The following is a 283,434-nucleotide window of genomic DNA, read 5'->3' as shown; positions in this document are numbered from 1 at the left end:
CCCTGAGAGCCACAGGCCACATGGAAGCTGGGAGAGTGGCCACTGTAGGACACCTGGGGAGCCTTCACTGTAAGCAGTGCTCTCCTGTAAGTGCGGGGCGGTTGGAGGAGGAGGAGGCGACATGGGTGTGACTCTCAAGGGCTTGCTAATCAGCACTCCAGAGGTATTCCTGGTCTGCTGCTCACCTCCCACCCTCTGCTCTCACATCACTAACTTTCCCAATACGAGCTCCACATTCTTATTCAGAGAACAAAGGGGCTGGCAATTTAGCTCAGCGGCATAAGTGCCTGCCTTGCAAGCCTGCGGTTGGGTTGTGAGTTTGATCCCTGGTATTGATTTAAAAAAAAAAAAAAAAAGCTTATTCAGAGGATAAATAAGAGGGTCCTTGTCCTTTCTGATCAGAAGTTCCTTTCAGCATTTATCCAGGGAATATGCCTATCACCACCTGGAAGCACTTTATGGGTCAGATCAGGTGATGTGGCTCAGGGGCATCCGATGGCCCAGGTCACACTCACACATCCCCTGCCGTGACTGCAACTCCCATCCGTGTCTTGAAAGAGAGAAACCAGTCAGGAACACCTCTCATAGACTTCCACCTTCAAAACTGCTCAAGAACATAAGAAAAAACTTCTGCCTCTGTGAATAATGTCACAGTGCAAAAACTTTGGGCAGGTCCAGCCCGTGCACCCAGTTAGGTCACCACGGAGAGCAGACACAGGTCACCGGTTTCTCCCAAAGCTCCTCCTGTAGGGCCCAGAAAGAGAGGGGTCAAGCCTGTCCTTAGCCCCCAAAGCCTGGTCTAGCACCACACACATGACTGCTATCTACTGATATCTACAGAAACAAACCGTTCCGATGCCCATATGCCCCGCAGTCATCCATTCTTAGGGTTACTGTATACATTGACACGGATGAGCTGGGCTCTTCTTCTAAAGGCCGGAAGCTGGGAACACTTTCAGGAAGCACCGAGCAGGCCAGGCTTGGGCCTGGTGTGTGGCAGCCCGGATCCAGCCTCCCCCAGTCGCCAGGCAGTGGCTCATCCACTTCCCTCCTGCTTCGTTCTCTTCACCTACAAGTGAGCCCGGCTGCAGCAGCTCTCCTTAGCTCAACCCTAAGACGGCACCCAGCCCACGACAAGTGAAATGCCAGCCATAGCTATTTGCAAAGAAAAACTCAAGCTGGTTGTCCTCAAAAAAATTTTCCAATTTTGAAAGAAAGCAAAATTCTGATTTTTAAAAATATGTCCCTTTAGCAGTCAGCACAAGTTCGGTGGGGCAGGCTGGTTGTCACGCCCTCCCCAAGCCTTGGAGACAGCTGGCTGTCTATAGCAGATGGAGGTGCAGAGACCAATTCTAAAGTCACAGAGCTCTCTGCTTCATAGTCTGTGAGACGCCCAGACGGTGTCGCTTTGGCTGGGGATAGCCGATAGCAGCTCCATGGTGGACAGGGTTTTCAGATGAGGCGGCAGCATCTGATGTCAGATGTGAAGGTTCGCAGGGGAAACCAGTCCTCACTCTGCTCTGGGCTCCTCTACAGAGGCCTCTGGCTTCCTCCTCGGGCCGGGAGAGCAGGTATGAGCAGGTGCTGCACAGCTGGTTCCCAAATGTCCCTGATGTTTCCTCCCTGGCTTCCCGCACCCTTACCGTGTCCCAGGAGAGAACAGAGAGCAGGAAGAGCCTCGTGGTTTGGGCACAGATGGTAACCTGGCAGCTCGCTTCTCTCTGGAAGCCATGTTTCTGAGTTACAAACATGTTTCTGAGCTACTTGCCTCCATCTCCCCCTGCTCTGTCTCTGTGACCTGAAGCTGCAAGCAGCAGTGAGGCTTCGGGATGAAGTCTGGCCACTTGGTTTCTGACCTCCCCTGCACTCTCCAAGGGAGAAGACTGAATGCGTACTGTCAGTGGTTCTCAGGGAGTGTCCCTGGCACCAGCCGGGTGAACGTCCAGGGTGGTGGCCAGTGCACGCTCCACAAGCCAACTCCAGCCCTGTGGAGCCTGGGACCCCTGGAGGAAGCTGGTCATCTGGGTCCATAAAGCCCCCCGGGTTCTGCTGCACACCCAAATTGGAGAACCCCCATGTAGCAGGGAAACAGACTGAAAAGGAGGGCAGAACGCATGCCAGGAGCTGTCTTGTGAACCCCATACTTGTGTTTACAGTTTCCTAGCATGTGAAAGATGGAAGAGAATTTATGAACTTCTACAACAAGCCTGACACTTGGGAGAAGCAAGGCCAGAGAGGGGACTCACCTTGTTTCCTGTCACCTGCGCCTCCGGCCCACAGCCCCAATCACAGACCCAGCTTCCTGCCAACATCCAGTACTCCTTGGACATCAGCAGTTGCCCAGCCTGGCCTAGAGACTGCAAACCGTCTGGGGTCCCCTAACCCTGAGCATAAGTGTGAGTGCACACCAATGTTACATCGCGCCGCCCTTAAAGCAACGTATCAAACATCTCACTGAAATTAGGTAATAAATTTGATTTCCCTTCCATCTCGTGGTCCGGCGAGAATCAAAGTTGTTCTATTTTTAGTTTCTGTGATGCATTTACATAATTTCTTCCGTGAAGAGCTCAGAAATTTGCTTCTTTATTTTGCTGGAAGATAATTATCTAAGATGAGTGTCTTAGTCATTTTTCTCTCTGCAGTGACAAAATAACTAATGCCTGCAACTAAAAGGAGGAGAGGGCGATTTGTTCTCCTGTTTCCAGCCTGGGTCCTGGCTCCAGGCAGGCTGCTCACGCAGGGCAGACAGGAAGTGGGGGGAGGGCAGAGCGAGGAGCAGGAAGGGCGTGGCCACGCCTCCGGTGACCACGCCTCCGGTGACCTGTCTTCTGCAACTAGGCTCTGCTGCCTAACACCAGTCAGCTCTAACCCCTGCAATCCCGAAAGCTCCACTTTCGATGGCCTGAGGCTCTTGGGGGCATCGAGACAGAAGCCAAGTCTGCCCCGGCCGGGCTGCCCTCAATCCTGTTTGCTTCTGCTGAACTTCGGGAAGCCAACTTCCCAAAACCTTCATCCTCAGAGCCAAATCTTCTTTTTCTCTTGAAGGCAGTGGACCTGGCAAGCACAAGGTTGTGAGTTCAATTCCCAGTACCAAAAGAGAAAAAAAAAAAAGTTCACATGCAAAATATTCATCAAAGTTAATGTTTCATGAAAATGACAAGCAATTAGCATGTGAGCTGATGGGGCCTTGCAGCCATTTTAATATTCCTGCCCACACGGTGGGAGTATTTTCCTAGTTGTTCTGGTTGTAGTGAAATCCTTACTCTCTGAATGTCCCAAGTTTTGAGATTCTCTCTCTGCAGAACAACCCTGGCTGTGTCCCACACTAAGGGTGCTGAGAGGGCGATCACAGGGAGGGGCGCCGCCTGCCCAGTGGTGGCCTGGCCTCGCTGCTCCAGCGCTGTCCTCACAGGGTCACAAGGTTCCTTTGACAGCCTACTTTAAGTGGTCTTCATTTCTGAATGCCAGGGAAGTACCTGCCGTGGTATTTTTAAGAGAGGATACTGGGAAATCTCAGAAAACACAGCATCAGGGAGCTCTGTGGTGAGAGTTCTCACCCAAAAACCCAAAGAGAGACTCTGATGCCAGTGGGATCCGGGATCCGGGAAATGAACAGGCACAGAAACAGCAACATTGGCCCTCGGGGCCCTGGTCCCTTGGGCTCCTGACAGTGACACAGCGCAAGTCCAGGGTGGGTCAAAGCAGAAACCCAAGGGGGGCAGCACAGGACACTCCGGGGTACAGCAAGCTTGGGCCCAGGAACACTGGACCCAAGATCAGGGCATGTGCCGTCCTAGAGCAGGAGGAAGAGGAGCGATTCCAGGACGCTCAGGAGAGGCCGTGGTTAAAAACCAACTCTGCTCCGTGTGCGGCAGCCTGTCCACCTGGTTCACCAAGGATCCCGAGGGAGCTTCAAAAAGCGCAAAATGCCGGGCCCCATCCTGGCCCTCTGAGACCAGGGCTAAGTACAAGAGGCCCTCACATGCACGCGGGTGCCCGTGCCCAAGCACCATGAGAAAGCTAGGGACGGTGACTGAGGTGCCAGTCACACACAGTAGCAGATCCCACTTCCCCTCTACATGGCGGCCGCCCTCGCTCTCCACCAGCTTCCCAGCCTCTCTCCCTCCCCACAGTGACTCAGGAGAAGGCCCTGGCAGAGCAGCCCTTGTGCCCACAGGGAGCAACTGTCCAAAGCTCACAGCCAAGACAGGAGGGGAGGTGCTGCCCACGCCAATGAAGGACAGATCAAACTCCAGGATGACAAGAGCCCTCACGAGGCCAGCAGCCTGCCCTGTGCACCACTGGGGACACTGTTCAGGGGCAGCAGCCCTGGGCCAGGCCTCACCAATCTCCCTCCAAAGTCCCTGGACATCAGAGAGCACGTGCATCCGAGGCCCAGGCTGCCAAGGGCTGGTCCTTCTGGCAGCTGGTCCTGACTTGTGGCCCACAGGCTGCGTGGTTAAGGGCTGGCATCTTGGGAAGCGAGTCACAGGCCCCAGATGTCCACACACACTTTCCCTGTGAGACGGGACACTCACTGTGAGCCATCCTCTAAGAGCAGGGCACTGGTCACTATTCATTTCTGTACCAATGACCAAAATCCCAGTCCTTTTTAGAAAGCACATGACTGTCTAGTCCAAAGCCAACCTCTGAGCCAGCACTGACTTAAGACTTCCGGTGTGGAACAGGTGCTGGAGAATCCATCTGCAGCAGGAGTGACAGGACACTGGACAGAGAGACACGTGCTTTGTTTCCTTAAGGAAGATGGCAGATGACAGGAAGAGGAGGCAAAAAACGAAATGAGCAGGCCAGGTCTCTAAGTTACAGGTCACATAAATTATTCATCACCATCAAAGAGTACTGATTAGAGAGCCTCAGATTGATTAGCACGGAATGGGGAAGGATTTTCTCATTTCTCACCCCCCCCCCCCAGTCTGGCCTGAGGTCATTAACCTTTTATGTCCCTTGTATTGGAAAAAACAAAAGGCGCTCTGGCAGCTCTTCTGTCTTGCTCAAACCCGAGAGACTTTCCTCACTTACCAAGCAGCCAGACTCACCCAGCTTTGTCTCTGGCTCAGTTTCCCTCTTGTGCCTCATGCACTCTAAGCTCCACCTTTCAAGACTACTCAGTCACCGTGGTCACTCTGCTGCTGTGCCTTCTTCGGCAGCCTGAAGATGCCAGGTTACACTGCTCTCCCTCCCTGCCTCCTACCTGACCCGTTCTTTCCCCACAGTGTGGGTTTCACCACGCTTTACATACCAGACACCCTGGCATTGGTGGCCAGGCCTGCCACCCCACCTGTGCCCGGGCATCTCCTGGTTCCAGCCACAGCAGCGCGTTTGATAGAAAAGCAGGGCAAGCAGGCGAGGAAGGGTGGCTGGGTGCTCGGGGGAGGAGTGGGGAGCCCGCGTGCGGTCCTTTAGCAGACACTAAGGGTCCCTTGTCACGACTTTCCTCCACCAGCGGGCTCACCTCACCCTCCGTGTCCACCGTCCATGCCCCTGCACTGACCCGATCGCAGCCGTAGCCCCAATCAGCAAACCCGAGGCGGCTGCCTGGCGCCGTCTACCTGAACGACTGTGGCGTCAGCCCCCGGTACTCTCTGCTTCAGAGCCTCCCACACTTCTCAGATGGACTCGCTCAGCCTCACTGTTCCTCCTGTGGCTCCGCTCTTGCCTCTCTGCTTCTTGCCCCCAGCCCATCCCTCTGCCCACCTGTCGAGCTCTGCCGACCCACAGCGTCCCGCTCCCCTTTCCCCATCCATGCGACGCCTGCTCTGGCTGACGGCCTCTCCGCCCCGGCTTCACATCTGCCCCGTCAGGTAATTCCCAGTCTATTCCTCCCTGACCTCTCCTGCCTTGAACTCGGTCCAGATCCTGGGGCCCGACATCTGTGGGGCCCCCTCTCAGCACCACCTGACATCAGACAGCCGCGGCTGGGCCCACGGGCTCCTCCACTGCACACCATCAGGCAGCCCCACCTGCTGCCACCCACGCCCCCCCACCCCCACGGCAGACTCTGGGCCTCCTCCTCCCCCACCTCACCACAGCCGCAGTGTGCAACGTGCAGCCACCCTGAGCAGCGTGTCGCACAGCAGCGTCCTGAGGGCCTCTCCACCATCCGTCCTCCTTTCATTCTGCTCATCTCCTAAACGCGTCCTCCTGCAATGCAGAGGAATTTGTTTCACACCCTACTTACAACAGCAAACACTGTGTTCAGGACAAGACCAGACTCCTTCGGCTCCTGCAGTTTCTCTCCTCTCTCCCTGTCTCTCCCTGTCTCTCCCCCATGCCCTGACCAATCACCATGGCCATTTGTGTAGATTGAGGTTGGAGAGTGGGCTGAGGGGCCCCTGATCCTTTAGCTCTTTTTATCACAGCCCAGTCAGGTCTGCATAGTGTCCTTCCTGAGCACATCTTATTTTGCTGGCGTTCCCTGACCACATACATGAGGAAGCTCACAAGAGACACTCACGTCCTCTAAGCGGAGGGCCTTGTGGGCCTCCTGTGATAACAGAGCACAGGAAACGAAGGCTGCAGCGTCACTGAGCAGCTCACCCATTGCTCCACACGGAGGAGAAGGTCCAACAGAATCTTCAGTGTAGCTCCCAAAGGCTCCTCCCCTCTGCAGCACGCTGTCCAGGGACTCCGCCTCCTCTCTCTGGCAATTTGTTCTTCAGGGACCTGACCTGCCATATCTGGTCCCCGCAGGGAGGAGGCTTTCATCCTGGAGCCCTTGTTCCCTACTGTGCCCCACAAGGCCCAGGCCAAGGACCTCTGGCAGCTGCAGCAGACTCCGCTCAGCTGACCCGCGGTGCCAGGGAGCAGGCAGAGCCCTTGGCACACAAAGTGCACAGCAGTGGGCTCTGGCTCTCTGGGTACCCCACCTGTGAGAGCTGCGTTAGGTTCCTGACCGTTTACCCCAGGATCAAGCTCACCCCTCACAGTAGCATGAGCAGCTGGTCTCACAGGAGAACACATTTCCTGGTCTGGAAGATTCCAAGCCCACCGATTCCTGGTTTTATCTCTCACCTGTGGTCTTGGAGCCCACTGTGCTCCACCCACCTCCTTTGCCCTTGAGCCGGAGCTGCACCCTTGATCCTCCTTGTTCCAACTTCCTGGGCCAAGCAGCCCCGGCCCTCTGGCTCTCCAGCAGCCTCCTGGACCCTCCTGTAAGCAAGCTGCTAAGTTATGCATACATTTCCAGTGATGCTGGTCCTCTAGAGGACTCTAACACAGGAGAAAAACATGTTCATTTATCCACCTCCGCCACAGGACCCTTCTAACCCCGCACCCTCCAGCCTCACTTCCTCTCCCCATCCCGCAAGTCCGTGGACCAGAAGCGCCCATGGTTCTCAGGCCGTGGTCTCCAATACCTCGGTGCCTTTGCACAGGTCCTTCACTTGCAGCTTGAAGAGTCTTCTCCGCACTTGTGCTGCCCTTCCATCACTATCTGTCACTCCTGCTCCCTGGCTGACTCACACAGCTGGGTCACAGGCCTAGAAGCCGCCTGGAACTCCGTCTTCCTCTTTGCCAGCCAATCCCCCTCCACACGCTCACCCTGACCAAACAGGTCTCTATTTCGGTGGCTGCAGAATGCTTCTCTATTGCAGCCAAAGGCGGCGGTGGCCTTGAGACACAGGACGCCTTGCATGTCACTGTAACCCTGGTGTTCAGCAGGGTGGTGACTTCAGAGGCTTGTCCTGTCCACGCTTTTTACAAGCTAGGCGGACAGACAGATGGACATAGAGAGACAGAGATGATAGACAGATAGAGAGAGATGGACGGTAGGGAAATAGGAGATAGATAGACATAGAGAGATAGTGAGATAAATGAGACAGGTTTACAGATAAGGGCTAAGCCTTCCACTAAGAAGAGCAGAACTTTTTCCCGGGAGGCAAGGCAGGCGTGGCATTAGCAAGCAGCTTCACTCACAGCAGACCATGGTCCTTCCAGGGACATCTGCCAGCATGACTCAGTGGAAAGTGGAAGCTAACACGGGGTAAATGGGCACAAGTGTGTGTGTGTGTGTGTGTGTGTGTGTGTGGTGTTGGATAGAACCGGCCAGGAGCTGGGGAAGTGGATCTAGAAGCAGAGTCTACTTCTAGGTGTGGGCTACGGGCCCCTGGCAGCATTTCCTCCTTACCCCAGGACACCCACCATCTCCCCATGGGAGACCCCCATCCAATGTTCCACCAGAAATGTGGGTTTTCTTTGAAGAAGAAAAAGAAGGGTGAAAAATGGAGCAGAGAGCTTTGAAGTTTTGCTTTCTGCTCATCTTCCCAGGACCCTGTCTAACCTCTTCAGGGATCCGGTCTCCAGGCCAGCTAATGCCTGGACTCATGAAGGACATGGTGAGAAACCCGAGCAGTAGGCTGGGCATGTGGAAGGGGTAGGAGGAAGTCTGTAGCACGCTAGGGTGGGGCTTCTGAGTGTGCTTGCACCAACAGACACCCACTTGCTCCCCAACAGAAGCCAGGCTCTGCAGTCTCCCAGGTGCCCAGAGCAGAGTGACTTCAGAAGAGACAGCACCACACGCTCACAGCTGCATCATCTGAGGATCCACTAAAACCGAATTTGTGTTCATGCAGTTTTGTGATCGCTGAAAGATTCACTCGTAATGTCTTTCGGTCAGGATTCCCTTCTTCAGCCAGAGGAAATGATATGGAATTTGTTTGATGTGGATGGAATGTGGGACCTCAGTTAAGTGAGACAAGTAGGCACAGAGAGACAGACTCCTGGGGCCTCGAGGGCTTGCGGAACTGAGTAAGTGAGTCACATCGAAGTGAGGGAATAACGGTCACTGGGCTGAGGAGGGCCGGTGCAGAGAGCAGGGGTAAGAGGCACAGATACACTGGGCTGGGAGGAATATGTTCCAGCGTTCTGCAGCGGAGCTGGGCAGCAGAGCCGCAGTGACCTACTCTACAGACTGTGAGCCACTATTTTGCGGAGCTCCTCAAGATAAACAAATGTTTCCGCTAAAATTTAACTTAATAAATGGGCAGTGTCTTGCGATGCGAGTAGTGCATGACACTGAGTCACGTGACCACACCTGGGCCGTGGTCTCTCTCTCTCCCTTCCTCCCTCCCTCTCTGCCCCCCCCCTTTCCTACGAGGAATTGTGAGTGGCCATCTCCAACAGCAGGAGGCTATGGGGAGATCTCTTCTGCAGAGGAGGAGAAGAAAAAGGAAGAGGAATCCCTCACTTCTAACAAGATTAGGGAAATGTGGGAAAACACAAAATTGTGCAGCAAAGCACCCCTGAGTAAGGCTGTGGCTGTGCAAGCAGTGAGCCTGCTTCACACCGATGACGCAGCGTCCCAATTCAGGGAAATCCTCAAAGGAGGCCAAAACAGGTGTTGTTGGTCAGATTCCCTCTAAAAGTTGCGCAACAACCAAAAGTTTCCGCTGAGCCAATAGAAGCAGCAATTCCATTAGCGACAGAGAAAGTCACGCTGCACAGCGACCCTCCTTTCTCCTGGACCCCTCACACCAGCCACGGAGCTTCTCAAAGGTGAACGCAGGCTAATGTATTTATTTTTCTTTACATTTTGTGCGTTCTTTATCATTTTATATGAAATTACAGGACAGTAATCTTTTTCACGTGAGTTTTTTTGGGTTGTAGAATGAATTATCTGAGTTTCCATTGTTTCCTATGGGGAAATTCGCTTTGATATGCAAGTGCTTCGGGTTGCAATCATGTTTCTGGAGTGAATTATGCTCCTAAACCAAGGCTGGACTGTACTCAGAATAACTCAAGGAGAAGAGTACACCCAAATGACTGCGTGAGGGACGGAAATGCTTATCACCCCTAATGAACATCACACATTGTACGGAGGCACTGAATTAGCATACTGCAGCCCATAAATAAGGACCGTATGTATAACATGTTAATAAAAATGCATAGCATAAATACATTCAAGTTATGTATTTTTGAGAATATACCTAAATCAAACAGATTTCAGGGATATGTGTGTACTTTTTAATAATTCTGACACCCTCCGAGTCCCCAGCCTGTCAGCTGTACTCTTGCTGCTGTTCATTGGTGCTGTCCATCTGTTCTGCAGTGCGGTCTCACCCTCCGAGCTGACCTCACCCCCCCTAATGCAAACCCCACTGGAGGATACAGGAGCCAGCTGCAGGTTCAGAGCCACAAGCGGTGCCAGAAGCCATGGACACCGTGGGGGACGAGGTCCTAGGCTCACTGCTCCCCCCGGGTGGGAACAGTCCCTGCAGCTGGGTGTCACTGCGGGAAGCCGTCACCCTAACAGGGTCCGAAGGCAGTGGCTTCTGGGGACCCACTCCTTCTGTGACTTAGAGCATTTTTCCCTGCAAGCAACATCTGAAAACATTTTACTTGTCAGCAGTGAACTATGTGCCCTGCCAGCCCTCTCCACGCCCCTTCCAGGACAAAGGCCTTAATGGAAAACACCCAGAGTAAGAGGACAGGCTTTCCGACTGCAGCCACCAAGTGCGGCCAGCGGAGGGTCAGACTGCAGCTCCGTAACCCCTGACTGTGGCCCACACTCGTGGTTCTGCACCTCCTCTGCTCTGAGGTCTCCAGCCCTGGGACTGGGCAGCTCCTGGGGCCCCGCTCTGCAGCCTGCAGGTGGGCCCCGGAACCATCCCACCTCTGATCCCATCTGCACATTCCGCTGTTCTGCCCTCTAGGGCCCCTGAGGGAAGCACGCTGCTTCGCACACACCTGCTCGGATCACTGAGTCAGAGCGCAGGCGAGGTTTCACTCACTTCCGGTTATCAGGTGCCTCCCCGCAGATGGCCCCTCAAGAGCCCTGGGCCAACATGCCTAGTTTAAGCAGCAGCAGCAGGGAGCTGGGGAAAGCCGGGGAGTCTTCCTCATGGAGACTATAGCTCACTATGCTGGACAGACGGTGCAGAAGGATCGGACACAAAGCCCTTTCCGAGCTGTAAGACCAGTTCTAAGGGGAGCTGCCAACGCAGAGAGGCCACAGCCTGTTTTCACCTACTAATGTGGGTCATCCTGTTTGGCTGCTACCTGCTTAACCCGTAATGAATCCTCCAGCCCCCCTATCCGGGAATGGGTGAGTGTTGGATCTGTGGGGCCTCGGCCTCCCCAACCTACCCTTCCCTGTGCAGACAGGGCCCAGAGAACACACAGCACACAACCTGGAGCTCAACATGTTGCCAGGGAGCCTGGCCTTCCGTAAGTTCTCCCATGGTGAGGGTTTAAAATGCACACGTTTCCCAAGACCCACTGTTTTTCTCTTGTCTCTATGTTACTCCAGAGATGGAGACAGAGATTGCCATGGGCTTTATAGCAACTGAGACCACATCGTGTCCTTCAGGACCCAGGCCTAAACAAACTGGGGCTACACTTGAGGCCAGTTAGTGGGAGATTCTTTGGTCTTTTCTAGACCACAATGTCATCCACAAATAAAGAAAATTTTGTCTCTTCTTTTGCAATCTTTGTGTATTTCTCTTTTCCTTGCCTTATGGTGACACCCAGAACCTCAAATAAAATCCTAGATAACATGGAGAGCACACACATGCTCGCTATCCCGGAGTGGAAGGAGGAAGCAGGGATTCCTTCTGTCCTTCTGTCCATCACTGGACAGGGCATCAACTGTTTCTAAGAGCTTCTCTGTGTAGGCTAAAGAAGCTCCCTCTATCCCTAGTTTTCTGTTTTGTTTCTTTTTTTTAATCATGGATTAAATTTAATTTCATCCAATTCTTGGTCTGTACAGACCTCCTGGGTGGCCAGCAGAGACTTTTGCAGGCGAGGTCCCAAGGTTAAAGAACACCTGTGTGCAAGACATCAGCAACAGCAGGCGGCATGGGGCAGAGCAGAGCAAGAGCCAGGCCACCTATGTCATTGTCTAATTTTTACACAGGTCATTAGCACACAGTTACATTCTTACATAGTGCTCTAACCTGTGCAGGTGTGTCCACCTGTGCGGAGTCATGGTCACATAACTGTATCCCGCTGTGCGCCTGTGCTAGACAAGTGGGGTCTCATGTCCTTAGGTGACCCTGGACATCTCTGAGCTTTGAAGCAGTCTGAGTGGTTCTCCACATCTGCATGGATTGAGAGGATACTCAGCTTTTCTCATTCAGTGTGCTGGGGTACTTTGGGGGTTGATGGATGAACTGACGGATTTTGGACCAGCCTGGCATGTGCAGATGTCTCACACTTACAGTGTGCAACCCTGTTTACCCAATGCTGGAACTGATTCGTTACCATTTTATTAAGGATCTTTGCATCTATACTCATCAGAAATATTGATCTCTTATTTTCTTTTCCTGCAGTGCTTCATTTGGCTTTGGTACCAAAGAAATAAGATCTCATGGGAAGTTACCAAATGTGTCATCTTCTATTCTCCGTAGGAATTCACCAGGTTTTAGTGTTTCTTCCTGACTGTTTGATGCAATTCACCCATGAGGTTCTTTCAGCCTACAATTTTCTTTGTAGGAAACATATAAACTATAAATTCAGTTTCATGATATATATAGGACTACTCAAGTTATGAATTTCTTCTTGAGAACAGTTTGGTAAAATTTCTGTATTTCACAAAATTTGTTCACCTCATCTAAGTTATTTATGGACATATAGCTATTCATAGAATCCCTTTCCTGGCCTGTGTCTGTGGACCCTACAGTGACTGATGCCTTCCCTTCTATTCCCGAGACTGGTTATTTCTTTTTTTTCCAGGCTAGAGGTTTATTCTTTTCATTTTTTTAACGTCTCACAAAATAAGCACTTGGTTCACTGATTTTTTCTATCATTTTCCACTTCTCATTTCATTAATTTGTCCCTATCATTCTGGTTACACTTTTTTCTAGTTTCTTAAGGTGAAAGCTTAGACCATTTCTGTGCACCTTTTTGCCTTCACAGAAGAGCAGCACAAATTTCTAACTTGTATCACATTAGCCAGGTCTCACATTTTTAATGTTGTTTTTCATTTTCATTAGGTTCAAAATACTTTCTGGGCCGGGGAGGCAGCTCAGCGGTACAGCACTTGCTGGCCAAGCAAGAGGCCCTGGATTTGATTCCTGGTACCAAAAAATAAAATAAAATTTCAAAATATTTTCTAATTTCCCTTATAACATCTTTCATTCATATTATTTAGACCTTTTCTGGTTTCTAAATAAATATAGATTTTTATTGATTTCTAGTTCAATTCCATTGAGGGCAAGAGAATATATTTTTAAAATTTCAATTCTTTTAAATTTCTTGAGACTTGTTTCATGATCAGATTACTAATTAGTATAATTTTTTCACAATTTATGAAAATAATGGATGTTGACAGTCCCAGGTGGATGAAATGGAATTTTTGTAAACATCGGTTGGGTCCAGTTGGTGGAAAAGAGTGTTCGGCACTCTGTTGTATTCCAATCGCCCGGCCAACACCGGCTGAGGAACGCGAGGGCTCCGGCACCATTCCAGGCGTGTCTGTTTGCCCCCACACACACGTATGGCGGTGCTGCCACTAGATGCACACAGATTTCAGGGTACTTTGCCTTCTTTGCGAGTCCCTGCAGGCAATGCAGCAGCTCTCACTGTTCCCAGTAATATTTCTTGTTCTGAAGGCTACTTGGTCTTAATGTAGCTGCTTTATTTTGCTTTGGTTTAGTGTGTGTAGAAATGCATCACTTACTTTTAATATTTCTATGTATATTTCAAGTGCATTTCTGATAAATAGCATAAAATTGTCTTATTTATCCGGTATGATTTTTAATAGTGGTATCAAGATAATTGGGTTTTTTTGGGTTTTTTTGTCTTTTTTGTTTTTATCAGTACCAGGGATCGAACTCACGACTGCCTGCTTGCAAGGCAGACGCTTATGCCGCTGAGCTAAATCCCCAGCCCCTGGTATCAAGATAATTGTACCATTAATGGGATTATTAACATTTTTGTTTTATCTATTTTTAGTTCTTTTCATTGTTCTGTCTAATTTTAGATTATTTTTTGCAATTTCATTTTCCACAATGATTGGCTTACTACTGGCTTCTCTTTATAAAACCTTTTAGTGGTTGCTTTAGGGAATACAGTGTGTAATGTTAGTGTCAGTCGGCATATTTTCAGATAATGATGCACTCATTTCTACTTACTGTAAGAAGTGTACAGCATCCTCCCAGTTGTTATGCTGGGGAGGCGGTGCTGCTGTGGGGAAAAGGCCGACAAGGTCTCACTGAGTTTTGTTAAAAGTTAATAGAGAGATTTACTGTGGGCTCCTAGCGGTGGTTGACTAGAAGCTGCTTCTACTATTGCAGATTAGATTTGCACAATCAGAAAGACCAAGACAAAGCAGCTAAGCTCTGGAAAGTCTCAGTAGACTTTCCAGACACAAAAACCTCACACTTCCCTTTATTTAATCCTTAAATCTACACTACTTGTCCATAACCACCTATCCATAACCACATCCTCCGCCTACGGACAGGGGAAACCAGAAGAAGCCCAAAGACAGGACCAAGCATCCAGGGAGCCAATCAGTTTCCAGGAGCCTGCACAGGACAAGGATCTCCAGAAAGGGAGCATCAGGTAAGAAGTCCAGCCCAGGGTGCAGGGAAGCTGGCTCACGCTGGCTCCCTCCCTCCCCCCTTCCCTCCCTCTCACTCCCTTCCCTACCTTCAAATAATCCATCTGCTTTTATGCTAAACTCTACTTCTTTAGTCGAAGTTGGATTTAGGATGGCCAGGAGCTGCATCTGCGTGGACAGCGCCATCTTTGTGAGGCGTGGCTCGGCATGGTGCACCCCTCCCAGACGTGACACGGTGGGAAGCTTTCATTTTCCTACTTATGGTTCCCACAGCAAGACGCCAGCACTTGGCTTTCAACAGCTCGACATGTTTTACAGTGATCAGAAATGAGAAGCAAAAAACACTTATCTTCATTTTTACTGTTATTTCTTTGTGCATTATATCTGTTTTCCTCTGGTATCACATTCCTTTTCCCTGATGAAGATTTCCTCCATGACCCTTTGCTCGCACAGGACTTCTGATGGTAAATTCCCTTGGCTTTGTTTGACTGTATGTCTCCAATATTCACTCTAAAAGGTATTTTCACAGAATATGGAACTCTGGGTTTAGTTTTGCCTTGCTATTTTTTGTTGTTGTTTTGTTTTGTTTTGTTTTGTTTCACTTTAGAATTTGAAAAATGCCCCTCCAATGTCTTTTGGCTTGCGTAGTTTCTGAGAAGTCTGCTCTAATTCTTTAGGGCTCCACTGAACCAATGTGTCTTTTTCTACAGTTGCTCTCATGGTTTTCTCTTATGTCTGTTTTCAACACTCTGGCTATACTATTACTGGATTTTTTCTTTGTTGGTTCAGTTTGTCCTGACCCTGTTCCCCGGCCTTCTTGGATCTTTTGGGTTCTATATTTCATTGTTTAGGGAAGCCTCCCCTTCCTCCACAGTGGTCCCCTTTTCTCCTTCCACTTCCACATTCCTCCCCAACCTCCTGCATCACAGCCATCCTCCAAACGAGCTGGGCAGAGTTAGCACAGGAATGCTCCCTGGACATCTGAGCCACCCCATGAAACCAAAGAGGAACAAAGAGAAATGGAGAAAATGTAAGCATCTTTGAAACAGCACCAAAAGGCCAATATTGAGTTTATTAGGAACTCAAGAGAGACCCGAAAATGCACCTCTGTGATCTTTGCTACCTCTGGTTGCTCAGAAGACCACTGCAGACTCTCCTGCCGCTGACCCGCTCAGCTACATAAGTGCCCTGGAATAATTTTACATGCATTTTCAATGGATTCTGCTCCTTGAAAGAGCTCTAATATGGACAGTATAACATTCATAGATTTACCCCGAGAATCTGGCTCAGTGTCTTGTTTACAGAGAGACATACATAAAATTACTAAATTCCATTAAAGTAAGTCAGGCTTTTAACTTTTGGGAGATTTCATTGTTGCTGCTGCTGCTGTTGTTTGCTTGCTTTGAGGGTTCTGAGACCCCCTCGCAGGCCTTGATTCACCGCAACCCTCCGGGCTCAGCTTCCCAGATAGGAGTATAGGCAGGCGTGTACCACCATGCCTGGCACCTTTAAGTAAAATCTCAGAGATGGAAATTCCACATCTGATCATGGCAGATTAGATTAGGGGAGGGAGAGAGAGAGAGAGAGAGAGAGAGAGAGAGAGAGAGAGAGCAATTTTAAATACTTAAAACATAGTCACATCATAGAGGCTACTATCTAGGAAAGAAGGAGGATTAAGTGGACAGTCGCCGCACTGAGGATCACTTTTACCCTGCGGGGTTTTCTAGTTATAGAAAGGAATTTGAGAAGCCTAGAAAAGTTTTCGTTACATCCTACGGGGAACAAACAGTAAGCGCTGTGTCCTGCCAGTGAAGAGGACCCTTGTGAGTTGAGAACTAGAGAGCCACATCTCAGGAAAATCAGTGGTGGATACTCGTGCAAAAAGGTTATTCACAAGGTTTCCTGGATCCTCACCAAGGAGGGAAGAGGAACGAGTGGTTCAGGCACAGGGAGAAGCTGGGCCATGATACAATAATCTCAACAGAGCCTGAGCCACTCTCAGAGGAGGATGTGGTGGTGGGTCATGCCAAGATGCTTTCCTTCAGCAGGGGACAATGCCAAGGGACGACTGAAGCCGGGCACTGACTACATGCATCGTTTCTGGCAACTTGGAAAGAAACTTCAGACCAGCAGCCCTGGGGAATGGGAGAGAATCAAGAAGCCAAACCACACTTCCTGTGAGCCAGCTAGTGTGCAGGCTGGGAGACAAGAACAGCAGTCACCACACTGCCATCCCCGTAAGCAACTGGCTGATTTGGAGGAACTCAGGCTGAGATGACGGCAACTGAAGTGTAAAAAAATTAAATAACTTAATGCTTGCATTGTTTGGCTGACTTTACAGGCCTAAAGCTGGGAGTCTGAGCATCTATTTGGAAGATAACAATACACATTATAGCAACTGTGGTTGTTCTTGAATCCCAATGTTTTATTCTATTTTATTGTTTTGTTTTATTCCTATATCTGATAACCTGCATAACTGTCTTGAAGATAACAATATGCAATATAACAACCATTGTTAAATTCCTATCATCTTGTTTTGAAAACCTATATCACTATTGTTTTTGTTGTTGCTGCTATTTCTTTGGTTTAACAGCTTCTTGACTTTTCTGGGGTTTTTTCTCTTTAAAATAAAAAGGGAAGACACTAGAGACCATCCTTAATCAAGCAGAATGCAGATTCAGACAGTGTTACCCAGGAACCATGCTGACAACAGAAGCCCAGCTAACAACGTTTCAGTCTTTTGTTAGATTAAGCCCTCTGCATGTCCCTAGAGTAGTGCCTATGGAAGTCAAATTGTGGGGAGTGACGAAGCTGGAGATCAGTCACACAGGAGGACCTAAAGCAAGGCCAGCCCTGAGAACACAGAGGACCAGAGACAAGCCATGCACACAGGCTGTCCCAGCTCCAAGACTCACCAGGCAAACAACCTGCCAGGCAGAGGGGCTGGAATTGATGTCTACCTCTCAAATGCATAAATAAACTCAGGCAGTGGTGGAGCAGCTCCTCTCCTCCCTTCCAGAGGGGGGCTCCACCGGACCCCAGCTTTCTGTGTCTCATCTGTATTTCTCCACCTTCTCACCCTTCACAGTCCTCATCCCAGGAAGTTTGAGAGCCATGTGGGTCACAGCTTCAAGTGCACATTTCTCTGTAGTAAAATAATGATATCAAGAAACTAAAGTTATCTATAATTTGCTTATATATAGTGATTCAAGAAATCAAAAATAACCAAGCACATTAGTAGACAAGTCCGTCTGACTGAAAACCAAGAGAAACAAAATATAAACAAGGATATAGATAAGTACAATATCCAACAGAGACTTTCAAATAACTATGCTTACTAATTATTGCTACTGTCCTACGAGCCTGTTTTGAAACTTATTATTTTTACTTTTTAAAAGGAGGGAAAATTTGTTCAAAAAATGAAGTTATGACAAAGAATCTCAGAATATACTTAGAACTAAAAAAAATGTTCAATAATAACTCCAAAATTGAAATATATTAACTGAAATTACGGGCTTAAATAGAGGTTTAGAAACAACTGAAGAAAGAATTAAAGGTCTACAAAACAAAACAAAATAGACTAAAGCATATTAGGAGACAAAAATATACAAAATATAAATAAATGAGAAAGAGCTATTTGGGATCCGGGGACAGGAGAATCTCAGAGAGTAGAGAATGCAGTAAAATAATATTTAGGGATAATGGTTGAGTATTATCCAAATCTTGTGAAAGAACACAAACCATAAATTCAATAAACAGGACAAACACTAGGAATGACGAAAACAAGGAAAATCACACCAGGCAGATCACAGCAAAATCACCAGTGAGGTGGGAGAAGACAGAGACAAAGCATAAAGGACGCCAGGGAAGGGATGTGGCTTCCACAGGAACCACGAGATTTACAGCTGACTTCTCAGCGGAAACTATGTAAGCCGAAAAAAACTATGCAAGCCATCTTCAAAAGGCAGAAAGAAAGTAAGTGTCAAGGCTGCTCTAAAAAGGAAGGTTAAAGAAATTACAGCTGGAGCTGTCGGAAGTGACCGGGTCATGAGGGCTCTTGGATCAATCATTGGACTATTATCCAAAATGCGGTGGTAGGGGCCAGCTGAAGGGAACAGGTACGGGGATGTGAACGTGGAAGCTATATCCTGTCCTCGGCCCCTTCTTCCCTGACTTTGCTTGCCTTCTGCTTCTGTGACAGGATTACTGAGACGGGAGTTAGGATTCTATTTGGCAGCAAGGACAGTGGCCCCAAAATGCTGTCCAGAAGCCCAAAATGGAGTTGGCTTTGGCGAGCCCCCAGGGATCTTACGAGAACATCTTCCAGGTGCCCTCAGCTTTCTGAGATGCTCCCCACCCCGGCCACAGCATGGTCAGGCCTGCCACAGACTCAAGGGTGCATGGGCTCTGCTGGGCGCTGCAAGAACACTGCAGGTCTGGGCCCTGAGTAGGACAGAGCCTGCTGTGGGGAGGGATCCTATCACTGACCACCACCCAGGCCCCCCCTAAGTCCCTCAGGACCCGCAGACAGGCAGCCCTGGTGGGGAACACACCCAGAGCTACTCCTGGCCAGCTTTGCTTCTGGGCCTCTGCCTTTCACGTTCTTGCCATCATAGCTTTTAAATAAAGCTGTTTGTCTCCTCTGCAGTTCCTTTCTTCATCACCAAGGGCACAACCCCGGCACTTTGGTGACGCTTGCCGACCGCCCGAGGTGAGAAGGGCTGCCCACCACACCCTTGTGCCGTCGTGTTTCTGCCACAGTCGGTGGCCTGACCCTGACCGGGCCACTGACTGCGCGCCGAAACCCTGGAGAACGAGCCGAAAGCAGTCTTCCCTCCTCGGGTTTATTGTTCTCAGGTATTTTGCTACAGGGATGATGAACTGAGCAACACACACACTGAAAAGTTCGTCACCAGTGGACTTTGCTAGAGGAAATATAAAAAGAATCCTTTAGAAAGAAGAGTAATATTTCTAGACAGAGTCAGAAGATCAGTCACATGCATAATAAAAGAAAGAAAATGATGTGTGAAGCTAAATAAATACTGCATTAGACAGTAATAATGAAGCTTATAAAGTTTTAAATATAATGAGAATTAAAAATATGTGAAAGCAATAGTTTATAAATATGGAAGAAAAAAAATGAAGCTAAAATCTTTTCTAGTCCTTGAATTGTCCAGGAACAAGTAAAAGTTAAGCCACACACTCAGCAGGACCTGCTGCCGCAGCTCTGGACTCACAGACACGCTGGGTCGCTTCCACCACCACAGCCGGTGACCCGCGCGCTGCTCACACCGTCTTCGGCCCCCACGGCCCTCTGAACATCAGACTCAGTTTATCACTGGGGTATGATGAAGCTTTGCCAAAAAGGTTTATTAAAGATGAAAAACTCAAAGAGAAAGATCCCAGCACCGCCAAGACCCCTTCAGGCTCTGCTGCACCCACAGCTCGCTTCTGTTTGAGCAACAACTCTCTTCGGCACTCATCTTTGCTGTAAACATTTTTATAACACAAAAATATACAAATGGACATCTTCTCAACCCCAGCTCTCATGCTGACCCTTTTCTCCCCAAGAGCCACCCTGCTCCTGGAGCCTGAAGGACTATCATTTGTCCCATGACTTTACCACCCATATCTTCTTCCCCATCATGCAAAAGCCCTTAAGAATGGTGCTGAGAACTGCTCCCTTTGCATGCAGCTAAAGACCTGCAGTCAAGACCCTGCCCCCACAGGGTTAGGGCTGGATTCTGATTACTTGAACATATACCAGCAAGCAGAGACAGCCTCTGTTAGGATGTGTGAGAACCCAGAATTCGCCACAGCGGATAAACAGCATTGGCAAGAACTCAGAGTTAGCCACAGCCGGCTAGTACCACCGCCACAGCACATGGAACGTCACCACGGGGCCAGCACCTGCGGAATAACCCACCTCCAACAGCATGGCATTGCAGGGACAGCATGCTCTGCAGATCCTAGCAAATTCTCCTTTCTACTTCCAATTAAGGAGCTGTTCTTTCTCAGTTTGCGATTATACATCAGAGAATATAGCTGATACTGCCAAAATTTTTCTTTTGTTATAGACTGAAAAATTAATTTATTAGATATAAAGTAATGTTACATGGAATAATTAAATCAAGCTAATGCCTATATCTATCATCCTGAATAGTTGTTTTGTGGTAGTGCATCCAATGCTTCAGTTTCTGCACATCACAGATCTGGCTGGAATCCCATCAGCCCACCAGTTCCCTGCTGCCCCAACACAGGACCCCATGGGACAGAGATTAGTGGGCACTGCTTGCCATCCCTGTCCAAGCTCCTGCCTAATTGATACAGATTGCTCTTGCTGTTCAAGGCTCACTCGCATTTTCCAGTGTTTTAGTGTTTAGAGCCAAGTAACATCTGCTCACAGCCAAGCCTTCATTATCACCAGATGTCCCGGTAGCAAAGCCAGGACTCCAGCCAGGGAAGGACGCGCGCCCTGCGGCAGTTTCTTTCCAACCCTTGTGCACTGTCTCACCTTCCCCAGCAGCCACCACAGGATGGGGGTGTGGAGACAGACTGGGGGTGCAGTTCACCAAGAGTTCTGTGCTGGGCCAGCGGGTGACAGGGCAATACCAAAGCTTAGGGCAACTCGGCAGGCTTTCATTCAGGTCAGAACAAGATCCCACTCGGTGAGCGTGCCTGGACCACCTGCAGTCCGGGGGAGCCTCGGAGTGAGCACCTTGGGCTCCACACTGTCACGGAGGGAGAGCCTGGATTCCAGGTGAATCTACAAGAGGATCTGTACTTGGAGGCATAAACTCCACTAGGGGACTGAATTCTCTCTCCACAGGCTGGTTTCTTTTCCACTTGTTAATTTCAATGTGTCTTATTGGGATGACAGCCCAATGATCTTTTCTAAACTGATTCTAGAAACCTAAACAAGATTATGGTTCTAGTTCAGGTTCTGTTGATGAAAGGATGCATAGATTTGTTAGGTTTCTGGGACTTAGATCAAAGCCAGCATCACACATTCTAGATCCAGCCACTTCCTTAAGGCTCCACCTATGACAACAAGAGGTTTTGGGGGGACATCGAGACACAGTTCCACATCTGAGAGAAGACTTCTGATGCTTGGTTTTCTGAGTCTGCCTTATTTTGCTTAATGTAATGATCTCCAGTTCCATCCATCCTCCTCAAATGGCAGGACTGTGTTCATTACGGGGAAATAGTACTTCCTGGTCTGTCCCCCATTCTCTTCACCACGCATTTGCCGACAGCAGCCAGGCTGGTCCCACAGTTGGCCTTACGGAACGTGCAGTGATAACATGGGGATGCAGGTGTCTCCATGGTACAGACTTTAATTCTTTCAGAATTGCATAGAAGACTGACCTAGCAGGGCTGTATGGTGGGTCCAGTTTTTGTTTTGTTTTGTTTTGTTTTGTTTTGTTTTGTTTTGTTGTCTTTTTCGTTTTTATCGGTACCAGGGGTGGGCCCAGTTTTATCCTGTGGAGAGGCCACCATGCTGATCTCCACCATGGCCTTAATGCCTTACACTCCTGTCAACAGTGTAGAAAGGCTTCTCTCCCCACATCCCTGTCAGCGTGCCTTGCTTTTGTGTCCCTGATGTCAGCCAAAGCAACTCTGAGCCCAGAGCAATGTAGAGGGATAATGATTTCAAAATACTCTACCAGGTGCCTGATTTCAAAATGTACTATAATGCCATAGAAACTGCAGCAGCCTGATACTGGGATAAATGCAGACCAGTGGAGTAGCACACAGGACCCAGAGGTGAACTCATGCAAATACACCAGGTAATCTGCTCTCTGAATGAAGGTGCCAAAGCCCTGCACTGAAGAAAGACAGCCTCTCTAACATCCGTGCTGGGGAAACTGGTGATTTACATGCGAAAGCTTGAAACGAGATCCCTGACTGCAACCCTGTAGAACAATCATCTCAGAATGTCTAAAGTTCTAAATTTGAAACTGAAGCTTCCAGAAGAAAATATAGAGAAAAAACTCCATTCTTTTGACATTGTACTAAAAAATTCTAAGAACCAACCTATAAAGGGAAACAAAACTTAACAAGGTGTCTCAATGTCATAGTTAGCTAGAGGCTGAACCCAAGACCCCCATGTCCAAACTTATTACAATTATTTATCACCAGCGACACTAAAGAACAGCCATTTTCGCTGCTGGCTTTACATGGTGGAAACATTTCAGTTCTCAAATTCAGGAATGTTTAATCATGTCAAGTAAGAATAATTTTATGGCCACAAATTAATAAGCAAACTTAAATATGTGCCATTTGAGTCAAAATTTAAAAATTAAAGATGTTACTAGTGGGGAAATAGCAGTAGAATTTTTGAAAGCTGTTGTGATTATAAACAGCACCTTGGATGTTTTGGAATGGTGATCACATCCCCAGGAAGAGGTCTACAGTGTGGACAGCTGTTGTGGCTGGTATCCAGATGCCCCCTCCACAACCTCACACAGTCATAGATGGGGTTTTCAGAAGTCCCTAGGGCCAGGGTGTGTGATAGTGGATGAAGGGTGTACGGTACTCAATTAGCCCACTGATTGGAATTAGCATGGTTCTGGGTGTGGCTGGATGGATTTACTGAAGACAGAACCCCGCCCTGGGTGTGGATGATGCCACCCCAAGAGGTTTGTAGCTTGGAGGAGATAAAAGTTGGAGGACTGGCTGCTGCTGCCTCTGTCTGCTCTGCCATGGACTGCTCTCTGCGGTGCCCTGCTGCCAGGCCACCCTGCCCTGAAGCCAGCTGACTGTGAACTTGAACCTCTACACACTTGGATCCCAGCCACAAAAAAGTAACTAAGACAGCAGCCGTGCCATTCCACCTTGGTCTGCACACACTTGTTGGACACACACAAGACTCAGTAAGCCAGGTTCTGATTTGTTTAACGTATCACCAGAAGAGGTCCACTGAATGCTTACCAGGATTGTCATCCTTTTCTGTGTCTCATTAGAAAGATTCTTTTACTTAAAAGAACCTCTTCCTCAAAGGAGAAATTCTCATGGAAAAGAAAGTAAGGTCTTTTCCCTGGCTTCCCCTGGGGAGTCTACAACCAGGATTAACCAATATAAATGGAGAACCACAAGTGATGAGAAACTTTGCTTTGGGAACAAAATATTTATGATGAAAAAATGTTTCAGATTTTTAAAAAAAAGATTGCTACTTTAATGAAAAACTTCTACCCACATAAAAACAACCTCCAGGGGCCTTGTTGAAAACTGTTAAGATAAAATATATTCCACATCTTACTCTTCACAAAAAGGCTTATTATGTTCTCTCCCATTAACTTGGTCCTCAGGGTATTTCTGATGTCTGCAAAACATATTCCAGCCATTTCCGGCTGGGTGGTTTTCAGTGCTGTCACCGAAATGACTAAGGCTGTGAAGCAGCGTTGGAAGACCCGGATGAGGTGCCGAGGGACTTCAGTGGTGAAGAAGACAAAGGTGGGCACCTCCAGGCTCCCACTCCAGGGCAGAGAGGGGCCAGGGTCTTCCTGGGAGGTCTCCAGGGAGCAGCGCCACCCTCCAGCCCAGTCTTCCCCTTGCAAAACACCACTGTGCCGCATCCTTTCTCCATCATCTGACAACACCCCTTTCCACAATGTCAAACATCCTGCTCTCTAAAAAGCAAGCTCCCCAGCCCCAGACAGCTCTGTCCCCTAAGTGGGGACTCAAGTGTCACTTGTTTCCTATGTGCCCATCACTTTCAGTGTGGCGGAGGGACTGTGGGTCTGTGCCCAGGGAGGAACAGAAGGGTGGAGAGTCCATAGCTGAGAAGAAAGACTGTGACTCGGGTCAGTCTCCTCCACAGACCTGTGAGCCCTGCCATAGGTTCTAAGGTCATTTCTGTGCTTCTAGTGCCTGAACCCAGAAATGGCACAAGACCCCCTGTAATTAGGAGCACACTCTGGGTCTTCCATGAATCCTGGTTTTATAGTCACCTCTTACAATTTATGAAACTGGGGCTGGGGATTTAGCTCAGTGGCTTAAGTGCCTGCCTTGCAAGTGGGTGGTCATGAGTTTGATCCCTGGTACCGATAAAATAAATAAAAATTTTAAAAAGTACTATGAAACATATAAAACCAGGAAGAAAAAAACAGTATTCACCATCTCACCACCTTGACACTTCAAGGGAAAATCCAGGACAAATTGGGAGCCTGGGCCTCACAGCCTGGCGTGATGCTTCACCGGGTTCCAGGTGCTGACCTGGGGCCACCACAGGGCAGACAGAGGGGCTGCTGGGTGGGTGCCTCTGCACTCAGGGCAAAGAACAGCCCCTCCAAGTGCAAGGTAAAGAAGGAAGCTGCTGGGGTCACTCATGCAGAGCTGAAGGACCCCGAAGTTGGGGCACAGGGCAAGCTAAGCTCACACCCAGGACTGAACTTGGGGGGCAGATGCCCCAGACTCCGAGGTTCCCAGAGCAGCCTGGGCAGAGGTAGGGCTGAGACAGATACCGGGTTCAAAGAGTCCACCATGGACAGCATCAGCGCTGTGGGGAAGGGGGGCAGCGAGCACCTCCTGGACAGCACATACGCAGTTAGGTGTTGCCACCGTTTGGTGGAATCCAGCCATTGGTCTTGAGATACATTTTAAATGGGAAGAGGAATAAGATGGTGGAATGGGCGAGGGAGAGGAGATGTACAATAAAGAGCTGAAAGGAAAACTGGGAAGGGGACCGAGAAACAGGAGGAGAGAGGAGCGGGAAGGGCAGGGGACAAACGGGAGCGAAGATGCGTTCTGTACGAGGACCCGCTCCCCAGGACGCCGTGATCATTACATACCGCAAACAACTAGTAGTGAAACAATTATTAAGAATTTCTTTGAAAAACTTCAGCATCAGGTGATCCCAGAATGCCTGGAAATCATGGCCAGCAAGGCCAGTGCTCCCCAGGTCCCCGCCAGCCACAAGGGCACCCCACTTCCCCACACCAAGACCCCTCAGTGAGGATCCAGAAGAGAGGTGAGGACAGGAAGCCGAATGCACCCCGGAGAGACATCCAGGCGGGGACAGCTGGGACCCACAGGGCCCCCGGGGCTGCCCTGGTGAGGGAGACAGTGCGGGTGGCAGGCAGGAGGACACCTCTCCAGCCCGCCTTCTGTTCAGGGAGCTTCAGAGATCTCCCTGGGGCATAAAGCTTTCTCCGGCTTCCTGCCTCAGCATAGATTCCCAGAGGAGTTAAGACAAGGTTTAAGTTTAACATTTTCAAGCGTCTCCATCTGCACTGGCCAACTACTTGCCCAAAGAAACGCAGCCGTTTGGACTCATCCAGCAAGGCTGCGAACCTGTGGCTCCTCTTTGCCCACTTTCTCAGAGGCCCTGTGTTAGTCCAGGAGAGCCACTGAGCGCCTGCTGGCTGTGCGCAGAGGCAGGGACAATGCTGCCTGTGTCACCTGTGTCCTGAGTCTGCAGGCCTCGGTCGGACTGTGGCCACAGCCCAGGTGCCCACCGCCAGGCACGCTGCCAGGCTCTGCCAGCTTCTTTCCCTCATATAAATGAGGCTAAATATACCGAGTTGGTGAGGACTAAATTGAGCAGGATCGGAGAGCACAGTTACTTAGCATTTGCAAACACACGATAAATGCTCGCTGTTCGGTTTGGTTTATAAACTCGTTGCCCCGTCCATCTTCACACCAGAGCACTGGTGAAAGGCCCAGTCCACGGCAATGTTTACCAAACCTCTGTGGAATAAAGGCTGCGGGAGCCCACACACACATTTCATGTTCAAGATGCCCTCGCCGGCAGGCAGGAAGTGCTTTCCTCCGAGCTAAACTGTGAATCCCTAAGGGACACAGCACCATGTCAGAGAAGGGACAGAGAGCAGCTCACTGGGGCGGCTGGTGGCCCTGAACCCTGGGGACAGAGGGCTGCCACAGCACACCAGAGGTAAAGCCCAGATACAGCCAAGGGCAGCACGTCAAGCACACGAGCCAGGGCTGCTGGCACGGCTGTAATCCCAGCAGTTTGGGAAGCCAAGGCAGGAAGACTGCAAGTCCAAGCTGGCATGTTAGCAATGTACTGATGTGCTGTCTCCAGATTTTAAAAAATTTCTAAGTCAGGGATGCAGCTTAGAGCAAAGGCCCTGGGTTCAATCCTCAGTGCTGGGGCTGGGGTGGGGGTGGACTTGAAGGACAAGAACATGAGAAATACTATTCACAAGCTGATGTGGACACAACACCACGTCTGTGCCACCAGCTGACCCGTAATGGACTCGTCCCTACAGTTCAGTCACTGTGTGTGGCCACGTGGTGCCTCGGCAAGCAGTGGCAGGTGCCTGAGAAGCCCTTCCTGGGGACCAGGATGTGCCCTGTGTCATCCATTGTCATCTTGAGCGAGGTGGGGACATCACTGTAGGGGAGCAGGGGCATCCATGGACCTCGCAGAAGGCAAAGTGGACCCAGTCTCCCCAGAGCATGGACCCAAGGCCAAGGCCACCATATCCCTCTTCCTCCTCCTCTTCCTCCTCCTCTTCCTTCTCCTCCTACTCCTTCTCCTCCTCTTCGTCGCCCGCCTCCTCTAGAGAGATTCATCCCTCAGCATCTCCACCTCCGTGTTGGTGGACCTGGATGGTCACCATCGAGCCATCAAAGCCACCAGGACAGATGGCTTCATGGCAGGTGGGGCAGGCAGTACCTCTACTTCTACCCCAGCATTGTTCTGGGCAGAGTGGTGTGCCCCGCAGGGAACCTCCCTGTGCGCCCATCCCTGGACACCTCAGTCTGACCCACCTGGTCAGCACAGTCTGCCCCGGAGGCTGCGGCCAGGTCACTCTCACAGGCCTGCTCGGCACAGGACTGCAGGGTGCTCTGATATTGCTGTACTGTTGTTACCAAGCTTTCAAGGTTCACATCCCAACTTCTCTTGGACATCCAGAAGACATCCTGAGCCAGGGTCCTGCAGCAGCCAGAGTCCAGCCAGTGGCCCCCGTGAACCAAGCTTAAGGTCCATATCCTGTAGCCCAAGACCTGGCACCCCTACTGCCTCAGGGACACCCACTGCTCTGCCCAGAGTGGGACCGATGAGGGCCTAGGATCCATCCCCCCCCCCCAAGGCTCAATAGAGCCTCTGTGCTGCTGGGCAGGGGTCAGGCTCTGCCCCCTGCGCTTTTCCTCATTGCCTGGGGAGCAACACAGGGTGGGGTCCCCCTACGGAGCAAGAAAAGAGCCGGATAAACTCAAGACTGAGCCACAGAGAGTTAACTGTACTTGAGTAGCAGTAGGAGCCACTGACAAGAGACAAGCAAAAGAAGCCACGTTGTATCTTCAGTGAGCAGGACACACCTGCAAAGGCCAGCAACACACCCTCTGGAGCAGTTAAGCCAACGGGACTGTGCCTGGAAACGCAAGCTAGGAGTTGGGCGTTGCCAAAGGTGGGGAACTAGTGTTCTCGGCAATGAGCTCTGTGCCCAGTCACTGTCCTCCCCATCCTCGCAGCTGGGCCCTCAGTGGTCCCGCCTTGGACGGAGCAGTGGGTGCTCCTGCGGCCAGTGTTCATGTTGAGCTGCGGTGAGGTCTAGGCATGCCGGCAGGCCCCCCTTCTCAGCAACGTTCGCCGAGGGGCTCCAGCAAGCCTGGGCAACGCTACAGAAGGCTCGAGTCTGCTGCCAGGGAAAAACCCAGGGTTCCCAACTGCAAGCAAGTGGATTTGCAAGAAGCGGTGACCTCAGTAGATGGTTTCACGCTGCTGTAAGTGCTCATGGGACCCCCTCCACCCAGGGGTCACCTGGTGGGCCTGCATTTCCACTCCCTGGAGAACAAATCTTCAACATTGCCTTATCTCCCTCTGACTTTGCTGGAATACATGACAGCACTGAACACAACCACCTGCCAGGTTCTCTGAGCTGCAAGGAACTTGGTGGCCCTGGGCAGGTGTAGTCACAGGATTCCCAGTGATGGCACCACCACAGACCTAGCACTGAGTTTGTCTCCTGAGGTTCCTGAAGAGACACCTCTCTAGTGCCACACTGGCTCCCACCCATTGCTGCCAGAGGGACACACTGTGACCTCCTCCCTGCTCTGGGTCCAGCCTGTCCCCATCTCTGCCATTATCGGGAGCCGGTGGGGTAGCCGGAGCTGACGTGGACATCGACAGGCAGCGCTTGCTTCCTGGTCCTTGCTCTCCGCTGCAGGTGGCACTGCCCCTTCCCAGGTCCTCTATTTTCCTGCGCAAACAGCATGGAATGACCTGGGTTTTGCTGCTCCCCACCCCGTGCGTCAGCGCCCCCATCACATCACAAGAAAGGAAGACCTTGCTCTCTGAAGGCAGCTGACAGGGCAGAAGCGTCTACCTGCTTTACTGATCTTAGTCAGCAGGTTTATGCTTTAAAGTGGAGGAAAGATAACTGAGCCCTAAATTCCTCGCACTGGGTTCAAAAGCCAGCTGTGACCTTGGGAATTGTGACCAGAAGCTCCAGCCACTCCACAGGGCTGAGTCAGCCCGCGTTAGCACAAAGCACCATGATCACAAACCCCAGGCTGGCTTCACGGAGAAACCATAAGGCCTGGGAATCATGGCTCCAGTGGGAAACCAAGAAACTGAGAGCCCTCAGTCGCTCCTCCTTCTAGGTCTCGCTGGTTAAGCTTAGAGACAAAAGCTTCAACAGGAAGGAGGAAAATACGGTATCTACCCCAGCCAGAGGTGGCACCCTGTGCCTATAATCCCAGTATTCTAGGAGGCTGAGGCAGGAGGAGAGCAAGCTTGAACCCAATCTGGGCAGCTTGATGACTCTGTGAGACCCTGTATCAAAACGTAAGATAAAAAGGGGGAGCCGTGCAGCTGAGTGTGAAGGCTGTGTTCAACCTCCAGGACCGCAGGAAGGCAGGGCCTCTACGTGAAAATCTACGAGAGCTGTGTGGAGGAGGTGAGTGGCCCCAAGGCCCCGTGCTAAAGGTCTGGTCCCCGGCTGGGGTGGTGTCAGGCGAGGAGGCATAAAGGGGGGACCCTGTCCATAGTTTCTGGGTCATGAGAGTCACCCCCTGGTGAGGATGTGAGAGCCCAGTCCTCTCCTCGCCCTTTGCTCTGTCCCCAGCTTGTGAGGAGAGTATAGATGCTGCCACCACAGACCCAGAGCAACAGGGCTGATCCCCCTAGCCGAAAACTCAGGCTACAAGCCAAGGCAAACCTTCCCTCTTTATAAGTTAACTAGCTTAGACATTTTGTGAGAGGGGCAGGAAGCTGACTAACATGAATCTTACCGCCAAAAGTCTCCCACACCAGTGATACACCAGCTCAGACACATGACACGCACTCGCCACCCAGCTCTGACCCCTGGCTTTTAGTCTTAGCTGGGCCACTCATTAGCTGTGTGACGCTGACCGAGTTCATCACCTACTCTGGCTTCAATTTTCTCACTTCTAAAATGCAGATAACAGCAACGTCTTCCTCAGAGTGTTACGGTAAGGGTGCAAGGAGTTCATGTGTATTAAACTTAACTAACTGCCCAGGCTCACCCAGTGACATTGTCATCATCACTCTGGCCAGCTGAAGTCATGGCTGTTTGACAGGAAAAAGAAGAAGAAGAAGAAAAGAAAGCCTTGTTTCTAAGGCTGGCGAAGTTCTACAAGCCGATCTCCCTCTACCTCTCATCATTAGCAGACAGCATATTTGACCCTGAACTTGCAGGAGTGAAACGCAGGCCCCAATCCCAGTTACAGAGGAAAGCAGGGCTCCTCCCCACCCCTGACCAGGTCAGCCCTGTCCTGAAAGCTCAAAGTGACACCAACTCCTATGTAACTTTTACAAGTCCAAAGTGCCCTGTGAATTTTTTCCTGGGCTCAAACCGGCCACACAAGAAGTTTCCTTTAAGCCACTTCTCTGTCTCTGTCCCTGCGTCTCCCCTGGCAGCCACGTGGCCACCCTGTGCACTGCCCTAACGCATCCAGTGGGCCTCTGAGAGCCCACTAAGCCCTGAAGGTGCCTTCTTGGGTGCCAACCTCTGAGTTTTGGAGACATCTGGGCAGGGGATGTCAGGGAGACCCAAGCAGGGAGGCCTCGAGGCCAGGCACCAAGCAAAGCTATAGTTCTCAGGAGCATGAGAAATAGCAGAGGCACTCACCAAGTGGGAAGGCTCCTTCCAGGATGAGGTGCAAAACACTTTGATTAGCGGTAGATTTATTTAAACACACACTTGGGTGCAGCTTACTTACACCTCAGTTACAAACATTACCTTAGGCTTAGAAAATAAATCTCTAACACTAAACACAGCAGAGGATGTGGGTTTCCCTTCTTAGATTGGCAAAAGGCCCACATTTTTTTTTTCTTAGTAGAAACTTCTCGATTTTACTTCAGACTTTCATACTTTGTTACCATAGCACTAACTTTGCTTTAACCCTCTCTACTTAGATTGGAAAATCCAGAAATCATTTACAGGTGAATATCACAATCCTAAGAATTATAAAATTACAGTAATCCACAGCCTCTTTGAAGGCATTGTTTTATAGACATATAAGGGGGCTCTGATAAGCTTCTTACCATCTCTTCATTCCCTCTACTAAAGGCATAACGCTCATGTTTTCTAGAATTTAATCAAGGGAGCAGTGCAGGGTCCAGGGGTCAGATGTCCTTCTGCCTTGCTGGACATTGTTATGTTGGGAGATGCATGGATTTATGGGTTTTAACACACAGAGGACTGGATATTGTCCTGTCCTGTAGATGTGAGGGAGTAAATCGGAAGCTGTGATGTATAGCGTGGAGGCAGTGTGCCCCCCTGTGAGGTATTTATAGTCTAGCAAGACCTAGCACGTATCGTGTGTGTATGTGTGTGTGTGTGTGTGTGTGTGTGTGTGTGTGTGTGCAAATAAACACACAGGATGTGTCTGTGCCTAGACCTGATCGTGCAACACCCCTGTTACAGGGGTGTAACACAGGCTAGTGCTCATGAAAGGGGACAGGCGAGCAGAGGGCAAGGCAGAGGTCTCACTGGTGGGCCCTGCAGTCGCTGGCTGCGGCTCTTCAGGGTGGCCCGGCTGCCTCATGCCAGCCCTGCAGGTCTGAACTGGCTTAGAGAGAGGGAGGTCGGGGACCCAGAGCTCGCTTTCACCATGTGACCTAGTTCTCAACATCACACACTATCAATTTCAGCTCATTTAAATGTGTCCTCTGTAATTTTGGGGATTTCCATTGTACACACACATGTTCACACCCATGCACAGACACATGTCTGCGTGTCTGCTATGACACAGAACACCCCACAGCAAGGGGAGTCTGCCTGCCTGTGGCACTGTGCAGCTCCAGCACCAGGGGCAGGAGGGGAGGTCCTCCTGCCACTTCTGAGAGAAGAAGAGTTCACCCAGTGAATCACTTGGAATTGGTTTTCGTCCTCACCACAGTGCTTGCAGCTAGCTGTGCACTTCATTTTAGAGAAAACAGGGAAACCTCTGTCAAAGAAAGCTTCTCAGTTAGCGCAGGCTCGCAGTGCAGTTTCCATCCCCAGGGCGCTGAGAGTGGACACAGCGCCCTCCATCCTCCATCCTCTTCCCCATGCCCCGCCCTCCCCCCTCCATCCTCCCCTCTGAGAAAGAGCTGCCTCCTGACCTCCATTCCCTTTTATTTTGCTCTTCATGTGTATTTCATCAAACAAAGCCTCACGCGCAGCTCCTTACATGAAAGTAGCGGGGACGGCCCTGCCCCGGGAGGCAGGGGTGGCAGCCAGGCCTCCTGGGCTTTGCTCTCCTCTCTACACACGGCCCTTGGGGCACTGCCTCCACTCCCCCAAACATCACAAAGTGGTTTGAGCTTGTAACTAACTTCAGCCCCAAGAGCAACCATGGCCCATGCTGTGCGGCCTCCACAGAGACCCTGCAAATGTTAATAATAATAATTAATACTGATGAGGTGCCATGTAGGGCTGGCTTCCAGTTTCTCTTCCAGCTGCCTAACAATGCACACACGGTGGAGTTGGGGCTCCGTGCCAGCAGGGTGCTCTGGAGAGTCGCATCCCAGGGGAAATTCCAAGCAACTCAATACCACCATGAGCATAGAAATGTACTCGATGTTTTCCTCATTAAAATATTAGTCTAAAATACGCCACTCAAATGTAATGAAGCAGAATTGAGATGAAGAAGTTCATTTAATTATAATCCCTATGATTATTATAACTTGAATTTACAACTGCTTAGAAACCAGAATAGAAGAGGAAAGTAGTTGTTGAACATAGACTGTTCCCCAACGGCCGTGGTGCTATTGGGAGGCAGTGGGACCCTTAAAAGAAGGGGCCCCGTGGGCGGAAGTGAGGTCATGGAACGTGGCTGGACGGGGCTGTATGAGCCAACCTTGTTCTTTCTGTTGTGCCAGCCTTGCTCCGCTGTGGCGTGTAAAACCACCAAAGGCCCAAAGGGATGGAGCCAGAGAACCGTGCCCTGAAACCTCAAAACTGTGACTAAGAGTTCCTCTTCGTAAGTCAGTATGTCTCAGATATTTGCGAGGGAAAACTGACTGTCAAAGAGCAGAAAGGGAGAGCTAGAGCGCGGTCCAGAGAAAGTCTGAAAGCAAAGCGTATTGTTCACAGAACAAGAAATGTGCAGAGAGCTCAACTTCCCAAAGGTAGGAAAGCGGGACCTGAAGATGCCACGCAAGTAAAAGCCAGTAAATCCACTCTGGTCCCCAGCTAATTATTACAGGATTCCTCACACTAGACTTTAGGTTTCAAATAATTTATCCTGGGGTAAGTCACTGAACTTTCATGGGAAAATGTGAATGAATAAAAATAATAACAATCCATTTAGGAAAAAGCAGACTAAAGATGATTAGAGAATACGCAAACTAAACAGCCAAAAAGTGTTATGGGCCCCAAATCACTGGTAATTAGAGAAAATTTTTAAAATAGTGTCACTTTCAGCCAAATAGACGACATGACCTGTAAATGCTAGACAGTTCCTGGAACTCCTCAGTAGCAAGGTTTTACAGGCAGGGTATCAGGAAGGATGAAATGGTCTTCACCTAAGACAAGGAGCACTGTGCAAGAAAGACTTCCTGAAAGGAAACTAGAATTCTCTCAGAGTTAGGACTGGCATGTGAACGTACAGGTGGTAATTAGGTGTCCAAGTGGGTGCTGTATACAAGCCTGGACTCAGAGGAAGTTAGGCTGCAGGCTAAATCCACAAGCTTGGGTGTCTTAGTTACTTGTCTCTCCCTGCTGAGTAAGCATACCTGATGTCCAGAGTTCAGAGGAGAAAGGTTTATCTAGCTCACAGTTTGTAGAGGCTTCAGTCCATAATTGGCTGCTCCAGGACCGGGTGACTTTGCAGAGAAGAGTTCTTGGTGGGTAGAGGATGGCCAAAGGAGCAAATGCAAAAGGATGAAGGAAGCCTCTTGCTGCCTTCTTTATCTTATCCAGACTGCTGGGTTTAGGATTATCCAGTCAGTGGGCAGATCCAGCAATCACCCAGCCTTCGTGCCAGCATTACACCACGAATCAATCACGCACTCCACACACAGCCAACTCTGAAGGAAAAACCCCATGACTGCATGAGGCTTTGGCAGGGGGCAATCTAGATACAAACCATAGCACTGGGTTAGAGCCACAGCCTGCATTAGACCACAAAGAGCATAAGGTCAAAGAGTGAGATGAGACCTGACCTTCTCCACCATCGGTAACAGAGCCCAAAGGAGAGTCCAGCAGTGCCAGGTGTCGCGGCCAGCGCGGGGAAGGAGTCAGGCGAGAGACTGAAGACGCAGGGAGACCAGTTGCTCAGGAGGCAAAAGGCGATTTATTAAAGGACTCCAGAGTTTTTATAGTGTTTCAAAACAAAGAGCAGTACAAGTCACTTCAGGACACTTTCTTGTGCATACAGCAAAGGTAAACATGTTCCTGGGCCCATGAGAAACTTCTTTGCTTATGTTATGAAGCTATTCCCAGGTTCATATTAGCGCGATGCTTTGTCTAGAAGGCTGAGGTTACTGCAGGATGAGGAACTGGTTGAGGTCCAGCTTCAGTGTGTGGTTTTCCACACCGGTTCACTGCCGGACCCCTGGTTCCTGCTCCCAACACAGCAGAGGGGAGAAAGGAGAAGTGTTCGGGGAGGGAAGAGAGAAGGGAGGAGGGGGTGCTGGGAACAAGAAGGGGTGAGCCACCATGGTTAAGGCTTCTGACATTCAAGCAACCTAAGGATTGAGCAGTGGTCATTGGAAATAGCCTGGAAGCTGATGTCAAAACACTGGAAGGGACATAGGTGGCGGAGAGTAAGAGGGGAGACATTGCGCTGGGCTGTGTTCCATTACTCCCTTCCCAGTGTCATGGAAACGTGTCACCTGTCCACAGATAAGTAGAATTCGGGTTTAAGTCCAGAGGTAACACTGAGTGGCAGAGAGGCAGAAGTGAAAGAAGAATCAGGGAAAGGATGCCAGTTTGCCACCCTGCATCACGGAACACTGGGAAATCAAACAGAGGCGAGTGACAGGAACCCTAAGTGAAAAGGTGCCAGGCCGCTGGCGAGTGCCCTCAGAAACAATACATGAGGAAGGCAGTTTTTAAAGTAGCATGGCCTTGTAGCTGTTACAGCTAATAGATAACAGACATCTACAGATCTGGGAAGCTAAGGGTATCTCGAAGCCGGAAAATAGAAGCAAATCCACGTCTAAGCATTTGGTAAGAAAGCTGAAACAGAGACAAAGAGAGGATCCTCAAGCAGCAAGAAAGAAAGGCAAACCGCCTAACAAGAATGCCAGGAAGAGCAGCCACAGACACCTAAGCTCAGTGGTACTCAGCTCCAAGTCCTCCAGACACTGAGACAAAATAATTGTCAACGTAAAAGTTCTTTTTAAAATGAAAAAGAACAAAAATGATGATACAGAATTGCAAAACAGCATAGTTTTATCTGTCCCTCACTATGTGGCTGAGGCTCACCCAGTTGCTGGGCACCACAGTGTGGAGGAGGAGCCCGTTACCTGAATTCCTGCTGCGGGGCCAGTTGGATGAGCGCTGGGTTCTTCCTGGGCTGACCAGCTCTGATGTGAACCAACTCTTTGCTTGTATTGTTACTGCTGCTTCAGACTTTCCGGGCCTCCAGTCCATGGTGTGCTCCCAAGCCAGGGCCCTGCTGTGTCTGTGGGAGTCTGGCAGGCCAACTCAGGTTTCTCTGGCTGGGGAAGGCCTCACCCACACTCTTCCCGGCCCACTGAGGTCCTCTGAGTGTGGAGAGTGATCACGGAGACTCTCCCCGCTTGGAAGAGGGGACCAATCTCACCCACACTAAAGCCAACCCATCAAGCTCCTCCCAGTAGGGGGAGGACTCACCTGTACTCTCTCCAGCCTGCCACGGTCCTCCAGGTGGGGGAGGACTCACCACAGCTCAGTGTAAACATTTTTAACCAGCAAAATTATGAACAAGAATGAAAGGAAGTTATGCACAAAAGAATGAACACTGAGAATGTCAACAAAACTCTTTTCTCCTCCCACTGCTACAGATCAAACCCAGGGCCTTCTCATTGAGCTGCATCCCCAGCCCTTTTTACTTCTTTCGAGACAGGATCTCGTGAAAGCACGGAGCTGGCCAGACTGCTCTTGAATTTGCAGTTCTCCAGCCTTAGTGTTACAGACAGGCACTTCCAAGCAGGAATTTCCATGGCGACTGTGCTAGGTTACACATCCACTAACAGTGTATAAGAGTTCCTTTTTTCCCACATCTTCACCAGCATCTTTTATTCATTTATTTTTTTCATGATAGCAGGGGCAAGGTCCAATTTGCTGTAATTTGCATTTCCCTGCTGGCCAGAAATATGGAGCAAATTTCGTATATTTATTGACCATTTGTATGTCTTTTCTGAAGAAGTGTCTCTTTTGGTCAGTTGGCCATTTTTAAAACTAGATCTCAACTTTTCTGTGTAAGGCCTTGAGTTGTTTGTCTGCCCTGAACTTTCATTCCCTAAGATTCTCCAGGCTCTCTTTGCTCCTCAGGGCTGGGCCCCACACTGGGTGCACCTGGCTCCTATGCACACTGAAGATACCCGTGTTGCCTCTGCTGACCTCCAAGCCTATCTGTGTGACCTCCACAGAGACAGGGAGGGGGAGTCTCCCAGCTGTGACTCTTCCTGTCCAACCCTGGGAAATGAATATTTGAGAGCAGCTAAAGAAACGCCCCCAAAACTGCCTTAGAACACTTCACTAAACCATCTAAGAAAAGATTGTCAGATACACAGCTTATGCTAAGATCGAAGAGAAAATCTTCTAAAATAGCCAAAGCACCGAGCTGTGAGGGTGATGATCATATGGTCATAATCATTCCTGCAAATCAAATGGGTGATTTTCAAACAAATGCAAAGCTAATAAAATAAAACCATAGAGCCAAGACTTTTAATTTAAGATGATAATCTAAGGCACAAAGCAAGAAAGGAAAAAATTAAATAGGCCATTTTAATTAAACACTCCAGAAAACCTGATTTTACAGCCTCATCCGTTCTATAAATATAGCTTCTCGTTAATAATTTAACCTTAACAGCTCCCAGCTGTGGGCTTAGAGAGGCCATTTAACAAGCCACTTTCACTGGCCGTGAATTCCTCAAGGAGGACATTCGCTGTGCAAGGGAAGGGCTCTGCACAACCCCATCAGTCCTGCAGACGACGCTCTATGCTCTGGACCTCTGAGGCTCCTCTCAGGACGGGGTTCTTCCCTGTGACTCTGGAAAGCCTGAGAGTCTCGTTGCAGTTTGGCCCTCTCAGTTCCAGACTCAGAAGCTGGGTTACTGGCCGCCTTCCCTGGCCTCAGTGATCACAGAGGGAGGGCGTCACCCGTGAAATGAGACTGGAGAGCTGCTGAAGACCCATAGAAAACACAACTTTCCTCCAGTCTGCTCCCCAAGACCATGGAGACGCCTTTAACCCACGCCACAGCCTGGTGACATTTGAGAGGCAGCAGAGAAACTGCCAGGGAGAGAAGGGGGGTTTGTTTTTGGTGGGCCTGGAGAAGAGTCAGGACAGTAAGGTCTCACACCAGCGCTGCGCAGTAGCAACACCTGCTCCTCCGACAGCTGAGTCAGACACAGCACCCGTTCAACCTGCAGGTGGAGACAGGCCCAGCTCCAGAGCAGGCCACCAAGCCGCCAAGATGCACAGGAGCGAGGCCACGCCCCGCCACTGGCTAGTGACAAGCTGAGTGGTCTCTACCTCCCAGCCTCCTGATGTGGGCTGAAGCTGAGCAGAGGCCTCGGGAAGACAACAGAATCTGCTGTCCCTTCCCCTCCCAGGCATCCTGGGAGGGGGATAGAGAGGGACACTGGGCTGCCCCCGACTAGGCCACCCTGTGACGGACGCGAAGGCTTCACAGCACCTTAGAAAGCTGGCTGTGAGTCAGCAGCCAGTGGTCCCGCTGAAGGCATCTGCTCGTGCGGCCCGGGTCGCATGTGAGGGCTGTTCATTTCACAGCTCTTAAAACCCTGCTAGCCTAACATACTGCTCACCACCTCGTAGCGTGACATCGGGGTGTCAGTCGTGTTTACTCATTAGAAGGGTTCTGTTGATGAAGTATTAGTTTGAATTTTATGAATTCTATTATATTAAACAATGAGTGCTTAACAGTAAACAAAATCACAAAACAAAATATTGCATTTTTAATATTCACTGAGTTTATAAAAAAGGATCAAAATTTTCAGCGTGGGCTGGTTTTTGGTGTAAAACAGAACAACAGAGTTACATTCCTACAAGAAATACAATGAAAATACCAACAGCACTCCACCAAAAAAATTTTACCTCAATTATTGTACCTAAATAAGGAAATAAGATGTAAATAAAATAAAATTCTAATGTGTAATGAGTGCTACAATGGACGTCAACATTTTCCAATCAGCTGTGTTCTTGCTTACAAAGCATAAGAGATAGCATTAGAAATAAAAGCCCAGCGAGCCGCAACGCAGACACAAAGGAAAGGCTGGCACAGAAATACCTTTGCTCTCGCTGTCACCTTCACACCTTCACATGTGTGGCAGGCTTCACACATGACAGCTGCATGTTTCACGCACAGGTCTCGCTACGCTGGCAGTGCGTGTGCTCAACTGTCCTTTCCCATGTGGCAATCTTGTCACGCTCTTCCTGTTTTGTCAGGAACTTTCCACTATGTTGTTTAGTGTACACTTAGCAGAAAAATAGGATAGCAATAAAATAAAACATCAAATATGTAATGACTGCTTAGATAGAAACCAACATTTTCACATTAGTTATGTATTTGCTAACAGATAACATCAGAAATAAAAGCCTAGGTTAACCGCAATGAAATTACCAACAACCTCTACAACAATAATAATCTTTACTTCAGTTGCCACACCCAAGGCAGACTTCACACATGAAAGGTGTTTCATACACAAGTATCACTTCAATGATAGTACACGCATTTTGGTTTTCTGTCCTTTCTCGTGGGGCACAGTTGACATATTTTTGGTTTTTTTCATAGTAGGTCTTAGGGATGCTGACCACCTGGCAGCTCAGCAGTGTGCTTCACAATATTTTGTGTAGTTTTTCTCTGCGGCAAATGATCTCTTATGAGTTCCACTCTGAAACCTCTAAGAAAATTTCTCTGTGGGACTTTGTACTTGTCATTTTCTCTGTAAACTGTCAAACTTTATATGCCACACATTTTTAGGATTGAGTAACACACAACCACTGAACCATGCTTTGTGTTTTGAGTGACATCACAGTTGCTGTATAACTCATCAACAACTTCTCCTGTGCGTTTGGTTTTGTTGTACAAAGTGTCCGTCTCAGGCTTCCATTTTGTCAAGGTTTCCCTATTAATATCTTCACCATGGTGAAATGCTGACATCAGTAGTACCAGTGTGATTTCCTTTGCCATAAACAATACCAATGTAAATTTTCCTGAAATACAAAAACAGTACTATACAATTCTCTGTTTTCAAATTGCAGCACTGCATTTGGAATTTCTGCTTTGTTCCTGCACACAGTTCCTGTGTTGGTCAACTTGTGCTCTGTTAGCAAATGTAACGTCAGCTGGAAACTGGGGAACCAATGATTGAAAGTCACAGCTGATGAGTTTGGGAGGTGGGAGCAGCAGGTCTGTCTACAGAACCACTTGGCTTACTACTATGTGAATAAGGACCCGGTGGCTGAGCTCCAGGATACATGTCCAAACTGAAAACACAGTAAGTCTTCACATCTACAAGGGCATAAATTTTTATGCCATATTGTGACTCATTGCTCTTTCATAAGTCTTTTGCATTCCTGCAGTTACCATGAGAAATCCCTGATGAATGTGGTAGGCCTATGAATGCTTTCAGTTCAGCTAGTGAGATGTCATAATAAATATACTTTTAAGTATGAATATTGGTGTACACAGAACATTTTGCTTGCTTTTCAGCCTTTGTGTATCTCACAACACCTTGTATCATTTTTTCTATTATAATTTCTACCATTGAACGGTATTGTGGCATTACCTTTTACCCTTGCCAGGATCCTCACTAAATTTTTGGACATAGTCCTAACATTTGATTGTTCCATTTGATTACATGACCATTTTGCAACATTTTGACTAATCCAATACATACCCACATTGCTATTTTCTTCGTCATCTGAGTCAAAGAAGTCTGCATTCCCTGTGTCTGTCAGTTGATTCTTGCTCCATTTCACTGTCACAGGAACTTTTGCTCACAATGTCAAAGTCATCATCATTGCCATCATCATCCACTCACACGACCATCTGTTATGAAAGCATGTATTTCATTATAATGGATCATCTTCATCATCCATGCATGAGTAATCTGATGATTCACATTTAACCTGCTCCAAAACATGCCAATCTGGTTTTTCATGTGCATTGTACTAACCTGGGCTTCTTCTACCAAAAAATCAAAAGAAAAAAATTTTAAAACAAATCCTAGCTTAGTGTGGGTGCATTATACCCTCTGGGATGCTCAGATAAACATACATAAAAATTGTTCCTCAGAACCTAACACATGTGTAAATCCTGACTTGACACTTTTGTGCACATGAGCACACATTGCCTTTCATTGTACCAAGTGGGCAAACACCTAGATTGCTTTCTGTGTCCCTCAGGGAAAGGTGCAGAGATGCACAGCTTGTTATGATTCTTCTACAGTAAAAATTTACAGTAGAAAAGCGAGAGGTGTGTGTGCCACACCCTCTGTTTGGCTCTAGTAAGGACCGTGTCTCACATCCATTCCTGGCCAGCTGGTCTCCATGATCACCTGCAGCTTCTGCACAGGAATTGAGCTGCAACTCCAGGTGTGGATTCCAGCACCTGAAAACCCTGGGCCCTTCAGTCAGTCCATGTAGCATCTGAGGGTACGAGAAAAGTGATTCCTGGCTGTGCTTTGTTGGTGACCTGTAGAAAATGCCTGTGTCAGAAACTAGAAAGAGCATCAGGAGCCCTGAGAAAAATCCAAGAGATGCAGCAAAGAGTATTTTCACACAGAGCTCTAGGAAAAATAGGGAGCAGGAGTGGGAACAGAAGACCTAAGAATCAGCACAGAGAATCAGACTCTCCTTGGGAGAATGCTTTATAGGCACATTAATAATTGATTTCACTTACATTTTCCTTTCTATGATATGAACACACACGTACACGAGATGTAACCTAGAAATACAATGAATATTTAATATTTTTTGGATTACAATAAAAGGCTCATTGCTATTGATCTCCCTCAAAATCCTACCCCTGACTTGGAACACTTTCCCCTCATCCTTGCTACCTTCTGAAGCAGCTCTGGAGTCCCTTTCTTGAATGTCTTTCTAGTTGCATGATTGTGGCTGCCTAAATGTCTGAGTCAGTTAAAATCATTTCCTTTTCATGGTCTTTTTTACTCTGGGAAAGAGCCAGAAGTTACCCAGTGCCAGCCCTGGTGAAGGAGTGGATGAGGACACACGGTCAAATTTTAGGAGCCGTCTTTTTCTTAGGATGGCACCCGTGCCACATTCATTGTGCTTATGCTGCTGAGCTAAATCCCCAGCCCTCACTGTACATTTGATCAAACCTCATAAAAATGCTCACAAAAGAAGACTGCAGACCTGCTTCGAAAGTGGCAGGGACAGCGGTATAAGTGTGTTTCAAGCAAGAGAGAGTATTCTGAGGAAGCTTCACGGCAATGTCTTTTTTTTTTTAATTAAATAAAAATTCTTGTATTTAAACATTCACCACACATTTCAATTATAAGTCACATGAACATATGTAAATAAGGTTCAGAGAATTATTTCCAAAGACTAAAAGTTCTTGCCTGATTTGGTCGTTGTACAATGCACACATGTGTCTAATTACCTTACTGCACCCTAAATATAAATTAATCCGGCAAAGCCACCAGCAAGGAGCAGCCAGACCCAAGCCTTCCCAGTGAGTCAGCAACCATTCACGGACTGCAGGGGGAGAGAACAAGGATTCCCCAAGAAGCAGGCCCTGCCTGCAAACCAGCGCCATGCACAGGCCACTGCCAGTGGGGGGGACAGCTGGAGCCCAGCCCCTTCTAGTGAGCAGGCTGGCAAACAAGAACAATACAAAATCAACAGCGGGGCACACAATTGTGCAGTGTGGTATTTTTAACCCTCTGGGGATTGAATTGAATCTCCAGTTTTAGACTTTTAAGGAATTTCCACAATATTTCCACAGTGGCTATACCAATCTCACTCTCCCAACAATGAAAAAGGGTTCCATTTCCCCAGAGTCCTGCTAGCATTTGTTACTGGTTGATTTGTTAATAATAGTCAACATTTCTGGAGTGAGATATAATCTCAATGTTATTTTAATTTGTATTTCTCAACTGATCAGTGATGTTGAACATTTTTTCATATATGTATTTGCTGTCCGTGTTCTTCATCTGAGAAGTATATATTCATCTCAGATCCCCACTTTTGGACTGGGTATTTAAATTGGGGGGGGGGGGTTATATGTACTAGATAAAACTATCTTGTCTGAGGAGCAATTGGGTACAATTTTTTTCCACTCTGTGGGTTGTCTTTTCATTCCATTGGTGATTTCTTTTGCTATGCAAAAGTTTTTTATAATCAGGTGAGATCCCAGTTGTTAATTCTTTGTAATATTTCCCATGCAGTTAGGGTTTTGTTCATGAACTCTTTGTCTATACCTGTGTCTTCAAGAGTCCTACCTAGTCTCTCTTCCAGCAGACTTTATGTTTCTGTTTTAACCCCAGGATCTTTGATTGTTTTTACTTTAATTGAGTTTGCGGTGAAGACATGGATCTAGTTTTGGCTTGTGGAAAGCCAGCTTTTCCAGCACCGTTTATTGAAGAGGCTGTCTTTCTTCAAGCTCCTCTGCCGATGAGAACAGCCAAGTTCACATCGGAAAAGAAGCTCGACAAGCTTCTCCAGGAGAACCTGTGGCAACAGAAGAACCACCCACACCACGGAGAGACAACCCTGCTTCTTCCTTTCCGGTTCTCCTTCTGCAGCCTGGCAACAATCCTCAGGCGGGTCTCACATTCAGCACCACACTGATTCAGTTCAGCTGGAGGCCACGAGTTGACCACCAGTTACCGCATCTTCTGTCTGGAGAAAGAGCCTTTACATCTGAGTCTATCCTGTGTGGCTTGAGGTTCCTGCACTATTTCAGTCTACTGTTTTTTAAACTTACAGTGTGGCGAGCCTGCTCCACCCAGGGTGGGCGATCCACCGGCGGCTCTGTGGCCCAGATGTCCATTTATTAAACCCTATGTTTGTAGCAGAAAATGCCCCTCTCCCCAGCCAGTATGCTTCAGTGTCTGTTAGTTCCAGGGTAGCCTTGTTTACTGCAGTTCCTGTTACAGTCCCTGTTACTTCTGTCTCTTAGAAATGACTGGTCACTGTGATGCTGGCCTCTGTGATACACAATGTAAGAACCAATCAATAACCACCAAACATTCTGCTGCTTGCTTGCAAACTCCATAAAAACCTCCCTGTGCCTTTGAGTCCTGGCATTTTTTATTAGGATTGATTCTTGTCAGTACCCACTGATGTTAAATAAATCTTCCTCCAGATCCTAGGTGACATCTGGGTGTTTCTGTCTGCCAGGGAAGGTCTGTGTTTGTTGGCTCTACAAGCCTCTTACTGCAGATTGATTTTGGCACCAGGGGTGTGCCCCCCCCCTTCTTCCAATTACCTGTGTTTTTAGTTGATTTTCTCTGAGTGACTTCAACATGACTCCTGTACTAAGCCATGTTGAATCCCGTCTGAATTTAAAGTTTAATCTCTTTTCTTCTGCACGGTGATTATTGAACCTCTGTTTTCAAACACTTAGTATTTTCTTCCAGTACCAGTTTTGGATCCAAGTGACAGATAAATTCTGAAGTTGAGAGGCATCCATTTTTGTGAACTTTTTCACCCTTTCTGCACTATCTAAAACACCCAGAAATCAGAAGCCAGTGTCTCCATTTAGCCTGATTTCTAAGACAGTGTTGTACACATTAGAGCAACACTCCCAAAATTTGTTCCCCAATGGTGTGAGGCAGTCTGTTAAAAATGATGTTGTGCCTGCCTGGCAAGCACGAGGTTGTGAGTTCTAGTCCCGGAAAACAAAAAAACAAAACAAAACAAAAAAGATGTGCTCAGATAAATTAGGGAAACACTGCATCTTATACAAGATCTTTAATAAGACAACTTAGGGGAAACTAGCATCTCATACAAAACCTCAACGAGGCCAGGCATAGTGGTGTACATCCGTAATTCCAGCACTCAGGAGGCTGAGGCAGGAGGCTTGCCATGAGTTCAGCCTCAAACTGGGCTACATGGTGAGTTCAAGGCCAATCTTAACTATATAGTGAGACCCTGTCTCAAAACAAAACAAAACAAAACATTTCTTGGCTACACTGGTTTGCATATATATTTTATATCTTAAGGGCTTGAGAGGTACTTGACTACTTAACTTTGTCAGAAGTTCCTGAAATTACTTGATTAATAAATCACTTTTAGCATTTCTCTTAATGCCAATTAACTTCCCACTGGAGTACAGCTCCTTGAAAGACATTTGGAAAACTATGACCCTAACTTTTTATCATTCCGGCCACACACTCCCAGACCACCAATGCCAAGCAGCCTTAACGACAAATCCATTGATGTTTGAGTGACTCACACCCTGACCCCGTGCCTCTGCACAGCCGTGCGAGGCTGTCCTGCTCCTGCCCTGCTGCCTTTGACGTCTGCCCTCACCTGACCTCTTCCCCGGCACTGGTCCAGCTCCTTGGCCCGGCCACCATCCTTGTCCCTGAGAGCCATGGAAGGGCCTGACCTGCCCAGACCCAGATCTTGAATTCGTTCTCTTTCTGCTCACGTTTCAACCTTTCTCCCTGCATCTCACTCCAGCTAAATGTTCCTGTCACTGCGGCAACTGCCTCGTGAACTGCCATTAATTTGTTAATAGATGGAGTCGGCTGGCCAGGAGGCCAGGAGAGCAGTCATTTGTGGCTGCCTGGCAGCTCTGATGAGCTGTTAACAAGGACAGGGTCTGAGGGGAACCATGTCCTCCACAGGAAGCTCCCCCAGGGCAAGTGGGGGAGCCTGGTTCGGGTGCCCTGGGAGACAGGACGTGCCTGGCTGTCCTTGTCCACTCAGCCTTGGGCAGTCGCCCTCAGGGGAAACACAGGGCAGGATTAGGCTCCAGCACTGACAGATGCCAACTGGACCTCTGGACACAGGCGAGGCCATGAGCAAGAGAGGGAGGAGCTACCATGCTGACCAAAACTCACTGTGACCAAGCAGCAGTGACCACCCCCCCTACTCTCTTGGGGTGTCAGACTGGGCACGTGGACAGGTGCCTCCAGGTTGCAGATCTCAACGTGGCTGCAAGGGCAGGACTCTGAGGTCCATCTCGTTTTGTTGCTGGTTCCATTTCCTCTCGTTTCTACAGTCACTGCTCGTCCTCAACCCCTTCTGGGTTTGAACCTCGCCGGCCTTCGGGGCTCCGAAGTCACACACTATGACAGTTTAGGGACCGCTGCTGTCTCTGCACTCTGAGAGATGCTCCAGGGTTGGCGCGAACAGCACAGGTCTGAAGCTAGATGGTGTCAGCTCTGGGTGCCATGACGCTCTGCTGGTCCCTGTGGGGCTCTGTCAGTGTTGTGTTGCTATAACAGGATATCAGGGACTGGGAATCTGTATTTATTTCTTGCCCCCTGAGCCCACAGCCAGGGCTGAGTGAGAGCGTGAGATGCAGAGAGTTTGCTTATAAATAAAGCCGCGCTTGTGGTGGTGGGCAGCTCCCACTGGTCCAATTGGGAAGGTGGCATCCATCTCGCAAAGCCACCACAGTGGCTCTAAGTCCATGGAAGCCTGGGAAGGGACTCAAACACTGTACCCCTGTTACACAGAGGTACACAAGAAGGTGCCAGCGGGATGGGTGACACCAGGGAAGAAAGCAGGAGCAGGCAAATCAAATGGTACAAACACTAGCATGGCAGGGCTCTGCAGGGGTAATCGGGAAGACAGAGCCTCCCAGCAGACCTGCAGATCACAGTGACGACTGACGAATAAGAGCCTCCAGACATGGACCAAGACAAAACGTGCTTCTCTCCCCACAAGCCAAGCCCTCTGACGCGAAGGTGGAAAAGAAGGAAGAGCAGCATCTCGTGAGCTTGTCTTTCGTGGGGTGCACTGGTGCCTGAACTGCAAACCCACCCACGGTCTGAACAGGCCAGCAGCATTTTTCACCCATGAAGAGCTGGCAGAGAAAGCTTCACTCACTTTCACTTTTACTTAAGGTCAGTGAAAAGTTCCACCACTCTGTCTCGTCCGTCACAGCTTGGGTTGAAACTTTGCCAGGAAGGATGATTCTTAAGGGCTGAAATTTCCATCACACTCCTCTCCTACTACCAAAGCTAATTGCTTAAAGATACATATTTAGTATTTGTTTAAATTTGTGAGGCTTCCAAGATCATTTCATGTCATTGACGCTGCCCGTCCTGCAGTCTTTTTCGCCTGCATTTAGGTTCCTTCATCCAAGACAAGAAAGGTACAGTGTAAATGGGAGAAAATTGAGGAAATTGAGATGCACTGGAAGCTACAACGTCATCCGACATGAGCTTAAGTGGAGGGAGAGGAAGCAGCCGTTTGGAGGACACTCAGAGGCCAGCTCCAGCCAGGAACACGGACTTGGCTTGTCAGCTCCCTAGAGTAGCCCCACGCAACCTTTTGACTTAGAGAAAATGTTGCAGTAATGTAAGTGGGGGGGCAGCAACTCCAGCTCCCTCTGCCCAGCAAGCTGTGTGTGTGTGGTTTTTTTCCTCCTCACCAGAGCAAACATATTTACTGATATTGATCTGCTGTCCAAAGGTGATTTCTGGACAAAATTAGTCTGCAAATCATCTGCCAGTAGCTGGATGCCTTGGCGCACAAACAGAGATGATGCATCTTTGCAAACTGAACGTAGCTAGGGAAAGCGTTGCATTGCTCCCCCCCCCCCCAATCCACCCTACCTGCCTTTGGATTCAGTTGCGCCTGAGCAGACTGGAGAGGAGAGTGCAGGCACAACACAGTCACTGCTGGAAGCACAACAGTGACTCCCTAGTGACAGTCAGCAAATTTTCCTGCTGTGTCAGGGCCAACCAGGATTGCAACCTGGGAAGCAATGCCAGTCCTGAGGCAAACAGGACTTCTAAGAGCAACTCAGAGGACTCAGAAAGAAGTTCAAGGCCCTCGGCAGCTGAAGCACATTGTCCAGCCCCATCATCTCCTCCCTGTGTCCCCTCCGGGCCACCAGGAAGCCTAGTCACTCTTCCCTGCAGTCAGCAGCATCAGCGCCATCATCGACCTCCCCTTCAGCTCCCACAGGGCTGCTCTGCATCCAGCCATCACCCCTGCAGCAGGAGCAGCATGAAGATGTGTGTGGCCTCGGAGGCCCCACTCTGGGTGTCCGAGATGGTGCATCCTTCTCACCTGCACAGGGTCAAAGAGCCCAGAGGAGGGTTCCGAGTAGGCCTGAGAGCAGAAGCAGCCAGAACTCCTCATCCAACAGAAAGCACCAAGATCATCCCTCACAGGAATATATGTTGAAACACTTGGATAACCACATGACTACAAAAACTTTACAGACTATAAATATACAGCATAAGCAAAACTTCATTACTGGGGACCCCTGCAGGGGTGCCAGACTTTTCCTGCAGGAAAGAAAGACCAAGAGGCAAAATGGCAGCAGTGGAGGTTGAGGTGACCAGTTGTCCAAGGCCACAAGCCCAGCAATGACTGACAGAGGCAGAGACCATGGGAAGGCTCAGAGGGTGATGGCGATTTTAAGCTAACGAGAACCCTGCCCTGGAGCATCTTTAGTCTTAGTAGTCGGAATCTTAGGCTGGGGCTTGGTTTTGGTTTTGGCTCTGGTTTTAGCTTTAGTCTTAGACTTAGTGGTTCTAGTCTCACTCTTACTATGTGGGAGGGGATAGCCCACTCCTAGTAAGATAATGGGAACTCAGACAGTGACACTAGTAATCATCCCTTAGCCATTGTGGATTTATGGTCCCCAACATTCCACTATCCTCTTCAATGAAAAAAGTCAAGTACTTAATCTGACAAATGAAGACACATCACCAGCTGCCTTAGGATATTCCGTGATGTCTATGCCATCATCGGACATGGGCTCCAGTCTTGCTAGCCCTGGTTTGCCCTCCTGATCCCACTGCACCAGTGCACAGGGCAGGAACATTCCAGCTGCTCTGGACCACAAGAATGAATCAAATCGTCTCATGGAGCCAAGTACAAATCCATGGTACAATCATTTTAGACAATCACCTTTTAGAATAATCTTTTCAAGCATTTACTAATTAATTTTGTCTATTAATATTTACAATCGGACTTCCGGGAGAACATGGCGGACAGATAGCAGCAGCTACAGAGGCTCTCTGAAAGACCCAGCTTAGAATCCAGGAATGGTGCGGAGTGAGGAATCCTAAGCAAGAGAGGAGATATGCCCTGCTGACGAAAGAACGAACTGGGCTGAGAGAAACCAACTGGGAATGCAATCCTGGTGCTATAACAGGAACAGATAAAGCCTCAGCAAGGAAGCTGGAGCCCGCGCCATTGGAAACCGAGATTTGGGTTTCCTGCCGCCGTGGCTACGTCTGAATCGGCTCGGCAGGGAGACAAACGTGCGAAAGCTCTGAGAAGGGAATCAGTGAATGGAGTTGAGAGCAGGACGGGTGGAGAGCCGTGCATCAACCTGCGGTGAGTCAGAGAAACTGGGACTCTTCCATGATCTAGGAGGCTCCAACAGAGGACATTCTGGGGCCGGGAAGACTTGCTGGAACAGGGCGCTGTGGTGACTTCAGTCACATATTGCCCTCTCAAGTGGGACTGGTGAGCAGTGCCTAGCCTACATGATGCTGCTGGCTGAGACCCAGTAAGCTAGCACAGCCCAGGTCCCAGCACCTAAAGGAGACCTGGAGGGGTGGGTCCCGCATAGGCTGCCTGGTCCGTAACTCCCTGGTGTGCTGCGGTGGGCGGGAACACCTAGCCGGCGCAATTCAATCAGACTGTGGCCAACAGGGAAGGAAGCTGGGCCTCCTATATATGCTTGCATATATAAGGAACAAAGAATATGGGAAGAGGGAGCAACAAGAAAGGCCCCTCAGCCCCCAATCCTGAGAAACAGGCAATAGCAGACACCGCACCAATAGACATAAAGCGCTATCTCCAGAGCCTCATAGACGAGTTTAGGAATGAAGTTATTAATGACCTGAAGCTAGAAATAAGCAGAATAGTTAGAGAAATGCTAAGCACCACCCAAGAAAAAACAGATGGTGGAATGGAAGAACAGAAAAAAAGGGGAGAATTGTTTGATGGAGAAAATAGAGAAAACATAGAATACGTGAAGCAGGTTCAAAGAGATTACCAGGAAACTAAAAACTCTATCGAAAACTGGCATAACAGCTTGAAAGAAACTAAGGATAGATTATCTGAACTGGAGGCCAGATTTGTAATATGGGAGCATGAAATGAAAAACTTCTTAAAAATAACAAAGCAACAAACAGCAAAAATACAAAGACTAGAAGATGATAAGAGGATCTATAACTTAAGAATTAAGAACATAAAAGAAGAAGTAGGGACACAAACAAATGAACTACAAAAGCTACTCACAGAAATAATCCAGGAGAATTTTCCTAATTTAGCAAAAGGTAAAGATACTCAGATGTATGAAGCATTTAGGACCCCAGCCACCTACAACCCAAACAGAGCTACACCCAGGCATATAATAATCAAAATACCAGAAATCCAATATAAGAACAGAATATTAAAAGCCATCAGAGACAAGAAACAGATCACTTACAAGGGAACACCCATCAGAATTACAGCAGACTTCTCAGCACAAACCATCAAATCACGAAGAGCGTGGGGGGAAATAATGCAAGCTTTGAAAGATAATAACCTCCCGCCAAGATTGAAATATCCTGCACAACTATCCCTGGAAATTGATGGAAAAACAAGGTGCTTCCAGGATAAAGAGGAACTAGGGGAATATGCAACCACCTATTCACTCTACAGAGAATACTGCAGGATATTCTAAAAAAGAAAAATACAAAGAATCCAGAAATAGTGGCAGAGAGGCCACAATGAATGGAGCAGAAAACAAAGTGAAGAAGACAAACTGACAACTAATGACAGAAAAAGAGCTCAACAGAAATGAGGCAGAAAAGACTGGATGATAGGAACACCTATTTTGGAGAAAATGACGTCATAATAGGTAATGCTGATTTAGTATCATCTTGTTTTGAAGTCTCATCAAGCTTTTGCTCTTCTGTCTCCATTGGTCTTAGCATGTTGTATCTTATTGGATTTTATTATATGTGATATTATAAACAAAAACTTTTATAGACAAGAAGATTATACAAAAACCATTGTTCATTTTCTGTTAGTTGATTCTAAATACCCTGTAATACTGTCATTCTCTTGAATGGTTTTACATTGTTTTGATATATTTGATGCTACAGTATACGAAGTTATACTCAAAGATTTCAAGGAAAGAGACAATATGGTATCTACTTTTATGTCGGGATTATCTTGTGATAAAACACTATTTTGCATAAATGGTTATTTTTTTTTCTGAGCTGTTTTGTTGTTATGCCCTCTTTTATCTCAATCTCCATTTTATTACTTTTTTATTTTTATCCTTTTAATTAAGGGAAAAATTAAAATAAATAGCAGGATATATTATAGTAACCCACTTTGATTTATCATTAACTTGATTTGAAGCCCTGTATTGCTCTCACCATCTTGTTTTGACTGATGTTCCTCTATTCTGTTTTGCTTGATAGTACCAGGTTTGAAAGTATAGGCAACAGCTGTGAAGATAGTGGGATTCATTATAACGCCCATTCTGGTTGACTATTATCTACTTTTGAAGACCTGTAATGTCTCCAATGTTTTGGTTTTGTTGGTTTCGTTCTTTACTGTTTTGTTCAATTTTATTATAACTGATGATATAGGCAATTCTATTAGAGATAACGGGAGGCATTATGGTAACCATTGTTGATCACCTTGTATTATGTTTTTACATTATCTATTATGTCCACCCTTTTGATTTGACCGACTCTGTTCTGTTATGTCACATTTGGTTTTACTCTCTTCCAAAAAAAGTAATAAGAACTGTAGGAGCAATAAAACCCAAAATGTGTAATAGTCATTGTACAAAAGAGAGGAAAAGAAAGTGCTCTAAATGATACAACTGCATGTATATTTAAGTGTATGAGATAGACAATGATATTACTGAGTTTTGTTGGATCATTGAACAGAACTGTTTGGTCTCACTGTTTGAATGTCCACTATATAAGCTTTAATTTTGTAACTTGAACAAATATTTCTAAGATGACAATATGTAATCCATTAACTAGTGATTTCCTACTGTTTATTATTTTTCTGAAATTCTGTATAACCTGTACCCTTTCTCTGCTTTCTTTTCTTTTTCCCCTTAAATAAAATTTTAAAAAAATATATTTACAATCACCTACTATGTTTACATTCTGTTAAATCAGGACACAACAAATGTCCCCAGGCCAAGCCCACGCTGCTGCCGGTCTCTGTTAGTGAAGCACCGCCGCACACACTCGTGTGTTTACTTGTCCACAGCCACGTCCGTACTAAAATACCACAGGACCCCCAGACTCCAAGCATCTCCTCTCGGCTCCTCCCAGGAAAGGCTGTCAGCGCCCCCCACGCATGCTGTGGTCCTGAGTTCTCCTCCGCTTGTCCCGGGCCTGCAGGCAGAGATCATCACTGGAGGAAATCACTGCTCATCCCTAGCAGCGATGACCCCTTTGACTCGGGCTTCGCCAGCCCTACAGAGGCATGAAACCAGAAATAATTAAAGAATTCACAATAGTTTAGAATGTCTGTATCTAAAAAAGAAAAATCAAAATCGTATCAGAAAGCAAGATGAAATCACACAGTATCGGGAGAGAGCACCTTAAAGGAACACTTTATAAAAGCATTGAAGAGCGGTGTGAAACAACCAAGAGGATGAAATAGGGGTCGAGAGAAAAACAACGGAAAACAAAGGTACGCAAGAGAAGCTGGACATCTATTTACTGATTCTCTGCAAGAGAAACTTTTAAGAGGGTGAAACCGCATCACCCTGCAGCCTTGAACTGCACGTCCTGGCAGTGAAAGACACTGAGCATTTCTCATGCATTTATTGGCTGTTAGTATTTCTTCCTTTGAGAAGTGTCTATTCAGGTCACTGGCTCATTTTTAACTGGATGGCTTGCTTCTTGGTGTTTAGTTTCATATGTATCTTATGTACCCAGTCACAATAGCTAGGATATGAAATCCACCAAGGTAACCATCAGCAGACAAATGGATAAATACGGTAAATATGTACAGCAGAGCATTACACAGCTATGAAAGGAAAGGAATCTCATCCTCTGCACAGAAATGGAGAGACCTGGAGGACAGTGCGCTACACAAAACAAGCCAGACCCTGGAGGACAAGCCCAATGTCTCCTTCCTGGAAGCTGCAGGACGCCAACCCGAGAGTTTAACAGTGACTATCGGGAACCAATAAAGGGGTGTTGGATATGACTGACACACACCGCTAAAGAAAGGTGCAGTCAATATATATTAATAAAAAAGTAAGTGGAACGTGCAGGTGCATGTCTTTAATCCCATACTCTAGGAGGCTGAAACAGGAGAATTTCACATTTGAGCTCAGCCTAGGCAGTTTAGCAAGACCCTGTCTCAAAATAAAAAGTAAGTAAAGCTGGAGGCACAGCTCATTACAGAGGCCACCCTGGGTTCAAACCCAATATCAAATAACTAAGTAAAGATTAAAGGAAAGAAACTAATACTTAAAAAAATCCAACAGCTATTTCCACAAATAAAAGACTTGAATCTAAAAACTAAAAGAGCCTCATAGACGCAAGGGAAGATTGGCCCGGAATCATTGCCCAGCAGATGTCCTCATTAGACCTCCCAGATCAAGGTGGGTGCCCTCAGGGACCTCCAGGCGCAAAGACAAACAGCTTACAAAGGCAAAAACTGAGATTGGCCTCAAACTTCTCAAAAGCAACTACAAAGCAAGATAGCAGCAGAACAGCGGATTTACAAAACTTAAAAAGCATAAATGAAGCATGAAACAGCCCTCACAGCCCACTCAGCTGTTTCTTTAGTCTCCAGGCCAGGGAAAACCCACTGCCAGGTCTGGGAGTGACCCCAGTGCCCTTCCACAGCTCTGGAAGGACAGATGTCACCCAGCCAGGAACAGACTGAGGCCTGCGGGACTCGCAGAGCCATCTCATGTGTTCAGCTTCAGAGGTCAGAGCCAGCCAGGAGCAGGTGACAGGCTGAGCCAGGACAAAGGAGGGATGCACATTCTGCCACAGTTGAAGAGCACAAGTGAGAAGCCAGGGTCATGAGTCAGCTTCCTGCCACTGTGACAAAATGCCTGAGACCGCCAACTTCGAAGGAGGAAAGGTTTATTGGGCTCCTGGTTTCAGGGGTTTCAGTCTAGGGTCACTGGACTCTGTTGCTTTGGGCCTGTGGAGGCAGCATGAGCCATGGCAAGAGACTGCAAAGGAGGAGCCTGGGAGGCAAAAGCGAGAGAGGAAGGGCCAGGGTTCCAATATCCCTTTCCAGGTCACACCAGTGACCTCACATCCTCCCACCAGGTCCCGCCTTTTAGAGGTCCCTGCCAATAGCCACTGACCAGCGGCCAAGGCTTGAAGACACAGCCTTTGAAACACTCACCTGTCACCCAAACCACAGCACAGCAGAGGACAGGACAGAAAGTCCAATGCAATGGCTATAAATGCTGCACGGGAGGTCAGAGGAGGCCAAAGGACACCATTCAGGCTTGACTGATATTAAAACCTAAGTCAGAATAAAGGTAACCAGGATCACGTAAAATGTGTTAATAAAACTGAAACTTTCCAGAACACCAAAATAAAATGTTCTAAAAATCAGAGATGTGCCGATGTGATGCCTCTAACCCCAGCGCTCGGGAGGCTGAGACAGGAGGATCTCCACAAGTTCAAGGCCAGCCTGGACTATAGAAGTGAGGTTTATGTCATTGCTACACAGGGAGACCCTGACTGAAAAGAAAACCAGAGAAGATGTAACAAATAGGAAGGAAAAAGCATGGTACATTTGAAGGCATTTACATAATAACCACAAAGGAATACAGCAGGCATAACTGAGAGTGAACATCAGTCACATCCATAAAAGGGAGTAGGCGGAAACTATCTGACAGTGGAAATTTGTAAAACTCGGTATATAAAGTAAATCCTAACTCTACAGCATCACACACACGCACCAAATACAATTCTAAAAGACTACAAGGATGATCAAAAATGAAACAGGATTTTTAAAAGCAGAGGTCACAATCCTGATGTCAAAGGAGACTTCAAGCCAAAGGAAGCATTTAACAAGGCAAAGAAGGGCATTTTCTAATGTAAAAGTCTCCTTCTGCGGGGAGGTTGGAGCCCCAACATCAGGTGCCCAGAACCCCACACCTGCCCACGTGGCACCGGAAAAACCACGCAGGGGAAATAAAGAGCAACGCGGACAGCAGGATGCTTCGCCTGACGCCCTGTGGACAAGGGTAACCGAGGGCATCTGAGCAGCACAAGGTGACCTTGTGGGCCCAGCATGAGGCCCCAGTCTCAGAGCCTGTGCCCTTCTCCGCTGAGCATGAGGCGAACACTGGTGTGCTCAGTGTCTGAGTCACACGGAACGAAGATTTCCATGCAACAGACACAGAAGCAGCATCACCACTTTACTCACGGTGCAAAACTAAAAGTAGAAAACACAGACAAAGGGGGAAGGCCCTCTCCTGTGAGGATTTAAAGGCCTCCTACTCCTGAGGAGAGGGAACCACCACAGAATTGCTGCGAAAGGTGACAATGAAGACACGTCCCAGACCACGGGGTGCCCCGCAGAAGCTGAGAGGAGCCGTAGCCCGCACACTGCATCAACACAAAATCAGTGCAAAAGCAAGGCTGAAAACAGTCAGCTATAAAAAGAAGAGGGAAGCAAAAGTGAAAATAAATGTATGAGCAGAGAAAGGAGAAAATACTTTTATGCCCCTAAAAGTGAGACTTTGAGTGAAACAAATAAATCCTCTGAAAAATCCAGCTTTCCTGGTTCCCCGAACAGTGTCCAGTCCCAGCAGGTTTCACTGGTGGATTCACCTAAACCTTTGCAAACGCATGGCGAGAGGAAGGGGAGAAAGCACCGGATCTGGACGTTTGGTTGAAAACCCTCCTGGTGGACGGCTTAGACACGGGACTCAGCTGGACCACGGCACCCACCCGGGGACACGGCAGTCCCGCCGCAGCCTGGCCAGAGCCACAGCAGCCCATGCCTGCAAACAGCGACAGAAGCCAGCAGGAAGCAGACAGAGGTGCCCAGCAGGACAGGGTCACCGCCCGCCTGAGACATGGTGTCCATGCCCCGCAGATGCCACGGCACAGGGGCAGATGTAGATTTTCCAGTGATGCTGGACATAGAAGAAAGAAAAGAGAATGGATATGTAGGGGGCCGGTCCTCACCTCCTGCTTGTGTTGTCCTTTTGCTCCCAGAGTCTTGTTCTCTAATTCTCTGAATATGCGTGTGGCCGTAGTCGTGTATCCTGTTGCTGGGGTGCCATCCCTGACACCCCGACTTGAAAGAGGAGCGGTTTCAGTCCAGGGTCGGCTGGTTCCACAGAGGAACCAGGAGGAGGAGAGCAGCTCACTGCAAGGCGGACAGGAAGCAGAGAGCAGAAGGCTGGAGGGGAGAAGCACCCTTCCAGGCTGCACCTGGTGACCCCTCCCAATAGCAAGCAGCTGTGAGCCCCATGACCCAGGTGCCTTCTGAAAGCCCTGCCTCAGTGTGCAGGAGGCCTTGGGGCACCCAGATCTGAAGGCCGACTCAGGTGCTTGGTACAGGCAGAGCACAAGGCTCTCCACAGAAGCAAGGACACTGACCAGCAGCAGTGAGCTGTTTTCCTTCCTGCATGTGGTAGCTGCGCCTTCCCTGGTGGCAGAGAAAAGGCCCAGGGGCTGGAGGGGCAGGTCCGTCGGTTCCACAGCCCCAGCTCCCCTCAGCCCCACAGCCAGCTGGCCCTGGAGTGACACACCAACCAGTGATGCTGCAGCTGCCACAGGCACAGCGTGGGGATGGCACTGACCGCCCTGGCCCTTGGCTTCAACATCCAGAGCCAGGTGCAGAGAGACACAGGGATCACCTCGCACTGAGAGCCTGGAACAGCAAAGCGGGGAGGATGTATGCTCCCACCCAGGCCTGCTGGCCACAGAGAGTGCAGGAAGAGAGGCGGGCTGTGGCAGAAGCATGGCCAGTGCTGTTTCTTCATTGTCTGGCTGGCTCACAGGTCATCCAGCCGCACTGGCGGCCCTGGGCAGGGTGGGTACCACAGGGGGCAGTGACAGAAGCCCCGTCCTCCTGGGAGGTCTGGCCCTTCGGTAGCAGAGACAGCAGCGTGCAACATGCAGCGGATGGATTAGCTCATGCACAGTGATGAGAAGTGGCACCTGTGTCCCCCGTCACTGAGCACTTGCAGTAGGGTAAACAGAGCAGGGGCTGGAGCCAAGCCACCTGTGCAGGCCACAGCACTCTGCTCTCCTCCTGACTGCTGCAAGCTGCAAGAGGAGGAGCTGGGCAGCACTGGCCAGCGGGCTTCCTAGCAGGCGCAGCTCAGCTTCTGGGCCTTTCAGAACCACTGCAGGGCTTTCAATCCCAGGCCTCCCTGGAGATTCTGGTGGGGGTGAGGGTGAGCAGGCGTGGGAATCTGCATGTGAGCAAGCTCCCTGCCATGCAGGTGCTGGTCCTGGGCTTCCAGGGGGCAGTGATCAGTTGGCTGTGCTCTTAGAGGCCCATCAGGGGGCAGGAATGGAGGCAGAGAGGCTTCCTAGGAAGCCAGCAGAGGCCCAGGTGGACTGCTACTGAGCAGTCCCACTCCCTACCTATGGAACCCCGCGGGGGCAGGTCTGTGAAGCAGGATTGCTGCTCCAGACCTCACGCCAGAGCACCACAGAGAAGGGACTCAGAGCTGCTTAACCCCATGCTCCAATCTCAATTAGATCCAGAGAATGGGGCTGGGAATTTAGCTCAGCAGCATGAAAGCCTGCCTGGCAAGCCTGAGGGCGTGAATTCCGTCCCCTCCTCCGTACCAAACAATTGTGAATTTAAAACCTGGACCAGCCTCACCTTGGTCAGTCCTGAGGAAAATGTCAGAAAAACACCTACTGCAGGACACAGTACAAGCTGTCCCCCAGGAAACCTCCCTCCCCGCAGACTCACAGTCGCCAAAAACAAAGGCCCTCTCAGCACGTGTCTCCGCCAAGAGGCATGGGGGAGGGTCAGCCTGTGGTGTCCCAGAGGGACCCTGATGGAAGATGCTGTTACAGCTGTGTTTAGGTGTGCCCCAAAGCCTCGTGAGCTCACGGTGGGGCTCTTCAGACGTGATGGGGTCGAGGGTGTGTGACACTGGGATCAGGGCTGGTGACTACTCAGTGCTGATTGATTGGCAGAGTCTGGGCATGGACAGTGGGAAGCCCCTCCCTGGGTGGCACTGCCCAAAGGTGGGTGCCTAGGCGGGATAAAAGGGAGAGGCTGCCACTGCTGTGCTATCTGCTGCCACCATGAACTGCTCCTCCTATGCCACACCACCTGCTCTGGAGCCAGCTGATTAGGGACTGAAACCTCTGCACACTTGAGCTAAATAACCCTTACCTCCTTCAACTTTAAGTGTTGGGTATCTTATTTCAGCAATGAGAAAAGAAATTAAGTCACTGACATTGGGTAATATTAAGGAAACCAGAATAAAGTGTTGTGCTTCAGTTAATGGCAGCGTCTGGACAATGGATCGGGAATCGCAGCATACATATATCAGGGTGACATTTAACAGTAAGGGAAATGGTGGAGAGTGGGTTAGAACTTTCTGTACCAAATTTGAATTTTTCTATAAATCTGAAAGTCTAAAGGAAGTATCTCTTTAAAATTAGCAGGCCATGGTGATGTACACCTATAATTTCAGGACTCAGGAGGCTGAGGCAGGAGGATTACTGCAAGCTCAAGGCCAGCCTGGGCTACATAACAGGTTCAAGTTCGGTCTGGAATAAATAGCAAGACACTGCCTCAAAAACAATGAAGTGCTGGAAAGATAAATTGTAAAAGAAATAAAGATGAGCAAAGAGTGAGCTGTAAATAAATATGCGCTACGCAGCAGATATAAAATCATCTTTCAAGCCAGGTAAGGTAGCATCCAGCTGTAATCCCATTTCTTCAGAGGCCGAGGCGTGAAGCTGCCTCAAGTTCAAGGCCAGCCTGAACTTCATAGTCCAGACCCTGTCTCAGAAAAACCAAAACCAAAATCATTTTCAATAAATACAAAAACAAGAATTATCAAGAAAAGTGGCAAAAATCATATGCTTCTTAAATTAAAAGTGTGAATATGGGTGAACAGGTAACAAACTGCTGGTTTGCTCATAACTCTTATCATTCTGAAACTGTAACTAAAACAGCTGAGAGAGAACGGCCCGTCTCAAGCCCTGAGCGCACACCGTGAAGAATCAGGCTCCCCGGGATGAGCGCTCTTGGCGGGGCACATAAGCATGCTTGGCGCCTCGAAGGGTGTCTGTCAGCTCCGGCTACCAAGGTGCTTCTGGCCATGATGATAATACATTATTTTTGTGTCTCACTTAAATAACAAGAATTAGAGAAGAATCATTCTTACAGAACCATATTGGCAGGAGGGTAAGATTTGTTAAGGGAATTTAATAAGTTTGGGATAGTCATGTCTGATCTTTATTCAAAAGAACAACATAATATACTATTTTATTTTCAAAATTTATTTTCAGTCTATCTACATTTAGATGATCTCTCAGTGAAAGAATGGATGTCAAATCAATGAATATCCTAGGTAAAGGAATTTTTCTTTTACTGAAAAATAAAACTCAGGAACTCTATCAAAATCCATAGGGTGTGCTGGTAACTTCCTGCATTTTTAGAATGTCTGGATCGTCACTTATTTGGTAATCACTGTTAAGTTGTGAAGTATGCCGTAAGAAGCTGTAGAAACTCTGCTGTTCAAGCTTCTGACTTTTTCTTCCACTTTGATCTTGTCTGCTATTGAAAATTGTGCTGTGCTCCTCTTCCTTGTGGAAATTAGAATCATTATAATATAGAAGATACCAAACAGATAAGCAGCCCCCATGATCCAAGATTCATCTCCCTCAAAGATAAGCCTTGGCGGCTTTCCCATCTTCCAGGAATTAAGTTTTTCGATGGAGCGAGCACTCGCAACTCTTCTTTTAGAATCATCTTGCTTTAGTATGCAGTGGGAGCCGCTTTAATTCATCTTCTTTATTGTCGCGCAGTAAAGAAAATAACACAGAGAGAAATCCACCACCTTTTCTTATTTGCAAATTTTATAACGTCACTCAGTGCATTGGCTTTTCAGACCAAGATATTCTCAAGAAAGGAAATGATCTGTAGGTTTTCCTTCTGACCCAGGGTCCTTGATTTGGATAACTACAAAATTTTCTTTTCACTGAAATTATGACATCAGATTATACTTCTGCATAAAACCTAAATTCTGAAACATTTGTTAATATTGCAACACTTCAGTGTTATAAGTGGAATCTAATAATATTAACAGTGGAACTGAAAAGTGAATTTTCCAGGCACTGTCTTGTTCAGACGCACACAGAAAGTAGAAGATTGCACATAAGTGACATCTGTGGCTACGGCGAGTTGCAGGGAAGATACTTCGCTAGATTTGTTTTTTCTCAGAGCTGGTTGTCACGCGTCAGCCAGTTCCTAAGTATGCCAGGTAATCTCGTCACTTAACGGTGGCCTGGATCTGTGTGTGGCCGCAGGTTCGTGGACATCCCCGGCAGCATCGCTAAGCCAGCTCCCTGTGGTCTACACTCACCCCATGAAGTTCTACTCTGTGCACCAAACATGGCACATCTCCCTCTCCCATCTTCTCAGTTCAGCAGACTTTCAGAGAATTATCCTGGATTTACTTATTGTCTTGTTTTGTGCATAAAAGTCTCCTGCATTTGGCAGCTTTCAGTAACTAATACCTTTCTGAAAATTGAATCCAACGCGTGTTAATAGATAAATGCATCGCGGCAACTGGCGTTTATCTTGGGAATGGAAGGTGGGGCTGACATTCTCAATGCACAATAAAACAAAATGAGAAAAATCAGGTTACCATCTCAACATCTGGAGAAAAGGCATGCGACTTCTACCATCATCCTATTCATTCCTGATTTTAAAAACAAAACTCTCAGCAAATTAAAAATACAGGAGGATGTAAATGATTTGATAAAAAGAACCTGCAAAGCAAATACATTTAATAATGATCATTTAATAATAATCAGACCTGAGTGTCCCCTGGACAGGCCGCACTGAGGCCCCCCAGCTCCCACGTTAAAACCCTAACACACGCAGCTCAGGATGTTACTGTGGAGATCGGGCATCAGGAGACGGTGACGTGGAGAGAGGGGCTGCTGTGCTTACAGGAAGAGGACGCAGGGGACACGCAGGGCAGAACCGTGTGGACAGACGGACACCAAGCAGTCTGGCGCAGAACTCAGGGAGACCAGCTCTGCCCAACTTAATCTCACGTTTCCGACCTCCTGAGCTATGAGAAGAGAAAAGTATCGTGCTCCACCGTGCAGGGAAGACAGGCGCACCTTTCCCAAGTCTTCTTTCTCTTCACGTACTTCTGGTCGCCGTGGTAAGTGGCAAGAAAAAGAAAGAAAAGTTGCTCAGAAGGAGAAACTAAAAATATCCTTATTTGCAGGTGATACCTTTTGCCAAGAAAATCTTATAGAACCAATGCAAAGGTGACGGAAATACTAAACAAGTTTGGCAAGGTTGCTATTTATGAAATCACCATTTAAAACTTAGTTTTATTTCTATATACAAGCAGCACAAATGGAAATTGAATTTTTAAGACACTATATTTTTAGTAGCTTCAGAAACTATTTAACACTAAGTCACCATGTGACAAAAGGTTCACAAAATCTATGCAACATTAATTGATTAGAGAAATTAATGAAGACCTAAAAAGTAGAGAGATATGTGATATTCAAGTCAGAGACTCAATATTTTTAAGATATCTTTCCTCCTGAAATCAGCCTGCACAGCCAGAGCAACCCAAAAACCAAAGACGAATCAAAATCTCAAAAGGCTTTTTTTTTAGAAATTGACAAGTTGATTACAAAATTGAAATAGAAAATAAAAGGACATAGAACAGCCAAAACAACTTGGCAAATGAATGATAACGCTGGAGGCATAACACGGTTTACTTTCAAATACATGGTAAAGTCACAGCAAAGTTGGCAGGCCGTGGCACCTGTGCAGCAGGGCCTCAAGCTCAGGACGGCTCTTTTTTAGTTTGTTTGTTTTATTTTGTTTTTTGCGGTACTGGGGATCGAACTCATGACCTTGTGCTTGCCAGGCAGGCACTTATGCCACTGAGCTAAATCCCCAGCCCCAGGATGGCTCTTACATTTGAACTGGTTCTTTAAAAAAAAAAAAAAAAAGTGCTACAGAGGACATATATGAATTCCCCAGAAAGGCTCACGTGTTTACTATATGGCCCTTTATGGAAAACATTTACCACCCCTCAAGGTGCTACAGCCAAAACAATGCAGCCCTGGCATGCAAGGAGACCAACAGACCACAGAAGCCAAAGAGAAAGCAGAGCCACACATGTGGACAACTGATATTCTTCACACAGATTCAGAAGCAGTTCAGAGGCCAAGTGCAGCCTTGTCTACCCAGGGTGCCCAAGAACAAACTTCAGTCTATGCCTGTATGTACCTCAGAACGAGTCCCACATGCAGAGTAAAACCTAAACTACACAACCGTGGAATACAGCATAAGACCTCTGTGACCTGAGCTCACCGATGATCTCTTAGCTGTAAACTAGCACAAGATCCAAAAGGGAAAAAATTGATAACTTGGACTTTATCTAAATGTGAAACTTCTGCCTTCCAAAGTCATTGTTGAGAGATTAAAAGACAAGGTGAAAAACTAGAAGGAAAATTTTCAAATCATGTATCTAATCAAAGATTTATACATAAAATATATAATGAACTCTCAAAATGCAGTAACACAAAAAACAACTTAGTAAGTTTTGGCGATTTGATTTTGTTTTCTTCTTCTCTCTCAAAGGAAATGAAGCTCAGTTGTCAGCAAAGCTGCAGCCATATGGGCTCCATGTCCAGAAAAGGACACCATGCCCGGCCCCCAGGCTCTAGACGAGACACTTCAGAGCCACTCTCAAGTAACAGAGTTTTAAAATGTTCCCTGAAAGAGGCAGCTTCAAGTGGAAAAAATTTTCAATACATAGTTCACTAAAAATGACAGAAATTTCAGTGTGTTAGCCAGTGTTCTCATTGTTGGCACAAATCTAAAAGGGGAAGGTTGATTGGCCCAAGATTCAGTCAATGGTCAGCTGCTCCACGGCAGAAGCATCATAGCGGAAGGGTGTAGTGGGGCAAAGCTGCCAGGAACCAGAGCAGGGGAAAAACACCAAAGAGAAACAGAAAGAGACCAGATACAGTACCCAAGGTTGTGCCATCATGACCCACACAGAAAAGGGTGCTTGCCTAATCCCCAGGTAGTTTCCTAAAGTTGAAAGCACAAGGGTCACAGATAAAGATAATAATACATGAAAAGATGTGGAAAGATGTTAAACAAGGTTAGTCATTAGGGAAATGCAAACTAAAACCTCAGGGAGACCATTTACCTGACAGGATGATGAACACTAAAAAGACTAACCATAACAAGTGTTGGCAAAGGTACGGGAAAATGGAACTCTCATCCTCTGTCAGCAGGAACATAAGACGGCAGAAATAGTTTGGTAGTTTCTCAAGACTAGAAACAAAAACTTAGCATATGACCAACCCCTTCCTCTCCTGAATAGTGCCAGAGGTATGGATCCACATGTCTATGCTAAGACTTATCCCTAAATGTTCACCGAAGCTCTATTTATAATAGTGGAACAATGGAAGCAAAGCAGATGTCTACTGTTAGGATAATGGATAAACAAACCATGATGTAGCCATACAGCAGAATCAGACTCGGCAGTGAGGAAGAATCAACTATGGAAAATATCAACACGGATAAATCTCAAAACATTTACATTATCTGAAAGAGGCTATATCAAGAAAGAGAGAGAGGGACAAAGAAAATAAAGAGAAAGAGAGAGGCAGGGAGAGAGAAAGGGAAAATACACACTGTAGGGGGCATTGATCTAAAATCTTAGGAAATGGAAACTGATCAGAGCTAGTGGGGTCAACATGGTGGAAACACATTGGTGTCTGCCTGCGCCCAGCATGGGAGAAGCAGGAGGAGGAGGTGGAGAAAGGGTGGGAGGTTGCTGCAGGCGGTGATGGAGACGCTCGCTATCCTGACCGTGATGAGGGGCTCCCACATAAGCAGTACGGCCAGGCTGGTCGCCTCATGTGCTTTAAATATGTGCATGCAAATGCTACCGCAATCAGGCTGTATTTAAATATAGGGCTCCAGGGGCTGGGGATTTAGCTCTGCGGCATAAGTGCCTGCCTTGCAGGCAGGCAGTCATGAATTCAATCCCCAGTACCAATAAAAAGGAAAAAGACAAAAAATAAAATAAAAAATAATAAAAAATAGGGCTCCTGGGTAGTGAAATATCACATCACTGCACACTGTAAACATGTGCAATTCTTTCTTATGTCAATTAAAATAAAATGGAGAACTGGTTGTTTTGCAATGTTTATTCTGCTTTCTAACTAAACTTTTTACAATTTAAAGAAAATTACCACCTAAGCCCTGAGTTCTGGAGAAAGTAAAACCCCACTGGGACACAAAGCGGAGAAGCATCCAAGCTGACACATTACAGGTGAGCAAATAGTGATAAGTAGAAACTCTGGGCCTCGTTTCCCAAGGAAGCTTTGCCTTCTACTGTCTTTAAAAAATCCCACAGTGCACGAAGTTCATACATTTCCCAGAACTGCATTGCTTCTTCTGAAAACCTCTATCTCCTGGGCCTCACACCTATTATCAAGTTTCATTCTCACAGCAGCCCCGTGGGGTAGGTAGGCCACTCAGCAACCACGGGGCCCACTTTATAGGCAAGGATGTGGCATTTGCGTCAGCTCACAGAACTGGAACCCAAGGTGTATGTCAGACCCAAGACCTAGCTGGATCCAGGACCTCAGATTCTATCCTGGGGGCCCACGTCCACCTCGGAGAAGGCAAGTTACTAACAGTTACTAAAACTGAAGCCTGGGAGTAGCCCCACTTTCCACAACTGATTCCTTCTCATGTCATCTGTGGTTGTGTAAAGAGCAGGAAGCCAAAAGGTCCCTCAGAGGGGAACAGCATTCCTCAGATCCATGGCCCGTGCTCCCGGCGGCCACTGGGCTCCTGTCACTCTACATCACAGCTAAGTGTTAGCACCTCTGTCTTCTCTGCTCATGAACTGCAGGCACTGCCTTGTGCTCCACTCGGTGATGCCTTTGATTTTTTTTTCTTTGGTATGGAGGATCGAACTCATTGACCTCACACTTGCCAGGTAGGTGCTTACACCACTGAGCTAAATTTCTGACCAGTAAATGCCTTTTAAGTCAAATTATCAGAAATAATTTTCTGACGGTCTGGCTCAATATGTTTCCCTCTCCCCCCCCCCCCCCACACACACTCACAGAGAAGCCTCTGCAGGGATGTGGAGCTGGTCTTTCATGCCTTTTGCCCTGCAGCCAGCCATGGAGAGAGGCACAATGGCCATGCTGAACTTCTCTAGGACACAGGACACAGGGCCTGGAGTGAGCAGATATGAGGGGGAACGGGCCAAGACCTCCAACCACAGCAGGGCAGGTTAAAAAGTCCAGGACAACACATTTGGCTCACAACCCTGGAAACCTCCAGAGATGCATCCGAACCACCAGGCCAGGGTCCACGGGTGTTCAGTGTAAGAAACCTGAGCTCCCAATCACCCTCGGGAGCCTGGCCCTGCCTCTCCCGGCACACTGAGCCCCGTCTTTCACCCTGACCCTGTCTTCTCGTAGTCCCCACATCTGCCTTCTCAGGCTGCAGACTCAGCTGTCCAAGGCCGTTTCTGACCTCCCAGAGCCAAACCACGTCCATTCTCACCTAGACAGTCACAGCAGCCCTTGCCCTCCTGGCTCTGTTTTCAGCACGAAGTCTGGAGCAATGCTCTCATGACAGCCACACAGTCGCCCCTGCAAAGCCCTCTGGTGACCACCATCCCCAGCCACGTCCCTTCTTCCCTCGCTGCTCTGCTCCTGTTCCCCGGCTCCCTGGCTCCCTGCAACTCCCAGGCACCTCCTCCCTGAGGACCTCAGTGCGGCTCTTCCCTTGGTCCCCCGGGTCTCCACACCTCTCACACTCTCCTGCCTTGCCAGCCCTCCTGCAGGTCTGTCCTGTTCTGACACCTTGCCTCGCGGCTCTGTCTGGATCGCAGCACCCATCGCCACCACGCAGCGTTCCTACTGCCCTTCCTCTGCACTTATCTCCACAGCACCCCTCAGTGCGTCCTACACTGGCTTCGCTTTGGGTCCTTCTCTCCCTCCGGGATGTACACCCCTTTCTGTGATGGCCCCAAGCAGCAGTGGGTGGCTGCACCCCTGCTCTTGTCTGCATGGAGCCACGTTGCAGGACCGACACCTCATAGATCTGCTGTCCGTGAAGGCCCTTCTTCCAGCTCTTCCTGGTGTTCCCGCCCCCAGCTGGGCTAGACCTCATCCTAAAGTAGGGCTGCAGGACAAGACACCATCACACCTCTTGGAGGGGAACCAAAGTAAGTCAGCTTCCTGTCCAGCTCAGCCAGGGTCCAGGGAGGACCATGACCCGAGACAAGGACAGCTGCCCAGCACCACCACCGCCGCCGCCGCCGCCCAGCAGCAGCAAAGCACTAAAAGGCGTTTGGTCTGGACAGCTTGCCTGGCAGGAAGCAGGCTCTGTTCCCCAGCACTGAGCAGAAGTGCTGTGTGCCACCTTTGGCCATGTCTCTGCAGGGACACAGCCTCCTGTCGGGCCAGTTCTCTGCCTGGGTCTCAGAGGTGTGGCTGTGTCCATGGAGGAGCCTGAACCTTCCCGACAGCCTTGACCATTTCCCGTGGGCTGACGGGAGGAGAGGTCTGTGCCACTTCAGTCACCAGACCGTGGAGTCTCCTGGCTGCAGCAGCTTGGCCAGTGTGACTCAGACACCGATGACACCTACATGGCTCTCCTGCCACTGCATATCTCAGGAGCAAACAAACGAGCTGGAGCTGGGGGCTCCGAGGTGGGGAGGGAAATCAAGGGCTCAGGGCTGCAGACTCAGTTCCACCACAGGCAGCTGGACCTCCCAACAGCATCAACCCTGGCACTGAATGGGCGCTGAAACGGAAGGACCCGAGGAAGCCCGCTGGCATGCAAGATTAGGAGCAGTGCTCCTGGAAGACCTCCGTGGAATCATTGCTCTGGAGCTGGGAGCTGGAGGCTGTGGGGACAGTGTCCTCTGAGCTTTTCTCCATGTGCAGCTGCCCCAAAACAGCAGTGCAGAACCCTCAAAGTTAACCTACCTGAATGAATTGTTTGGGAGGAGCAGAACCCTGCCATTTAATCCTTCACCTCATCGAAGGATTTTACCCTCTGAGTGGCAAAACCAAGCAGCTCGGAGGAGCAAAACGCGTTTTTCAAGCTCCTTGGAATTGACAGATGTGAAAGAAAATTCCCCCAGGACCTGCGCTACCACAGGTTTCAAACAGAATGCAAGATCGATTAGCGATGAGCGCTTTCCCCGGGGTGCTGTTTTGGTTTTTCCGGGAGGCAGGAACTAGCAGCAGCCCTAACACTGCAGCCCACACACATGCACATATCTGGGTGCGAAGGTCACCCCTCTAGGAGGGGTCCCCATGTCAGTCGGGGCGGGGGAGCTGTGCCGCAGCCCTCACAGCACTGCTCCGAGCTGCCTGCCAAGGTCAGGGTCTCATCTGGAAGCTGAAATTAAGCCATCACCCCTCCCACTGGTAGCACTCCCCCTGAAATAAAAGTTTTACTACCAGGGTTGGAGGAGGATCACTTAGCATCTGAAAACACTTCCCCTGCGACCTTGAGCTTTTATCGCTTGGGAACCAGAATAAAATCTCTGAGTCAAGATTTATGAATAAATAATTAACCTGGAAAATAAAAGCGGCACTAAGAGAGAAGTAGGTCCTTCCCCACTGTAGTCGAGTTCCTCTCTCTGTATCTCCTCCCCTCTCCTCTCCTGAAATCCCTTTCTCTTCTTTTTCCTCTTCTCTCTCTCTCTCTCTCCCTCTTCCTCTCCCTCACCCTCACATGCATACAGCATTTTCAAGGGAAAAAAGGGGGAAAAGAAACACAAACTGGGGTACAGACATGTTGCTGCCCCAGTGGTGGAGGAAGGACCCCGGAGGTGAGGTCCTGCCCTGCTGCCTTTCAGTAGCCCATGGCGACCTGCCTGGTCCTCCTCCAGGAGCCTCCTGCTCCGATCAGTGTCAGGAGTGACCTGAGGCAGTAGCCGCTGAGCTCCAGAACCCGTTAAGCCCAGTCACCAGCGGGGAGAACTGCGAGACGCGTGCACAGACCCATTCCCAGACGGGTTCCTCATTCTGCCCAGGCCTCCTCGCTTCTGCCAAGGCAGTCAGAAGGCTCTGATCCTGACTGCCCACGTCTGCTATGGGCCCTTCTTACGGGCAACAGCTTCCCCAGGACAGCGAGTGTCTCAGGAGGGGAAACTGTGCAGAAAGCTGCACCGAGGACATCAGACGGAGCCCCTGGGAGAGAGCTGGGCATAGGCTGGACTTACTTCCCTCAGTTTACCTGCCAGCAAGGAATCTCAGTGCATTCCTGCTCCCTGGGCGAAGAAATAGCAGATGGGGTATTCGGTGTGGTCAGGCTTAATGTGCCTTTCCCATTATCAGTCAGTCCCCAGCTCGAGAGACAGGCGGAAGTGCCGTCCACAGTGGCACAGCCCACTCCGTGGGGCACCCGGGACTGAGCAATTGGGCACTGCTGGGGGTAACCACGGACATTCCATGGCACCCTTGCCCCACAACACCGAGGCACATTGACTGCTTCCTCCTTCGTCAGTGTTATCTGGCCTGTTCTGCCTTAAGAAAGGGGAAAGTTTCCCTCCTCCTTTGTGTGTGGTGAGAAACCTACCCAGGGAAAGCAGAGGTGTTCAGGGTCAAGCACATAGCTGAGTGGCTCCCCTCAAAAAAACACAGTGCTTTAGATCCCGCGCAGTCACTCTACACATCCCCCAATTCTTCGGCAGTGAGTTCCCTCCTCCAAAATCTGGTAATGAACTCAGCAAAACTATTCCCAGCACAGTGCGGCGGTCAGAAAAAGTCCAGGTAGCCACGATGGGTTCCATGTTGACCTCCAAGCACAGCAATCTGAACACAGCACCGCACTCGGTGCCCGTTCCGGGACCAGTGCTGGGCAGCAGTGGCAGCAGATCCACCTGTGTCCCATGCACTCTTGGCCTGGTGCTCCTCACCACTGCCCTGGGGGCTTCTCGGCGAACACCACTGCATGGGGCAGTGTCCTACGCCTGTGATTTACCCACAGCGAGCATTTACAGTCGTCCCTGGTCAAATGACCAGATGGGCCCTGTGTCCATCAGAAGGGCTGGGCCTGATTCCGCCTGCTCTGGGGAGAGGCCACCTGGGAGGCTTCTGGGCTTATCATTTCAGCCCCAGTGGATTGGAAAAGCTTGCTCCACTGGGCTCCTCCATAGCTGCTGGCCACCCTGGACCCTGCTGCCGAGACCTGGGCTGGGCTGCGGTCACTCAAAAGTGCTGGAGAGGTGGCCACAGCTTGCATCCTCACCCTCACCATGGAGATGCTGGCAGCAGAAATGCTCCAGGGAAGGCCAAACCCTTTGTGTCCTTAAAGGCTTCACACGCTCCAGTAGGAAGACCCAGCCTGGTTCAAACACGTGTGAAGCCTAGATGCACTGTGGAAGGGAGAGCTGGTGGCGGCTGCTCCCCAAGTCGTGACCCACCCAGGTGCACATGCAGCCTCGAGAAGTCTTCCTGCAGCTGGAGACTTTTTGGCTTCCAGGTGATTGCCACCCATATCCTGTCTTCAGCCTAGGCTCTGTCTGTTCACCCTGGGCATGGTTCCTGTTATAGTGTAGTAGGCATAAGCCTCAGAACCTGCAGAACTCAAAGTGAGATCCCCCAAATCTCCTGAGTGAATATTACATAACCTGGAAAAATGCAGCTCCCGGCTCCGTGGCTGCTTTGATGGAACTGGAGGTGCAGTTGTGCCAAATCTTCACCATGGAGCGCCTCACGGTATTCATGGAGAAGGAGCCTGCTGGTTCCTAACTTTGCCTCTCCCCTCCCACGTTGCCAGTAACTGAGTGGCTACCTCTCTCTGAAACTCTTCTGGCCCAGGAATGTCATCCCAGAGCTGCCCACACTGTGGCTCTGGACAAATGCTCCTTACTTTAGCTGACACCTGGTTCCCTGGCTCACATACCCGTTGCTCTGTGTACTGCCGGCTTCTACATCTCAGCCCCCAGCCCTGTAAGACGTGACTTTATTCCCCACAACCATGGCTCTCCCAGTTCCCACGGAATGTGAGCGGCTCTCACAACAGATACTGCATCCCCGGTGTCCCTGATTCCATTGATACTGATAGTGAAATACCCAGTGTGGGTGTCAGCAGGCCATGTCTAGAGGGAAGGGGACCAGGGGTGAGTGACAGCCACAAGTCCCTCCAGCCTCCCCACATCTGCCTCCTGCTGCTTTGGCCACAGGAAGCAATGTGGATTCACTCTCTGCTGTGGATGCAGCCCCCGACAAGAGGACAGTGCCCCCAGGGTGGGCTCCCTCTTGGAGCCACAGGGGATGCCAGTCCTCATGTGGTACCAATCACACCACCATGTTCAAAAGGGCTCCTGTGGCTCCAGGTCTTCCTTCAAAACTCATTCATGGCGTCGGTGTATCTGTACTATAGAAACAAAGTCAGGCAAAAGGAAAGAAACAAGGACTTCCGGGAAAATGGCAGAGTGGTAAGTGGAAGAGTTTTTGGCATGACAAAAGAACAAGACATAACTGCCGGCGTGGCGCTCAGGGTGAGCATTGATGATGCACAAGGAGCTGACTGGGACCTTTTTTCCACGCCACTGGGAAAGGAAAAGGGAAGTTGTCATAGAGGAAAGAGGAAATGACCTCAAGGCAAACATCCCTTGGTTTCGCCTCCTGCTGCCATAATATCATGTACTTATTGTAGGGCAAAACTGTTTCAGTAAGCAGCCGAGAAAGACCCTGTCCAAGTTTTGGTGTCCAGACCCTGGAATACAACAACGTGAGGAAGAGAAGGAGGAGAGAGGCAGGTCCCACGGACACAGGAAGGATCCAAACCGAGACTTGAAGCCCATGGAGAGAGATGATTCAGGAATCCAGCAACAGTAAGAACCCCCGGGCGGCAGTCCTGCTGGCCAGGCAGAAGCAGCAAGGAAGCCACCCCCACACCTTGTCCTCCCCACCCCTATCATAAGCAGCTGGGGACACAGGCTGAAGTAGGGAAGTCACCTGGCACTTGTGTTGCTTGACTGGCAGTACAAGCCTGGGGCCAATAGTCTGATGGACTATTTAGAGGATAACAATATGCAATATAGTAATGATTGTGGACTTCCTGCTATCCTATCATAGTTTATTTCATTTTTCTGTTCTGCTTCAGTCCCTTTAAAACAGGCAGAGAGAGAGAAAGAGAGAATCATCCTTCTACACCCTGGACTCCTCATCCACTTGTGTGAACAGGGGTCAAAAAGTTTGAAAGCTTTCATGGTCTGGATGCGGACAGACTCTTTGCTCACTGTTATTCCCTGGACTGTGGTGCCTGACCCTTGGGCGCACCTGGGCTGCCCTGAATGAAGAGGAATTGTCCTGGGCCGCACACAAAGCACAGTGCATCATACACTCGTATGTCAAATGATGTCGTTAATATATAAGTAACAAAACACTTTTATGGTTTTTGTTATGATATTTTTAAAATTTAATTAAAAGGTTATTGGTACAATTTAGGTATATACAGTAGAGGGGATGATGCAGAGAACAGAAGCAGAAAAAACTTCAGGGATAGTTAGAAAGCAGAACCCAGAGTTTAGTGATGGGTTTTACATAGGAACCATGAGCAAGGAGTGATCTGAATGACCCCTAGATTTCCACCTAAGACCCATAATATCTGGGGTCCCACAGTTCACAGTTGTCTAAATACATGGTGGGGGGATGCTCACCCTAACACTGTTTAGGAGTCCTAAGCATTATCTTAATTGGTCTGAGCATTCCCTGATCGAGTAATTCTGCGTCCCCCAGCCCCTGTCTGTGCTTGGTTGAGGACCCTGTTCGCACCAGGTCACCTGGGTCCCCATGGTCACTGTCAGCAGACTGGCCAGCTTGTGCCAGCTTTAGCAGGTCCTCATGTGAACTGCCTCCCTCCAAGCCCAACATCAAAGTACAATTCTTTCACCAGTATGAAGAGCACATTTTTGAGGGATAAATTTACAGTTTCATTTCTTAAATTAGTTAGTAAATTATAGCTGTGAATTGTCATGATAAAAACTTCAGAGTGGAGGAGTAGTGTTTCCTTAATTGTCACAAGCTAATTAGAGAAGTCCAGAGGGAATCTGAAAATAAATAAATAAATAAAGGCTCCAGCCCAGAAAAGGACAAATAAGAGGTCACACCAGGCTGTGGAAATGAGAATTTATCTAGCAGTTTGAATAGAGAAAAATGGAGAAAGTTAACCAGCATATGCTGGATTCAGAAGAAACTGACTCAGTACAATAAGGGTCATTTTTGTTATATCTGCTGCTGTTAACTAAGTAAAACTAAGCCATTTAATCCCAGAAAAATATCTTATACTAAATGAATAAATAAAGACTATCATGCATAAGGATAGATGAACAGAACAACAGAACAGAAGCGAGAATCCAGAAATAACCCCTGGCATTCAGGGACAATAGATTTTCAGCAGAGGAGCCAAGATCATTCAATGAGAAGAGCTTTCTTTTAGCGAATAATACAGGAGCAAATGAATATTCATGGTCTGAATGCTGAAGTTGAGCTGCATGTGGTGGTGCATGTTTATCATCCCAGCAAACAGAAAGGCGAGGCCAGAGCTGTGAGTTCAAGGCCAGCCTAGGCCCTGTACCTAACTTTGAGATCATTCAGGACTACACAGCAAGATTCGGTCTCCAAAAAAAGTCACCAATGAAGTTAGGTCCCTTATTACCCCCGCCACACACACACACACACACACACACACACACACACACACAGCTGGGCCCCTGGGATTACACCTATGGGTCTTAGCTATGCAAGGCAGAAATTATTTCAAATCACTCTTTTTTCACAGTTTCTATATGAAAGTGATCACTAAACTCTCGGGACTCTACTTTCTAAGGATCATTCCATAGACTATGAATGCACCTAGTTTTATTCAGCCTCGGCTCCCCACCATGCATTCCCAGGAGATACGGGTAGAACTCACCACATTCATTGTGAAAATCTGAACCTTTTCCAACTTCCGGACTCTTTGATCTGCAAGTGCAGCAACCCGTGGTGCGGTGCGGAGTAGATGCCGGGTGGGTGCTGGCAGAGGTACGCGTGTGGACTCACAGTTAAAGTCCGTTGGCCTCAGTTCGCTTGCAGTGGATCCCTGCTGACCTCTGACGGTCAGCCCCGGCCTTTCTTGATGTTAGTGTCACCCATCTGCTCTCTCCAGTCCTTGTTTTGCAGCAATGAAGATGGAAACTGACAAACAGCAAACGGCAAGCAAGCGTGGGAAAGAGCCGCGTGTGGGCTTATTGAAAGAACTCTTTCACTTATCAGAACTAATAAAAGAGACTCTGCCAGTAGGAGAGGGGGTTCAGTAAGGAGGACACCGTGGACGTTTAGTCTTATAATCCACAAACGAGCCCCCAAACTCGAGTTCAAAAAATGAGGCAAAAACATATTTTAAAAAGCAGCGCTGATTTACTTTATCCTGGGCCCAGCCACACAGTGCAGTTGGAGATTGCAAAAGCTGTGTGTCTTGCTTCTCTATATTTTTTACCTTTAAGTACATATCACAATTTACAAAGTAAGGAGTTCGTGAATGTGGATCAGGAAATCTGTTAATGAGGAAGACCTTTGTTTTCCTCAGCAGAGAACAGAGGAGTCTGGCAGTAATTAACAACCTTTTGTTACCTTATTTTAGCAATAGTTAACATATCAATTAGGTCGCCCAGAGGGAGAATGGAGAAGAAAAACATATACAGAACAGTTAGGGTCACGTTACAGGTATTTTGGTATAGTACAAATATGGCGAAGCTCTTTTCTCTAGTGTACAACATTTAGGTCCTCTGGGTTTTACAGATTTGGGACTGCTATACAGGACAGAAGGCAGGGGTGGCCCTGCTGCAGCAGGCCTTGGCTGTCTGGAGGGCAGGCAGTACTCCAACTGCATCTCTCTTGCTCTCAGTTCCCCTAGTGGGTTAAGGACAACTTATTCTCTCGCATTTCACGAGGCCTTGATGGCCCACTTTATTATGCTAACTCACTCAGGCCCCTACTTTTAGTGTAATTTAAATTCCTGTTTAAGACCTGTGACCTCGCTGCCTAACTTCCCTGATCTGGCTTCATTAGCAGCAAGGGAAATGCACACACTGAAGTGTGAAGACCCACAGGATTTTTCTGTGCAACTGACCATCTGCAGCACTGCCAGGGGTTCTGGGGTGTCCTCGGTTCATCCAAAGTACTCACATAAAACGTGGTCCTGCACTACCAGGGCATGGATAGTGTGCTAGGACCAGCCTGCTCCAACAGCCCCACTTAGGTCGATTTGAGGTCCATCTAAAATAATAAAACATATTTGATCTCCCAGCTTTCATTTTGTAAGGTTTTTGGATTGTGGTTCTGATAACGCATGTGTTTAAAAGGGAGGAGTTAGAAGAATTAGCAGCTTCACAACCCACTCTCCTCTCGGGAGGGGAATCAGACGGGCCGTTTCACAAATCAGAGATCTGTCTGACACAGCAGAGCTACACTCTCGGCAGGCACTGGTCACACATTCAGGGCACCCCTAGGGTCTGCGTAGGAAAGGGCCCATTTTTCATGCTAGGAGTAGAGGGCCAGACAAAAAGAGAAGCTCCCATATTTCTTTCAAGCTGAAATCCCAGCAGGTGTTTTGTTGTCCACACAGGATTCATTAGCACTAAGTTCAGGGGCTCCATGTCCTCAGTCACCTGCTGTTGTCCCAGAGACTCATTTTCCAGGATTGTTCACTGCGTGGCTGTAGAGTTAACTCACTGCCACTGAGGCGCACAGCGCCTGCCTGGCAAGCGTGAGGTCCTGAGTTCAATCCCTGGTACAGAGACAAAGAAGGAAGGAAGAAAGAGAGACAGAGAAAGATGAAAGGTTACTCACTGCAAATATGACCCTGAGCCGCAGCCCAGGAAAACAGCAGTCAAGGCTTGCATTCCTGATAATCCAATGGCACTGTGCGAGGAAATTCCGGCCCTGAGGACCACCTCTCCCAACAACCACTGTCAGATTTGGCAAAAGATTTGGTGGTATGAACTACAAGGTAACACTGGACTTCAGATGCAGGAAGAGAATATAGGTTATTGGGTTTTTACCAACCTATCTAGCTCTTTCTGGAAAAGACTGAACTCATTATTCAGAAGAGATGAATAAATTATGTCTTAAAGTAAATTTAATACAAATGTACACTTTTTTTGAACCAATCCTTAGTCATTTCGATTCTCAATTTTTTCTGTTTCATTAAAGAGCTCTTCACTTCTTCCCTTGCCAAATGGCTTCAATAACCAGTCCCCTGGGTGGATTCTGAGATGGAAGAGTTTTCAGCCTATCTCTTCATATAAGAGAAAATATTTTTCCTTATAGATCCCCAGCTTCGTCAGACAAAATACGCAGTTCCCCATCCCTTCAATGCTGGGTTTGTTTCCTGTGTTTGGAGTGCATTAGTCAGTGTTCTACTAGAGAAACAGATGCAACACAAGACGTATGAATGTATAAGAAATTACAAGCTTGGCTTGTGATGGGGAGTCGCAGAGCTGGATGACAGAGTGTGCAGAGGGGGTCTCACACTGGAGACCGAAGGACCCAGTCCAAGGCCTGGAGCTCACTGGTGTCCCGTGCACATCTGTATCAGGAGACCAATGGGTCTGCAGTGGGAGGCTGGACGGTCCAAGGGGGAAGCCGAAGAGTCTGTGCTAGAAGCCAGGAGATGACGACCACAGGTGAGGACTGGAGCTCCCCCGAAGAACAGAAGCCAGTCTGTCCTTCCTCATCTCCCTTTTATACCATCCAGGGAATGAGCCACCCTAGGGCAGGTCCTCTACACCTGAGGGTGTAGAACTGCTAGGCTGATTTAGTTAAGTTTCTAAACTTCTCAAATTGTGGCAAAAACAGAAGATTGTGGGCCAGGGGATTTAACTCAGAGGCACAAGTTCCTGCCTGGCAAGTGCGAGGTCATGACTTCAATCCCCAGTACACCTCCACCCAAAATAAACCCCAGAAGATTGTGGTCTCAGAGGCCATCTTTATACTGGGGATTAAGCATTGAATTATATCTTTGCCTTGTTTCTTCTTGTCAATTACAAAAAGCATTCATGGGATGCCATTTTGGATCAACCAGTTCGTAGGGTGGAAGATAATATTGATGAGATAGCAATGCTACCTACAAATTCAGTGCAAAGGGGCCTGGGGATTTAGCTCAGCGGCATAAGCATCTGCCTGGCAAGCTCGAGGTTGTGAGTTCAATCCCCAGTACAAAAAAAAAAAAAAAAAAAACACAATTTCAGTGCAAAACTTCTGAAAATCCTGAGCACATTTGTTGAAGAAATGGAGAACCTTCTCTTCAAATTTGCATGGAATCTGAAAGAACACAAACAGCTAAAATAATCTTGCAAAAGCAAACAGAGCTGGAGGATTCATACTTCCTAGATTTGAAACTTGTTGTAAAACTATACTGCAGTAATCAAGCCGTGTGATACTAGCATACAGATAGACTGGAGTAACGGAAAAGAGAACTCAAAAACAGGTCCCTACATAGAGCTCAGATGACTTTGATAATGCACTGAATGTACTACTAAACCCCAGAGCCAGTAGCTAAGCTCCAACTCAGAAGCACAGAAAGAATCCAGATAGATGTTTCTGCAACAAAGATATAAAACTGACCAATGGGCACAGGAGTAGACAGGCAATGCATGAATCAAAACTGCACCGAGACACCGCTTCACACCCACCAGGTGGCCACGATCTTTAAAACCCAGCAGGCAGCATTGAGCATTGGGGAGGCACTGTAACTGGGGAGGGTAAAATGGTGGTCACTGTGAAAATCCCCGAAAAGATTAAAAATAGGATTACTACTTCCTTACGGCCCAGCTATGCCACGTCAGGGTACACACAGAAAGATTGAAAACAGAGTCTCGGAGAAATGCTTGCACACCAACATTTATAACAGCAACACTCACAATAACTAAAGTCCAGGTGCAACCCAAGTGTCCACTGACAGATGAGAGGACAAGCAAAACGGGTGCATATGTTCAATGCAAAATCATCCAGCTACAGGAGGAGGGAGCTCTGACACGCGCTGACATGCATCAGGGTGACCTGAGTGGGGATGTCCCGCGAGCTGAAACAATCAGCCAAGGAAAACACTGCCGGCTTCCATTTGTACAGGCACTCAGTGTAGTCAAAACCAGAGGCCACGGGTGAAGGGTGACCATGGGAGCTGGGCCCTGGGGCAGTGGGGGTTGAAGGGTACAGAACCTCGAGAACCTCGGTGGTGGGGGAGGAGCGCGCTGAGTGGGGGTTGGGGTTGGCTGCGCAGCGCTGAGTGGGGGTTGGGGTTGGCTGCGCAGCGCTGAGTGTGTTCACTGCCACAGAGCGCACACCGACCCGGCCACCCTGGAAATTCTACTTGGTGCACATTTCACCAGTGAAGCATTCTGCGAGTCTTCACTGAGCGCAGACCAGCGCCTACCAGAGGCCTCTCCATCGCGTGTGCCACTGAACGGGGTCTGAGGCGCTCCAAGCGGAGATGAACGTGGTCCCTCTCCAAAGTCAGTCCTTCCCTTTTCATTGTTGACTCAGAGTGACCCTTGCTATTACTGCTCTCAGTTTCATATTTTTACGGCCACCTCTTGACAACATGGTCATTTCAGATGTCCCAGGCCACAGCAGGTGAGCTGAAGGCAGTCAGAGCAAACAGCATTCTGTTTGGGGCCCTTTGGGAAACGGTCCTGTTACCAGAAATACCTTCCTAATTCATGGCACAAATGGCCACCCACCTTCCCTGGCCTCAGAGAAAAACACAAGTCCCTTTCTGCCCCCTTGTGCTCCCCTCCCTCCACCTCCTTCTTACTCTTTCTCTCCTTCTCCTCCTCAACTCCCTTCCCTTCTCCCTCCCTCTCTTACTCCTGGCCCCTGAGTGCACAGCCTAGGGAAGAAGCCAAACACACAACTGCATAAATAACCACATGATCACTGCTCTGAGAAAGGCTGCAGGGAGGCTCCAGGAAAATGACACCTATGGGCGACCATGAGGAGAGCTTTCCGCACCCTCTCTCCCAGGCACTGCGGAGCTTCCTGACGAAGGGCCATGCAGGTTCTAACAGGAAGCAGCGACCAGCAAGCAGAGAAGAAAGAGGACCAAGATGGTGAGAATAACAGCACTCCAAACAGAGGAGTCGGATTCGTGACGATCCAGGGCGGGACTCCATCAGGCGGACAGAGAGACAGACAGAGACTTAGAGAGAGACACAGACACAGACATAGACAGAGACAAGAGAATAAGGAGGCATCCCATAATGACCAAAGGGGAGGATGGCAGAAGGTGAGGCCAGGGGAGAAGCTATTTGTCCTATCAAACTGGTCTTTGTGTTCCTTAGCTTGCTGTAACCATAACACAGTACCGGAGATAAAGGGAGACCTCTGCTCTGCTCTGGCATGGCAGTTCCAAGCCATGGCTGCCTGACTGTACCCACGGCCTGTGACGAGGCAGTGAGGCCATGGGAACCCACTGTGGAGCAGGATGGTTCTGCTTACAACTGGAGGTAGAGAGAGGTGAGGGGCTGAGGGGCTCTCGGTCCGATCAAAGGCCCTCCCCAGGTGACCCACAGTCCCCACAGGACCCTGACTCCCACTAGCTCACTTCAGCATCTTTCGGGTCCCCTCTGGCTCCAAGGGCCATTGTCCTGATGCTGAGTATGGTGCTTAGAGAGCTGCACAGGGCAGGGGAGGTTTCATTCAGAAATTCTACTGCAAAATGCACAGGACAGAGAGAAAAATGGCAAGTCTCACTGTGTCTCACGCTCCCACGGGAGTCTTCGTCTGTACATAGGGGCTTTGGCCTAAAACTCCCAGAAGAGTCACAGATGAATGTACCCCAGCACAAAGGGGTCGTGTGGATATTTAGACAATAAAACAAAAGCCCATCTTTAAATCGGGTTAGAGGGACGTCTTAGATACATAGCTGCGAGTGTGCACTCAAATATTAGGTCTCAGACTGAACTCATTCCTAACTGTCCTCAGAGTTGATCTCAGAATGCAAAACTTACAGTGAAAGCATTCTCTCTGCTTCAAGAAATCCAAATGGAATACCTAAAAGGACAGTGTTAAAATCCCCAGCCAGTGGGAGCCAGAAGTAAAAGATGTTAGAAAAAAAGAAATATCCAGGCTGTGGGCGTAACCATGACTTTGGAACCCAAGTGACACTGGGGTCCTGTGAAGCTGGGGGGACAATGCCGAGGGTAATCCGCCCCCATGGGGCTTTCCATGAGGCCAAGTCCGCTGGCCACCCAGGCGTCTTGGTCATCAGCAGAACTTGCTTTTCCATATCAGGACCCTCGGATGTGGACGGGGCAGGGCAGCAGAGCTGTGTGCCCTTGGACAGACAGACAGACACATTCAGCCTATCCTCACTCCTCCAAACCAAGACATTGCCCTAAGGTGTTTGTGAGAGTGTGTGTGTGTGTGTGTGTGTGTGTGTGTGTGTGTGTGTGATGAAGACTAAGCAAAGTCCAGGCTGAGTGGCCAAATGTCACCCTCCATCTTTACTGTTTGCCAATGCACCTCACACAGCTGGGTAGATGGACAAGGCTTTCTTCTTCCCAAGTGGACATGGGATGGGGACAAGCCCATGGTTCCCTGACTCAGTCTTCCGCCGAGTGTCCTGTGATTGCTCACACTGGTGCCCTGTGGAAACGAGCAGGTCTTCAACAGTGAGGGCAAGGATATCTGACAGGCACCTCCATACAGCACGGTAAATGTGTCACTGGGTTGGCCCACATCTCAGGAGATACCCTGGCTGCATTGTGAGGCATCTGAATGAGCACCCCCGATAGAAGGCAGTGCCACCAGCCACAGAGGCCCTGGCTGAGGGTGCAGCTTCTCCAGGCAGAGCTCAGGGAGTGAGAAGCAGGGCTGCAGAGACCAGTACACCACCTCCATGGGCAAAGAGGAGGCAACTCCCATGCCCAGGTGCCAACGTGATGAGACCACAGTAAACAGGAAGAGGGTACTTCCTCTGATTTTCAGTATGGAAGATGTTATGGTTTAGATGCTGATGTCCCCTCAAAGCCTTGTGCACTCACACGCGGGGTTCGGGGAGGTAACTGGATGGGGTGCTGCACTCTCTGGTAGATGGATTCATTCCCTGATGAGTTCATTGCTAAATGTGCTGCCAAGGGGTGGAGCCTGGTGGGAAGTGGGGTCGCTGGGGTGCAACCTGAAGGGTTTATCTCTCTCCCCAGCTCCTCCTCTAGTTCTCTGCTTCCTGGCCACCATGAGGTGAGCAGTTTTCCTCCAACGCACCCCTCTGCCCTGCCGTGCTGCCGTCCTGCCGTCCTGCCATCCTGCCAAGCCAGCAGACAGTGAAATCACAAGGTAAAGTAAGTCCTCCTTTAAGTCGTGGGTGGCGAGTATCTTGTCCCAGTGACAAGAAAGTGACTAAGACAGAAGAGAATCACTACTAACTCAGAAGACAGAATAGGAATTATGATGTTTGATTTTCTAACATGCAAACAGCTTTCTTTCTTGTTTTAAAAATAATGGCTATTCACTGGAGCAGGGGTCTGTCACCTGTGGAGCGTGACACTAATTTTGTCATAAAGGGACAGAAACATGGGTCCATCAGGCTCACGTTTATTCTTTAAAATATTTCTATGGATGAATTTTTAATTTTAATTTTATGGGTTTTATTATATTAAAAAATGAGTAATTAGCAGGAAAATCACACAAATAATGTACTGCATTTTTAATATTTACTTTTTACCATAGATTGTTTTTGGTGTACAAAGTCTAAAAAAGAGCAACACAAACAAATTTATATGTGAACTACAATGAAAATACCAATATCACTTTACAAAAAAGTAACCAATTATCACAGTCCAGGCATTCTTCACACATGACAGCAGCACACTCTGTACACACTATCACTTACACTAACAGCACGTATGTTTTGCTTTTCAGGCCTTTCTGTGGGACATACTTGATATCTCAGTGGTCTTCTGTTTTGTCAAGAAGTTCTTAATATACTACAGTATATAAAATCAATAGGAATATAAAATATCAATAAAATAAAGTATTATATTCTTACTATGCACTGTGCATTTAGAATAGACACCAACATTTTCACATTAGCTGTGTACTTCCTTACAAAACCTAAAAGATAACCTCAGAAATAAATTCCTATATGAAATACAGTGAAAATACCAATAGAACTCTGCCATGAAAATAAGCTTTGCTTCAGTCATCACACCTAAGGTAGTCTTCACACAAGGCACCACAAGTTCCATGCTTATGTCTCGCTTACATGACCCACACATATGTTTTGCTTTGCTGTCCTTCCTTGTAAGGTGCAGTTGATATCTTTTTGTTTGTTTGTTTGTTTTCCTGTTGTCACAGTAGGTCTTTGTGATGCTGTGCCTGCCTGTTCACCTGTCAGCTCACCAGCGTGCTCCACAATTTTTTTGCATAGTTCCCCAGCTAGAAACATTTTGTTCTTCCTTTGCTGTCAATGATCTCTTATGAATTCCAGTCCCAATCCTTTAAGAAAATTTCTCCATGGTAATTTTCACCTGTCACTGTCTTTGTAAACTATCAAACTATTTATGCCACACATCTTTATGAACCAGTAAAACACAACCAATGCTTCATATTTCAAGTGACATCACACTTGCTGTATCAACAACTTCTCCTCTGCGTTTGGTTTTGTTGTACAAAGTGTCCGTCTCAGGCTTCCATTTTGTCAAGGTTTCCCTATTAATATCTTCATCATGGTGAAATGCTGACATTAGTAGTACCAGTGTGGTTTCCTTTGCCATATATAATGCCAATGTAAATCTTCCTGAAATCCAAAAACAGTACTATACAGTTCTCTGTTTTCAAATTGCAGCACTGCATTTGGAATTCCTGCTTTGTCCCTGCACACAGTTCCTGTGCTAGTCAACTTGTGCTCTGTTAGCAAATGTGACATCAGATGAAAACTGGGGAACCAATTGTTGAAAGTCACAGCTGATGAGTTTGGGAGGTGGGAGCAGCAGGTCTGTCTACAGAACCACTTGGTTTATTACTATGTGAATAAGGACCTGGTGGCTGAGCTCCAGGATACATGTCCAAACTGAAAACATAGTCTTCACATCTACAAGGGCATAAATTTTTATGCCATATTGTGACCCATTGCTCTTTCATAAGAGCTTTTGCATTCCTGCAGTTACCATGAGAAATCCCTGATGAATGTAGAAGGCCTACAAATGCTTTCAGTTCAGCTGGTGAGATGTCATAATAAATACATATTTAATATGAATATTGGTGCACACAGAATGTTTCACTTGCATTTCAGCCTTTATGTATGTTGGCATCTTGTAACATTTCATTTGCTACAATTTCCAACATTGAATGGCAGTGTTGACATCCTATTCAATATCTTTTACACCGGCCAAGATCACTGTATTTTTGGACCTAGTTCTAACATTAGATCATTCCATTTTTTGTGTGGTCATTTTGCCTAGTCAAGCATTTAAATGAATCAAATATGTACTCACATTGCTGTTTTCTTTGTCATAGGAATCAGAATATCTGTGTGTGGGTCAATCCTTGCTCCATTTCATCATCACAGGAACTATGCCTCACATGGCCAATGTCAAAGTCATCATCATCGTCGTCGTCGTCACTGTCTTCTAGCCACACCACTCATCTGCTATGAAAGTATGTATTTTACCATAATGGCTCATCTTTATCATCCATGCATGAGTAATCTGATGATTCACTTTTAACCTTCTCCAAAACTTGCAAATCTGGTTTTTCACATACCATTGTACTGAACTGGGCTACTCTATCTGAAAAATAGAAAGAAAAAATTTTTTAAGAAATCCTGGAGTAGTGTGGGTCTACTGGACCCTCTGTGATGCTCCATTAAACATACACAAAACCAGTTAGACAGCATAACAAAGGTAAACATCCCATTATATCACTTTTGTACACATGCACACACCTTGCCTTTCATCATACCAAGTGGGTAAATGTTGGAGACTGCTGTACAGGGTTAAATGCTGAATACAAGGACCTCTGGCTCTGTTGAAAAAGAGTGTGTTGTGTGTGGTGTCAAAATAACACCACAACTGACGCAGCCAAGGATATGGGCTGCTGACCCCCACTATTCCAGAGCAATAAAGCTGCTAACTTTAGAAATCAGTCCTCTTAACTGACAAAATTTATTTCTTGTAGAATTCTTTGAACTAACTTCCTGAAGTCTTGCTCAGTTCCCACCTTGCCCTGGTATTCCCTTCCTTTGTTTGAAAACCAAATAAATACGGCTGTCTGGTAGAGCTCTTTGTCTTTACTCCTGAGAGAGAGAGTTCTGACCTCCCGGGATGTTCCAAAAATCATACTACTGCTCCCTTTATTTAAGCTACTTACCATCCACTCATTTGGAGATTGGAGGTAAGCCAAGACTCTGATAGGTAAACACACAGATTGCCTCCTGTATCCTTCAGGGAAAGGTCCCAAGATGCACAGCCAGTTACTATTACACTAAAGCACAAACTTACAGTAGAAAAGTAAGGATGGGTCTATTAGATCCAGTGTTAGGTTCTGCGAGTCCAAAGTCTAAGGAAAAACTAAAATCACGCAGAGATCTACCACATAATGACAAGCATGTTCAGCGTGGTGGGGGATGTCTTTCCAGACCACTGGCCACATGAGTCTACACACACACCGGCATAAATATGCACACACCTTAAATAGGCTCATGTTCAATATGTGGTCTCACAAAGTATTTTCTCAGTACTGTAGATTTATAGAAATGTGTCAACCAGCACTTTAAGTAAATAAATAAAATGACATTTCTGTCTTTTGTTCTATTATCTTTACCTGTTATAACTTAGCCAGTCTCTGAACAGTGGTAGGACTAGTTTTGCTTTTATTTATAGTTTTAAATTTATCTGAACACTCCTGAGGAAAATCTTGGCAGGAGAGCTGTGGGACTGAAGGGTGGCTCACATCTAAACGTACTTGACTGAGCCATACATGGCCTGGCTCCAAGAGGCCCTGTCCCTGCACATCCCCCTGGCTGATGGAGCCCCTTGAGGGACCCTCCATAGCCTGGCTGGGTCCATCCTGACCCAGTCAGGGCAGATGTTTCCACCTGGCCCTGCTTGCTGTGCCAAAGACCTCACACAGGAGCACAGAGGCCCTGCCAGAGCCAGATGACACCTCCTTCCAAGCCAGGGACCTCACAGGGCTGTCACCAGGTCACCAAGCCCCACAGGAAGCATTGTAGTGAGAGGCTGGGGGCCATCCCCTAGTTCTACTGCAGATTAGCAGTTCTTGGCTGGAGAGGTCCTCCCTGGGGGTCATCTAGAACATCTGAGACATTTCAGGTCGTCCCAAGGTCTCATGTGTGGTCTCATCCAGATAGATGACTGTGCCAATGTACAACAATGCACAAAACAGCCACGGCCCCTTGTGTCATGGGGTTTGTGGTTAAGTGAGACAGATGACACTCATATTGCCTTGAGACAATCAACTTCCTGCCAACTAGGAAGACTGAGGCGCTCAGCACAGTAGATGCCACTAGGGCTCGAATTCTTGGTATTCACCACTTGGTGGGAAAAGCCCTGGTTCTGAATAACAGCCTAATCCCAGTCCTCAGGCTCGACTCTCAAGACCTCATCACCTCCCAAATGGGGATTAGGATTTCACTAAGGTCTGAGCCATGGCAGACCCATGGGCGTGCATCTGGCTATTCATTCCCCACCAAAGCTCCCTCTCCAGTTAGCAGCCGCCTGCCAACAGAAAGGGTTCTGGAGGCTCTCCTATGACTAAGGTCGATTGTACAGGAAGTCAGGGTGCCTTCCCTACTCTGACCGCCTCAATTGGGGTCTCCATTACTTAACTTACTCGATAAAATAATCTGCTCTCTTGGGTCAGATACACAATTTAAAACCGTAAGAAACCAAAAATAGAGATTATGGAGTACAAAAATTCTTTGTTAATATTTTTGCCAAATTTAGAAATGTTTTGCAAGTATATGGAAAATATTTTTCTCATTAAAATTATATATATATATATATATATATATATATTTATATTTGTATGTGTGTGTTTGTGAGACAGGGTCTCATTATGCTGTTCAGGATAGACTTGAGCTCACTTTGTAACCCAGGCTGGTCTCAAACTCTCAATGATCCTCCTGCCTCAGCCTCCCAAGTGCTGAGATTACAGGCATGTACCACCACATTCTGCTTAAAATGATGTATAATTTTGAATTAAAGTTAGTTGTGCTTTTCATGTAAAAGATAAGAAAGTTTAATTGTCTGTACACAATTTGAACATTTAACTACATTTCATTTATGACATTTATAATCATGTATTATCTGTATTAGCTAAATATAGGAGGTTATTCTCTCAGGCATTGATATGTTTATGAACATCATTGTTTTTTAATGTACACAAAGGTGTTTAAGAAGTATAAGGTAATTCAATTTATAATTGCAATTAGTTATTTAGAGGAAACTTTAATTTTATTGCATTATTAATGTATATGGAAAAGTAACTGCGTGTGTAAGTATTCAATGTCACCACTGCTACTTTGGGATTCTATATACATTATATGCATTAACATGCCTTGATTTCAAATTATTGAACAACAAAAATAAACTACAATTTAAACATTTTAAATCTATGTACCATGACCTGTGAAGGTATTAACTTTACAAATAATAGTTTCCCTGTCCTCCACTTTAGTAATGGATCCCAAGGGAATGACACCAATATGGTCCATGGTACGAATCTTATGTTTTCTGCAGCTCTCCCTCCTTCTATATATGTTAACTTCCTTGTCCAACGTTCTTTCTATTAAAAACAATCCTGTGATACACATTAGAGTCTAGTTACTATTTAAAATTATCTTGCTAAAATAAACTGTCATTAAAATGTGTATGAACAGGATACAACATAAACATAAAAGTTGGTGTTACAAAGAACAAAAAGGTGATCGGGGTTGCAAAGTGAGCATAAGTATAACTGACTTTTGGGGGGTGTTTGTTTGTTTTTGTTTTTTTGTCTTTTTGAGACAGGATCTCGCTGTGCAGTTCATCCTGGCCTTGGGCTCACTTTGTAGCCCAGGCTGATCTCAAACTTGCAGCAATCCTCCTGCCTCAGCCTCCAGAGTATTGGGATTACAGGTGTGCACCACCATGCCCAGCTCTATAACTGATTCTTTAAAAGGTTAATGAAGGAGCTGGGGATTTAGCTCAGTGGCATAAGCACCTGCCTTGCAAGTGCAGGGTCATGAGATCCCTGGTACCAGTAAAAAAAAAAGTTAACGATAAAAGATTTCAAAGAGATGTACTAAAATGACATCAAGGATTTCATTTAGTGACAAGGTAAGTCGATGCTTTTCTTCTCTAACTTTCAGTGCTCAGCTATTGCACTGTAGGTGGCATTATTCTTCCAATGGCGAGAATGAGGAAACCTGGCTCCTCAATGCGGGAAGCAGCCGTGAAGAAGGCACCCCTCCTCCCATCGGTTTGGCTCTGCCTGGTGCGCTGGTGCCCAGCACCGAGCCTCCTGCTGCTCTGACCTCCACAATTAGGATCCAGCTCCACCTCAGCCAGGGGCCGAGGTCACCAGACTCGGGTGCCACCACAGTCCCCACAGGAGGACCAGGTGCCATAGTGCGTCACCTCAAAGCACTTCAATGTCTGAACGGGCACAGGCCAGCCGCTCGCCATCGATGGCCCACGCTGGGCCTGCCAGGGTCACTCTAGGCTGCTAGTCACACCCGGCATGTGAAGCCACAAAGGGGGACAGCTCACAGCACGCCAACCTCAGAGCACCGAAGCTCCTCCTCAGCTTTGCCCCATCACGGATGGCAGTGTCTGCCCTCTTGGAGAGAGGCCTCTGCATGAAGCTCACACGCTCACAACCACGTCCGGCCTCGGGTGTGGGCTGGACATGCCTGAGTCATAACAAAAAGCATTTAAGTAAAGGAAATGTTGTTACTTGTGTACACTGGTTCTATCATGTATTTTACATGCAGCCCAAAACAACTGCTCTTCTCGCACACACCTATTATTTCCAGTACTCTGGAGGCTGAGGCAGGAGGGTCGCTGCGAGTCTGAGGCCATCCTGGGCTACAAAGTGAATCAAGGCCAGCCTGAACTGCATAACAAAACCCTGTTGAAAAAGACTAAACAAATATTTTTTAAACAGTTTTTAAAAAATGAGCTGGAGATGTAGCTCAGTTACAGGCCCTTAATTCAACTCCCAATACTGAAAAAAAGGTGTTGTAGTAATGTGTGAACACTGGGCTTTGGCTGCATTGCGGTAGCTGTGTCAGCTGGACATGCAGAGAAGCAGAGCCCCCAGTGGGAAACAGACCGACCTTTCAAGGAGCTGCAGGCCAAGGCAGGAGGACAGCAGAGATGCACGGAGTTTGGTGCCGCTGAAGAACAGAGTGTGGCGTCGAGAAACCTGCAGGCTGTGTGGTTGATTCCTGATCTCCCCCACAATTTCCCACGTTTTGTGCTCATAGATAAGGTTTTTGGAAGAAGACTGAACTATGGAGATGCTTTAGCCAACTAGCTGTTAGCAGGCAGAGCTGGTTCAGACCAGGTGGGTCAACCCCGGGGCTGTGAACCGGAAGTGCTTAATTTCCCTTCCGGGTCACCCGCTCCCTTCTTTAAATTGTGGATGGCAGGCATTTTGCCGCAGTGACAGGGAAAATGACTAAGACTGTATTCACAAGCACACACATAAATTGCAAATGTGTCACTAGGGTACTCTTGGTATCACCACAAAAAAGAAAGATTTAATCTCCTCTCAACAGTTCATACACTTCCTTGTCTTTTCAAAGAGGCAACCATGTTTACTCTACTTGTTCCCCATCTTTCTGAGCAAACAGTTGTGATTTTAAATACCTCGAATGATGAGGAACAAAAGAAAGAAAACCCTGAAATGTGAATGTTTATCATAGAAGTAGTGGAGGAAGCCTAATGTTCCAACTTCGTGGATTCAGTTATCTGTGACTGAGAAGAAACAGCTGTCTTTGGGCAGATGCATTGCCCAGAGCTGGGAAGCAGGATCTCTGTCTCTTTTTCTCAAGCAACCACTCAGCAGTGTGTGACCTGAGCAAGCTCGTTCCATCTCCACAAATCCAGCACACTGCCTGTCCAGTGCAGCCGTGCAGGGGGGCCTCCTGCTCCCTCAGTTTCTGTTACTCTAATGAAGCTGTCAGGGAGGAAGAGCCTGTTCATCAAGCTGTAAGGCACCCCCCAACTCCCTCTAGATCCAAGACTACATCTCTAGATGCCAGCTAGATGCATCTGCTTCAGGTACCTGAAATCAACATGCTTAAAACTGAATTCATCATCCTCCCACCAGACAAAAAACCAAATGTTCCTCATCCTGAGTTGTCTCTCTTATAGAGTAATCTCCATGAGCCCTGTCTTCCAAACTCCAGAACCGCTTTCCAGCCACTGCTTCTTCCCCCACTTTGACCTAGCTGGTTACGGCCTTCTGCGAACGCCACACTGTGGTGTTGTCTCCCTGGCTCACTGTCCCCCTCCACGCTCCACCCTGCCTGTCATCTGAAATCATAAGGTTTCTGTGGCCTCGCTGCCTCTGCTGTCCCCAGCTGCAGATCATCTCCATGGTGCTAGTGCAGTTAGCCATCAGGGCAACTAAAGAAAGGCTTGAGTCTACTGCCGTGATATAAATAGTGTTTGAGCCTTGCTAGTAGGACAGAGGCAACTTCCTTCACTTGGAACATGGACAGCTTACAGTGAGGACCCAGTGGTGTAGTCAAAGACCTAGTTCTTTCCATTCCCACCTTGCCATTCTCTGGGCCCCCTCGCCTCTCATTTCCCCTGTACCATACCTGAAAATCTAGACATGTGAATCTAACAACATCCAAGGGGCAGCAGGGACTCCATTAGATACAGTAGTCTGCTTAGAGATGGAGGGATTGGGGCTGGGGATTTAGCTCAGCGGCATAAGTACCTGCCTTGCAAACAGGTGGTTGTGAGTTCGATCCCTGGTACCGGTAAAAAAAAAAAAAAAAAAAAAAAAAAGAGAGAGAGAGAGAGATGGAGGGATCTATTCTCAGAAACCCACTGACAACCTTGTCTGTGTCCACTGGCCAGATCCCTCCTTGCCCATGAATAAACCAAACTCAGACAAGGGCTTAGACCTCTAGAAGCTTCTTTGGTACCAGGTTAAGGCCACTCCTTCAGAAAACCCTTGAGGTATCATTTTTCATGAATTTGGTCTTTTTCCACAGTTCCTGGCACAGAGCTCCTGATACCCTTAAAATTTCCTGATGGGTGGGTTCACAGCAGCTGGAGTAACTAAGACACTGGTGTAAATTCAGTGAAAGCATTTAGATTGAAGGTAAAATCTTCCAATACATCACTTCCCCGTGCTACCTCTGAAATAAAATTAACATGTAAAGAAGTTTCTATTAAAAATAACAGAATAATTCTCCAGAATAAGAAATGTGGAAAAGACCATAATACTGCACTTGCTAAATGTTTTTCCTGTGGTTTTGAACAATTTATGTTTACTTTCTCTTCCTAACTCTCGGTCCAGCGCATTAAAAACAGGCATCTTGCTTCACGGAGCCCCTCAGTGACGGAAATGCAGGGGCTCTGCCCTTTCACCCAGGCGCCACCGTGAGAGCTAGGAAGCTCTGCCCACAGTGGGCAAACCCTGTCCAGAGACTGACTATGGCAGAAGAAAGCTCCCTTCCTCTCTGAGTCCTCTGGGTTAGAGCCAAATGTCTCTGTGAATCACAGGCCTTCCGGCCACCTGGGAGGTATCACTCCTCAGTCAACTTTGCTGAAAGTCAGCACCAGGATGCAGGACAAATTTCCTCTCTTGCTGTGGGCAGAGGAAAGGAGGAGACAGCAGCTGGGCAGCTGAGAGGCCAGAGCCAGAGATTTCCAGTGCTAGGGGCAAACTGAGCTATGGTCTCAACTGCAGAGCACTGGAGAATGATGGAAAGTGTATTTTGCTGCTGGTGTTAGAAAGACCTATGCCACTCAAACCAGCCAAGACAGGACGGGAGCAGCCAGGCTCGCCTGCCTAAAATCCAAAAGAGGAACTTCAGAAGTACATGCCCTCTGAGAGACAAATGGGTAAAATTATTTCCCACTTGGCAAAATGCAGGGGAAAAGGCATTTCAGAGTCATCTGACCCAACTGCCTGTGAGAATGGCAGTCGCAGGTTCTTCTGCCTGGCTCGTCCTGCACTGCGCGGCTTCTGTGCCCATGAGCCCTCTGGAGCTCATTAAGCGCCTCACATACCTCAGAGTAGGCCAGCAGAGTCAAAGACAGCCGTCTTCCAGTTCTGGGAGCGCAGAACTGCAGAACTGCATCACTGGCCCTAAGGCGGGCGCCAGGTCACAGGTCCCCACACCTGTCTGGAGCTGAAGAGACCACGTGGGGCCTCTTGTCAAAATCTGCAGCTTTATCAGCAGGAAAAGCACCATGACAGTGTGAGGCTCTAGGGCAGGACCTGAGATGGAGGGAAACAGAGCCACCTAGATACAGCCCTGTCCCTGTGACCCTCTGCCATGTCTTTCTTGCACTACCTGGGACCTTGAAATATTTGGCTACAGATGTCTTTTTCATATCTCAAAATCTGCAAATGCCAAGAGAACAAGTTGACAGGTTTTCCAGCCAAGAAACTCCATATTTTAGCAGGTATAAAACCTTTGCAGAAAGCCTGAGATGCTTGTGAATGGCCATGAAGGCCGCCTCGTGCTGTGTGGAGTGGGGAGACCCTGCCTTTAACAAGAGCTGACACTTTAAACCCCAAGTTGAAAGGGGCCCTTGTCTGCTCCTGTCTGCCTTTCTGAACTTCAGCTTCTCCTGCCGTCCAGCGCCCCTGAACCCATGTGTCCCCTCCAGGTCTACAGTGCTACTACATGGGGCACAGGACAACAGCCAGGGTACATCCAGCCAGCAGCAGTGTCCCCTCACACGTGGCAGAGAATGCGACCCTCAACCCAAGCCCAGAGGCCCCGAGCTGCCTGCGCGTGACTCAAGGAGGCAGCTGCAGAGAAGCAGCCTGACCCAGGAAGGTGGCAGCCAGGGCGCAGCAAAGAGGCAGACTCCCAAGTGTCCACGCAAGGCTCTTAATGATGGTGGGCTTGATCGTTGCCACCACAATGCAGACGAGCTGCTTCCTTTCCATGGCACTGGCCATCGGTCCCTGTGTCCACTTCACCCTGCAGACTGCACTTCCCTAACCCCTTTTCCTCGGAGAGTTCCTGGATGAGAACCTTGTGCTGGATTTCACACAGGTTCTTGTCCTTGGGAGATGTAGAAAGGAGGAGAGGAGACCTTGGGTGTGATTTGACCTCCATCCCACACCCACCAAAGTGGCCCCTGCGCCACCCTGGGCTGGGCTAAGTATGTCCAAGCAATTCCCTGGAGCTTCCTCTGGTGGAGTCGGAGAATTTGGGGGTCATTTGTGCTGTCCAGAGGCCATTTCTCTGACATGTATGATCGGTTTGTATGATCCTCAGAAAGCTGGGCACAGATCCCCAGTAAATCCTTCACAGCTGTGAAACTCGGAGAAGCGAGACTCATTCACCTGGAGGCTTGTTTATTTCACAAGTATCCATGTGCCTGTGGTGGGCACCTGGCCTTGGGTGGACACAGCAGGCAAGAAGCCTGGGCTCGTGAGCATCTATTACATGCTAAAGACAAATAATGAGCAAGAAACATGCACGTGCTTTTTAGTGGCAGATCGTGATGTGCGCCTACAGGGGACTGAAGATGGAGTCACAGTCACCAGCTCACTGGTGCTGGCGTCACTGGAGGCACTGGACAGAAATGGTGTGGGCAGCGTTGCAGTGGATGCGAGAAAGTGTGAGGCAGCTGTGCTCTGTCTGCTTCAACAGGCCCTGCAAGGTGCAGGTGTACGGAAGCCACCAAACTCCAATTACAAAGGGTGACGAGGGCAGACTCATGTGTGACGGAGAACAGGGAGAGTGGGCGAGAGGATGAGGAGCGCCGTGCAGTCACATCTGCCACTTCCCGCACGGTGCTGGAGGGCTCCTCTCCTGAGCGCTTCCATTGTGCTATTGTTTGTACCTCCGTGCCCTAAATGTTTACCTTTTGTCTTAGTCACTTGACTTGTTGCTGTGACACAATACCTGACATCCACAGAGTGAAAGAGGAGAGGTTTACATTGACTCACGGTTTTTTAGAGGTTTCACTCCATAGTTGGCTGGCTCCAAGGCACTGCAGAGGAGCAACAGTCCTCGGCATGGTGGCGGGAAGCAGAGAACAAGGAGGAGGGAGGTGGAGGCTCCCTGGCCCTACCTCTGGGACCTCCTCTCCAGTCAGGCTCCACCTCCCACATCACGTTTAGCAATCGGGTCATCAGTGTGTTAATTCACTGAGCATCACACCCACAATCCAGTCACCTCCCAAAGCCCCACCTGTGAGCGCAGGAGGCTCTGGGGGACATCTAGATACAAACCATAACTCCTTTGACATCATTTTGACTTTGAGGAAAAGCCAGCAGGTACTTGTTGCCAGCTCTGCTGAATAAGGGGATAAGGACACATTACAACATTTTTGTTTCACGGAAGTGTCCATAACTGTTTAGAAGGGATTCAGGGCATAGGTCCCAATAAGAAAACACTCACAAAAGAGGACTTCCCAAAGGGCCTCAGAAAGTGATGAGGTGGGCATTAATCCTGTTTGCTGCTCCAATGCACAGCCATGTATCTTTTACTGTAATAATCTTTTTAGACTTTTATTTAAAGCTCACTGTATTTTTGATCGTGCTGTGTACGTGGCCTCAGACACAGGGAGGCCTAGAGATTTGCTGGCAGAATGATACAGGGTAAATTCTGTTCTTATCGTCACTATTTGCCCTGTGAAATAAAACACGGAGTCCTCAGCATGAAGTGAGAAAGCAGCGTGCCAAATTTGCAAAAGGAGGAAATAAGGAACAGAAAAATGAGGAAAGCACAGTGGCGAATCATGTGGTTATAAATCTGAAGAGAAACCCTGTGTTTCCCAGCAACATTCAGCTGCACAAGAGCTGAAGAACAGAGTGGGGAGAGCCTTGGGCTGCACCACAGTCTGTGCACCTCCGAGAAGCACAACACAGGGAACAGGGCCGGAACTGAGGGCTCTCAGACAGAACCTCAGAATGAAGTCAGTTTGGAAGGTGACCACAGGGAAGACTGCTGGATTCATAGAGCGGTAGTATCAAAGAATGCTCAGAATGGAAATTCCAAAGAAATCTCACCCGAAAAGATACCTGGTCACAGAAGATGCCAGTGACCAGCACTCCAGGGCCAGGGGACAGATGGTGAGTGGGTGGTCAGTGGTTGGGGCTCAGGTGGGATTCCCTCCACTGTTGAGGCAGAGGGAGTGAAGCAGGGCCCTGGAGGAAGGAAGGAGCCAGGCTCTGATCCTGTTTTGAAGAGCCAGGAAGACCACGCACCACCCCAAGCCTTGGGGTTAGGGTAGAGGAGACACCGTGGTGACTCAGTGAGAAGTGCACCCTCGGGGTACAGAGGTTGACAGCAGGCACAGAGGGACAGGGGTGAGGGACTCACCTGTTGGGGGGGGGGCCTCTTTCCTTGGTCAACTTAAAACAGCAGCTCCGAGCTCCTTCTGCCCAGGCCTGACCGAGGTTTCATGTCCATCTCTGCCGAGTCCAGACTCAGGAAGGTCCAGCAACGTCCCCTCTCTGTGCTTTTCCACCACCACCCTGACATCCAGGGCCCCATGGCCCTCAGTCCCTGAGTGCCCTTGTCACTCAGAGTGATGCGTGACCGTGCTCCAGCCCAGGTGGAGTCTTCCCCGCCATGGTAACCAAGACAAGACTCAGTTTCTCCTGGATGCCAGCCCTGCCATCCAGAAGGGGGACAGCACAGAGCTGGGTGTGTGACTCCTGGGGACAACAGGTGACCAGGTGATTTGGAAGTACACGACAGGGCCAGGGGTCAGTGGGGACTTGCTCCTGGAGGCCCCAGCTTTTGCCTGAGGTAAATGGGGGGAGCAGAGTGAGAAGGATGGGGTTGATGGATGAGACTGAGCACCACCCCAGGACCACTCATGGGGTGCTGTGGAGGTCTGGAGGCTTCCACAGAGGAAGCCATGGTGTGCGCTCCCCAGGAGCACAGGGTCAGTCACAGCTGTGGGGAGCTCTCTGGGGTGTAGGAACAGCTCTGCAGATGCAGACAGTGAGGTGAGGGGCCCCAGCGAGCAGGCTGTGGGGGCAGTACCCAGAGACCTGGAATGCCTTCACCCACTGGCCCAGCTGCATGTCACTTCTGTCCTGTGTGGGCCACTCCAAGGCCACCTCCACGCCTGTCTCCAGACACACCGAGACCTTGGTCTCCAGTTGCCCACACACACATCAGGCCTCGGGACATTCCTCCCCTGTGAAGAAAGATGATTTTCTTTCCTGTGGGTAACAGAGGGGAGACCACACTCCGGGACTCCCAAGGGGGCTCCAGGCGGCCTCCACCAGTGTGCAGCAGGGGCTATGTCCTCCCCGCCCACCTGCCCAGCACAGGGACCAGTACGTGGCATGTGATACAGTCACATAGCTGCTGCCTTTGTCCTCCAAGCATTTTTATAGGCCATTGGGAAAGGAAAACTATTTCCCCCAGTCTGTATTACTAAGATTCTAAGAGATTTCCACTCAAAAGCCCTTTCTACCACGACAAGGATTATTGTAGCAACAGTTCTAAGCTCTGTCTCTGCTGGCTCAAGTCATGACCTAGGTCTACAACGTCCCCCAGAAGCCACATGAGCACAAGCAGGGCTTTTGGAAGGTGCCTGGGCCGCGGTGCTGTGAAGGAGCATGGCGTGACTTGATCCTGGTAGTGGGGCCTGGTTAGAAGAGGCAGCCACCCTGGCATCTCCTCTCTGGCTCCTGCCTTCATTCTCCGCTTGCTGATCACCATGAGCTGATCGGTTTTCCTCCCCGACACCCTTCCACCATGTCCTCCTGCCTCGGGCTCGGCAATTATGTGCTGAATCCTCCAAAACCTGAGCAGACATAAACCTCTCCTCCTGTAAGGTGCAGGTGTCAAGTTTGTGTCTCAGGGGCAAGAAAAGTGACTGAGAGGTGCATTTCTGGGAGAACAGAGCTGAGCTCTGACTGATGGAATCTGACAGACCAGAGGCTGCGCTTTACTACAAAAAACAGTCCCTAGGCCCCAGTGCAGGAAACAGGCCAAAGGTCACTGTGGTGTTGTTGCTCATGCCCTGTGGTCAGGGACAATGTGTCCAACTGTCCCCCTAAGGTATGGCAGTCCTGTGAACAGCCCACCTCTCTCTGGGCCTTGCCCAGCAGCTTATCAGCTGGTCCATTAGCATCATTTTTATGACTGTAGAAATGACAGCAGGGGTTCCCACCACAGCCCCGCACTAACTCAGGCCTCCAGCACAACTTACCAGGAGCAGCACTCACAGGGCTATGGGCCACCTGCCTGGAGGGAGAAACCAGAGCTACAGGTCCCATTTAGCTGGTTGCTTTGATGATTTTTCTAGTCCTAAAACTCCTAGAAAATAGAAGTAAACAGCAACTCCATTCTGCCCCCAGGACCATGCTCTCCAGAGCACACCTTTCTCAATGTCCTTTCGCACAAGACTCCACAGGCTTTGAAGGCAGAGCCTCTGAGGGCTCTTCATCACCCCTCCAGTAGGCAAAGTGCCTCGCAGGTAGCTGATGCTCGGTGGGTGACTTGCTGATGACATCACTCACAAGTAGACACAAGCCCGCAGTCACCAGCCACACCCCTGTGATGCCAGCTCCCCAGGCCATGCCATCACACACGAGTGTCTTGGGGGCTGAGAGGAGATTTGAATTCCCAGTGTGTTCTGCTCCTCAGCTGCTGTCTGCGGAGCTCAGCGCTTTAGAACCAGATAGATCATATCTCTGGCCCATTTAATTGAACATAAAAAGCAAGGTCACTGCAGCTCTTTGGTCCCTGCGCCTTTAGAGGGAATATTTATCTCCTCTATCACCTACTGCCTCCCAATAAAACAAATGGCATTAGCAGGTCTTCGATCTTCTCATTGAGGCAGGCATATGGCCCGAGACCAGGCAGAGACACGGAGTTTCCAGCAAGACAGATGACCCAAGACCGCTGCAGACGCTGCTCTCCCTTCCCATACACAGAAAACTGTTCTTCAGGGAGAAAAGGAAAAAATAGATTCCGGTCCCATTTCACTTGATCTCCTCTGCTTGTCAGCAAGCCTGCACCTGGTCCCAGCCACAGCCATGCTGCCGGGCACTGAGGAGGTGTTTGCACAGGAGGAAGAAGCAGGACACCTTCACAAAAGGAAGCCAGCCGGCCAATGTCAGACACTCTGCTCGGCTGCCCCGGGGCCTTTGAGTTTGACCCTGGCTGCTGCGCATCTTCCCAAGCTCCCAGGATCTGACAGACTCTAGCCATCCCGGTCAAGATAAGCAGCCTCACTGACCGAGACTCAAGTAAGCCAAAAACACCCTGATGTGCTTTCCCTGTTCACACTTGCTGGGTTTCCCAGGAGGCTTGGTCCTGATGTAGCCAATGTCAGAGGTGGAGCCTAAGGAAAAGGCTGCACAATGAGGGCCTCTCCTCCCCCTGGGCTGAGCATGCATAGGTTCATAACTGAGGGGCTGTCGGGAGGAGGGCCAGCGACAGAAAGCAGGTCACCAGCAGTGTGCCTTCTCCTCTCCCCCTCTCCCTCCGCAGTTCCTCCCTCTTCCTCTTCCTGAGCCTCTGCCTCTCTTTCTGCTTCCTAGCCACCAAGAGGTAATCAACAGGGGGCTGGGGATTTAGCTCAGCGGCATAAGCACCTGCCTTGCAAGCAGGCAGTCGTGAGTTCGATCCCTGGTACCGGTAAAAACGAAAAAGACAAAAAAAAAAAAAAAAAAAAAAGAGGTAATCAACTTTCCTCCACCATGTCCTTCTGCCATGATGTTTCTGCCTTGGACCCAGCTGACCATGGACTGAACCCTCTGAAAACATGAGCCAAATAAATCTTTCCTTGTAGGCTGATCATATCAGAATTTCATACAGCAATGCCAACCCGACCTACACAGTACTGGAGAACACACACTGCTGTGGATAACATTATTGAGCAGTAATTTGTAGAATATGCTGGGATCTCACGCAGTTGCAGCTGGATAGACGTTGCTCTCAGTTCATCTGATGGCCAGGCCAGACAAGATCCTGAGGTGGCCTCTCTGCTCACATCTGATGCTCAGGGTGGCCCTATGTAGCTGGTGTCCCGCATGGTCCCTGGGCCCTACATGGCTACTCAGGGCCTCAAAGACCAAGGCAAATCCCCTTGAAGGCAAGACCAAAACTGACTTGATAGTACTTCAGAGCCATGGTCACAGCAATCAGGCCAACCCAGATCCCCAGATCTGCCTCTGGACGGGCGAGTGTAAAAGAATGTGTGGGCACCACTCACCTGCCAAACAGAAGGGAAGCAACTTACCCAGGGTCACCCAGCAAACAGGTGCCCAGCTGGGTCTCCACTCCATTCATCTGACTCCAAGCCCACTCACCAGCCTCTCTGCTCCCGATGGTGAGGGCAGCCCCAGAAGCTGCCAGCATGGAACAGAAGCAGCTGGGAGCTCACCCTGTACGTCTTCCCAGCTCCTCCTTGCTCTCTCATTCCCGTCCTCCACGAGCACCTCTCCTCTGCCTCGCCCCTCTGCCATACTGTCCTGCTTTGGAACCACTAGACTGCAGACTGAAACCTCTACAGACTGTGAGCCAAGATAAACCTCTCTTTAAACACGTGTGTAGCTGGGCATGGTGGTGCATGCCTATAATCCCAGCACTCGGGAGGCTGAGGTAGGATTGTTGAGAGTTCAAGGCCAGCCAGCCTAAGCAATACCATGAGTTGCTTAAGACACTAAGAGTCCAAAACTAGCCTGAGCTACACAGAAACCCTGTCTCAAAATAAAGCGGGGAGAGAGGGTCAGGTGCTTTTTCCCAGTGAGGAATAAAGAAACCAGGACACCAGGCCAGGTGCAGATGTCCCCTGGAGCTACCCTAAAACACACTGAGGGGAGGAGTGAGCAGAGCTCGGGTTGGGGTCCTTCACAGTGCCCCTGGGGACACTCAGAGGCTGGTAAGTTCCAGCGCTCACGCTGGCCATTGTCCTCTGGACGTCATCAGTAGCACTGGGGAAAGGGAGCCAGAGAGGTCAGCGCTAAAGGATTCTCTGGGGAGAGGAGGGCACGGGCCCAGAGTCAGCGTGTCCCAGGAGGAACGGTCAGTCTTAGGAGGACACCAGAGAGGGAACATTCTGAGTCAGGCTGTCCTTTTGCCTACTCGAGGACAGCTGTCCCTGGCCACTCTTCCCTGAAATGAGTCTACCTCTGGCAGCGCCAGCCGTCTTGGCATCTTGCCCACGCAGGGCGCACCTCTCCCTGCGTCCCCCACCCCCCACAGCTGTCCACGGCACTCCCTGCCTCTCCAGAGCCAGCACCCGGTGGCCCTGCCTTTCACTTGCCCTTCATCACTGCCATCAGCAGGCGCAGCACTGCCCTCTGTGTGAACCCCCTCCACCCACGGTGGTTGCTAGAAACATACAGATTATCTGTCACGTGCACTTCCGTTTGCTCAAACACTTGCTCCTGCATGAAGACAGCATCCCATCTGTCACTGAGGAGTCCTCTGCAGCATGTCCCCAGATGCTCCCGGGGCCCTAACCGGCTTTGCTGCAGCCGGGAGCCCAGCACAGGCTCTGCCAGTCCTTCCCTGACCTGAGGCCACCTCCTCTGGTTGAATCTCAGACAGTGTGGCCACACCCAGCCTATCTCTCCCTCCACCAAGCAGGTCCACATCAGGCGATCCCAACCTTAAGGCCGAGGACATGTGACCTGAGGGACGACTCCCAGGGCCCTGACTCTTTCCTCTTGGCTGGAGGCTTGCACTGCTCCCACAGCACAGGTCATGGACACTTACCCTGCCACAGAGTCCAGCTGACAGGGCCTCCTGCTAGGTCTGTGTCAGAGATCACCAGCTCCGAGTTTTCCTCCAAGCTCCATGGAGAAGGAGAGGGATGCACCCCTGGACCTGATGGGAGAGGAATAGTGAGAGCCGGGGCGGGGTGGGGGGTAGACTGCAGAGGAGGAGCCCCAAGACCTTAGCTAGGCGGGAGGGCACCCCTCACCCAGAGGAGATGGCCCAGCCCCCAGAGAGAGACTTCCCTTTGAGCAGCAGGAGAGGACAGAGGTCCGAGGGGGCGAGGGGAGCAGGAAACATCCGTGCCTCTCCCCACCTTCACGTCACTCCTGAGCTCATCCTGCAGGAACTCAGGTCCCAAGACCGCCGCCTGCTCCTCCCACCCCAGCATGGGAGCTATTTCTGCTCCGCTGGAGGAGCCATGCTGATGGCTTCCACCAAGGAACTTCCAAAGACTTTCAGACTTCCATCCGCTAAGGAGAAACCATGGGGGAGAAAGGAACACTGTTTGCTTACCCTGAATGACCCTATGGCCATCCATGCTGACGCAGTCCCTGGGTCGCTCCTCACCCGGAGGGTTCTGCAGGCCCTCAGCCTCAGAGGGGCAGAGAGCCGCTCCAGCCTCATCCAAGGTGTTTATGTTTATAATCCCAGGGAAGAGTCATTGGAATCCCAATGAGTAAGTTCCAGTCTACCACTTCCAGGGCAACCCACAGCAAGAATAAAGGGACATTGACATGTCTGCAGTTGTGGGGAGCCCAGGGGGCCTAAGTCCAATCTGAACAATGACTGACCCAACAAAGGCCTCAAATCAAGGTGAAGCTGGCTTATATTGCTTTATGAAGAGGGACTGGCCTGGAGGGAGGTCCTGAGTGCTATGAGCTGGGCTGGGAAGGAGGCACCATGGCACCTCTGCAGGATGCACAGAGCATGCAGGTCCCAGGTGGCCCCTGAGTGTGGAAGAATCTGCGCACAGTTTGAGGAAGCATCTTGTGCTTTTGGTCAGCGCCTCAGCCTTGATGTCTGGCACCTCTGCCCTGAGAAGTCAGGACTTCTTTCCCAGCCGACAGAAAGCTCAGCACCTGGTCCAGCTCTGGCTTAGGAGTAGGGAGCTATAGGCAGGGCGTCACTGACCTGTCCCCTAGCTTCAAAGGATACCCCTCAGCCAGTACCTGGCCCCACCCATTTGCACTGCGTAGGGTCCGTAGTGGAGACAGTACGATCCTAGCCAGCTCTGCAAGGGTCGGTGCGCACAGGTAGGACAAGGGGGATCCAACTCAACATGGCGACAAATGGTCTTCTTCGGGGAGCCGCCCCAGTGGACGCCACCAAGGGGAAGACAGGAAGGGTGAGACTGAGCCCCAAGGCCATCCCAAGCCAGGAGGAGGCACATGGGCCACATGATGGCCGAGAGGGGACCACAGGGCCTGAGTCAGCAAGCAGGGCTGTGCAGACGCACAGCCGTGGCTTTGGAAACTGAAAGACTGAAAGTTCCACCAGACTGTCACAAAGAAAGGAGTCTGAGTAAACTACTGAGGATGGCCTGAACCCCAAATTCCGAAAGAGCAAGTGCTCAGAAGGCGCACAGGTTGTTTGCAGGGCTAGGGTTGAAGTGAGTCCTGTGCCCTGAGTCAGATCGGCCTTTTCCTTGGGTATTCTCAGCAGCAAGAAGCACACAGCAGGCGTTTGCTCCCCCTGTGACAGAGCTGAGAGCCCCAAGTGCCCAAGAGCAGAGGAGCGTGCTCAGGAAAGCAGCCCCCAGGCGCCCCTTCCCGAGGGACAGTGTGGGCCCTGGCTGCCCAGCACCAGGACTGAGAAACAGTGGGAGGAGCCCACACAGGCAGGGGCCTGCTGGCAGAGGAGGCAGAGGAGACCCAGCGCCTGGAAAGCAGGAGACCCCTTGTGTCGGGGCAGAGGACGCAGCACTGTGGACGACAGAGTGCGTGGGGCAGGTTCAGGTTCTCATCAGTCCTCACCCAACGGAGCAGGGGGCTGGGTTCACTGCCTTCTGCTGAGGAACGTCAGGGCCAGCACAAGGAGAAACACGAACACAGAAAAATGAAATTTCAAGACACGTGAGGACTGCTGCACTGGGAGGCTCCCTCCCAAACAAAAGCAATTCCACATGCCCGGCTAATAGCCACCCCACATTTGATCCCTTCCCAGTTCCGCAGAGAGCATCTGAGCTTACCCAGATGATAACCAGCAAGGCAGGGAACAAAATGCAGCTCTGGGAATCCCTACATCCTGGGGCCGAAAAGGACATTCAGGAAATGCATGTCCTTGGTGTGTGGAGAAAGGCTGGTCCAGACCACTCGGCAACAGGTCCTGGTCCTGGGGACGGGGATGGTTCTCCCTGCAGACGGCAGCAAGCAGATGCTCAGCCTCCCCTGGCCCACAAGTGCCCACGGCTCTGTGCTTGGTGCTGCCAACTCTGGAAGGTTTGAGGTCTGTAGAAGCTGCTGATGCCCAGAAGGACACAGGGGCTTGGCACGCTGGCCAGCTACTGAGAATGGGGTCCTCGGCACGCCCGAACCCTCTGGGTGAGTCCCTGACTTACCCATGAAGAGAGGAGAGTAGCACAGAGCCTGGGTCTGCCACCTGGCTCTGCCCTCCACACAGGAGTTGGGTGGCCCTGAGAGAGGGGAGAAGGCCCTGAGGTTGTGGGGAGTGGGGAGGATGTCGCGCAAACACGTGTGTGACAAAACGGAGGAGCAGGAAAGGAGAGAGAGGAGGGAAGCTCATGACCCGATGGAGGGAGCCTCTCGGAGGAGCACAGCTGTTTTTCTCCTCTCCCAGCTGGGCGCAGCTCTGGGGCGGCACCGCAGCCAGCTTCCACTTGGCAGAAGAAGGCCTCTGAGCAGCACTGTTCTGGAAAGGAGAGGGAACTGGAATCTAATACAACCCAGAGCTCTTGGCCTCCAGCATACCCAATTACACAGACAGACTCAAGCATGACAGGAGCTGGGACGGCTCGCTTTGTCCTGTCTGCCCTCCCCTGCTGCCCACGGCTCAGCAGCCCCAAGGTCCTGCTGCAGTGCAGAGGCCAGGCCCGGGGCAGGGAGGTGAGAGCTCCTTGTGTTCACGGCAGGGCCCGTGCTGTTGCCCACCCTAAACCGTAGCCCCACATCCTCCGTGCCTTGGAGGGCCATGCATGCAGCTCACGTGAAGGAACTTTTCCCCCTGGCAGGGCATCGTGTGAATTGTTTGCCCTACCTGAATATTTTGTGGCACCTACGGTGCCAGTGGGCTCTAGCACACATTACAGTGCATAGATCACTTTTTCAGGTGGTCCTGCCCTTCTGCTGCATGTAGATAGACAGGGGAGTGACCGGACTCCTGGTTCCTAGGAACCCACAGGATACCGAGTATGGGACCCTGGTATCTCCCACTGGCCCCAAGAGGAGTCTGAAGACCTCACCCATCAGAATTCAGAGAGGAGCTCAAAGCCCTCTGGGGACCCGGCTGCAACTCCTGTGCATCAGGGCTCCCAGAGCAGCGTCTATGCCACCCTCTGGCTCTGCATCAAGCGCTCACCCCCACCGCTGAGAGCCACGGAGCTCCCCACCAAGCCTTGTGGGCCAGGGCCAGGATAGCCCCGTGACTATGAGCATAGATGAGGGCACTGACGGTGAGGTTCAAGGAGAAAACAGCTGACCAATGTCAGCTGGCATCAGAAAGGGAGGGGAACCGCAGTGGTACTATCCTCTAATGCCACCCAGGCAGCAACCTGCATGCCATGCTCACACTTGCACACCCAGGACAGCAAGGGATCTGGCTTGACAGGGGATGGCGAAGTCGTGAGCCCCCAGGGCTGTCCTTCCCTCGGGAGCCCCACGACGCATCCACAAGCATCCTGCTGCTCCGCAGCCTGCGATGCCACTGAGCCTGCTGAGGCCACACAGTCAGCCCAGGCACAAACGTCAGGCACCCCTCGGGAACAAATATGCAGCTCTCGTAGATGCTACGCACAGGGCATCAGTGAACCCCATAAATCACTGTCCTTGTTTTCATTAACAGCATTGGGAAGCACACATGTTCACAGAAAGAACCAATCTCTAGTTTGTAAAATCTGAGCCAGATTCCTGAACACCAAACCTGGCACAGAAAAGTCAAAGCACATTCAGGCCATGCAGAAAGTGCAGGGAGACAAGCATGATGGGGAGGCATCACAGGAAGCCACGGAATTTCTAGCAGAGACCACTTCTCACTCACGGTTATACTTGCTGTTTCTAAGGTTCTTTCAGATGCAGGATCAGATCTGATGTTCACAACACCCTGGCAACAGGCACAGACGTGGGGTCTCAGAGGACAGATGGCACAGCCAAGCCCAAGGTACCCCACACTGTCCTGGGATCGCAGGCCTGGTAACTGAGTGGCCACTGGGCTCCTGTCACATACACCCACGGCCACGAGGCTGAGTCAAGGCAAGTGATCAACTCGGAGGAAGTGCTCCCCTGTCCAGCCCCAGAAGTGACACCTCAGGGGCAGTCTGGCCACATGCAGGGTGCACAGGAGGAGGCTCCCCCTGCAGCATCACAGTCACCCGCCAGCACTTGGAGGCAGAGCTGCTGTATGAGGTGCTTGGCAGGCTTTTAAGCCTCAGCACGAACTAAGAAAACCTAGCTTTCCACAGCAAGCTCCATGTCAACAAGCCCATCCCTGGGTGCCCTCCAGACCCTGGGCCCTGGGGCAGTCAGCAGAACGCCCAGGGTTGCCTGGCACCGCCAGCTCAGGGCCCCCTCAGGCCCCGTCTCCACCTCCTGTGTCATCACTCGTTGTCACCTGATTTTACGTAACCCCCTTCCATAAACAGAAAGGATCCATTTTAAAGATTCTGCAGAACAATCAGCCAAGCCCCTGCACCAATCCTGGTGATTCCCGAGTCCATGTGCACCGCCTCCCACAGGAGGTTGCATGCATGTGCATGTGCATGTGTGTGTGTGTGTGTGTGTGTGTGTCTATTGTGTGTTTGCCTGGACGCACAACACCATCAGAACTTTCTCACTCACAGGAAGAGGACAGCCCCACCACACCCAGACAGGAAACGCTGACCTCCTGCTGACCATCACACCTGAAGGAGCACAGAGCATGAGCCTCTAGGTCTGGGCTTGTGGTGAGCAGCGTCCACCTGGAACAGAGAGGACCCTGAAGCCCCGGCCCATGGCAGTGTGTCCCCCACTCCATCCCGCTGTTGAGATCTGGTAGGAAACTTTCCTTTCTAGCACTCTGCTTCGCTTAAGGCCGAAGCCCAGCTCTGAGCCTGGGGCAGGGAACCCAACAACATGGCATGGGAGGCCATGGAGGTTTCAGATCACCCAGCAGAGCCTTGAGAGCCAAGCTGTGGACAGCCCAGGAGGAGCCCGAGGGTCTCTCTCTATGAAAATAGCACCAGGATCTGACCACACAGTCGTAGTCCTGCAGGACCTTCCTCCTGGGGAGGTCAAGGCCAGCTGAGCTGCCAGATGGACTCACCGCACTCAGCCTGCTCTAATGCAGCCTGCTGGCTCCTGGGCCGGCCTCTTGGCTCCAGCCTTCCTCTGGGGAGAGGCAGAGAGGGACAGAGGAGCTGGGAAGCATGGCTGCTCCTGAACGGGTCTTCTCAGCAGTGGCCTTTGGGGCCAGGAAGCCCCCACTGAGGGTCTGTGGCTTTGCTAGGGCTGCTGAGGAAGCCCACACACTCGGGCTGAGCACCTCAGAGCTCTGCTCTCTCTGGCTCAGATGGACGGAAGTCCAGAGCCCAGGTGTCACGGGGCTGGTTCAGCACAGAGGTCCCAAGGGAGGCCAGGCCAGGCCCTCTGCCAGCACAGGCGGCCCTGGGTACTGATGCACGGCCATCTCTGCTCCTTCTCCTCATGGTCCTCGCTAGTCCCCGGCCATCACACCATCAGTCATCTTCTGCTGAGGACATGGCCACCCTAGGTGGGGAACACACTTAGCATCTCAACTGATTCCACCAGCAGCAGCCTGATTTCCAAACGAGGTCAGTTGTGAGGCCCTGAGAGTGAGGAGTCAGCCAATCTCTAGCCCATCCTGAAGGACCATCTTGGGCAACATCAGTGACCTTGGCTTCTTCCTTGAGATGTCAGCACCTGCCCTGTCTCAACAAGAAAGATGTCCAGGTGTCCACCACACACACAGCTGGCCCTGGCTGAGAACCTGTGTCTCCAGACTTTGGGTCAGAAAGATGAGTTTAGTTCTAATCCCTGGGGCACGACCTAGGGAGTGTTCAGAACTCCAGATCTTCGTGTGGCTCACATCTGTGGATCTGTGGTGGTGATGAGGATGAAATGGGATAGTGTATGAAAAGCGCTGGTTGGACAGTAGAGCCTGTGTCTTGGCTGCTGGGACAAAAACACCGAACACCCAAAATGAAGGAAGGAAAGGTTTATTTAGCTTAGAGTTTGTGGAGGTTTCAGGCCGTACTCAGCTGACAGCAAGGCAGGGTGGCATGGTACTGGGGCAACACTTCAAGGCAGCAGCCAGAGCAAAAGCAGGAGGAAACGAGCCTCCTCTCCTCCCTTAGATTGTAGGCAAGCCACGCCCGCTCTCCAGGGCAGGCGCAGCATTCATACTATCTCTGGGCCCTCCTTTGCACAGGATGAGGATGTTTACAAAGTAAGGACCCTGGCTCCTGCTGAGGCTCTCGGTTAGACTTCTAACCTGCTCAAGTGGACACAGTGTATCAACCATAGGACCTATTGTCCCCTTCCGTCTGAGCAGAATGTCCCCACCCAGCCCAGCCCTGGAGACAGTGACACAGTGACATGGGAGTGTTCACAGTGGACTGTCCAGTGGTGGCCTTGTGCTGTGCAAAGTCAGCCATGTGATGCCTGGAAAATCCCCTGAGGCAGACAGGACTGGGGCACCCACGCTGGACACTGGTCACCATGTTGCCATGGAGACAGCTCCCCCTGCCCAGACAGGGTGGCCTGAGACTGCTCTCTTGGCATCTGTTATGAAACCTGTCACAGTACACCACAGTGACAGCCGGGCTTGTCCCCCCCACACACACCCAGAGCGAGGGGAAAAGCAACTCAGTCCTCTCCACCTCTACTAATTCTGCTCAGTGCACTACAGAAGCTTGGTGAAGGTGTGGGTTTCATGACTGTGCCACCTCTGTCCGCACTGTCACTGGTGATGACATCTTTGTGAGGCTCTAACATCCAGAACCCACCCTGTTTCCGGTGGACCCCAAGATGCCCTGTCCCTTTGTCATGGTTTATGTCTGTGTCCCCCAGGCATCATGAGTTTGCATTGTTCATTTGTGATGGTTCATTGTATAGTGCTTGGACTGATTGTGTCAGTGCTCCACCCACATAGGGGTGGAGCCAGGATGTGATGTAATGGCAGGAAGAAGGTGTGTCTTTCTCTTTGCAGGTTCCTGTTTGCAGCCACCATGAACAGCAGCCCAGCCATGCCCGCCTGTCTTGGAGCCAACTGAAACTTTGGACTGAAACCTCCAAAAACTGTAAGAAATAAACCTTTCCTTTCCCAACTTGGGCATCAGGTATTTTGTCTCAGCGACGAGCATAAAGTAACTAAGACACCCTTGGACCCCATTCTTCGCTTATTCCAGAGCATTCCTGAGCCATGCACCTCCTCTACACGCTCATCCTGGTGGACGGTGACCCTTACATCAGAAACCATCCAGGCCACTTCTCACCACCTTAGATTTGAGACTCACTCTGTATGAGTTCCCCTCAACTCCTCAGTGCACCGTGAAGAACACTCGACCAATCCCGTGCCAGGGACACAGAGAGACAGCGCAGGGCTCTCAAGGGCCACCATGGGACAAGTTCAAAGTCACCCCAGGGATGGATCCAAAGTCACCACAGTATGCGCTCAAGGTCACCACAGGATGGGTCCGAGGTCATCACAGATGGGCCCAAGGTCCTCTGGTCTCCACCCAACGCCATATTCCTACTTCTTCCCCATGGGTTCACCTGGTGGAAGGGGCTTCCTCCCTAAGGAACCTGCAGGCCCAGTGGCCCTTCCAGAGGATGACAGAGGGGGAAGGCCTCTCTCTGGTCCAGGGCTGACTGACAGGGCAAACGACCTCTCCTTAAGGAACACGAGGCGATTTGGTCCCCCACCCCGAAACAATCTCTTATTTATCAGTAATTCCCAAGTGGGGGCTCACTTTGCTGACATAAGACCAACAAGGGCCACCTCAACTGTGGCCTCAGCAAGGCCAGCCTTTCCCCAGACGAAGGCCAAGCAATGGGCCGGCCTCCCACTGCACTGGCCCAGCCATGGCCCTACACACTCCCAGAGGGCAGCAGTGGCCCGGTCAGGGAGCAGGATCAGAGGGACAGCAAGCACCGCTCAGCCCTGGGGAGGAACGGCCGCCCTGCACAACCTCCACAGAGCCACTCTGCTGGGGAACATCCAGGGAGCCAGCGGCAGCCCTGGGACTGCCCAAGGCACTGCCCTGGGGCACAGGCCCTGCCCAGCTCCCAGGGAAGGAATCCCCCAAGCGGTCACCAGCACTTCCACTGGCTTCAACGTGCTGAGTCCTGGAGAGAGTAAAAGAATTTCTGCACTTGGAAGCCTGGACAGGAGGACAGCCAGTTTCAGGACAGCCTGGCTACGGAGAGAGCCACTGTCTCACAAAGGAAGGAAGAAAGGACTGAAAGGAAGAAAGTCAGGGAGCAAGGGAGAGAGGAGAGAGGAGAGAAGGAGGGAGGAGTAAGCAGGGAGGAGGGAAGGAGGGAGGCCTGCCTCTGAACACTCAGATGGCTGATGTCAGGAGCACAGCGCAGCCGGTGACCAGGCCCGCGTAGGTTCACGGAGGTCACCTGCACAGCGGTGGACCTGTCTGACCCCGAAGTCACCAGCCCCATGTGAGTGACTGGCTTCACAGACCTGACAGAAAGCAGCAAACACAGGAGCAGAGCAGGAGGGGCCTGGGGAGGCCCTGCCCCACTCGCAGCCCGCCCTGCCCCTCGGGAACCCTGACAGCCAGCAATCTCAGTGGTGACCCTGCCGTGCACCCCTCAGCACCTGGGACCACCGTCGCCACCACAAGGGCTTGAGAGACAGCTCACCAGGGTGGTCCTCACTGTCCAAGTCCTGTGATAAAAATGCCCGCAGAATGAAAACACCAGGCCTGACAGCACCAGGGCTCCCTCAGGACACGCTGCCCACGGCCACCCCCTGGTGTCAGGAACATCATCAAAGCTGAAAGGCCTCGAAGGGTGCGATTTGCGTGGCAAATTTTAAATTTCAATATTCTAAAATAAACATGTTATTCTGTTAAGTACAGGCAACGGAAGTCAACTGACATGATTTGATGCCCACGGTGACCCACTTTTAAACACACAATAATTTCCACCATACAAAAATTATAACACTCCTTTTTCTCCTTGACTTTAATTTCTTTTTACTTCCTCAAGAGATTTCAGCCGAATGTTTTATTTGCACAAGTCTTCACTGTTACTTTATCATATCTCTTTGCAATGTGACACATGAAAAGAATATTAAAATTATTTTAAAGGTTTCATAACTCTTGGGCTTATTTTATTTAAAATTTTCTGCATTATCCTGACAATTATTAACATACAATTGATCAAAATAACATGACTCTATTAAAATTTTATGAAGTAAGCATTAAACATAAAGGCAGTTTTGAAAAAAGAAATCACATCTCAATGAGACCAAAAGAAATAGATTGTCTTTATTTATTTCAATCATTTCATCTATGTTTAGGGGGAAATTTTTCTTTTTCCTAGAAGAAGGTAGGCTTTGGGTCTGTTGAGAATACTGTGGAAGCCTTTCCTTAAGACCTGCGCAGGGCAGGAATGTCCACCCTCCCGTCCACGCAGCAGGGACCAGAGCTACCAGGAGGATCAGACACACAGAAAGAGAAGTCAAAAGGCATCAGAGTCCAAAGGAAGGTGGGAAGGCAGGCCTGTCTGCAGGTGACATGATCCCGTGTGTGGGGAATGCTAAGACCCTACACACATCAAGAAGAAAACTGCTAGGACTAGTGAATATATTCAGCGCAATTGATACAAAAATCAACACACAAAAATGAGTTTTACTTACATAAGTAATGCTTATCTGAAAAAATAACTAAGAAAATAATCTCATTAACAATAGCATCTACAAGAATAAAATACCCAGAATAAATTTAACCAAGGAAGCAAATTATTTTTATAATATAAATGACAAAAATTTGATTAGAGTTGAAGAAAACATAAGCAAAGTCTTCTCACATCTGTAGGCTTGAAAAATTAATATTATTAAAATATCTCTAGGATCCAGAGATATTATTCATTCAACATAAACCTTATCAAAATTATAAAAATCATTTTTACAGAAATAAAAAATAAAAGACTGCAAGTCACCAAAACAATCTTGAGAAACAAAAGCCAAGTTCAATCTGTAAATTACATTACAGAGCAATCGTAACCAAAACAGCATGGTATTTTCATAAACACAAACACAACAATCAGTAGAAGAATACCCAAAAATTATCACATATATCCCATATCATATCTTTTATCCATGCACCTGTCGACAGCACCTAGGCTGGTTCCATGATTCCACTACGTAAGTAGCATCACATCCATTTGTCATCTGCAGTGCTACCTCCCAAGCCTTCCCCAAAGCCTCCCTGATCCTGACACAGATAGGGGCCACCCCACCTGCCCCAGGCATTCCACACTGAGTCACTTACAGTCAAAATGACCCCGTGGAGCTCCTGCTGCTTAATGGCACCCAGACATTACGGCCACCCCACAGATGAATGGGTGCTGATGGACACCTTCCTAGTCTCCTTCTTGGCACTGAGACACCAGGCCTGACACCTGCCACTTAAAGCACAAGAGGTTCGTGTTGGCCATGATTGCAGCCCCTGGGCAGCCGGCACCAAGGCAGACCCTGCACATCAGGAAGGCCTGGGGCAGGAGAACTCAGCTCATGGAACCAGCAGCAGAGAGAGGAGGGGGAGGCGGGAGGGAGATACACCCCAGATCCACCCATGAGGTGGCACCCCGCCATCCAATCATCCTCTAAAAGCCGCCTCTGAGAGGCTTTGGGGGGGCATTAGACCAAAGCAGACCAGGTGCTCACTCACCGCACTGGCCACAGGCACAGAGGCCCCTGAGCCCCTGAGCCCACAGCAGCCTCCTGGGCAGAGTGACTGGGGAGACACTGGAGGCCACCATGGCCTCAGCCTGGTGCTGCAGCTCGGCTCACTGCCCTGAGATCGCACCCCTAACTGACGGCATTCATTTCCACCTGAGTGGAGTTAGAACGCTTTCTGCAGAGGCCACCCACCCTCCTCCACATCACCTGCCCTGCCTGGAGTGCAGCGCACACAGTAAGAGCTCAAAACACGCTTCGGCCAGAAGGAATGGAGGCCACCTCGTTAGACCAAGCCAGGGGGTAAGAGCAAGCACCCTGCTGTCACGATGCAGCCAGCCCACTGGCCACATGAACCAGAGTCACCCCGATTCTACGTTCCCGTACACACCGACACAGAGCAGGCTCACGTTCCACTGCACACATGACACATGGGAACATGGATCACACAGCAGCTCCCTGGGCACAGAGGGCAGAGAGGGCAACGTCTCTCCTAGACCCCAGCAGGAAGGCAGCCACCATGCTTTGCCACCATCACATCCACCTCCTCCTCCCCCCAGTGGAGTTTCGCTCTACACACGGGAACTTCCCTTCCGTCCCCCGTCCCAGCAGCACCTCAAACCTGTGTGGAACACAGCACCCCGAGACCAAGGTGCCCTCCAGAGTGAATGCCACTCAGCAGTTACACCCACGATTACCAGTGCAGGAACAGCGTGAGGAGAAGCGACGTGCCTCTGGATGGCGGAAGTGAACTGAGCCTTTCTGATCTGAACGCACGGAGGCTGTGTGTGGGGGACGTTCACTGACCCGAGGGTGCCCTGACCAGCACCCACCTGTGCCTCTGCCATCAAAGCCTTGGCATCCAGGGCATAGGACGTGCTAATGTGATATGACCAGGCTAAACCTCAAGCGGGCTTCACGCAGGGGGCTCCCACAAGCTGGCCAGGCCTCACAGGAGGACCAGGGACAGAGCTGCCTCTGGACAGCTAGTGAGTGATGTGCGGTAACAGGGGAGCTGTTTATGTCACCAAGAGTGGCTGCCCCAGTGCCCACCAGACCTCTTCACTCTGCTTCCACTGTTCCAACCAAGCCCGCATGACTGCTCATACACAGGGCTGCAGAGAGGACCTGTGCTAAGATCTTTTCACCCACACACATTTTTATTCTGTGTAATTCTCACAAATACAGCCCACCATCGTCCCTGCCTGGGCCCAGAGGAGAATCACAGGAACAAATAGGTGAAAACCATGCGTGTTTGGAATGCTCGTCCCTGAGGCCCTGATTTTCTCGCTTAGCTGTCTGCACCTTCTATTCGGCCCCATCCTGCTGCTGGGGCCGAACCAGAGCCTCGATGGGCAGAGGGCTGCTGCCATTACAGCCCAGCAGAGAGGGACAGGCAGGAACGCTGAGCTGGGGTCATCGCTGCTCAGCCCCAAGGAACAAGGCTCTCTGCACACTCTGTCTGCGGCCACGGCCAAGTGGCCCAGGATGCTGGGAGGCCAGTTGTCCCCCAGCCCCTCCTTGGTAAGGACCCAGGTGGCTCTAGGTCCTGGGCAGCGTGTGCAGGTGGCCATGGTGACTGTCACCTCCTCGCCTGCATCATCCTCCCCGGCTCAGGTTGCATCTGCAGCTCACTGTATCATGCAACAAGGATGCATTTGGGGGCACCATCCCCGCCCCACACAGGGCAAGGCAGAGGGGCGTGAGGGTAGCAGATGAAGTGACAGCTGAGGACACCCCCTTGTCAGCCCCTGGCTCTCCCCGCCCGTACGCGCTTGGTTTCCCAAGCTCCCTCCTGTGACACCGTGTCAGGTCCCACCGTCTGTGCCCTGGAGGGAAGGACGCATCCGAAGCACTGGCATGGTCACCGCTGCCACGTCCCACTATCTCGGGGCCTCTCCCTCTGGTCCGCAGCACTTAATTTCCTGGAAAGGGTTTTCACCCTGCCATAGTCAGCTGTCAGCCGCAGAGAGGTCCGCGGAGGCAGGCCCTCGGCCAAGCTGCAAGGCCCTCTACCAGCCTTTCCGGGACTGCCCCATCTTCTCCAGGCCCTTCCTCAAAGGCAGAGCCAGCAAACTGAAATTACCTTCCACCTCGCTGTGCCTCTTACAGGCACCAACATGCCCGTCAGCAGCAGAGTGGATAAACGATGGCATTTGGGCACTGGGGAGCTCGGCCATCAAGAAGGGAGGCTCAAGTCATTCGCAGGACAGGGGTGCCCCCCAACACTGTCATGTTCAGTGACATCAGACTAACAAGCTTCTCTCCCATAGAAACCCAGAGTATAAATAATTTTAAAGCAAAGCCAAAGAGAGACGACAGGAGGACGGAGGCAGACTTCCTGGAGATGGGACAGGAATTTAGGGATGGGGTAGCGGGGGACACCAAGAGGAGAAGAGGAGAGAAACTCACAAGACACGCTGCATGGACATAGCAGCTCCCAAAACGCATGTGGCTACCATGGCTACAAACACTCAGCCAAACACAGACACACAGAAGGCAGGCATGGCGCACACGTCTGTAACACCAGCTCTTGGGAGACCGAGGCAGGGGGTCACAGGTCATGAAGAATGCACAAATACTGAATAAAACCCCAAATGGGGTCTACATTATCCTTGACAGCTGGAGTTATACCAGTGGTCCGGATGTGAAAGCACTCCTAGATAGGAAAATAACAATTTTCAAAGAACTACGAGTTTACAAACTGCATTTTGTGTCAGGAACCGAACTGGGCCACTGCTGCTGCTCGGCCCAGGACAGGACCTTCTGCTGCTCGGTCTTTATCAGGGCTGCCTCGCGCTGAGTAGCCGTGGCTTTAACATAACCTGAATCCCCTCCGGCCCCTGAACCCCAAATCTCCTCTGAGAGTCCCCAAGTTGGCTCTTCCATAGCAGGCAGCCCCAGAGAGACCGAGAGACGCTCTCATCAGCTCCCAGCCTGGATTTCATGTGTGCATGTTGGCCCCATCGAAGCCTCTGAGCCCTGGCCTGGTGACACATCGTCTCCCAGGACGGTCCTCAGCCACCCTGGGAGACTTCGCCTGCACACAGGGCTTGGCCATGAAAGACCTGGGCATGACTGCCCAGCCCGGCCCTGTGCCTGCAGCCCCCCAGAAGCCGCTGCAGCCCCCCAGAAGCTGCTGCAGCCCAGGGCTCCCAGGAGCTCTGAACAATTAAAGATGTGAAACTCAGAGACACCCAGACCTCAACGCTGTGCCCAGCCCTGCCCGGCCCAGGTGACAGGAGTGACCTAGAAGGAGTGAGTGGCCTGGCTCGGGGCCACCTGAGGCTGCAGAAGGAGAGCAGATGGAGCCAAAGCTGCGAATGAATATTCACAAGAGGAAAATCAATTACTGGCCGTCTGTGCCACCTGCCCCCCTGACCAGCCTAGCCCGCAGCTGCCCGGTGAGGACAGGCACCTGCCCAAGCACCCGGGGCACCACAGGGCCCAGAGTCCCACTCCAAGCCCGGGACCGGGCACATATGACCTGAAAACAGAAAGCTCTGTACCCATGACCTTTGAGCCAGGAGCCAGCGCCACAGGGGGTGCCCGCCAGGCAGCCAAGAGGGACCCTTCTACTGACCCTCAGCTCTGGCTGCACCGGTGGTTGGTGGAGCACAGGAAGCTGGCTCCCCTTGCCTGTGCAGCGCCAGGGTGGGGGGAGGAGGGGGGGTGGTGTTGAACCCAAATGTGGGGGGTGGACTGTGCCTGACAGCTGACACAGCACATGCTGGGGGAACCAATCTCGGCCCACCCTTGAGGACCTTGGGACGGAGGCTGGATTTGCTGACAGCGTCCAAACTCCTCCAACCACATGCCTGGGAGGTTCAGGTCCCCACGCAGACCTTTCAGGGAGCTTCGATGCCCCTGAGCACCTGGCCTTCTCCTGGGGCTTCCTGAGTGTTTGGGCTCTGAGCGGATCCTCCCCTCCTTCATCCAGAGGCGGGACAGACAGGGCTGCTGGCGCTCAGATCTTTAGAGGACACCAAGTGTTTGAATCCTAGTGTGAGGGGGCTTCGCACAGCGCCAGGAGCGCAGAAGCAGAGCGGAGTCTGCTTCCAGGTCAAGGCGGGACTCAGGCTCCTGCAGGGAGGACCAACGCCTCCACGGTAGAGAGGCTGGTGTCCACGCGGCCACGGCATGGAGGCCGGAAGCCCTGCTGCTGTGCTCTCACTGGCTCCTCTGCTGGGTTTAAAAGGCGGAAGGAAGGACCGTGTGGCTGATCACAGCCTCAGACACACCCCGCAGCCCCCTGAGAAGGGCTTATCCAACGGAGGGCTGCAGACCTCACAGGCAGCTGGAGGTCCCGGGCACTCCTGCCCATGGGGTGACCCTGTGTCGATGTCCGCTCCCGGCCGGCAGGAAGGACACACGACAAAGTCTGGCAGTGGACAACCTTTTCTTTTATTTTCCTTCTCCGTACAGCCTGCCCTGGGATCGCTCCCAGCCGAAGCCTCCTCTGGTCCGCTCCCCGCGGCTCCTTCTGGGCTTCTACTTCTGGGCTTCTTCTTCCCCCCCAGGGGTGGCACCAGTATATATACGGATACAGTGTCCAATCATGTTAAAGTAAGCAAGGCAAGCTGATTGGCTAACATCATCAGTTGCCAGGCAGACTATATTGTTGAGCGGGTTGCTTACGCGGTAAGCAGGAAACTAACGTGCTCGATGGGAGGGGTAATCTACCTCAGGCTTTACTCTTTACTACAGGCCTCACGTCCGCCAAGTGAGGCGACCGGGCTCGGGGCTGCGGCTCCCAACATCTCCCCCTTTTTTATTTTTTATGAATGTGCGCATCGTAGCCCTTTCTGGACTGGGTGCAGAGGCTTATGCCCTATGCGTAGGCCCACCGTAGGTCCTTGGCTTAGACCCTGGTCGGCCGTCCCATGGTCTGCCAAGGCCCTGAGGCCCTCGTCCTTTTTCTAGGGCCAGGCACAAACTGGACGGAACCTGGATGCACACAAGCTTGCACTCATTTCCTCTCCGTAAAGAAATCCCCTCGGAGAGAAATTTAGACCTGGGCAGCATCTAACGGAACCTGGATGCACACAAGCTTGCACTCATTTCCTCTCCGTAAAGAAATCCCCTCGGAGAGAAATTTAGACCTGGGCAGCGGCTTACGTGCAGAATGGGGTAGGGCCTGGCTTAGGTTGAGTCGCACCGGGGGAGTACGCTCTTACCCGTCATTGACTCTCCTACCCAGCTATGTCATAATTTTTTATTTTTTTTAGAGGAGGAGTGTGGGAAGCTCACCACCCCTAGACTCGGTCGTAGGCTAGGCGAGCGAGCCATGTATATGCCTGAGGATCTTCTTGTCCATTTCGGGCTACCGCTATTTCTATTCATCTTGTTGGTTGGTCTGTGATGGATCTCCGGTAGGGCAGGTCTGATCTTCAGTCGAGGGCTTTGTCGCCCGTGTCAGTCTCTCCGGTACCCACAGTGGTTCTCGTCCCGATTCCTGTGGAAAAACACAAACCGCGCCTCGGTTCCAGCTGACCACTGGATCCGGGCCCATCTATTGTCCTGTCAGGACATCTTTCCACTTCACCCACCCTTTATGGTTGGGGGAAGGGTTGCAGTGCTCCACGGCTGGGGAGCAATTATCATTATTTAAATTTAAAAAATTGTGTGTGAATAGTGCCATGGATAATCGTGCCTTTGGGGCCAGGCCTTGGCCTACTCCCCCTTTTTGTTTTTGTAAAATTTCTTTGAGGCTTCTATGAGCCCTCTCAATGATTCCTTGACCTTGGGGATTGTATGGGATACCATGTTTTAATTGAACCTCCATCATTTTGCAGAACTCATTGAAGGCTTTGCCTATATAGGCTGGTCCATTATCAGTTTTTAATATTTTTGGTTTGCCCCATGCGGCCCAAGCCGCCAGGCAATGATTGATCACATTAGACACTTTTTCACCTGTTTCTGCTGTTGCGAATATGACGTGAGAACAGGTGTCTGTGGAAACATGAACATATTTAAGAGTCCCAAACTCCTGTATATGTGTGATGTCCATCTGCCAAACATCACCAGGGATCAAACCTCGAGGGTTTACTCCCATCGGTATGGCAGGTTTGTATGTGGCACAGGAGTCACATAGTCGCACGATATCTCGTGCATCTGCTCTGGAAACATGGAAATGGTTTGCTAGTGTCCTGGCATTGACATGAAACTTATCATGGAAGGCACGGGCTCGCTCGATTGGTGTTAGTAAGGTAAAAATCCATAACGGGCGAGTGGCAGTATCAGCAGCCGCATTCCCCTGTGCCATGGGCCCTGGCAGGGATGTATGTGCTCTTATGTGGGTGGTGAAGACCTTATGGTGTCTGTTCTGAAGCAATGTCTGGATAGACAGGAACAGCCCAGCCACTGTGGAAGTGGATCTAATTAAACCGGCAGTCTCAAGCACTTGCATAGCATTGACCACATACCTAGAATCGGAGACAATATTAATGGCTTCTGAGAACCGTTCAAGAATCATTTTAACGATCTGCAGTTCCACCACCTGAGGCTGATCAGGTTCAAATTGTATGGTAACCGGGGGCTTGCCTAGGATCACATAGGCGCCTATCCCCGTCTTAGAGCCATCTGTGTATATTGTAGTTGCTGGGACTAATGGCTCAGAGGCAGTAACCTTTGGAAAAATTATAGGGTGCTGAGTGACAAATGACAAGATAGGGTCTTTAGGGTATTGATTGTTTATATCCCCATGGAAAACACATCTCAGAATGGCCCATGTATCTATGCAGGCAGCCAGGGTCTTGATCTGGCTGGCGGTATAGGGTACTCGGATGGCTTGTGGTCCTGAGCCAAAATGTTGGACAGCTCTATCATGCGCTTCAAGAGCCAATGAAGCGACTGCCTCCGGGTAATGCTCTATGACTTTTGCAGGTGAGACCTTAGGGTGTATCCACAGTAATGGTCCTTTCTGCCAAATCACCGCTGTGGGCTGTAGACTAGTCTGTAGCAAACAGACATCAAAGGGTCGCCCTGGTTCAATTCTGTGTAAGGTAGCCCCACCTAAGGCTTTTTCCACTCTCTGTAAGGCAGCTCTTGCCTCAGGAGTGAGCCTCCTGTGGGAGGCTATATCTGGGTCTCCCTTCAGAAGGTCGAACAGGGGTTTGAGATCTGAATTTGGTATATGTAAATATGGCCTAATCCAATTAATGTCTCCCAATAGCTTTTGCATGTCATTTAGGGTCCTAACGCCATCCGTCCTAATGGTGACCTTCTGTATAAGTCTGGAGGCGACACTGAGGTCCACACCTGCTGACCCAGGGGTGGCCCTTGTTGAAGGCTGCCATCCTGAGCTGTCCTGTCTCTGGGGCGGGGGCCCGCCTGTGAAGGGGGCCCCCTCTGGCCGTTTTTTGGCTCTCTAGCATCTCGTCCACAAATACGGTTGCCCTGAGCATCAAAGACCGACCTACACTCCTCAGCTTTGTGTGATCCCCTCTTGCATCGCCCACAAACATATGGTTCTTCATTCCTAGGGCAAGGCCTAGCATCTGCATTGTTTGGGCAATGACGTTTAATGTGTCCTGGCTCCCCGCAGGCAAAACACCCTTTAGCCTTACATTCCCCTTCTAACCCGCGAGGTCCCCTCTGCTGTACAGCCGCGGCCAGGAGAGCAGCCACTCCCGAGTTGGAGAGCGGCCCCCCTATCTCTCTACATATCCTAATCCAGGCGTTGAGGTCCTTGTTCTTATGAGGAGCTATCGCTGCCTTGCACTCCTTTGTACATTGCTCAAAAATCAGCTGCCTTACCAGCGGTCGAGCCACTCCCGGATCAGAAAATATCTTATCGGCAGCATCTTGCATTCGGGCCACAAAGTCAACAAATGGCTCTGTGGTACCCTGAATTACTGGGAAAGAACCCTGCGACTCCTTATCGAGCGACTTAGGCTCCTGACAGCTGGTCTCTTTGGCCTCCTTGCCATTCAACTTTCCCTCGTCCTCGGAGTCAGACGACTCCGAGGCTAGAGCCCCGTCCTTCTCCTTAGCATCTTTGTTCCCCTTGACGGGCCCCTCTCGGGAGCTCCCTGACTGGGCCTGCTCAAATACCCTGCGTACTTTTGTAAGCTCTTGAGAGCTTTCTCCACAACCACCCTCGCTCTTAATGTTACTACCTAGCATGTTTCCCATTTTTTAATATGTTACTCACCGCGTGAGGCCCAAGGAATCCGCCACTTACGCGTGAGCCCGAGGGGAGTCTAAAAGCCCTGTAGGTGCGCGCCACCCAGAGCCCAGGCTTATCCCCAACTCACCTGTCTCGCAGCTCTGTACTGGAGCGTTGTCCGCTGTCACGTCTCGGGGGTGATCAGTCCCCGTGCGGGCCTCCAAATGTCGATGTCCGCTCCCGGCCGGCAGGAAGGACACACGACAAAGTCTGGCAGTGGACAACCTTTTCTTTTATTTTCCTTCTCCGTACAGCCTGCCCTGGGATCGCTCCCAGCCGAAGCCTCCTCTGGTCCGCTCCCCGCGGCTCCTTCTGGGCTTCTACTTCTGGGCTTCTTCTTCCCCCCCAGGGGTGGCACCAGTATATATACGGATACAGTGTCCAATCATGTTAAAGTAAGCAAGGCAAGCTGATTGGCTAACATCATCAGTTGCCAGGCAGACTATATTGTTGAGCGGGTTGCTTACGCGGTAAGCAGGAAACTAACGTGCTCGATGGGAGGGGTAATCTACCTCAGGCTTTACTCTTTACTACAGGCCTCACGTCCGCCAAGTGAGGCGACCGGGCTCGGGGCTGCGGCTCCCAACAACCCTGCTGTCACCAAATGCTCTGCCACCCAGGATTACAGCCTCGAGGCCCAGCTTTGCCCCCAGAGAGTAGCATGACTGCAGCCCTCTGCCCTGGCTCCCCAGACCCCAGGAACCCACACAGGGGAAGTGAGCAGAGGGGAGGCTACAGGTCCCCTCCGAGGCCTGTGCTGTCTACTTCAGGGCCTCAGCTGCAAAACCCCTAGCTGGGTGTCAAGGGGGGCGATGGGGAGGTTTTCACTAGGGCTGTACTAGGGTGAGGAACCCCAAAAGTAGGGAAGGGAGGAGCAGGAAATGTGGAGCTTCCTTCAAAAACCCTTCCACCTGAGCACCTGCCTGACCCAGCTGCTCCAGGGCCCTAAGCCCAGCCTCTCTCAGGCCACAGAGCTGGGGTGTGGACAGGGCCCCGCGCCTCCCTAACCTTCTGCATCACTGTCCACAGAAACCCCTACAGGGCCTGGGGGGCCAGGGAGAAAGCAAAGTCCTCCAGCACCTCCCACCCTGCCCGGGACCGTGAGGGAAGGATGGGCCCTGTGGGTGGGACAGAGGGCAGCACCCACCCCATAGCTTTAAGTCTATGGGGTGACAGCGCAGCGGAGTTCGACATCCCTCACTTTCTCTGATAGCAGCTCTGGGTGGATGGCAGCCCGGCCGGCAGGCCCCAGCGGTACTCAGACGCCTGCCCCATGACACAGGAGTCCTCCCTGTCACCGCCCAGCACGAAGCTGGCCCCCAGACCACAGGACTCCACTCAGCCACAGCTGCCCAAAGGCCCCCTGTGTCCTCCCCAGCACCCATGGCACCGTGAGACTGGCACTGGGCTTCAGAAGCCAGCCTGGGACCCTGTCACCCTCCCCGGCTGTCACTCAGGGAAGACACATGGGGCGTGGGTGAATTCTGCACCTAAACCCTAGCCCAGGGTCCTCACCCAAAGATCCCCAGCTTGGGCAGCACACATCACACCAAAGGTGGTGGCCCCTACACACTGCCCTGTCCTCCTGCCCCGCCCCACATCCTAGACCAGGGTCTCCCCCTACCCCACCAGCCTACACCCCGGAGCACAGGGCCACTCCCTGGGAATGCACCTGCCTTCTCCCTGGCCATGAAGCCTCATGACTGCCTCAGACCCCTCCGCCCACTCTGCTCTCTGTCCAACAAGAAACCCCGCACCCAGCTCAGCCTCACAGACCCAAGCCGGGTCCCACCACTGCTCCCTCAAAGGCCCCTGCACAGTGCCAGCCACCGTCCCTGTCCCTGCAGTCCTCCCTGGATGGCGTCCCTGGAGCAGTGAGCATCACTTCACCACCCCACTTCATCTGTCTCTGAGCCCAGGCAGCACAGGCCTGAGGTGACTGTGGTGACCATGCCTTGGCCACTCCCATGGTCTTCAACCGTCCTACAGGACTCGCATCTTTCTGCTGTCCAGAGCAGACAGGGGACACCGGAAGCACACTGTCACTGCACTGGCATTCTGTAAGATCTCCCACTTTAGATCCACATCATGCCATGTGGCTGGGTTTAGTGGCAGAGACCCCTCTGTGACCCCAGAGAGTAACCACAGGTGAGGAAGGCACAGTGGGGCTGCCAGGAGCCCCAGACTTGGACTTCTGCTTTGGTGATGTCCTGGGTGTCCTGCAGCTAAGGACCAGGGACCCAGCCCTGGGGCCAGCACCTTAAGCCCCTGAAAGGCCCAGGCAGAGTGTCCTGTCCCAGGGGGCTGAGGACAGGGCATCACCAGTCTTCCCCTGCAGGCCAGCTCTGCCTGAAGGAACAGGTACGTCCCGCAACCCCCAGGCCTTCGATGAAGGGGAAGGGACAACCTGAAGGAAGACTCGCTTACAGCAGGAGGACAGCACCAGAGGCCGGGACCTCTGTCCATCCAGCCCCATGTCCTGTTCTCCAGGCCCAAGGACAGCCAGCCCTGTGCCAGCGTCACCTCGGAATTTACGGGGTGTGGCTGCCTGTCAAGCCTCTCTTGGCAGAGGCAGCACCCCGCAAAGTGGCTGATCTCAACTGTGTCCACAGGGGAGAAAGAGCAGTGAGCCTGCACCCCAGGCACCTCATGTACCCACGTCCTTCCCACCCCTGTGGCTCCACATGGAGCGGTCACCAGGGAGGAAGGGGACGCATCTGAGCGCAGACTGAGGCTTGAAGCTCAGCACCTCCACTGCCAAGTGTGTGACCTTGAGCCAACGCCGGGGCCTCACCAATGGTGGATCCTTCATCCACAGAGAGGAAGCGAAGTGACAAGTGCTTGGAGCCAGCGAGAAGGGATGAAGACAGTGTCCGTGGAACGTCCTGCAGGATCCTGCAGGGGACAGGCTTTCCTGCCACTTCAGCCCAGGAGCCTGAGCACGCCTGCTCTGTGTGCAAGTTCCCGGAGAAAGTAAAACCAGTTCTCCTGTGCGGTGCTCCTGAGAGGCTGTGTCCTGACCCGAGCCTGAATCTCCAGCTTCTTCGCATGTACTGTGACCACAGAGGGGTTATCACGGACCTGGCTCGGCAGGGGTCCTCACTTCTCCCTTCAGAACTGATGCTTTAACAAAAGGATGAGAAGCAATTAAATGTCACAACACCTCACGAGATCCTTTATTTAGAAACCCATCACCAAAGAAGAGAACACAGAACCAACTCCCTTCCCAAAACTGCTGCACCGAAGGACCGTGCATCCTCGCCCCTGCTTCCTCCTGGACCTGACCGCCCAGCACCGCCCAGCCTCAAGGACGTGGCCACTCAGATCCCTGCTGAAGCCCCAGCACTTCCTTCTCTGGGAAGAACTCAAGCAAAGACGAAAACAGACCCACAAATGGTGAAGCATTTTTAGTTTCTTGTTTGAGTTTCATGCACCACCTGCAAATTGACCCTAAGCCGGGAACCCATTTACGGTGCACAATCACAGCTGTGAGGAAGTTCTAGGCCTTCCTAAGGTGCCCGGCCCTGAGAAGGGGCAGGTGCAGGCGCCAAAGCCCGCTGCAGAGCCAGGAATAAGAGCCAGGACAGTTGGACCAAGCACAAAGTCCAGGGATGGCTCCACGGCTGTCACTTCTGTTCATGGGTTCTGGGACCTGGCAGTTGTGAATCGAATCAGCACAGCTAGAGGGGCTTCGGTCTGCAGACAGAGGGAAAGCTCTTGGTGAGAACCTATTTCAATCCCAACCACAACTAGGGGCAGCCAGGGACACTAAAAACAGGAGCCCACACCCAGGGCCACCCAGCAGGCAGGGATCGCCAGGACCACACTTCCGCCCGAAGCTCTGCCCCAGTCCTGACAGCCACACGCTTTCTCCATGGCTAAGAGTCCAGGACGCTGCATCCCTCCCTGCAGAGGGCAGGTGACACTCCACCACCTCCACTGCACTCTCTGCACCCCAAGGCACACTTGGTCCCTCCAGGTCCTGGGTCCTCCCGCTCCCTGCAGCAGTGACCCCCACCCAACCATCACTGCAGAACGAAGAGCCCTTTGGAGGGTCCCAGAAGGGAACTGTCCCTCAGCCAGATGGTAACCTTAAGGCCCATACAGAGCCAAAACAGGCCCAACGGTACCTCCAGGTGAGGCTGGAGGGTCTGAGATGTGGGGCAGCTGACCCACCTGTCACTAGAGGTGGCCTGGGTGGCCAGTCATGGACTGTCCCTCATTAAACCTACTATCCCCTCAACATGGTGACCACGGCCAAGTGTTGTGCTACAAGCTGTGACCGAAAACCAACCTGGATCTTTAACTGTTAAATGTGTTACAGTAAAGGACACTGCCGCCGTGAACACTTACCCACCCCGTTCTGCAGCAGCTCAAGAGCCCTTTCCCAGTATCTGCAGTGGCATTCTCGATGTCCTGAATTGATTCAAAACACCTGCCTTTCGTGGTCTTTGGACTTCGGGGAAGAGCCAGAGGTCTCCCAGGGCCCATCCGGGAAGGAAGGTGAGCATGGACACAGCGTCCCATTTTCCTGAGCTGCCTTTCCATGGACGGTGCCGGTGGAAGCCTTTAGGGGCGTTCTTGATCATATCTCAGAAAGACCTCCCCGAAAGAGGGCTTCCAGAGCAGCAAGAACAATGGGGAAATTGTGTCCGAGTGAAAGGGGCACTAATGTTGGTCCCTTTCACTGTAGTAATTTCTAACCTAAATGGTCACTATTCTGACCAACCCTGGCCTATGTGTGTACACAACCCACATCCACACGCCCAGCACGATGCATGCAATGGCGCTATGTTAATTAACTCCTCCTTTTCTTTTCATTACAACCCCATCTCATGGGGGAGAAATCCTGTGTGATTTCTGTTAGGGTAGAGGCATGATGGTTTAGCTTCCCTGTCAGCCCAGCTAGCTCTGGGAGCCACCCAGGACTTGGTTGGCACACTCCTGGGTGTGCCTGGGGTGTCACAGAGGTGTGAACTTGGTACTCTATGTGGACCTGACCACTTTCTCCTAGACCCTGTTCCCTGCTCCACCTCCTGGCCACCATGAACTCACCTTCCCCACAGGATGTCCCTGCCTGGGAGCACTGACCATGGACTGAAGACCATGAGCTGAATTAAACCTCTTCTCTTCTATACTGTGGTGTCAGGTATTTTGGTTAAAGTGACAAAAATCCAACTAATCCAGTAGGCAAGAGTTTACTTCCTCCTTGTACAAAGCTCATCAAAACATGGGAAGGGGGCTCACCTGGCAGCAGCTGTATCCGAGCAGAAGATGTTCTTGGCAGACACCAGACCCTGGGAGGAGATGGGGCAGCCAGTGGGCACTTACCAGGGTCCATCTCAGCAGTGATTGCCGGTAAGTCACTGCTGGAAGCCAGGGACAGCCTGGGAGCTCAGCCACTGCAAAGCTCTTGGTGAGAACCTATTTCAATCCCAACCACAACTAGGGGCAGCCAGGGACACTAAAAACAGGAGCCCACACCCAGGCCCCGCCCCAGATCCTTCACCTGGAGGCTCCTGAGCATCCCAAGGGTCCTCAGGTACAGCCAGGCTTGTGCTGGAGGGGCCCTGAGATCTGTGCCAAGCCAGGAGTGTCTTCAGGACAGACTCAAGCTGCCTCCTCCTGGCCCTCAATGTAACATGCACGGGGATGCTGCAGGGTCTTCATTCCACTCTGACTCACAAACCTGGGCCACACAGGGCCCTCACCATTGCATGATGACAAATAGAAGACACGGAGAAGGAGACCTGGTCCTGCACCAGGGCATCCACAGGGCTCCTGTTATCCAGACCACTTTGGTTCTGTCTTCCTCCCACAAAGTATGTGAAGTCAGGATGAAACCCTCAGGAGAGCAGTGAGGTCAGACTGAGACTGGCCACTGTGCAGTCACAGGCTGGTCCCCAGGGTGCCATGGGGACCATGGGATGCTGCTGGGGACACCTAGTGCCCATAGGAGGGTCACGCTGAGGTCCCACTGCTCCTAAGGATGCTATATGCCTGTGGCACTCTCCGATCCTCTGCTAAAAGGACACTGGCGCTGCCCTCTCCCTCGGGACTCTGTCTTTGGTGCCAGGAAGAAGCAGAGCTGAGATGCACCTTGTGTGGGCAGCATGAGCTGCAGGATGACATGCGTGGTGAAGAGCCTGAAATGTAGTGCGGGCTCCGTGCCCCTGTGTTATCCGGCTGGTGGACGCAGATAGGAGCGTCTAAGGGTCCTGGCCCATGCTGGGGGTTAGTCTCCCAACAAGGTGGCCTGGAACTGAGCCCCGCTCCAGCGTCTGAGCTGCTGTGCGGGGGGGGGGGGGGGGGGGGCACTCTCCTCACCTGGACCCCTTCCTCCTGCTGTTCGTGCTCACCTCAGTCCCTTCCCTCTGTCCACACAGCTGCTGAGGACGCCTGGCCAAACCCACCAACCCAGAGCCCCATCACCTGCGACCTAGAGCCTTGCTGGTGTCCCCGGTGGACAGGGCCCCACCTGCTGGGCTCCAGAGCTCTTCTCTTCCGCTCCTTGTCCGTTATGGCTTCCACCTGGGAAGTCCCCCACGCCTCCTGTGTCCAGCCTTGGGGCTTGTGGATGGTGACTACGGCTATTAGGATGTGATCTACTCACAAGTCAAGGATGAAGGTGCTGTTGGGGGGCCCTGGGTGGAGACGGTCACTGGGCGTGACCTGGAAGGGCGCGTCTCCCTCCCAGCTCCTCCTTCCCTCTCCGCTTCCGGTCTACCATGCCATGAGCAGCCCTCCTCTGCCACACTCTTTCTGGCTCTGATCCAGCTGACCACGGACCGTAACCGTGAGCTGAGATAAACCCTCCTCCTTTAAACTGCGGAGTCCAGCCTACCCCGAGATGAGGAGGTACCCAAGAGTGCTCCTCTGGCATTTAGCACTTTCTAATCCAACTCCCAGCTCCAGGATCCCCGGGACAGGCCCAGCATCTGATTCATGTTTGTACTGAGCCAGTGTAACTGTCACACTGTGTGGGAAGTGGAGCCATAAGCGAGAAGGCAGGCAGAGAACTCGGATGCACCAAGGAGAAAGCACCGGGGCTCCCTGAGCCTGCTTCACAGCGGGAGAGGAGGCCAGGGACTCGGTCCCCTCTAACCACTGCAGGGCCGTGGTGGGCAAGGCGTCTTCCAAAGCATGTTTCCCACTGCAGCACCCACTAACTGAGAAGAGAAGGGCCTGGTGCCCACAGCAGCCCAAGCCTCCAGGCACAAGGCTGGGGAAGACACCAGGCCCCCGAGGACCCTGTACCCCATCTGCAGCCCGTGGCCCTCCCCAACCTCTGCTCTCCATAACCAAGCTACGGGTCCCCTGCACCTCAGGCTGCACCCTGGGGTCAGCTAGGAGATGCTCATCTCTGCCATCATGTGTGCAGAGGGCGATGAGAGCCTTTTGGTGTCCTCAGTGTCCCCCAGATGATGGAGATCCCCTGCCACCCTCGTGGCTCCCCCCAGAGCCTGCAACGGACATGGTAGGGAGGAGCAACCCAGAGATAGCTGGCATCAGAGGAAGCAGTGAGTCCATGGCAGGGAGCAAGGACTTGGCCAACTGTCAGCGTCCATGTGGAGCTTCCCCTTCATACCCCCCTGCCACCCTCTGTCCCTGGAGAGAGACCTGACCTGGTGCCAGGAGGCTGCCAGCCCAAACAGACTCACTCCCAAGGCCCAGCCCACTGGGGACCTTGCTGATGATCATTTGTTCAACTCACTATGCAGCCACGCTGGCCTTGAGCTCAAGGTGACCCTCAGCCTCCTGAGTGCTGGGGTGACAGGCATGTACCCCGCCCCAGCACCTCTGCTCACTGGTTAGCTGCAGGGCACTGGTTCCATGCTGTGTGGCACTCACACTTGTGGATTTCTTTACTCAGAGGCACAAATGTTCCTATCGATACAAACAATCTATGGCACTGGCTTGTTGGTTTTGTTTGTCTGTGACTCCTGGGTCCCCAGAACCTCATGCAGCACATACTCATGGTCCCCAAACGTAAGAGACAAAATCCTTTTCTATCACGCAGCAATGCTCCAGCCGCACCCGGCGCAATTCCCTGAGGGCCAGGGATGCGTGCTTCCTGGAGCTCGGTCACCCAGGACAGCAGTCCCCACAGAAAGGTGGCCGAGTGACTGTGCTGGCTGGAACAGAGACTCTGGCAGCACACTGGCATCACAGCCCCGAATCCCAGCACCAGGATAATGGCAGGTCACTGGGTGCCCTGGTCCCCTGATGCCCAGAGCCAGGGCCGTAGCCACCCAAGCCTGTCCCTTAGGTTCAAGCAAGAAAAGGAGCAGCCGGCCATGGTGGCTCTTGTTAAGGATCCAGTCCTCTCGCTGCCCCACCCCTCTGGACTGCTTGCTCTGGGCCATAGGTGCCAGGAGTGCCCCTTGTGCAGTGACCTTGCGCCACCTAGTGGCCATCACACAGCTACCACCAAGTCCCAGGACCACGGTGAGGACCAAAATGTCCCGTGCTGGGGAGAAATTCACGCGTGTCCTTTTCTACTCAAGTGATGGAACCTGCTGCAGTGCTGGGCTCGTCCTACATTAAAATAAACAAGCAAAGGCAAGGAGCGAGCATCTCCCTTGCCAAGGGCGCCCTTCCCAGTAGCTGTCACCTCCATGTGATGAGCTCCCACAAGAGAGAGGCTGGGCAGCCCTGCAACCCAGCACAGTAGAGAGGGACAGCCCTGACGCCTGGGCCATGACCCTGGGAGTGAGGCAGCCCTGGGTGAGGACCGGCAGTTTCTCTCCTGTCCCCACATGGCCTTGGCCCCAAGCCCCGGCTCCTCCCAGAAATCTCCCACAATCCCTTGCTGGTCCAACCCAACCCTGCTGCCCCAGAGGATGTCTGGTGCCCACCATGCCTCCTCCCACATCACAGAAATCGATGGACATTGCCACGTGTTCCTAGGGGATAGATGTCAGCCCCCATGAGAACCAGACACAGAAGAGTACACAGGGCCTTTTGCCCTGGGGTGGGAAGGAGGGGCAAGAGGAAGAAGAGAGAAGGAAGAGGAGGAGGAAGAGGAAGAAGCAAAAAGAGGAAAAAGACAAGGAGGAAGAGAAAGAGGAAGGGGAAGATGAAGGGGAAGAGGAGTTACGGTTTGTACACTGTCAATCTGAGAAGTCTAGAAGCTTGACTAAGTGATTCGGCAGCTCTGCATTCTAGGGGGTAGAGGACAAGCCCCTTACCTTCTAGGATGTTGTTCACTGTACAGATCTGAGAAGGTCAGGACTTTAAGTGACTCAGCAGGGGGCCAGGGTCCCTAGGCTGTAACATCCTCAGCCTGTGCAAGAGAAGGGCAGGCAGATGGTGTGGTGCTGCCCCCATCCAGGGGAGCAGCCTGCTTACAATAAAAGGCGCGCGGGGGGGCCCTGATGGCTGGTTCTTCTGAGGGCCTTCAACCTCGACATTGTCTCCGGGCTACTGCCACAGGCTGCTTGGCTTCGGCCTTCATAGTAGATTCCTCAGTGTTCCATCGCAGACCCATCGGCCTCCTGATAAGACTTGCACGGGACACTGCAGGGAGCTCCAGCCCTTGGGCTGGACCCCCAGCCTCCAGCCTGCAGACCCCCTCTGCACATTCCCATCCGACTCTGCGGCTGACCACTGTGAGCTAATCTTGTAATTTCTTATACATTTGTATATCTTGTGTTGTGTGAAGTCAGGACTTCTCTAGTAAGCCCTGACTGATACAAAGAGGAAAAAGAGGAGGAGAAACAGGACCAGAGGGTTTTTGGGTTCACTGGTGGTGGAGGTGATGGTGGTGGCACTGCGGGTTGAACCCAGGGCCTTCACACTGAACACATCCCAGCCACTTTTTATTTTTTATTTTGGTAAAGGGTCTAAATTGCTAGTTTTCCAGGCAGGGATTGAATTTGAGGTCTTCCTGCCTCAGCCGTCCAGAGTGCTGGGATTCCAGGCGTCCTTTGGAAGGATTTTCCTGACCGTGATTTTATCTCTGCATCTCCCCTTCCAGCCTTCGCCTTGTGAGCAAGTTACACACAATCCCGCTCCCCGTGATCCCAAACACAGCAGAGATTTGGGTTCCCATGACCTCAGGCTGCATGGCCTTCCTTGATCTCAGGTTCAGGGCCCTCTGGTCGCCAGCCACAGACTGGTCCGGGCTCTACCACCCCTGCCCAGAGCCTCAGGGATCAGAGTTGGCTGGCATGGCGCCCATAGGCGGCCCTGCTCTTTTATCAAACGTTTAAATGAGGAGCAGAAACGCAAGACAGGTGACATAGCTCAACGGCACAGCTGCCTGGCACACACAAGGCCTCGCTCTGTGGCCTCCAGCAGGATTTCTTTAAAGCCCCCGCTACTGTAAGGCAGCTGCGGTATCCCGGATGCGCTGCAGAAGCGCTCCAGAGAGGAAACGCTGAAATGCACAGAAAGGAAAACACAAACATGCTCACTGCGCAGGCGCACAATGCAGGAGCAGACTTCCGGAACTGGGGGGGCGGGGGGGGGGGCCCGGGAATGGAGTGGGCGGAGCGACTGTCCAGCGGCCAGGCCTGCAGTTGCATTGCGTGGCCTGCGAGGCGCTGTAGCAACACCCACATCCAGCGCTGTCCTGCATCTGTCCCTGTGAGAGGGGGAGGGGCGGGTGACACATCAAGGTTGATTCGAACTCGGGCCTTAAAGTGGTTCCTAGAACCGTCCAGATGGCCTGGGGTGCCTTGAGGTCGTCCTCCCATCAGGAGCAGCCTCGGGATGGCTCCACCCTGCCTTGCCACAGGGACATTTGTCCTGTCCCCAGCAGGGTCCGCACAGGGACCTCCTCCTCGCTGGGCTCCAGGTCAGTTCTCTACCTGGGCAGTGAGCACCCCGCTAAGGTGAAACTGAGATTCTAACATCACCTTGACTCTGAGGAGAGGAAGGGCCGGGGTTCCTTAGTGAGTTGGCATGGAGGGTGACCTGGGCACCAGTGCATTTCCTGGGCTGCTCTACCCCCATGGGGCCGGGCCATCTGCTGCTGGGAAGGCAGTGCGGGCAGTGCTCAGAGCCTCAGAGGGTAGCTGCCCTGTGCTAGACAGGTCCATAATGAAGGCAGGAGTCCAAGCTCTAACACCAAAAGCCTTCGTCCAAAGCCATTTCCAGTCCCTACAGTGCAGCCTCGGCCTGACAACCTAGCCCAGACCCACTTGGCAGTGGACAACGGAGGTCGTGAGGAGGTGAGGCTGTGTGAGGCTTCAGTGCCAGCCTTGGCAGCCGTAGCCAGTGCTCCCCATTCCTTCTCACCCCGCCACACGCTCCCCACTGGGTTCTCAACAGCGAGCTCCTCACTTTCTAAACTCGCCCACACCATTGCATGTGGCACAGCCGACATGGAGACCCCTCTGCCCGCACAAGAGGTCTGGCTAGCAGGACACTGGCTTAGGTGAGGTGAGGTTACCTCCAGAAGAAAGACAGAGTCTGTTTCCGAGTCCAAAGTGGTCTGTCCTGAGGATGTGCAGGGCTCTTTGTGCCTCTGTTCTCCTTGACTTCCTGGAACAGAGGTCCCCCCTTCACTGCTCCTTGTCCTTGCCACCTGGCCCAAAGCCAAGGTGCTCCATGGGGCCTCCGGGAGGCAGTGGACAGCCCATGGAGAGGGACATCAGTCCTAGCCCTGCTGATCTGTCCCCTGCTCCCCAGTCACTGTAGTCAGATCTCTTGACCTCAAGACCTTGCTTTCCTTAATTCAATGGAGGGTCTCTGGCAACACCCAGGCAGAAGGACAGAGAGTCCAAGAAGGGTGCAGACATCAGAGACGCCCCAGGATGCAGTTACAGTTTTGGGAGCTATAAGGGTACTGGAGGTCCCAAAGGAACCTGCACTGATTTCATTCAGGAGCTTCCACTTCGGGGGAGGACAGGAGCTACTCACAGGCCATCCCGTCCCCACAGCTCCTAGGAGCTAGAGAGCAGAGCCAATTCCAGCAGCTGCCCCACTGCCACCCCTCACCCAGGAGCCCAGCAGACGCCTGCCAGCTGCAGCAAACATCAGTTTATTATCTCAGGTTGAGGGCACCTATGCAACAGCACAGGGGCATCAGCAAGGCACCCAGGGGCACTCAGGCTGGGGCAGTGTGGGCTGTAATCCCACAGAAGCGCTCTCAGTGCTCACAGCCAGCTGGGGCCTTTATCCCTGCAGAGGACAGCAGGGCCCTTAGAGGGACATTCCAGGCTGCACGTCAGCCCCACCCAACTCCCCCCCAGCTTCCCAGGCTCCCAAGGCTGCAGCCAGCGGTGGTCGCCACGTGGTGGGCACTTCTCTTCCGTGTTGCTGCAGCCACCTTAACCAAAGAGTGAGGGTGACTCTTGTACACTGGCCACTGCAGTGCTGACCACCTCCTCCTGCTGCCATGGGCCCTGGGGCTCCCCCTCCTCTTCCCCTGGGCATCTGGGGGCCATGCTCTAGCTTTCTTCTTGGTACCAGGACCCCATGACACCTTGCTGCTCGCAGGAGGAGCCAGCATCTGGGAGGAAGCTCTCTGAGGCAGGGGCAGAGCTCGCCTGGGTGCCAAGGTCACACTGGAGGAGTTCCTAGCAGCCTTCTCTGCCGGCTCCAGGACGGTGGCTGGAGGCAAGCAGGTACTCAGTACTGCACCAAAATCCCAGGAGGGAGCGCCAGGAGAAGTGTCCCCCTCCCCGAGGCCTCCTAACTGCATGGGATCCTCTTTTTTTTAAACACAGAGTCTCAGCACGTTGTCCAGGCTGGACTCAAACTCCTGGAGGCAAATGATCCCCCTTCTGATCCTCCCAAGAACACAGGGTGGGCACCACCCGCCCAATATGCATGGGAGTTCTTTGATATAAACTCTTCGTGTTAATATACTTTAATTCCCTTCACTGGCCCTCATTAGACAGCTTCCTTTTTGACAGGGTCGCTCCAGAGAGACTTGTCTCTTAGATGTTTCCCTGGGACAACACCCCTGCTCTGTCAGTCCTTCCTGGCCACCCCCTGGGAAGAATTCCTCCCCTTAGAGTCTCTCTGGGCCTTCAGAGCTGAATCTACTTCTTCACAAGCTGCCTCTGCTCCCATACCCTACGGCTCAGAGACCTACATGCAGCATGACTGCACCCAGGGCTCAGCACAGCGCCTGCTGCAAAGCAAGCTCTAAGAACTGCTGCTCGGTGGGTGAGAACAGATAGCCAGACCCACCTGTGGCCACTGCTGTAGGCTTGAGCGGGCCTGACACGCAGAGCTGGACTCACTGGCCAGCGGCCTGAGCTGGACCCACTTGCTCTTGGTCCTCACCAGCGCTGGCTTGTACCTGCATTTGCCCGGCAGAGCTCACCTATGAATCCAGACAGAACAGCGGTGACAGAGGCCCCACAAATGCTGCAGCAAGCTGAGCTAGTCACAGGAACCCACGGGTGGGCAACAGCAGTGGGACTGTGATGAGGGCTGAGGGCCAGGGCACTTGGGAGACAGGTAGAAGGGGGTTGAACCTAGCCTGGCACAGGGAGAGCTGGGTTCAAATTATGGGGACCAGGCCCGGGAAACCTTCCCTCAGAAACTCATGGCACCGCCCTGCACTTCACAAGTGCCCTGCATCGTGCCCATCTCCACCCTGCACACACTGCTCTCTGGCCCCAGGCGGGGCTTCTGAAGTATGGGGACTGGGCACTGAGAGGTCGTTCAGGACATGGCATAGAGCTGGACCCTGCTGTCCCTCTGCCTTCCTCACCCTGCTCTGCTCTTGTCACTGTCACTCACCCAGGGAGCGGTCATCCCGTGTGTGCACAGAGCACCTGTGTGGGGCTGGGTACTGTCCCAAACTGTGGGAACACTCCATGAGGTCGGGGCCAGTGTCACCCCATTTCACAGGAGCAACCAAGGTACGTAAAGGCTGAGCTGCAGGCTCAGGGTCCAGATGCATTAGTGGCAAAGCTGATAGTCCAGCCAGGCTCCAGGGTCCCGGTCTCCCCATTGCAGCTCGTGCCTCTGTGGAAGATGAGGGAGGAGAAGGGGAAGGACGGGTGGGGGGGGGAACCCCTCAGAAGCGCAGCCAAGGTGTGCAGTGCCGCACAGGCTGAGTATCAGGTGGGGCTTCAGACACTGTGTTCCACAGCAGTGACAACCACATCAACCCCACAGGGGCCGTGAGCCTCTCCTGAGCCCCTCCCAGTGGCATGGTGGGTGCCGCTGTGACTAAGCCACCCTGGGGACTCTGCCAGCCTTCAGTCCAGCCCCAGAGCTGCACACAGCACCCTCCACGAGGTCAGCACACCGGATAAGGGTTCCTGCTGCAAAGTGGCCTCGGCCTCCTTTCCCTCTGCAGTCGGCAGTAAGGTCAGAACCATCCCACAGTGCTCACCAGCTGGCGCCACATGTGGTCACACACCACTGTCCCATCGGCAGCTTGAACCTCTGTGATGAAGTGGACAGTCACCAGCAGGACAGTCAAGCAGGTGCCACAGGGGTTCAAGCCACTCCGAAGAGACAAAGACGTATGAATCAAGGCCTGTCGTGAGCATGTTAAACCGTTCTGCAGCTTCTGAGTGGGCGGCTGGGCGGGAGGTGCACAGCTCTGCCCCCACCCCCCAGTGAGCCTGGGGGCCCCAGTTCCAGATCCTGGCTGTCGAGCAACCTAGTTCTAATCCTCCTCCTGCCCAGCAGCCAGACCCTGGCCATTGCCACCACAAGGATGTGTGTCTGTGGCACTTCCTGTCCCAGAGTGGGGACATGGGTTTATGTGGGGATCCATGCCTGAGGTGGAAGGGCTGGGAACAAGCTTGCAGAGGAGCCTCTGTGGGATGCCACCCCAGGAGGCTGCATTCAGGACATGGCACAGAACTGGACCCTGGTTGGCCAGGTTGGCACATAGGCCCAACACTGCCCTCTGCAGCTGGGATCCAGGCTGTGCTCTCAGCAGCACCCAGAGGTGGTTGGCTGGAGCCTGGGCCCACAAGCACTGTGGACAAGGCAAGCGGGCTGCAGTGATATCAGGTGGGAGTTCTGTGGTCTCTGCCCTCAGGCTTCCTCCCTGAACTTCCTTCCCTGGGGAGGTCACGTATCTCCTGTCGCACGTTCATGACAGGCCATGACTCGTACGTCTCTGTCTCTGCCGAGTGGCTTGAACCCCCATGGTACTTGCACAGCTGTCCTGCTGGTGACTGTCCACCTCACCACAGCAGTTCAAGCTGTCAATGGGACAGTGGTATGTGAACCACACGTGGTTCCAGCTGGTGGCAGTGTGTTCTAACCAGGAGCCGAGGGCTACACAGGCACCGTGGATGGTTCTGACCTCATTGCCGACTGCAGAGCCCTTCCTCCCATACTCATGGCTCCCAAGACACACGGAGCCACCCGCGTCAGCCCAAACTGCTTTTCACCTGGAGCCCAGCTGCCCTTCGCCCACTGTGGCATATCAGCCTGGGGGTCATGGCTGCTTCCACACCCGCAGTGGAGATCAGGGCCAGCAGAAACACACTTGAGGAGAAAATAATGCCGGTTCTCACCTGGAAGGGTCCATGAACTTGTAGACCAACCCATGAGGTGTGTAGGCACTTGGATGAGGGGGCCAGGAAGAAGAGCTCCCTGCGGAAAAGGACCACAGGCAGGGCTGAGACCGCCCATGGTCACCCACCGCAGGAGACAGCGAAGTCCATCTGCTATCGCTCTGCGCTCGGCACTCCCCCTCAGCCCTGCTCTCCGTTTGCCTGCTTCAGCCAGACCAGGGCTGACATTTCCCTCTGACCCTGCCCTTCCCTACTTCTCTTCTCTGTGCTGCACACCCCCAAAGTCGCCGGTCCCCCACTGCCTCCAGGACTGAGTGAGGACCAGCCTACTGCTGCCTGCTTAGACTCAGAGAGCCCCGGTCCACCACACTGGCCTTGTCACAGCCTCAGAGTCTGAATGACAGGGTATGGGCTCCCCAAAATGCCCCCTGGTACCACCCCCCGCCCCAATATTTACACTGAGTGAGGTTCCCATGCCCTCGATTTTGTGGAGAAAAGCGAGAGAGGAGTTGTGATGGGAAAAGCCCAGGTCACTGTGCAGCTTCCGACTGTGTCATCAGCGTTCTCTTCCCGGGATTCTGGACATCAAGGCCAGGCACAGAGCATGGGTGCTCAGCTCTGGGAGCACCTGGCCAAGCACCTGGCCTAGCTAAAGGTAAACTGTGGTTCTGTGTGCTGCCCGCTGTCCACACACTTCCTGGAAGGGGCCAGGGAGAGCACACACCCTTCTTTGCAGTCGTTTCTGATTGGAAACCTCAGGTCCAAGCAGTGCCTCCCTTATGGAAATGCAGTGTCCATAGAGGGCACATCCAGCAGGGCCTTGCATCGCCATGGGCTTCTGGTCTCCACGACAACTGCATCTCCTCCTGCCTACACTTCCCCTTCTGTGACCTTGTCTCTGTGGGTTACAGTCTGCCACACATCAGGCTTCTGTGGCCATCACCCAGCTCCCCTGGTGTTCCCAGTGGGTGGCTCCCACAGAACCCTCCACACCCTCTGCAGTCACTTCTGTGCACCAGGTATCACCAATCAGTGCCACATACCCAGAGGTGGGTAGGGCAGAGTATGGACTCATCAGAAAATCACTTGCTACTATGGTTTGTGTCTGGATGTCCCCAAAAGCCTCAGGCAGTCATGAAGGCAGCTGAGTCTAGTGTTTATGATTAGTTTGTTGTCCAGCACTGGGATTGGTGGTGTGAGTGCTGTACCTACCCAGGGCCAGAGCCAGCATACAATATAAGGGAGGGAAGGAGGCCTGCTTTCCCCTTTGTGACCTTTTCTCTCTTGTTGCTTGTGGCTACCATGAACAGTTGCCCCTTAGCTACCCCACCTTGCCTTGGAGCCAGCTGAGTATGGACCGAAACCTCCACAAACTGTAAGCTAAATAAACCCTAATTTGGGGCATCAGGTATGTCATCTCAGCAATGAGAGAAAAGTAACCAAAACACTTGCCTAAAGCCAGTGACTGATACATAAAACCATGAATAAGCTGAGAGTGAAGACACATGTAGTCTCAACACTGGAAGGCTGAGTCAGGAGGCTCACAAGTTCAAGGCCCAGCCAGGGCAACTTAGCAACTTAGGGAGATATTGTCTCAAAATTTAAAACTAAAAAGTACAGCTCAAAGTGGTCCAATTCCCAATATGGAAAAACTAAAATAAAATGAAGATACTCCTCTCAAAAATGACTGAGCAGGAAAAGACCTACCAGGAGCAGAAGACATGACTGTGTTCATACACCAGCACAAAGCCAGCCGCTGGGGGAATGACTCCTGCCAGCAGCCTCACTGCCTACTGGGCTGCCCTGGGGTAAGTGGCTCAGAGCCCCAGCCAGTCCCCAAGGACACTGGACCCATTTGTGAGTCACACTGACTAGTTTTCCAAAGCTGGCGATTCCTTTTGAGAGAAGCATGCAGGCACAGCCACCAGGCCAGCTTGGGGGGTTTCCAGGAGGAGCCAGCAACCTGGCGCCCTGCCTTGCGTCCACAGCCTGGGCTTCCACTGCCCCCTCCTGTTGGCCTGAGGTCTCAACACTCTTCTGCACGTTTGCATGTTCAGTCTGGAGTTCACCTAGGCTTGAACTTTCCAAAACACCCTCTGCATCTCAGGCTATCAGTTCATCAGCAGGTGGGAGGAGCAGCCTGGGCTTGCCTGAATCCCATAGGTCCCTGCGGGAGAGACCAGGGCTCTGGACACAGAGACACCTGGGGTGGGGTCTCTGCACCCTGAAGGTCCTGGGTCAGAGTGGACTCTAGAGGCCACTTTCTCACCTTCCCCGCCTCTGAGTGTGACCATGGCCACTGCCAAATACCAAAGGCATGTCAAACAAAATAGAATTGCAATTTGGAGATTTCATCCTTCAGAAGAACTTATGAGAAGTTGAAATTAAAACAGCCCTCTGGTTATAGAATTTTGGGGAAGTTATTAGAGCTGAGGGACCCCCTCCCCCCATCCTGCCACACACAAGCACTTGCCTGGCTTCGGGGCCCCCTTTCCAATGTCCAGTGCCACTGCCTAGCTGTCCACCCCACCCCACATCCTTGAGAAAGGGATTCTCCCTGGCTCACACACCTTGTGCCCCGTCTCCTGACCAGCCAGGGACAAGCTCTCACTGCCCACTTAGCCTGCCTGCTCTTGGCACTGCCCCCGCCCAGAGCCATGGCTAAGGATAGAAGCAGGCGGGAGCAGTGCATTCCCTACAGTCCAGGGCTGAAAGCCCAAAGGGCAACCTAGATCACCCCTCACCATCCAGCCACAACGCCAGCCTGGCACTGCCCGTGAAACAGGTGTCATGTCACACACACACCCTGGGGCTGCCACTGTCACCGAGGACCAAAGGAGGAGAAGGAAGGTGCTCATGGTGAGGCAACCACTGGACACTGACCATAGCACAGGCGCCAGCTGGCCGGTGCTAATCTGCGCCCCTGGAGCAGATGTCACGAGCCCTGGGGCTTTGTTACCCACCTCATCCTTAGCAAATGAGATGACAGACATGCTGTGGGTGCTGATCAGCCCCAGGAAGGCATGGGACACGGTGTCACCCACATATGTCCCACTTCCTCCATGTCTGGGTTTTTCTATCTTCCTGCAAAGCCTAAATCAACTAGATGAAAAATAAAACCTTGTATTTTAGGCATCCGTATTTATACCCACAGACTCTTACTGTGGGGAGAAACATAAAAGAAACCTGAGATCTGATGAGTGACAGTAAAGGACCTCGCCAATCACTACATCATCTTCAAGCTGAAGCCTGAAAACACCATGTCTCTCCTAGGCTGTGAGGAGCGGGCATGAGAGTCACACCCCACCCCAGTCAATCAAAATAGAACGGCAGCAGTTTAAGAGACATCGTGGATCAGGCAGTGAAGGAGGTACTCCCTGGGAGATGGGAAGCGAACCGGGGAGTCCTAAAACTGTTCCCAGCCAGGGAGGGAAGACACAGCCCTGACAGGGGCCCAGAGTCCAAGGAGATCGAGGCAGGAAATGTTCACAGGACAGAGGTCAGAGAGAGGAAGATGACACGGAGTGAACTCCGGAGAGCTGCCATGCCCACCTCAGGTACACACCATGTACCTGGCAGAGAACACAAGCAGAGGGTCGGGTCGGCGGGGAAGTCCCAGCTCACTCATTGGCTCAGGGCAGAGGCCGAGGCCCTGCAGGGTCCTCAGGAGGCCCTACCCCGAGAGTGCCAATAGCAAGGCTGGACAGGGTCGCGGTGTTCCCAGGTGATGCGCCTGTGTCTGGGAACACCAATATACCCAGCGCTCACAAGGTCACATGAAAAGCTCCTGGTAATCAAAAATGACTGGGAAAGTAAAGAAGGAAGCAAAGCCAATCGCTATAAATAATATTAGTCAAGCAACATGGTCACGCCTGAAACAGGCATTGAAGTTAGGAGACAAAAACATTTAAAAGTGATTTTGAGAGATCCCATATGATCAGAAAGCTAAGTAGACATATAGGAGATACTTTTTTTAAAAAGACCACCATGACATTTGGAAAGGTGAAAATACAATTGAGCATTGAAAACAAAAAGCCGCTGCATGGGATAAAAGGCTGGTGAGACAAGGCAGAAGAAAGACACATTTAACCAGGTAAAACTCAGACTCCACATACCAAAATTCATACGATGCTCCCCCAGTGGGAGGGTGAGGTTCGCAGCGCTAAGCACTCCCATCAAACAAGGGGAAAGATCTCAGCCTCCACCTCAAATATGACAGCGAGAACTAACTAAACCTAGCAAAAAAGAAAGAAAGGAAAGGGGTCTAAATCAATGAAACAGGAAACAGGAAAAGAAAAGTACCCATGAACTCAACAGCTGGTACTCAGAGACGATCGATCAAAACGATTGAGCAAGATGAGAGAGAACAGTATCTGGAGTAAGATAAAATAACAATGAGAGTTTCTCTAACTACTGAAAAGATAATAAAGTAATACTATGAGCAAATCAGTTTCTAAGTTTGGCAACTTAGGAGAGCTGAGCAAACTTGTTGAAAGACAGAGATTGCCAAGATCACCCAGAAAGACACAGACAAATGGGGCAGCTGTCAAGTAAATTGAATTTAGAGGTGAAACTCTTTCCTCAAAGGATACCTCAGGCTCGGCTGGTGTCCTCAGAAAGAAGAGCCACCGAAGGCGGGGAGAACGCAACTCTGTCCAAAGTCTCCTCGCTATTTGAGGAGGAGGAGCTGCGGCTCAGCTGGCTCTCAAGGCCCATGTTACCCAGGCACCAAATTCCAACAGAGATTACCAGAGAGGAAAACACCGGCCCATGGTCCTTTCACAAACACTGGTGCCCAATAATCCAACATCACCTTAGCAAAGCAGTCCCACAGTGTGTGAAAAGGTTGGTACCTCCTGACCAGAATGCAAGGTTTCTTTAAAATGATAAAGCTCTTAAATTCATCAAAGTGAAAAAAAGCGCATGATTTTCTAAAGAGATGCAAGGAAGCATTTGACGAAAGTCAATACAAACTCTCAGCAGACAGGATCAGAAGGCCTTTAAACCCCATGCAGACCACAGACAAAACACATGACTGACATCATATTTATGGGTAAGAAAAACAGATTGCTCCCCATCTATGCTCAGCACTCTATGAGATATTTACACTGAAGAAAAAGTTAAAAATAAGAATCATAAGAAAGGTCCTCTAATTTGGATGTTGTAGTTAGGGGTTGTGCAGAGAACAAGTAGAATCAGGACATAGAGTTTATAATATTATTTCTATAATGGTCACCGGAAGTTAACACAAGAAACTGCAGGAAATCTATCTGCAACACCAAAGACATAGATTAGTCAAGATCCTAAATCCCACAGCAATGTCCCACATGAGTCCAGAAAAAAACCCAGAGCTCATGACAACACCTCCCACGTGTCCAACTGGAGGTCCAAAGCCCACAAGAAGGACTCACATCAGTCTCTTTATGGATCCGTGCCGGGAAGGCCCAAAGGTCAGTGGTGAAAACCAGAAAGTCCATGCCAGCGGGGTGAAGGAGCTGTGCTGGTGGGATGAGGGTTCTACGCTGGAGCTGAGAAGTCACACTCACAACAAAGACCAGGGCTGTCCTGAAAGGTACCACAGCCTTCTTCAGCGACACAGAGGCCCCAAGCTCCTCCAACAACAAGCACAGTCAGGTACATGCCAGGAAGCCAGCGTGACAAGTTCATCCTGGAGACCAAGTGGTATACGTCTTCCCCTCCAGAGCCAGGAAGCAATGCTCGATGTGAGGACCAAAGCTTCTCCAGGAGAATCATCGGCTCAAACAGCAAAACGTAGGAGAATCCACAATGCTACAATGCCTTAACGCCTCAACCCTCCCTTCTTCTCCACCTATTTATTCTGGCAACTTTCCTCAGGTGGAGCATCTTTGCTCAATGCCATGCTGATATAGTCCAGCTGGCGTTAAGTTAACCACCAGTTCTTAATCCATAACATAGGGGAAAGAAAAAATATCTGTATTTACAGATAACATGGTATGGTTTTTTGGGTTTCGTTTTTTTTTGTACAAGGAATCGAACTCAGGACCTTGCACTTGCCAGACAGATGCTGTGCCACTGAGCTGTGTCTCCAGCCCATAAAATGGTCCTTTACCTAGAAAATCCAATCAATTTTCTCTTTCTAGTCTAAAAGCCAATAGAACTTGTAAGTAGCCCATCACAAGCTCCATAATGAAAGGAATTCTGCATACTATCGACTACCAATCAGAAACTGAAATTAAACAGCTATGGCGCTATGCATCACACACTATGAAACACTGGCACACGCAAGACCTCTACACTGAAAGCTAGGAGACACCAGCAGTTTTGGTCACGATATCCACAAACCAGAAATGGTCTGCCAGCCAGAGCTGAGCGCAGAGTGGTACATTTATTCAGCTGAATATTACAAGTCAATGAAAAAGACAAAACGAGGGTGTGTACAATGATGCTGATGGACCTGACAGATGCTGCTGACTGAGCGGGGCCAGGTGCAAAGAGAGCACATGGCACGTGATTCCATGTACACACAAAGTTGTAGGAGAAAAAGTAATCTGTGGTAAAAGCGGCTCCCTCCAGCTGCCACGTTGCACAGCCATGGGTGTGTGTGCACACCCATGTGTGTGTATACACACCTGTCTGTGTGTGCACACCCATGTGTTTGTGTATGTGTGTGGGGGTGTACACACATGCCTGTGCCTGGCCTTGCAGGAGCAGGTGGGTGTTCATGGTGAGAAGGACCCTTGGATGATGGAAATTTCCTGCTCTGAACTCGGCAGCTGGGAACACAAGTGTGGACCTCTGTAAACTACGTCCGACTCACTCCTGGAGACTGTTTTACCACAAGTAAATTAAACTTAATGCAAGTGTTGGGACAGAAAAGAAGGGGACATCGATGCTTCCTTACCTGCTCAGGAAGTCCCCGATGTAGAGGCCGTTGAGATTCAGGGACTGGCAGCTGCGGTAGACGTTGCCCCTGGTGACAGACTTCCCCACTGCATGGCTGTAGATTGGCAGGATGTCATCTGTCAGTGCCAAGGAAAGAGAAGAGCGTCTGCCAGAAATTGGGTGTTTCAGGGGGAGGGAGGGGTCTTTTAATGCTGGGCCCTGGGGAGGTGGTCGGCAACAGCGCTTGCTTTGCTCCAGACACGGCCAGGGTGGGCGCCACCCAAGCCCAAGTCCCCATCTCTGCAGCAGCAGCCTCAGGGTCGCAAAGCTGGGCTGGACCCCACGTCGGGCCCAGGATAAGGCCAGAGGACTGAGAGATAGGGCAAGGTGGGGCACATGGCACACAGCCCCTCGAGTCCCTGCGGCACCCACTCCACTCGGAAAGCAAATGGAAACCTGCAGCTGCTGATTTTGCTCTGCCAGCAGTTTTCAGAATAACTGGCTCAAAAGCCACAGGTGTGCGTAATTTAAAACAACAGGGGATGGCTCTCTGGTCAGCCCAGCTCAGCCCAGCCCAGCCCAGAGGCACTCGGCAGGTCTGCTGTAGAATGTAGGGATCTACTTTTAAAAATAAGCTTAGCCAGGCATGGTGATGCGCACCTGTCATGCCAGCACTCCAGAAGGCTGAGGCAGGAGGATGGCACGTTCAAGTCCAGTTTGGACACTTGAGCTTCTCAGGAAAACCCCGTCTCAAAATCTAAAAAGGGCTAGGGATGAAGCTTGGTGCAAACACCCTGGGTTTAACCCCAATACTGGGGGAGAAGAACCTTCACTGGCTTACTTTCTCTCCTAGAATGGGACACCATTACTGTTTCATAGGACAGAATAAGGGGCTGGTTTTAGGGAGGAGGCTGAAGAAGCAGGAAAGACACCGAGAAGCAGACCGAGCCTCTCAGTCACTCTCCTGGGAAGGGAAGGCGGGACAACGAGGCAAAGCAGCCAGGTGGTGTTGACAGCGGGCACCGTGGTGTTCATGGCTGTGGCCTACTCCAAGCACAGTCCCTGAGGCCAGCACCCAAGTGGCCAGGTGTCCCAGGGACCAGGATTCTGTGTGAACAGCCGGCCTGGATGCTCAGGGTTTACCCCTCACATCGACCTCCAGCGCCCACACCCCAGGCAGGAAATCCGCGCCACCCCACTCACCCAAAGAGGCATTGCGGAGAGTTTGCCAGGGTAGCACTGGAACCCCTCCCCTCGCCCTAGTTACCGCCTTTGATGATGAGGTCCACCTCTTCAATCCTGTCCTGGCCCATGTCCCCACAGAACAGCCGGCCACGGCCCTGCCGCGTGACCGGGTCCCCTCCGTCCACTGCACAGCGTCACATGTTTCGGACCCCATAGGCATAGATGGTGGCGGGGTGAGCCCTGGCTCAGGGAGGAAGGGGTTGTCCTCGGGGACCTGGTACCACTCACCCCCTGGCCTGTTCACATCGATCCTCAGCACCTTCACCAGCAGCGAGCTCCTGGAAGACAGAGGTCGCAGGGCCCAGGGTGAGTGAGGGGCAGGGGGAGCCCCACAGCTGGCCAGAGGCGCTATGGGTCACAAGGGAGGGGCTTGCTCCCCTTCTATCACCAGAGGCTCTGCTGTCCCCATCCAGAGCCTAAGGAGAGCGGCCACACACAGGTGTGACTTTGATGGGCCGCAGCTGTAGCTTTTTGTTGGGGGTGAGGACGCCCCTGTCTGGCCCGATCACAGGGTAGGACTGCTTTACACTGGTCTGCCTCGTGCAGGAAGGTGGTCGGCAGAAAGAAGCCCTGCAGAAGGCTTGCCTCGGCTTGCGGAGTGGAAAACGGGGTCCAGGGGCTAGGGGTTGGAATTGAGGGCCACACAAGCCATGCGTCTGCAGGGCGCAATGCAGGTCCTAATTATAGCAGGTGTTCACTGAAGGCCAGCCTGGTGCAGTCAGCAACCTTCACGTCTATGCTAAGGAACCCGAGCAGAGCCCTTGGAGGACCCATCCAGACAGCACGACCCCAGGTGGCCCTGACCTGGATCCTCAGAGCTGGACTCTGGATCCACCTCGTGTTGCTATGTGGCCCCTGGGTCCCCATCTGTAGAACAGGTACTGTCACGCCGACACTGCATGGATTCATTCTCCCCACCCGTGCTCAGGGTGCACCAGGCACGTGTGACACGGTTTAACATGAGCAGTGCCTGCTGCCCCCTCTGGAGGCTGTTGGAATTGCGTACCTGGACACTGGCTTGCAGAAAAGCCCAGGCCTGCAGTAGCACCAGTGCCCGGCCGCTCTTGCTACCCAGCCTCGGTCTCCAGGACCCAGTGCGGGGCCTGGGGCTGCACCCCTGAACTGAATGGATACAAAATGCCAACCACATCCAAGGTGCTAAATTCTTTCTACAGAGCCTCTGAAAGTTACCCTGGGCAGCAGAGGACGCTGTGTCCACTATTCACAGGACAGGAAGCAGTACACTCTTCTCATCAGCCTCACTGCAGAGGACACAGACTGACCCAGTCTCAGCCAAACCCCTGCAGCAGGGCTCCCCCAAGTCCAAGCTCCACCGTCCAGCTTACTTGTTCTGAGCGTTTCCAGACTTGCCCAAGAGGTTCCCCACCTGCCCACCATCCCTGGTGAATATGTACAGGTAGCCATCCAGGCTGAAGAGCAGCTGCCCGCCATTGTGATTGGAGGCAGGCTCATCTAACTCCAAGATGGCCCTGGGAGGGAAGAGGACCTGAGGCATTGACCTTCAGCCGAAGCCACCCCTGGGGACACCCACAGTGACCACCCAAGCACCGAGCTCTGCTGAAGCGGCTGGGCCCTCAGCACCCCCAGGAGAGCAGCATGGCGGCTTGGTGCTTGGGTCTTTGGCTCAGTGACAGGGCCCTTCCCGGACATCCTCCCTCGTGCACGACTTCAGGTGGGGAGACAGCCAGGGGAGAGACTCCTTCCCCTGCCCGTGCCAGCAGGGCTCCTCCCTCACTGTCCCTGTCCTGTCCACTGGAAGGAGGCTAGGCAAGAGGAGAAGGGCAAGGTTCCCCTCCCTAGGGTCCTCCCCTGGGGCCACAGCTCTAGAAGGGTGCGGATCCCTTCAAGCGAGTGAGGCCCAGGCTCTGGGTGGAGCAGCAGGGAGAGGCCGTTGGGACTCGCTACACTGACACCGTCTGATAGCTTCTCATGCCTCACACTGTCCCTCTTCCTCACCTTTGAGAGACAAGCAGGCCCTGAAGGGGATTGTGGGCATGACTGCACCCCAGAGGCCACCTGGGCGTGGGAGGCTAGAGGCCATGACAGTGACCTGGAGGCATGGAGTGTCTCCACGGAGTGATGGGAATTTTCTACAATCAACTGTGATAACGGTTCACAACTCCTACTATATTAAAAGCCCCCGAACTACAGAGAAAGGGAGGTCTCAGGTGGGCCGTGGGCGGCAGCAGCAGCATGACTCCTCCCTCCACACTGAGCTCCCTCTCAGCCTCCCCGCAGGCTGACTGAGCCTGACCCAGACTGACCGGGTCCCCCTTGGAACTTGGGGTGCAGCTGCAGGCTCTTGTGACCCAGCCTCACCTCTCGGACTTCGGTTCCGCTCTGTTGGGGTCAGCCCGAGAAGCCTTCATCTCGATGATACCAATCTCCACCTTTTTCTTGCCCCACATGAGTAATAAATATAGAATTTGTGGTTGCGGTGGAACCGGGGGTGAAAAGCATCCATCCCCAGAAAGCCCCACTCGTCCCCACCCCACAGTGTGGTCAGCACACTGCTCATAGGCCCAGGAAGGGCCGCTCCAGGCAGCTCCCGTCAGGCAGGTATACCCACACCACCCCACAGAAACTGCTCAGCCACAAAACAGGTGATGGGTGGTGTCCCCGGTGTGGACCATGGACACCGGGTTCCACAGCCCATTGGCCACCTCGGCCAGGCAGAGCTGCAGGCAGCCCCAGTGGCCCTCAGTCACTGCCCCTAGGCTGCAGGTGAGGCAATCGTTCCTCAGCACATTGGGGATGCAGTAGTCCTTGTCCGGGAGGTCAAGCAGGTGGCAGAAGTGGATGCCATCTGTGTCCCAGGGCCACTAGGGGCTGCCATGGCTGGTAAGCAGGGAGATGGCGGGGCAGCAGATGGGGGGTCACACAGAGCAGTAGTTGGAGCAGAGGCCTGGCAGGCTGCAGAGAAGGGACCGAGGGTCATCGGCGTCGTAGAGGTGGGCGGCATAGGGTGAGCACTCCTGGAGGAGAGGGACTGCTGGGGCAGGCCAGCAAGGAATGGGGACAGGGCTGGGAAAGCCGGAGTCCCAGGGTTCGCTGCCCGCTCCTGGAGGATCCCGACCCCTCCTCCCTCTCTGTGACCCAGATCCTCTACCTGGTTAATGCTGCTGCCAGAGGGCAGGGAAAACCGGAGCTCACACACGCACGTGTCCCTCTCCAGCACACCCTGCCCCCTCATGCTCGGAGTACATCTCAGGATGAAGATTGTTAAAAGAAGATGGGATCAAATTTCCAAATGTTTCCCTTCTATAATTTAATGTCTGCCTGATTTTATTTCTTTTTAGGAATCGAAGGCAGTGTGGCACAAGCATCACATTTGCTAAATTCAAATGTTAGATAGATGACATTAATTATTTTCCATGCTTTCACTTTTGAAATACTTTACAATTACATTTTAAATGATAAAATCAGATATTGCATGTATCACGCCCAGAGTTTAGGTGTCCAGTAATTTCCTCATGAATTTGCGAAGCATATGTGTGTTTAGCACATGGAAAACTACACAGGGAGCTGCAGTTATCTGAATTGGGGCTTTGCAGCAAAGCAGCTACCCTTCACACAGACACACAAGGACAGTAGATCCAAGGAGTCTCTGCTGGCTGGACGTCCCCAGACTGTGGCAGCCTGTGGGAAAAGACAATCGGCTCCCAGTAGCAATGAAGGAGAAACTGAGGTTTGGAAAGTCAGAAAGCCCAGTTCAAAGGGCAGAGTGTGGGGTGCTGGAGGGCTCCGAGCATTGTGCACCCTGTACAGGGCAGCAGCCTGGACCCCCACTGTGAGCTCCCGACAGCAGCTTCTCCTGGGCACTTGAGCTCCTGGCCGCAGTTTGCAGGGCAGCTCTGGGTCACCAGGTAGAGGCAGAGGAGCCCAGTGCCTCTCCTCAGGCTGCCCGGCCAGCTGAGATGAGTGAGCTGAGTGAGCTGAGTGAGCAAGTGACCTGCTCACTGACGCTGCCCACTCCTGGGGAGTGGGAATGGAGGAAAGGAGGAAATGCAGGGAGTGGAGGGCTGTGCACTGTGGTGAGCTGCCGTTCCTCCATTCAGTGCCTGAACAAAGGCACCAGGCCTCATGGGCAAGGAAGCCCAGGCCCAGCCGTCTCCACAGCACAGCGGCTCTGACTGAGCCTGTCACGGAAGGGCTGCTGTCTGCACAGGATCAACGGGGATTGAGGGGCTCAGCCCCTGCCAGATGCACCTGATGCTTCTGAAACTCAGAAAAACACTTGCCCTCATCTATCCTATTAATCCGGTTCAGTGCTTAGGTTCAGTTCAGACAGCATGGGCCATTTGATTGAGTTTTGTCCAGTTAGGTTTGCAACCAGAATGATGGAAAAAATTAAGCTCAAGAACCCAGGTACCATGATATATACTGGGGCGTCAAAGCCATGGCTCGTGTACTCTAGCCAGCTGTTTGTTACTATACTGAACTATCCTAAAGTGGACTTTGCTATACTACATACATAAGTACGCGTTTCTATACCGTGCTGTGCCATGCTATGCCGCAGTGCACACTACACTTCCTCCTGCTACGCGGTCCTGTACACTTTACCACACTACGCCGTCCCGTACTCTGTTCTACTGTACTGTGCTGTGCTCTGCTGTACTGCACCACGTCTGACACCACACAATGTGCTTTACTGTGCGACACCATTACTGCCCAATTCTGTACTTGCTGCACTGTGGCATGATCCGATTGATCAATTGGTCCGAGACCTGGAGTCTGAGCATCCAGGTTTGTGCATGGGGCCGTTGTGCATGGAGTCCTGGTCATGGGCTGGGGACCCGCAGCAGTGTGGGGAAGGAAAGGGGACCTTGTAGATTTGAATGAAAGACAAAAGACAGGTGGGCTGGACTGAATGATTCTTCTTCCCTAAAGGACTACTCCGTGTTGCCCAAGAGGGAAAGGTGAAGGGCAACGTTTCTGGAGAGGGACAAGCAGTCTCTGTGCTGCTGGTGAAGCCTGCCCCTCTCTGGTTGGTCCCCAGCTAAGCTGCAGGAAGCGGTGTGGGGCTGGTGCCGAGGGGACAGTGGCCCCTGGGCAGAGCTGCCCAGCTGGCTGGTCTGTGCCAGGCTCCGGGAGCTTGGTGGCCTCTGCAGGGAGTTGGGGTGGCCAGCCACTGTGGGACCACAGCAGAGGGAGGTATAGTGCAGGGCCAGGAGCTCAGGGATTGAGGGGCTGACCCTGCCCCTGACCTATGGACCCTGACCATAGGTGAGCGCCCTGACACCCCTTTCCTGCCCACCGAGTCTGCACCACATTTTCCACTGGGCTCAGCAGCAATGCCTCTCAGGGCTGCGGCTTTTGGGCCGTAGGAGCAGAAACTGTGAGTCACTGCCTCTGGGCAGCTCCTCAGCCATGCACTGCAGGGCTCAGCAGACAGGACCCTAGGAGGGACCCAGCCCCCGGTCTGCCCACCACACCAGAGATACCCAGGGCTGGACACAGGACCGCCCACACCTCCCTGCAGGGCTGTGAAAGCCACAGGTATGCGCTACACCGGTTCCCACCCAGGCTGCGCCCCACCTACCTGGCACAGAGTGTCTTTAATGCACCTGCTACACAGCACATGGTCCCACAGGTCCAAGTGCTTCACAATGTCCTGAAACCACGGCAAGGAGCAGGTCCCAACACTGGTCACAGCACCTGAAGGACTGGTAGTAGCAGCAGAACTCAAGGTGCAGAGGGCCAGAACGGGGGCCTGTAATCTAGGCACTGGGGATGTCCCTGCAGCAAGGCCCCCTGGCCCAACAAGACCACAAGGCAGAGATATGGGGTGCCAGGGAGGAGCCAGGGGCCCAGCAACTCCGGGCACCTCGCAGGCCAGGAGTGGCCATGCCATGCATCGCAGCCTCAGGAGGGCAGCTGTGTTTGCTTGGGTTGGCGTCTGCTCTGCACAGGGTCCCCCCCACTCCTCCCACCCCATATCATCCTCTGCCTTCTCTGCCCCCCCCCCAGTTGTGCTGAGGCAGTATCCCTCTGGCGGGTGGTGGCCAAGTGTCCCTTGGGAAGCTGGCGTGAGTCTCCAGCCAGTGCTGAGTCCTAGGGGCTTCTGCTGCTGGCCCAAAAGATGAGAGTAGCTGGGATTCCTGCCAGGCGGGGTGAGGCATTCACATGTTTTCCAGGCTCTTCAGGCTGAGGGTGGCCCCAAGTGGCCAGGGCACCAGTCCCGCAGCAGACTGCCGGAGCACCCACCAAGGGCCAGCAGGAAGCAGGGTACACTGTGTGGTGCAAGGCTGGGAGACCGAGGGGACAGTTCATGACCCTGGATCCACAGCAAGGGACAGGGTGAGGAGAGAAGCCAGTGAAGGAGACAAGACTGAGAAACTCCTCAGCCTAGACAATGCATAAATACATCTTTCCCTCTCGCTGCCCAGGAGAGAGTGCTGGCCAGGACCCAGGGCCAGCAGGCCAGGCACCTGGCAAGGCCCATTCCTTGTGAGTGGCACCTGGCAGCTGTGTCCTCACACAGTGGAAGAGAAAGAAGGAAACCAACCCATCCCTCCAGCCCTTTTATGGCCCTACTTCCCCCAAAAGCCCATCAGGGAAGGATCAGCAAAGTGCATGTGCGTGAAGGACCATGGCCTGCACCGCTATCTCCTCAGAAAGGCTGTGGAGAGAGAACCATCAACACACACAAAGCTGAGGGCCCTGGCTCTGGCCATGGCTGGAGCCACCCCTTCCAGACGCCTAGGCCTGGTGGCCCCAAGCCACTTTTGTCTGGACACAGTACTTAAGAAAATAGCAAACGGAGTAGTGTTGGTATTTTCTCTTTCGTGTGCCGAAGGTTCCAGCCCAGGAGATGCTTCCATCTTCGGTGCTGGCCTTTGCCTTGCTGCATGGTAACATACTACCAGGAGGATTTAGCTCAACGGCATAAGTGCCTGCCTGGCAAGCACAAGGTTGTGAGTGCAATCCCTGGTACCAAAAAGAAAAAAAAATTATCAGATGACGCTCAAGTCTGCTGTACTTTTATAATAAATCTATTTTGTTGGCATAAAATCATGATTCGATCTCTGTGGGCACAGGTCCTAACCCCAACCTTTGTAGCCACAAATATGTGGCTCCTTGCTGTGCAAGGCTCGGCCTCTTCTTGGGGGAGCTGGGATTGAAGCAGAGCGTCAGGCTGCTAAGTGAGAGCCCATCCCCTCTGTGGGCCTGCCTGCCAGCAGTTCTCGTTAGGGTCCATAGTGTCCCCCAAGGCCACCCGTTAAGCCCTGGACACCAATGCTACTGCGAGGGGTAGAGGAGACTTTAGGAGGAGCTTAGTGGGGAAAGCGAGGTCTCTGGGGCGTGGCCTTGAGCAAATGCTGGACCCTGGCATACCCGAGCGCTGATTCATCATTGGGTCCCCGGTCATAGGCCGAGGCTGGGTCCGCAACCTCACCTCAGCTTTTTCTCTTATTAAGCTGATTCCCTCTTGCGTGCTGAAAACACGCACACTTGCAGACATAGACCACATGCACAAAGGGAGACAAGGCGTGCACAGGCTGCATTAGGACGGCTGGACCCTTCACTCTCACCAAGTCTGACACCGGCCCAGGCACCCTCTTCACCTAGTCTGTGTCCCTGTGTACGGCTAGGAGCGTTTTGCTTTGTGCACGTCCCTTGCATGTAACAGGTCTCTGAGAAACATCCCCTTGAATGTGTGGACCAAGAGCAAAAGGTCTCAAACTCAGCCCCAGCCTCAGAGGCCAGAGCTGGGGACAGTGCCGGGCCTCCTTGACCTGAGCTCACGCTGCCCTCAGGGTCCACCAGGGTTCCACCACCCTGAAATTTCCTCACCAGCAAAGCTGCTCTTTGAAACGCAGATGAGAGCCTGGTTTCTTCTGTGAAGGGTACCCAATCGCTCTCTGCTGATCACTGGGACAGTCTGTGCCACATGTCACCAAGAGGGACACGAGTCTCAGCCCACCACGCCTGTGCCCCAAGGTCTGCTTTTAATTTTATGTGTGTATGTGTGTTTGCATGTCTGTTTGCAGTGCTGGGAGTCAAACCCAGCACTCACGGGTCAGGCAAGTGCCCTCTGTAAGCTTCACCCCAGCCCCTGCATGGCATCTGTGACTCTCAGCACTTCAGGTCCCACTGTATCGTCTCAGAGGGCACCAGAGAAACAGCGGGGCCAACTTCAGTGAAGTCTTCACAGCCCCAGGACTTCTCGGAATTGGAGGCACAGGGTGTCCCCAGGTGGGTAAGAATGAGTGTGTTCCCTTGGTCCACATAGGACCTGAGTGTGTTTTTTAATCTTTTATTGGCACTTATGTCTGTTTTACTTCAGCCATGAAAAATATGGAGACCTCACAGTTTGGGGACAAAAAGTCCTAGCAAGATTAGTAGGGGAACGATCAGCTGCCAGCGCTCATCGGTGACACGCGCTCCTGGTTCAATTGGCCACATTTCAGAGGGTTATGCAACACTTCAGGCACAGTTACATAGTGCATGATTACATAACACTTATGCAATCGTTTACAATAGATTCGAAGTGTCAAGTCAATAAATAAGCATTATGTGCGAGGTATTATGCTGGAAGAGAAATGTTTTCTAGAAAACTGATCCATAAACTTTGTCAGAGTTTATGCCCTAAGGGTAAAATCATGCCCAAATAACACAAGACTGCTTCTGTTAGTGGAACAGCAAGGGAGGCACAAACACCACTGGGGGTTCCAGGAAGGAGGCTGGGGACTCAGGAAATCTCAGTGAAGGCTTCAAGGTGCAGGGAAAAGAACAGAAATGAGCCCCCTGAGCCATGCCGTACTTGGGCGTGACGCTGGAGCCACGGGTTAGAATCAGCCTGCACCGCAATGGCTTTAGCTCCTATCTTGAAGCAAACATAATTGTTTTGTTTACTGTTGTAGTTTGCCAGGGCTGCCATGCTGAGTGGGCGGCCTAGACAACAGAAGGGCACCGTCTCACAGGTCTGGGGACCCGAGGTCTAGGGCAGAGTGTCGCAGGGCTGCATCCATGGGCCCTACGGGAAATGGGCTCCAGGCCTTCCCTGGCTGCGTGGGTTCTGGAACCTTCCACACCCCATGGCCTGCAGATACCATACCCCGTCCGCTCTTGAGCTTGGAGCTTTCTCCCCTGCCTGGTCCAATCTCCCTTCTTGCTAAGCAAGCACCCAGTCCTGCTGGATAGGGCCACTGTGATAACCTCACCACGACTCGCTCATCTCCACACACTCGCCAAGTAAGGGCACCTGCCCTTCCGCACTTCTTTCCTGGGGCCCTGTCCAATGACTCGATCACACCCACCACTCTGCAGCTCTCCCCTGCAAGACTTGATGGCAGGCCGAGGCTGGCCGGCATCTAGAACCAGGTCACGGAAGAGCAGCCAGGAGTGCAGCTCCAAGCTGGACCAGGGCTCCCAGAGCACCTGGCAGCCACCTGCTGCCTCTGCAGTGAACAGTGGGTCTGAGAGGAGGAAAGTGTGACTCCCTGCACCGCGCACCTGTGTCTTCTCCCACCTGGCCTATGGGATGTGCGCAGCACTGGGAACCAGCAAGGTGCTCGGCTGGCAGTGGAGCCGGGGCTGCAGCGCAGGTCTGCGGTGCTGTCTTCACTCGGGCTTCCCCGTCCTTTGGGGAACTGCAGACGCAGAAGGCGGAGCGAGCTTGGGACTGAAACGTGGCCACAGGGACGAGAGCACCTGTGCATCCCTGGTGCAGGCCGGGGGAGGGGCCGATGCTGAGCAGGGGGTGCCTCACAGGGCCTGTCAGGGTGCAGACAGACTGCCTCTGCGGCTGGGCCCTGTGGTTACCATGAGGGCGGTTCCGGCCCGGCCCGTATTCCCACAGGACAGCAGGTCCTCCCTTTTCAAAGCACAAATCAGGGACAGTATGAGGTGCCAGTTTGTTAAAAAAAAAAAAAAAAAAAAACTCGGATGTGAGTCATGGAACTTGTAGGACCAAGGCCTTGCTTGGTTCCTTTTCAGATCTTTGAGATAAGAATGTGCTCATCACCCCACAGAAGGAGCCCGCACACCACAAATACAGGCAATCAGCTGGGCCCAAAATGTGCTCTTCCTCCAGACAACACACAGAAAGTCTGGGCCCGAATTTCTTGTGGGACTGAGTGACAGTGGACCCTCCTTGACAGCTTTCCTGAGACGGAATTCACATATGACACAGTTCATCCAATAATGTGGTAATATCCAAAACACATGAGGATTTATGTAACTCAATACCAGAAACACATACAACCTGATTTTTAAACGTGGGCAAAAGGCCTAAGTACACACCTCCGGGAGAAACTCAAGTAACCAGCGGGCATATGCACGGGGTTAAACGGCTCCAAACTTCAGAGAAATGCAAATCAAGCCATAAGGATTGGTCATCTCGCATCTACTAGCTGTACCTGAAAGACAAAGGAAGTGTTGGTGTGGGTGTGGAAAAAGGACACCCCTGCACACTGCCAGGGAGCCAAGTGAGAAACTCTGTGAACACAGCGTGGGGCTCCTCCAATCATTAAAGGCAGAGCCAGCGGCTGTGGATCCAAGGGACTGGAAACTCGGATCAAAGCTGCCTGCTCCCCTGTGCTCACTGCAGCGCTGCCAAGTGCTGTCAGCTAAGTGGAGTGTGGGCATTTCTGTGCCACCCAGTCACAGAAAGGGGCTCTTTGGGGGGCTACAAGCAGACGCAGGTGAAGCACATTACAGTAACAAGTGAGATGTGAAAAACCACATGGCCTCTCCTGTGTGTGGGATCCAAGTGTCACACTGACAGAAGCTGGGAGAAGACTGGTGACCGCCAGGGGCTGCAGAGGGGCTAATGGCAAAATGGCACGATGCCGGCTGAATGGCACCTAGTCTCTGATGCAACACGGAAGCTCTCTGGAGAAATCACAATGGTCAGCATGACGGGGATATCGACTGTGCCACACATGTGCTCTGCCGAGAAGACAGATGTTAAGTCCTGCCATGTACACAGACGCACACACATGCACAGAATGGTAACTGCAGAGTGATGGATGCCTTTACTGACCTGACTAATCATTTCACAATGCACACACACAACAACGGTGTCTCCGCAGCTCTAGTGCACATGTCCAAGGTCTCCAGAGGAAGGCAGAGGACACGAAGTTTTTTTATCCAGCTTCTGCTACAGTAACCTAACGCGGCCATCATGCATGGCTTCTTCAGTTAACATTTATTGCTTATCATTATCCCAGTCCCATACTGCATCACAGCAACCCGAGACAAAGTCAACTGCCTCCATTCTACAGAAGAAACTAGGCTGCCCAAGACACCACCCAAGCACCCCAGGACACACTGTCTCCTCGGCCTGCGCGTGGCATGACCTCCCGCGGCAGGCACTCAGTCACTCCCATTGGCACGTGCTCAGCTGACTCCAGGGTGATTTAGCAAGCCATGGATCCTTCAGCTATTGGTTACCTGGTAGCTCAGGCCACAGGGCCCCACAGAAGAGTGGGGAGAGTAAAGACAGCATCTAACCTAGCTGTGGCCTCCGGGCTGAGGCCCCCTCAGTCTTTCCTGTCCTCGGCCCTCCACCTGCGGTGAAGCTGACTCCCTGGGGGGCCCGAACACCTGGGCCCAGGACCCTCAGAACCACACCGCCTGGGACAGTGTCTTGGGCCAGCACCAGCTCACTTGTGACCCTGCGAGTCACTTCGCCCCAGGACCCCCTTCCTGTGGGGAGACAGGAAGAAGCCACGGTGCCAAGTAAACCCAAGTGCTCAAGCAGCTCTGGCCCTGTTATTCACCCAGAACTGGTTTTCAGGGCACCCAGAACCCTTTCCACTGAAGTCAGAGGAACCCCAGGCATAATGAGCCCGAAAGCAAGCACTGGTGGACCCCAGAAGTGCACGGCCTCGGTCTGCCTCTCTTCCCTTCCTGTGCCCTCAGAGTGCCAAGTCCTGACCACAGCTTGGGCTGGAGCTGTAGGAGTGGAAGGGAGCGGCCTGAGAGCCTGTCCACCACTCCGGTATCACCAGTCACCACTCCCAGAGGCAGAGCTGGCCCCGCTGTGCTGTGGCACTGGTGTGGCCCCCTCAGGCTCAGGGAGCGTGGTCCTGTTCACACAAGTGGTGCAAGGCTCTTTGCACTTTTGTTGACGGACTTCACTTAAAGTGTAAATACTGAGATATGAATGATTAACAAAGCAGAATCTGTCCCCCAATTTTCTTGAAGACAATTTACAGTAAGAAATAAGCCAGAGACACTGCTTTACGTCCCAGCTTCCGAGAAGCAGGGACGGTACTCGAGTTCTCACGCACATGGCCCGCCCGCAGTGCCAGGCAGCCCCGGCCCAGAGCCAGAGCCAGTGCCGCCGAGGCTGCTGCCTTTCCCCGACACCCTTCTGCACCCAGAGGCCCTGTTCTGCCCAGCTCTCTTCTGCGCACCTCTCTCCAGAGCTCCTCCTTGGACTCACCGACACTTCCTTCAGGGGTCAATGGCCTCTAAAAAAGCAAACTCACTTCCGGCCAGCACCGACTACATGTTTATTACACAAGAGCATGAAGCCAGGTATCCGCAACAACAATGGCTGTACAGCTCTAATTCAACAAGTGTTCTTTCCATCTGGGGAATCATTCCTTTAAAAATAGTGCATTCAACATCACAAAACAGAGAAAATATGCATCCGTTTACAAAGAGCAAGGGCAGTGAGTTTTTCGTCAGCTATAACTGACAACAAAATGAAATACAAAAAGTATAAAAATAACGTTTATAGTTATATAAACTACTTTCTCAAAACATCAAATAAATACATTTAGTAAGTACTGAGCTGCCACTCTGGCTGTAACTGAGAAATGACTGGAATTTAATGTCATGCGGCTGGTTTCACAATGCTGTATTTTTTCACTGATTTCTTCATCCGCTTGATTTTCTTCCATAGGTCTTGATGATCTTGCTTTAAAATGTATCGAAAATACCTACAACCTAAAAACCAAACAAAAAGCATGCAAAAAGTTTTAATGCTTATCAAGTGTTTAGGACCTACTCCCATGTTTGTGAAGTGTCTCCCACTCTGGCATCCCAGTTAGCGACTGCGGGATGATTCACCCCTGTCTCTTACCCATGGCTTCAGCACACTCCAGAGCTGGACCAGGATGCAGCACCTCCTGGGCACGGAGACCTTCCGGTCCACCTCACAAAGGCCCATATGCGGTTTCTAGGCTACCCTCAACGCTTCTGGGTGGGCACAGGAAGGGTCACGTTTTTCGTTTCTGGACATATTTTGTGGCAGTTTCAATTCAACACTGGACACGCCTCAATATTTTAGTAGCACAAACCAGGTAAAATTTTTTTAACAAAATATTCCATTTTAGAAACACCAATTTTGTTCTGTTCTGTTTTTTTATCGTAAGGAGAGAAAATGTTCCCTCTTACAGGAATATGTGAGTAAACATAAAAGAGTATTAAAGAGCAAAGAGGTAACTAAAGAACGTAATAAAATAGTCCTGTAAACTTCCCATGCAGCAAGGACCAATGGTCACTGAGAGGACAGTCGTCACGGCGTAGCCAAGTCACAGCACAACAATGGGTCATAACCAGCAATGTGGAGTTGCTGCTTCCACCCACAGGGAGCCCTTACAAGCACCTCACCTGTCCCCACTGGACAGCTACATGGTTTAACTCAAAAATATTCCCCAAATACTCCTCCTCAGAGGCAGGGTTTTGGCAGGGTGACTGGATCAAGGGACACTACAGCTGACTGCAGGGGCCTTGGGAACCACAACATAGTTTATGTTAAGAATGTCCCCAAAGGCCTCATAGGCAGGCAGGCCCTTGAAGGAAAGCCTCTGGAACTGGTGGAGGGGAAGAGTCTGGAAAGGCCTTGAGAGCTAGAGAAGCCACAGAACGCTGTACGCCAAGCTTGATGGAAGATTCTGGTCAGAGTGCAGAGGACCAGAATGCTCAGAGAAATGCAAACAATAAAAGCCAGGTTTAGGACATTTCAGTTGGAAACAAGGTCTCCATTGCTTTGAGATTCAAAATCTTGTTATGTTAAGCTCTGGAAAAATAATCTGTCTACATCTTGTTCATGTCCTGAGACTGCTGGAGGACAGATTAAGGCCAATTCTGGCAGAAGCAATGTCAAGGCAGCCGATGGTGAGCTGAAGCTGTGGCACGGATACTGGAGGCAGCTGTTAGCCTTATCTGCCAGCAGAAGCAGGACCAACACCAGAGCTGAGTAATTTGAAAAATTCTGCTGGAGGCCGGACAGGAAGTACCTGTGACACAGGAACTATAAAGTTTTGGCCCAGGACAGGTTGGTTGCTGAAAAGGTAAGTATTAAAAAGAAGCCAAGAATGTTCCATCGGGAAAACAGGAAAGATACCTTGAGGGATCTCAGAAACCCTCAGACCCACCCATCGGGGACTCAAGGCTCAAAGCTGTGCAGCTTCCACCTGAGGAGACAGACCCAGAGCATCCTGCTTGAGAAGGGCTCCCCAGGCCCCCCAGAACTTCCTGCTCAAGGTTCAGCCATCCAGGCACTCAGAGGCCTCTGCAGCAATTCTCCAAGTGGTACAGATACTGTTCAAGCTGGCAACAGACCTCGCGTCATCTACGTGGTGCTGCTTTTATAGGGATTCAGATTGCACAAGTTGTGGACTCAGGAAAGCATCCATCCAGATTTCAGGAAAGGCCACGGCAGGCAGGCAGTGCGCCCCCTGGGAGGCCAGTGTGTGATGCTGCACATGAAGCTGACAGTGCAGTGGAGACCCCAGGAAGCTGGAGAACCAGGGAAGTGGGTCATCTGCTGAAGGCCAGCCAGTGACCAAAGTTAGCCCGAGACAGAGGTCACCATGGCCACACCTGATAGTGCTTCAAGAGCAGGATGGTCCAAAGCCTTGGGAGTTTTTATCTCACGGCCACGATTTGCTCGGGGCATTGGATGTGGAACTACAGGATTTTGTGGCGCCCTGCCGGTTTCAGTCTTGTCTGGTCCATTCCTCTTCCAGGAATGGGAATGTTTACCCTGGACCACTGCACATCCTCACTACCCTGATTTCTACAGGGCTCATAGCCATGCGTCTGCCTGGGGTCTCACTCAGAGGAGACTCTGGAATTGGCCTTTCCAGTGGGGCTGGAGCTGTCAGGACTTTGGCAACTCTTAAGAGCTGGACTAAATGCATTTTGTATGCATGTAAGTCTTCTGGGGGCTGGGGTGTGGTCTAGATCAAGAGTGACCCCCCAAGGGCAGCAGGTGCTAACAGGTGGAGCTTTTGGAAGGTCACTGAATCACGGGGCATGACAGCTGACCTGCTGTTAGGACATGGACCTGGTCAGAAGAGGCCCGCAACTGGGGCGCGACCTGCACTATCAAAGGGTAATGGATCTCCCCATGCCCCTGCTCCTCCTCTTCTGCTTCCTGACTCCCATGATGTGAGCAGCTCTCTCCTCCAGGCCCTTGTACTACACTCTTCTGCCTTGGAGCCAGTCAACCACGGACTGAGACATGAGCCAGAGTAAGTCTCCCCTCCTATAATTTGTGGGAACTGGATACTTTGTCCTCATGATGAGAAAATTACTAAGATAAGCTACATTCTCAAGTATTAGGCACCATATTAAAGCAAGCTCTGAGGTGAAAAAATGGTCACATTTTGAAATATGATCAACTGCTAAAGCTATACAAGAGGAAATGAACACAAAAACACAAACCTTTTCCTAACAGCATTCCAGCTACAAATGCTTTCTCGTAAGCCAAGTCTTTATCTTCCTTCCAATCACTTTTTGCCCAAAAGTAGCTGAAGTGGAAGGTTGGCCACCAGTTTCTCCTCGACTTCCACTCTTCCTGGACCCATCCAAGATGATTCCTGGAAAAAAATTTCAAAAAGGAAGCTCGGTGATAGGGAACAGATCCATCCTGTCACAATCTACATTTAGCTGGAGTTCACAGGAAGTTTCCCAGCTAAGCTGAGGGCAGTTTCCCTGGACAATAGATGAAGACAATAAAATGGACAATAAAATGAAGCAGAGCATAACCCTGCAATAGTCCTTTTTCTCATACACAAAATGAAAGTTAAAGCCACTGCTTTTACTCAAAATGTGGCTCTAGTGATGTTATGATCACAGGTACTTTTTTGTTATGCTTTGTTTTGTTTTTTTGAGAGGGCTTGCTGCATAGTTCACGCTGGCCTTGAACTCACTGTGTAACCCAGGCTTGCCTCAAAATCACAGTGACCCTCCTGCTTCAGCCTCCCCAGTGCTGGAATTACAGGTGTGCACCACCATGCCTGGCTGACACCCAGCTCACAACAGATTCATTATAAGGTGTAATACTTACTTTGATACAAATTATCTTGATAGAATTTTTAGGATAACCTTAGGCCTGTGTTTTCTAGCTTCTGATGTATCCAGAAGAAAACAGCTGATGATATAGCTCAGGAAATCCACAGACATGAGCAAACGAAGTTTTAAAAAAATCACAATTATCTAAAACATGGGCAAATGACTTAGTAATAAAAGCAGTGTCTCCTACTTACTGCATTAAAATCTGTCTCAGGTAGCTTGCCAGGTACTTCCAAGCAGTTATATTCTTAGTGCATCCAGCAAAATCCAGAAGTCCAAATAGCACTCCTAGCCCGAGCTTACGGTGCTCCTCTCTGTCTGCAATAGACGTAACAGCTCAGCTTTCTTTTTTTTTTTTTGGTCTTTTTTGTTTTTATCGGTACCCAGGATTGAACTCACGACTGCCTGTTTCCAAGGCAGGCGCTTTACGCCGCTGAGTTAAACCCTCAGCCCCTAGCTCAGCTTTCTAAAGGCACTGAGAAGTGCCCAAAGCTAAGAAGACACAGCTGACGAACAGTGCTATCTGTAAGCCTGCTGCTTCGGTGAAGAGTTTAAAACACTTCACTGCACACACAGCCCTGCGATGAAGCTACAGCACTCAGTAACAAGCTCTGAGCTCCAAGGTCAGGTGAAGAGTCTGATCCTCTGACCCAGAACAGCATGTAAAGGGTTCGCCCTGTCTGGGTAATTCACTTACTTTAGGAGGGGAACCAACACAGTCCTTGTACCAATGGGGCCCTGCGAGCTGACTGACTTCTAGGAAACGTGTCCCTCTCCTGAGCATCTGATGTCCAGGAGACTAAGTGAAGCGAATTATGTAAATGGAAGCCATCTGCCTTCCACCAACTGTCACCCAGTGCTCTTCAGCAGGGGTACAGACCCAGGGACATAGGTTCTGCCAGCCACGCGGTCCCTGTTACAGGCACAGCACCACCCTCCGGCACTGCGGCAGCCGTAGATGAGACCTCAGCCCCGGCCCCAGGCCAACACGGCCTCCAGAAATGGGCAGGGTAGTTGTGATGCCTGCTGATCCCTGGGCTACTGCTACCCGCACCGAGGGGAACAAAACGAGAGTGGTTTACCTGATCTTCTCAGTAACGTGTGGAATTCTAGCATCAGTTTATGAGACGGTACAATCTGATACAAAATCTGGAAGAAAGATTTGTAGTTTACACACTGTGAAGACATTTCTCCAATTTTACTTTACTTGCAAATACAGTTCTCATTAGCTAAAATGTCCTCATAAATGAAATCAAGGACTTTGCTCTTGTCTGGTTTTGAGGATAGAAAGCTGCTCTCTAAAGCTCTTTTAAAAACTCCTCCCAACATCATGATAGTCAGTATTTCAGGAGGAAACTGATACAGACTTTTCATTTGTGTCTTACACACATCCATCCACACTTAAAACTTTAAAATAATTTATTTTCAGAAGCTGGACTTAACCACACAGGAAAAAGATTCAGTGATCATGAGAGATAACAGAATAATATGTACATGAAACAAAAATTTAAAAAGCAGAGATAACAACTTTAGACCCTATGCCCTGGAATGCAGTACAATAGGGCATGGAGGGGCTGAGGGTTTAGCTCAGTGGTATAAGCACCTGCTTGGCAAACATGAGGTTGTGAGTTCGATTCTTTGATCCCCCAGCACTAAAAAAAAATAGGGCAAGGGAATAAATATTCCAATAATCCTTTTACACAACAGGGAAAGTTAAATCTGCAAACCCCAGCTAGAAGGCTAAGGCAGGAGGATCTCAAATCTAAGCCCAACCTGGGCAACTTAATAAGCCCCTGGTTCAAAAAATACAAATACAAATAAAGAATTGGGCATGCAGCTCAGTGCACAAGCCCTGCGTTCACTCCCCAGTGGAGTCCATATATGGTCAAATGATTTCCAACAAAGGTCCCAAGAGGAAAGGACAGTCTTCTCAAGAAACCAGGAGGGAAAAGTCAACCTTAACCCTTACTCCTTGTATTACACGTAAAAACACTATATATATGAAAAATAAAAAATTTACACAGGCTAAAAATCTAGAGACCATAACATAAAGCTATATAACACTTGTAGGAAAAACAAACAAGAGACTCTTTATTATCCTGAGGTAAGCCAAAGATTTATTAGGTTAAAAGCACTAATAACAGAAGAAAAATGAGTAATTTGAACTTCATCAAAATTAGAAATTTCTGCTAGGGATTTAGCTTGGCAGCGTAAGCACCTGCCTTGCAAGCGTGCGGTCATGAGTTCAATCTCTGGTACAAAAAAAAATTAGAAATTTCTGCTCTTTGAAGGACACTGGTAGTTTAAGAAACTGAAAGGGGCTGGAATTGTAGCTCGGCAGGTGGGTGCCTGCTTAGCACACCCACGATGCTGGGTTCGATTCTCAGCACCAAAAGGACAAGACAGAAAATAAAACAGAGACGCAACTGGAGAGACAAGGTTCACAATGCACACAGCAACAAAGGACTGCACCTGGATTAGACACGGCCTTCCAGATCAGGAAGGAGGTAAGTAACGCCCTATGAAAACACACAACACATGGGGAGATATCTGACAAAAATTAAAGGACCCTCCCTCCCCCGAGCCATTAAGAACCAAACAAAAGCCACAGGGAGACACGCACACAGCCACCAGAAGGACTGCGGCCCACAGTGCTGCCGACCCCACCACTGGGGAGCAGACAGCCAGTGGACACTGTCACTTCAGAGCGCAGCCCACAAGTTTCACTCAAGAAGAGGCACAGGAACTTTCCTCCACTCTCTGTAGGGCTCGAGAGAAAGGGAGCTACCCATGCCCTCCAAGATGTGATGTGAGTCTTCTGGGCAGGGTCATGCGTAAAAATAAGCCAAAGGCTGGCCCAGAGGTGTGCCGTGGAGCCCCGTTCCACAGCAGGAAGCCACCAACATGCCCACCGTGCTGAGCCTACGTCGCCCCCTTCGAAAACTAAAAGCTGTGAAGCTAAATTGATATGAAATTCCGGAAAAGGTACAGTTAACCTACGGTGACTGCCGGGGCGGGGACGAAAGGGAGAGGAAATGAGGCAGGGGAACAGGGTAGGTGCCAGAGGCTGCACACCCACTCTCCAGGAAGCGGCTGCCTCTGTTCAAATGACCCAAGCACTCAGGCGAGAGGCCAAGCGCGCCCCTCCAGGGAAGCTGAACTGCAGCAGGGTCGGTTCTCGAAGTTTCCAAGGAGAACTGGCCAACCAGAGGCGGCAGGGGGCCCAGGACCCTGCCACTCCCGCCTCGGGGTAGCCCACTGGCCACAGCAGCAGCAGCTGTGTCTGGGAAACAGCCCCAGCCCCATTCACCCCATACCTGCAGGGCTCTGAGCAGCTCGGCCCTCGGTGCCCGCACTCTCTTGAGGAAGCTGTAGAGGTAGATGTGGGCATTTGGGTTTGACGGGAACTTTTTGTCATACGCGTAATTGGTGAGGACCTTGCGGGCCCCGTCTCGGTCACCATGGAATTCCAGCATCTGTATAAAATGAACCACACTACAGTAGCCAGATTCTCTGAGACAGGTACAAAAAAAGAGCCACAACTTTACTGCTGGGTGCAAAAACCAAATCACAAAACTGACAAACTGCAGAGAGAACAGCAGTGAATGCTGCTGTCTGCATCCACTGGCTACGAACAGGGCCACTCACATGGTCACCGGGTCCCACCCTAGTGCCACACTGCTCTGTCACTGGGAAATGCAGTGACCTGGACCTAACAATGGTTCTACAAGAAACAAAAGTCCTCTGGGCATGGAAACTCGTGACTAAAACACCGAACCAATGACCTCAGCGCCCCTACTTCAGCCGCAACGGGTGTGTGGCCAGGCAAGCCAAGTATTCTAGGCTCATGTCTAATGGCCAGGTGAAGGCCCCTGGAGGAGGGACCCCTTGGGAGCTTGCAAAGCCATCACTCTGCACCCATCCCAAGACCTAGTGTCAGATTTCCACCTGCATCCTTTCTATGTCCCACAAACGACAGAAGATCCTTTTCCTTTTAATGCCCCAAGAATACACAACTGATGCTTAAAATTACACTGCCATTTATATTATAGGTAAGTGACCAGGACATGTTCCCAATGGTGGAGACAAAAGTAATACTGACAGTGCGTTAATAAACAGAAAGAACTGACCAAAAAAGGGATAAACCACATTTCTGTCTCTATTTTTAATTTTCGTTTCATTGTATAACTCTCTCTACTGACCTCCTGATGCTCAATAAAACCAGGCATGCAGATTTTCTGTTGGCCTAGGACTAAATCAAACTAAATTATTAGATAAGACACCAACTCACCTCTACGTAACTCTTCACAAAAGGGTCCCAAACGCCAGGAGTTTTAATCAGTGAACTAAAATTTACAGATGTCTTCCAGCTGTGGCGGAATGTATTTCGGGCTTCTGTGCTATAAGCATAATCATCCTTATCTGCCCAAAGGTAAGTAATTTTTAAAAATTATCCCATGTTAAGGATCTATTCAATTCATAATCAGAAGACCCACACGAAAGCTCAGGAGGCTGAGACAGGAGGACTGCCATAAATTTGAGACCAGCTTGCGCTACATAGTGAATTCAAGACTAGCTTGAACTACATAGTGAGACCTTGCCTCCAAAGAAATATGAAGGATGACCAAAAACGTAAGGCCAGTAAATGCCTGTCCTCTACACGGTCTGGATGAAGTCGCAGGGAGATGACTGGGTAACGCTGAAGATGGCTCTTTCAGTCTCTTAAGAACACAACTCCCTCAGATGCACTCACCACACTGTGACAACTCCATCTTCTTTTTAGACCAACTGTAGTATTCCAAAAGCCCTTTATAGGCCTGCACGAGGTTGATGAGGGTTTCCTGGGAGGACGACTTCTCCCCGTACCGCCACGTCTCCGCCTGACTGAGGTTCCTGTGGGCGTCCTCCAGCATCCCGTGGTGAATCAGGTAGAGCGCGTGCTGCAGGGAGATCTGCACCGTGACAAGGGAAAGCCCTTGTCACCAGGGTCACCGGACAGCTAAGACTGAACACTCAGGAGCCGCAGGGCCAGGCTGGCCAGGTCCTCGTGGGAACAAAAGCTGGGCTGCTGCCCCTGGCAGCACTACATGGACGAGGGCTCGGCAGTGCAGTCACAGCGGCCAAGGAGGAAAGCCGCCTGCAGCAGGAAGCGGGGCGCACCACAGTGCACCAGCGGGGTGCCACCCCGGGCCTCAGCCTCTCCCACCCGACACGTGTCGCACAGGCAGGGTCCCAGAGCCTGCACGCTCACCTTCAAATAATTCAGGACGCCAACGTTTTTCATCTGGTCCGCAAAGGCACTGAAAGTCTTCACGCTGCTTTTAGGGTGGTAAAAGAGAATTTCGCTTCCAAGCTTCCATATAATCTGTCAAAGCAGAAAGTACTGCCAAAATGTATAGACTTGGATTATTTTTCAGATTAGAACACTGAAAAACGACCTACAATTCTTTCTCCTAGAGACCACTACCAAGAGTACTTTACGACAGTTTACCACTAAAACTAGTATCACATACTATGTAACCAAACCTCCTCCCCAGTGGGTCAGTCTAGAACTACCAGGTAAAGCAGGGCTCCCTGCAAGGCCGGCACCTGGGAGGCAGAGGCAGGAAACTGCCACGAGTTCATCACCAGCTGGAGCTACACTGTGAGGGCAAGACAGCCTGAACAGATGTTTCTGGACCCTGTCTCAAAAACCAAAATAAGTAACATGTACAATAAAAACACTGGGCTGGAGATTTGGCTCAGTGGCATAAGTGCCTGCCTGGCAAGCACTAGGTCATGAGTTTGATCCTTGGAACAACAAAAAAAAATTTTTAAATAAAAAATAAAATGCTAGGTGAGTATAGTAGTACCACTAAATTAGCAATCTAAAAAAGGCAGGCAGTGAATGTACATATTAGATATAAAACTTGTGGGCATGGAGACACACGTACATAATTCTAGCACACTTGGGAGACTGAGGCAGGAGGATACCTGAGCGTCTGAGGCCAGCCTGGGCTACACAGTGAGAACAATAACTATAAATAGAATAATAACTAAATAGTAGTGATCCCACATTTAATAACAGTATAGCGTAGGATAACAATAAACGTAAAACTTTCAGTCGATGCAGGAAGAAGACTAAGTCAGGAAACTTGAGTTTCAGGGACTCTGGCTCCATCCCTGGTCTTAGCCCCATGTCCACTTCCATGAATGGGGACAACAGGCCCCAGGTTTCCTGCGGCCTCACCTGCAGACTACACCCCCCCTCCCCCGGTGTTCAGAGCCTCAGGGGCAGTGTCACACACCAGTAACCCTGCTCTCAGGGAGGCCGAGGCAGCAGGACCGCAAATCCAGCCCTGCCTGGGCAACTCAGTGGCTCAGCAACGGCGCCTCAAACCACAGTAACACAGGGCTGGGGAGGAAGCTTGGTGTGCAGGCCCTGGTCAGGCACCACCGAGAGGGGGAAGGGGGAGGAGAGGGGGAGGGAGAGGGAGAGAGAGAGAGCAGACAGAGACAGACAGAGGGATGGAGAGAGAGAGAGAGAGAGAGAGCAGAGACAAACAGAGGGATAGAGAGAGGGAGACAGAATTTTCATGTGTCTGGGTAAATTTTAATAAAAATATTTTCTCCTCGGACATCAAAACTTTGGTGACAAAACTTTGGAGGTCTTTTTCCAGTGGAGAAATGTCTATTTTTCTCACCTCTTTTTTTCCCTAAACCACTTCAGTAATATTAATTTTAAGGTAAATTAAAGCGAACTCTAAATCAGCTGCTTCTGTGAAATACATGTTAGTTCTTTGGTGTAACAACTACATCTTTTCCCATCAGAAAGAGAGGAGACTTCACTTCCCTAATCCCCAGACAGTGCCCTGCCAGGAAGGGCGTGGAGACCAGGCCTCAAGGGGCGCTGGCAGGGATCTAACTCGGGGTCACCATGGAGAGCGGTGTGGCAGCTCCTGAGAAGGAGGAAACAGCAGGGCTGCCTACGACCAGAGCTGCACTCCCGAGTCCACGCCCACAGAAATGAAGGCCACGTCCATGTAGACATGCCCAGGGGCGCACGCAGAAGCGCCCTTCATAAGACAAAAATGAGACACAGCCCAAGCGTCTACCAACAGACAAATGGGTTCAAAACGTGGTACAGTACACCATATAACGACAGTTACTCGGCAATACAAGGAATGAAGTCCTAATTACACAACAACTTGGGAAAGCCCCCAAACACTACACCAGGATGGCATAGCCGTCCACTGTGTCCACTATAGCACAGGCCACTCACAGGACAGGTCCAGCACAGGCAGCAACAGGTTAGTGGCTTCCAGGACCGCACGGACAGAGAAAGACACTCTGCAGGTAAGTACAGAGTTCCTTTTGGAGGAGGACAAAAATATGCTAAATTCAGATGGTGCTGTGGGTTGTACGTTTAGAAAATTAAATTGTGCACTTTCCATCGGTGAACTGCATGATTGGCTTGTTAATTATGTCCTGATAAAACTTAACAAAACAAGTGACCACTCTGGGTAAAGGAGGGGAACAATTCTTTCAAAGAGCTCTGCTGGAGGAGAAAGTAGGAAACAGGCACAAAGCGCGAAGAGAAGCAGGGATCGAAGATGATTTTAACACAGAACTTTACGAAGCACTGTGTCTGACGACGGGAAACACCCTGGGGATGGGGCAGAAAGTAGAGACGATTACTGGAGTGTACCACTGTCGGGGACTCGAGGACCCAGAGTTCAGACTCTGCAGTCCCTGTTAAGGAGAAGCAGGTAAAAGTCGTCCTGACCAAACCCTGCCTGCAGGACTGTGCTCCCTGGCTGTCAGCAGCCACTCACCTCGGGCGCCATCTGCTTCTTGTTGCTGTCCGAGTCCTCCAGGGTCTGCAGGTAGCTGTGCATGTACTCGGCGGCCTGCTGCCACCGCTGCTTCAGCAGCGCCTCCTGGATGAGGCTTAAGCAGGCACCCGTGGTCTGAGCGAAGTCTTTTTTCTTCTTCCCTCTGGTTGCTAGAAAGCGGGAAGATGAACCTGCTCAAAACACCTGGACAAGCGCAGGTGAGAGAGCTCCCTGCCCATCCCAGCCTCCAGGTCAGGGCCAGCTTTCCTGGGTGCGAGCCTGGCCACACCGTACCGTTTCTAAAGAGCAGAAATCTAAGCTGGCCCTGTTGAGCCACCTGGGCCACCACGGACTTCCAGCCTGACTCAGACTTTCACATTGCACTAAATGCTGGAGAAAAATTCTCAAACAAGTCCCCGAAAGCACAGGCCCTGGTCCTTGGAATGGGTGGAACTCGCCAGTCCAGCCTGGCAGGCAGAATCTCTGTTACCCAGCAACACAAGTGCGAAGGAGAGTGACACAGGTAGTGTTTCTCGCTAGACAGCTGGCAACCCCCGCATGAGGGGGGCCGGGCTCAGTTTCAGCACCACCACGTGAGTACCTAAGCTCATGGCTATGTGTCCCTCCTCACTCCCTTCCCTTCCTGCATACATGTCTGACCCTGCAGGCCTGTCCCTGTGCACCTCACAAAGACCAGGCTGGGGCGCTGTGAAAGCAACGAGCTGTCGGTTTAATGCTCCCTCATACTCACTTTCTTAGACTCACCCCGAGAGGGAGCGCTGTGCCTGAAGTTAGGTCTCCTCAACTGAAATCATTACACACCCGAAAGTGAAAATACTGCCTTAAAAGTGAATGATTCTAATAACTCTTTCTGCAAGTCAGATGATTTTCAATTTCAGCTTATCAAAACTATAAAATGCTTCAATAATGTAATAGATCATATCACAATTTTCACATGAACAATTCAGGAGTAAAAGACCTGACACACTGTTTGTTTAAACTCCATTCTCTGTGGTCTACTTCCCTATGTGATTAAAAACGTCTCAGTTACCTGGATACGAGACACCCCTGTGACCCCCGCAGTCAGCAGGCTGATGCCGGAGGATCAGCAGGCGTTCAAGGCCCTCCTGGACCACAGGAGGCGGCCACGTTTAGCCTAAACTACATACTGAGACCCTGTCTCAAAAACCAACAAATTTCTCGAGATTAAAACATACTGATGCAGAATGTTTTTTCATCCTACAAGAATAATCAGTTATTGGAGGCAACTGGGAAAAAGTAATAAGTTTATTTTAACATTAAATTTAGAAACATTAGAATTTACTTTTTAATACTCAAATTTTAACAAAACTTATTTTGAATAACTGCATACAACTACTAATTAGAAATTTTAATACTCAAAAACATTAAAAATAAGTAAAAGGGCAGATTCATATTAAAAGCTTTTTCAAATGGGTGATGCAAGGAATTATATTTTTATGCTATTTACAGTCCCTCAAATCTATTTTAAAATAATATAATTTCATTTGAAATGCTATTATAGGGTTGGGGATTTAGCTCAGTGGCACAAGTGCCTGTCTGGCAAGCTCAAGGTTGTGAGTTCAGTTCCCAGTACCAAATAAACAAATAATAAATAAAATGTTATTATGTACTAGAAATTATCACTTAAAATTATGCAAGGCAGCACACAATTTGAATAAGGACAAAGTAGGGCTTACATAAATAAAAAATACCAGATGACTGCTACAGACTAGGTACTTCTTAAACTGATACAGATAAAACATCTGCTACTCAGCATCATCCTGAAACCAGTGGCATTAGAACCTGCTTGAAGGACTGGGCATCTAGCTCAGGGGCACAACACCTGCCTGCCAAGCTCAACGTCATGAGTTCAGTTCCCAATACCAAACAAACAGAAACAGCTGGAAACGGAGAATGCAGCTCACCCGGCCAGCTGAATCAGAAGCTTTATTTAACAAGCTCTACACTCAGACAGCCCAGATTGGCAACAATCTCAGGTAACTCACCCTGAAAACTGACAAACACTTCTTCATAAACAATCTTTCATTCACCTGAAACAAGACTGCTCTGGAGCCAACACAGAGGTGAGAGGAACCTCTCTACCTCAGAGGCTGCCAGTATAACCTGAGATCAGACAGACCCGGATTGGCCTCCTGACACTGCTACTCAGGAGTGGATTTGGTCAACACGTGGCGGTACACAGTGGTGATCCCAGCACTCTGGGGGCAGAGGCAGAAGGGTCACTGCAAGTTTCAGGCTGTCCTCAGCTACACAGTGAGTGCGAGCCCTGCCTGAACTCCACAGCGAGACGCTGTCTGGAAAGGAAAAAGAAAAAAGCCTCACCCCACCCCCAAGAGTAGATCTGACTCCTGCTACCACTACTTCTTTACATTTCAGTTTCCTCACATTTAAAATGTACCTGTGCTGAGGATTAATTTACTGAGGTCATCAAATGGGATAGTACTTCAAAGCTTTTACAAGGGTATGATGGTGCACACCTGTAATTCCAGCACTTGAGAGCCTGAGGCTAGAGGACTGCTGCCAATTCAAAGCCAGCCTGGGCAACAAAGTGAGTTCAAGGCCAGCCTGAACTGCACATTGAGACCCTAGCTCAAAATTCATCAATTAATTAATTTAAGAGCTATGGGTAGGGCTGGAGATTTAGCTCAGCGGCCCTGCCTGGCAAGTGCAAGCAAGGTCGTGGGTTCGCTCTCCAGTACCAAAAAAAAGAGCCGTGGGTATAGATCGGTGTGAAGGCTCTGGCTTTAATTCTCAGTGTTACACACACACACAGACACACGAGTGAAATTTTTAGTAATGGAAATTAAAACTCCAAAAATCAAGGAATCTCTGCAAGGGGAGACAAGGCAGAGCTAAGGAAGACATTTCAGGGCAGTGAGAAAGTCCTGGATCACAGGTATTCCCAGACCTCCGCTGCCCAACGTGAACGCAGAGCTGCTTCTTTTATATATTCCTACAGGGATTTTAGTCCATAGAAAAACTTGCGTGTGTTTATGTTTGACAAAAATGGGGGGAAAATACTCCTCTTCACGTCTATTACATCATCATTCTATCAGGAATTATTTCAACAGAAACTTCCATACTTGTTAGGTATGCGCTTCTCGGTGGAAAGTGCCCCAAATTCATCTATGAGCCAATCTATTCAGCCAGGCTAGAGATGCTAAGCATTTAGCAAGACCACTTTGAAAAAGAGCAACTACTTCTTGTTTATTAACAACATAGGCTGTAGTTATTAACTGAAAAACAAAGGATTTTAAAAAAAACAGTAATCAATTATTTCTTTTTTGGTTGTAGCCCAAGCAGGGGGACTCATACAGTATTCCTATCTTGAAAACTGACCCAGCTTGGCAATCCCCTCCGTGTCTGTACCGCATTTCACCACCTCCACGCACTGAAGCTAACATGGCTCCATACCATTTACTTACCGACGGTATCTAGATGCTTCCAAAGCCACGGAAAGTGCATTCCTGTACCAGAGACCACAGATGTTTCCACTTGGCCATCTTCTGACCCAGGCCTTGCTAACTCTTCACTGAAATCACTCATATCTGTTCCAAACCAAAAACACAGTATCGGTTACCTTTGGTGCATCTTAACCCACAGGTTTCTAGTTATGAGAAAAAACTGCCATCAATTCAAGGGAATTGGCCTGCAAAATTCATTGTATCTCTCAACTCTTTCAAAGTACAAAATGAAATTTCGGCAATATCCAAAATGACCCATAAAATGAATTATTACTAAATGTCCAGAACACATAAAGACCTAAGACACTCCACCCTCTGATTGAAAAAACTGCTCAAATCTAGAGAACAGCGAAATACAGAACAAAACAAGGTCACGAGTACATTAACAGTAGTTACTTACAAAGTCCTTACTACCTCCCTGGCCTATAAATTATTCACTTAATCCTCACAACAACCCGAGGCAGTCCTACGACCGCTTTCCCTGTGAAGACTGAAAACAAACTGAGGGACTTAGTCTGACTGACCACGCTAGAGACAGTCAGACGCCCGGCTCGGTGCGCAATTAATCCGCAAGTGATCTGGAGACCCCTCGCTCGTTCCCCACGTCAAAGTGAACAGGCGAGCTTCTCCTACCAGCTCCCGGAGGGTCTCCAGCTTTCGGCCCTCTCTGCACCCCGACAGCAGTACATCAGCTCAGGACACCACACTGTGCCTTGATTTCGGCATAGACTTCCTCACTGGTACCCTCAGATCTCGCTTCCCTACAGAGCAGCCAGAGGGAATCTTTTAAAATCGAACCGTGTGGCTAAGTGAACAAGTCTGCACGACAAGTGGATTTGAATCCAACCCACTTTGTACTCTGAGGAGCCTGAACTCAAACGCTCCTTTCCGGGATCCCCAAAGACACACGCCGTTGTGCACGCAGTTGCCACGGTAACCGAAGCCTCTCCATCCCACCTCGCGTCTTCAGAAACTAAGGCTCCAGAGCAGAAAGAGAACATCCAGAATAAAGCATGGGTGTGTCCCAGCACACCCTTCCCGCTTCTGGGGATCTCTGGACAACATCTGCCTCACACACCCAGCCAAAGCGAGGTCCAGGACGCGGGCTGAAACGTACCGGAAGAGGAAGTTACGAGCGTTTCCTGAGAGCATGCGCAAAACCTGCCTCGGGCGCCTGGGCGGCAAACACAAGCAGCCGCCCTTTATTCTTCCTTTGCGCTGGCAAGGTGGCTGTCCGCTTCTCGACCCAGGAAGTGACTTCCGGAAATGACCCCGGAAGTGCTTTCGGGAGAGACTCCGGAAGTAAACACTGAGGGAGGCTTTCCAATACATTTGGCTCCCGATTTACATTTTATCTGTCCTCAACGGGAAAATAGAGGAGTTCTGCAGTTTATGAGGGTCGTGTTGCGGGAAGGTACCTGGGCGAGGACAAGCAGTGACCACTGTATTATCACATTTAATAACATGAACATGATTTTTTTTTGTCTTTTTCATTTTTTTCGTTTTTATCAGTACCAGGGGTCCAACTCACGACCGCCTGCTTGCAAGGCAGGTGTTTATGCCACTGAGCTAAATCCCCAGCCTCGAACATGATTTTTTTAAAGTAGCACAACAAAAATGAAAACCAAAGAGAGCATCTAAGCCTCAGTGTAGCAGAAAACCTATCCCATAGAAGAGAGAAATCACACGTGCTTTGCAATAAGGAGCAACTTAATGTAGTGAAGTTATATTTTTATATTTTTTTAAAAGACAAAAAAATATCATTTGGAAACGTGGATTACCATGAACCTTTTCTGTATAAAATTATTGAAGAACAAACTATACAAACAATTTAAGAGACACATTACAGACTTATGTCCTAGCTAATTGTATGAATAGGAAAGGAATGTGGCAAAAATGAAAGCATAGAAATATGTCACGTAGAAATGTAGATACAAACATCCAACTCTAAATTCCCTAAAATACATGGACTAAGAACCCATTCTAAGCTCAGACTTGAGGAAAGACTGTATCCTCAAAGGCAAAACATCAGTAATTTTTTAATCCCTCTTTAGTACCTTGACCTGTAAAGTACAAGCTGTCCTGCTAAAGAGAGTTTGTATGGAGAAAGAGCCCCTGGAGTAAGACCACAGGGACAGGAAGCCACATGGAGTCATTGGTCATCACCCTGGCTCCCGATATAGGAATGCCACCACAGACTTTGTATCCCAGAGCAGGCATCTGCTAAATGGAACTGCTTGATAAGGTAAAGGGAAAGTTAGCTGAGCCCCGCACAAGTTCCTGACTCACAAAATCATGAGCAGTAAAATAGTAGTTTTAAGCCACTCAATTTTGGGCTGGTTGGTTATATAATCATAGAAAACTAAAACACTAATATTGATAATTTGCATCTTCTACATTTCTTTCATGGTCAGTCTTGTTAGATACTACAAAGTTTACTTTGTGGTTAGAAAACAAACTAAAATTCAGTATTTGAAAGTTTTGTGAGCTGTATTCCCAGAACATAGCCTATGTTGTAAATGTTGCATGAGCGTTGGTAAAGCATGTGTATTCCCAAGTGGCTGAGCATTGTCAAAGTCCATTAGGTTAAAGTGGTTGCTAAATTTGTTCAGCTCTTCCTTATTACTGCTGATCTTTAGTAGTGTTACCACCAATGACTAAAATAATGAATGTTAACTCATTACAGTATGTGCATTTGTTTTTTCTTTAGCCTTTCATATTTTAAAATTTGGGGGACGCACAGTTATATGATACAAGGGAATCTTGGTTGTATTTATACAAGGGAATGAAACACCCAACTTACTATGTATGCAAGTTCGTGATCTCTAAACTGAAGAATAAATTTTAAGAACAACAGAAGTTAAAAGTAGAATATATTTATTGAGGAAAAGAAAGCTTCTGTCTGAAGAGAGACAGAAGGGGTCCCGAGAGGGTTGCCCAATATCTGTCTTTTCCACAGACTTTTATCCAATAAGATCAATAGGTTAGGTAAAATTGATTAAATTGGGGACAAGTGGGAAAGCAAATCACATAGAACAAGGGCATTCTTAGAGATCAGTGACTCCTCCTATAGGGGATTGGGATGGTGACTCTTGGCTCCTCAAGGTGATCCAGATTTAATCCCTAAGGATTATACTTAAGAGTGTGGTTGCATTTGTTTTGCCTTCTGTCTTGAGATTTGGCCAACAGCAAGAGGTGTGTGTCCCCTGCAAGATCATCAGACATCTGGTCTTCTATGCCAGCTTCCTTGAGGGCTATACCTGTCTGACTGCCTATACTATTTCTAACTAACTCAGCTGCCTGCAACAATCTCCCCTCTGAAGAAGTAACCCGAACTGCCATGAGGGGAAATGGGCAGAAGACTGATCTAGCTGCTTCAGGCTGAACAGGAATGCAGTGTTTGAACGGCAGTCAGAGGTACTTCCAAAGAGATCCTGTCTAGAGGTCCTTGATTGACACCAGGCATTTTCATCTTGGGTATGTGCACAGTTTTAAGTCTGGAGGAGACAAAGCCAAAGAAACAGTTAAGTATACATGGGCTAAAGAATCAAATCAACAAGACAATTATTAGTATAGTTAACAAAGATTTCTACCAAGAGGAACTAGAATTAATTCCTATAAGAATAATGTCCATCCATTCTTACAAGTTGAGGTAAAAAAAAAAAATAACGTCCAGGGAATTTTAGAAGCTGACATGTCATTGATTTGTTATTTAATATTTTGAATAGCTACTGAGATATTAGCAGAAGAATCATGAATTTATAGACAGCATTCAGGTTTTTTTGGTTTTTTTTTTTTTTACCTATTTCTAAACCCTTGGAGAACACAGCGCATGTTAATTGAGATGCTTGGTCCTTTGGACTTATTGCCTATCTTTTCTACCTTTACTTGCCCATGCTTAAGGATTTCTGCCTCCACAAGGGGAAGGCAGTGTGCCTGACGTGAGTGCATATATATCACAGTATTTAAACATGATAAAATATCTCTTCCTAAGAGAAGAATGGACTTTCAGGAATAATCAAAAATGAATGTGTAGGCTGGTCCGAAGGTAGTGAGTTATCTCAATTGATGGTTCACAGTCAGTACAGATTGAACTCCTTGTTCTACTCTTTCCCCCCTTCTCTCTACTGCACTTCACTAGTCTAAAAAATAAATAAATAAAATAAAAAATGAATGTGTAAAAAGCAAACCATCCCAGGTACAGCCTAAAGGTTGTGAAAAACAGCAAATTACCTCCTGGCCAGTGACTTCTTTCACTGAGGTGTGATCACTAGAATGAAGGCCAGGATTAAAAAGAAGGACCCAGAGGTTTGTGCCAGTATCCAGCAATAGGCTGGTGTCTTTTCTCTCTATTGTCATGATTACCCTGGCTCCTCTGTGGAGATGGCAGTCCAGCCAGAGGGAGAAGGCAGCCCCGGGGCCCTTCAGTGCTGCTGTACCAACTGATAGGATGGGTCGGAACCCTGGAGCCTTGACCTCAAAGGGCGGTCTGACCTCAGTGGTCACCTTTGCAGCTGGGATATGGCCCAGGGGGCTTCTGAGTGCAACCCCTCTTAAGGTGACCTGGCTTTTGGAAGCAATAGCAGGTAGATTTCATTGTCAATCTCTTTTTGGAGCCCTAAGAATCAGACTTAGAGTCTGTTTCTCTAAAGGCCACAGCAAAAAGCAACTGCTTTTTCTCGGTCTCTCTGTTTTCTCTCCTTGATCTCCCTCTCATCACAGTTATAAAATACTGAGGGGGCAACTTTTACTAAAGTATCACGTGAACTATCTGGAGCAAAAGCCATCTTTTGTAGCTTTTTATCTGAGTAAATATCTGTGTAATAAACTTATCTTTAAGCAAAGTCTGTCCCTCTGTTGAATCAGGATCTATGAGATATATTTTATTATTGCCTCTGATAAACAATCTAAGAAGTCAGAGGGGTTTTCACCTTTTCTCTGAGAAATAGCTGACAATGTAAAATAACTAGAAGGCTTGGTTTTTGTCCTTCTTAGGCCTTCAAGAATACACACTTGGAAATATCTCTTGTTTCAATCTCCTGAATTGTTGGCAGGCCACAGTTAGGATCTTGGTTAGGAACTGCTTGTGCTCCAGTGGGAATTGATGGTTCTCCTGGTTGTCTATCTTCTAAACTTACAAAAGCAATAATATGATATTCATCTTCAAAGGCAATATCAGCTTGTAATGCTGCCTTTCTCTTATTAGAAGTCAATTATTTGACTTAAGAGAAACATTACATCTCTCCAGCCTAGCTCATAGGTCTGAGTAAATCCTCTAAAGACATCAATGTACCTATCAGGGTCATCTGAAAAATTTCCTAGTTCTAGCTTAATTTGCATTAAGTCACTGAGAGAAAGAGACCTATGAATGGGAATGGTCTCATAAGGATCATAATTATACCTGAAGCATAGATAAGAATTCTTTTTTTTTTTAATTTTAAGGAGAAAAAAGAAAAAAACAGAAAAAGGGTACAAGATATACAGAATTTCAGAAAAAATAAACAGTAGGAAATCACTAGTTAGTTATATATTCTCATCTTAGAAATAGTTGTTGAAGTTACAAAATTAAAGCATATAAAGGGGACTTTCAAACAGTGAGACTGCAAACAGTTCTGTTCAGTGATCCAACAAAACTCAGTAATATGGTTATCTATCTTATACACTTAAATATATATGCAGTTATATCTTTTAGAGAACTTTCTTTTCCTTTCTTTTGTACAATGACAATTGCACATTTTGGGTTTTATTGCTCCCACAGTTCTCATTACTTTTTTTTTTTTTTTGAAGAAAGTAAAACCAAATGTGACATACCAGGACAGAGTCAGTCAAATCAAAAGGATGGACATAATACATAATGTAAAAACAAAATACAAGGTGATCAACAATGGTTACCATAATGCCTCTTGTTATCTTAAAAAGAATTGCCTATAACCATCAGTTATAATAAAATTGAACAATACAGTAAAGAATAAGACCAATAAAACCAAAACATTGGAGACATTAGAGGACTTCAAAAGAAGATAATAGTCAACCAGAATGGGCGTCACAATGAATCTTATTGTCTTCATAGTTGTTGCCTATACTTTCAAACTTGGTACTATCAAGCATAACAGAATAGAGGAAAATCAGTCAAAACAAGATGGTGAGAGAAATACAGAGTTTCAAATCAAGTTAATTGGAAATCAAAGTGGGTTACTATAATATATCCTGCTATTTTTTATTTATTTTTCCCTTACTTAAAAGGATAAAAATGAAAAAATAGATAATAAAAAGGAGATTGAGATAAAAAAGAGGGCATAACAACAAAACAGCGCAGGTCAAACATAGCCATTTAAGCAAAATAGTGTTTCACCACAAGATAATCTCGACATAATAGTAGTTACCATAGTGTCTCTTCCCTTAAAATCTTTGGCTATAACTTCATATACTATAGCATCAAACATATCAAGACAATGTAAAACCGTTCAAGAGAATGACAGTATTACAGGGTATTTAGAATCAACTAACAGAAAATGAACAATGGTTTCTGTATAATCTCCTTGTCTATAAAAGTTTTTATTTATATTATCACATATAATAAAATCCAATAAGATACAACATGTTATAACCGATGGAGACGGAACAAAAGCTTGATGGGACTTCAAAACAAGAGGATATTAAATCAGCGCTACCTATTATAATGTCTTGTTTTCTCCAAAATGGCTGTTCCTACCATCCAACCTTCTCTGCCTCATTTCTGTTGAGCTCTTTTTCTGTCATTAGTTGTCAGTTTGTCCTCTTCATTTCGCTTTCTGCTCCATTCATTGTGGCCACTCTGCCACTGTTTCTGGAATCTTTGTATTTTTCATTTTTAGAATATCCGGCAGTAATCTCTGTAGAGTTGAATTGGTGGTTGCAAATTCCCCTAGTTCCTCTTTATCCTGGAATCACCTTGTTTTTCCATCAATTTCTAGGGACAGTTGTGCAGGATATATCAATCTTGGATGGAGGTTATTATCTTTCAAAGCTTGAATTATTTCCCCCCACGCTCTTCGTGATTTGATGGTTTGTGCCGAGAAGTCTGCTGTAATTCTGATGGGTGTTCCCTTGTAAGTGATCTGTTTCTTGTCTTTGACAGCTATTAATATTCTGTTCTTACATTGGATTTCTGGAATTTTGATTATTATATGCCTGGGTGTAGCTCTGTTTGGGTTGTAGGTAGCTGGGGTCCTGTATGCCTTATACATCTGAGTATCTTTACCTTTTGCTAAATTAGGGAAATTCTCCTGGATTATTTCTGTGAATAGCTCTTATAGTTCATTTGTTTGAGTCCCTACTTCTTCTTTTATGTTCTTAATTCTTAAGTTATAGATCCTCTTATCATCTTCTAGTCTTTGTATTATTGCTATTTGTTTTCTTGTTATTTTTAAGAAGTTTTTCATTTCATGCTCCCACCTTACCAATCTGTCCTCCAGTTCTGATAATCTATCCTTAGTTTCTTTCAAGCTGTTATGCCAGCTTTCGATAGAGTTTTTAGTTTCCTGGTAATCTCTTTGAACCTGCTTCACGTATTCTATGTTTTCTCTATTTTCTCCATCAAACAATTCTCCCCTTTTTTTCTGTTCTTCCATTCCACCATCTGTTTTTTCTTGGGCAGTGCTTAGCATTTCTCTAACTATTCTACTTATTTCTTGCTTTATTTCATTAAATACTTCATTTTTGAACTCATCTATGAGGCTCCAGAGATACCGCTTTATGTCTATAGGTGCCATGTTTGATATTGCATGTTTTCTGTCTTCATTCTCTTTTGCATTTACCTTTCCTGGATCAGTGGTCTCAGGATTGGGGACTGAGGACCCTTTCTTTTTGCTCCCTTTTCCCATACTTTTTGTTCCTTCCATACAAGCGTATGTAGGAGGCCCAGTTTTTTTTTTTTTTTTTCTCTCTTTGTCTGTTACATTTGTTTGAATCCATCAGCTAGGTGTTCCCGCCCAGTGCAGGGTACTAGGGAGACACAGACCTGGGCAGCCTCTGCTGGGCCCGCCCTCCAGGAGGTCAACCTACTGAATGCTTCACTGCTAGGGTGCACCACCAGGCACAGGGACCTGATTTGGGCTAGCCTACTGGATCTTACTCCGTGACGTCACCAGGCCAAGCGCTCCCCACTACTCCTGCTTGAGAGGGGAATAGGCGACTAAAGTCACTGCAGGGCCCTGTTCCGGCTAGTCTGCTCATTCCCAGAATGTCCTCTGTTGGAGCCTCCTAGTCTATGAAAGGGTCCCCATTTCTCTCACTCACTGCAGGTCAATGCAGGGCTCCCTGCCAGTCCCATTCTCAACACCATTTTTCGATGTTAATGCGTTAAAACACCATTTTAACGCAAAGAAAATTTTAACATACTGCAGTTCTAACCATTTTTCCTCTTTCTTACAAAATGATTTTAGTTGTAAAATAACATCATAATTAATACTTCCCTCTGTATTCCACTTTGGCTCTAGGGGATAGATAGGCCATGCACTCCTGCAGAGAAATGCTAGTTGGCTCTTTTTCAACATGGAAGGTTGAACATCTTCCAGTGCTTAAGAATGCATTCTAAAGGAGGTAGAGGCTTTGGCATTGAGCTGCCCATGTCTATAGTATAAAAGCAGCATGTAAGACTATGAAACCTTTTGCAACAGGGATTGAACCCAGGAAGCCCCACTGAGCTCTTCTTATCCCTGTAGTGCTAAGACTTTGACACTGAGCTATCTGACTATGCCAAAAGGAGATAACTAAGGAATCCTTTGTTATTCCTATTTGATAATACCCTCAAAGAATCCCTTGGATTCACTTTGCTCCAGGGCAGGTGTATGCCATCTGGAGAGCATGGAAGATAAAATTTGGCCAGCCTATCCACCCTCATCCTGGTGTGCAATCCTATCTTCCCCGATAGCTCATGATCTTTGTTTCCATAAGGAATGCTTAAAGAAGGAAGCATAACTTTGTAATAACTTTGCTTATTGGAAGAGAGTATAGAATGCTTTTCAGGCTGTAAAGTAACTCTCCTCTAGAGATAGGCAGAACAGTTGACTGGAGGAGCCTCACCCCCATGCAGTGCACTGCACAAAGGAATCTCCAGGCATTTGTTTCCAAATGAATTACCTAGGTAACCTTTCATAGTAAGGATAAGGCTATACTTCATTTAAATTGCTATATCTGTGAAGTTCACAGGTTAAATTTACAAATCATTATCTAGCAATCATAGTTTACATTAGAAAAAGGCACATCAATTTTCAAGGCACACAGAAAAGAAAAGCCTATTTACTCTTTTTTTTTTTTTTTTTTTTTTTTTTTTTTTTTTTTTTGTCTTTTTCAATACCAGGGATTGAACTCATGAAACTGCCTGCTTGCAAGGCAGGCACTTATGCCACTGAGCTAAATCCCCAGCCCCAGCCTATTTACTCTTAATTAACATGTGTAAGGCACAAATGTAAATCCTTTTCTACTAGCTGTTATAAGATATAAACAACTGTTGAAAACTACCTCAGTCTTATCTCTGAAGGTTTGGGGGAAGTCTACGTGATCTGAAATTCTATGGAAAAGTGTAGAAATATAGATGATAGAAAAGTGGAGATTTTCAGTGGTCATGAGCAAATGTTCACTGAGGAACCTTTTTGGGTATCTACCAGAGAGTTGCCCTGGCCAGGAACCCTCAGTGCTCAGTTTCTATTGTTATACAGTAACAAAAAGAGCTTCGTTATGTTTGTGCTATATTTACCAATGCCCAAGTTATGACCAATTACCTGTAGCTATCATACTGTTCTATATGTGCCATCTTCCTGAGTGACCTAATTGATATGTTAATCATTGCTCCCCTCTGCAAAGGACTGTAAATTCCTGGGAATCTGACCTAACTGATATGTTAACCATTGCTCCCCTCTGCAAAGGACAGATGTTATCTAAAATTGAATGCTAAAATAAGTTGACAAAAGATTGTAAATTCCTGCAAGACTTCTCTGTCCTCTGCAAAGGGAAACAAAGGTCTTCCTCATTCCTTAGCAGTTCAAGGATTTTCTCATTTCCTGATCCATGCCCATAACCCCTTATTTAGTAAATCATGCTTTCTACAAAAAGTCTGGAAAGTTTTGAGCAAGAGACACAGCTTTTGCAAACTCCAACTGTACTGTGTCACTGGGCCCATAGATAAATAAATCATTGCTGCTTTTTTTTTTTTTTAAAACATCTCTTGCCCCATTTCTGGACACCAAGTTGGGGGCCTCTGAGGGCTCGTTTTGGGGATACAAGACTATCAGCAGAGATAACCAGCAGTCAGTCTCCAGAAAGGAATCCAGCTGTCTGGTCAACATTCCATTGACTCCATTGGCCACTGGCTTCAACGGGGATTCACCATACAGATGCTGGGGAACCTGTCCTCTGCTTTTGAGGGTGGCAGTTGCTATGAGAGCAGTTAATTAGCTGGCAGAGTAACCACTATGTGTCAAAATTCTATAAGGGATAGTTAAAAGCCTGAGCAAGATCATTACCTACTGCTCTATGAACTTACAATAAAGGTTTTAAGGTCCACAACTTGAGAGGTTGGAGAGCCTCCTTATTCTAATGTGTATAGGGCCCCTATGTGTGCTGCTTCTGGGGATAGCTTCTTTCATTGTCATAGGAAGCTGGTTCTCCCCACTGTGTCTCAGGTTTAATCTCCAAAGGAGATTTGCCCAGAACACTGAGCTGGGACACGGCTCTTATGTGTGTTCTCCTGGATGGGCACAATTATGATCAATGTCTCATCTGACCCAGAGATGGGGTGTGTGTTCTTTATCTAAAATGACTTCCTTGTCTTCAGCATTAGCAAACACTCATTTTCTATGGGCTTAACTAAGAAGGAAGAGATTGAAATAGTCTAGAGTTCATTCTGACTCTACATTCCTCTATAAGGAAAATGCAAAGTGGGTAATGAGTAGAGGTGAAGTCAAAGGTGGGAACCTGAAGCAGAAAAGGCCTGACATTTCCTCTAGAGGAGGATCAGAGCCAGTGTGTCTCGGTGAAACCTGTCCTCCAAGTCTTAAGGCCAGCCATCAGCCTAGTGCTGCTTAAATGGTGGAAAGAGTCCTGGGTTTTTTTATTGTAGGCATGTATATTTTCTAATTCTGAGCTAGATTTCCATTTAAGAGAACCATTTTATAGTAGTTTACATTAAAGCCTATCAGATATCTAATATTTTCTAATGCTATTGTCTAAACACAGTCAAGCAAAGAGTATTAGTAACTTTAGAAACAAATTTAACTTGTACAAGAACAAATAGTATACCATTAAAGAAATATAACTATAAATTTTGCATGTTCTAACTTAGACTCACTACATGAGACAAAGCAATTAAAAACAATGAGCAAATAGCAAGCAATTATCACAAACAGTTATAAACAACTGGCAAAGACAAAGCAAAATTTGAAGCATAAAAATTTGTTACCTAAACGAGTCCCAGTCCAGAGTCTATCAAACAAAAGTAAACTCTCAACTCCATCCAGTGATCTCAGTGGAACCTCCAAATGGTACAGGGGAACGAAATTCCCAACCTGCAAGTTCGTGTTCTCTAAAACCAAAGAATGAATTTTAAGAACAACAGAGGTGAAGAGTACAATATATTTATTGAGGGAAACAAAGCTTCTGTCTCAAGAGAGACAGAAGGGGGTCCCAAGCGGGTTGCCCAAGACTCTGTCTTTTCCAGGGACTTTTATAGAGTAAAACCATGGTTCATGATGGGACATAACTATAGTTAGCCAATAAGATCAATAGTTTAGGTAAAATTGATTAAATTGGGAACAAATGGGAAAGCAAATCACATAGGACGTGGGCATTCTCAGAGATCAGTGACTCCTCCTATAAGGGATTGGGATGGTGACTCCTGGCTTCTCAAGGTGATCCAGATCTAATCCCTAAGGATTATACTTAAGAGTGTGGTTGCATTTGTTTTGCCTTCTGTCTTGAGATCTGACTCACAGCAAGAGGTGTGTGTCCCCTCCAAGGTCATCAGACATCTGGTCCTCTGTGCCAGCTTCAGAGAGCTATCCCTGTCTGACTGCCTATAATATTTCTAACTAGCTCAGCTGCCTGCAACAATCCCTCTTCTGAAGGAGTAACCCAAACTGCCATGAGGAGAAATGGGCAGAAGAATGATCTAGCTGCTTCAGGCTGAACAGGAGCGCAGTGTTTGAACAGCAGTCAGAGGTACTTCCACAGAGATCCTGTCTAGAGGCCCTTGATTTCCTTATAGTCATCAAACAATGGGGCTTGTTATTTTAATCCAATCTGTTTAACTTGTATGCTTAGTCTATTTCTATTAATAGTAATACTGGTACTGTTGAGTTGTTTTGTCATTTTGCTATTCATTTTCAATTCATTCCATTCATTTTGTGTTCCTATGTTCATTGCTTCCTGCTCTTATGAATTAATGTTTTTAGTGTTACATTTTAATTGCTTCACTGTTTTAGCTATAACTCTGCATTGTTTGAGCAGTGTTTAGAAGTTACAGTATGCCACCTCGAGCCCTTTCTGCTGCTGTCACACACATTTACATGCATTGTTTTTGCTTAGTCTTATTTATGTCATAGATTTTCAAAAGAAAAATATATTGATTTTTATATCAACCTACATTTTAATATTTCCAGTACTCTTCTTCCCTCCTTTTCATGATGGATTATATTTAAAATGCTCAGCAGAAGTCCATCTCACTCCTGTGTGTTCATGTGGCCATCTTGCTGAGAGGTCAGCTCTGTTTCCCATCCTGAGAATCAAAGCTGGCCTTTTAGCTTGTGTGATGAATAGCATGTGGCAAAGTGGTGCCACACATGACTATGTTTTAGGGAGCCACTCACCTTTCGCTTTTACCTTCTAGAATCCAGTCAGAAAATGCATGAATATTATATTACTGGAGGACTTAAAACACTTGGAATGAAATAGGCCTGTACCAGCATTTCAGCTGCCACAGCTGAGCTACCAGACATGTCCCCAAGGCTATCCTGGAAGTCCGAGCTCATTCCACTCTCCACTAAAAGAGACCACCTGAGCACTGTGGGCAGGACCAGTGCCACCTGGCCAGGCCACAGAAGAGGAGAAATAGTAAACGACTGTTATTTGAAATCACTGGATTGCCAAGCAAGGTGGTGCTTCCCTGTAATCCCAACACTCAGGAGGCTGAAGCAAAACAATCACCACGAGTTTGAGGTCTGGCTAGGCTACATAGAGAGCTCAAATCCACCACATTACATAGTGAGACCCTGTCTCAACCCTTCTGCATAAAGTACCACTAAATTTACTTACACCGTAAAAGGTAACTCAAACCCTGAAGATTACTGTTTCTGCCTGGTGAATCGTCTTTCTTTCTGAGGAGTTTCTTCTCCCATTTCTCAGAGTGGAATCTGTTGGTGATGGATAAATATTTTCTGCTCTAAGTCTTTTTCCCCAGGTATTTGCTCCCAGCGATGGAAAAAGCTGACTGGTACAAAGGTTGTGTTAGCTTTTAACAGAAAAAAAACCCATCCAGTGGTCACCTAGACCACAGATGCCTTTGGGTATGAAAATGTCTTTACTTTACTTTACTTTACAAATGGATTTTATAATCCCTTCTTAACTGATGAGAGAAACTACAGAATACAAAATGTTTACAACCACATGTGCTTTGTTAGTGGATCAGATTTTACCAAAAGCCTCCAGCAATGGTCCCACTTGGGATGTGGTGCATCTACAAAGGCAGTCTGAGAATGAGGGCCATGATTTTTGTTGTTGTTGTTGTTGCTGTTTTGTTGCCAGGACTAAGGATGCTACTGACATCTCATAGTCATGGGCAGGGATATTTGTAGTGTGCAACTAGTGAGAGGATCTAACTCAAAATACTAACAGAGTCCGGTCAACAATCATTTACATAAACAAGTTGCTTGTTCTGTTCCCTTGCTTAACTGCAACTGGATTCCTACAGTTTTGTCTGAAAGAATTTCATGCAGTCAGATTGTTTTACTATACATTGGAATGTAAAGCTTCATTGTTTTGTCAAGAAATAACTGTATTTAAGATAGGGAAATCATAAAAACATGAAAAGTTAGGAGCTTGAAGATGACTTAAAACTTGCACTTTTTAATTAAAGATCTCAGATTGATCTGACACAGCAATGGAACCCTTAGCTAGCTCAGTGGAAATCTCAGTCTCTGACTGCAAACAAAAAGCCTGGGTTTTGGAGATAGTCCATTCTTCCTCTCTCCTGCATAAGCTGCAAGAGAGCTTGGTCTAAAATAGTTTAACTCTTACAACACCATGACCAACTTTGCTTTTCTTTAAAATAAGTGTATGTAAAATAATGTGCAAATACAGGAATGGCTCTGGTGTTCACTTTCAATCCCTGCTTTCCAGTGCTATGGTTATCTGTAAATGTGTCAGATCTACAAGGAGATGTGCTGTAAAATACACATCAGATTTCAAAGCAGTCTTGCATGGTGGCACCCACCTGTGATCACATACCTGTGATCTCCTCCTCAGGAGGCTGAGGCAGGAGGATGATCACCTCAACTTTGAAGCCAGCCTCGACTACATACTGAGTTTAAGGGGAGCCTAAACTGCAGACTCCTGTCTCAAAAAATAACAAACAAAAAACCCCAAATATTTCAGACTTTTTATGAACTAAAAAATGTAAAATATATTTTATATTGATTATGACTTGAAATAACATTTTAAATATATCATTCTAAATGTAAAATTAAACTCATATGGGGGCCACAGATATAGCTCAGCAGCACAAATGCCTGACTGGTGAAGTGCAAGGTCATGAGTCCAGTTCCGGGTACCAAGGAAAAAAGTTAAGTTCTCCTGTTTTATTGTCACTCTTGAAAGGTGACTTTTGGAAAATTAAGATTATACATATAGCTGATGACTGCATTTGGCTGGTCAGCATTTTCTAGGGACTCAGTGAGAAATAGGGCAAGGGTCAGGCAGTGCTCACCGCTTGGGGGTGGCATGGTGGTCATCCTTTGTGGGATCCCACCTCACGTTCCACACGGACGCCGGAATGAGCTTTCATGCCCGTTACAGAGAACGCTTCTTTCTCCTGTGGCGGTCGCTCAGTGTCCACGACTGAGGGCCATCTTCACAGTGGCCCCTCTGCTTCTAAATTCAGGCGCTGAGGAGCCAGAAGGTCAGCTGGTCTCTATGGATGTCTGTCGCCAGTCAGCTGTGATGGTGTGGTGTCCTAAGGAGAGGGGGCTCTGCCTCCTCCTCAGCCCTCCATGCTTCCTCCAGGAGACTCTGACCTTCCCAGTACAACTTGCTGTCTTCAGTGAGAAGAGGAGGGTTATGGGCAAGCACTGCTGTGAACTGCTGCCTTGTGATGAAGTCACTGGTGGCCAAGACTTTGGGCGTTTCTTTAGTCATCTATAGTGGCTGTCACTGCCAGATATGCTTCTGTCGAATTAAACAACATAAACGGGGAATTGTATGCCTTTTCTTATTTGCTTCTTTAAAAACCCTAAGTGGACCTCACCTTGGCCTCAGTGCTATGGGTTGCAGAATCTGAGACACAGAACACAGTTAGATTTCCAGTTCCCACATGACGTTCCCTGCCCCGCGGGCTTCCTGACACGGTAGTAGTTCACAGCTGAAGACTAGTGGACAAAGCCCAGCAGTCACACTGTGGAAACTGAGTTGTACAGACCGCACCCAAAACTTTGCTCTGCACTTATTTCAAAGCACCAAATATTTGACTTCTGCAAAAACAGTGCCAAGGTAAATGAGGCAGAACCGGAAGCAGGAACTCTATACACCTGTGCAGTAGCTGCAGGTTCAGCTGTTTGAGTTTCTTTATTTGTGAGATAGAACATGGCCAGCTTGTCTGGGTTGGACAAATAGTCCATGCTGGCAGGAGATGTGGCCCATGTGTGACTCACTCCCAGCAGCACAGAGGTGCTGAGAGGTGGCCCTTCCGGCCACTCCCTGCTTTTGGAGCAGGATACTCACTTGAACTTCAGTTACACAATCCTTTCCTTCAGGTCTGGTAGCTTTCCCTACTTTTATTCTAGGTTCTCATGCTTGGCTTCCCAAGGCATCCATAACGTGACCATCCTAGCCACCCAGCTTTTTGCTGCATTTCTTTACCATGATCCTTTGGAGAACGAGACTTCCTCACTGTCCTTTAAGCGTACCACTGTCTGCTGAGCCTTTTCCTGTGTTATTTTCTCACTTGCCCTTCCCTCTCTTCTTTTTAGATTCTAAGTCCTGTGTACTCACACAGGCCAAATCTCACCGCCCTGCATTTGCTGGACTGAAACACATTCTAGCCCTGAGCAGGTGGCAGGATAGAGTCCGTCCCCTCCCCCCCACAACCTCCTCAGTCCCACTGTGAAGATCACCATGAGAATTAGATCAACCTGTCATCCTCAGGCCAGAGCCAGGGGCTCCAGGCCCAGATGTGAAGATGTGCTGCCTCTAGACACTGGTACAGGAACCAGGCTCTGGGGAGAGGGTGAGAGACAGGAGACCCCCGGATACCCAGCAAGAAATGACACGGTGCAGGTCAGCCTGCCAGACCAATGTGTTTGCTGTCCTTCCCTGACTCATTGTGAGCAATCACAGCTTTGCTTTGCTTTTGAGACAGGGCCTCACCATGCAGTTCAGGCTGGCCTTGAGTTCACTGTGTAGCCCAGGCTGGTCTCGAACTCTCAGTGATCCTCCTGCCTCAGCCTCCTGAGTGCTGGGATTAGAGGCATGAGCCATCACGCCCAGCATTTTTTTTTTCTTTTTCTTTTTTTAAACTAAAATTGACTAGGATTTACCTGATTTACAACTTTTCAGTTACTTTTTTTTTTTTTTTCCGTACCGGGGAATCAAACTCACAACCTTGTGCTTGGTGGGCCAGGTGCTTATAGCGCTTAGCTAAATCCCCAGCCCTCTTTAGTTACCTTTAAAGGCAGTTGAATCTGATCTCTAAGATGTGAATTCTCCCCACGTGGTTCCACACATGTGCTTCTTGTCACTCAGCAGCAGATCTGAAGGAGGCCCCACATACGTTCAGCCGGAATATCTCCACCCTCCCCTCTCCGTCAACTTCTGACTCTGCTCTTTGAATTCTAGCTGTTGGCTTCCCCAGCTTTACAGCCTGTCTTTAACCCCAAGCGACTTCCTATTGAGAGTCCCTTCCCTGGCTGGGACCTGAAGGCTCTCAGGGAGTGAGCTGGGACAAGGATCACACTCGTCTCCTGGGCTCAGCTTCATCAGTGGACCCTGTCTTCATATCCAGGATCTGAACACTGTTGTTTTTATGTATTTTCTGCTTCTTTAGCCGTTTAATGTGAGAAGGTATCCCGAAACTCCCACAGTGGGCATCAGTCTCCAATCCAGCAATGTGGCACACAGATGACAAAGACTGAGAGAAAGTTCTGCAGTCCAGGAATTCTGGGATGACCAAACACTCCTGGTGGACCAAAGGCCAGGAATCCAAGAGCTCACAGCTTTTATGGGTGTCAGTCAGGGGGCCGTGGTGGTCTTGATGCAGTACCAGGGAAAAGGGACTGTGCACGCATGGCTGGAAGGGGAAACAGCTCTCCTGGACTGCACACAGAGGCTCTCCAATTAGCAGGGTAACAATGGTTGGTTTTATGTGTGCAAGGCTGGCACCTTTACCTGAGTTGAGGTTTTGTCTCATGTCTTAGCCCTGGAATCTCACAGCCTCCTGCTCGGGACTCTGTTCCAGTGAGGGGCATTTCTGACCCGCTTTGCTATGCTGAGACTTTGCTGTCCTGAGACAGGAGGATCACAGGCATCTCAATCACATCCAGTTAGGGACCACCTGCTTCAATAGAGCCAGTTCTGCGCATCTCACTGAACTGAGCCGAAGTAAAGGTCGGGAAAGATCGAGGAAGGGGCTTCCTTTCTCAGGAAGGCTCGGTGTCTCCCACAAAGGTAAATCTGTGCCCTGTGTCGGTCGGGAGTCAGGGTCCTCAATAACCCGTTTGCACTACTGTGTGGACAGTGAGCGTCCCCTTGCCGACGGCAAACAGGTTTTTCCTGGGTCCTTAGGGTGGGCCTCCTGCGGGCACTGAGGCATACCCTATGCTATTACTCTGTCTCCTACACCTTTCAGGTGAGTTCTCCCACCTCCTGTTATGGCTCAGACCTAGACTGTCCCCAGAGGCCTCTGTGCTGAGGTCACAGAGAAGTGGGGTCAGGCTGGAAGGGGTGAGTCCCCAGGGATGTGAAGGGCCACATCCCACACCAGTTCTTCCCTTCTCTCTGGTCCTTACCCCAAAGCCATGAGTGGTTTTCCTCCCCCGCCCCCACTGCAGTGCTGTTTCTGCCTTGGAGCTGGCCAGGCAAGCACTGGAACCATTAGCCAAACCAAACTTGTCCTTGACGTTGGGAGTGTTGGGTATCACGTGCTAAGACATCTTCCCTGGGGTCAGGAACCTTCCGTACCCTATATCTCTATGTCCCCTCCACCCTAAATAGATACATTTAACTGTGACCCAGACTTTATCCAGTGAAAAGTTCCCCAAGGTGTTAACACACAACACACTTAGGGTACAAGCTCAACCATCACACACCTGTAATCCCAGCACATCAAAGGCTGAGGCAGGAGGATCACTGAAAGTTTGAGGCCAGCTTGGCCTATGTAGTGCATTCAAGGCCAGCCTGAACTACATAACAACACCCTTCTCAAAAAAACAAAACACAAACAGAGTGCAGGTTAAGCATCGGTGCCACATGCTCAAATGAGAAAAGGGGAGCGATGACCATCCACTGGGCTAGGAAGAACCAAGACCATCATCTCATGCTCAGGGAGAAATGTCTCATCCACCAGATCATTTAACATCTTAAGGCAACAACTTTTTTAAAAGAAACGCACACTGATCAAAACCTTCCAGACTTTGCAAACTAAGCGGTCAGTTCTTTTTTTTGGGGGGGGTGGGCGGTGCTGGGGATTAAACTCACGATCTTGTGCTTGCCAGGCAAGTGCCTATACTGCTGAGCTACATCCCCAGCCCTAAGCAGTCAGTTCTTCAGCCCAAAGATGAAAGAACCTCTAATGCCAACTCAATATAAATATCAGTACGGTATTATTCATTCAGCTCATTTTGCTTTTTTCCACTAATCATCCTTAATTTTACTCTTAATAGAAGTAGGAAAAATTCAAATTAGAACTCATCTACTTTAATATTCTGATAGTGTAGGAAAGATAAAGCACAGTGAGATTTTACTCCTTCCCTACTCAACGGGGCTGCTCCTGGGGCTGGGGATGCCACCCCGGGGAGCCATTCCACACCCTCTCCACTGATATCAGATTCTGCTAAACGCAATCCAGCTACAATGACAGGGAGTCTGGAGGGCAGGGGTGTTACAGAGAAGCATGAAGACCCTTCTGGGACATGGATATGTGGACTGGGGCCAAGGTCTCAAGGCGTGACCTCGTATCAAAACTGTACACATCACAGGCGTAATGCGTTCCATTATACCTCAGCACGCCATGAGTCACAAAGCCACTGGACGTGGGGTGTGAGGGGGATGAGCTCAAGACTGGTCTAGATTCTGGTCGTGGATTCGGGGTGACAGGAATTGAACTTCCTTTCCTATTGCTGAGATTGGAAGACTGCAAGGTGCAGGGTTTTAGAGAGAAAATAAGTGCGGTTTTCAACACACGCAGTAGGTTAGAGACGCCTAATAGTAGGCATCTCTACGCGCAGCCTGTAAAGGCATCGATGTGCCCTAGGAAAGTGAAGAACCACAGAGTCTGCCCATTTCATCACAGTCCCGCCCGCCGCGTCTGGTGGCCCAGCACCTTCCCATCCTCCTCCGGGTTCAGCACTGTGGACCGCCGGGCGGACCTCCTGTTTTCTTTGGCTTTTACAGAACCCAATTAGGTCGGGAAACCAACTGATTGGGTCTGTGGTTGGACTGCAGGCCATAGACAAATGCCACCTGCCTCAGCAAAATAAAAAATAAATCGACACACAGACAATTCAGTTATATTATGGTTTAAGTCAGCTTTGCTCTCCTGGTTAGAAAAAACAAAACAAAACAAAACAGGATTTGTTTGTAGCTCACCGGAAGCTTTTGGGCGTTGGGGCCGAGGGATAGCACTTAGCATCCTGCCTGGCTGCTCTGGGGCGCCCCAAGACTCCCCCTCTAGAAGGACCTACTGTGGGAAGGCACAGTCCTTGGGGGAGCACAAAGCAAGCACCCTACAGCCGCGAGCCTCCGTGGCAGGCCCCTCTCCAGGCGTCTCCGGCGCCAGCGGTGTCCACTGAGTGCACTTCCCGGCCGGGCTGTGGTCCGGTGTCCGGCCCCCTCCTCCCCCAGCCCGGGTCCGCTCGGCCTGCACGCTCTCCGCCCCAGGTGTCGCACTCTGTGCTCTCCCGGAACCAGGCCCCGCCACTCAGTGGTGCACCCCGTCCCGGGCCCTCGCGGCGCCCGCGAGTGCGAGGAGGGCGACAGCGCCGGGGGGGGGGGGGGGGGCGGCCGCGCGGCTGCGGCGGGGGCGGGGCGCCAGGTCGCCATGGCAGCGAGGGCGGAGCGTCTCCACGCAGCTGACGTGTCGCCTGCCCCCAGCGGTGCGGGCGGGCCCGCAACATGGCTGCGGCGCGGACGCTGCTCCTGGCGCTGCTGCTGCTGCTGCCGCTGCCCGAGCCTCCCGGACGGGTTCGGGGACAGGAGTCCCCAGGCCGTGGCCGCCGCCTCTCGGAGTTCAAGCGCTGCGCCGACGCCGAGTGCAGCAGTGAGTGCGGGCGGGGCCGGGACACCGCTGGGGTCGCAGGGGGTCGCGAGGGATCGTGAGGGACCGCAGGGAATCGCGAGGGCTTGCTGGGATCGTGAGGGCCACGGGGGACCGCAGAGAATCACGGGGCATCGTGAGGGCCAAGGGGACCGCGGAGGACCGCGGGGGATCGCGGGGACCGTGGGGACCACGGAGGACCGTGAGGGCCACGGGGGACCGCAGGGGATCGTGAGGGACCGCGGGGGATCTCGGGGGCCATGAGGGGACACGGGATGGTGAGGGCCACAGCGGACCGCGGAGGTCATAGAGGATCGTAAGAGTCAGGAGGCATCGCGGGTGCCGGGGCTGCGGGGTACAGCGTATTGCCGGGGGACCTGGGGAACATCGAGGGCAGGGATCGCGGGAGGCCGGAGGATCGAGGATGTTCGGGCGATCACTACGTGCCTGGGGGTCCCAGGCGGGTGGGCCTGAATCTTTGATCTCCATCCCCATCCCGTTTCCAAGGCTGAGCCACTCCACTTGTTGCGGGCGTTTTTTCTCTGCCTGCTGAGGTGTGGTAGGGGCGCGAGTCCCCTTCCAACCCGCCTGCACTTGGTGGGTGACGCCCTGCTGAGGGCAATGGGCAGGGGTTGTGGGGTTACTTTCTTGAAGCTTGGGATTTGGGTTGTGCTGACCCCAGTTCAGAGTTTAGAATCAGAGCTAGTCTAGAATCTTGGCACACACTGGGTTCTGAGGGGCTGCATGGCTGTCCCTGGGTCCCAGTGTTGTGTTACAAGGATGCCTGGAGAAACCGGCCGGAGGGCAGCAGAGATCTTCCCAGAAGGGCAGTAGAGATCTTCTCACTTAGAGGAAGAGGGTCTTTACAGTCTGGTGGCTCGCTGTCCCCAGGTCTCCAGCCAAGTCAGCTGTGGCCCTGGGGCTGGCAGCGCTCACCTCTCCTCTGCCTTGGCGGGCCCAGGAGTCCGGTCTCCAGTAACCTTGTAACCCACCGACAGTGACCATGAATTCATACAGAACATCCCTGTGGAAAAGGGCAAGCAGCCCGCAGTTCAGCTTTTACATTCAAACTGATGTTACCAGAAATAAACTTCCTACTTTGAATGTTTGTATCCCCACAACACTGCCGTGGAGTGAGAAAGTCAGGGCAGTCGGGCTGAGCTGTGGATGCTGCCCCTGGAGAAAACTCCAGGGTGATACCCAGGAGCCTGCAGATGCCTGCGCTGCTGCGCTGTCCCTGCAGGTCTCTGGAGAAAGCCAGCCACTGTGTGGCAGAGTCTGCGCTGTCCCACCTGGCTCCTCGGAGGAAGTCACCTTGACAAGCACAGCCTGAGCCGCCTTGGCACTCAGACTGCTGCTGGGGAGCCGGGCTGTGATACTGGCAGAGGGGCTCTGTCGAGACAGACTGCAGGCTCCAGGAGCAGGGCCTGCCTGAGTCTTGAGCGGTGCCTGGCGAGGGTCCTGTGTGTGAGGCTGCTTGTGCACACGTGTGTACATGCACCACGTCCCATTTCCTTTTCTGAGCCTGCGGTGTCCACTGAGTGCACTTCTCCATCTGGTATGTTACTGTGAGTCCCCTGTGGCCCAGGGGACCGGAGGAACACTGCCATTTCCAATCCTGGTGGCACCCCAACCTCAAACTTTCAGTCTCTTCGGCCTGGCCTCTACTCATGTACCTGTGAGTTAGGGTGCTGACAAGTCACACAATGATCATACTTGAGCTTCTAAAAGCAAACGACCCCTCCATACCAGTGCATTTGTTCCTTGAGTACGTATTTTAATACTGAATAATACTGAATAAGTTATTTTTGTTAAGTAACTAAATGTTTACATATTTATTGTCGATTGGCTTTTAGAACGTGTTTTTTCCATCTCTGCCTTGTTTCTGCTAGCCACATGCATTTAAAGTCCATGTCATCTTACATCAGAAACTGTGTACTTTGTCAACAAAAAGAAAAACACTGCTTTTCCCTGCTTCTACATCGCATTGTAAGCAGGACAGTAACTTATTAACCTATTACAGTTTGGCATTGTCCCTGCCAAATGAGATGCCCACTTTTGATTTAGTTCATACTAAGGGCAGTTTTTGTTTTGAAGCCCTCCTAATCTAATATTGAGCACAATCAACATTATTTGCTTTGAGTAAACACTGCCTGCTGATGCAACGGAATTAGAAAGAAGAGGTGTTGTCCTCCAGATTTACTTACCCAGATCCTGCAGTGGAGATCATTAGGCTCCGGAGGCAGCTTCCCTGTCTGTTGCTTCTAGAGCTGGCACAGCGGGAAGGCGGGGCCTGGCTAATTGCCCCTTGTGGGCTGCAGATGCTCTTCTGGTTTGCTGTGGCTCTACCTGTGTGGGGCTCCTGCTCCTCCCCGCCACTCCTGCTCCACCTAGCCCTCTGCCTGCATATGCATATATTTGCAGAGGAAGCTTTCTGTGGTTGAGAGTACCACAGGATTTCACTTGGTCCTGCCCTGTTCATGCCTGTAGAGTCCCTCAAGAGTTCTTAGTATCAGCCAGAGGAAAAGACGGAGGAAAATACCCCTTCCCTTGTCTAATTGCAGGAATAAAGCGCTAAGGGTTTCACAGACTTCAGGGCTATGAATTGGAAGCAGTTGCAGAGTACGGGAATCAATAGCTGTCTATAGTGGGATTTTTATACTTCCTGATAAATCAGTGTGCCCTGTGAAAGTTAAATTCTGATCCTGTCTCTCTTTTTCTATCCTGATAACAGTGTTAATGGCCCGGGGTGAAGCTCTTGGAGATTTCACTGGCCCGGACTGTCGCTTTGTGAATTTTAAAAAAGGCGATCCTGTGTTCGTCTACTATAAACTGGCAGGGGTTTTGCCTGAAGTGTGGGCCGGAAGTGTAAGTAAGACTTTGCCTTGTTTTCCGCTCTTCCTTTGCTAGAGTTGTTGAGCACTGTAGACTTCAGGGGTTGTTTTCTTGGGGTCTCTGAGTTAATCCACCGAATCTGCTGGATTGAAGACAGTAATACACAGCCCTGTGTTCCAGGACTGGGCTCAGCAGAGGTTTCTGAAACTGAACAGAACCAATGCTGATGAATGGATGCCCTCCAGCATGGAGTTCCAGGCTGCTCCAGACAAAAGAAAGGTTGGAAAGGTAGAAAGTCTTAACTCCAAAGCTTCCTTCACATAAGAGGGATCCACAGATGTTAGGTTAGGTGCGAGTTGTCACCTATGGTGCAGAGCTGCTAGAGCCTGGGCGTCCAGGCTGACTTCAGGCTCTTCCTTTTTTCTTTTTTTTTTTTTTTTTTTTTTGTCTTTTTATCGGTACCAGGGATCGAACTCATGACTGACTGCTTGCAAGGCAGGCGCTTATGCCGCTGAGCTAAATCCCCAGCCCGGCTCTTCCTTTTTTCCATATCACTGCTGTCCATAGAGTGTCAGTCTGGGGCAGTCATCCATACTGTTAGTGCTTTGTAAGAAAGCAAACTGTGGTGTCACCATGTGCTTCCCTCTCCTTTTTTTAAAATTGCAATTTCTGGGTCACCTTTTGCTTGTCTCTTAACCACTTCATGCCTGTAGAGTCCCCCAGGGGTTCTGTCCCAGCCAATGTAATGAGGGTGCTGAGATCAAACACGGCAGTCACTGACTGCCTGGTGCTTTCATAGTTTAATGAGGGGATTTGCAATGAGTGACCTGATGAAGAATGTTTTTTTTCCAGGGGTGGGGGATAGGGTCTCATTATGCAGTTTAGGTTGGCCTTGAATTCATTTTGTAGCCCAGGCTGCCCTTACACTCACAGTGATCCTCCTGCCTCAGCCTCCCAAGTGTGAGAATTACAGGTATGCACCACTACACCCAGCAGGTGGAGAATCATAAGTCCTGGCCTTTCTTTTTTGGGGGTCAAAACTCATGGGTCAACTCATGACCTCATGCTTGTCAGGCAGGCCCTCATGCCACTGAGCTAAATCTCCAGCTCTTGTGCTTTCTATTTTACGAAGTGTTTCCTTTCAGTAGGAGCAGGGATGCTTGACGGGCCCGGGATTGTTCGTCCCAACTGTGAAAGCTCTTTCCCTTAGTAAAATACCACACACGCCCCAGAAAATAAGGCTTACAAAGCCCTCACTGAAAACAGGCTCCCTTTGTTACCGGTCAGCGTGCTGGGGAGAATCCCTCTGTGAAGTGTAGGGCACGGTGTCTCCTGGATGGTCCCGGATGGTCCTGGGCCATCTGTCCCGCTCACTCACACTGCACCTCCACCTGCAGTTCTGTCTTCCTCCCCTCACCGCCGAGCGCCCGCGCTGGACTCAGTGTTCCTCTCACCATGCTGAGGCCATGACCACACTCACCCCAGAGGCCTGCTGCTTTCTCTGCCGCCTGCATCCCCAGCGTTTCCTCCCCAGACACTGGTGCTGTGTCACGAAGGTTTGGGAGGGATGCCTGCGGAATCTGTTCCTTCCCAGCAGCACCAGCCTGAGGCAGATCGGCGGCACTTGGCAGGGGTGATGTACAGGAGCAAAATTAGACATAAAATCCTCCCAGTCTTGGGATTCCAGGATTCTGTATAATTTTTTTTTTTTTCTGGTACCAGGGATCGAACACATGACCTCGTGCTAGCCAGGCAGGTGCTTACACCACTGAGCTAAATCCCCGGCCCTGTGCCATTTTTTTTATCAGCTGTGAGACACGTGATACCACCCTGTGTATAATCATGGGGCTTTATATAACCTAAGGTCTCTGATGGCAAAGATTAAGCAAAGATAAATGATTTTCCTTTCTCAAATATCTCTGGCTCCCCATTCCACCTTAATAGAATTTTCCCCAGAAGGGATGGGGCCTTCCCCTCAGGCCCCTTTCACCTTGTGGTCCTTACACTTGGAAATTAAGTTTCCTAGGTTTTGAAAGTGATTCTCACTTTTGGTTCTTAGTTTTTATCCCCTTTTTTGGTTTCCTATAGTTTCAGACTCTACCTGCCAGCCACACAGCTTGTAACTGCCCGGCTTTACCTAATTTTCATGGCAGAATTCTGCTACTAGCATAGGCTTTTCAATGGATTCTGGATGGTGCGGTTTAACTGTCTTGTGAACAGGCTATGTCAGGGTTAGAGAGGAGCTGCCCCTGGCTTTGTGCTGGGCATCTGTGTGCCTGTCCGCCTCCTTCAGTGATGGGAGGGGCTGATGCGAGACACTGTGTCTCTCAGGGACCTGTGCACATGCCTGGTCCACAGCTCACCTGTCTATGCGCAAAATGAATGGGATTTTGTGCTATGGAATTTACTTTTGCATGAACCTGAAGCTTGATGTGTATTCACTGTACATTTATGTTTTCCCCATTCACCTGTAGTGCCTTAAAAAGCTAGGATTCTGCATATCAATATATGCCGTTTGCTGTAGTGGTCATACATTTCAAAAATTCTCTGTTCTTTTTACTAGTTAATTTTCATAGCTGTTGTGTGTTGGTTCACAAAAGACTTGCATGCACTGGTTTATTAGCAGTTCTGTGAGTGTGCAGGTCAGTCCTGCTAGAGGCTATTTGGGGTTGTGTTCCTAATGAGCTTTGATTTGTATAGTTTTAATCATGTAATATACAGTAATCACCTATGCAGATCTTTTATTCTAAAATCAAACCTTCTGTGCTGTGTTAGAATTAAGCTGAATATAGAAAAAGCTTCAATGATTTTCAAAATGTTTAATAGTGTTCTGCACTTAATTTTATTGGAATATAATCTCAGAACAAGAATATAGCATTGGTCTAACTCCATTGGTTCTGTCTCCCTACCTGTTTATTTTCTGTCATTTCTGAGAAGCATCGCACTTATATTCCTCACAGAATTGCCTTTTGTTTTCCATATAGGTTGGGCGTATTTTTGGATATTTCCCAAAGGATTTAATCAGGGTAGACTATGAATATAGCAAAGAGGAGCTGCAAGTTCCAGCAGATGTAAGTTGAGGGTTTCTATCTTCTTCTCAATTACAGATTGGCTTAGAAGTTTATCAGTTACACATTCAGTTAATTGTTTTTGCACATCTTTGTTTTAGTTGAGGAAAAAACAATCTAACATATCAGATTTTAATTTGGAGTCAGACTACCTATAAAATGAGCCAAGTCTGAAAAATATTTATGGAGATCATACATTGACTGAGCTGTGGAAGTTCTTACAATTAGAGCGGTTGCCATGCCCAAAATTTTGTGACAATTTCGGGGACCATAAGATCACAGCTCGGGCCTCGTCAGTAAGAGACAGCCTGGGCTCTAAGTGTGCGGCAGCAGCGTGTGGGCCACAAATACCTCACCTGAGTGGCCCCTGCCCTCACATTTCCCTTGATGCGGAGGGCGGGCCCTGAGCTCGCAGAAGGGGAGGTGGAGGAAGCCTGCTGTACTGCGACCGCCAGGTTCCCTGGGTACGCCAAGGCTTAGCCAGGAGATGAGATTCTCTGCACCAGGCCTTGAGCTTTCTACTCAGTGGATGCAGCTTGCTTCCTGGTGGGAAGAGGGGGACACAGACATGCAGCAGATGATCCCTCAGACAGCTTTCAGAGCCCCAACAGAGAGAGGTGCACATACTAGCCCAGTGGTGTGTTTGTTTTCCTGTGTGTGATAAAGGGGACCCCCTTAGAGTCATCCTTTGTCCCTGTAACCTCTTACTTCTCAAGAGCCTGATGCAGCTGGGCTCCTTTTCAACATTCAAGGAAAATACACGCCACACACAGTGGAGGCCCAACCTGACCTGAGGTGCTGTCGCCTGTCTCACTGCTCCTCCTGGGCGGCTGTCAGGTGGTCTGCTGTAGGAGCTGGGATCCCCATAAATGACACCCCCTTTCTTCCAACTGTGCTCAGAGCAGACCAAGCCACCAGGAGTCAGGCAGGCAGAGACCAAGATGTCACCATTTTTTAGTCATTATGCTTTTTAGAAAACATGGCCCATGCTTTCGTAAAAAGAGTTAAAATGTTGCTTCCTACACTGCAGTCTAGGAGGAGGGAGATTACTGAGCCCAAACTGAGCTGGCCCCAGGGAGGCTGGCCTGAGGGCACTGTCCCAGGGAAGCCAGTGGTGTGGATGTGTGGAAGGGTGGAAGCAGTTTCCCTGTGGGAGGCTCCAGACACAGCGCGGGGCCTGGGTCAGGTCTCAGCTGTGAGCCAGCCTCGCTCCTGAGGCAGGGAGAGGATGGAAAGGGAGGGTGCAACTGGCGCAGATGGTGGATTCCAGCCCCTGCTGCCCACCTCCCAGAGACAGCCGGGCCAAGGCTGCCCAGGCACCCCTAGAGCCAAGGCTGAGTGTCGGGCTCTGTGTGCCACAACACAGGTAAGAGTGGCTCAGGCATGTGGTCAGTGGCACATTAATGTCTCCTTTTCCCTTCCAGGAGACAGATTTTGTCTGTTTCGATGGGGGAAGAGATGAATTTGACAGCTATAATGTGGAAGAACTCTTGGGGTTTTTGGAACTGTATGACTCTTCAGTTGAAGATTCTGCAGAGAATTCAGTTGAGGAAGCCCCTCTGAGTGGAGAGGAGTCCCCTGGAGCAGCCACGGGACATGGACCTGTGCCTGGGCCTGCAGACAGCAATGCAGGGGGAGGTGCCTCACACTCAGTGCGCACACAGGACTTCGTGGAGCCCGCGCCGCCCTCGGAGCGCCAGCCCCCTGCAGACGCAGACACAGGCCCAGCCACTGTCACTGGGGCAGAGCTGCCTCCCTCAGAGGCCTTGGAAGAAACGCTGCAAGAGAAACCGAAAGTGCCAGAAATCGAGAACAGAACCAGCTCTCGATCTCAGGCCTCCAGTGAACAGAAGAAAATGGATGCTTACAAGCTCTTAAAGAAAGAAATGACCCTCGACTTGAAAACGAAATTTGGCTCCACAGCAGATGCCATGGTGTCCGACGACGAGACCACTACACTGGTGACCTCGCTGGAGGATGACTACAGTGAGGCGCTGGACTCTGTGTCCTACGTGATGGAGGAGGAGGAGGCGAATGAAAGTGACCTGGATGAGCTGCCGCTCCTGACCTTCACTGGCCCAGAAGAGCCGGGCCCTCCTGAAGGGCCTGAGCAGGAGAAACCCTCAGCAGAGCGGGCCCAGGACTTGAAGGAGGCGGGCAAATTGCCCCCCAGTGTCAGAGCTGGCAATAAAAACATACTGGGTGCCTGGGGGGGCACCCTCCTCTCCATTGTCACTGAGGGAGATGGCGGGACAGTCCCCTCACACTTGCCGGATTTGGAGGGTTCTGATTCAGAGGAAAAGGAAGACGACGGCAGCGCAGGCCCAGAGAGCACACAGAGGAAGCCACAGACACCAGCCAATTCTTTTGACCCTGAAACTACAAGTGATTTTTTTGTAGAAGTCTTTAAAACAAATGATGAGAACAACCCAGGAGCTGACACAGAACCTCCCAGTAAAGAAAAAGACAGGGGTCTGGAGGAGCCCAAAGCGGCCCTGGTGCAAGATGAGCCCCAGTCAGTAGCTACACAGGACTCTCCTCAGCTGGCAGCTGGAAAGGACAGAGACCCCCTTCCACCAGCCTTGGAGCATGAGGACAGTGACCCTCAGGAAGCAGGTGACCCTCAGGAAGCAGGTGACCCTCAGGAAGCAGGTGACCCTCAGGAAGCAGGTGACCCTCAGGAAGCAGGTGACCCTCAGGAAGCAGGTGACCCTCAGGAAGCAGGTGACCCACAGGAAGCAGGTAACCCTCAGGAAGCAGGTGACCCACAGGAAGCAGGTGACCCTCAGGAAGCAGGTGACCCTCAGGAAGCAGGTGACCCACAGGAAGCAGGTGACCCTCAGGAAGCAGGTGACCCTCAGGAAGCAGGCATCTCTATCACAAAACATGCACTCCCAGAAGGAGTTACCAAGGGCGCAAAGACTTGGGCCCACAGCTCAGAAAGCAGCTCAGGCCAGAAGGCTGCGGGCAGCTGGGTGCTGGAAGGGGTGCGAGAGCAGGATACTGCAGGTGCTGGGCCACCCTTGGAAGCCAATGCACACAACACATCCATACAGGGCGAGCAGGCAGCAGGGGTCTCAGCAGGGGAATCTGACCTGCACCTGGGTCCAGTGCAGCACCAATATGGGGAGCACAGCGAGGAACCAGGGAGTAAAGCACAAAACCCACCCCAATTCTCTTCTCCAGCTGGAGCGGGTTTGTGGGAAAAATCTGAAGAGGAGGTTCCCACTCCAGGAGGAAACCTTTTCTGGCTACAGCTGAGAGATGCGGCTACCACCCTTGGTCATCGATTGAGTAAGGAGACAGAGGCGGCTGCGGACTCCGCCCAGCCCCAGGCAGAGCAGGGGGCAGATGAGACAGAGGAGAGGGAGCAGCCGGATGGCACAGCTGCCCCAGGGTCCCATGCTGAAGAGGCCGAGGCAGATGAGGAGGAGGAGAAGGGGGAGGATGAGGAGGAGAGAAAGGAAGAGGAGGAGGCAGAGGACGAGGAGGAGGGGGAGGTGATCCCAGAGTTGCTACTGGAGGATGAAAACGCTGTGAGTGCAAAGCAGTCTCAAGAAATCTGCCAGGCCAGCGGGGACGGAAAGCCGGTTGTTAGCCCACAAGGCTCTGAGGAAGCACATTTAGGAACCAAAGAAAACCAACAAGAACCTAATGTGACTTTTGTGATTGAAAAGGAAAATGCCACGGCCATGAGAGAGGCAGGCAGGCCGGGCAGGGGGCCGGGCCACGAGGAGGTGGGGGAAGAGGACAGAAGTCCCCCAGCACAGCCCGAGGACAGGGCCCAGGCAGTGTCAGAGTCCAGTGGCCCCATGGGCCAGGACCGAACCCCCTGGCCAAGGGCAGGTGAAGCACTGGGGAAGAAGGACCCCGGGGGTGACAGCTCAGGGCCCTCAGGGGAGCTCCCTGAGGAGGCAGACAAGGCCAGGGGCATGGGGAGTCCTGAGCTTGCCCCTGGAGACCCCAGAGACCACCTGTCCCAGCAGAGCCCCCACTCGGGGCTCGAGGCCGGGCTGGGCGCTGGCCAGGAGGACTGGCCCATCATCCGCAGCTTCTTCAAGGAGCAGCAGTCCCTGGGGCGCTTGCTCAAGTACCTGGACGCTGGCGCACTGGAAGCAATGCTGCAGGATTTGTCCTTCAGGCTGAAGGCCGCGCGGCAGGAGAGCCCACCCTATGCTGAAGACAAGGTGCTGGACAGGGTCTTCCAGGCCTCCGAGTCCCAGATCCTGAGCATGGCAGAGGAGATGCTCGATGCCCGCGTAAAGGAAAACCGAGAAAAGGGGCTGCAGGAGAGCAACGTGCTGGAGGAGTACACGGTGCTGGATGACGTCCAGGACCTGATCTACTTCGTCAGGTACAAGCACCTGGCCGAGGAGGTCCAGCTGACCACGGTCCCCGCGCTAGAGGAAGGCTGGAGTGGCCCTGCCCAAGGTAGAGTCCTGCCTCGGCTCCTGGGGCGGGATGGGAAGGTTGGTCCAGAGTCCCAGACCTGCAGGACGCTGACACGGAGGAGGCCTAGTGTCCCTTCCTTCTTGTCTCCCAAGCAGGGAGATTTCTTACTCCATGTTCCCTCAGGACAGTTGAGACTACTTAGCATTTTCAGAAGGAAACATTACAGAAAGCTACAGGGAAAGATGAAAGATATAAAGAAAGAAAACAATGCATAAAGGCAGCCTCAGAGCTCATGTACAGTCATAGACAAGCTCTACAGGACATTGCACACAGCTTTTCCTTTAGCCTCTGGAGACTCTGTTAGTGCAGGCTGGCTTTCACTGAACTATGTAGCCTATATTGGCCTTGGACTTGTGGGAACCTTCCTGCCTCAGCCTCCCAAGTACTGGGATTACAGGCGTGCCCACCCTGTCTGGCTGAACTCAGCTTTGTAATTTTAAAACCACTAGTCTTTAACCCAGGAGTGATCAGCATGAGTTTCCCATCGTGCCTGGGCGGAGTTATTTCTCCCGCACATATTGTGGTGTCCCTGCCTCTAGAGGGCGGTCACTCATTCCCGTGGCTACACTGGACCCTGGGCTCTTCCCTCTGCCTTTAACAAGGAGGTGCCTGTCTGTGGTGCCTTGGCTCCCATCCCCAGCACCAGAAAGGAACACGGAGTCACATGGGGAGGTGCTTTCTGACCGGCACAGGGAAACCGACAGTCAGCGCTGGCTGACCTCTCCCGGGCCAGGACCTTGACATGGCTCTGAACCCCAGTGCTTGAGCCCAGAATGTGTAGTGAACCCCAGGACAGAGACCTGCAAGGAAATCTGTCTTCCCAGCAAGCTAAATTTTCCTGAGAACTAGCAGGGGAGAACATTTTTGCACTTCATCAAAATGGGTATATTTTGGGCTGGTGTGGTAGTGCACACCTGTAATTCCAGCACTAAGACGGCTGAAGCAGGAGGATTCCTGTGAAGTTGAGACCAGCCTGGGCTATATAGTGAAATCCTTCTCAAAAAAAACCAAACAAGAAAAAGTGAATACATTTTGGATAAGAGTGCAAAACCCAAATGAAATAGAAGGCTGAAAAGAGGCCACCTTCACGAGGGTCACACTTACTGAGCTCTGGGGTCTTGCAAGATAGGGTTTGCTCTCTGGCTCTTAGCATGGTGTGCAGTGTGGCTTCCAAGGTGAGGGCCGTGCCCAAGAGCCTGTGTCCCTGCCCAGTGGGACAGATGCTGCAGTCCGTGCCTTGTGTGGGCTGAGGGTTGTGGAGACTCTGCTTCCCACCAGTCGTGCTCCCCGTGGTAGAATGGGGCCCCCGGGGTGCAGGCAGCAGGGCAGGCCAGCTGTCGTCCAGGCCCTAAGCAGCTCCTCTCCCTACAGAGATGCAGCTGCCCCGAAGCGACGACTTCCCACAGGAGACCGAGGAAGGTCCGAGCTCCCAGCCCTCTGAGAAGCCGAGGAACCCCTGGAGCCAACCTGTGACCAGGCACGCAGGTGCCCCTGAAGTGGTGCAGAGCCCAGGAGCGCAGGAGGACGAAGCCCCAGGTAAAGCCTGCTGGTCACTCCACCTAGCAGGAGCCTCATGGGGATGCTGTCCAGAACTTGAGCTGCTGAGGCAGAGGGAGAGTACTGCAGAGGTGTAAAGCTGAGAGATGTGACACCAGGGCTGGCAGACAGCAGAGTGGGGAGGGTGGAGCATGACTAGGGAGCTGCACCTGCCCAGCCTAACCGTGGCCGCGGCCACACCAGGGCCACCATGGCCACTTGTGCAGTCATTTTCACATCTTCATCCAGTGCACCCTCGAAAGACCGTGTGCTTTAAGGGTCAGGGCCTCTGGGGCAGACAGCCAGCAGCCCTGATTGCTGTTCTGCAGCTCTTTTCCTTCTAACTGTCCTCGGGGATACCACACTTTTTTGTGTTGTTTTATTTTGAGACAAGGTGTCACTATACAGTTGAGGCTGGCCTTGAACTCACGGCGATCCTCCTGCTCAGCTTCCCGAGTAATGTGGTTACAGGCGTGCACCAGTACACAAGGCAGGAAGACCACATATTCCAGGAATAGTGATTGATAGTAGATACTCAGTGAATAAATGTAACAGCACAGTTCTCCCAGAACCTGAAATCGAGTGTCCATTCCCTGCTGCGGTTTAGGGGTGATTATGACAGAAGTCTCTGGAGCCGAGCCTGGGCGTGCGGAGAAGCAGCCAGCAGAGGTGAGCAGGGAGGAGCCCAGCTACCTGGAAAGTGTGGTCCTGATGCTGCATTGGTTCCTGCCTTGTGTCAGCAAGGTGGTAAGTGGACGAGACTGTCTAGCATTGTCCTTTCTAAGTGGATTTTGAGCCAAGATCTTTGGATGCGGCCCGGAAGTGAGTCCAGGCCCTTCACAGTAGCCCCTAAAAGGACCGGGGGGCTGGTCGTTGGAAGCCTGGCTGATGGGCCGATGGGCCCAGGGTTTGCTGCCCGCCAGGCCTGCGGCAGGGCACACACCAGGGGGATAGGGCTTTTCCCAGGCCAGCACCGTGGGACTGGTGGGGACAGAGGTGTAGCCGGGAGGGACGTGTCTGCCTGCTCGTGGAGCGTACATGCAGGGAAGTGGCTGCCCGAGGTCCAAGGATGGATGGAGGAGGGAGCTAGGAGCTGCTCAGGCAGTCAGGATGAAGGGGAGTTTGAGGAGCAGCTCCCTGCCGCTGTTGCGTAGATAGGCTGCCTCAGAGAAAGCATGTCCGGGGCAATGGAGCACATGGGAAAGTGCATTCGGGGTGCCCAGGGACATGTGAAGAGCTGGCACTGCCCAGTGTGTGTGGGGGGGTCCAGGGCACAGCATAAGGGAAGTTGTGTGCCAGTGTGGAGTGCCGCTACCGTGCGGGGTCCTTCCAGGGTGGGAAGCAGGCCAGGGTTCCGCAGTAGGTCTGTTTCTCAGTCCCTCAAAAGAGGAACAGGCAGACTGAGCTCCAGAGCACTGGTCCAGCCGGAAGCTCCCTAACCACAGGGCCACAGTGCCCTGATGGTGTCTGAACTGTGGGCTCCAGGCATCTCCTTGCCCTGGGGTTCCTGGTGGAAGACGCGTCCTTATCATTGCTTGTGTTTCTAGAATGTGCACGCACCCTCCTAAACCTGAGTGGGGCACGGAGGATGGTAGGGTGCTGGTGGAAGGGAAGAGCTTGTGTGATGTCCCAAGATGCCAACAGGAAAGAGGTTGTCTGACAAGCGTCTCAGCGGCCCAGTATGTTCCCAACATTCCTTGGGAAGGAGATTTCTGGGGGTGGACCGTGTGATGCTGACTTGTGGAAAGGCTGTGGAGATGGGAAAGTGGAGCGTTTGCCGAGTGCAGTGACCCCATGAACAGGGAGTGCCCAGAGCAGACTGGACCAGGAGGCCAGCACCAGAGGTCATGTTGCAGGGCCGTGGATGGCCGGTCCCCAGGAAACCCCAGGGTTAGAGGAGACCTCGGCCTGGCTGGCCTGGTCCCCACCGTGCAGCAGCTCCCTGTCTCAGCCCTGCATCGTAGCTCTGAGGCCTGTGACCCGAAGACCCCAGAGGGCACAGCCCACCTACAGCTGGGGACCCCATTACACCAATCCAAACCACCCTGTCTGCCGCCTCCTTGGGAAAAGCTAACGCCTCCTCTAAAGAGTAGTCCTTTAAATATTTGAAAGTGTACCATAATTTTTTTTTTTGTACAGGGAATCGAACTCATGACCTTGTGCTTGCCAGGCAGGCATTTATGCAGCTGAGCTCTATCCCTCGCATGTACTTTAATTTTTAAGCTATTTTTCAGTATTTTATCATGGAAAGCTTCAAATAAACAAAAACAGAGAATAAATAGTAGGTGGCTGTGGATAACACCAACAGTAATATAACAAATTTTAAATTCTGTAAGAAATTTTCTAAGCTTTATTATTCATAAATGACAAATATTTGAAGAGATAGGTTTAATCTGATTTAAACATTAAACAGTCTGTATCTGTAGTGAAACAGCGCGTCATTTACCCCTGAAATACGTAGTTTTAATGTCATGTACTAGTTAGAGATAAATTTAACTTTTGAAAACTTTCAGAAAATCAGAGAATAGTATAGTGAACTCAAAGGTCTGACCCCAAGCTTAACAATAATTTCTTAACATCCAATGTTTGGCACACCTCAGATCCCCTCCCCTGCTTTTACAAATGTTCAGATTAGGTCCTCGTTGAGGTACTCGTGTTGTCAAAGTATCATGTGTCCGATTTAATCAGCTGTCACTGCAGGCACCATGCTCGTCACAGGAACCCGGGATGTCGGGCATTCGGGCAGGTGCAAAACACCGCAGCTGGGTCAGCAGCATGCCATTCGTTCGCAGTTTCTGGCAGGAACCTTCCCAGTAGCAGTCTGTGTGGTCTGGGAAGTTTGTATTTGCAATTTCATGGAAATGTTATTGGAATCCTGGCAATTTACCACCTCCAACACAACCCACAGCAAGAATAAAAACACTAAGACACATTTACAGTTATGGCAGCCAAGGGGTCCTGAGTCCGGTCCAGATGAGGGTTTATGGAACAAAGGCCTCGATCCAGGCCTAACCCAGATTTTATTAATTCATGAAGAAGGGAGTGGCTCAGGGTGAGGACTGTAAGAATGGAGGGCGTTATGTGAGTGCCGTGAGCTGGGATAGCTAGGAGGCCTGAACGTGTGCAGGGAGAAGGGTATGCAGAGAGACTGACCTGCGTAACACAGCTGAGGAGGCCGTTGATGTTTGGGAGGCTGCTGTTCCAGGGTCTGATGTGTAAACTTTTCTGCCCCTGGAAGTCACAGTCTCTGATCTCCAGGCTCTGGAACTCAGCTGACAGCCCTGGAGTGGGCTTAGCATCCTGCCCACCTCAGTCATTTGGAAGGAGACACCCAGATAGGAAATAGGGAAACAGGGCTGTCACCTGGCTTCAGAGATCACCCAGATCATGCCAGCACCCCAGTCAGCCCTATTTATATAGCTTGGAGCCAACTGAAATGGCCTGGCTGGCTCTGTGCACATCAGTGCCTGGAGAAGGCCAGGGTTAGCTAAGGCGGAGGTGACTGCCGGGTATTGAGGAGATCCGGGCCTCGTGGCCCCGAGCCATCCTCGGAGGTGACCAGTAGCCCCTGACCTCTGCCAGCCACCTCTCACTGGCCCTGGGCCCTGGCACCTGAGACCTTTGGTACAGGGGTACTTCTCCCTGTGAACTTGTACATCTGATGGAGAATGACACAGGGTGTCTGCAGGCCCCTGTGGCCATCTCTTTTCTGTGTGCCCTGGCTGGCTGGAACACAGGGGTGCCCACCCAGAGCTGCCCCGGGAACCGGCCAGTGGCCAGACGCCCTGCTCTCTCTTTGCTCCTCTGCACCTCACTCCCTCTCTTGGGGTCTCACCCTGCACAGGCGCCGCCTTGAACTCAGCCCCTCCTGCAGAAGGTGCCCCGCAGGTCCCCCTGCCTGGTGCCAGAATCGGACTTGGGCGAGATGGTGGGCTTGGGGGTCACCAGTGAGGAGGAGTCCCGGCTTGTCCTCCTCCCACAGCTGGCTGCCGTGCGCTAGCCGAGCAGCCTTCCTGTGTGCTCTGTCCACTGCCTGTCCCTTCGCCCATGGGCAGGGCCACGTAGCACCTCAGTCACTGTGAGCTCCCTCCCCTGCTGCCGCCAGGTCTTCACGGAGGAAAACATTCATGAGGCTTCTGAGGCAAAGCGTGAGCGATAGTTCCTCTATAATTTAACCTGTTTCTCTCTTTTCAACTTCCGTGCTTTTCTCCTGGTTGAATTTCCTCCTTCTTCCTTTCTCTTCTCCTCCTCCCTGCCTCCTTCCCTGTCTTTCTTTCCTGCTGGGGAAAGAACTCGGGTCTTCGTAAGCATTAGTCCGCTGAGCCACACCCCAGCCCACCTTGGCCCTCGTAGTTGAAATCGTGGTCAGACGTGGCTCCATCTGGCTCAGTAGCAAACGCTGTGGATGTCCCCCAGAAGACGGCTGGATGTCCACACTGTGTGTCCCTCCTCTTTCTGATGTCATCGGTCCCTGGCAGCACTGATGAGGGCTGCTTGTGTCTTACAGGTAGCTCAGTGGTGAAGGTCAGCTGACAGTCAGCTTCTCTTTACATCTGGACTTTGTTTGTGCAGTGCAGTGGGATAAATCAGGATCCTCATTGAAACAGCCTCTGAAATGATGAGGCGGCTTCCTGTGATACCTGATGTCTTCCTTTAGGGTCACTGCAATGTCGTCAATTTAGAAGCAGCTGTGTCAGTCCAGTCAAGGGCCGCAGTCAGAGCCCGGGAATTTAGCTCAGTGGCATAAGCGCCTGCCTGGCAAGTGGGAGGTTCTGAGTTTGATCCCCAATACCAAAAAAAAAAAGAATAGTGTCAGGGCTGGGTGCACAGCTCCTGGCAGAGCTCATGCTTGGTATGCGCAAGTCCCTGGGCTCTGCCTCCTGCACTGAGGGAAAGGAAAAGGTGGTTATTAGCCTCCCTAATGTGGAATTTCTCCCAGTTTTTGCTCCTGGAAGTCTCTTCAGCTTGCATCCACTGAATGGTCAGGGCTGCCTGCTTTCTCTTTCTCTTCTCCATCTTCGTTTTTTGATTTATTGAGACAGGGTCTCACTATATAGTTCTGGCTGGCCTTGAATCTCTTATGGATCCCAGGCTGGCCTCAAATTCATAGAGATCCTCCTGCCTCAACCTTCCAAATATTGGGATTACAGGTGTGTACCGACATGCCCAGCAGGGCTACCTACTTTCCTCAGTTTCTCTGTTATGGTATATATGTCCAGCCCAGATCTCACAGGTACTTTTCTCTAAAGAGCCTGATTCTTCTTTTTTTTTTTTTTTTTTTTGTCTTTTTCACTTTTATCGGTACCGGGGATCGAACTCACAACTGCCTGCTTGCAAGGCAGGTGCTTATGCTGCTGAGCTAAACCCCCAGCCCCAAGCCTGATTCCTTTTAATGGAAAATGGAATTGATCAAGTAACTGATGGCAGAGTCTCATTGTGTATTTCAGGCTGGCCTTGAACTTGTTTATGTAGCTCTGAGTGGCCTTGAACTCAGAGCAATCCGCCTGCCTCAGCCTTGTAAATGCTAGGATGACAGGTGTGTGCCACTACACCTTGTGGGAAATGGTATCCAAGGATATATCCTGAATACTAAGATTATTGCCTGCTTTTTTTTTTTGTCTTTTTCATTTTTATCGGTACCTATTGCCTGCTTTTGATTTGGCCATTTTTATGGACCTTTTTAGAGAACAAAGCTCAGATACATATAGCTTTTGGGGGATACAGGGATCAAACTTACAACGTTGTGTTTGTGAAGCAGGTACTTATGCCACTGAGCTATATCCCCAGCCCGATACATGGCTTTTTAAACAGGAATATGCATCAGCATTCATACAGATATTTCCAATCAAACTTCATATGCTAGAGAAATTTTGCTCTACCTTAGATTTGCTCCCTCTGGCCTTGTGTCTTAGTTATTTCTCTCTTGTTGCTGAGACAAAATACCCAACACCTGCAAGTTAAGAGAGGGAAAGGTTATTTGGCTCAGTTTGTGAAGGTTTTAGTCCATAACTGACATCAAGACACGTGGTGGAAGACGCATAGTTCACAGCAGGCAGCAGGCAGCCGAGCAGCAAGAGCCGGCCCTTTCTGCCCCTTACATTTTACCCAGGCTGCTCAGGGCGGGCAGCACTTGCACCTGAACCATGGTGCCCCTGATCCTAGCACTGCACCATGAATCAGTCTAAGCACCACACACCCTAGTACAGCCACCTCTGAAAAGCCCCACCTGTAACCTCGTGAGGCTTTGGGGGGACATCCAGACATGAGCTACATAACGCCTTGTCAATCCCAGCCTTCACTGATGGCAACAGAATTATTTATAGGTTCACACCATTCAGTGACACTTTGGACACACACAGCGGTGGTGCTCTCCAGGATTACATGGACCTGAAAACCATCACTGTGCATTTCACCTGCATCTTGTCTGAGTAGGATGTTCGTGGCCGCCTGTGGTACACGGTGATCCCATGCTGTACCCACGCACGGCCTAGAAGCCGTGGCTCCAGCAGAGCTCTGTGCACCAGGGCCTCGCCCCCTGCACAGTTGTCCACGGTTCCCTTCTTATTAAGTGGCACATGACAATAACATGATGTGGGCAGACATCAGCATCAAAGATAGGACATCGACACTACCACCGTGGCATGCGCTTGGAAGGTTTTAAGGAGTTTCGTGGGTCTCTTGTCTTTTTCTTTTTTACCTTTTGGATGTTAATTATGTTCATAAACAGCGACGTGAGAACAAGGTGGTCTGAGGCTCACACGCTGTCTCTAGGTGAAAGGGTGGCACCACCCTGATGACATCAAGGCTAATGCAGCTTTTCCTGAAGCAGCCAGCGCTCTACATCCAGGGTGGCCATTTTCTGCAGAAATTCTGCCACTTTCTGTAGAAATACTGATTTACTGTCTGAAGTTCCCAGTGTTTCCTACAACTGATTCAAACAGGGAGAACATGGAGTGTTCTATTTATTTCCAGGTGAACTCTTCACATTTCCTGGCTTCTGAAAGTTCTCCTTTCACAGATCTTTTTAAACATAGCTATAAAAGTTTTCTATGAAACGCTACAAGTTAAATCCAACAGTATGTCGAAAGGAGGCACATTGTAACATTTGGGGTACCTCAAGAATTGGGTGTCCCTATCACAGTAGATGGGGTTATCTCAAGAATGCAAAGTTCAGGGCCAGGGATTTAGCTCAGCTGTGCAAGTCCCTGCCTAGCAAGTGTAAGGTCATGAGTTTGATCCCTGGTACAAAAAAAAAAGCAAAGTTCCTTTAAAATTTGAAAATCAATGGGTAACTCACCAAACTGATAAACTTTATATTTTTTGTTTTGTTTTGGAACTGGGAATTGAACTCACGACCTCATACTTCCCAGGCCTTGTGTCTGGGAAGGTGCAATGCTGCTGAGCTATCCCCAGCCCCTGGTAAACTTTAAAAACATAATCTATATGTTGAACTCAGGAGACACCAAAACAAAACAAACACATTTTTGTCAAGCATGGTGGTGCATGCCAGTAATGTTAGCTACCCAAGAAGCTGGGGAGGCTGAAGCAGAAGGATTGTAAATTCAAGGCCAACTTAGGCACTTTGTCTCCAAAAAAAAAAAAAAAGGCCTGGGGTTCCAGCTCACTGCGAAAGGGCTTGCCTAGCGTGTATAAAGCCCTGGGCTCAGTCTCCAGTACTACCACACAAAACGGTCAACAAACTAAGAATAGAAAGAAATATAAACCAGCCTCTGATACCATCTTACAGCTAACCTCACGATTAGTGGTGAATGATTGGGTGCTTTTCCCCAAGATCAGAAACCAAACAACATGTCCATTCTTATCACAGCAATTCACCACTGGTTAGGAGTGCACTGAGGAAAGAAAATTTATCCAGATTGGAAGATGTAAACTTAATCTGTATTTTCAGACAACCTGAGTATGTATGAATAAAATCAGGTAAGATGTAAGTGAAAGTTAGAAGTAGTAACTTTGTTTTTTATATACATAGCAGAATATACAATTATCTTCTTTATTCATAGCATTCTTATTCAATAGCTGTTTTATTAATAGACATTTTGTTTCCAGTCTTTTGTTGTTACAAATAATTGTGGAATTACAAAGTTTTGTGAATGTATCTTTCCAATATTTGTGTTTAGTATTCTGTCTTTGAAATACATTTTCAGAAGTGGGATTGTTGGGCGCAAGGTGTGTTGGTGGTAGAGAGCTTGCCTCACATGTGCAAGGCACTGGATTTTATTTCCAGCACACTGAGAAAGTGAGATTGGGTCCATAGGAAAATCTGGAGGCGGGTCCAGGCAAGGTTGGCAGCAGTCATTTAGGGCTTTTGTCATTCCTTACAGGGAGGCACCTTCGAAGAGTGCGCCCACCCCATCTCTCTCCAGGGCTGTTCAGGGCTTGGCCAGCCATCGCAGAGCCGCTTTGTGCAGTTAGGAGCCATGCAGCCATGTTCACGTGGCACAGCTACTTACACATCTTTTCTGAGCCTCACTAGCTTATTCTCCATGTGTTTTGTTTCTGTAGGCAGGGGCTGAACAAGCTTTGATTCTTTTCACTTCAATTAGATTTTATTGGTACATTTTGGACATACCTAATGATCATCATAGAGGATTTGTACCTATACATGGTACTGTTTTCTTTCCCATTCCCCTGCCCTCCCTTCCCCTGCTCCTCCCCTTACCCATTTACAAACTTTCCTTTCCACGTTTTTTTTTTGTTTTGTGTTAAGTAATTAGATTTACATTCTTTTCCCTTTTTGCTTCTTGATTTTTGAGACATAATCAGGAAAGACCTGTTGAGTACATAGCAAAAAATCACCCAACGATTTTTTGATATAGTCGTTTGTTTCTGCCATCAGTTGCTGATCCTTTTAATCCACACTGTGAATAACTAGGGGAGGCTCCGTCACCTACAATGCCAGCCACCTGCCACGCGGCCAGCCGTGGTGCCCTGGAGCTTGGCAGCCACCGCGGCCCCTGCTCTGAGGTGACCCGCGGTGCCAGGGTGTGCACCCTGAACTTTGACAAGTGGCCCCGCCCCACCCCACCCCACCCGGGAGAAGGTGCCAGCCAGGCCAGCAGCCAGGTAGCAGCGCACGCGAGGCCTGGCTTCCAGGTCCAGCAGTGGCGGCACCTGAGCTTGGTGCTCTAGCGCGGATGCTCCCCAGCCTTGCTCTGCGGCCACGGGACCCCGCCCCCGGCCGCGCTCATTGGGCGCTCCATCTGCTGGCCTCGTTCATTGGACGCTCCAGCCCCCAGCCTCGTTCATTGGACGCTCCAGCCCCATCCCCGCGCGGGGGCCCAGCTTTCACCCCGCCCCCTCCGCAAAGGCGCGCAGCGTCGTCGTCCTGGAGACCGTCTGTTACGTAGGTTTATAGTTCATAGCGCAGCACAAAGCGGAAGGTGTAGCTGTGCAGTCCCGCCCTCTGGTGCCTCTGGGAAGGACTCCTTGCCACTACCGGGTCCGGCCGGGTCGGCCAAGTCCTGCCCGGTCCGGCCGGGTCCGCAGGGAGCGGTCCTTCGCGATGGACGCGGTGTCAGCCACTGTGCCCGCCGTCGCCATGTCCGCGGGCAACTTCGAGCTGCTGCAGCCTCTGTCGATGCTGTACGCTGCCCTCGTAGCCCTGCTACTGGAGGTGAGGCCGGGGAGCCAGGGTCGGGCGAGGGGCGCGGTGGGATGGTCCCTTCGGAAGACCCATACCCGAAGGGCAGGAGCGCGGTGTGGACTGCAGAGGGCCCGGCTGTCCGGAGGGAGCGGCACGGGCTGAAGCCAGCCATCGCCTTGGGAGCCACGTTCATGCCCACCTGTTTTTTCCGCACAGATGGTTTCCTAAGGGTGCAGCGAATTGAGACACCGTCTCCTGGAGGAGTGATGTCTGATTGGTGGCGATCATTGTCATAGTGGTTTTGTTTGCAGACCCACAAACCGATGGCTTCTATCATGTATTTACAATGTGGTGTGTGTGTGTGTGTGTGTGTGTGTGCAGTAATAGAAAACAGCTCACCTAAGCATGATCTGGACACATTCTGGCCACCTGTGAGACATCGCGATGAAGAAGGGCCTGTTGGCCAACTGGGAAATAGGCTCAACTCACTCCCTAAGTTTAGAGACTGCACATACCAGACAAGAACGCGAGCCTGCCTGTATCGCCTTTCCGGAAGTGTTTTCAGGGCACCTGGAAGTTGGTTTAGACTATTGAGAGCAGATTGAGAGTATTTGCAATGATCCTTTCTGATTGCTCCGCCAGTTCTGTTAACGTTTCTGTTATTTGTGCCCTTCCTTTTCAGCTGGTTGCTACGTTGCCTGAGGATGCTCAGCCCGGGCCTGACTTTTATGGGCTCCCCTGGGAGCCTGTGTTGCTCACTGCCTGTTTGGGAATCGTTTCGTTTGCCATCTTCTTCTGGAGGAATGTTCTTGCAGTGAGTGAATTAACTTGTTCTTTGACTTCTGAATATATTGAGGATTCTGTTATCATTGGCCCTTTCAGTTATTAACATAAACAAATCAGTGGTTATAATTCAAGTTTTCTGAAATAATTTAATCTTGGTACTGGCAAAGACTGAAGAGCAAGCTAACCATATCCACTTGTTAGTAGAGTTGGTGACTCGTACAGCCATCCTGAAAAGCAGTTTAATAATTCTATATATCACAAGCCTTTAAAATGGGATACAAAACAGGATAAGAAATATAAATTGCTTATATATGGTATGATAACATCAGTAAACGATCTTAAAGAAATAAATTACATGTTAAGATATTATACAAAGGTATTAGATGAAATAGTATTTAATAACTTGGTGAAACCTAAATGATCTATATTAGGGAATACCATGTTTCATCTTACTTATATCCACAGACCAGAATATTAGGCTGCTGTATGTATTTCAAAGGCAGGGGCAAAGACGGTGTTCACAATTTAATGTGAAGTAGGAAAAGTGGAAACAGACCGTGAGGTGTTGATGAACTGTGCTGTAGAAACATACAGGGCAAGAAATACAGTAAGATGGTAGAAACATCCAGGCAAGATCAGGCAGTGGTGTGTGCATTCCTGCGGCCCTGGTGGAGAGGGAGGCTGAGGCAGGAGAAGGGCAAGTTTGAGCCCAGCCTGGGCAACTTGGTCACTTAGCAAGAGCCTGTCTCAAGAATAATGGGAAGGCTGAGAATGTAGTTCATTGTGAAGGCCCTGTCCCAGGTACCACCAAAAACAAGCCCAAAACAGCACCCTATGAAAGATTCCAGGGAGGACTTCTTGAATCTCGCTGAACAGCTTCTTGAATGAAAGAATGCCTGGAAGGGTAAGCGGAAGTGTGTGGGGGTGAAAAGGTGCTGTTTCGCCTGCTCCTCTCCTTCCGGTCCCCTGCAGCTGCTCCCCAGCAGGGCTCTCAGGCTCACCTGCAGCTTCACACCCTGCACCTGGGCTCACTTCCTCCCACTCACTGAGGTCACGTGGCTCTGAGGCGCCACTCCTGATCCTGGAGAGGACAGGTGCCCTCCCCTCCCCCCAGCTGGCACTGCGCTCTGCTGTCCTACACTGTTTATAGCACTCGGAAGGAGAAGACAGAGTCTGTGTTACAGAGAAGTGCAGTGATCGCTGCTGTGGTATTTAATTAGTTACAGTTTAGGATTTATGACCCCAGAAGGCACCGGGAGGAAGAACTAGGTCTGTGCTCTTCCTAGAAGCTGTCATTTCTGTGTTCTTCTGGTGTCTTCCCTTCCGCTTAGATTTATTACTGTTTTTGTGGTCTGGGGAAATCAGATGATGAGGTGTATTAGATTATTTCTTAATTGAGTCAATAGATGACTTGAAATAGGGTTTCTGAGGTATCTTCCAGTGAGTGAGAGAGGCGTATCTTAGTGCAAAGGTTATGCTGGTAATCTCGCTCGCCAGTTTTCCATGTGGTCACCCATTTGTAGACTGCATGCTTGCTTTTGGGATTGTCAAGTAATTTTGAGTAAGTAAATCAATAATGTGTGTATTATAAAAACAAGCATTTCACTGTTGAAGCCAAATGCTCATCTCATAAGCCTGGTGTTCACTTGGTCCTGGCACACAAGCCTGTGTGTAGCTGTGAGGTAAGACACGCTCCTTACTCTTCCTCTGTATCAGAGGCTATTTATAATTCATTTTTCATTGTATGGATTTATCCTGAACTAAAGTTACTAAATTTTCATTTGGTTATGAACCTGACTTGTGTTAGGAACTATGCATTCCTTTTAATCAAATGTTTGACATCAAATTTAATTCTCTCTTTCTCTTCTAGGTGAAGGAGAGAATATACCAAGGTAAATCTCTTCCCGTTGGTGTTTGGGAGGACTTTTAGGCAGGCTAGGAGCGACAGTGACTTTGGTGTCTGATTTGACTTACTAACTGCTCCACATTTAACTGTTGCTACTAACATGGTATAGTGGGCAGGGTGATGGTACTGGCTGAGGTAGGAGATGTGGAGGCAGGGGTGACTGCTTACTTGGAACAGACCGAGCGTGGCTGGACCACACAGGTGTGGCGAGAGGACAGTGTGTCTGTGCTAGGAACACCTCGGCCCCTATAGGTTTGTCGGCAGAGGAGCTCGAGAGACAGCAGTGTAGATCCGTAGCCTGAAGTTTCCGTTTCTCGTAGCAAATGACATTCATTTGAAGTGATCCCTTTTCAGAGAACAAGTGCCTTTTGTGAAAGGAGCCTCTCCAACTGTGTGACATTTTACTGTATCTCCTGCCTTTGCAGTAATTGGTATCTCCTCAGAACAAGTGTTACTATAGTTTTCTTAAAGTTTAACAGTGTCCTGTGCACTGTTGCTGTTAGCTGCGGGTCTCTCTGGACAGGCAGGTAGCTGTGCTAAGCCCTGTCTCTCACAGAGCCTCACAGGTGTCCTTGCTGCTGAGACACTGTGCAGCTCAGTTCCATTTAGTGCTCCTAGTAACCTGGCTTCTTCCTCTTTTTAGTCACTGAACAGCAGATTGCTGAGAAGGTGAAGACTACCACAAAGGACAATGCAGAACTTGCAGAAAAATTGTCAAGTTATGAACAGAAGGTAGAACCTGTCTCACCGGCCCTCCTCTAGCGTGTCTGTGGTGTAGCTCAGTTATTACGGTATTTTGAAGGCCTGTGTTCTCGCTTCATCATTTCCTCTGAGCCCTCCAGATCTTACACACCATCATGTGTAAAGCGAACGCTCTGTTCGCTTCTTTGGAACAAGGTTTTACTAGCACAGTTACTTCTGTTACTTAGTTCTGAATGTGTTTTTTACATAGATCAAGGAATCAAAGAGGCTTATTCAGGAGGCAAAGAAACAAAATATGATTCTCTCTGATGAAGCAATTAAATACAAGGTAAAAGTACTTCTCTTTTTGGGATTATAGTTTAAAAACAAAAGCAAGCATTAACACGTATTGTTACTTTTAATCTCTTTTCTTGTAGGATAAAATCAAGGTGCTTGAAGAAAGCAATGAATTGCTGGATGATACGGCAAAAACTCTTCGTGTTATGTTAGAATCTGAGAGGAAACGAAACATGGAAAATCAAGATTTGGTGAGTTCTGCTGCTATGTGTTACTACAGGTGTATTTTTAGCTGTTTTGTAAATCAGTTGAACTGTTCCCATGCTGTTAACTCCATAAGATTAGGAATAACAGAACTGAACATGCCTGGGATTTTGTGGGATTTTTGTGGGATTTTTTTAGTACTAACCCAGTAGGATGTTTTTATAGGCATGGGAAGCATTTTGATCCTGAATCTTGGATAATTTCATAGGTGTGTCCTCCAGAACACACAGAGTCACTAAGAAACTGGTCCAGTTGAGTGGTCTTTGTACACTGGTTTTATTTCACAGTAAACTCTGTACCTTTTGAATAGTCTGCAAATCCCCTAAGCGTAAATGTAGTGAGGAGAGTTCTCATGCTTCCCGCCTCCTGTGTGGCCTGGTCCTTTGCTCAGCACAGACCTGGTGAATTGCCCATTTTCAGTCCTTTTTGCACCATGCTCTTTGGCAGGAAGTTATTATACACAACCTGCAGTTAAAAGAATGGTGGGTTAGGGTCACCCCTTGAGCCAGTATTGTCATAAATATTGAGAAATTCTGCACATGAGATTTTTCTATTCCCCCAGAAATACTTTTTTTCTGTTGTTTTGTTTTGTTTTTGTCTTTTTGAGACTGGGTTTTGTTATGCAGTTCAGGCTGGCTGTGAACTCACTTTGTAGCCTAGGCTGGCCTTAAACTCTCCTCTCCTGCCTCAGCCTCTTGAGTGCTGGGATTACAGGTGTCCACCATACCCAGCATTCTTACCATTTTTAATTCAGACAAGAACATGTTTAAAGTCATCTTGGAGCTTTTTTTTTTTTTTTTTTTTGGTGCCAGGGGTTGAACTCATGACCCCGCGCTTGGCGGGCAGGCACTTATGCTGCTGAGCTAAATCTCCAGCCCTTTTGGGGTTGTTTTCCTGCCACCAGAAAAAGCTGTTCATCTTCCGTGGTTTGCTTGAACATTTCTTTATACTATGTTGCGTGGTCACCCCGAAGCTTGAGGGTGCCATAAAACTCTTGACTTCAGTTTTTTCTGTCAGCTCTTTAAGCTGATTTTTTTCCCCAGACCACGTTTAATCCCAATTTTACCTAAAACATAGTGGGTAGTTTGGGGTACATTGTAGTAATGTTTTTGTTCTTTAGCATATGTATCAGTGTTTCTCCCACAGTGCTAATGTGTTCTGTGTGTTCCTTGCTTCTGTGGCAGATACTGGAAAATCAGAAATCTTTGGAGAAGCTAAAGGAGGTTATTTCAATGAATGCCTCAGAATTTTCCGAGGTAAGGCTGCCCACACTCCCTGCCGGTGTCAGTATTGCGACTCAGCTGCATCGAGCAGTGGTGACCTGACGAGTGCTGAGAGCCGTGAAAGGCAGAGACCATGCATGATTAACGTGTAGGCTACGGGCCCCTCACTGGCACGGCTCATGAACTGTCGTGTTCTGTATTAGGTTCAGGTCGCCCTGAATGAAGCCAAGTTGCGTGAGGAGAAGGTGAAGTCTGAGTGCCACCAGGTTCAGGAAGAAAACACAAGGCTGAAGAAGAAGAAAATGCAGGTAACTGTCTGGTCAGAGTGGGTGCAAAACCAGTGACTTTAGCGCTGTCATCTTTTCTCATGAGGAGCTGCTTATGCAGGCCCCTGCAGCAAGTTGGGGTGCATTGAGTCTGTCCTCCCCAGCTTGTACATTATTGAGGGCACAGGTGCCTTTTGTGTCGCTCGTGGATTTTCGGTTCTGTACATTGATGGCAGTTCTTGGCGCTTGTCTTGTTAGACACCGGTCATTAGTTTGGCGTCAGCAAGGCCAGGGGTTGGCTTTTTCAACCTCAGATTTAAGGCTTTTCTAAGCCGCCTCTAACAATTACTGCCTCACATTGTCCATAGGAAGGTTAGATCAGGGATCTGTGATCAACACACACACAATGAGGCCAGAAATCCCACGGCTAGCTGCCGGCAGCTCCCATTTGAATGGGTTATGTTCCTGATAGACACACAGGATAGTCCCATTAGGTGGTATGGACAGTCCCGCATGCCCTGCAGCGGTTCATGCCATATTCATGCCAGAATATGTTAAGCCCTAGCAATACATGCTCATGTGTGCCATCTGGAAGTCAGGCATTTGAGTCAGCAGGCATTTTTCAGAAGGACTTGATGGATGGGGTCAGCTTCCTTGACAGCTCAGGGTGGAAGCCATGCTCTGCAGTCCTGAACCAAGTCTTAGCCTCTGCGATGGGACAAGGAGGGACACGACTCCGGCTTCCCCATCCCACTTGCATGGTCCTGTGCCTCTGTGGAATCCCCAGTCCACAGGGACCCTTGCATGTGACTTTCAGCTACAGCAGGAAGTTGAAGACCAGAAGAAGTTGCATGCTGAACTCAGCGAGCGAATCAGGACCTTGGAGAAGTCTCAGATGGATCTGGAAGCCACTCTTACTGATAAGGATGATAGCATCGGTGTAAGTTACCCCGGCCGACCTAGCCTGTTCGTGAACACTCGGGAAACAAACCCACTGTGAGGATGGAGAGGCTCTTAACTGCCGCTCGCTTCTCTGCTAGGCTCTGACCAACTGCATCATGCAGCTAAATCAGTTGGAGAGTGGAACAGAATCTGAGGGTCCAGGTCCAGGCAGATGTGAGCCAGGTGAATTAGCCAATGGAGAGGTGGGAGGTAAGACTGGCCCTAGCCCAAGGGCCCTTTTTTTTTTTAAACCAGGGATCAAACTCATGACTATGCACTCACCAGGCAGGTGCTTGTGCCACTGAGCTAAATCCCCAGCCCTTCAAGGGCCTTTTTTTGTGTTCTTCTCTTTATTGTTATTTTAGACAAGGTCTCTATGTAGTGGCTGGCCTTGAACTCACTGTGTAGCCCACACTGCCCTCAAACCCACAGCAAATCTTCTATCTCAGTCTCCTACGCATTTTTGTCTTTAATTCTATACATGGATGCTGCTTCTCAGCTGAGTTTCTTCTTGCCCCAACAGACCCATTCAGCTCTTTAGGTTCTTATTGTGAAGGACCACAAGAGGATGAGAAAATAGACAGACAAATCTGGGGTCAGGTGGAGCCCTTACCCTCCTGATGGGAAGAAAGGAACTGGCCCCTCACTGCAGGGGCGTTTATTTATACCTTTTAGCAACTTAATGTCACGTGACACCCTGTTGTCCTAGCAGCCCACTGTTCAGATTGTCTTGGGGCTTGGTGATCTCTGGGCTGAGGCAGCTTCTTCACATGGCAACCCCATGGACTCTTTGTTCTTGGGCCAGCCATGCCCTGGCCCTGCACGTGTGGTCGGTTTCCAGCTTTACCTGAATAATTCGTACTTATGTCTGGGTCACTGGGGTGCAGTAGAAGCAGGCAAGCGGGGAAAGCTGCTTTTCCACCCCTTGAGAACTAGATGTGTACGCTGGAGCCTTTGCCTTTGTGTCGGCCTCTGTGCCAGAGAAGAAACTTTCTCAGCTTCCTGGAGATGACACTCGGGTCCGCACTCACGGCCTCTGCTGTTCTGTGGTTCTCAGGCACTTGGCCAGGGTCACCTAGAGTGTGGGGATGGGGGAGCCAGAGCCCAGGCTGTGAGGGCAGAGGCTGGAGAGCAGCAGGGTCTGAGATGAGGAAAGTGGTCAGGGTGCCGCCCCAGCTGCAGAGGGTGCTCAGGGTGCGAGTCTGGACCCACGCCGGCCAGCTCCCCCTAGACCATGTGGCATGCTGTCTTGGCAGGAGCTCACAAAATCTAAGGGTGCAGTTGTCTTAAAAGTCAGTTTGTCAGTTCTGTTGGTGGATTGTTTTTCTTTACATTTTGATGAGCATTAGTTTGATGAGCATTAGTTTAGTTTTGTGGAAGTCAAGACAACAGTGTTAGAAACGGCACAGGAAGACACAGCCACACTTGTTCTCTTTGTAGGTGAGGAGAGTAAGCTGAAGGCTCGAATGCACCAGCTGATGGATGTCTCCCGGGTGAGTCCCTTCACAGAGCCCACCAGGGGCCCATGAGTCCTGACTGTGCCTCACTTTCAAGCCAGTGCCTCTCCCTCACAATTTTCAGACACGTACCGCAATATCCGTGCTTCAGAAGGATCTCAAACTGCTGCAAGTGAAACTGAGAGCCTCCCTGTCTGCCAAATGTGACCTGGAAGGTAAATCCCTGGCCACATGGTGGTCAGGCTGAGTGCCGGCATGAATGAGGCAGGGGTGCTGGGAGCCTGGTTCTGTGTCTTTGGCGGTGCCCTTGGTGACGTGTCTCACCTCCCAGACCAGATCAAGAAGCTGGATGAGGACTGTGGCACGTTGCAGGCAGCCAAGGCCGGGCTGGAGGAGGAGTGTAGGACGCTGCAGCAGAAGGTGGAGATCCTGAACGAGCTGTACCAGCAGAAGGAGATGGAGCTGCAGAAGTGAGTCCGAGAGATTTTGCCCAGTGTCTCATGCTGGCCATTCCTGTCACTTCTGATTGCCTAGCAGCTTCGATGTGCAGTGATCATAGAGGAAACTAGGGGCCCAGGGTGCTGCTGGTTTCCTGTGATGGCGACCTGAGGCTGCTCCTGCCTGTCCGCCGTCACCATCATCCAGCTAGCAGTTGGGCCCAGCGTCCCTGCCTCTGTAGCCTCAGCTCCACTGCTTGTTTCTTAAAGCCTAGGGATTTGTCGAGGGCTCAGTTCAGCATCTTTGGCATTGTCCTCAATGTGTGGGTTGAAGGAGGGCAGCACTGGCCTCTGGGGCCCACATTTCGCTTTCTGGCTGGGGCCAAGGCTCCCGTCCACCCATTCGGCCTTGCTTGTGTGCTTATCATGGCCTAGGTCTAGAGGAACAGCTCTTCCCAGACAGCATGGGGGAAGGGGGGGAGGACTCCGCCTATTGCTTTCCCAGCAGCTCTGCTGGACACTCCTGGCTTCCCTCGGGGTACACTCATCTCCCCCACAGGCAGCTAGAGCCTGGCGCGTGCTGTGCTCTTAGATTGTTCTGTTTGCTGATTAGACAATTACAAGGAGAGGTGAGAGAACATAAGAACACAAACAAATGGCCCAGAGCCTGGAGCTTGACTTCCCTCCTGAGACCCTGTGCCTGCTGCTGGGTGGGGAAGTGGCCTGTGGGCCGAGCTCGCCCCTGGCAGCTGCCATTCTCCTAGGAAGTTGAGCCAGGAGGAATTTGAACAGCAGCAGCGAGACCAGCGGCTGTCGGCTGCGGATGAGAAGGTGGTGCTGGCCACAGAGGAAGTGAAAGTCTACAAGTGAGTGTGGCGTCCGAGACAGAGGAACTGGGCTGAGTTGCTTCGTTACATAGAAGAGATGGGCACAGAAGCATGAGCAGTCCCAGAATGGAATGTGTTTAACTCACACGGGGAGGGGTTCTACATTAACAGACAGAAGCTTGTTAACTGCGAAGCTCCTTTGCAGATGTGTTATGTGCCCATTTTTAGGAAAGCGGCCTGCTTCTGTCACACGTCTACACCCACCAGAGTCTAGGTGCCCCGACAGACCAGGGGCAGCATTTTGGGTCATTTCTTGTGGCTATAACTTGAGGGGAAAAACTTTTTTTTTTATCGGTAACGGGGATCAAACTCATGACCGCCTGCTTGCAAGGCAGATGCTTATGCCACTGAGCTGAATCCCCAGCCCCTGAGGGGAAAACCTTTATGGGGAAGGTACCCTTAACCAGATTATTTTGAGAATGTTATTGCAAGGACAGTTAAGGAAATTTACAAGTTGTCAACTCATAATCTCTAGGCATTAATGAAAAATCAGGAAACTGAGGCTCACACTGCACTCATCAGGTTATGAAATGTTTCTGTATGATTAAGTCTTTAAAGGTCAGACATGGTTAGAGTGTTTCAGAATTTATTTGGTTCTAACTGCTAAGTATTATTTTTAGGCAGAGAATCCATGAAATGGAGGAAGAATTACAGAAAACAGAGCGCTCATTTAAAAACCAGGTAAGAAATAGAGTGCGCTGTGGTGACAGCATCTGTTAATCCCCCACACAGACCTCATGGAGGGCTGCGGCCCCGGTGACTTGTCCCTCAACCTGCGTCTTGCTCTGTTGTCTTGCAGCTTGCTACTCATGAGAAAAAAGCCCACGAGAACTGGGTAAGAGCCTCCTCCTCGCCTCACTCTCTTCAGCTTGACTCAGCCACTGTGCTGAGCTGGCCCCTCTGTCTCCACAGCTCAAAGCCCGCAATGCGGAGCGCCTGATTGCAGAGGAGAAGCGGCAGGCCGTCAACCTGCGGCAGAGGTTAGCAGCGCGGGGCGCGATGCGTGGCGCCCACGTTTCAGCCCGCTCAGGGTGGCTATGGTCACCCCCAACCCCACTCTGTCTGTTTGCAGGTTGGTGGAGATGACCCAGAAGCTGGCCATGTTTCAAGAGGAGCCTGTGATCATCAAGCCGATGCCCGACTGGCCTGGAGTACAGAACGCGCCCCACAGAGGTGGGCGCTCTGTCCTTCTGAGTGCGACTTGGGAAACTTAGCCACTGCAGAGAAGGGGTAACCAGCACGTGTGTTGTCGCCGCAGGTCCCCTGAGCCAGAACGGCTCCTTTGGCCAGTCCCCTGTGAGCGGTGGTGAGTGCTCCCCGCCCCCAGGCGCAGAGCCCCCTGGACGGCCGCCCTCTGCGAGCTTGAACTTTGCACGCCGTGACATTCCGAGAGCTGACTTCGGTGAGCCTGTCCGGGGCCTCGCAGCCTGGACTCAGGGACACCGTGCTGCCTTGCCTTGGGCACTGTTCCCTGAGCTCTGGTATAGATAGAGCCCAGGCTTAGGGCCGTGTGCGGACCCACCCCGATTGCAGTGTGGGAGCAGGGTCCTGGGAGCCGTGGCCCACCCCACCCCGTCACTCCCAACCCTCTCTGGCTGGGGCATGGCGGAGGCCGCGGTGTCGCCCTCTCCCTCTCTGCACAGTGTTCAGTGAGTGGGCGCACTTTCTTCACCTCTCAACTCCGGGCCACCAGGGCCTGCTCCCGAGCTAGGCAGGTCCGTGTGTTGCTGGTTCCGTGTGCTGCTCCCAAAGCGCGTGGCCTTCGAGTGCGGGCTCTGTCTTCCTCGTCCCTGTTTTCCTCCTCCACAGCCTGAGACCTAAAGCAGCCTCCGCCTCTGGCTGGGGCTGCCGCAGAGCAGCCTTCCCAGCTCCCCAGGTCCTCGAAGTGCTGACCAGGTGGAGCCCCACAGACTCAGAGGCCTCCTTTGACTCCCCCCCACACCCACACTTGACCCCCTCAGTGAGCCGGGCACCTCTGGCTCCCGCTCAAGGGCTCCCTGGCCTCCCTCCTCCCACGGGCCTCTGCTCCTTCCAGGGCCAGTCCTCAGGGCTCTGCCATGTCCCTGAGGGCACTTCCGAGGGCATGCTCATGGCCTCTTCCCATCGCTGTCCTTGTCCTCGTCCTGGAGAGTCCTCTGAGTGCCTTCTCTGCCCCCAGATCCCGGCCCTGGCCCTGTGGCCAACAGCAGCTCCCGCGGCTCCTCCCCGGCGAAGGACATGGACGATGGCAAGGTGAGCCTGAGGCCCATGCCTGTGCCCGCGCTGCTCCATACGCCCTTGGCTTCCCCTCTGTTCTCCAGCTGGCCTGGCTGTGGCGACCCCCGCTGTCTCGGTCACCATCTAACTCGGGCCTTTGCTAAGGCTTGGGCCACGTGCTGAGTGCTGGGGCAAAGCACACCTCACGCCCCTGCCTTGTGTCTTTTGTTTGGTACTTATTTTGAGTCAGGGTTTCCTTATGCAGCTCAAGCTGGCCTTGACCTCACAGTACTCAGAGCCGACCTGCAGTTCCCTAGCAGTCCTCCTGCCTCAGCCTCCCGAGTTCGGGATGACCAGTGTGCATTGCCACACTCGCGTGTTCTTGTTTTTTGGGAGCAGCTGTGAGGGTCCTCAGGGTGTGTGCTAGGCAGACCCCTTGCAATGATTGCAATGAGGTGGGTGTTGGCTCTGCCGGGAGTGGGAAGCTGGTTCCAGGGACCCGAGAATCCAGCCCCCTGGTGGCCCAGGCTGCTGTGCCTCCTGGTCCTGATGCTGCCACCTCGGCAGCCTTCGCACCGCATGGGGCCACCTGCGATAGTCAGAGCTCCCTGGCCTGCCTTCTGGTCAGCCCAGGCACAGGCATCTCCGCCAGCCCCTCCCTGTGCAGTGCAGTGTCACTGGCTGAGGCAGCTCCCTGTTCTTCCCAGGGACCCCCGGACCCCGGGAGCCCTTGTGTCACCCCTGTCGTGCCCAGGGCCACGCTCGTGCTGGCAGGAGTGCAGCAAGCTGGCGCAGTGCCCCGCTGGCACCTCCGGAGCTCATCTCTCCGCACGCGAGTGGGGACAGCGTGGTGGCCATGCTCGCTGCGTGGTGTGCTGCTCACCTGGGGGCCAGCAGGGTCCGGGGATCCCTTGACTCCTCTCGGGATGGGCACCCGGTGTCACTGCCGAGCTCGGAACTGGGCCTGCTTCTGTTTGCAGGTGAGCATGGCCGCGAAGGGGCCCCCAGCCTATCCAGGGCCCCCGTTCCTGGGAGGCCCCATGCCGCCCCTCGTGGGCTATGGGCCGCCGCCACCACCACCGCTCTGCAGGCCCTTTGGGCCTCGGCCGATGCCTCCTAGGCCACCGCCACCATTCGGTACGGTAGGACACTTGGGCTGGCACCACAGCCTACCCTGTCCTCTCCTCTCCTGTCCTGCTCGGCAGCTGCAGCCCTCCAGACGCCCAGCACTCTGAGCCCAGTGCAGCCTCCACAGCTGCTTGGACCAGAGGGCCCTTCCCGCAGAGCCGAAGTGCCAGTCCCACCGGGGTGGTCACCCGGGCCGCCATGGGCGTGTGGCATTGGGAGAAGGGAGGGTCAGGCTGTGGTTGAGCCATACTGAGCCTCAGTTTTCCTTATCTGTGAAGTCCAGTGCATCACTCGGCTTCCTGGCTCAGGGGAAGGGAAACGCTTTGAGCAGACCTGGGCTGCTCCTCAGGATGTGTCCGCATGTCCCTCTTGCTTTCCAGTCCCTTGCATGGGCCCACCACTGGGCTTAAGAGAGTACGCGCCTGGCATCCTGCCTGGACGCCGCGACCTGCCGCTGCACCCCCGCGAGTTCTTGCCAGGACCTGTGCCATTCAGGCCTCCAGGCCCGCTGGGCCCCCGAGAGTATTTCATTCCTGCTCCTCGAATGCCACCACCACCCTCTGGGCCCCAGGACTACCCACCACCGCCTGCCGGGCCCCAGGACTACACACCGCCGCCTGCCACAGAGGAGCCCCAGGTCTCAGGGCCCAGAGAGGCCCCAGCCTCGTCGACAAGCAGCCAGGAACCTGCCCAGGCTCTGAGGCAGAGCCCTTAATGGCCCCACTACTCAGAGGGCCAAGGTTTTTATTGGCTGTGGAGTTCATTTTAAAAGGTTTTTAGTACTAAGCTCCCTTGAGCAGTGCACATTTTTGAGCCAAACAATTCAGAAGACTCATCTTCCTCTCTAAAAATTGCCTCTTAAGCTCGAGTGACCTTCCAACTGAAATGTGCAATAACGATCCCTGTGTTTTAGTTAATATAGCATAGGTCAGTGTAAAATGATTCAGAATGTCATCAAAATGACTATTTCCTGTGGAAATGCTTTAAGAAATGTATTTCCATGACCGATGTTTAGTATACCAGCTGAATACAAAGTAGTGGTATTTATAAGCTTTACCCCTCCTGCCCCATCCTGGTTGAAAAGACTGTTACTTAAAGATAAAAGATGTTTATTCAAAGATCACCCCTTATCCCCTCCCGCTCTGCCGATGCCCTTTGTAGTAATAGCTAATAAAAACTTGTTTGTTAATACTCCCAGCCTCCACTGGCTCATTGCTTGCTGTGAGAGCTGTTGGAACTCTGGCTCCCTGGACTGGAGGTGCCGCGCTTGCAGGCTGCGTCACTCCGGGGGAAGCCCGTGACCCCTGACCCCACCGGTGACTGCTGGGCGCAAGAGTGAGAATTTACAGTAGAAACAACGATCGTTTGACCTCAGGCTCTATTATTTTCCTTTTACCTTGATTGCATTAAGGAGTACAACAAAGTTGTGTCATGATTGTAAAAGTAAATTTCTTTATAAAATGCGTGTCTTCTCTTTCTCATATCCTACAACTGACTTTCAAGGAACAGGAACCAAAACATGGGAAGAATATAATAACATAACCTGAGAAAAAGTGATTGAGGAGCGTGAGGCTTCTACCCTGCTTGCGGTCAGCTGCGCAGCTGTGGGCTGAGCTCCATTCTGTCCTGGCAGGTCCTGCCCCGAGGTTGTCAGCATCAACCCCTGACGTCTCCGAAGCTGCAGGTGAGCCTGCCACACCATTCGGGGACCTGTCACTACACTGCACAATTCTGAGGCTTCGCTCTGCAAACACTAAGCACAGTAGTTTTTAAAAGAGCTTTCTGAATCAATGCTACTGGTTTGTTTGCTGACCTAAGAGTAAGCCTAGAAAATAACTTACAACTAATCAGATAGTGAGCTGATTCCAAACTTAGGCCATAAGATGCTCAAAGCCTTGCTTCTGAGCTATAAAACAATATACTAAAGAGAAAAAGGAAAAAAAAAAACACTAAATACTGCTTTTACTTTTTGCTTCAGAGACTTATTTTCATGTCAAAAGGGAAGGGTTTACAATCTTTCCATCTGATCTCTAATAATAGGAGGCATTTTTTTTTTTTTTTTTGGTACCGGGGTACTCTCAACCTCCTGCTTGCCAGGCAGGAGCTTATACACTGAGCTAAATCCCCGGCCCAGGAGGCGCTTTTTGTAAACAAAAGAAATTTATGTTTGTTTGAAACTCACAGTGAACCCTCCACCTGCACAAGGTGTTATTGGTCTGTCTGGTTCCCCAGTGGCACTTGATGGGGATGCCGGGTGTGGGGAACCAAGGTCTCCAATGTTTCTCCTGCTGTTGGTTTTTCCGAGAGTTTAGAGATCTAAGCTGGATGTGGTGGCACACACCTGTAATCCCAGCTCAGGAAGCAGGCAGGAGTGAGTTCAAGGCCAGCCTGTGCTACCACACTGAGTCTACACCAGTATAAACTATATAATGACACACTATCTCAAAAAAAAAACATTTCTGATCCAAAACGCTTGTGGAGCACAGTAGTGTAAACCGTACATTTAATGTTAAGCTTAGGCTCCAGGGAAAGCTGGGATTATACAAGGCTCCTTGAGCTTTGGTTTACTGGGACACTCCTTTCCCTTGTTTCGGGATGACTTTGGGGAGCCCAGAGCCCACCTCACAGCTGTCTCTCTGTGATACAGACCTCTACCTCATGTACACACACACACACACACACATCCATTCACACTGCCTGAGATAGTACTTGGAAAGGTGAGGCCCCTGAAGTCAGGAAGACTCAGCTCAAAGGTGACGAAGGAATCCTTCAGGAAAAGAACGCCATCCACCAGCCTCCATCTCAATTGATGTCAAGAGAACACGGACGCCAGCAGCACCATTGGCCGTCTTCAACCCAAGCACAGTGGCACAGAATCACCAATGTGCCCTCTGAATGTGATCTGTCAACCTCTTCAGGACACAGAAGTCCACTTCCACTTCTAGATAGCCTGTACAGTGTGCGACCGGGAAGCAGGCCCGGAAATTTTTTTTCAAAACGTATCACTTGGGGTAAATCTACATTTTTATTCGGAATTACCCTCCTATGCAAAGCCCTATGGGTACTTCATACTGCCTCCCACTGGCAGCCAGCTCTGGAGGCTTCAGAAGGCTCAGCAGTCAGGGCCAGCCTGTTCTCATAGCCGCCTTCACCCACTGCGCCCCCATGTGGCCAAGGATGCCAGGGTAGGCAAAGCCCAGGGGGCCAAGCAACCCACCCTCAGCAGCGCCTCCTCAGGACCTGGGAATTCAGTTCCTGGCTGCTCCTGGGATTCCCTGCTACCATGCCTAGCTGAAGGTGCACCCTGGGCTGACTGCCCCTGCTGGAGTGCCAGTTCTGGTTCCCGGTGGTGCATGCTCACCATTGGCCATCTCGCCGTCTGCTGAGCACATGCTGCCCTCGCCCCACCCTGCATGTTCAACTGTGCAGGAACCAGCCCTGCCCTGCACTGTGCCTTGCAGCCCACAATGAAGGAGCATGAGACGGCCATTGGGCTACATTTTAATAGTGGGTTTCCAAGCTTATGTTTTTAGGTCTCAGCAACATCAAACCAAAGGAAGTGAGGACCCCACAGGGCAGAGACTGCACCATGCTCCTCAGAGGGCGTGTGGAGACAACAGGGATGACTCTGGCCCCACCCCGAGGAGCCCACAGCCTGTGGATCGGACACTTGAGAGTTTAAGAACTGAGTGAAAAAAATCAACTTAAGGCCAGTTGTTCATGCCCTGGAGGTACTGTGGACTGAATCACTGTGGTGGTTGCCTTTTATCCAGGCAAGATGAAAGTTACAGTTATTGACCAAGAAACCACTTTATCTTAATCTGGCCTTAATAAGTTGATTTGATAAAGTGGTTTCTTAATAAGTTTATCTGATAAACACTGTAAACCCATCTAAAAAGGTGTTTATTCTGAGATGCTTCCAATGTTAACTCTAAAAGGCTGAAGTGGGCTAAGAATTCTTTCATGCCCTTCCATTTGGTCAGCACCCACCCAGTGAGTGGAGGTAGCCACATGGACACCAGAATGGAGCAGAGCTCTGAGGCAGATGGGCCACGGTCACCTCAGTCGGAGGCAAACACGCTGAACGGTATGACCAGGGCCCCGACACCAGCATAAAACAGGCAGGAACCACAACTGCACCCTTACGCACCATGGGTTTAAAATAGTGAATATCAAAATTTCAATGTTGTGTGTCTAGTATTACCCTCATGTGTTCTATGCAAGTTTCATTTATGCCTCTTAAAAGTAATGTGAACTGTCAAAACTGAAAAACTGCTGACCTATGCATTTTCATATGGATAAATGCCAGTATATCTAAACAGGAGATCAATGGCAATCCTAGCTATTGATATTAAAAAAAATTAAAACGTCTGCTGATTATCCATACTCATCACTAAGAAAAGGTATGCAGGTTTGAAGTTTCACAATCACTTGTCAGATAAGCAGCATTTATTCCTGCAGTATTTCATTTCTACTAGACACAGTTATTTTCAGATGACATCACTTAAGACACTGTAAACCCATCTAAAAAGGTGTTTATTCTGAGATGCTTCCAATGTTAACTCTAAAATCATCAGAAAAAATAACTGTGATGTAAAACAGGTGATCAACACGATTAAAATATGTCATTTTCAGAAAAATAATCTGGTTCTCTGGGAAAAGAAATCACAGCCACCACTTGGGGACACTGATCTGGGCAAGGCACGCTATTCCATACAGGACGTCAGAGCCGGAAGTCCAGCAGCCCGTCCCACTGGGGGGGGGGGCACTCTACACAGCCCGGCCCCAGGGAGCAGGTGTGTAAACTCAAGCACATTCTTGTTGCTGTGTGGGGTCTGAAGATGAGCACGCCTCCCACAGCTGCACTGTTCTGGGAAGCCGGGTAGGATCCGAGGTGAATTATAAAACAGACTATGGATCACACAATCAATAGAGAAGAGCATGGTCCGGCACCTACAGTAAGCCTAGGTCCAAAGGAGACTTGCTCTGCACCACGCCAGACTCGGTTCCAAACTGCGGCCATGCCAGGTACTCACTGGCCTGCTGGGTGGGCACAGCCCACTTCCTGCCCAAGAGAGTGAAGATCCTACAGAGCTGTGGCGCTTGCTACTGGCTGGTAAGATTCACAGGAGTTCCAGGGTACTCAGGTGAGGATCAGTCCTTGTGCAAAGTTTGATGCAGGTGAAGATAAAGTGGTTTCTTGGTCAATAACTGTAATTTTTTTCTTTTAAAGTCGGTGGGTTTCTTGTAGCTGTAACCACAAAAGAGAGCATTGTTTAGAATACGTGGTGACTGATCTGCAAGATCATCCAACAGGGAAGCAGGGCTGGGAGGACACCTGAGAGCAGCGCTCAGCCATCCACATGCCACTTACAGTTCAATTACAATCGGCCCGGGTTTGATCTCATCCATCTCCATGAAGGCGAAGCACTTGGTGCTGGTGAACCTCTTCTTGGGCTTGTAGTGCTTGAATTCAAAGAAGACGGCTGCACCTGAGGGGTGAAACACACAAGCTGGTGAACCATGGCCCGCTTGTCCTCCTGGATCCAAGCATTCTCACTTACCACCGCAGGGAACAGAGGGACAGGCAGGATTTGACAAAGTGACCTGTATCCAGTGTGGTGTGGTGTTGCGACTCTAACCTAGTGTGGCAGCCCCAAACTGCTGGGTCCAAGTGCTGCTTCGACCGCACCACCTTGCTGTACAAGCACAGCACAGGTCTCTGAGCCAGGTTGACCCGAGGTCAGTTACTTGCGTAAGCACAGTCACTAAGGAGTACAGACATCAAATACAAGAAGAGGAACGTGAAGGTGTCACAGCTCAGCAGAGCCCAAAGCACTGTGTACTGCAAGCAACAGGCATTAGACAGTTTCTTACACTGAAGCATCTCTTTCTCCTCCAACAAAAATCTCCATATTCAGTATTTTTGAGGCTGGGATTCGAACTATTTATCCAGTTCTAATTTTTCCAAGTAAACATGAGGGTGGCCGGCAGCAGCACTGCACTCTAGTGAACACTGAACACGGAAACGTAATCTGGGCGCTTCAGAAACGTGTACTGTCTTCGCCCAGCTTCCCAACAATGACCTGCTAGGGCCAGCAGCCCCAGGACAGGCCAGTGAGGCCGTGGGGACCTGCAGAAGTGCCCTCTGCCCCGCTGTCAATGTGAAGAGACTTCCCACTTGCTGTAAAAGGCAATGAAATCTCATATCAAAGAGCATTTCCAGGGCGACTGTACAATTGGATCACATGATTCCTAGTTCCTACATTTTTACAAAGTACAGATTCAACTTTCTCAAGCCAGTGTCTCCTGACACCCAGGGGACACAGATGGGTCAGGCACGACCTGTGCCGCACCGCTCCACACTGTGCTCATACACCAGAGTGTGCTAGCTGATCAAAACCCCACATCCCACAGATACCTTTGGTCAGCTTCTCCACATGCTTCTGCAGCTCGATGTCCATGTTGAAATGGACATATGTGTCCTCCTTTCTTGAAGCTACAGGCGTGTCCTGCACAGGCGTCAAATCTATGCCATTCAGATCTAGAGAGAAACAGGTTTCTATGTTGGGACGCTTGCAGCCACACACTGAGGAGTGTCAAGAAACCACAGAGGCCTGCAGGGGCTCCTGGAGAACTTGCTGCTGGTGTGCAGGAAACTGCATGGGTCAGGGCAGGAGACTTCTGGAGTAGGGAGCACACCCTGGCTGGCCCGATGAGTGTAGAGCAGGAGGCAGACACAGCACGGTCTGCATGGTTAAGAGCTGATGCCCCTGCAGGACAGCCCCCCACTTCTGGTGCAACAAAAACCTGCAGTGCACATGATTTGTGAAAATGTAGCTCTGGCCCTAATTTCTAATATTGATCACGTGCATGACTTGGAAAGAGCTTTAAATTAACATTTTCAGAATTTCCTTGTTATATTTAAGTCAAGAACCAAAAATGGACATGAGACCTCCAGCAGAATCTTTCATCAATAAGTAAAATGTCATGGCCAGGCGTGGTGGCTCACGCCTGTAATCCCAGCACTCAGGAGGCTGAGGCAGGAGGATCGCTGTGAGTTCCAGACCAGTCTAGGCTACAAAGTGAGCTCAAGGCCAGCCTGAACTGCAAAGAGAGACCCTGTCTCAAAAAGACAAAAAAAAAAAAAAAAAAAAAGACAAAAAAAAAAGTCACGTACACCACCGAAGTTCTGGTTACAGTTACCATGTAACTGGTAGAAGAAGGACACTAACTCATCGTGTAGGTTGTAATGTCCAGGATCAGGAATCCCAGTTAATCAATATACGGTCTCCCTTCAAGACTGCTCGGTGTTCATATACCGTTCGGTGTTCATATACTGTTCGTTACAGAGGTGTCTCAGGGCACTTAAGTTAGCCCAATGGCCTATTTCCGCCCTTCCAGGCATGGCCCAGTTCAGCAGCTGGGCAAAAGCAGCTCAGCATGCACTGCATCACCATGAAGTGCTCCTGTGTACTATAGCACACATTTCCAACTGGGTTACAGGGCTCTGCCAACAGCCAGCAGAGAGCATGGAGCCGAGCACCTCCTGTAGTGTCGTCTTAGCCAAGAGGCAATGCCAGAAGTCAGCATCGCAGCACAGTGCAGTCACGTTTGCTCTATGGCTGAACACCTTTTTCTCCTATGGGTCTGCGCTTATTTCTAGGACTGAAAAAAGTTCTCTCCAGTTAACTTCAGCTGCGATGTTTCCTGATTTGCCTCCAAATACAGAATAAAGTAACACATTTGCATTGCGCAGTTATTTCTGGATAATGGAATGACTTGTTTTGTGTTTTTAAATTTTAGCTCAGGTTTCACTGTCTTTCCTAGGCCAGTCTCAAACCCCTGGGCTCAAGTAATCCTGCTGCTTTAGCTGCCTGAGCAGTTGGGATTACAGACCTGGCAACCAGTAACTATTTTTTAAAAAAACTTCAGTGATGTAGAAATATGTTCAGCAGCAACAAAAGAGTGTAAGCGCTGGCCTCTCTCTTCTGGGATGAGTGCACTGCTGCACCAGAGAGGGTGAGGGCAAGTACCAAGCAGATGCCCGTCACCTCCTCAGTACGGCAGTGGTGCCCAGGGCCCACGTGGCCTAGATGCTGCTGGGCTGCACCTGCTTAGCTGTCCTCACTAATGAAGGCCTGGTGCTCCCATGGGCCTGGGGTCAGAAGCCTCAGGAACAGGAGGCTGGGAAGACAGAGCACAGGGCTCAGCCAAGGAGGTAAGGGCTTGACAACCTTCACAGGGCAGAAGCCCTTGGCAGGGAGACTGTGTGGTTCTGGTCAGCACCCCAGAGTCAGAAGAACAGCAAGACAAGCTAGAGGCTGGGGCGGGGAGATGGGGGACAGGGAGAGAATGGAGCCTTGTCACACACAAACACAGACCAACTCCTGGCAAGGAAGGGAGCTGCCGCATACCGCAGACAGGGCTCATGAAAGCGTGCATGCCAAAGAAAAGGCTGTCACAGTAAATCTGAAGAGAACAAAAGACAGACAATCTCCAAAGCAAGGGTGCCAGTTACAAAAATGGAAAAGGAAACTCTTTTCAGTAAACGCGTCAGAATGGTTAGTGATGGAGCGATATTTCTTGCAGAAATTCTGCCTCATTGTGAAGTGAATTAAAATGAGTTGTCATAGATTCAACACATGCCTCAAAAAAGTGCGGTAAGTTAGGAGTAATGTGAGAGGGAAAACCCAACTCGTTACCCTTTACGCTGACTGTAATGTAAGGATCGATGCACTGCCCGGCGTCCTTCAGGCCAATCTTCTCGATTCTGATGGTGAGCAGTGTCATGCCCGGCTCTGAGGGCAGCCGTGGTAATAAAGTACCTGGCAACAAGGAAGCCCCAGTAAAAGCCAGCTCTGTCAACAGTTTCACAGTAAATACTGTCAGCAAACATGGAAATATTCTACCTGCTCTCAACCCGTAACCAGGCAAGCACAATGCAGTCTGGCCTGCAAGCCTCCTGCACGCTGCTCTTTACAGATGTATTTTGTACACAACAGTGACGTACATTTCCACATCTCATCACCCTAAAGTAGACATTAATTCAAGTTCAATCAAGGAAAAGTCAGGCTACCACTACCTACTTCCGGTAGGTCAAGGAAGCCAGTTATAAATAACCACAGAATAGCTATGGTGTCCTTGTACCTGTGGACATGCGACAGGCTTTACATCTCAGCATTTGGTAGGGTCAGGAAGATGCTTTTTAAATAGTTTGCTGTCCTGCAGTCTCAGAGATTCAGTCAGATCAACACATCCTTTAGTTGCTGTGATAAAGAGCGTCATTTGAAGTTTACCAGTTATATTTAGTTAGGCCTTTTCAGTCCATTTGTCTTCTCTTTGTCCTGTTCTGTCAGACGAAACTCACATTGCCACAGAGAATGTCACACGACATCACAAAGGCAGTTTGCGTGTTTGAGATCTTCGGATGGCTGGGCAAATTGGGATGCCAGCAACATTACAGACTGGATCAGAAAAATCTCCACAAACCAGGGACTACTTTCTAGAACATGTGGTTAGCTTAGCACATGTATCAAGGTAGTTCACATTAGCAGACGAGGAGAAAAATGTTTGTAATCTTGTCAACAGATGCAAAAAGAGTCTTCAATTAAGTCTTAAACATTATTAGCAAGTTTTGTTTCGTTTTGTTGTTTTTTGAGACAAGGTCTCACTGTGTAGTCCAGGCTGGCCTCAAACTCATGGTAATACAGGCAATAAAAAGTCATTATCCTAGATCCAAACTGCATAATAATGTGGGCACAGCTTAGTCATCACTGAAACCCTGAGTCCTCCCTCAGAGAAACAAACAAACTTTTCCTCTATATGATTAAGTTAAAGGTTACATGTTCTCTTGCTGTGCAATGTCATTTCTGTTTTTTTGTTTTGTTTCTTTTTTTGTCTTTTTCCTTTTTATCGGTACCAGGGATCGAACTCACGACTGCCTGCTTGCAAGGCAGGTGCCTATGCGGCTGAGCTAAACCTCCAGCCCCTTCTGTTCTGTTTTTCAGTGTTTACGAATATTTCAGTGCTGTACACAGTACACTGATCGTGGGAGCTGGCACACACCAAACAAGCTGATTCCTCTTCAGTCTTCCCTGCCTTCCCTCCTGATGTCACTTTCAATGACTAGAATTTTACAAGTTTTTTCCAGTAACTCTCACAGCCCAGGACAGCATGGTTCCGAACCAAGTACAGTCAATTAAACGACACATTCTCTTTCTTACTCTGAGAGGAGAAAAATGCACACTAAAAGGGTTCAGTGAGCTTCTTGTATCTCTAAAATGAAACAGCAAATACCATACCAGAGCACAAAAATCTCAACTGAACTTGCATTTAACTGTATACAGCCAGTGGATTTAATTCAACTCGGCAGCCCCAGCCACATACAGAGCACACCTCTGCGTCTCATGACTTAGCTCTGCTGTTCTAAGGGCTGCGTTTGCCATGGAGCTACGGCAAGGAAGCAAATGGCCAGGTAGGTGGGTGTTTATACAGCTGCAGCTGCACGTGCTGCGGTACAGTCTGCAAAGGCAGTAAAGACCGCTGAGTCAGGAAAGCATGCCAGTTATTTATTTCTGTGCCTTGGCAATCTTGAACTTTCCTAAAATAACGATGAACTAAAGAAAAATGCACTTCTCTTCATAGACCAAAGCAGACTGGAATAATGGCCTGTGGCAAGGAGACCTGACAGGCAGGAGCACGGCCACTGCCTGGGCCACGTGCCTCCTGTGGTCTGGGAGGTGGTCACTGTCATGCAGCACCCCCAGGGGTTTGTCATGCCACACCTTCTTCACCCATCCAGCCTCATGAATGAACACAGGTGAGCACCCTATCTGGACTGCTAGGGGCCAGACACCGAGCCACCTGTCTGTCCATGCCCGTGCCACTTACATCCAGGCACCTCTTCCCCAAGGAGTAGGGGAAATGCTGGACTGTTACCTGCAGGATCAAAATACCTGGATGACATGCACATCGCACGGAAACATGCAATACAGGTTGGTTCAAGTGCATCACAGATTTACAGCTGCATTTCCCAAAGGCAGCTGGTTGCTAGCAACAAAAACTGGGCACTACACAGAAACACAACACACTGAAGCTGTAACTGGGAGAGAGAAAACATTTACCCAGATGCCTGCCTGAGTCACTTACAGAGAGGGAAATGGTCACTGCGATCTTCCATAGGTAAGAGAGGTTTCTTCACTTGTCAGACAAGATGAGGGCAACAGCCCATAAGCACAAGGAGCTGCCTAGGAGACAGCGCTGCCCTCTCCAGAGGTGCCAGGTTTGGTCCGCCCCAGGGACTCCCGGTTTCCTCTGGACTCCAGCCCTGTGCCTTTCCTTTGCTGATTGCGTTCTTGTGAGCTCTTTCTGTAAGAGCTCTTAACATTCACTACAATTTACAACTTCTCCTCAGGCATCTCTGAGCATGCGGATTGCTTAGGCTCCCTTGACAAAGACAGAAAGGTACTTTCACACCACAGCTACGGCAAACTGTAACCCATGGAAAGCTACACAGGACCGGCATGGGCTCTGGTGGGGTTATTCCCCAGCAAGAATCCAAGGTAAATCCCAACCACCTTGCCCCTGGATTAAGTAGCGTATTCTTCACATGAGTACCCACCGGGGACTCTAGGGGGAAAGGAATCCTGAGACCCTGCTCCAGCGCCGCCCTCTTCCTCATCTTCTTCAAATTCTAAATTCTCTTCTTCACCAGGTGCTAAAATTTTTCTACAGGAAAAAGGATAGGAAAATTAGTGAGCAACCAGTTTAATGTACTCGTGAAGTGTCAGAGATTATCATTTCTCAAGGCACGATGGTGATTATTTTTTTAAAAAGCCAATATACTGATACCCATGTGGATATCAATGATATCATTGCTATCAGTGATACCAGTCACACCAATGACACCAACACTGGCACACAAAAACAAGTGTCTGAACACAGGCATAAACTAGCAAAACAAGGAGTAAAATATGGATGGTTTTTAAAATTTTTACCTTAATGGGACAGGCTGAACATCAAATGGAAATTCTTTATTATATGTAAGAATATTCTTTAGGACTAGAATAAAAAGATAAAGAAACATGAATTCTCCAGCAAATAAAATCCAAGATTTTTTTAATGTTAAATGGATCTAATCTTTAATCATCTTCACTATACACATATTTTTAAATTCCCCGCCTCATTATCAACCAGAATCATTGTGGATTTGTTCACAATGGTCTTAACAAAGATGGGGTAACAGACAGAATGAGCAGCTCTTCCCTACAGTACTCTAATTAATGAAAGGCTGGTATCAAAAATGACCAATTTGTGAAATACAGGGGCACATCTTACTCTGCACTGAACAGATTTCCTCTGAACACCATAAACTGGTAAGGTTTGTAGCTAAAAGGTTCCAATTCTCATAATCATACACGTATAAACATATATGTACACTCAAACACATAGAGTGAACTTTGCTCAAGAGAAGTCTCCAGACAATATGGCAGGACATCCTGCGCCCTGGCTATGGCTGCCTGACATCTCCGTGACTGCACACTGGAACGCCGGCTCAGAGAGACAGTCTTAAACCCTACCGATACCTGGACAAGCACTGCAAGTACGCAATGCAGTTTCTTTTCTGGTCTTACGGATTTCTCGCAACCATCTGCAGTTACATCAAAGTGAACTCACTGCGTTAACTAGGCAACCCCAACTCCCATGATTTTGTACTCAACTTAATCAGCCTTTAATTTGGGAGTCTTGCAGTTAGCACTAAGAGGTATAACAAGTGTTGGCATCCTTTTATTCCAACAGGAGTTCCATTTGCTTATCAAAATTATCTCCCTCTCTCTGTCTCTTCCTTCTAGCAGTACCAGGAAGGAGCCTAGGGCTTTTACACTGAGCACATCTCCAGTCCTTTTCTGTTATTCTTTATTTTGAGATAGGATCTTGCTAAGTTGCCCCAGGGTGGGGTCAATTTGTGATCCTCCTGCCTCACCTCCCAGAGTGCAGAGATTGCAAGTGTGAGCGTCACATCCAGCTTTATCAGGCTTTTCTATGTGCTCTACTAAACCATCCAGTGAAAGGAAGCTAGAAACTGGTGTCTAGAGTCTCAGTCTTCACTCTCGCCCTCTTCTGTCACAGCTCCTCCCTTAACAAATGCGGACTGAGCGCCAAAATGCCCCAGACATTGCGTTAGGTCTGAATGAAAACTAGAGTGATCGAGAACTCAAGTCCAAACATTAGACCCCGCTGAGGAAAAGCGGACAGTACATATACCCACAAACAAACAAAGCAGTGTAAGATGCGGAAGTGTTATGAAGGGTACAGGCCAGATCGGATGTCAATGCAGCAGTGCGAGTGCTGGGTAACGCAGCCAAGCAGGACATGGGAATCCTTCAAACCTAACTTGTTAGCAGATGAGAAGAATCACCCGAGCAGCCCCAGGTGAAGAAGAGAGCCACAGCTGGGCCCGCTGGAGGCCTGGCATGCACAGCGGGGCTGAGGTCTGACAAGCACGGAGGAGAGGCGGCAGACGGAGCAGATCGGCCCCTCTGCTGGTGCCTGAGACCAGAACATTCGCAGAGCCGCTCTGAGCCTCAGGCTCCCCAGTTCTGAAATGGGGATGCCACGCCTTCAGACTGCTAAGAGAATTCAAGTGAGATAACAGACACAAAACCACATGGACACATTTAAAACAGCGTGTGGACGCCTACACTGTTCCACAGTAAACTCATGCTCTCCATGGGTTCCCTGTCTAGCTGCCTTGAACCCCAGTATTCCGTATCTCACTAGCAAGTGTTATTTTTAGAGTATAAGAACATCCTTTCTAACCTTACTGCATGTCATTATTAGTAAGCTGTTAATTCAGCTCAGAAAATACCAAATAACCACTTCAGAGCACTGCACGATGCTAACAAGGGGAAGAAGGTGCCCAAAAAGACCAGGGTCATGGATATCAGAAACCAAACAGAAACAGTCAGGCCTTAATAATAATATGATGAATTATGTTTTAATAATAATACAATGCGAAAATATTCTTTAAAGTACATATAAAATAACATCAATTTTTTAAAAACTGGAAACTATATCACTTATATTGCATTTGCATAGTAATGGAATATTCTGTTAGGTGTCAATACTTTGAAAATTAAATGTTTGCTGCTTAGATATATCCAATATTTATAGCAATAGCTTTTGAAGGAAAAAAAAGACCCTTTCTTACTGCCTCTAACACTAGGAGAGGCTTCCATTTTCACGGGCTATGGAATAATGGACTCTGGTGTCCTTTTAAATCTGAGCTCTTCCTTAAATTTTCCAAAAGGTTTCCTCCCACCAATCCAGGACTGAGGTCTTAGGAAGAGGTGGAAAAGAGGAGGAGAGCACTGTTTGTGACTCCACAGCAAGCTCTTGTACCCACTCACGGCAGGGCCAAAGCGGTCCTCTGCTGGGGACAGGCGGGACGCTGCCGAGTGTGGCCTGCCACCACCCTGACACTCACACTCCAGGGATGACGCGCACACAAACATCAAGAAGTGTTCTGCGTTTGTGGCTGACGTGCTTCATTTTTGTGGTAGGCAAACTGGGCAATGCTTCCACTCTCAAAGGTTGTTTTTCAAATTATGGGAGAAGATTCCCTCAAGACATTCACATCTGCGCAACCCAGCATAAACCTGCCTAGTGCAGACTGCATGGGCTCTGCGGGAAAATACAAGAGTATTCCTGATTTCTTTGCGAAGGGAAACAAATACACATGAGAATCATACAGGGCAGAATCTGATCTGGATGTAAAAATGCTTCTCTAAGGGACACAACACATTAGGCTGGAGGAAGCAGGGGAGGGAAGGGTTTCTGTGCAGCCTTCAAGGATCAATTAGCAGAAGGGAATTTCACAGCATGGGGGTGGGAACAAGAACACTGACTAGTGCTTTCCCAGTCACTGTTTTAGTATAAATTTCAAACAGGAGTTTCAAGAGATTTGCAAAGTAAACCAGCTAAGTTTAACACATTGAAAGCTACATTCATTCATTTTCCTTAGAAAAGGCTTGACCATGGGCAAGCTGTACTAAGAACTCTTCATCTGAAACCTAATCAAGTATTAGCTTTAGAAGCAGTCTAATTCCTGATAAAGTAATTAACTGAAAAAGCACTCAGCTCTGATGAATTCAACACTCATGCACGCATGCGTGCACACACACATGCACACACTCTAGCACACATGCAAAACCGCCGCAGACTGTACTCTAATCTTCCACTAACACATGGGTTGATAACCTCTCTGGAGCTCCAGCAGAGAAGCACGGCGCCCAGGGCTACTCCTGCTCGGTGCACACCCTGCGCAGCCAGCCAGCTGCAGGGGGAGGACTTCTTATCTGGATGCTCTGAGCGGTTACTCTAAGAACAAACAGCACCCAGCAAAACATCTCCCTGAGCAAGCTTTTAAGGAAAGATAAGAATGGGCAAGCAGTTCAGTCTTCAGGGTCATCTTGTGCAATGCTAAGCTTCCCAAATATTCCTTGGAAACAAAAGCAAATGAAAAGTAGTAATTAAATTAAAAAGCCAAAATCCTACTGTAATTATTTTATCATTAAAAATAGAATGTAATGCTTTTCTTTATAGCCACGATACAACAGATACCCTAACTAGAGTTGTAATCTTTTACTTAATGCATCAATATGGCTTCTTTCCTCAAAATAATCTTAAACACAGCTAGTAACCAAAGACAATAAATTATACGATTCCACTTACATGAGATGCCAGAATAGATGAATTAAATTAAGGATGGCCCAGGGCTACGGACGGCAGGGATGGGATGGGGAGAAAGGAATGACTGCTGTAGACACAGGGTTTCTTTTATATGATGAAAATGTCTTAAAATTGATGGTGGTGGTGGGTGCACAAGTGTCAGGGCGCTGAGAAACACTGAAATGTACACTTTACATTGGTGAATTGTATGGTAAGTAAATTACACACTGATAAAGTGATCACAAAAATAATCTGAAGCAAAGTATCTGTTGATGATTTTTTTAAAAATACAAAAAATTTTGGACACAAGAAAATACGGTTAAAAATAAAAATTTGTGACAATTTTACATCATTGATTGCCATCACTATTACTTTAACATGGGTTAAAACCATTTCTGAATATAAAACTATGTTTCTTGTAATAAAAAAATTATGATCTATAGCCAGAGAAGTTCAGTGGTACAATATTTGCATAGCATGCTGCAGGCCATGGATATAATCCCCAGCACCACAACTAAAAACAAAAAAGAGAAAACAACAACAGAAAAAAACTCAGTACAATCTGGATTACATAAAGTAACCAAAACTATTAAAATGACATAGTTCATCATAATTCTTGCCATATTCAGGAGGACAGCATTCTGAAGAGATGAAACATGATCACCTAACAACTGTGGAAAAGTCACCAAAATCCCAGCAAATCTGCTACATGTTTTGTGTGTTACTTCTGTCCACCAACACAAGTAATGGAAAATCCTTCAGCACAGCCTCAGAGCCCCTCTCTTGCCCTGGACCTGCAATCACAATCACATTCCGGTTACCTCAGAATGGGTATCTTTATGAGACTTGCTAAAAAAACTGGCAGTTTGTGCAGTTTTTAAGAAAAGTCTCTTTAATTCTTAAAAAGGGTACTAGAGGAACTGGATCTTCACCTACCAAGTGACAGCATGAGACTCACACCTATGACTCCTTCTGACCTAAGACACCAAGAGTCTATGATTTCCTACTTAGGAAGCTGAGTTAAAATTGGGTAAGTAAAATCTCCCAGTGTAGGGAAAGTCTGACTCCTTTTACTCTGCCTTTATTCACCGCTGCCCACTGCGGGCCTCCCTAAGAGGACATTCACTTGAAACAGCAGGTAGACTTTACTTGGCAGGACCCTAGGCACCACAACATTTGAAGAAACTGTTTACTTCAAAAAGTTTTAAAGACGGAGAAAAAAGAAGATACCAGGAAGTATTTTACAGCCCGGCCCGACCGCAGCTCTGCAGCTTTCAATGTCGCCTAGCTGGACAGCGTCAGTGAGTCAGTCTCCCCTCTGGCCTTGACCATCAAAGTCCGCCCAAGTAATGACGGCCCCAGAAAAGCCGTCAGGACTTTCTGAGACTTGAATATATCTAAGTGAAGCACAACCTCGCACATTCTACAGTGAGGATAAAATCCATGCAACACCGTGGAACTTCTAAAGGGCAGAAAAAGTCACGCGGGATTCAGCATTACGGGCAGTAGTTCGGGGCAGCTTCTGTGCTATGTAGTCTGTAATCTGTGTCTGTAACAGGTAAAGTACTCTTAAAACGGAGCCGCTGATCAGTGTCAGAAAACTTACTTGGCTCTAGCTTCTTCAGGTCCTCCAGTTTAAATTCTTCTTGGGACTGTGTGGACTAAAATCAAAATCAGCATATTACATCTTTGATTACAAAGGTTTCAACATGTTTTTTATGTAGCAAGAATCAAGTAGTCAAAATGAATCTACTTCATACTTTTAAATAGCAAAATGAAAAGGCCAAACTGGTTTTTCTTTATTTTTACATTCTTGGAACATTCAGGTCAAAAATAATAGAAAATTTTAAGTCATATCTTTTATTCCTACAGTTCACAAAATATGAACTAAATCATTAACTCTGAGTTCAACTGATAAATTTCTATTGTTATAAACTACTGAGACAACATTGCTTTGAACATTAATGTCCACGGTCTTATCAGAATAATTTTTTGACCTTGTATTAGAAAGAAGGGAAAAATCTCTATTTACCTGTAAAGCTGCACTCCGCAATTCCAAGCATGTTGCAATTTTGCCGATGGTTTTCTGTAGGAAAAAAAAATACTATAAATAAACTAATACAATTGTCAGTTGTTAAAATCAATTAATATTTTACTGATGAGAGATCCGGCCAGCAGAGCAGTAGCACATTTTTGTGGTCCCAGCTACCTTGAAGGAGACAACAAGGGGATCACTTGAGCTCAGTTTGAGGCCAGCCTGGAAACTGGGGATCTCAAAACAAACAAACAAAAACCAAAACACAGTTCTGTTTCAGAGTGCTTGCCTAATAAGTGTGAGCCCCCAGCTTCAATCTCCAGCAACAAAAAGAGAAAAATAGAGGGAGAGATCTCTAATTCTCTTAGTAAGTTAAACTATCTTTCTTTCTAGCATCTTGCAGATTTAAGAAAAAGAGGAGGCACAGGATTCAGCTGAAGGAAAGTGAGTACATACTCTCTCCTACTGTAACAAGCCACGACTAACCCTAAATCCAGTCTGCCTTAGTGACTGACAGCTGTAGATATAATTTAAGGGGTGCTGCACACAGCTGTTATGAAAAACGATATGGAGTTTCTTCAAAGGATAGAAATACCAGAACTCCCCTTATTACCACACCCCATGTGGTACAGGCAATGGAATCGGTGAGTTCCAGGGACCTCTGTACCCGGTTCAGTGCAGCACGAACCATGACAGCCAAGACGTGGGACCAACCTAGGCAGCCAGCGACAGGTGGATGGGGAAAGAAACTGAGGTATGCATACACAAAGGAGCATCACTCAGCCACAGAAAGCAAGCAAGCTTGTCACCCGACACGACCTGGAAAGACTGGAGGTCACGTGAACTAAGCCAGACATAGAAGACACTGCACGATCTTGCCGTGCAGAACGCAAAAAGGCTGAACTCGTAAAGGCTGCGGGCTTAGTGGTGGCCGCTGAGGCAGGAGGGAGGCAGCTACGGACAATAATAATGCACTGCACCATGCACTGGACTCAGCCAATAGAAAGGGCTGTGAAGGTTTTTATCATACAGAAATGAGAACATTTGAGCAGGGGTGCACAACTCGATTTCAAGATGACATAAGGTGTGCATTGCCCAAACACCATGCCACCCCATTATTTCTATATGTCAGTTAGAAATTATTTTTAAAAATAGAGAAAATTCAAAGAAAGGAAATGAAAAGGGTTTCCTAGCAACCTTTCCCCATAAGCTTCATCTTCTCTTCTCTATAAAACCTGAAACCCCCTAAGACATAAAAGTAAAAATATCTGAAAGTCAGCATGATGGTACAACTTAATTCTGACTTATGATCAACCCTGATCTGCTGGAATATGTAGGTAATAATAGGTAGTGCTTATGGTGGAACACATGGCACAGCTCGCAGTCAGGTCTGTTCAGTGAGTGACCGTAACTGACAGGACGTGGTCACTGCTCTCGTGTCTCGAGTTCTATTGTATGAGACAACACGGAATCACTGAAATTCAGAGGCAGACACTCAGTTCTGTAAGGCTCACCATGAGCCATGGTGTAACCTAAAGAAGCAGAGCAAGATCTGCATTGAGAAACCTTAAGACCGAGTGGGTTCTAGAATGAGTTAGAAAATCATCGCAGCCCCACAATCCACGGTCCTGAGTGGGAAGCAAAGCAGCGCTTGGGGTGCATCTGAGGCACACTGAAAGGAATGGCCTCCAGCGCCTCAATGAGGAATCGGGGATTACTGCGGCATCCAGTGACATGGAAGGTCTCTTCTTCAGTTCAGGCCACACTGCAATCCCAACAAATGGGGAGGCTGAAGCAGGAGGATTCCAAGTTCAAACCTCACCTGTATAACTCAGCAACTTAAAAGGATCCTGTCTCAAAATAAAAAATAACAGACAGGCCAGAGATGGAACTCAGTGCAAACACCTTAGGTTCAATCCCTAGTATGCCTTTCTCCCAAAAAAGCATTCACAGGTTGAAATATAAAAGGAAAAAAAAAAGGCAAAATCAGATTATTTCAAGTGTTCACATGAGAGGGAAAAATGAAAAGGAGATTCACAAAAGAAATCCTCAGAGAAGACAGCTGAATTACATCCATCAAGACATCTAGGTCCTTCTCAAAAAGGTGTTTCTGAAGGCCCTACAGGGACGAGCTAGTGCATGCAATGTTTGCAAGGCCTGCATAGTGTAATATTCTGAAAAGGGAAGGTTTTTCTGAACGCACTGTTGACCTGACAACGCCCAGTAAGTGGGATCTGGTAGTTTCTCTGGCTTTCTTTGGAAGGTGACTGAGGAGCAAAGAGGAATGAGAAGTAGCACCTGCCTGAGGGCTCAGGTAAGTGAGCACTGGGCACCACCAGCAGGATGCCAGTCCCAAGAAGCCCACTGCTGAGCCGGCCCAAGCTCACCACCTCCGCAACCCTACAGTTCCCGTGTCAATGCTTACGCGGAACATCTCATTCGTCCTGAAAATTTACATTGGGAAATGACGTGTATACACAGTAACTGCAAAGGATCCATGTATTCACCCACTTTAGCTACAGCAGCAGCAGCCTTTGCTAGACATAACCCAGCACCTTCAGTCGTGGTGCTCAAGTCCACCCCAGTTCTGATCGTGCTAGCCAACAGCCTAAGCGTAAACACCACCAGTCAGAGTGACTACGAGTGCGTGCAGCACCACAGCTCTCCTAAGTGATTCGCAGACCTTCGCCCTTTGTCTTCCCTGGGGCCCCCACACAGACGGCACACTGCAGCACAGAGGGGAGCCACCTGCCCTGGCACCTGCCATGCGGCGCCAAGCACCTTACAGCACGGCCCCGAGCTGTCCCTGCTCTTGTTCTCTTAGTAAGAACCTCGTCTGCACCAAGACACATGAATGGGTTTGTCTTTAAAAATAATAAACTTCTTTCTCCTTCTTTACTACAAAACCCATTTGACTTCACCCTTTTAATGTCTAAGATAAAAATGCTGCAGATTAACCACTATTAGACCACTGAGAAACTAATTTAAACACTTCTCTAAATTAAGTAGAAGCAACAGCTTTTGACAGAAATGTACTGAACTATGGCAAGACACCAATAGGCATTATTCATAACTATTTTAAGGCACCATACCCGAGCCCAGTATTAAAAAAAGAGAAGCACTATCATGTCAGCTGCGGCAAAAGCTGTTAACAGATGTGGAACTGACTGACCCAAATCAAGTGCCTGGCTGAGACAGTTCTGCCCTGCATAGGATAGCTCAGAAAATGGTTAGGAAGCACAGCTGCATGTGGGAGAGCTGAGCACTGACAACTAATGTGCCCTAACACTAGGCACCAACAGTAAATGACAATTAACTTTAGAAAGAAAGGCTTCAGGAAAGCTCAAAGAAGGGCGGGAGGTTTAGCTCAGAGGCATCAGTGCCTGCCTGGCAAGTGCAGGGTCCCAATTCGATTCCTAGTACCAAAAAAAAAAAAAAAAAAAAAAAAAAAACAGAAAAGCAGCTTAAGGAAGAGATGGCTACACGTGGACAATTAAAAGACCAACTTCATTTTGCTAATAATAGAAGGAAAAACCAATTTAGAAACAACAAAGCAGCACAGCTTCACTCAGTCTGGGCTTGGTGCTCTGTGTTAAGCAGCAGTCATCCTGCCTCACTGGGGCCGGCGAGGAAGGGTGGGGGAGACCCCAGAAACATGAAAGACACACGCAGTGCTGGGGTTCTCAGGCCATCATATCTGACTCAAAACGGGAAAATTTTCTAAGCATCCTGAGACAAGAAGTTCTTTTCTGTCCAGAAACTTACATGAGAAAATCTACTACACCAAAGCAGGAATTCAGTGGAAGGAGAGCTTTGGCAGCTTTTCCTTGGCTACTAAACCCAGTTTTCATAATGACAAAGCTACTGAGAACTGAAACAAAAGCTAAGTGGGCTAACCATGAGGGAGGGTGAAATAAGAACCCAGTCTTATTTTAAACCAGGAACCTTTTGAGAAGAGGAAGAATAAACACACATCTGCAGTTTTTACACTGTCCAAGACCAGTTAATTGATGTAGAATAGCACTTATACCATATAGGTCTTTAGATTTAAAAACGATGTAAGTTATTCTTCTGAAAATTAGGATTTATCTTAACATAATCTTGAATAAATATCACTAATCTAAGATCCAACAAATCATTTATTCATCAAATATTTTTGAGACCTCAAAATGAGGTAGACAGAAAAATACTGCACAAAGAAATATGATTGGTTTTTTCTTTTTTAGAAGAAAGATCTAGCAAGGTCCCACAATTCATTAAATGGTTAGTGTAATTCGAAAACCTGTCGCTGCTACCAAAATATTGATAATAGTGAAACTATAAAGTACCTAATTTAAAATAGAAAAAAACAACAGTTTTGCTAAGAAAAGGAAGGAATATTCTTGATTTTCCTATTTTGAGAAAAATACAATTGAGTTTTTTCTCCAGCTCCTGTACCAGGCATAGCATGTAATCAATTTTACAGATCCAACAGTTTGTATCAAAATCTCCCATACCATGTTCTGTGGAATTCTACACACAGTGAGACATTATGCAAAGGGGAACATTCGAAAGCAAACCTCAAAATACTGCACAAACTCTTTAAATTTGCCGAGGATTTAGCTCAGCGGCATAAATGTCTGCGTGGCAAGTACAAGGTTTTGAGTCTGATCCCCAGTGCCAAAAACAAAAACAAAAGTCTTTAAAATTTCCACGTACACATTAGCATAGTGAAAGAAAGGGCAAGTCACAAACTGGTCAAATAACATCTATTGTTTGGAACCAACATTCCCCAGAATATTGGCCAGAATGTGTCTTGGAAGATCTTTATTCCCTAATTAGTTATTAACTTGGGGCCTCTTTTTCTGTCTCTCACATTCAGGTGAGGCCTATGAATCTGCAAGGGTTTTTGGTCAGCAGTGGGTGCTCCAATTGTATTTTTTTTTTAATGCAACTTCTAAATGCATTAAATCCAACTTGTCTTCTACTCATGGTGCAGTACAGAGCAGCCTGAAGGCCTCCTCTAAGACCAGGAGGCTCAGCCAGTCAGCCTGGTGGGCCTCAGGAATCTTACACAGCTGAGACAGAGACAGGAGGTGTAGACCACACCCCAGTAAAGGTCCTGAAAGGTCACTCTTGTAAAGGTCACTCTTGCGGTTCTCTAGCCCCAGTTTCACACACAAAACAATTCAGGCCCTAAGCCAGAGGCAGGGGCAGATTGCACTGACTCCGAATCTCAGCTTGCTCCTCTAGGTTGCACTGCTTCCTGGCTCGAGAATTTTTGTTTTTGTCTTTGTTTCTGAGTTCGGGGTCTTGCTATGTAGCTCAAGCAGGCCTTGAACTCATCCTGTATCCCAGGCTGGTCTTGAACTCTCGACCATCCTGTCTCTGCCTACCGATTGCTGGAATTATGGATGTGCACCACCACACCCTGCTGGTGTTGCTACCAATGAGAAGCTGAAAAAAAGACAAAGAACAACCAGGTGGCCACTGTGGGACAGCCACAGATTAAAGAACAAGCAGCTCTACCAAACATTTTCAGAACAACTAAGAAAAGGCTCAGTCTAATCACAATGCAAGGCTCACTTCTTGATGATATTTGTGTGTATACAATTTTATTATGTTTGGGGGGTCAAATCACTTTCTACTTGAGGCCTGGGCTCACAAGTCTTTACTCCTAAGCAAGAGATACCGGCAATAAAGCACAGAGGTAACTCGAGGCAAACAGGCAAATAAAATAGGGGGACATTATCTTTTGTTTAAATTCCTATTTTCAATTTCCATGTTCATAACACTCATCAGCGACTAATCTACTTTGATTCTGTTCATCAAAATTTAGGCACTTTAAGTCCCAAATCTGTGATGCTTGCTAATGGCAAACCAAGGCCCGTGTGCCACAGTGCTCAGAGGCCTCTGTGCTGACGCACAGCCAAGGGACTCGGCAGCCAAGCATTAGGAACTGTTGTTTTTCTAAACTAACACGCAATATTCAGGTTTCATTGCAATGTTGGCACTTTATGGTTTTTGTTGTTGTTGTTGTTTTTGGTCTTTTTGAAATAAAGTCTTGCACATAGTTTAGACTGGCCTCAACTCGTGGCAATCCTCCTGCCTCAGCCTCCCAAATGGAGGAATTACAGGTGTGTGCCACCATGCCCAGCAGTGTTGGCACTTTGAAATAAATAAGTGGGCACCTTAAGTTTGGGCACTCTGTCTCTAAAAGGTTCACTATCACTGGTACAGCCTGTTCCCTTCCTTAAGCAAATCAGCTACTTTCTCCATGATAATTATTTTTCCAGTGCTAAAATTCCAAGTCTCCTAAATCTGTTGTGGATAGTAGCAATTATTAAGGGAACAAGAAAAATACGGTGTTAAAATAGCAACACGATTTTTTTAGAAATACAAAATATATGTAAATTGAAATAGAGCCTAAATATTTTAAAATGTAAAGAGACTTAAGACTTTTTTTATTACTACCTACCAGATGAAAGCTTGCTTAACAGGAGCTGGCTCAAGCCCGGGGGAAAAGGTGGGAGCTATTTCCTCCCACTTCTCACTCTTTGGCTTCTTTGAAGGAGCCCATTTTCCACAGTCTCTTAACAGTTCAGGCACTGGACCTGACACACAAAAGGTCTAATTCAAAGAGAAAACACCACCTAGCCATTTTGCAACTTTGTGTTCTGATTTTGCTGACAGATTTGCATGCCAAATTCTTGAACTTTTTTTTCAGTGATTTTATTGGTTTGTTTGACAGTAAGTAGCTAAAGTCCCTGGTGTGGTTTATACATTGTATCAACTTGAACAGTTTACAAGTTTAACTCACAGTCTCAGCAGGGAGCTAGGGCTGTTCTTTCTAAATATCCTCATTTTGGGCAAGAGGAGGGCACAGAGAATTTGGAGGAGGGCACAGAGAATTTGAGAGTGCTACATCTGCCCTGGGGGGGAGGTGTTTTGACCTGTATACAATTTAAGGGAGGAAGAGGCTTGTTCTCCTTCCCTTTTTTGCTCTGGCTGCTGCCTTTAAGTGTTGCTCCTTTGCCTTGCCTTGGAGCCAGCTTATTATGGACTGAAACCTCTACAAACAGTGAGCTAAATAAACCTTTCCTTCCTTCACTTTGGGTGACTGGTGTTTTGTCCTAGCAACAACAAAAAAGTAAAAGTAACCAACTCAGAGTTGAGGAGGATGCAGTTATGCACAGTCCTGCTTTCCCAACCAACTTACAGGAGCCTATGCCCTGGGCTCCCTCCTCCACAGAGCAGATGGTCCCACCCAAGTCAGCAAAGCCTTGGGGGCTCAGCAAAGAAACTCATCAGGTGATGAGTTACAAGGTGTTTCCAGAACACCTGGTCACTATTGTTCAACTAAGCAGAAGTGCTTAGTTGGTTAGTTTTTGTATGTTCTGTTTTGATTTATTTGTAATTTTTTCTTTTTAGGTTTCCTTTTTATTTTTGCATAACAGATGAACCCTCTCCACTTGGAATTGGTATATGTAGAGATTATTTTGTGGTACCTTTTGTTCTTCTGTGAATTCAGAATTATTGTGTTGCGCTTGGGCCTCTTTTTGTAGATGTCTTGCTAATCTGTAAGGAGAAAACACTCTTTAGAAAGAAAGCAAACAAAAACTGCAACAAGGTAAAAAAAAATTAAATCTTTTAAAGACAGTGAAGCACAGGATTACTTTGGTCTGTTTTCAAAGTACTTATCTGTGTTATAGTTAGAATCAAATTCTTTATACAACCATGATGAAAATAAAATACAATGCCTTCCATACCATTTCACTGGGAAAGATTTTGGTTCTTGGTAGTAAAAACAGAACCCTCGCACTGGAAGGAATCTCAAAGGGCATCTATTCCAACTCCCTGCAGCACGCACCAGTTTCTTCTACAACCAGCCATTAAGTTGTCCAGATTCTGCTTAATGCTTCCAGTGAGCACCAGTAACAGTATCAACCACAAGAGTTTTACCCCCCTACTGTTAATTTTTTGATTAGTTCTAACCCAAATTACAGCCATGACAAAGCTATGATCTTCTTATCAAAATATACTTCTGAAAACTTTTCCCTGAGAATTAGAATATTCTTCACTAATCAGAAACATAAGTACATATTTTGTCTAGTTATCACACTTAAAAACAACAGGTAAGCCTTGGATGAATTTTTTACGTTTTTCTTTTCTTTTTTTTTTTTTTTTTTAAGACAGTCTCCCTTTGTAGTTCGTGCTGGTCTTAAACACACTATGTAGTTTTTAGGCTGGCCTCAAACTTACAGTAATCCTCCTGCCTCAAATACTAGAATTATAGGTGTATACCACCATGCCCAGCTAGGATGAGTTTTAAAGCATCGACCTGTTAGTCCATTGGTGAGGGTCCAAAGCTATGTCTGAGACAATAAAAATGAAAGGACTCTTACAAATAATTGATACAAAGACTCTTACAGGTGATCAACAGATAGCCAATTTTGGCAAAAATTTGAATAACTGTCTCCAAAAATGTATGAAAATATCCAATAAGCACATGAGAAGATACTCAATATCCTTAGTTGTGGTGGACTAAAAACTGGTGGTCAACTCATACCACTTGTACCTAGCTGAACTCAGTGAGCGTGGAGCTGGGTGTGGAGGCCCACCTGAGGACTTGGCTGGTAGCATAAAAGGAGAACTAGAGGGGAACTGGAGGAGGTGTGCTGTTGCTGTCACACTGACTGTCCTGAACTCAGCTGTTACCATTGGAGGAGCTGGGGACCTCACTGTTACTGAGGATGGCTCTCTCTCATGGGGCACACTGGTCCTTACTTTGAGCATTGACTCCTGGCAGGAAGGGAAGATGGTGTGCTACTGATTCTTCCAGAGAAGCCTATCACGTTGGCTTTCCTGATAGGAACTCGGCTGTTCTCATTGTGGGAGGGTCTGCTCCTCACTGTTGCAGAGGATGGCTGCCGTTCTCTTCTGGGGAGTTCTGGTCCTTACCTTGAACCTTGAGTGTCACTTCCTGGCTCCCATGCAGATTCCTCAGCCTGCTGGTACAGATCCTTCATTCCGCTGATTTAGACTTTCTAGCTTCCAGCACTGACCTTTGATCCTTCCTTCCCAGTGCAGATCCTTGATACAGACTTGCGTGAGACACTGTCATGGGCTCTGGGCCTCCACTGGAACTCAGGGAAGACATTGCCATGGGCTCTAGGTCTTCTGCTGGACTCAAGTAGGACATTGCCAAGCAATCCAGGCCCTCAGCTGGATTTCTGAGGTCTCTAATGTGAAGGATAAATCTTCCACACTCTTTTGCATTTGACTCTTTGGGTGAATATTATAAAATAATCTTATAAATTAGATGTCCTGTATTAAACTGTTTCCCTTGCAAACCCTGACTTCAATATTAGTTTTTTTGTTTTTGTGTTTTTTTGGTACCGGGGATTGAACTTACAACTACACGCTTGCAAGGCAGGTGCTTATGCCGCTGAGCTAAATCCCTGGTAACATTAATCACTTGAGAAATGCATATCAAAACTATGAGATACCACTTTGTACCCACATGATGCACATAATTTTAAAATCAATACAGAGAGAGGGAGAAAATAGATGTTGGTAAGAATGAAAAAAACTGGAACCTTTATACATTGCATGGAAATGTAAAATGCTTTGATTCCACCCAATATGGAATAAAAGTCTTAAGTATATAACTCAGAACTGAAAATACAAACTCATACAAAAAGATGTGTACACATATGCTTACAACAGCATTATCTGTAATAGCCAGAAAGTGGAAACGATTAAAATGCTCTCCACTTGATGAACGGTAAATAAAATGTGTTATACCCATTGAATGGAATATTAGAAATTCAGGCAACCTGCTACAAGAATAACTTCAAAGTTTGAACATTATGCCAAATGAAATAAGCCAGGGGAAAGGGATTACATATGACATCATCTTACATGAAGGGTCCCGAATACTTCGATCCTGACATAAAAGCACACTGTTGGTTCCCCACAAAGGTGGAATCTGGGGTGGCTGACATCAGGTATAGGGCTTCCTCTGGGGACGATGGGATGTTTGGGAGTCAGAAGTGGTGATGGTTGTGCACAGTGTGAATTTGCTAAAATGAACTGTACTGCCTATTTAAAACTGAGTGTTATGTTATATGATATTTCTTATTTCAAGTATATTGTGTTATCTGGGTGGGCAATAACAACAAAAATACGAAGGGGAGCAAGTGTGACCCTTTCTACCAGCGGTTTAAGAGGGCAGTTCCTGATGTTTCCAGAAAGCACATCCTCAAGGGTCAGGCATTACTCTTGATGACTTCTACCCAATTCATGGGATGTCTGCAGCCCATATCATAAAGCAAGAAACTACTACCAAAAAATCATCACATTCACCAGGCTCATATCATCAAGTTACACATCAAATTGCTTCCACCCACTAGCATCTTTTCTCCTAAAGCTGAAAGCCTCATATTTTTTCCTAAAATTTCATAGATTCCCTTTTCATAAATTGTATTTAAGGAACAAATGCAGCTGTCGTCCTTGTCCTGGACTCCCTCTGTAACTCTTGCGGGGCTCTACCTAGATGGATGCCCCCCTGGGACCCGGAGCCTGCATATTTAGCAACGTCTCTCTACATCCATGAACTCAAGGGAATTTGTAGTATGACAGTTTCTATGCATCATTTTTTCTATACGTAATGTGTTGATAGTGGTTATCAACCTACACAGAGTTAATGTTGGAAGAAAAAGTACAGCTCTAATGCAGCTCTATGCACAGCTCTACTCCTGTGCAAATGCTAATCAATAGAAAGCATGCTAAATTTGAACAGATCCTGTTTTCAAAAATTAGGTAGTGGACTGGGAGGTTGCAAAAATAAAGGATCTCAGACACATGATGAGCCCTTACAACTCAACAGGTGAAAGATAATCCAATTAAAACAGGCAAAAGATATGAAAAGACACTTCACAAACAAGAGTTTGAGTCCCCTCTACATATGAAACAACACTGTGTCATTAATCATTAGAGAAATGTAAATTGAAAGTACAGTGAGGCACATACTTAACTTACTTAGCATGCCCATAATCAAAAAGACACTAACATATGTCAGCCACGTGGAGAGACAGGGACCCTGACACACGGCTGGTAGAAATTCAGAACGGCATATCCAATTTGGACAACGGACAGTTTCTTTAAAAAAAAAAACTGAACATATGTATGACCCACGTAATACATGCTCCAGTAGTTCCACTTAACAAATGCCGACCACGAGGAATGAAAACATGTCCACATAAAGAACTGTATGTGGAAGTGCAGGGCAGTATCGCTGACATAATCAGAACTCCACAGGTCCAACCACATGAATGAACACACATGTGCTGTCTTCATAATAGTACTCAACATTGAAAAGGGAAAAAGCACCGGTACACACAAACCTTAAAAATATTACACTAACTGGAAAAAGCCAGATGTGAGAGATCACGTACTAGGGAACTCAAATTCTACAGAATGTCCAGAAGTCACAACTACAGGGATATAATGTAGATTAGTGGCTATCTGGGGCTACAGTGGGAACAGGGAGTGACCACAAATGGGCACAGCTGGCCTTTAAACAGAGTTGATGGAAATGTGCTGAAACTTGATTGTGCTGACGCTTGTACAGCTAGGTGAATTTTTTTAAAAAATCGTTTTGTACATGTAAAATGGATGAATGTTATTATATGAAATTATACCTTGACAGAATTGTCTAGAAAACATTACACCTAGGCAAAAAGAAAAAAATTTATAAATCCACAAAAGATGGTACCATTTCTTTCTTTCTTTTTTTTTTAATCAGTACCAGGGATCGAACTCACAACCATGCACTTGCAAGGCAGGCATTTATGCCACTGAGCTAAATCCCCAGCCCAAGACTGTACCATTTCAACACAGAGACCCAATTATGTTCACTGAAGGAAAATTTACCCATATCAGGTAAGTAAATAAAAGGTGAGACATCTGTCAAATATTCTTTTCTGGAGACCCTACAAAGATGCCTGCAAGCAAGGGGGACTGTGCTCAAGGGGGAGGATTTTTTTGGGGGGTGTTCTAAGACAAGGTCTTGCATGTAGTTTAGGCTGGCTTTTTATGTGGCCCAGGCTGACTGGAACTTGTTGGGGATTCTTCTGCCTCAGCCTCCTGAGTGCCAGGATTACAAAGGTGCGCAGTGCAAGGGAGCATTTTCAACACTTTAAGCACATCAGCAAGTCTCTGTTGGAAACCTACACAAACACCAAAGTTACCACTACTCAAACTCTGTAGTGAAGGACAAGTTTTCCTCCCAATCTGTTCCAGGATAACACAGTGAAGATACAGTTCAGAAAACAGGTGATGTCAAGTTGCCACAATGTTTCAAAATGTTTGGCTTGATGTCTTTCACACCAGCTCCAATCTAGGCCATACAGCTCAGCCACAGGGCCCAGGCTTCAGAGTCACGTATGTTTAATAGGTATTTATTGAGCATCCAGGTGCTACAGAAATATGTCAAGATTGATTCAGTGAAATGCTTCACTGGGAACAACAGTTCCCATTCCACTCTACCACATCCAGGAGCAGCACAAGTGGGGGAGCTGCAGGAGGTGGCCTGCCAGATGGAGATACTTTGCAATTGGTCATGTGAATTTTGACATGACGATTTAATTTGACATAATCTCTTTAAATGTTTCAAAAACATTCATGCTTCCACAGCACACCCCTGAATTCATTCATTAAAACTGAATATAGTAATTTCATAACACCTAAGGAAATAATCATGTACTGACAGCCTGGCACTGAACAGCAGAGAACAGAACAGAGCCTCCCCACACTGCCCTCCAAGAGCTACATTCCAGCAGAGGGGAGAGAGCTGCAGAGTGTGTCTCAGATAGCCAGACACTGGTAAACAAATGAGGCAGCATGGAGCAGGTGTGCTAGACTGAGCTAGAGGAAGCAGGGAGGAACAGGAGGGTTGGCAATTTTCAACAGTCTGGCCACAGAGGGCCTCGTTGAAAAAAAGACATTTGGACACAGGCCAGAAGGAGGTGACCAAATGATCCAAGCAGATAATGAAGGGAAGAATGTTTCAGGAAAAATACAAAAGCCCTAAGGCAGAAGAATGCTTCAGGAAATAGCAAGGAGCAGGGAACAATAACCTTCCAGCCTTCAGGTACCCAGTAGCTGCTAGTTGAAAATGTTCCATTATACTCAAGCACCTGGAGGGCAGAAATGAGGTTACCTTCTGTGCCCAGTCCTCACTTGCTCAGTGATGAAACTGTGTAAGCTACATTACCCTTACATTCTGGCACACAGATCCCAGCCTTCATGAGCATAAACACATCACTTAGGCCCCCTGGGTTAGAAATCTCCATCTTAAGAAGGTCCTCCCTGTTCACTCTCCACATCCAGTCCCTGCAGACACCCAAAAGCTTGTCAGTACTGCTCTAACTGCTCACATCATTACAGGGATCTCCAGCTGGTCTTGGCTGCAGCCTTTCCTCCAAATAACTCTTTCAATCAGAATGGCAATCAGCCTTCACTCTCAGAATACTAGAAAGTTTCATACTCAACTTCATTTTATGTGTTGCCTGTATGTTTACAAAAGTTAAACTAATCACCATGTGCTTCTATTGAAATTTAACACTTTTTTAACAATAATTGAGAAACTACTCTGAATCATGAAATTCAGAGGTTAGTACTGAGAGCTAACAATGGATTCATCTGGGTGCCTTTATTCTCATTCAGATGTTTCCAGAAATTCCAACTAAACAGCTTGCACACTCTACTTGCCTTTGTAATTTCAATTAGACATGGTATTCTTCACTTTCCACTAGGAGGTCTGCTGCCCAGTGCCGACAGCTGCTGGGTCCCACACCATGGCAAGAGGCAGGTTTGTATTTCAGGCGGTTTTCATTAACACACGCAATGAGGATACAGGGCTGTCTAGCTGTGTATGTAGGGTATGTTCTTCTGCAGTGAAGGAATCTTGAAATTTGTTGCTTTCTTTACAGAAGTATCCTATTGATACTTTGTCCAACAAAACATCTTCAACACTTATGTATTAGAGCAACAACAGGATTTGGAGGGAAAATAGATCCCAGATTTCAGTGGTATCATTTTGTGACCCTGAGTATCATGTTTAACATGGGTTTCAGTGTCCTCGTTTTGGAAAATAAGAATAATCATATTCTCAAATGAAATTATGTGTAAGTGCAAAATAATTGGCAGTAGCTGTTAGGCACATGACCCAGAGCACAGTTGTTCTCAAACTTTTTTTTAAAAAATACTGGCAATTCAAAGTCAGCACAATAGGGTAAAGAACACCCACACATCTAAATCAATGGTCAAATAGGTTTTTCTCATGCCTGTATCTTGTAATCTGCACTACTTTGAAGATAAGACTACACAATATATTAACCAGTGTTATTCTGTTTTGTTTTGAAATTCTGTATCACTGTTATTATTCTTTTTTTCTTTAGAAGTATCACTACTGTGAGGAGGTGATAGGAGTTTTGATTTTCCAAATACCAATTGTGTTCTTTTCAGAAGTCACGAAGTGGAAGGCAGACTTTACCCACACATGGTTTCAAACTGAGAGAGAAGCCTCAAACAGTATTTTGCTTTAAACCAAGAAGTAATTAATGGCAACAGTCTCCAAACAATAGCGTTTTCCCAGGCAGTTCACGAGAAATGTGCAAGAAACCAGCCAACTTTATATGCATATAAACCTTGTCTTTTAATTTTAAAAGCAATCCTAAAGTTTCTGAGGGGAAGCCTGAGAAAGAAATCAGACTTAGGTTGATAAAGGAAACTGGTACTCACACGCACCCTGAGGCTACACACAGTACACAGGAAAAGAAGACGGAACCCTGGGAGGGAGTGGCGGCTTCTGTGTGAGCTCTATTAATTCACAGTTTGCTCTCCTCAGTTCACATCCTGCGCGAACTCCACCCAGAGCAGCCGACCGAGGGGGTGGGTGGGACCAGCCTAGCAAATAACAGTCCCAGAAACCGAAACGAAATCGAGGAGGAATTGTGAAAACCAGAAAGGGTGGAGGAGGAGGACGAGAGGGTGGCCTTCTCTTGGCAGGCCACGCATGCCTGGCCTTCGCTGCCTCCGGGGAAGCCCCCTCCCCTGAACTGCACCCAGCTCCCCCCTCCTGTACACAGGGGAAGACGCAGCGTGAAGCCCCGGTCCCTGGGGCGTGGGTGGGGAACACACGAGTATTCCGCAGAGCCTGAGAACAAGGGGTGGCACCTCGGCAGAGGCGGAGGGCAGCAGAGAAGAGGGCTGACTGCGGAGCGGGCACTCCGAGCCTTCGCGCAGGCTCTGCAGAGGGGCCACCTGTTGAATGGACCTCCCCAGTCCTGCCCTGCCGCCCAGCATCCCCGGCCACCCCTACGAGACACCACGGAGCAAGGGAGGGCGGGCGGCCAGGATGTCACTCACATCTGATACTCGTCTATCGCCTCCACCAGCTGGCCCCAAGAGTCGAAGTCGGCGCCTCTCCTGAAGCTGGCGCCCCAGCGCTGCAGCAGACTGCGGGTCCCCTCCGACATGGCTGGCGCCCGCCCCGTGCCGCCCGCCCCAGCCCCAGCGAGCACGAGCTCTAGGGCGCCATCCTCCCTGGGCCGGGCCCCGACATTAATGGGGCCAGAAGCAACCGCCACGGATGCCGCCGCCGCCCGCCGAGGAGCCGCCCAAGCCCATTTGCCGCCACAGCCAAACTTTGAGGCTGCGGAGCAGCCGCCCCTAGGCCCCGCCCCGCCTAGGGCGAGGCCGCCTCGCCCCGCCCCGCCGCCATGCTACTGCGCGGCCTCCCTGTGAGCGGCGCTCGGGCACCCAGGCCTAGCCTCTTTGGGGACGCCACCGAAGCTCAGGTGGGAGGGTCGGGGAGCAGATGCGACAAAAGACAGCTGAACAGAGCACTCTGAGGGGCGCCGACCCTTCGGCGCTCACTGTCGCCTCGACAGCTAGCATGGCGGCAGTCACGTGAGCGAACCCCGGCGCCTGCTTGACGTTCTACCGCCTCGCTAGCTGTCATGGCGCCAAAGACGTGACACCCCGCCCTGCGCCTGCCTGGCTTCCCGTTGCCTCGGTAACTGTCATGGCCACCGGTCACGTGCTTTCCGGCTCGGCACTGGCTTCCGGTCAGCTAGTTGAGTATTCTCGGCTGGTCGACTCCTTTTTGTCCCTGGTGGACCGCGACTTTGCCCTTTTCCCACCAAGAGAAGTGCCACGCTGACTGTGAGGGGTTCGGTAAGTATATCAGAGGATGTGCCTTTCCCAGTGCGCTCCCTCCTATTGATCCCTAAGTCCTAAGCAGCAGCCTCTCCCCACCTTTTCAACTTCCATAGACCCCTGGATGCTGCTCTAAACAAGTCGGCTTCTGATGCCCTGAAGCAAACTGTGTTGGTGCCACAAGTCAATAATACTGATAGTTAGATTTGCCGAGCGCCCTTGTTCCCCTTTGTGCTAGCTGCCGCAGTTCCGATAACCTAAACTCAATGGGGCTGCGTTCGGCCGTCGTCTGCTCGCTCCTCCCCGGTCGATAGCATTGGCTTTCCCCTGCCTTGCTCGGCCGAGTGTTGGCGCGTGCGCAGACGGCGCACGACGTCTGCCCTGGAGGTACGCCGTAAACAGGAAGTGGGCGCTGGGCTCGCTGCCACCTCAGGTAGGTCCGGCGGGCCTCGCGGTGGGCTTGCAGGTAGCCCCACGAACTTCGCTCCAGCGCGAGGGGCCGGCGCCGTTCGCTGGCCGGACCGAGAGGTGGCGCCCGGCGGACGCAGGAGCGGAAAACTTGCTCCACGAAATGGAGCGGGACTGCGGGGCTGCCCTGGGACAACTCGGCGATGCCGTTTCGCCGAGGCTTTCCCGGAAAGCGGGTTTATTTGGAAGGTGTTCGGAGAGGGTCCTCGGAAGGACCTTGTAAGACTGAGTCGTAAACGCACCTCCCAGGTTCAATAGAGGACACGGTTGTTTTTCTGTTCACTACGTGTTGCTCCTCAAAACCAGTGAGTAGCAGTGCGCGAGCCCCGTTAGAAAGGTGCCCACCGTGCAGCCCTCGCTGCAGCGCACATCTTTCCGGGAAGGCCGCTGGCGGCCTTCTGCCTTCTGCAGCGGCTTCCTGTTGAGAAACCATGGCGGAATCCGTTCTGTGACTTCCGGGAGTCTGATTGCGGTATTTCGTCCGGCCTGACTTTCCTGGATGCTGCGTCCAGTACCCACTGAGTGGGCAGCGACCTGTGGGCAGGAGACACAGCCCTTTTGCTTCTTTTTTTAGTCAGCATTTCACTTAGTTTTTGAAATGTTTTAATATTTAGGGCAGAAGTTATTAATCAAGTGTACTTTTTGTAATACACTTGATTTTACCTGCTGTTTTATGGAAAGTACCTTTATTATAGAGTAGTGCTAGAACCAATCCATTGATGTCCACAGAATGGGGGAAATATAATTAACTGAAAGCCTATTTATTTGGGTAGCTTTAACAGTAAATGAGGGTAACCATTTCAGTCTCTTATGGGAATTTTTCGTTAGTGGCCCAGTGTCCCTCTCACTGGTAGCTGTCAGCCAAAGTCTTCCTTACTGAAAACCACGCCAGCATCTGAATTCCTCCCACACACAGTGAACTAGAACTTTCCTGTTAGCAAGATCGCCTCACTCTCAGGTGATTTTTGTGCACATATAGTAAATGTTGCTAGAGTAGCATTAAAATACACTTTAATACTGTATTTTAACATCAGAGCTACTCTGGACAGCTTTGCAAATGCCATTTTTTTCATCCTGATCTAGAATCCTGATACAGACTACCATAAAACCATAGACATCCCTTAAAACTGACTTGTGAAGGTAAAATATTTTATTAGCGTATTGTTTTATATATATAATAATTTACAAATAAAATCTATGCTGCAGGACAGTGGATTAGTACACACACTCAGCGCCAGCAGGCTTTATGGGGGAAGAAATGAGAGGTTGAACTGGGGGAGGGGGCGTTAGTCCCTGGAGACTAAAGCGGTAACAGTGAAAGAGTTGTCTTAGTGCAGCGTGGGAGACACCATCAAGTAGGAGATGGGTGTTACTGAGTTGAGAGCCGGCAGAGGTCCTTGTGACTTGGTTGAATGACTAAGCCACTGCTCACAGAACAGAGAGCAGCGGGGTTTTGTTGATTTGCAGGTGTGGGTTAAAACCCAGTCATACTCAGTGGTTCCTAAAGATTTTTGTTTTGGTGTTTAGTGGCAGACTTGGACCACCAGGTAGTCACACTGAGCTCATCCTTGACCTGCTTAAATGTTTGAATACCTGATGTCTTTTCCCCATATAAGATATCTTTTTTTTTTTTTTTTCTTTTTCATTTTTATCGGTACCAGGGATCGAACTCACGACTGCCTGCTTGCAGTCTGCTGAGCTAAATCCCCAGCCCCCACACAAGATATCTTGACCTGGCACTCGGCAGACTTGGCAGAAACTGCCAAGTTACTCAGTGGATGTCCTCATCCTGCATAAACATCCTGGCCTTAGGGAAGGGCTGCAAGACATTAGTGCTTGATCTTCTGAAAAGTACAAGTTAAAATAGAAGAAACGCACACAAGCATCAGTGGTACTAAATTAAGTCTGCATCACTGTCTCGGGCAAAATTTTTAAATGGTGAACCTGTCCACAGAAAGAGGTGAGCAGAGTCTGTTTCAAGGGTTAAGATAGTGGAAGGGACAGATGCAGTGTGAAGTCGGAAACACCAGTCTTTTATCCCACTGTAGTCACCGGGTCAGATTTCTGTAAGCCTTAAAGAATCCCTGTTCTCAGCAGAAGCAGACTCAGGTACCTGGGAAGTAACCCAGGCAACTGTTAACCACACCCCAAAAGTCAACGATCTTAAGTACAGCAAAGCTAGTGGGAACCTAATAATGGAGGCTCAGTTGTTTAACCTTTATAAATTGACTTAAAAGCCAGGGAACCAGAAGTGCTTATTTACCACACCCCTCCGTGGCCCTTAGTAGCAGTGTCTCAGTTCATGCCAACACTGTACTTCGGTGGTTTTCTCAGGATCTTATGATGGGTGTGCTGAAAAATGCCCTGTGGTGGAGGGTGATAGATTAGCTGTTCTCAGGGTTTGTTTCACCTTTCCACCCTTCTGTCCTACAACTGTCCCCACGATGGTCCATTTCATATTCTCTAGTAAACTCTTCACTGAAAAATTATTTTTGTTACTATTTTATACTGTTATGTTTATAATATGTCTAACTTGATATATTTCTTATGTGCAGAAGACATCCAGAGAAAATGACCCATTGGTTTCATAGGAACCCACTTAAGGCTACTGCTCCTGTCTCTTTTAACTACTATGGTGTGACCACTGGCCTTCCTGCTTCAAAAATTTGCAAGTAAGTTTTAGTTATTGTCAACAAGTATGAGGTGGTCACTCTTGGATACAAGATATCTTTTTAGGTTTCATGGGCAACGTAGGAATATGTAGCACATTGTCCCTAAGCTAAACTTGTTTCGCCATAGCATGAGAGATGCCAGAAACTAGGAGATGGACATTATTGATTGGCTGATGAGTAAGTTCACTGAGTTGAGAACAGAGCAAGGTCCCTGTGACTTGGAATAGCCATCAGAGAAGTCACATAGGAGAACCAGAGCTGCGTTTAAATTGCGTCTTTTGGTTCAGGAGTCGGTAAACTGTCCCACAGGTTCAGCTACTGTTTGTTTTTAGAAACAGTTTTATGGGAACACAGCCAGACCCGCATTTGTTTGCATTCTGCCGTGGCTGCCTCCTGACAGAGATCTTGTGACCCACGGAGCCTAAGTCGTTTATTCTGTGCCCCTGTGCAGAAAGTGTTTCAGGACAGTTCCCGATGAGGTGGAGGGGAAAGAAGGAGGTCACCGCCGTCGGCAGAACCGTGCGCTAGGGACGGGGGGCAGAGTGGATTGGCTGCAGCAAACAGGAGCTTTGACAGACACTTCCCAGGAGCCAGCTGAGTGGGTAACCCGACTGACCGGCAGGCTCTGGAAGATTGGAAAGCGTGCAGTCTCTGAGATGTAAAGTCTGGGTAGTTGAGACAATGGCTAGGCCAGGAAAGGAAAATCAGAGAAATCACCGGGTCTCTAGACCAATATCCTGCAATGTTTATTTTGAAAATCACTAAATAGTAAGTGCTTTATGTTTTGTGGGCCACATGCAATCACTTTCCTCTTTGTTCTGCAGCCTTTGTAAATGTAAGCGCCTTCTTAGTTTACGGACCGATGAAAACAACCTGTGGCCGGATGTGCAGTTTGCATCTAGCCTCCCGGACACTGGCCGCCACATAGCTGTTTATCTGTAGCAGTGGGCGAGTCTCCTAACTTTTTTAGACTTGATTCCTGGTGTGTTAGATATACGGCATAAATTACATATTTCTAAAGTTCATTTTTCTCAAATTCGATAATTTTAAGTTGAGTTTAGCTTTGTACAAGTTGGACTATAGGTGACAGTTGAGCACCTAACATGGAAATTTCTGGCACATAATGCATAAGCCTTTAGGCTTTAAAAATGTTTTTAAAAAATTCAAATTTCTTCCTAGTTTAGGAATCACCCTTTCAGCTTCTAGGTAGTACCTCAAGCAGTGACACATTCATAAACCTGCTCAGTTCTGGTCAGCAGTATGTAATTGATACATACTTTATTGAGCTAAGTAAGACTCCATGGAGTCAGTAACGATACATAAGCACTCTATCAGGATGAAGTCTGTCCTTTCCTCTAAACATGACAGCTACATTACAGTCCTTCTAAATCAAAAGAAAAGGTTTGAAATCTGATGTTCTCACACTTAAACATTTTGAGTGTGTGCTTTATCCTAGCCACCTCCTAAATCGCAAGTCTGCAGCCCTACTCTCTGGGTGCCTTACAGTTAGTCTTTCTCTGCTCATTTGCACACTTTTCAGGGGTCTGCAGCCTTATCTATGCAGTGTGATTTCTGGGAACCTTCAGTGAGCCTTTAGTTGCCTTCTGGATAACATATGAAAGTGAACAGAACAAGTTAGAGCTGACAGTTTAGATCCAGAAATGGATTTAGTGAAAGATGAGATCCCAGAAAGGAAAACCTGAAAGCCAAAGATGGAGATTTTTAGGTAGAGACAAGAAGATGTAGAGAAAGTAAGAAGGAACTTGCAGAGATGAGAGACGCACCTGGGAAACCTAGTATTATGGGAAAAAAGAAATTTAAAGTGGAAAAGGCAAATCTTTGTTGCAGAGAAGTAAAGAAGAGTGGAGATGAGAAAATAGTTCTACTAATAATTTCTCCGTGCGCCTGAGTTCTGGAATAAAAACTATGAACTCGCTGAAGTTGTGCATTCTTAATCCCTCCCCTCAATTTGAAATGCAGCATTTGTTTGATTTTCTAATTAAAACTTAGTTGCTATGTACATTTATTACATAATCGTATTCACGATTTGCCTCTTGTTTGGACTGGGTTGATTTTAGTACAGTTACCCTTTTCTAAGCAATTGTTACGATTTTTAAACAATTGATTTTGATTTGTTCTCATGTGCTTGGTAATACCTTCAAGGAAGTAGGGTAGGCATAGTGTGTGTTAAAGCTTTTTTTTTAGCCGCGTTTCCATGGAGTATTTTAACGCAGCCTCTGTCTCTTTACCTCCCCCGTGTCTTGTAAGTGACCTGAGATCGTCCAGGGCACGACTCCTCGAGCTGTTCACTGAGCTTAGCTGTAACCCAGAAATGATGAAGAATGCAGCAGATTTGTATTTCTCACTTTTGCAAGGTTGGTTGTTGGCGTTTACTTCTAAGTTTAAAAAAAACAACTCTGAAGAAGTTCACATTACTTCTTAGACTTCTTATTTGGATACATTAGTGTTATGGGTCATGATGTGCCTGGATTTCAGAAATGTAAGCTTGTAATGGCAGTATGTGTTCTAACACTTAAGAAATTAAATGTACGGGTACTTCATACTATGTAACCTCCAGAGACAGTGTGAGATGTAGTTGGAGAAAAGGGCCAGAAGTTTCATTCAGGCATCTGGAAAAGTAATTATCTGAAAAATCTTTTAAAAGAATGTGTGTGATGTTTCTTCTAACACTAAAATGTCTGTCTTCATATAGGTTTCATAAATTCACCAGATGACTCTACACAGGAAAGCAAGTTACGGTACATTCAGAATTTCAAGTGGACCGATACACTACAAGGACAGGTTCCAAGGTAAACAGTTAACTCACAGCCTCTGTATTTGAAGAAGATAAGTGTAGGTCTGATCTACTTTTTCTTACTGGAAAATTAAAAGCATTTGACCTTAATGCTTTCATTTCATCTTAAATGAAAATAATTTATTTCTCACAGACCAGATCAATCTTTGAAATAATACAAATATTAACTAGAACAGCCATGACTTATTTTTAATAACACATAAAGAAGGTTTAGAGAATTTAGAACCCAAGCTGACAATCAGTCTTTGCCTACCATTAAGCCAAGAAGAATTTAGCTTCTCCCCTTTTTTTGGACGGATAGTTCAGATGTCCTTGATCAGTCTGTCTTTTCCTCAGCTGCATACTCTTTGAATCTCACCATTGTTTTCTCCTTGTTTCTCTGTACTTTTTCTGCTTTTTTTAGAAACTTCCCTTGAGAACTTTCCATCAACCACTTGAAACTTCATAGTAATTCATACCTAATTGTAACAGTGGTGCTAACCTTCCCTTAGCTGCTTTTTTTTTGTTTTGGGTATTTTTTGGGGTTCTTTGTACCAGGATCAAACTCGACCTTGTGCTTACCAGGCAAATGCTTGAACTGCTAAGGTAAATCCCTGGCCCCTTAGCTGCTTTTTAAAAAACACAGCTGGGTTGTCAAGGTTCTTGTGTTGCTATAGAATTACTGTTTCGTAAAAGCAGAAAGGAAGGACCTGGGGACCGCTGCAAGAGCAGGGCGCTGGCGCTTGCAGGAGAGGGTGGGTGTCGGAGTCCCACACGCACATCTGGACGCACACCCTGGGCTTCTACTGAGTGGATGTTTGTTGTTCCCATGGGGTCAGAGGACTAGAGACACAATAAGAAAATTCATGTTAAGTGAATTAGAGTATAGTGCAGGCATATAAAGAGATAGTCATTAAACATTAGTTTTCTTCATTCATTGGGAATATTGTGTGTAGAATTCATAAATTGGGTCTGAAGTAGGGACTATGTATCCTTGCCAGCATTAGTATTCTGGGGTACTTTCTAGGACTTTATTTCCTGCTTTTCTTTGTGATCCTTCCTTCAGCCAAAATTAAGGAATTTTTAAAAATTTAAGACTATCTTTAAAGGAGCAACTCTTATTATCATTAGTGCTTTACAGACTTTAATAGATTGTAAAATGTTTTGGATTACATAAATTTGGTGTAGCACACTGCTCGTGTGCTAAGTTTTTATTCCATGTCACAGCAAACTGCTGTTCATTGTTGTTTCGTCATTTTATGTGACAGGGAGGGCTTACATGGTGAAGACTTTTAAGTGATACTGAAAATTCGGTTCATACAGAGTGTGATTTCCCCTTCTCAGTTGAAATTGCCGTGTTCTGAAAAGCGCTTCTTTAGCTGTGCATGCTCTACCTGCTATTTGGGGCTGTGCCACAGAAGTGGGGTGTTTTGGAGCAAGATAGGTAGAAATTAATGAAAAGGGAGAAAGCTATTCGAGTCTTCATGTACATTAGCGAAACTGTCTCATTATTTAAAGGTAAAGTTCTGGGACCAGGGATACAGCTTGGTCCCCTGGCGCCTCCCTGGCAAGAAGGAGGTCAGACATGCAATTCCAGCGCCAAAACAAGAAGGTGGTAAAGTTCTAGGCAGACAGAGCCACTGGACCTGCAGGTCCTCTGACTCAGAGGCTCTTCATGAGGAGATGAACACGCTAGGAAACATTTTAAGAAGTAAAACCATTTTAAGAAGTTTTTTCATAACATCTTTGCATATTATAGGTGCACTAAGGAGGAGTTTATAAACTGTTCTTAATTACAGTAGGTTTTCTAACTTTTTTGGCATGGTAATAGCAGTTGACCCAAGGTCTTGTGCATGTCAGACAGTGCTTTGCCTCTGAGCTGCACGTCAGACCAGAATTTTTTCTGGTCTAAAATGTCAACATGTCTTATGCCTTTCACAATAAAAAAAGTACAAAATAGTTAAAGTTTTGGTTTCTTCTTTCCTTTGGGTAACTTTTTTGTATCTTAGTATTTTATGTAGCAAATAAGCTTATTCTGCTTTATCACTTGAGACAATGTATAGGAATATTCAGGCTGTTGGAATGACAGTGAATATATACTACCTTTAAATAATGAGATAGTTTTGCTATTGTACATGTAGTTTTAATATCTGATTTGCTTAATACATTCTTATAGTCTTGTTTATGGCCTAATTCATGATAGACTATGATAGAAACAAGGGACAAAATATACTTGCTTTCTACACCTTTTACTTCTCAGAATACTGATTGGCTTGGTATTCAGAACACTTCAGTTGTGTTTCTGTAGAACCCACTGAATGTGTTTTTAATTCCAGTGCCCAACAGGATGCTGTTTTTGAATTAATTTCCATGGGATTTAATGTAGCTTTATGGTATACCAAGTATGCTTCAAGACTGGCTGGAAAAGAAAAGTAAGTTAAAAAGAAAAATGCATGTGCAGTTATATGTTATGTTTCAAAAACATGTTTCATTTTTAAAAATTCTTGACCATTGATTAAAAAGTGCTGCTTCAGGTAAGTGAAAGATTGCCTCCTATTTTAAGTACTAGATTAGAATTAAGAAGCCTAGCATTAAATGGAAAAAGTTTTTTAATAACCTTGTCATGTGGAAGATCTTTCTGAATAAAAGACTAGGGGCTGAGGGTTTAGCTCAGTGGCACATTGCCTGGCTAGCTGGCAAGTGCGAGGTTCTGAGTTTGATTCTTGGTACTGGAAACACAAACACACTGGATAAAAGTCTCTAAACCATGAAGACTTAAAGGAAAAGATTGAATAAATGCATAAAAGTATTATCAACAAAGTTTATTAACAAATTTCACAATTGGTCAAAAGCATTGCAATGCACATAATTTATTTTTATAATACATGCTTTTACAAATCAAAAAGGAAAACAAAGAATATACAGATAGTTCATAGAAAAATAAAAGGCTTAGAAGTATATGAAAAAATGTTTTGAAGTACTAAAGATCAGCAAAATAAGATGGTTTACAGTTTTTATAATAGCTAATGTGGACTTAGCATTTGGAAACTGCAAGTTACGATCTATCCTTACATAGGCGTGCGTAATATGCGGCCACTTTCAAATGAAGCTGAATTCTGTGTGCTGATATGAATCATCTCTGTACTGTAGCAATTAAAATAGGCAGAGCAATGAGTTTGGATACTATTGTGCATCTACTGAGTGTTTAGTATTGGCACTTATTTATAACAGAAGAGTCTGGAAGGGGAAAAAAGACAACTTTGCCCAGAGTTTGTCTGTAGGCAGGATCTCTGGTGTTTTCATCTGTTGTATGTTCTCTTTGGATACTGTCCTACTTTACTATTGCTGAGAAAAAATACCCAATTCTCTTAAGTTAAAGGAGGGGAGGCTTATGTCAGCTCACAGTTTGAAGGCAGGGCGACATGGTAGAAGGGAATCCCAGGGGAGGAACAGTTCGTGGCAGGGCAGGCAAACTCCACGAGATTTCCCTCTTTCCCTTTTTATTTCATCCAGGGAACAAGCCTGTTGGTTAGTGGGTGCTGTGGTTTGTTTAAGTGTCTCCTCAAAGCCTCATGCAGTCATGGAGGTGCCTGAGTGCAGTATTTGTGATTGGTTCATTGTCTGGTGCTGGGATTGGCAGTGTGAGTGCTGCACCCGCCCAGGGGAGGGAAGGAGGTAGGCTTAACAGCTCTTTGTCCTTTTTGTGCTTGTTGTTTGTGGCTATCATAAATGGCTGCCCCTTAGCCAACCACCTTTCCTGGAAGCCAGCTGAGTATGGACTGAAATTTCCAATAACTGTAAGCTAAATAAACCTTTCCTTCTCTGATTTTGGGTAGTCAGGTGTTTTGTCTCAATAATGAGAGAAAAGTAACTGAGACAGTGGGTCTCCACTTTTCAGTAAATCCATCACCCACACCCAGAACTGTGCTTAAACCTGTCAGCTACCTGAGTGTTACACCCTGACCCAGTCATTTCCAAAGGCCCACCTGTGAGCACATGAGGCATTGAGGGACATCTTGGTGCCAGTCCTAACAGACTTTCCTCATGTGTTTCTTCAGTGTCAAAATTAGGTGTCTTTGAGGAAGAAAACTAGTGGTGGTAAATTTTGTTCAGTGTCATAGTATACTAGTTGTTTGTTTTAGTAGTCCAAACTAGATCTGTCCTGTAACTAACTTAGCCACTGTCTTCAAGCATAACAGAAGACGAAGCAAAAGAGGTCCACCGAAGCCTGAAAACTGCAGCTGGGATTTTTAAACATTTGAAGGTAAAGAAATGTTTTAAATTGTATGTATTTCTAATGCTTTAACTCTTGGATAGTTTTTGTGTTTTTCTTTTGGTAAGGGGGTGAAATGCTTTCATTCTGTAAAGACAGCACTTCCAGACTCAGTGGGGAATCTGCACTAGGACAGGACACCCATTTTCCATTTTCCCAGGGTGCCACAGCGCTGGATACTCAAGGCCCCTTGTGTAAAATGGCATAATGTTTCCATGTCACCCACATACCTTCTCCCTTACACGTCTTAAGTCCTCCGCAATAACTACTGCAAAGAAAATACTGTGTAAGTTGTGCCATGGTGCTGAGGAAGGATGACCCAGCACAGATGCCACATTTTACTCAAATGTTGTAAATATGGGGGAGGGGGTGTCTGCAGATGTGGAGCCCTCAGATGACACAGGGTGTCTTAGTTACTTTTTACTCATCGCTGAGACAAAATACCTGATTCCCAAAGTTGGGAAAGGGAAGGTTTATTTCTTACAGTTTTTGGAGGTTTCAGTCCATTTAAGAACTAAGGTTGGCTCCAAGGCAGTGTGGCATGGCAGAGCCCCAGTTCATTGCAGCCACAAACAGCAAAGCAGAAATTGGCAAGAGAGCAAGACACACCTTTTTCCTGCAATTATATCACATCCTGGCTCCACCCCTAGGCTGGTATAGCACTCACACCCCCAATCTAAGTGCTACACAGTGAAACAATCACAAATGCACAGTGCAAAAGCATGAGGCTTGGCCACCAGCATAAACCGTGACATTCCACCCTTGGCCCCCAGGACTCATGTATATCTTTTATACAAAAGACAGTCCATCTCTAAGAGTTGCCAAAGTCCTAACATCTTCAGCATTGCAGGGAAGTCCAAGTCCCAGGTCTCCTCCTATATCTATGGCAAACTCTTTAACTGTAACCCTCTGTACAAATGAAACAAGGTTAAACAGTTCTGAAATGCAAGGGCACAAGATAAGCAATACCATTCCAAAAGTTACAAATAGGGGAATATATCTAGTAGGGTGAACATTAAGTCCTAGAGTTACATGCTTAGCATTTGAAGCAATCTCGTTGCAAGTTCCAAAAGGCTTGGATGATTCCATCCCCACAGCACTTCCAGGGATTTTAGCTCCCTCAACTTCTCTCTTAAACCCTATCTGCTCACTTTTTGCAGCTTTCCTTGGATAATCCATGTTCCTGGCTTTTTCAAACTTCTGTGGTCTCCACTGCACCTTTGGCTTCACCCTTACATCTTTACAAATTGCCCTCTTGGAAGCATACTGCTTGGCCTCCCAGGCCCTTTGCAATCGAAGTGGAAGCTGTCTTATTCTCAGAATTTGTGCAGTTTCTTTGCATCTAAAATCAACACCTTGTGAATGCCACCAATGTTTGCTACCAGGGGAGCAGTAGCCAGGCTTTTCTCTCTCTCTGTAGGGGTCCAGTGCCTGGATTTCTAGGCTCTGTTTACCTGATTGTGAGGAAAAGCTTCTCTATGTTGCCGCTATTCTGGAACCTCATGTGGCTGCCACCATTCTGGAACCTTGTGTGGCTTCTGTCGCCATTTTGACGCATTGTGCTCTGAAGTTTTCTCTGAGCAAATTCTTTCACTTTTACAGTTTAAAGGCTGCAAAGGATGGAGACCCATTGCTTCCTGGGATGCCCCTGGCCATCTTTCTGATTTCTTTGTTCCTTCTCAGCAACCAAAGTCTCAGCTCTATCTTTACAATCCACAGCTTTACTGGAGTTTTCCTTCTAGTCAAACTCACAGTGTTTTAAATTATCCTGCTGGGCCCTTTGCTCTTGATTTGCAACATAAAGCTGGCTAAAAGCTCTCAACAATAACCAAGCCACAGCCTCAACATTTGACTGCCTTGAAATTTCCTTTGCCAGATTAATCAGTCCATTGCCCTTTGTCTCAGTCTCAGGCAAAGTCTCTGGGCAGGAGCAAAATGCAGACAAACTTTCTGCCAAGCCATAGCACACATCATGGGGAGTCCAACAACCAATGCAGTCTTTCTTCCCAGCAGAAACCTCCCAAGCCTGGTCTTTAACATCAGTCTTTCTATCAGCCTTCTGGTCTTCTGACCAGAATCTCCTTTACAGAACAGCCTAAGCTGCTCCAGCTCTATGCATCCAAGCGACATGTCCGAACCTTTCCAAACTCTGCCCACAAGCCATTTCCAAAGTCTCTCGAAAAACGTAATCAGATATAGTCACAGCAAGGACCCTACTCTCAGTACCAAATTCTGTCTTAGTTTATACTTGTTGCTGAGACAAAATACCTGATGTCCAAAGTTGGGAAAGAAAAGGTTTATTTCTTACAGTTTTTGAAGGTTTCAGTCCATACTCAGTTGGCTGCAAGGTAGGGTGGCATGGCAGGGCCCCAGTCCCCAAGCTCCTTGCTGAAAACAGCAAGGTGGAAACCAACAACAGAGAGAGACATATCTTCTTCCTGCCATTACATTGTATGCTGTCTCCACCCCTAGGCCGGTGTAACACTCACACCCCCAGTCCAAGTGCTAGACAATGAAACAATCACAAATGCATAATGCAAGGGCAAGAGGCTTGGGGGCCACCGACATAAACCATGACCCAGGGCCAGCTGTTCATCTTCTGGCTCCAGTCTGAATTACTTGAGTCATGAAGGCAGCTGTGTCCAAGTCCTGGTGTCTCCATTTAGTGTGGAACTTCCCAGGCACTCTCACAGTTGGAAGAGTCAAGTTGTGATATGGTGCTTTATAGCAGTTTATATTATGTGTAAGCTGCTTTTTACACAATTTTTGTTTGTGTTCTTAATTTCTAGTAAGTCTCCAAATTGTCTCAAAACCTCCCATTTTCCTCATCTGTAATAGCTGGGTTAAATCAGTGTTGGCATCTTCATTTTCTCTCTGTCAGGAGAGTCACATCCCGAAGCTGATCACACCTGCAGAGAAGGGAAGAGACTTGGAGCCCCGGTTGGTGGAAGCCTATATTCTCCAGTGTCAGGCTGAGGCTCAAGAAGGTAGCCTGTGTGTTTTCCCATTGGTTTTCAAGAAAACGAATATTGGCACTTAATGACCTTTCCTTTTAAATCAGAAATAGCTGCATAGCTGTAATGAGTTTCTGGTTTTGAGAAATTTGTAGGAAGAGTAACTTTGCCTTTAACATCTGCCTTCATAAAGGAACAGGCCTTTCAGCTTAATGGCTCTTGAGGATTTTGGATAAAATCGGTTGTGTTTTGTACCTCCAGTCCCAGCTATTTAAGAGGCTGAGGCAGGAGGATCACAAGTTTAAGGCCAACCTAGACAACAGAGCAAGACCCCGTCTCAAAAAAAGGGGGAGATTTAGCTCAGTGGCACACGTGCCTGCCTGGCAAGTACAAGGTCATGAGTTTGATCCCCCAGTACCAAAAAAAAAATAAAACAAAATTTTAGTTCTGTACCATTCCACATAGTGGGACTCACGTGATATCAAGGAAATGTCATGGGCTTTGTTTTTTCTTTCTTTATTTCAGACTCTAGTCCTCTGAAATGACCACTCTTACTATGTCAAGCTGATATAGTAATTCTCTGAGATTAGCTAAGTAATTGGCTTGTGATTCACTTAAGGAAATGGTGTAGAACCACCAACCTCAGTGTTTTCACTTGTGTTTCAATTTTCTAGAACTTTTCTGTTAAACTTGAACTTTACAAAAATCTAGAATGGTGTCAGGCTGTCTTTTGCTGTTCTCACTGAACTTATAGCTCCCAGACCCTTCTCTTGTGTTTTGCCTACAGTGACAATTGCCCGAGCAATTGAACTCAAACACGCTCCCGGGCTGATTGCTGCGCTGGCATATGAAACAGCCAATTTCTACCAGAGAGCTGGTGAGTCCGCGAACGCTGGTATTGCACTTCTGGTCTTTGGCTTTTCAGATTTGTTTCCTCTAGGCTGAGTAGGGGTTCAAGATAAAAGGTTTCTCAGATTTTTCAACTGTCTGCAAAACGGAATAGCTTCACCATTCTATCGGTCTTGTTTTGAAGAACTAGAGCCCCTCAGTGTTCATAGGCTGCATAGCTGCTTCTGGAAAGGACAGGGCTGTACCTCATAAGCAGTCCTATCCAGCTACCCACACAGCTACTGGCTTTTGACATTGGATTTGGTTTTCAAAAATCTTTACGATGACCACAGTACTCTTATTTAGCGGAGAGGCTGAAGTTCCCAGTGAGGGTGACCTCACTTCTCCCTTGTAGCAGGTCGTGGGGGGAACTAGAATTCAGTCCCTCTGGTTATTCTCTCTTTTTAAAATTTTATTTAAAGAACCTCTGGTTATTCTTTGCAGTCAGTTATTTAAGAAACATGCATGTCCCCTTCCCTGCCTCCCTTTCTCTTCCTCCATTCTTCTCGCTTCTGTTTTCCCCCTCTTTCTTTCACCTCTCTTCCCTATCTTTGTTCTCTTTTTTTCTTTTTTTTTTAAAGGCATTTGGGGAAAAAAATCATTGAGATGCCCAAGAACCTGAAATAATTCTTTTCTTTTTTAATACAAGAAAGGAAATTCAAAACCCTTTTTTAAAAAAAGGAATATGCATGTATTTCCACTTAAGAAATAATTACTGTTTTTTAACTGCTGAGTAGAGCTAAGAGCTAAGCTGCCTCAGGACAGAGCAGACACTCAGCACAGTATTCGGTCCCTGCCACGCGACACTGTAACAGTGAAGTAAGCTGAACCGCTAGGGTGCACCAGGGAGGGCTTTCCAGAGGAAGCCACCCTCCAGCTTCTCCTTGGAGTACGGAGTGCAGTTCTGAGTTTCTCAGGAAGCTGCGCGTGAGAGTAGACTGAGTACAGTGCATGGGGCAAGAAAGGACTGAGCACTTTGGGACCTGCAGCAGCCACTCATGGCCAGGACCCAGGTGGAGGAAGGACAGGGACACTGGGATGGACGTGGGGGCCAGAAAGGCCATGAGCCCATCTAGAGCATCCTGCCGGGTTCTGTAGAGAGCCAGGACCTGCCCCAAGACTCGGAGTGAGCCCACTCTCAGGTTTGCACTGGGCAGGCTGGGGGCCGTGGTGTCTTGGCACTGGTGAGGACATTGAAGAGGCAGAGAGGAGGGAAGAGACCCAGGCGGAGTGGGTGCGGGTGTGCCCTGCCGTGGTGTGTGTTTGACACAAGATCCCACAGGACGGGAGTGAAGGAGACAGGTGTGCCCACCCTGTCCCACCTTGGGTAACTGCATGACTGCTCATGCTGCTGGTTATGTAAACCCTGAGCCAGGAAAAGTGGTAAACAGTGCCTACTCACATTAGTTAAAATCAGTAACCATCAAATCAGAGAGGTGCCGTGACATTAACTGTTAAATAGTTAACAGATTTGGTATAAATACTTGAATCTTAGATTTGTATGGCATTCTGCTTTTAGTACCAGAACACATTAAATAAAAGTCTTCTAGTGAATCAGGGTGAAATTATATTTTGCTTTTTAAAATGTAACTTTAGATCATACTTTATCCAGTTTGGAGCCTGCGTATTCTGCTAAATGGAGAAAATACCTTCACTTGAAGATGTGTTTCTACACAGCTTATGTGAGTACAAAGAACCCTAAGACCTACACAGACTCCCAGGGCATATCTCCCAGACGCGTGCTGGGGGCACGTGACACCATAACCACTTGCCACCAGGCAGCCATGGGGACGTGGGGGCTGGCTCTGGGTCCCAGGATGGGGACACCCTCCAGCGAGCAGCCGCCCCTCCGCACACTGTGAGGACTCTCAGTTGCGTCAGGCTGCACACCAAGGATCAGACCAGGTCCCCCCAAGGGTGTCATGTGCAGTGGGTCACATCAGTTGGCAGAGAACTGTCAGCCAGCCCTTTGAGACATTGCTTAGCAGTTTAGGATACTGTTATTGCTACCAGAGTAGCTGTTTACTGATTTGTATTGTCAGAGACATGGTTGCACCCTTTCTCAGGTCCAGGTAAATATTTCCCTACTCGTGCCTCACAGTCTGGCTCAAGGCGAGCATCTCCGGCCCCTTGCAGCCCCTGCAGTGATGCAAACTATTAAAACGGGAACTTCATGCCACCGAGGCAGCACGGCACTTTCCTCCTCTGACTGCCCCGCCCTCCTTTGTTTGTTCGTTTGTCTTTGAAAACCTGAACTCCCTGTTGAGTTCAGGCTGGCCTTGGACTCGCTGTGCGGCCCAGGCTGGCCTCGAGCGCACAGTCCTCCTGCCTCAGCCTCGCAGGTGCTAGGATTGTAGGCATGCACCACCACACTAAGCTAACGCTGGCCTAATTTTAAAAGTAGATTTCCACAAGTGCCTTCCTCGTGGGATGCGGTTAGGAGGCTGTTTTTGCTCATGTGATTTCCCCCATTTATAGGAATGGAAAGGGAGGAGCTGACCCAAGGAAAGAGGTGCAGGGGGTGGTGCGAATGCCTCGGGCCAGTGCAGTGGTGTCGTCTCACTACTGCACACCTCGGTCTCAGTGGGGACAGGGCATGAGTGCTAATGGGTCTCTCCCCAGGCATACTGCTACCATGGCCAGACCCTGCTGGCTGGAGACAAGTGCGGTGAGGCCATCAGGTCCCTTCAGGAAGCAGAGAAGTGTGAGTGCTCCTGTCTGACTCTTCACGGCTGGCTTTGTGAATAGTCATGGCTTTCCCTCAGACAGAGTGAACAGGCAGCTGGAGAGACCGGGCCAGGTTCCCAGGGGGAGCGGGTTCCATGAGGTGGCTGGGGGGCAGAGCAGCTGGTCAGCCTAGAGCCCATGGGGACTGCCCACTTCACGCAGCACCTTCTCACTGGGACTGGTGTCAGGTGACCGTCTCTCTTGCACAGTGTATGCCAAGGCTGAAGCACTCTGCAAAGAGTATGGCGAGACCAAGGGGCCTGGACCCTCAGCCAAGCCCTCGGGGCACCTGTTCTTCCGGAAGCTGGGGAGCCTTGTGAAGACTACACTGGACAAGTGTCAGAGGGAGAACGGTTTCATGTGAGCACACGCGCATCACTGCCACGGAGCTCGTTGCATCGGGATGCTCCTGTGATGGCCTGGGGTTTTCTTAACCGTTTCCCCATTTAACCTACCTGTTTCTTTGGATGTGCGTCTCGCTACCTGTAAAGCAGAAGATTGCCCTGGTCCTTTCCAACCATTTTCCACTCTTAAATCAGGGTTCAAACCACAGGTCGCCCTTCTGTGGGTGGAGAGTCAGCCCCACCCCTGCCTGTGTCTTCTGCATCTGGCTGGGCTGAACGCCTCCCTGCCTCAAAGGGACCCAGCTCTGCGTTTGTCCCTGAGCCCCTAGATCTTTGTCTTCGGGCAGTTTGTGACCTTAACAGCTCCAAGGGCAGCCCATTCTCATTGCTGTTCTCGGCTGTTGCTCTGAGCTGCAGGAAGTAGAGACTTGCTTACCATTCAGTCAGATCTTGAGCGTGTTAGGGACTCAGCCGCTGAATGAAGGAACAAATGAATGACCCACTACTTAAATTGCTTTCTTGTAGTTACTTTCAAAAAATTCCAGCGGAAGCCCCACAATTGGAACTCAAAGCAAATTACGGGCTGGTGGAGCCTGTGCCTTTCGAGTTTCCTCCCATGGGCGTTCAGTGGACACCAGAAACGCTGGCTGCATTTGACCTCACCAAGAGGCCCAAGGACGACGGTGTACGTGATGGGTTCCTCTGTTTGTGAGTTTGGAAAGGGAATAAAGTTAGCATTTTGATAGCTGTTCTCTGGTTCGGTACGTTGCGTGTCTGAGTGGTAAGCCAGCTAAACCGCCCTGCCAGGACACTGAGAAAGCCTGGTTTCCAACATGACGTTGTTTCCAGGCATGTGACTTCTGCTTTTCCTAGTGTGCCTGTGTCCCCTTCCGGAAGAGCTAGGGAGGAAGGTCACCGTGCCTCTGTGGCTGTGGCACTGCTCTTTTGATTCAGCATCATTGCAGGGTGTTTGAAGATTTGCTCCAGCTTCAACAACCTGAGTCATCCAGGAGCAAACTGCTTTATTCCTTAACAATCCAAGGACATTTGGTATTGAGCCGAGCAGTAGTTTATGTGGAAATTTTGAGATTTAGCTACCAAACAGACCAGGGATCTGTAACAAAAGGAAAGTACATTATTTTGCAAGTATGACCCCACCCTTGAAATTGAAATTATACAATTTCCTTTACATATTAAAAGTGTTATTCCTTAAAATAGCCATCTCTGTGTCCTGCTCAGCTTTGAAACAAACTGCTAAGAGGTGGCCGATCCTTGTCCTGAGTTTCTTCCCTGCCTGTGAGGCCACATGCACAGATTCCTGCTTAGGCTTCCTCCTGAGGGTCATGGGGTCCCTGAGCTGACTCTGGCCACCAGTCTATGTTTTATTGTCACTGAACTGTTGCCTGCTGGCTGTCTTGAAACTAATCGATATGTAGTTTGTGGAATAGCTTGGTTGGTCTTGGCACTTTGTCACTTACTGTGGCACCTTTTCAAAGTCTAACACCAAAGAGGACGCGTGATTGTGTTTGAATCCTGACTTACACTCTCTTTCCCCTAGGCCAAACCCAAGCCAGAAGAAGAAGTAAAAGCTGTGACGGAGCCAGATATCAAGCCCCAGAAGGACACCGGGTGCCGCATCTCCTAAAAGGCTATGTGTACCTGATTTTCTCTTGAGAGGGTAGGAGAAACCGTGGGGCTTCATTTCCTGCTGCTTCAAGTGCCCGCTCTACAGCGTGTGGAGTCCTCCTGCATTCAGAGAGAATCTGCCCCCAGTTGCTTGGGCTTGATTTCCCGGTAGCGAGAAGCTTCCTACTCCATTCCCAGCTCCCTTCGGCTCAAGTGTGGGAAGGTTCAGTGCCAGATGCACCATTTGAGGGGGGTCTTTTGAACACTGGATTCTGATTTTCAGCTTAGCGTATTCTAGGCCTGAGTGATACGTTTAGGGCAGGGTTTTCTACACAGAAACCTTTATTTTCCTTCTTATTTGATACCAAAAGAATGACAAGAATCAGTTTTGGAGACAGGTGTACCCCTCTCCGTCGTGTTCATTGTAGAATAGATTTATGTTCTGATTTATTTGTCTTTTCTGTGGAAAAAAAAAAGTCACAGTGCTCCCCAAAAACTTTCATAGCAGATCCCTTAACATGTATTAGGGTCTATAATTTACTTGAAAATCAGCATTTCTGTATTGAGACCTTTAAAGACTTGTACTTGTTTTATAGCCCCATGTTAGTTCATTCTTAGTGGCCCTGCAATGATTTCTGCAAATCCCTTTTCTAATGTGTTTTTTACATAGATTAAAACTTCGTAACAACACCTACTGTTTCTATCTATGTCAGGGAGGATAGTAAGGATGGGTAATGTTTTTTTGAAGAAATCAAACATTGCATGATATAAAGAAAAAAACTTAGGTTGTCCTGAATTACACTGGTAACTACGCCTTTCTTTAAAAAGTCTTAGTAAAATGCCTTTGTTGCCTGATTTCACTGTATATTGCTTTTATATGATTTTCTTTCATATATATATATATCACTGGAATTGTATTTCTTTAGGCCAAAAGTCATAGCAAAATCTTAAGAACATACACATACAGTATGACACTAAAAATGGACTGTACTGTTTGCACAGTTCAGTGTATGCACTTACTGGAGAAGTAGTGGATGCATAAAACTTCAACCAAACCAACACTCTGTAGGTTTACTTCCTGCCGAAGACTATGCTGGGCTGTTAGGTAATTTTCCTATCATGCAAGACAGATCGGTTCACTTCATAGTACTCATGGTCAGGTGCTAGGAGAGCTTTCTGCACGCCCAGGCTGTGCTGAGCACTTACATGGGCAAGTCACAGAATTCACCCAGCACTCTGTGAAAACAGTGTAAAATCTGCAAAGAGCACTGAAAGAAGAATGTACCTCCCTGTATCACAAATAAACACAGAGTAGTGTAATGTCTTAGTGTTTTGTCACTGGGCCAGAATACCTGGTGACACACCTGGAGAAAAGATTTGCTTTGGCTCACAGTTTCAGAGGTTTCAGTCCATGGTCACTGGGACATTGTGGTGGAAAGGTGAGTGGAGGAGGACAGCTGCTCTGAGGCAGAGGAGGAGCCGGGAAGCCTCTCCAGGGTACTCGCCCAAGTGGCCACGCCTCCCCCACTGTCCTCTGCACCACAGTGTTGCCCTGGCCAGGCCCAGGCACCAGGATCCAGCCTCAGCCATCTCCCAACATGGGAGCTTTCAGCAAGGTCTGTGGTCCAAACGGGGCACTGACTGCCTGAGTCCAGACGGTGTCAGATAGACGATGGCTTCAGTCACACAGCAAGCTCTTGCTTGCCACAAAACACTGCATAGACTCACACCTTTTTAGAAATGTGTAGAAATGCTAATAACGCTTAGTACTTGAAATTGCAGTTTCCAGGATGTTTGGAATAATAACATGCTTAGTTTTGCTCTGCCGACGATAGAATGCTAGGTGTCGCTGTGCTTTGTGTGGTCGTTACTGCAGTCACCCGCTGCCTGTGCTAGTGGGTGGCAGCATGGAAAGCGCGCTGGATGCCGCCCTCAGGTTGTTCCCCCCGGCACTTGCACGTGCACACCCGGTCACTCAGCCGTTCCGCTCTGTGGAGTGGAAACTGCACCCAGGGGTGTAAACTTGGGAGATGCTGCGCTGAAGCTGGCAGCAGCTCTGACCAGCAGACGCTAACAGCGGGCATCTCTGGACTCAGCTGAGGTGACAGTGTACAGCCAGGATGCCCCATCGCGCCTCACACCTTTCTAAATGGGACTGAGAGTTTGGGGAGTCACAGGACAGCCCGAGAGCTGGAACGGCCGGTGCCAACGCTGCAACTGTTTGTGGCAGGCGGTGATGCTCATGTACTACTACTGCCGAGTTCCCTTTTTATTTATGAAAATAAAAGCCGTTTTCCTTACACTCTCATTGAGGTCTTTGTTTCCGAGAAGGTGTTTGCAGTTACTAAGCACCTGCGGATCCAGGCTGTGTTCTTCCCACCCCAAGGCCTGGCAAGCATCTATGTTTGCGGGCAACTTTCCCTTTCTAACCTCAGGGAAGGGCTTGGGAGCCGCTGGGACGAGCACCACTGTGTGGTGAGCTCTCCCCAGCTCGGTTCCAGTGCCAACAAAGAATTTTACGTCCTGGCTCCATTAACACGCGTGGCTGTGAACAGCAGCATGGGCTTGGGTCATTGTACACCTGTGTCAGGCTGATTCCTGTGCCGCTCGCCATCCTCACAGAGTGCTGTCACACAGCAGTGGTAGACGCCTGTTTCTCATGGCCCTTCTCCTGTAGCACATGCAACTTGGGATCCAACTATGGCTGTCAGTATGCCCAGGGTGGTGCCCTGGTGGTGGCCTTACCCCAAGGCCTGGCTGCCTGGGCCACCAGGGTATCCAGACCTTCCGATGAGGGAGCCGAATAAGCCAGTTAGCTCAATGTAGATCACCCAGGGAGTCCTTGTGACATCTCCTTGTGGCCCACTCAAAGCACTGTCCAGGATGGGTAAGAACAGAGCCAGTGTGAAAATGCAGTTCTTAGAAACTGGAAACGACCGCATTTCCGGTACCTGCTCCGTACCCAGCACTGTGCTGTGCCCTGGGACACACAGACCAGTGAGAATGGACAATGTAGACCGGTAAGCTGTGATCCCAGCGTGCTGGGAGGCTGAGGCCAAGGCTCTCAAGCTCAAGCCTCACCTGGGCAACTTAAGAGACTTGGCAAGACCTTTTCTCAAAATTAACAGGGCTGGGGGTGCAGCTCAGGTTGACGGCCTTGGGTTCAGTCCTCAGCAGTGCAGAAATAGTAAAGGTGCCTACTTAGACTGTAATCCCTGGTCACAACATCCAGGGAGGAAGGCAAGCAGGCAGGTGGGCCAGATGGTGCCATGGAGATGCTGCAGAGCTGTAGGGACCAGGACAGTCAGGAAGTCTGCATTGAAGGCAGCAGGCGGAATGCACACAGGCTGGCTGGGAGGGCTGGGCAGGCCAGAGCTCCCGATCCCGACTCGGATTCTGTTGGGGCCAGTGAGTCCTCTCTCTGGGCGGATGGTGCCGTGGCAGGAGGAGGAGTGTGCAGTCCAGGGAGCACCGAGTGGAGGGAGGGAGCGAGCGAAGTCCAGGTTTCCTGGACTAGGTGAAGTCAAGTCGAAGAAGCCGTACTCAGTGTGGGCTGGAGAGCCCAGAGGGAAACTGAGGCTGCAGTGCCAGGCACACCGGGCTTTAACTTCAGACAGCAGGGACTTCCTCTGCAGGAGGCTGAGGCAGGTGGGTTGCTTGAGTCTAGAGTTCAGGGTCAGCCTGGGCAACACAGCAAGGCTGCATCTCTTAGAAAAAGGAGGACCCCGGCCAGGCTTCCCGATGCAGTCAGGGCTGTGGTCTCTATGCAGAGCCTCGGGGTAGATGGGAACCCAGGGCCCTAGTGGGCCCTAAACAGGAAGCTTACTAAGATTCTAACATTTTAGAAACTTTTCTTCTGTATACATACTAGGTACTATGGCAAATAAAAGAACTAGAATCTTTTTTCCTTTTGAGACAGGGTCTCCCTATGTACCCCAGGCTGACCTCAAACTCACAGCAATCCTCCAGCCTCAGCCTCCCTAGTGCTGGGATTACAGCCACACACTACCATGCCCAGCTTAGAATTTTTGTTTAATGCACTTTCATGAGCAAGCGCAGGGTGTGGGGCAGAGGGCCCAGAAAGCCCCGTGACAGGAAGCAGGGCCAGAAGAGCAGTGGTTTCAGAAGGAAGCACTTCCAGAAGATCTGCAGGAAACCAGATTCCCACATCTACACCACAGGGCCAGCCTCAGGCTGCTTCCCTCCTGCTGGGAAAGTGTCCTCGAGGAGGGAAGGTTTCACGTGGGTGCTGTGCACACGGGGTTATGGTCTGCCAGTCCCTGTCCACACTGGACCATTGTGCTCAGCCACGCACACAGGGTTATGGTCTGCCAGTCCCGGCCGCATACCATCTGGAGGGTGTGTGTACAACAGGCCGCAAGGAAGCTGGCGGCGTGATTGATTTCCTTTGCATGTAAGAATGTCTGAGGGCCAGACAACCTGAGTCTCTGCTTAAACCAGAGTGGAGGTCGGTGACCAGTGTCCCCGGCGAGCTGAGTGCCCAGGACCAATGGCTAAGCTTTTGTCACTGAAGATCATTCACTGAGTGCTTGTTCTTTCTTGCAGCTGGGGAGCTGCTTGGCAGAAGATTTGCTGTGTTCTTGGGTCTCTCTCACTCAGCCCAGAATCTGTGCATGCTGAGGACGCTGGACTGCAGAAGACAGGTGACTTTTGGGACACCCAGGGTGCCAAGAGAAGGGTGGCCCCTCCAGCTCCAGCTGAGGAGGAAGCACCTTCCCTCCCACTATCCCAGCACTGTGGCATGCTGGGCACCTGGGCTCACTCTGACTCATTTTACCCACGGCCCTTGGCGTTTGTCCACTCCATGGAGTCTGCTGTGGTGGGAAGCAAAGGAGAATCCCCTTCTGCAGCCTGTCTCCGGTAAGGGGCTCCCAGGGGTCTGGCCAGGCAGCTAAACTTCTCCCCCAGGAGGGAGCTGACACAGGCCCAGACAGCTGCCAGTGAAAAGGGTCACCTGGAAGGTAGGGGCTGAGAGGCAGGGACCAGCCCACCAGACCGGTAGGGGCTGCTTCTTCCAGCAGCCCCTCCTCCAGGGATGACTGTGGTGGAGGCCCACGGATGAAGGCAGTAGAGGCTGAGGTCTGCATCTCCGCTCCTGTCACCACAGCCCCACACCCAGGAAGGCACCTGTGGGCCAAATCTGACCCTAATCCAGGGACCTCGACCCAGCCACCTAGAAACTGCAGGCAGCAAAGAGAGTAACTTTGGGTGCTTTCTCAATCAAATCTTTGCAAGCTCCTAACTCCCTCAGTGATGGCTCCCCAGTTAGTGTGGACGTCTCCGCAGCAGGTGCCTTTCGGAATGCCGGGGGAGGTGAGGATCCGTCATCCTTTATCATGGGGCTCAGCAGCTGTAAGACACTGTGTTCCTCCAAAGAAAATGTGCAAAGCATAAACCTGCTTTTGGGGTCTCCCATGGAGTGTGCATCCCCCAAAGCCCTTCTGGCTCAGTTGGAACTTGCTTTACAATTAGCAGGCAATGCTTGTAGCTCAGCTGAGTGATCAAAGTCTCTGAGAATTAGGCACCTCTCCCCACCCTCAAGTTAGAAAACACATAAGGTGATTTCAAATGGATAGTTTTCTTACTTGTCAACAAATTTTCAAAACCTGGAAAGATCAAATGCAGAAACCATAGCTACTTGTACATAGCACAGGTTGTGCTGGACAAAGTTAAAAAAAAAAAAATCAAACACGGGGTTTCCCAGTCATCAGACCTGGGTTCCATTCCCTTCCTCAGTTTCCCAGCTGTGTGACTTTAGGGCTGCAGAGCTCTGAGCTCCGGCCTCTTTCTTGGTAAAATATGCATGGTGCTTCTCTTTGTGGGCTCTCATGAAATAAAACGAGCTGAAGACACTTTTAAGGCTGTGGATATTTATTGTTCTTATTGAATTAACAGTTCAGGAGGCATTATCTGGACATTCCCAAAAGAACCTGGCTTTCTAAGGTTCATCCTTTGCCAACGCTGACCCAGGCTAACTCCAGGCCTGGCCGCAGGACTGGCCGTGGCCAGCGAGGCAGGGAGCAGAGGCGGAGCAGCACTCAACCCTCCTGGTGCCCCTCAGAAGCCTGGGCCAGCCACTGAGGGATGAGAGGCCTCTGAAGCCTCCAAGGATGCTAGACACCACCTGGGACAGCCCAGCCCAGCCACGAGGGGCCTTCCAATCCTCCTCGTGGGACAGATGAGCCAGGCATCAGAGCCCACATCACCATGAGAAACAGAAACTCATTCCTGTTGCAAGGTTTGCCAAAGCCCCTCAGCCGCAAATAATTAAAATAATGACTCTGCAAGAAAAGGTGGTTGGAATTAATTTGATATGGAATCAAAGACAGAAGGAGGCCTGGGACACCAGGTGCAGTCAGCTGCACGGGGACTCCGCGATAGTCATGGTGCACAAACAGCTCCAGAATCTCAACGGCTGAAAATGAGGATCTCCAGCCCCTCCCTCAAAGCTCAGCTATGCTGGAGGAAGGCCACCTCTCTAGCAGATGACGATGGGCAAACTGGCTGCCCATGTGCAGAAGAGCAAGTCTACACCCAAAGCTCTTGCCCTGCACTAACTTCAACTCAAAATGGATCTAAGACCTGGCTGTAAAAGCAGACACACTGGAACTGCTAGAATATAAACAGGACAACACTTAAAGATGTAGTCATAAGCCAGTTCCTGAACAGAGCTTAATAGCACAAGAAATACCAAGAATCAACAGTGAGAGTGCATTAAATTAAGCCCATGCATAGCAAAGGAAGCATTCGACAGTGAGAGACCACCCACACAGCGGGAGAAGCATTTTGCCAGCCACTCCTTGGAGGACTAATACCTGAATGTATAAAGAACTAAAAAAAAAAATTAGAACCCTTCAAAAGAAATGACCCAATTTAAAAATGGGCAATTGAAGCAAATCATATTTGAGAGGAGCAATACAAATGGCCAGTAAGTGCATGAAGAAATGCTCAGTACCTGTCTTCAGCAGGGAACGCAAATCAGAGCGCTCTGCGATGCCACTGCAGTGCGAAATGGAGCCGCCAAGAACACATAAACAGCCATGCTGGCTGGCGGGCAGCAGGGAGAAGCCTTCCCCCCTGCCCTGCCGCAGGAGTCAGACCAGCACGTCTGCCAGGGGGCGCAGTGTGGAGCGTCCTCAGAAAACTGAGCTAGAAATGCATTTGACCCAGCTGTACCTCTCCAGAGTGTTTTC

General features: G+C 49.2%; 5 protein-coding genes and 4 long non-coding RNA genes across 30 annotated transcripts; 2 read left to right on the top strand and 7 right to left on the bottom strand.

Moving 5' to 3' along the window:
* Positions 1–2,472: 2,472 nt before the first annotated feature.
* Positions 2,473–7,837, bottom strand: LOC134473170 (uncharacterized). 4 transcript variants are annotated; one of them, XR_010043260.1, is made up of 7 exons: positions 7,377–7,837; positions 6,476–7,170; positions 6,041–6,162; positions 4,648–4,754; positions 4,346–4,518; positions 3,264–3,476; positions 2,473–3,054 (listed from the first exon to the last, which is right to left on the bottom strand). It is a non-coding gene; the product is annotated as an uncharacterized LOC134473170 (long non-coding RNA). The 4 variants fall into 4 exon arrangements; XR_010043262.1 differs by having other exon boundaries at positions 6,559–7,170; XR_010043261.1 differs by lacking the exons at positions 6,476–7,170; positions 7,377–7,837 and adding an exon at positions 6,307–6,461.
* A 29,664-nt stretch (positions 7,838–37,501) lies between these two features.
* Positions 37,502–55,655, bottom strand: LOC134473103 (uncharacterized). 2 transcript variants are annotated; one of them, XR_010043215.1, is made up of 3 exons: positions 55,434–55,655; positions 40,014–40,165; positions 37,502–39,327 (listed from the first exon to the last, which is right to left on the bottom strand). It is a non-coding gene; the product is annotated as an uncharacterized LOC134473103 (long non-coding RNA). The 2 variants fall into 2 exon arrangements; XR_010043214.1 differs by having other exon boundaries at positions 37,502–38,588.
* Positions 55,656–72,929: 17,274 nt separating this feature from the next.
* On the bottom strand, positions 72,930–87,058 carry LOC134473102 (uncharacterized). Its single transcript, XR_010043213.1, has 3 exons — positions 86,830–87,058; positions 81,986–82,279; positions 72,930–74,277 (listed from the first exon to the last, which is right to left on the bottom strand). It is a non-coding gene; the product is annotated as an uncharacterized LOC134473102 (long non-coding RNA).
* A 42,605-nt stretch (positions 87,059–129,663) lies between these two features.
* Hhipl2 (HHIP like 2) lies at positions 129,664–150,905 on the bottom strand. Its single transcript, XM_063237504.1, is given in 22 exon segments — positions 129,664–130,222; positions 130,861–130,943; positions 133,111–133,165; positions 134,709–134,730; positions 135,380–135,388; positions 136,074–136,152; positions 136,154–136,203; positions 139,978–140,111; positions 141,178–141,195; positions 141,198–141,230; positions 141,233–141,397; positions 141,400–141,497; positions 142,566–142,709; positions 143,560–143,644; positions 143,647–143,757; positions 143,760–143,835; positions 143,838–144,215; positions 146,783–146,861; positions 146,863–146,943; positions 146,945–147,067; positions 150,449–150,644; positions 150,716–150,905. Coding segments are annotated over 22 exon segments (2,595 nt in total). The 3' UTR covers positions 129,664–129,836.
* Positions 150,906–151,389: 484 nt separating this feature from the next.
* Positions 151,390–170,077, bottom strand: Taf1a (TATA-box binding protein associated factor, RNA polymerase I subunit A). Of its 7 annotated transcripts, none has more exons than XR_010043258.1 (12): positions 169,675–169,934; positions 168,785–168,907; positions 165,318–165,487; positions 162,755–162,868; positions 162,257–162,455; positions 161,795–161,925; positions 160,821–160,979; positions 158,586–158,652; positions 157,698–157,821; positions 156,874–157,028; positions 154,283–154,398; positions 153,684–154,146 (listed from the first exon to the last, which is right to left on the bottom strand). XR_010043258.1 is itself a non-coding variant. In XM_005005589.3 (12 exons), exons 3-12 carry the CDS (start codon positions 168,903–168,905, stop codon positions 154,034–154,036), a joined length of 1,353 nt encoding a protein of 450 aa, XP_005005646.1. In that variant the 5' UTR covers positions 168,906–168,907; positions 169,457–169,584; positions 169,675–169,934; the 3' UTR covers positions 153,684–154,033. The 7 variants fall into 7 exon arrangements, 6 of the variants coding, with proteins under 6 accessions (XP_023422740.1, XP_005005646.1, XP_013013153.1 ...); XM_005005589.3 differs by lacking the exon at positions 154,283–154,398 and adding an exon at positions 169,457–169,584; XM_023566972.2 differs by lacking the exons at positions 153,684–154,146; positions 154,283–154,398 and adding an exon at positions 151,390–151,604.
* Positions 170,078–171,683: 1,606 nt separating this feature from the next.
* Positions 171,684–189,260, bottom strand: LOC111758158 (uncharacterized). Its single transcript, XR_002792385.2, has 4 exons — positions 188,870–189,260; positions 183,780–184,237; positions 180,261–180,383; positions 171,684–172,320 (listed from the first exon to the last, which is right to left on the bottom strand). It is a non-coding gene; the product is annotated as an uncharacterized LOC111758158 (long non-coding RNA).
* Positions 189,261–189,359: 99 nt separating this feature from the next.
* Positions 189,360–224,962, top strand: Mia3 (MIA SH3 domain ER export factor 3). 6 transcript variants are annotated; one of them, XM_013157496.3, is made up of 28 exons: positions 189,365–189,539; positions 192,271–192,404; positions 195,356–195,442; positions 196,864–198,055; positions 198,626–199,870; positions 201,263–201,427; positions 202,035–202,174; positions 211,714–211,845; positions 213,688–213,709; positions 214,367–214,455; positions 214,676–214,753; positions 214,842–214,952; positions 216,150–216,221; positions 216,392–216,496; positions 217,272–217,394; positions 217,495–217,606; positions 218,837–218,889; positions 218,978–219,068; positions 219,185–219,323; positions 220,055–220,156; positions 220,798–220,858; positions 220,977–221,012; positions 221,090–221,157; positions 221,250–221,350; positions 221,436–221,579; positions 222,336–222,409; positions 223,354–223,510; positions 223,882–224,962. In XM_013157496.3, the coding sequence occupies exons 1-28, from the start codon at positions 189,395–189,397 to the stop codon at positions 224,214–224,216; spliced, it is 5,313 nt and encodes a 1,770-aa protein (XP_013012950.2). In that variant the 5' UTR covers positions 189,365–189,394; the 3' UTR covers positions 224,217–224,962. The 6 variants fall into 6 exon arrangements, with proteins under 6 accessions (XP_063092748.1, XP_063092747.1, XP_013012950.2 ...); XM_063236677.1 differs by lacking the exon at positions 223,354–223,510 and adding an exon at positions 223,081–223,353 and having other exon boundaries at positions 189,363–189,539; positions 196,864–199,870; positions 223,882–224,093; XM_063236676.1 differs by having other exon boundaries at positions 196,864–199,870; positions 202,035–202,096.
* Positions 224,963–228,020: 3,058 nt separating this feature from the next.
* On the bottom strand, positions 228,021–257,000 carry Aida (axin interactor, dorsalization associated). Of its 2 annotated transcripts, none has more exons than XM_005008678.4 (10): positions 256,683–257,000; positions 248,756–248,825; positions 241,266–241,319; positions 240,840–240,894; positions 235,501–235,564; positions 235,125–235,231; positions 232,207–232,329; positions 229,923–230,045; positions 228,876–228,993; positions 228,021–228,752 (listed from the first exon to the last, which is right to left on the bottom strand). In XM_005008678.4, exons 1-10 carry the CDS (start codon positions 256,790–256,792, stop codon positions 228,656–228,658), a joined length of 921 nt encoding a protein of 306 aa, XP_005008735.1. In that variant the 5' UTR covers positions 256,793–257,000; the 3' UTR covers positions 228,021–228,655. The 2 variants fall into 2 exon arrangements, with proteins under 2 accessions (XP_005008735.1, XP_063092752.1); XM_063236682.1 differs by lacking the exon at positions 256,683–257,000 and adding an exon at positions 250,209–250,467.
* A 333-nt stretch (positions 257,001–257,333) lies between these two features.
* Brox (BRO1 domain and CAAX motif containing) lies at positions 257,334–282,093 on the top strand. Of its 6 annotated transcripts, XM_013157428.3 has the most exons (14): positions 257,334–257,492; positions 260,498–260,614; positions 262,883–262,989; positions 263,328–263,424; positions 265,745–265,840; positions 267,600–267,672; positions 270,563–270,668; positions 271,423–271,512; positions 273,120–273,205; positions 274,146–274,227; positions 274,460–274,610; positions 275,120–275,279; positions 276,153–276,272; positions 280,787–282,093. In XM_013157428.3, the coding sequence occupies exons 2-13, from the start codon at positions 260,514–260,516 to the stop codon at positions 276,237–276,239; spliced, it is 1,236 nt and encodes a 411-aa protein (XP_013012882.1). In that variant the 5' UTR covers positions 257,334–257,492; positions 260,498–260,513; the 3' UTR covers positions 276,240–276,272; positions 280,787–282,093. The 6 variants fall into 6 exon arrangements, with proteins under 6 accessions (XP_013012882.1, XP_003474520.1, XP_063092751.1 ...); XM_003474472.5 differs by lacking the exon at positions 280,787–282,093 and having other exon boundaries at positions 276,153–278,522; XM_005005587.4 differs by lacking the exons at positions 257,334–257,492; positions 280,787–282,093 and adding an exon at positions 257,611–257,907 and having other exon boundaries at positions 276,153–278,522.
* Positions 282,094–283,434: the final 1,341 nt, after the last annotated feature.

This window comes from Cavia porcellus, unplaced genomic scaffold (assembly GCF_034190915.1).
Source record: "Cavia porcellus strain 051 isolate PalLab524CR breed Dunkin Hartley unplaced genomic scaffold, mCavPor4.1 scaffold_26, whole genome shotgun sequence".
Lineage (NCBI taxonomy): Eukaryota > Metazoa > Chordata > Mammalia > Rodentia > Caviidae > Cavia > Cavia porcellus.
Note: the sequence above shows the minus strand (reverse complement) of the source record. Positions and strands in the feature narration are given on the sequence as shown.

What these genes read in the sequence shown, in the direction of transcription:
- Taf1a (XM_013157699.3), bottom strand. Translation starts at nt 168,905, where the DNA reads ATGAGTGATTTCAGTGAAGAGTTAGCAAGGCCTGGGTCAGAAGATGGC. An exon ending in CACGTTACTGAGAAGATCAG is followed by an intron (nt 157,822 to 158,585) that starts GTAAACCACTCT and finishes CGTCTATTGCAG; the next exon opens with ACAGAGAGGAGCACCGTAAG. An exon ending in CTGAGACAGATTTTAATGCA is followed by an intron (nt 157,029 to 157,697) that starts GTAAGTAGGAGA and finishes ATTTTTTTCCAG; the next exon opens with GAATCATCTTGGATGGGTCC.
- Mia3 (XM_013157494.3), top strand. Translation starts at nt 189,395, where the DNA reads ATGGCTGCGGCGCGGACGCTGCTCCTGGCGCTGCTGCTGCTGCTGCCG. An exon ending in CGCCGACGCCGAGTGCAGCA is followed by an intron (nt 189,540 to 192,270) that starts GTGAGTGCGGGC and finishes TCCTGATAACAG; the next exon opens with TGTTAATGGCCCGGGGTGAA. An exon ending in TGCCAAATGTGACCTGGAAG is followed by an intron (nt 219,069 to 219,184) that starts GTAAATCCCTGG and finishes CTCACCTCCCAG; the next exon opens with ACCAGATCAAGAAGCTGGAT.
- Brox (XM_013157428.3), top strand. Translation starts at nt 260,514, where the DNA reads ATGACCCATTGGTTTCATAGGAACCCACTTAAGGCTACTGCTCCTGTC. An exon ending in AGACTGGCTGGAAAAGAAAA is followed by an intron (nt 265,841 to 267,599) that starts GTAAGTTAAAAA and finishes ACTGTCTTCAAG; the next exon opens with CATAACAGAAGACGAAGCAA. An exon ending in TGTGTTTCTACACAGCTTAT is followed by an intron (nt 273,206 to 274,145) that starts GTGAGTACAAAG and finishes GTCTCTCCCCAG; the next exon opens with GCATACTGCTACCATGGCCA.
- Aida (XM_005008678.4), bottom strand. Translation starts at nt 256,792, where the DNA reads ATGTCGGAGGGGACCCGCAGTCTGCTGCAGCGCTGGGGCGCCAGCTTC. An exon ending in CATTACAGTCAGCGTAAAGG is followed by an intron (nt 230,046 to 232,206) that starts GTAACGAGTTGG and finishes GTTTCTCTCTAG; the next exon opens with ATCTGAATGGCATAGATTTG. An exon ending in GGGCCGATTGTAATTGAACT is followed by an intron (nt 228,753 to 228,875) that starts GTAAGTGGCATG and finishes TTGTGGTTACAG; the next exon opens with CTACAAGAAACCCACCGACT.